The sequence below is a fragment of the Typha angustifolia genome, chromosome 9 (genome assembly GCF_048772165.1).
Source record: "Typha angustifolia cultivar Huaian chromosome 9, ASM4877216v1, whole genome shotgun sequence".
Taxonomy (NCBI): domain Eukaryota; kingdom Viridiplantae; phylum Streptophyta; class Magnoliopsida; order Poales; family Typhaceae; genus Typha; species Typha angustifolia.
The window spans coordinates 4430447-4669691 of record NC_133247.1 but is presented as its reverse complement, the minus strand read 5'-3'; the positions used below and the strand labels follow the sequence as shown (position 1 = coordinate 4669691).

The window sequence follows — 239245 nt, the reverse complement described above, 5'->3', positions numbered from 1 at the left end:
CATTTCAACCCTTACATTTTCACTATTGCAAATCACAACCTCTCTGTTTTGTAAATGAACTAAAAAGCACTTCTGTTACTCGTCACAAATGATGTTACTATGCAATAAACAATTCCATATTTTTATGTCCTTCATTTAAACACTGTTAAATTTAACCTAACAGAAGGTGTTTTTTGCATTTTCCTTAAATCCAAGGTGTGATTCGGGAGAATGCAGAGAAAAATAGTGATCCTTGCATTAGATGTATCAACTTTTGTGTTACATATTTAACTCAACATAGATAAAAAAAAAAAGAACTGCTTTTGGCATCAGCAGAACTGTACAAGAGCTATGTTATTTCCTTCCTTAACAAGACAAATTATGAACTGACATTATCACAGAAGAAAAGAAATGTATTGGTAAGTTGCCGAAAGAAGTTGTTTGCTAATGAGATCACCAACCTACAACTCTGCTAAAGATCCTTTGAAGTCTGGGGCAGCTTCGGCTACTCTCTCCTGGAACGAAGATGGAGGACTATTCGGATGGACCTCTCCTGAATCTGGATTGCTCCTAGATATCGGAGGGTCCAATTGCTGTCCAGTCAATCCCTGGGGATCTGCTACCTGGCCGTGCACCTGAATATTTGGGGTTATTGAATCATTCAACCAACAGCAACCAAGGTCCAAAGCATCCAGGTTAATCTCTTCAGTAGAGGCCTGGCCACAGAAATCCATTTCCTGGCTTGCATTTGTCTGACAAGATAACTGACCGCAGTCTGAAGGTCGAGAAGAAGCACTTGAAGATTGCTCTGGTACCGTGATGTTTCTACAGGAAGTGCCTGTCACTCCCAGTTCGATTTCTAGACTAGCAAGTATATCCTGCCAACTGCTCGTGCTAACATCCACTGGCATCGTTGGTGGGCATTGAGGTTTGTCTGTTGTTACTGGTGCGCATTGAGATTTCTGTAGTGAAGAATCCTGTATCCCAAATGTGCTAATACCAATGGACGTCACTGGTTGTTTCTGATGCCTCTGTGACGTTATTAGTGGACATTCAGATCCCTGTGGTAGATTATTATGAACCCCATCTATGCTGGATTCAACTAACGTTACCGGAGCAGACCGTGATCTTTGTGGTGTTATCTGTGCAGAATGAGATCTCCCTGGTGCAGTTTGGTGCATCTGGCCCTTATTGAAAACACTGAACTGAGATTTGTTGGCATTCAAGCTCATAAGACCAGGTTGAGCAGTCCCAACCCTTTTAAATCTTGCGCGTGAGTACATAAGCTGAGCAGCAAAGGCACCAGTAGCACCTCTTTCTCTCTGGGGGCTCTGTGCTCTCAGATTGAGTGGGTGGGTTTTGCTTGAGTGCTGGGCAATTCTGTGGCCATGTAGAGAGACAAGCAATGGGCGCTGCTGTTGCCTTTGGCTGATTGTATTGGGAGAGGTCCTGTTAGTTGCTGAGCAGGGGCGGAGTACATTTGGTCTGGAAGATCGAAATGGTTGAGAAATTGGAAATGATTTTTTGTCCTTGAAGAACTGCCTCAGTGCTTTCCACTTTCCATCCTTATCTGTAGAATGGCAATGATCATCAAATGAGGCACCATCGCCCCAGTAGGTGCAAGGGGCTTGGCAGTCACATACATAACAGTGGCACTGCATTTACCAAAATCATAACCAATGCACCGTAAATATTTTTCTTGAACAAGTGGCTTAACTTTTAAGTTCCAAGGAAACTAATGAAGGCAAGTCTTTAAGATAAGTTAGGAAAAGCATGCAAAATTATATATAGGCTCACCATGTTACAGTGCTTCTCATGCGACGTAGTTCTGAAGGGGAAGTTAACACATGAATGACGTGGATGAGGGAAGTCCCTACATGCCAACTGCAAAGGGATGAGAAAAGTTTATTCACCAGTAATAACCAGATAAAATCAGTTGCAGCTGCAAGTATAAATAATATAGTTTCTTCCAATTGTTCTAGAGAAACAAATATGGCAAATTTATAGCAATAAGACCTAAAGAGCAAGCTTTAGCAGCCTGTTTTGCATATGTAAAGGAAATTCTCCACTAACTAGGAGCTTTAACATTCAAAGACCACCATGTTTGAGATATAAAATGGACCAAGACCATTATAGAACAGATTTCAATTTCCTTTGAAATGCACATTTCTCTCATTCCATGAGAAACAACATTATAATAAAGAGAGTAAAAACTGTAATTATCCCACATCCATCACGATGTCAAACTAAGCTTGTGTAGAAGCCAATTTTAACAACTTTAAAGAGAGAAAACAGATGGTAGACATTTATACTATCTTACAAGAGAATTAGTCATTAGTTTTGTGTTCTTTTTTTCTTCATAAGAAGTGGAAATGAGTAAGTGAAGAGTTGTGGATTTCTTAAATAAATCTCACACTTCAAGGGTAAAAAAAGAGGAAACAAGTGGCTAAAGAAACAGGCTTATCGACTCAAGGACCCAAGGACAAACAGTCAGTTGGTGGATGGCCTACACCGCATAGGATAAGAATTTTGTGCTTGAACATTTTGCTAAATTATGCTATTTGAGGTTGTTATGTTGGACATCTTACTTTTGGAATGATGATTGGCATCTACTTGCCAATGTTTGCCATTCCAATAAGGCAAGTTAACAATTGTATTAGAATTCTTTTTTCTCGCACATATAAGAACATGAAAATGTTCATCAAGAAACATGATTCCCTATCTTTAGAGATATTAGCATAAAATAATTAGTAACCTTTACAAACAAAAACAGAACGAAAGATCATCGTAAAACAGAATAAGTAAACGCTACATATTACATGATAAGATAGGTCAGGCATCTCAAAAACATAAAATTCTACAAATATTATGAATATTCTCATAATAAGTAAGAATACACTTAAAATCTAATGATGCTACTGAGGAGAAAGCTGCACAATCACGTGAATAATAAGGAAGTGCTGATAATGGAAGAAACACACATTAAGAATTCTACACCTACAAATAATTTAATAACTAATTATCCACTGGAAATGCTATGCAAGAAATATGTTAAAAATTCATGACCCTTCTAGCAATTGACCTACAAGGTCAGAATGTAAACTAATACAACACATCAAACAACGGACCAATAATGGAAAATTGGCAGCCCTTCTCAGGAGCAACTTCAAAAGGGATTTGAACTGGGTATCCAAGATGCATTTTTCACCGTATATTGGTTCATAAGTCTAACATATTTCTCTTTCCTAATTTATGCTCTCGTGATTGTGGAGAGCCAGAGCAAGCGTCGCATGTAGAAGAGATGAAAAGAGAATAGGAAAAGAAAGGACAGAGTGGCTTCGAATTAGTTGAAATTGGCAACATGCCGAATCATTTGGAAGTAAGGAGAAACATGTTTATGGAAAATCTGGGAACACCTCATACTTGTTATGAACAACAACATAAACAACACCCAATGATCAGCTACTACTACGGAAGGAGTAAAGACAGGGACTAGGGAAATTCAGCAAGAGATACAAGAAAGATGTCTCAAAGCCACAAGTTTCAGAGTAATAGGGAACCCATAATGGTACATGGTTTGAGATTGCTAGCAGAACTGCTCAGTGTATTTTGGATAGGAAGCTAATATGATAGCCCATTCCTATAATTTTTTTTTTCTCCCTAGTTACCCTCGTCCTCCTCTTACTTGCGCTGCATCACTCTTAGACTCTTACTCTTAAGAAGAATCCTGTTAATGTCTTCATTCCTTTTCTGTTGAGCGATTGGATTGTTTCTCACTTTCTGTTGCTTAAAAACACAGATAGAAGATCTAAAATCTGGATATCTTCTCTTTTCGGAAGAAGGTCCCATAGTAGTATCATATCAGGCACTTCAACTCAAACTATTGCATACACTAAACAGACATAAGAACTTTCACAGGATATAAGTGAAAACGGACAAACAAGATCATAAATCACGAGAGTAGGCAATGAGAAAATTCCCAGAAGCACGAAAAGAAAGAAGAAGGAACCACTCCTTACATCCGTTTTGGCACCAATTCATACAAGATCAGATCACTAATCATCATGTGAAAACCAAAAGCAAAATACCAAGCGAATTATTTTGCAATTAGCAAAAGAGAACTCACCATGCAGTGGACTAAGGCTAACTAGCAATATCATGGAAAAATAGGAAAAAATAAAAGAAAAAAGAAATGCTAGCAGAAAGAAGATGAAAAAAGAAAGTATCGCTACCTCCCCCTTCTCACCAACTATCTCCAGTTCACCTGAATCATCTCCCCCATCTTTCTTATCACCGATAACCGGAAGTGGATTAGCAGGGTCAGATTCCAGAATTTGACAATCCTCATCAGAATTGTCTTGTTCCCCGCCCTTCGCCGGCGTCACGGGATCAAGATTCTTCTTTTGCACCACCAACGGGGTCGACAGCTCATCCACAACCATAAGATCATCACCTCCCTCTGTGCCTCCACCCACAGGACCAAGAAGGTCACAGAGCCAATCAAAGGAGTCGCCGCTAGGATCCTCCAGATCAAAATCCTCCTCATCCGAGCTAATCTCGACAAAATCACGGCCCGAACCCATAAAGCCCAAGCCTTTAAATACTTACGAAATATATGAATTAAAAAACAAGAGACAAGACATTCCCCCAAATTGCGAAGGATGCAACCGAGCACCAAAAAGACCCGCAATTTGGTAACCGCTCCTCTGGAACCGAATTGGGTATTGAAGAAATCCGTTCTAGAATGCTGGGAATGCCACAAACCAGTCTTGTCGATCAACAAAGAAGAAACCCAGACAGGAAAAACAAAACAAAAAGGAGCAAGAAACTGATAATTCGCTGCGGTTGACAGTAGAAAACTGAGTACAAGTAGAAATACAGAAGTTAAGACGATTCACAAGCTTAACTCGGCCTGATCTCAAACAAACAAACAAACATCTTTCTCTCTAATTTCATCGTAGATATTTACGCGAGAGCAGAGAAAAGCCACAAAAGGAGGCCAGGCGGAAGAAAGAAGTAGAGATGATGGGCAGCAGCGCTCTCGTATCCGACTTCTCTTTTTCTTTCTATCTTTTTCCTCCTACTAAAACCTTTTCCTTTTCTTGTTCTTTTCTAACATTTAATTAAACACACGCTAAAAAGTACATATCATAACATATATATAATAATAATAATAATAATAATAATAATAATAATAATAATAATGTACATTTAATTGATGACCCTTAGGGTTTGACCATGACCTGAGCGGTGGGTCCGGCTAAGGGAGGTTTCAGTCTTCTCGAAGAAGTAGAAAATAAAAATTCTAGAAAAAAACTCTACCTTGGCTTTTATTATCTTATTAGACAGATATCTATCAATCAAACCCTATGTTTGGCTTTTATTGTCTCAAAAGACTTCTCCCACTCACCACCTCTTACATAGATAGCATGTTAGTGGGCAATTTTACTGAAACTTTCTTTTATATATTATAAATATTTTCTATTCCTCTCGCATTTTTATATTAACTTTGAACTCAGTGTTTTTGGGACAATAGAAACATATGATAACTACCTGCATGGTAAGTTATTAATGATAATAAAAGCATAACATAGAATGTTTTTTTTTAATATATTTCCCCCAAAAAAGAGATCCCAAGTATTTCTCATTTCAAAAACCAGAATTAAGATTAGTTCAACCTTATGAACTCCTCAATTCCTCCATTCAATTTGAGTTGAGTTATGGACCAATATTGTTATACTCATTTTGTATAGTTATATGAGAGAAATTATACTAGTATAAATTATTACAGTGTGTCATAATTATACTTAATATGACACAAAATTATAAATAATAATCTAGCAAATAATTAAACACACCAGAGGAGATAAGAGAAAGAAAAAAGAGAGTAATTAAGGTGATGTGTTTTCAAAAGTAAAAATATAATAATAAACATAAAGATATTTAGATAAAAATAGGATAGATTAATAAACGAATATTAAAGGTCATTTGCATTGAAAAAAAAAATAAAAAAGCCTTTTAGTTTTCCTTCCTATATAGCATCTTTTGTATAAATTATGGACATTTCATTATAAAAATAATTAAATTTAACAAACAAAATAAATGCATTCAATTTTAAGAGCCCAATCTTACGATTACTAAAACCCAAAAACCTTTTTATGCAAATAACCCCCAATTTTAGTCTTCTTAAAATTCTTATTAAACAAAGAACAAAAGTTTTAATCGTCTTAATTTCTTTGCAGCAAACTAATATACTACTAGCATCGCAGCACCAAATTAATATAAGGAAAAAATAGGACACCAGAGAAACAGCCTCCGTATCTGAAATTTTGGTACCCTTGTCAAACAACTCAAGCTATTACAAGGCTAAGTCGAATCGTTCTTCTCATATTCATGAATGATACATCCATATATTCAAGATCCTGCACAAAATTCCATCAGAGGTGTAAATAAACTAAATAAGGCAGAATCAGCAATCTTTGGTCAAGCGTTCTTCTCCTAAAACAGCATAAGATTAAGCCAAGAGCCCATCACCATCTAAGGAGAGCTAATTCTCGCCAAACACATCAACGTGAAAATTACACTAGGTAATGCAACAGGATCTTCATGCCATAATAGCTAAGGCCTAATCATGCCACCGCCGCCTCCGTTGCATCCCAGCAAGAAAGAAGGTTAGCAGGCATCTCTGCAATATTGAGCGTTGCTTCAATTAGGCTTCCTGCCAGAAAATAACGTGATATCTTCGGTTAACTATATTGAAGGTCATAAACTTGAGCAGAAAATCTGTATCAACCCCACACCACCATCTCATCAAATTAGAACTCAGAAGAGTGTTTGTGTCTCCTGATGTCCTTTGAGAACTTCATCTGCAATATAATCAAAGCATACAATGAAGAGAGAAGAAAAATAACCTGGTAGCAGGAGTTGTTTGGAAGAACCAAGGCCAATTCAATAATAGCTGCCATAATATTGTTGAGGAGCTGGTGCAGGTTGCTGAGGGAATGCCGCTACCGGTACTGCTGCTGCTGCTGCTGCAGTTGCTGGTTGGGCATAACTTTGTTGTGGATAAGCCTGAAGCGTCCCGTGAAGAGAATAAGAATGGTACATCATATTAATATCTTCATCACTACATACCTTACTGACTCTTAACAAATCACCTTTTCATGTAATATAAGAAAAAGAATATAATAATATCCAGGAAGAGAAGCAAAAGAAACTAAAGCACATATGGGTTGTAAGTCATGCACAGCATGAAGCAAATAGAAACAACCAACATATCCCCTGAAGTAGGAAAAATATCAGCCTTGCCAAATTAGAATTCAGTTGCAGATCTTGCGCAGATGTCGGTTATTATTAAAGATAATATATGGAAGAGTGCCAGCATTTTTAGATGTCAATACCACTCTGACAGTGTTAATAATATGATCAATCAACAGAAGTTGCAAGTGTGTTAATTCAATCACTCGACATAGATATGTGTCTCCTACTTAACTTTTAACTGCAAGACCGTTACCTGAGCTGGGTATGTTGTTGGATAAGCACCGTAAGCAGCACCCTGAGTAGCTGCTGACTGAGGCACTTGTTGATGACCATAATTAGCATAGCCGCTATATGCAGCATATCCAGCCTGAAATTCAAAACTAGTATCACATTGAGTATTAAGAGAAAGCAAGCAAATACTGCTCACAAGATAGAGAATCATGGGCATGGCAATGCATGTAGAAAAAAAAAATTTAACAATTTGGAACTCTTTATACCATCAGAATTTATTCAATGACAAATAATTTAACAGTGATACCACAAAAACAGCTACACTATTAACAAGAAAAAACAGCAATTATACAATAGCAAAACTCTCTTTAAATAGCAAACAGTTTTGCATTAAACACTTCATGTTAATTGTTATTATCATATTTGAAGCATGGTTTTGAAAGACATTTTTGATGGCTGCCTTGACAGTCTGGGACCGGTAGTAAGCTAGAGAAAGAGAGAGAAATGCCAAGTGCTCTCTCTCTCTCTCTCTCTCTCTCTCTCTCTCTCTCTCTCTCTCTCTCTCTATATATATATATATATATATATATATAATGAAATGCACATAATTTATTTATATATATATATGAGCTATTTGCTGAAAGAAGCCCTTAGATTTCAGTAATAGCAAGATTTAGCTCTTGAAACTAAATATGTTTATTTTTTATAACTAGATGCACACTTTTTTTATAATGAAATGCACATAATTTACATAAAAAATGCACACAAAGACCTATTTTGGCTATTTTGAAAATCAAAGGGTTTTTTAGTACAAATGCCCCATGTATATAAAGAAACATGTGCGTATATATATATATAGTTAATTTGTGATTTTGTGTAGTTATGGTTGTAAATTACTATTAATAATGTTACATATGTTATACTAATATATATTATATATGTATAATATATAATTATTTTTTATATATTAAGAATGTTAGACAGTCTCGGCACCGATCTTGGCACCCACCTTCCACCTTAGTGCTATACGGTAGAGTGACCGTCTACAATCCATGGCCGCCTTTCAAAAGATTGATTAAAGAGATACTAGATCAAATTCAACAAACAAACATTTGTACATATTCATAATATCAATGATCTTAGTAGTAGAACTAAGAATGTCATTTTATTTGTCATAAGAGTACATACCAAAGAAACAAATAATTACTTATATATATATATATATATATCTAAAGGTTATCTACCTGTGGTGGATAGCCAGTGTTCCACTGTTGTCCCTGTGCTTGCGAAGTTGGAGGCCAAACTGGGGCCTTTTGTCCATAACCACCAGGCCATTGGCTCTGGGAATTTGGGTATGCTCCCATAACTGACTGCCCTGGATCTCCGGTCTTAGCCATTTTGCTTCTGTCCGAAGCGACACAATCATCAGCACTCCGTTTCTTTGATACTAGCATACTCTTCTGACGTAGAAAAAGCATTGCATGTCGATTGCTAGCCTTTTTGATTGACTGTGCATCTCCAAATAGATCCAGAAACTGAAAATGAAGTTGCAATCTAAATTAATAGAAAGAGAATGTGCATTACCTTTATCTACAGATGACGGCCAGATGCAGGAACTAATAATCTTTTACACATTGGAACACAAACTAAAAATACCAATATTTACTAGCTGCTCCTAAGATAACTTGTAAAGCTTCATAGGCAAGCTCAATTGGATCACTGACAATTTTACCTCCAAAAAGATGCAAGATATCTCTTCTCTATCACTTGTGCTTGCCATCAGGTTAGTATTTTCAGGATCAGGTGTGACGAACTTCTCCACCAATGGATCTAAATACTCGACACGCTTTGGAGATGGATATATTGACTCCAAGAAAATTATAGCCTGCAAGCACCAAATAACAAGTTGAGCAACAGACAGCTAGAGAAACATAAAGGAAAGGAATTTGTCAGCTGAATTTAAGGTGAGAGAAACCTCAAGAATAGGTCTCGACAATTGTATCTGCCCAAGAGATCCAGCTAAAATTTCCCTTGCCTTTTCTACATTACCAGCAACCTGTCGGAAAGTTCCAAAAAAAAGAACCAAGCCATCAAAACTTCATAACTTGAAGCACCCAAGAGGCTTAGGCAAACTAGAATTGAAAGTAGACAATGGACAACAGCAAATTTATTTTGTCAATATAGCATTGCCTACTCCTTGTACAGTTTATCAGTTATTGCAAATAGGGATCAAATAATTCAATTCTGAAATTAGTTCATAGTTATTACAATTTATATTCAAAGCAAGACCTGTTTTCCGAAACATTGATACACAATAATACATGCAGTACTATGATGAAGTAAAATATGAATAATCCGGTCAAATATATTTTAAACTATTTCAAAGTTATTTCCCATATCAGGAAGCTTTATAATATTATAGAAATCCTTCAAATCCAGAAAAATCATGCAGATAAGCTTTTCAAAACATAAACATGGTAATTCATATATTTAGTATCAGTCAAAATATAGTCTCCTACTAAGATGATCATCGAGTGAAGTATCAAATTTGTGTATATAGTAAAGTCAATATCCTACCAAATGCAGAAAGCGTGCGTATTGAACAACTAACATAGACAAAAGCTGGCTATGCTGTTTTTCCTGCTCAGCAGCAATAGCTTTTTCATAAATAGAGAAAGCAGCTTCTTTTTCCCCCTGCAAAAATACAAGAATGCTAAAAAAACACTTCAAGCATATTTGCTAGGAAAAAATTTTGGAGCTCATATTGAATGGTACCAAACGATATTCCATGTTTGCATGCTTTACAAAGGCTTCTAGTAGACCAGGAGATATTTCTGAGTAAAGAAGCTGGTACTCAGCACGAGCCCCTGAAACATCTCCACTGAGCTCCTTAAATTGGGCAGAGAAAAGGTGAATCTCTGGCTGTTTCTGTTTTTCAAAAAAGAACAAATTAATGTAACCTGTAAACAAAGTGAAGGAAAAATCAAGTAGCATAACACAGTCAAAGATGTAACATGGGAATTTTCAGATTGTTTCAAATTATCCTTGACGGGATTTTCATAAAAAAACAGAGAAGATAATAACCTCACCTTAAGGACCTTAAGCAATAAAAAGGATCAGAAGTTGGAATATGCTTTCAGGACATATTATTATATAGAGTTACACTAAGACTGTAAATTGTGAAATTCACATGAGTATTTTTGGCAACATTTCATATTAAGACACTGTAATTTGTAAGCACATTTTAGAGAGTAACATTATGTGGATTCCTATGGAATATTCTCATTAGCTGCTGACGGTTGTACATGACTAGATCACAATCATAATGGAGCTTTGTATCTTTGTGGGGGGTGCTCACCCCTTTGGTAATGCAAAGGCTTTCTTTTTTTCTTTGAAAAAAGACTAGATCACAATCTGTATTCACAGTGTGCAACAACTCATAACGATAACCATGGCTGACATGTAAAGTTTGAAAGAAATATTTTCTTCTTTATATCATCTTTAAGTACAAATGAAGATACATCGCCATCAGCAAGCTATGAAACAAGCCATGGGAGAAGAAAAGAAAGGTATGATTACCATAGCTTAAGAAATAAAAATGCAACCTAGTTTTCTTGTCATTCAAAGCAAAATATTGAAAACTAAGCTTAAGCCCTTAAAAAAATATTTCTGATTCTTTATAGTCATTCATAGTATTCTTGTCATTTAATTTTATTCCATGTACAAACAAGATTTTGAATGGCCAAACCCAAAATATTGACGTTAATCAAAATCACTAAGTCTTGGGCTACTAACTCGTTTCCTATTTTATGTAGCAAAATATAATATTATATGGAAATGTAATTAGCATATTACTCATAAAGGCAACCTACATAATTTGCTCATCTTAGAAGTTAGAATCAACAAACCTTCACAAAGACTTGAGTGGCTCGAGCAAGAGCATTATTGGCAAGCTCCATGCTTCCACTAGCTTCCATACATAAGACATAACGAATCCAGAACTCCGGATAGTTGGCACAAGCAATTAGACATCTTTCATACAATTTCACCACCTGAAACAGCATTAAGTAATATGAGAGAAAAAGACAAGGAAATGAAAAAAGAATTAACTTAACTTATAGAAAAAAAAATTGATACTGCAATAAAGAGAAGTTCACAAGGAGTACTCCATTAGCTGATCAGGAGGCCCCTCAATATGAAAGGAGGGACCATCCTTCCCTGATAGATAGATGATTAAGTGGCTAAGCAATAAGCAAACACCTGCATATATGAGATCCGAATTTCAAAAAACAGGATGAACCCAGAACGTCCACTGACAAATGAGGGTTTGAAGTACTTAGCCTCATAGAAAGCAAACAATTAGTCGACGCTCAATCCTCAGTTCAATATCCCATTTTCTAAGGTAGCTTCGTCGAACATACTAGCCATTAAAGCAATTAATGCAGCCAATATGACTGAACTGTAAGTTCATAATCATTTCCAAGCAGAACTGGAAAAACATTAACAAATTTCAAAGCTATAAAATCAATCTCCCAAAATGAACTCAATTGTGTACCTTATTGAAGTCATCTCCTCTCTCGATAAAATCAAGATAGTTGTGCCAGTTTTCAAGTTCTGGATCATCAAGAGGCCTGACATGAAAGTATGGTCTTCTAATAGCTGTTTCAAAACCAACAATCTTAGAGTCGTACTCTTTAGCTTTCTTATACATCTCTTCCCTAATTGCAATATACTTCTCCAACTCCTCTGCTTCTGTTAATCCTGCACTTACAAGTTTAGGATCTTGTTCCACACCATCTGGATGAACTTCGCCCTCAAGACCTTGACCACCAGCCTCACCGGAAGCAGATAACATAGCAGCTTCCTCGGCAGTCCGTATTTCAGATAAAGGTCGACTAAGAGCCAACTCCTTGAAGCTGAAATGCAAAGAGAAACACAATGACATAAGAAAATCCCATAGAATTATCTGAACAGTTCCAAGAGTTGTTATTTTATAATATAAAGGAAACCAAGCATTGCCTGGTTATTTGTGTTAGTATATTCGGTCATTGTGCAAGAACTATGAAGGACTAGATTAGTAGCATTCAAGGTTTGAAATATCAGAATTGGTTGGCCAAAAAAGCGAATATGTATCGGCCTCAAAAATTCTTTTAAAATACCACAAAAAAAATCTTATTTTTTTTAAAAATTGATGGAAAATATAAATATAAATTGCAAGTCTAAAAACAAATCACTTTCTATCTTTACCTCTCACAATACTCACTCTATCTATCTCCCCCAATCTCTCTCTCTCTCTCCCTCCCTCTCTCTCTCTCTCTCTCTCTCTCTCTCTCTTCTCCTCATGGCCCCTCTTCCTCTATCTGCTGCTGCACAACAAAGAGGATGAAAGAAGAGGGAGTGTGAAAGAGAAGTGGGGAGGTGACTGGAGAGAGAGAGTAGAAATGGAAGAAAAAACCAACAAAATCAAAAAGAAATAAAAAGGGGAGGGCGTTGGAGTGCAGCGTCAAAGGAGGAGCTTGCTAGACTTCTATTTTGACAGATCGGCACTAGAAAACTTTGCTAGAGGAGCTCATTGAGAGATGCGGTGCACCTCATACTCTCCGATCCATGGGTGTTTTGTGCTGATCTGACCTAAATGGGTCAGACAAGGACCGGGTTTTGGTCAATCTGGCCAACACCGACCCAAAACCAATCATATCGAGGTAGGATTGGGATTGGCTGAATCTAAAAACTTTGGTAGCATTTATATAGTTGAAAGAATGAAATTTTCATTTTGATAACAGGATCCTCCCAACTCATTTGGATCTGTAGAAAACAATGGAAAGGGTAGTTTTTGAATAATGATCTAAAATAGATAGTCTTATAGCATAAGAAAATAAAGATTCAGATAATAACATGGTTCAATGGCCACAGTAGAAGTCCAAAGCATCAAATTAGACAAGAGCTAATGGAAAGAAAATTACCAATTAAAATAGCGATCAAGCTGTTGTATAGGATGCTCCAACAGTCTTGTATAAATCATTGCCAGATGACTCCATGCATGTTGGGACTCTTCATACCTAATGTACTCATCCCACAATAGGTCTGAATGATAATCTGTTCCGACATATGCTAAACCTCGTTCAAATAGACTGAAGGGCAAAAAAATATGGAAAGAAGTTATTGTACATGTGAAAAATTTGCAAGCACTCTCCTAAATTAAGAGATAAATTGGAGATTCAGAAAGCTAATATTGAGAAGACTTCTTTTTTTTGGACAGCAGACCATACTTCCAAAATTGGCACGAATTCACTGCATTTACCTTCCAGAAAATATCACATCATGGAATGGAGGAGAGCAAAAGGGCCACCTTAGCCCATAATTGAGCATGACCTCCAGAGCAGCATTTGGATTAATGGTGCACCCATGATAGCCCCAGGAGTATCAAAGTAAAAGTAGCAGTACCTCAAGAACTATAAGACTACTAGACATACCTTTCAATGACAGAAAAAGATGTACAGCAAGGCTAAAATTATGAGAAGTAATCCTAAAATATTAGATAGAACTACACTAAACACACCAACACAATGGTCAGCACATTAGAAAAGAGTTTCTAAAGTGCATCCCATCAAACCTGCACTCCATGCATATGGCTATCACTGTCCATGCATGCCAAAATAAGGTTAGAACTTACAGAACTTATAAGATTGCAAATGAAGTCCAGAGGAAGTATCACAGAAAACAAACATGAATGTCCAATAGTTACCTTCTGATGGTATCTGGATCTTCATAAGTTGATATTGCAAACTGACAATAATTAACCCAAATTTCCACAGAATAGGTAACTGCTAGAACAGCTCGTTCATACACCTCCACAACCTTGTCCACACTATCAAGACGCCCTTCATGATCAGCATATTTCTTCCAGTAGCCAAAACAAAGAGGAAATTCGGCCAAAAATGCATCATAGACTTTCCGAATTTTCAGGATGTTGTTCTACAAAGAAGATGCAACAAGCTGTTAACACAAGCCAACTAAAAAAACATATTATTAGAAAGCCAAAACTGATTGTCCATTATTGAGTACTAAATTAGCACTATATAGACAATAACCAACAACTGAGTTTCGAAGAATCAGAGTTCAGATGTCATTGTTTCTGCATACAATGAGAGTGCTACATTAGATCCCAAAATCTATGGGTATCTTCACCAAGCAGTCCGGCCTGTCTTTTCTCATCTTAAAGCAAGAAAATCATTTTCATTGCACAGAAGCTACAAAGCAAGTTACAGTTTCCAGTGCATTTGGAGAGCCAAATGTTGGTCACAATAATATAGCAAAATGATTAATATTATGTTCATTCAAAAGTACCTAGGTTCTGAAATGAATGTTAAACTAGTTAAATTAGAAGATGAAAACTAAATCATACCTCTGCAACTTTCTCTGTCTCTTCAATAAGGGCTGTCCAAGCATTGAAGTCCAAACAATTTACTCTAACAATATTCCACAACCTATCTTCTTCAGCAGAATACACCACTATAAAGTCAAACAAATATAACATCAGATGTCACACCAAAACTGGCATGCCCTAGCACACTTAAAAAAAAAGAACTCTATAAAATTTAAGTCGACAAGAACACAAAAAAGCTATATTTCAAGGGAATGAACTTGAAATACCATCCTCATATGGTTGCCCAATAACTGGTCCACTAGCATCATTTGGTTGACTTCCATTCTCCATAGTGCCTGTAGATTGATAACTTTCCATCTCACCAGCAATTCCATTCAAAGAACTGTAGTTATCCTGGTATGTAGAGAGACCAGCCGCATTTTCATGACTGACAATGTTTTCACTAGCTGCCATAGGCTCATCATCACGTTTAGGTTCACCAGCCACACCATATGTTGCATCAGAATTGGAGCTATCCACTGGAGCATAAACAACAGATGAAGAAGCAGCAGGATCAGCCTCTCTACCATTGGAGACAGTGTCTTGATTAGTAGTAGTATATTCTGCAGGAAATTGACCTGCTGAAGGATACTCCATAGCAGCAGCTTGTACATTCATAGATTGAGTATCTTCCATTATTCTTGGATAGCCAACTGTGCAAAAGATAAATATAAGATACCAGGGGCTTAATTTACAAGAGTAAAACTGAAGTGAACTCCGAAGATAGATAACTTTAACAGAATTATCCATATATGCCAACAGAGCCCAAATATAAGTTGCGTATAGCTTTCAGCTACAAGACTAAGGTCATTCTCGAGCTACAGAAACCTTCCACCATGTACAGAAAACTCAACTAAGAAAAAGAGATTCAATGATAGAAGTAGAAACGAAATTATGCAGGCAATAATTCAAGTCAGTTAGTGACAACAGCAGAGTACTGTCCATTATTTGCACGGCGAAGATTCTTTGAACAAATTCACTCCTCTTAGGCCAGAATCAGTCGGAAAGATAACTTCGGAAAACCGAGAAAATAGAAACTATTCAATCGCTCATTAAGTGAAAAGAAAGTAAAATTTTGAACGGAAACAAGAATGACGCCCTCATAACCAGAGATCTATTGGGAAAAAATCCCCTCTTAAGTATCTCTCATATATTCCTAGACAATTACACTAAAATAAATGAAATAACAATCAGAATAGCAGAATCTAGCAATATCAAGGTACTATATGAAAGCTTTAGCCAGACGAGAACACATAATTGAAGATCAAAATTTGACCGGAGGGCATTAATGATCCAAAAGTTGTAACTATACAGCTACTATATGATGCTATACTTCAAAACCCTGGCCAGACTAGTAGAGAAAGAGTACCAGATCGAGGGAAGAGCGGCGAACAGTGATCCCGGCGGTATAGAGAGGAAGCGGAGCGGCGATTGCTTGAAAGAGAAGCAGCGAGAAAGAGGGGAGATGGAGGGAGACGGTGGAATTGGTGGGAGGAGTACCGAGGGGCGAGGGGTTAGGGTTAGGGTTAGGCTTGTCAGGGGTAATAGGAACCAGGACAAAGGCACGTGCGAAGCCGTATGTTCCAGAAATATTACGAGTTCCGGGTCGAATAGGTAGTAAAACTGAGTCCGGATCCATTTAACTCCGATCGAATTCGGATCCAAGTCGCATGTTTAATTGGATCTGGGTCGAATAATCCACAAAGATGATCTTATCTTTTAAAATTTTGAGTTACGATTTTAACCAAGAGGTACGTTTAGTTTGAAAGTATCCAAAAAACTATTCAAAACTAATCAATGTTTAAATAGTATAAATCAAATAGAAATGCTAGAAGGGTACACACATAATATTAAATCTAGGGGAATATACGAATAAAAGATGTAAACTGCTGCCAATATATATATATATATATATATATATATATCAAAAAATTCTTAAAAGTATAGATCAATCAACTTTCGAGAGCCAATTTAGGTGTTAATCTTTCATCTTTTATACGATTCAATGTTAGACCCAAAATGTTATCATTTTACTTGTTTGCTGCTGGTTTTGCATCAATTGCCTAATGCCAAGAGATAATTCCACTCTTGAAACATCTGTGTGTACTTCTTGCTTTCATTTGTTTAAGATTGAAATAATATTGTCATAATAAATCAAGAATCATCAATTTACAAATTTTAGTTTTATCGTATTAAACTATTAATCCTTTCGTTTAAGAAAAGATAAGCAAGTAAATGTTATGTTATTCAGAGAACTTCAAAGGAAATTGACATGAAAGAGAGCAATAAAGATAAGTCACAGTAATTCTCAACTGACAATAATTAGACACATCCTTCTTTCATTCTCCATCAGGCAGAAGGTAGAAACTCTCGAGTACGACATTTGATTAGAAGACAACTCTCGCATAGATATGATTATGATGAAAACAAACTCTAAGAGCACAACTCAAAGATCTTTAACAACCTGGATGCCCATAGAATTAGCGGTGCCGATGATCGACTTGCATATGGCCTCAATAGACATATGCTTGCTGAAGGGGTCTGACTGCTTCACCTTTGCGATCTCGTAAACATGACGGAGTGTGATAGAGGACACGACCGTGTGTCCTGGCCGGCTGCTGCCCGACTCAATCCCCGCAGCTTTCTTAAGAAACCATGTAACGGTGGGCGACTTGACGGTGAACTCAAAAGTATTGTCCTTGTATGCCGTTATTGTAACTGCCATTGGCATGTCCGGCTTGTACTTTTGAGTCCTTGCATTGAAGTCTTTGCAAAATGCCATCAGATTAAGCCGGTACTGACCCAATGCTGGACCAACTGGCGGGGCCGGTCGGGCTGCGCCAGCCGGCACAGTAAGCCTGATCGTAGCTGCAATTGGTCTCCGAGCCACAACATCTTTCAGTGTAGCCATGGGACTGATCTAGGAAAGCTGCATTCAATTGTTCAATGAAGTTACGATATGAAACGCATGAAAAAAAAAAGGCCCATATGGAAATTCGTTTTCCATTAAACTTAGAAAAGTACCCAAAAAAATATCGAAATCAGAATCACTTTTATGATTTATTTCTGCTTTCTGAGTTTTTAAGGATGAAGTATATAATTGTATCAAATGCTTCAATGGCATCTACATAGAAGAGGCTTTTCAACGAACAGTTGATAAGCATGCCCGAGAGAGAGAGAGAGAGATCACCTGGAATGCCATTGGAAATACCGACAAACTACTGAGAACCTAGAAACTGTTCAATCTCTCAATGAGTGAAAAGAAAGAATAATTTTAAAAGAAAGAAGAATGACGCACTCACAAATAGAGATCTGTTGGGAAAAATGTCCCTTTTTCAAGTACATCTCCTATGTTCTTATACAATTACACCAAAAAAACAAAGGAGCAGCACATATAGCAGAATCTAACAATGTCAAGATAATATACGATTCAAGCCATATCCAGAGGAGAACACATCATCCAATAGTTGCAACTTTTGAACAACTAAATGATGCTATACTTCAAAACCCTAGCGAAAAAATATAGTAGAGAAATGATACCAGATAGAGTGAAGAGCAGCGAACCGTGATCCCCGCGGTAGAGAGGAAGATACGAGCGGCGTCTGCTGTGAAAGAGAAATGGCGAGAAAGAGGGGAAATGGAGGGAGACGATGGACTTCGTATTCTTCGTTGCTCTTTGGAGAGAGCGCAAGGTTTAGGGTTAGCCCGAACATAGGAGTCCCGGATCCCCACCCGAATCCGCTAAACAGTCAGATAGTTAGTTTTGATATTGATATTGAGTTCGGATCCTATTATCAGATATCCGTTGTATCAATATTTGGGAAAATTTCAGAGTCGATTCGAATTAGAATTTAGTTACACTATTTACATTCTTTTTCTTATGTTTAGATAGATAATCTAAAATAATTAATGGACGAACAGCAGATATTTATTTATAAGGTACTAGATAATTAATTATTTTCTTTTCGTTTTGGAATTTAGGAGCTCTTATCTGGACAAGATCTTGAATAGGGAGCAGAGTTTCTCTTCATCTGCTAGGATACTGATGTATTTTCACGCTATTTTTCAGGTAATATATTACCTTTTGATTATAAGATGACAAAAGAAAAGGAAATAACACGTGCGACATTCATATAAGAAGCTCGTGCAGCCCAAAAGAATAGTAGCAAAAGTAGGTACAGCGTTCAGATCCATTGCCAGAGAAAAGATTGTTACCAAGGAGAAATTAATACAACTTGGAGTGTGTCTTTGTAGAACACTAGCCTAATCAGGTTAGCAGTCTCTGCAGCAAACTTGAAGCAAGTATATGGATAAACAAGAGCCAAGAACAAACAGAAAAATATATTGAGATCACAGGCCAAAATAACCAGCATGTTCATTTGGGCGATGTCAAAGTACATGAGAATGGACAAGCAAAGATTATATGCAACAGATATACTGTAAAGAAAAAAGAAAAAAAATTGGCACCAAAATTCTCAAAATGCACATACTCCAGGTGTTGTCACCATTGAGGGGGCGGCAAAAGGAAAATAATAAATGCCAAAAGCCCATCAAAAAAAATCCTGGAGCTACTCTATCAGCTAAAAGAAAGACACTAGTGATCGCTCTGTAACAACCAGCTAAATGACACTCCAAACATGATGGTGACCATTTCTGAGAAGAAGGGACTGTTATAGGAACCATGCAGGCACACGAGGAAAGATGCACGTTTTGTGCCATACGAACTAGCGGATGTGCAGTAACCTGATTTTATGACACAGAATCTAATGGGCTCTATCCACTCCTTGAAGCTGGAGTACCCAATATACCCCTTTCTTGGTGTGCTCCTCGCTGTTGATATCCGTTTACCCTTGGCCTACTGCCATAGTCCCTGCTTGTGTCTAGAATACTGCTCCTTCCAAAAGATCGAACACCAAAACGCCCCCTTGAAGCATCTGATAGGTAGCCACCCCTTCCTCTGCCTCCTCCTGCAGAGAGAAAAGAAAAATATAAAAACAGCAACTTATCAGTTATCAGAAATCAAAGTACTGCAGGAACTGAATTCTGGTATTAGTCAATCGAGATACATTTCAAATGCAACTATGGATGAAACCATCGACTGTTGTGAAGTAAATAGAAAAAGGAGGGTCACCATTTCCTGGCAAACTAAGAGCTCAATCACAAGCCTGAAGATTCAAGGAAAAACAGGCAAGTAAAAAGGTGTTCATCTGCATTTAAGATCAACATGCCAGAAACTTGACACAAATTAGTCACTGCTGACATGTGTGCACCATAAAGGGTGTAGCATATTCTTCACGAATAGTGCCTATATATTCATCATATCAGGAAAGATGAGATAAAAAAAAAGGTTTTCCAGGACTAGACCCAGGCAAATAAGTTGGGGCCAGGCTTACTCTCAAGGCCAGACATATTCAGCAAGCCCAAGCCTGATCCAGCCAAATATCCAATGGAATGTCGGGGGCCTGAGCTAGACCATTGAGATAAACTATAAAATGGGCTCGAGACTGTGATAGCATGAGTTAATAAAAAGTATAAAAGTCATCCAACATTAGATACATCTCCTATGGCCAATTGCCTATTAAAATTTAGTCTCTAGGAACCTTTCATGTCAGTTTGGTAAGGATCCAAACATCCAATTTTCCAATATTACTCAACTCTCATGTGCCATTGAGTGTCTGCACATGTGTCTATGTAAAAATACACATGCATATGCACCATACATATGTGTGTGTGTGTCGAATTCAGACTAAAGCTTGGTTGTCAGTGAATTTGTAAGTCGTTGGTATTGTTTGTTGTTGAACATAGACATATATGCTGGTCAGTGTTGATATATTTTAAGAATGTGCGCTAAGATATGCTGACATGAATTATTACAGATCGATAGGTTAATAAATTTTTTTCATCATGTGGTTAAGGGCCTCCAGGCTAACTGACAAGGGCATGGGTCCATGATGTATCCACATGAAGTATTCGTGTTTCAGACCTAATAGCAGTAACCATAGCCTGTTTCTTAAAAATAAATAAAAAAATAAAACTTACATGTTAAGGTTGGGCAGGAATGGTTAGCTCTATGTTGAAATTACACTTCATCTTTTTTAAAATTTGAACACACCAAAGTGGTTCAAAAGCTACTCAAACAGGGGCTTACAGAATGGGAAAAAAGATTCCAATACTAAACAACTGAATATAATTAGCTAATTGCTATGATAGGTAAGTGGTGATCATCATCTGTAAAAGCTAGAGTAGATATTCAGCACTTACTTCCACTACGAGAAAAGCCGCTATTAGGTCTTCTCTCTTCAACATGAATTAGCCGTCCATTTAACTGCAGAGGAGATGCCTGATAAAAGAAATAGGCTCACTCAGAAAAATATACTCACATGATAGATTAAGCGAGATATTTTGGATTGTTAACGAACACTAGCTGCACACGTTTATTATTCATGCCGAAAAAGAGGCACATAAGTTTGAAGGCAAAGAGCCAACGAGAAATTTCAATGAGTATATCTGACATTCAGATAGATTGATGTCAGAAAATGTAGTGAATAAAACATAGATACTAAAAGAATAGCTCAAAAGCCAGAAATAGATGATCAAAAGTTTTAGGATAAGTATTAAAGAGTAATTATTTATTAAATTTATAATTCTGATATACAGAAGATGATTTATTCATCTATTCCAGATAGTAATCCACAATCCTGGAAAATGTAAAGTTGAGACTGAAACAGACCTTAAGAGCATTCTGAACGCCAGTAATATCTTCAAATTCAACAAAGGCATAGTAAACCCCAGCCTCCTACAGGTCAACACAAATTTCAGAGATAGCAAAAGTAGTACATCGGAAAGGATAAGTTATCAGAATTGATCCAAGTTACCTTACGGCTCCTAATTGCAACACCATCAGGCTTTATCCTACCAAAGCTGTTGAACTCCTGCTCAAGTTCACTAATTGAAACAGATGGTGAAAGATTCCCCACATAAACAGATAGTGATTCCCCTGAAATTAAAAATAAAAGGAACAAAAAAACAAAAATCAGATAGAAAGATAGTTAAATGGCCTGCAAGCTAATCAAACCATATAAAATTGTAGCCAAAACTTAAATAAAATAAGTTTCTTAACATACGTGATCAGAAAGGGTTTATGACAATTATTCTAAGTGTCAGCGTGATCAGCGTTTCAAAAAGTCAGCACAAAATCCAACAGTCCTAGTGAAGCCATAAGAAATTATGTCATAGAGTCGCAAACAGAGAGAGTATAGAGCAACCTTCATCTTCAAGCATGCTAGTTTCCTGCATGATTTCCAAGCTAGGCTTTTCAGGCGCCAAAATCGGCTGCAAATGCTGTCGTGGAGTTGACCGTGGTGCATAATTCAATTGCGGAGCAACTAATTTGGCCTTCTCTGAAGAAGTAGGGTGGGGCACTGGATAGCCAGACTGTTCTTTTGCTCGCAACTAGACAGCTCAGAAGCATCATAAACAGAACACATGTAAGCAAAACCACTATGAGAGAAACTATTCTAAGAAAACTAATTCAGAGAGAATAGAACATACAATTGAAGCATATGTATGCTTTGGATGTTCTGTAACAGGATCCTCCACAGTGGTAAGAAGTGAATCTGGCATACTGTTTGTCGAACTTGGAAACAAAGCAGCAGGCTCCTCTGCAGGAGGGTCATTTGTTGTTGTATCAAGGCTCAAAACTTCCTTTTGTGGCTCATCAATGCTGTACTTATCCGTTATCTCACTTTCTTCTTTATGTTCTGGAGCCAAAAGCTCCTTAGGTTGAATCTCTTCCCCAATAACATAGTTAGAAACTGCTCAATAATTAAAACCTTGTAAACTTGTGCATATAGGAAAACTTCATTATAAAAGAGGAAAGGAGAGGGAAAAACAATCAGCATAACCAGGTAAAGGCAAGTAACCCTACAGATATTCCATGTCATATCAATGACATGTTCATAACAAAAATTATGTTCTCCACACCTTGAAGAATATACACAGAACTGACACACAGTACATAAACAAATAAGAGCTCCCGAGCAACATTTATGAGGTTGTATCAGAAGCCTTTCAAATAGTTTTGAGTGAGGAAGTTTTACACAGTTGCACCAGAATACGTTATTGCTCTTCACTAGTAACAACCTGCTACATGTCACTGACAAAGCAACCTATCAATTAAAAAACATAACATTGAAGCAAAAAATCAAACAGCAGTTACAAGTTGTGTAAAAATTAATTCAAGTGAAAACAAACAAACCTAATTAACAATACAAATTTGACCAACACACATTTAGAAGAAGATGAAGAGAGATTTAATTAAATTAACACGTGCATTTTCATCCAAATTTCTTGATGCAACCAGAGAGTACGAATAAATAGGCACCAAGCCCAAGAACACTGTTTGGATTTTTTCAAATGAAGGTGGAACAAGCCATACCAGGTTTTGACCAGATTAGCCCAATTACCCCTAGTTTCATTAAGCACCTTAAAGGCGTTATTGGCCATAAGTGAGAAATGGGTTAGACGTAGATTCTTGATCCCAAGGCCATAGAGATGATCATTGAGTCCGACCCGCCCAAGCCTTACCCGAACCCATCCTGTTTTAACCAGGCTAACCCCAACCCAAGCCTTGTTTGGGACTGACCCAACCCAAGCTAAGACTGGCCTAACCCGAAAGCCAACCCACTAAGCTCCCCTGCGGCGCAGCCTATTATGCCTGTCTATTCCCATTGTTTTTTAATCCCACGTCAAATATCTAGTAAACTAGATATCAATAGATAAGTAGATTCCTATAAAAAAAAGCTAAAATATCTTCATAGAGGCCCATTTCACTCAACCTAATAAGATATAATTTTTTTAAAACCTGGCCCATCAAACTTGGCCCAGGCCTAAAAACTCTATTAGCTAGTGAGCAATAACGGGCTATGGTATTATAGCCCGACCGAAGTGATTGATAAGCCTAACCGCGAATAAATATTTAAGTCCAATCGGCCCGTAAAGCCCAACCCGAACTCGGCCCAGCCTGCTTGATGATCATCTCTACAAAACCACCAATAACTTTTGGCTAGGTGGCTTGGTCCCAACCGATCAAATGAAGGCCCTTTTTAGTCACTATTTTGTTCCATAGAAAATTGCGAGAAATCTTAGAAATATGATCTGCAACCGCAAATAGAGTCCAAGTAGAGGATGTTAGGTGTAATTAGTAAGGACAAAATTGATAAGAGTGACTCTGCCCACTTGGGTAAGAGTTGACCATTTTCCAGCCTACGAGTTTGCTCTCAACTCGTGAAAGAAATTCTTCATGATACCTATTTAGGAGTCTCTCGGGGAGATTTTGGAAACAAGGTATTTAAAGGGGAACACCCAGCATGCATGTTAAAGATTTTTAAAATATTAATGAGCTCAATGTTAGGACAATTATCAAGAAATTAATCTCGGACTTAGATCTATTTATTCTCATGTTGGTGATGTTTTTGTAATTAGAAAATATTGACATCAAGTTTTGCCAAACATCAAATATCTGTTTTTTCCTTGGTGCAGACCTACAGTCCTAGAAGATATCTGGATTCAATCTCACAAGTAACATGTAAGCAAGGGATAATAAGATGCACTTCTCTATAAATGTAATCCCACACTGCTGTAGAGATTCAAATGAGAATATCCGTAGGGAAAACACTAGCCAACATTGGGAAAAACACTCAAAAAGAAGACCATAATAGAGGATATAAAAAGAAAGAAAAAGCAGATAGAGAAAAAGGCAAAAGAAAAGATGTTAAGGGAACTTTTAACTATACAATCTTACCAAGAATATCTAACATCAAATCCACCACTAACTAAAAGTGTCTGTAATGTACGTTTCATCCTCTCTCAGCAACCTTTCTAAAAGGGTATGCAATATTCTACTTCTCATCTTTGTTTAGATTTAAAAGGACTGGTAGCTAAATGTAATCATAAAGTAGAAGTTACAAATTAGTTAGATCTTTCTTTTTCATCTATATGTCATTCTTCCTTTCACAGGCTTATTTCAGCCCACATTGACCTTAGTAAGTAGTGATATGTAAGTAATTGGAGGAAGGAAAACTAAATAGGCTGATAAAGTCTAAAATTCATTATAGTAGAGCAAGTAGGCATATTACGAAGAAATAACAAAAGGTAGAAATAGTTGACGGCAAAGTAAAGGAAGTATTCAACCTGAAACTCTAAGTAAATCTGGTTAAATATTATGCAAATCCATGTCACAATTACTCCATGAAGAACTGACTTAATCTAGTAAATACAATAGTAAAACACAATAGCCAATCGCATTTTCACAATTCCTCAATGACAAAGAATCAGCATGAATTTGGATATAAATACTACTGCGGTAGTTCGGTTTGCTTATTTATGAGAAAAGACAACAATATCTAAATACTAGTAATACATTATTAGAGTTCTTTTGTTATATTTTATTTATTTATTTAGATATATGGTGATTGTATAAATAGGGCCAAGGCCCCCTCTATCATTTTAAGCAATACATTTTTCATCAAATTTTCTGTTTTTTCCCCCTTCTTTCCAAATCCAATCTAAGGTTTGGTCTTGTACTATTTCATGGTATCAGAGTTTCCAGCTCCGATAGCTTCTCTCAATCTCATTGCTCGAAATCTTCGAATGTTTTTCGTTCTTTCACCCTCATTGAACTCGGGTGCTATCGCCTCACCCTCTCGCTCCGCCAACTTATCAAAAGCCTCTCCAACCTCCTCGGGCTTGCCAATAGCTGCAACAGCCACAACTGCAGCAGCAGCTGTGCTTCTTCTCCCTCGGCGTGAGCTCCTCTCTTCGCCATTCTCTGCAAGTCCAGAAGCATAGCTGTAGCAGCAGTAGCAGCCACTCTGTTCAGCAGCAGCAGAGCAGCAAGCGCTCACCAACAATTCAGTGAAAATTTGGGTGTCCACAACCCTCTTTTTCAGCACAGTAGCACGGTTTGAGCTATTGCCCACCAAGTTTCCAACAAATGTTCACTTGTCCACTACCCTCTCCTTCTACAGCACTATTCAAAGTTTTTGCTCACCAACTATTCGACGAAAGTCCACTATGCTGAGCCCTCAGGTTTTCAAAAAACCTGTCCAAATTTGCACCAATTTGATAGCGTGTCAAAGTTAGCAACATTGGCCACCAAATGTTTGACGAAAGACCTGAGTCAAAAAATTTCAAAACACCCATCCTCAAGGTGTTTGATAAGTTATCTCTTCTAATGGCATCTCATGTTTTGATCAGTCGTGAGAGCCTTAGCTTCACTGGTGTCTCTGACTCTACTTCCTCTGGTATAACTAAATCTTGGATTCTTTCTCCTGGCGCCTCATATGACTAGTGACTCATCCATTTTCACTACTCATCTTACTTTATCTAATATATGACTTGTTTTCGATCTAATAATGAGTCTTATTTATGTTACACAACTCTCTAACTTTAGTTACACTATCTTTTTCTTCTACTTTCTATGTTGTGCTAGACACGTCAGCTGGCCAGAGGATTGGGACCGGTCGTCGAATTCATAGGCTCTTCTATTTTGTCCGGCTTCACCTTCCTCCACCTAGGCACCTAATTCAAGTGTTAATCCCATCACTCCCTTATCTCCTTTAACCTGTGGCATTGGCGTCTAGGTCATGTATCGAGTCAGCGCCTCAAGACCTTATCCAAATTTGGATCTTTAGATAATAATCATTTTTCCTATTTGTCTCCTTGTACCAGCTGTAGGTCGGCAAAACACCGAGCCCTTTCTTTTTCTCTCAATGAGAGTATCTCTGATTCCCCTTTCGATCTTATCCACTCTGACATTTAATATCCTGCTTCTACTTCTTCTAGTTTTGGTTTTCTCTATTATGTATGTTTTATTGATGATTACTCTCACTTCACCTGACTTTATCTCATGCGCTAGCTTTGAGATATGTCAGATCTATCGTGATTTCTCTTCTATGGTTCATACTCAGTTCAGTTCAATTGACCGATTAAGACCTTCCGATCTGACGGTGCCCGGAGTAACTTTCCTCTATGTTTCATTTTATTCATGCGTGGTTTGATCCTTTTTCAGCAGATAAGCTTCAGGCCTTACAAGAAAACCTTTGCTCATGCTACCCCAATGACCTCTGCTCGTACTATTCTTGATATTGCTTCCAGTCACCAGTGATCTCTTCATCATATGGATATGAAGAATGCGCTTCTTCAGTCTTCTTGACGAGGTGTATATGAATCCTTCATCTAGTTCCCCTTTCTCCTTAGTCACAATTGTCGACTGCTATGAGCTATCGATGGGCTCAAGTAGGCTCATCGTGCCTGGTTTGATCAATTTCGTAATGTTCTCACAGCCTATGAATTTCAGGAGAGTCTTTTTAAGCCATCTAGGTTTTGCAATCTTTTGCTCGGGATTGGGTCATCCTTCTTTGATATGTCGATAATATGATTATCATTGGAGATGACTCGACTAGGATCCACCTATCTTCAACAACATCTTCAGAGTCAATTTGAGACGAAGAGCATCAGTCCTCTTCGATACTTTTTGGGTATTGAAATTGCTCGATCACCCCATGATCTTTTATTGTTCTAGCAAAAGTATATTACAAACATTCTCAATCGTGTTATTATCACTAACACTTGTCCCACTGCCACCCTAGTTGAGCTTCATGTGAAGCTTCAACCCGATGATGATCAGTTTCTTCCAGATCCGATTAGATATCGTTAACTAGTCGAGGCACCCGTCTATTTGACCATTAATCAGCTTGATATCACTCAGTTCATGCAAGCTCCTCAAACTGCCCACTACGTTGTGCTTATGCATATTCTTTGATATCTTCATAACACCATCACCCGCTCTCTTTTCATACCATCGATTTCCATCTTGGCTCTACGGACTTATTCAAATACATACTATGTTGATGACAAGTCCAATCGAAAGTCTACTACTGGCTTCTATATATTTCTTGGCCTGATTTCTTGGGGCAGCAATAAGTAGACTGTGGTGTCTACTACTGAGTTAAAGTATCGTACTATATGTGCGGTGACTAAGGAGATTATTTGACTCTGTCGCCTCCTTAGTATATGGGTGTTTCATTGTCTCTCCCAAATCCTCCGACAATGATAGTGCTAAAAAGCTTAAAAATCCTATTTTTCATAAGAGAACGAAGAACATTAAAATCGATATGTGCTACACTCGCCAAGAGTATCGAGCTGATATCATTTCTTTCTATTACCTCAGCACTAAAAAGCAAATTGTCGACTTCTTCATGAAATCTCTTTCTCTTTCACGTTTTGAGTATCTAGTTGGCAATAGTTTGTTTGCAGAACAAATAAAAATTCCAATCAGCCAAAAGAGCAAGTCTCGGGATGGGGCGTTCGAATGATCTCAAGACCGTTTGAACACATTTACCTAAGAGCCGAAAGATCAATTAGGCATTCGAACACCCTTAAGGCTGTTCGAACGCATCTACTCGAGAGACTGAGTGTTTTATTTTATTATTTTTGCGTATGTTGGGTAATAGGAGTCAAGCATGTTCCCTCCTATCGCCAAGTCTCATTGAGTCAGGAAGCCACATATAGATATATGTAGTGTGCACCTGGATAATCATCTTAGATTATTAAAATTAATTTGCAAGATCATCTCTTTCCTCTTTGTTTGACTACCTTCAAGCTTTGGAACCCAAGTTATCATCTAATATCTTTATTGCTAAATTTCTCTTCGTCTAGCTGCACCCTCTTGACCCTAAAGAAAGACCTTACTACTTCTTTATCCATTTCCTACCGACTACATTGACTTTCATCATTGTCATCTCCACCACCTTGTCATAACCCTAGGTTGTTCACTACCATGTCTCTTCGGCCTCCCATTTCCATGATCCATCCCGATAGACTTGTTCTCCATCCGGAATTTATCTCAACCTCAAATGTACTCCACCATCTAATTGTTGGATTTCTAGTTCACCCTTAACTTTGAAAATCTCATGTACAACTAACTTTTTCTATGTGAGTCGAAATCAAATTTCGTCTTTAGATATGGACTCACAGAGATCGGGGGGTTAGGAAGGGATCGTTACAAAAGGTAATATTTGGAACTCAAAAACAACTAAGATAAAGCTCAAGACAAGTAAACCTCTTGAAAAAATCTTTTGAAACCATGGAAGGCTTAGGCAACAGAATTTGCATGCTTGAACGCAAAAACATCATACACAAACTTAGCACTAGTACAATACCTCTTGCCGAGCTGTGCTGACCCATGATGATCAAGCCCATCGAGTGCGTGCTGAAACTTTATGAACTAGATCTAGATCAATCTAAACGTAAAAAAATTATGATATTTTGTGAGTGGTAGTCTCAAAAGTTAGGATTCTAATGGCTTTAGTTTCACGTAAATTCGAGATCATGTGAAAAGTTAAAAATAAAAGAGTGAAAGAAAGTCATAACAGGGCAGAATTATAATAATTCAATGTTGCGGCGGTTGACCAAGGATGGTAGTGACCGACCGTAGAGTAGAGTGGCTCGTAGAGAAAGACGATGACCTGGGTTTGTAAGCTTGGAAGGTTCTACGGTTACAATCTACTCCTACGAAAATAATGACAATCTAACGTCTAAAAAATAAAAGATACAAATGAGATAATAAAATAACTAAACTCAATAATTAATTTCATAATAATTATTTACTTATGACCGCTCCTTAGGGGTGAAAACAGATCAGATACCGATTGGATAGTGCTCAACCCATATCCGGATCCATATTTTTAGTCTGAATACGGATTCGGATACAGATATTGAAACGGATAGTAAAATTTAAAATCATATCCTAACTAAACGGATACGGATAATTTTCGAATAAAGGATCGGATCTTAAACGGATATTGATTGAATTTAAAATAATTATAATATTTTATTTAGATATAATTAACACAAAATTATTAAGAGTTTTACAACAAATAATTTTTTTTGTATGTCAAATATATAAAATTAGAGAAATTAATCTCCATAAATAATATATAAAGTATTATTAGTAACAATATTAATATTTACTATTTAAATAAGCAAACTAAAAACTGTAAATCATTTAAAAAAAATATACGGATAAACGGATATCCGATATCCGTATCCAAATCCGAAAAATATATCCGACCCGTATCCGAATCCGTTTCCGAAATTTTTATAAAAATTCTATCCGTATCTGAATCTTTATTCGAATCCGGTAGAAATTTTTTATCCGAATCTGATCTGAGTCGGGTTGGGTCAGAGTTAATCCGGCCCGTTTTCACCCCTACCGCTCCTACTTAAAATTCTAGCGAATTGGATCCATATACAAATTATCCGCTTTATTTAAAATTTTACGTAATAAGATAAATCTAACTAACTTAATTTGACTCGACTTGGCTTACTCGACCACCAATGGTCAGATCATAATAATCTACCATACTTTTGACACCTTATCCGTAAGGTGACTAATCACTAATACGTGAACTGGATCTTTTGGCTCATGTCGTGCTCGTCAGTCCACAGTATTTGGCGCAACATTCTTGTTATATTTATGTGCCGGCAAATGAAACTTTTGATCCTTCCAATCATTCTATTTTAACTAGGTTTTTATTTTAATTATTGAATTATTATCAATTAATGAATGTATTCAATCATATTATGTGTTAAATAATGTTTCTAACTGATTATTATTGTATCATTAATAAAATAGGTCATTTACAAAAATAAATTCAAAGATAAAAAACTCTGATGTATGCTTTGATATATATATTCAAACTAAAAATATTTATAAATACTCTAAAAATACATTAAAGGTGTGTCAAATGCATGTCGGTGGCACACAAAGGCATGCCAATCGACATGACAATCCTTGGTTCAAACACAAAGAAACAAGTAAAAGATGATGGGTCATTGCCATTTTTTAGAAGATATGTTGGAGCAAAGAAGAGCCAGTAGGCATACACAATATTAGTCATGGATAACAAAAGTCCTATGCCATTAGCCACAATGCACAATAAAAGAAATGAAAGCTAGAGCCTAGAAAACAACGTACTTTAACATGTTCATAACTCCATAATTAAATCATATCAGAGCCTATTCAAATATTTCAGGACAAGAGAAAGGTACTACAAAAACTCAGCAACACACATTGTTAAGGAACCAGACGACTTTATTAAAGCTCATACTGCATAATACCTGGTGCAGGCATAGGACTTGATGTATTCAGCTTAGATTCATTATTTTCAGGTTCAAAGGTGACTGCTGGAGGCTGATGCACAAGTTCGTCTTCCAGTAAATTGAAAATATCATTTAGAACGAAATATCCGTTCTCCTGAGGGGCGAGGAAAAAGGTTTGAACAAATTTCCTCCGGGCACTGTAGTCCTTCAGTTGAACAAAGCCAGAAACCATCACAATAATACCTCCATTCCAGGAGTCCAAACAGTGAGCTGTTTTAAGCTCAATTCCGTTGAAATTCAGGCACATAATAAGATCATTTATTTGCTGTAAAAGTTCATCACAGATTATGTAACCCATTGAAACCAGAAAAGCAAACAACTAGAGAAATCTACAACTGCTAGCACTGAGCAAAGACTACCTTCAAAGCTAAAAAACAAAAAGTGTCATTCTGGTCTTCTAGCCAAGAGAATTGAAGTTAAAATTGAATAGTTATAAAACTATATTTAGGGCAACACGTCAAGAACAATCTTAGCAGTATCTAGGAAATTTCTTGGAGATATTAATTTGGCAAGACGACATTTTCCTCATATAATTTTATTTTGCCTATTTCGGAAATAGAAAAAAAAAATAAGCCATATTATTCATTGCTTGCTTTAACCTGCACCCAAATCAAGAGGAAAACTTGGCAACAGTTACACTGGACAAATACAAGATCGAAGTAGAAATATACCACCAACCCAATAGCAGTGTCAGTTGCAGACCCATCAAATCGTATCATCGTGCTCATATTCGCATAAAACTGATGAACCAAGCTGGGCTGATGCTGAAGAATCTGATAATAATGCCTCAAGAAGAACGTCCCTATCTGCATCATTATTCGAAATAGCGTCGCACGGATATTAAAAAATCTTTCAGCGAAAATATAAGAAAACCCGGAATTTAATCAAAACCGCCCTCCCATACCCGGAACGCCTTGGGTTGATGGGGGAAAGGAGACGCCATTGCCGCCCCAGAAAACCCTAATCCTTCTCAAGAACGCTAAGCGCGAGAGATCGATGCGCGGAGGAAGGATTCGAGAACCGCGCGCTCGGATTCGATGTCAGGGGTTTCCACGAGATGCGACGAATGCGAATGGGAAGTTCGAGAAGATGGATTTCGAGGGATTCCCTTCTCCGGAAACCTCTCAATCTCTTCTCTCTCTCTCTCTCTCTCCGTCTTATCGCTCTGTTCTTCGTTCTTGCTCGAGGGGTGGGGGGGTTTAATAAGAGATGATGATGGACGTGGGTTTTAAGGTGATGTCATTTCTTTGCCAAATGGACGGCCGGATCTCCCATTAATACGAATATTTGTTGTTTACTTTTATCCATCAAGAACTGCCCGGCCAACTGGCCTAACTCTTCTACTACCTCAAACCATAATCACACAGTGCTCTCATTAAAAATCCAGTAAATATTAACAACAATGTCAACGTAGGAATCAAACTCATAACGTTCGTACGATCTAACAACCGAGCTACAGGCTTAATTTATATAAATATATACATATATTAGTTATCATTCAATTCACATGAACTATTTTTTTAATAAATCACGAGGGAACTAATCATATAAATATATATGCAAAGTAAGCTTCCTCTCTCGCAGTTTGGTTTGAGTCTTAAAGCTTGAGCGTGGCTAGCTTAGGCCAAGAAAAAAAAATATGGTGTTTAATTATGTAGTAAACTAAGATCATGTTTACTTTATAAATAAGGTCAAGAATAAGTATTCCTATATAGTAATTAATTTTGATTTGATATAAATGAAGAAAAAAAATTTAAAAAAAATTATTTTTTTATAAAATTAGTGAATAACATTTGATTTGATATAAAGTAATTTGATGTGATAAGATATCAAGTAATTAGGTTAGTGTGTGGTATAAGATGTAGTTTGGATGAATAGTATTTATATTCTATAATGGATATTATAATGTTTAAATATTATTCTAGAATAAGGTGTTATATTTCAAAAGAAGAAAAAAATCTAGGGTTAAATTTATTTTACCCCATGTACAATGCCTAGAATTATTTTACCTTAAACTAATTTTAGTACTTAAAAGTAAAGCGTGATTGTAACGGAGTGTGCCTAAAAAGTTTCAAATTTGAATAGAGGATTGAATTCTCCCCATGTTTATAAAAAACTTATTTTCTTCTCTTATTTTATATATTGTGCTAAATATATATAAATTTATTAAACATTGGGTTTTAATGAAGTTTAATAGTTATATCATATCTAAGAACAAGAGAAATATGGATTAAAAAAATTAGATCAAAAATCCATATAATTTACCTACTAAATACGAATTGGTATTTTGGTTATTTAAGCGCGCTCTATTAACTTTGACAAAAAAAAACTGATAATTTCATCTTAGTCGTAAATACAAAGACTGATTTGAAAGTTTTTGAAGTACATAGGGGGGTAAAGTAATTTTAAGCATATGCATATGAGATTAAAATATATTTAACTTAATAATTTATTACTGAAATGAAGGGAGGCTAAAAATATATTTATTACTTTTGATATGATATGAAAAGTAAAAAAAGAAAGTTATAGTTTTGGAGTAAAATAGATGATATATAATATATAATAGACTAATATTATTGTTCAATAAAATAATTAGATAAGTCTAAAAGATATATAAAAAAAGTGTGTCTCATTTGATGTGGTAGTTGCTGGCTTAAGACATTTTGCCATAAACTTATGTTTAAGTGCTCACTAAACCACTAAACTGATCAAGGAATTAATATTTTCCATAGATATGCAACTATGTTGCTAGTTATCCTTATTGTGTGTGTGTGTATATATATATATATTAAAAATAAGATTCATATAAATAGGAGTGTTATGTAAAGTCAAAATAGGACTTAATTATGTCATTAAATATGACATAATGGAATGTGTTGGATTTGATCCCTATCTATAGAGGTGCTAATATCTCAATACCTAGATCATCTGACTTTATTCATATAAATTAGAACCCCACAAAACAAACTTTTCACTATCTCAATGTGATATAGATTGTATGACATCTATTACACCTAACTCTTTGACCAATTTATCATCACTGTTAATTTATCCTTTTTATTATTGTTTTCAAATTATTTACTAAATCATTATAGTTGTTGTCTTACATACATCACTGGTCATACAGGTATTTTATTGAAGTAGAAGAGAGAGATTTTATAATTTATTTTCTATAAAAGTGATTTATTTATTTATTTTTTAAAAAAACTATATGACTGCTTATTTGACAAATTGTAATGTAGAATAATGATTAGTTTAGAAAAAAATAATAGTGTTAAAAAAAACTCTTCCTTTAATTCCAACTTTAACAAATTTAAATGGTACAAAAGTTTTAAGATATAATAATAGTCACTAATACTTTTTGATACAATATTCCTAACAAAATATTATTAATATATATATATATATATATAGGACTAAAATGTTTAGAATCTAAATATTTATTAATAATTTTCATCTCACATAAAAGAGCATATATTTTGTTGTACTACAGTATTGAATATAATATTATACATTTTTAAAAGTATTTTATATAGTTTATACAAAGTAAAGTAGTCTGTTAATCTAAATAATATTTTAATCATGAAGCACAATTATTTTAATGGCAATTATAATATTTTTATAATTATGATATATTGAGGAATATAGTGACAATTATATTATTTTAAAAGTTTTAAGTGGTAATTATCTAAAACTAGATGAGAGATTTGCACAAAAAATTAATATAATTTTTTGTTGTGCACCTAACAATTTCGCTTTAAGCATTATGTACAAGATAATTATAATACCCTCATATATTATTATGAGGATATAAAACTATCATCACAATTATTGTGGTATCAATTATTAATCTTGTCTCTAGCATTTATTATAAAAAAAATGACATTATTACGAAGGGAAACTATTAAATGACATTTAGACTTTTTTTATTCTTTTTTATTGCAGCAAAAATAATAATAATTACATCATGTTTTTCTTCTTCTCTGTATCAACAAACAAGCTCTATTTCTTTTCTTTTCCTTTTAAAATTATTATTCAACAAATTTTCCCTTTGTTGTTTTATTAGGAGCCTCATAATAATCATCTCAACCTATCATTTAGATAATATTATTTAAAAAAAATATATTTATTTAACAACTTAGTATGCATATTTTTCAATGGTAAGATTCAGACTAAGGTGAAAATATAAGAATAAAAGACCATTTCGTTACAAAAATATAAATATTAAAATAAAAAGATTTTTGAAATGAACTTGTAGAGCACAACATAAGGTCTTGTAAGATACCTCCAAATGATATAAATAAACAAGTGTTTGCTACACAATTACCTCACCTTTGGCATCATTCGCATATTTAATTTTTCAAAAAAATTCTTATCAATCTACTTCTACATTTCTACATGTATATATTGATTTCTATTTTGCATTTATCTATTCTTATTTTGTATACATATATATATAACATGATTTAATTGAGTTATTATCTATGCAGTTGAGCATGCCGGCTCCAACGGGAAGTTGTGGTCGAGGCTCCAACGGTGGTAATCCGCGGCGCCCTTGTTGGAGAGTGTGGAGACACCCTTTATAATCATTGAGAAGGTTCTGATTGTCATGCTGTCTTGGATGGTAGTCGGTGGAGCCCTTGATTCAGTATAATCCGGTAGCATAGTTGAGAAAATTTTGTGCTCGATGATAAGGGATCTTGTGCTCAAGCCAAACCCCGGCGTTCAACACCCTAACTACCACTCCCTACCATCACGTCGTGGACGATAGATCCTAGCGAGGTAGGTAAGGATGACAATGAGGGAGGAGAGAATGAGAAGGGAGAAGGGGGCATTAAGTGAGGATGATGAGCAGGGAGGAGCGAGTGAGGAGGAAGTAGGATTGAGTTTATATCTAACGGTGGAGAAGAATTGGGTTGGTTTTAGTTGTTTAGGGGGTTGGTTGGGTTAGGTTTAGTTGGCTAGTTGATTTGGGTTGGGTTTAGAATATTTTTTGTAATATTTTTTGTATAGTTAACTTAATCCAAGTGTTTTCTTTATATATTTGCTAAATTATAAGTTTTTATTTTGCAACTAATAAAAATATAGAGTGCAAACCATAATTTTATTAAAAAAAATAGGGTGTTATATACAAATTTTTCTAAATACTAACATAAAAATAGTAATAAAAATTAAAATGTAAGTATTTTTACTGATAAGTTTCTTCTGATGGATATACTAATTATATGTTAAATAAAGATGCTAGCTCTCGTGATATACATACACATAAGAAACAGCTAAATAGACTTAAATTATGTTCATATAGAGCTATAAAAAAATTTAATAATATTAAACTCATAAAGTGTGTTATAGTCTTATAGACGAGTCCAACGTGAAGAAAAGTGGGCCGCTCGCAATTGATTTATTAATGAGTGGCCTATTTATGGAAGAAAAAATAGGTTTTGATTACAGTATGATGCAAATATTTATTTTTTATATTAGATACATATGTTTTAGATAATATATATATAATTTACGGAAGAGATACGTACACTATTTTTGTTTGAAAACTAAATGATTTGTTGGTAAATGACTCCTAGAGTAGAATAGATTCGTATATCGAGCCGCCTTAATCACTCCGACAGCCTTACAAATCTATGAATAGTGTAGCATGTCTCGCCGAAAGCGATCTTCCTTTTTTTTTTAATTTCTTTTTTCTAAGAAAAAATATTAAACCTTTTCGTCTTCTACATCCGCTCTATTTAAGTTCGATTTTTTATTTTTCCTCTCTCACTACGTTCAAGTCTCTCTCTCTCTCTCTCTCTCTCTCTCTCTCTCTCTCTCTCTCTCTCTCTCTCTCTCTCCTCCCGGCTATCGGCGATCAAGCGAGCAAGAAGAAGACCCTCTTATCATGGACCGACGAGTGATGACGCGTTCTATGCATGCGGCCGCTGCCGGCGACCGGTGGGCCAACATCCATCCTGACCTCCTCCACCAAATCCTCTCCCACCTCCGCCCCTCCGCCTCCTCCTACGCCTCCCTCCGCCTCGTCTGTACCACGTGGCGCGTCGCCCTTGTCACAGCCCCTTCCTCCTTCCCCTTCCCTCCCCAACCCCCCTTCCTCGTCCTCCCTCCTCGCATCCTCAACCTCCCTCTTGGCCCTGCCCTGCCTATCCTCTCTAATCCCTCCTTCTTCAAACCCAAATCCAAGCCCAAAACCGGGGTTAAGTTTAAGAACCTTCCTTTCCTCTCCGCCACCGCCGGGTTCCACTGCGTGGGCTCCTCCCACGGATGGCTAATACTCCTCGATCCGGCCTCCTCTTCCCTCTCCCTCCTCAACCCCATCACTGGCTCCAGCATCTCCCTCCTCCCTCCTCTCTCCTCCATCTCCGATTCCGTTGTCTCCTTCATCCCCGACGCCATCGGAGAGTACCTCCTGCGCACCGACTCCTCAACCCACCCCGTCGCCGCCAACCGCTTCAACCTGATCCACCGCGCCGTCTTGTCCTCGGATCCCGCGGCGGACCCTAGTTTCTTGATCGTAATCTTCTTGTCGGGCATCAACTCCAGATGCTTCACTTGCCGCCGCAATGATCGCACGTGGGCGATTCACCCCCATCCAGCCTTCCATGTTCGAGATCTTGCGTTCTACCAAGGTCGCTGCTTCGCCGTGGGAAGCAGAGGCCTCATCGCGGTGTTTGACTTCGGCTCGGATCCGGCGGTGCCGCGTCTGACGCACTATCCTATGCTGGACTTCAACAATCCTCGTTTCTTGGTGGAATCCGCTGGTGAACTGCTGCTGGTTGTGCGGCATCCGAACGGTAATCCTCGGAGATCGATGATTTCGACTGGAGGTATTACAGTTTGGGGGATTGGATTAGATGATGGGGGCGATCCTGTGAGTGTAGTGACGAAGCCTGACATTGGGGGTAGGATCTTGTTCTTGGGGAAGGGGAATTCCGTTTCTGTTTCTGCTGAGGATTTTCCAAGGCTTAGAAAGAATACAATCTATTTCACTCATGTCTATGACAAGCTTGCGAAGAACAAAGCAGTCAATGTTGGTTGCGTTTGCGTGTTCGATGTCGAGAGGGTCATTACGCGGCTGGCGTGCAACGTGGAGGAATCAAGGTTGGAGACTCTGTGGGAAGAGGTGGGACCTTGGTGGCTTACTCCTAATCTTCGTAAGGCACTCGCATGAACGGTAAATTCTCATTAAAGGACTATACTATTGCCAGAACAACATTTTCGTAGAAATTTTCTTCTCCATATTAGTCTATATTTGGTGCATAGTTCTCTACTTCTCTCTTCCTTTTACCTGTATATATGAGGGGACTAGCTTATAGAAAGAAAGCCAATGAAAGGCAGTATATCATATACTCACCGGGAACTTTTGCAATTTAATTACATCTGATCTTTTGATTTGCAGTAATCGACTCTAGTGTGCACTGCATATATAAATTGTATGCACTCACATTATGAGCATCGATTATGAAAAATGTATACACTTAGTTTTATATACGAAATCAAAAAATCAAATGTAATTAAATTACAAAATATTCATTTACCTGCGTGAATAATTAATCTTTTGATGTATCAACTTTTAAGTTTTAATGGAAATGCTTTTTGTTTAAAGAACGAACCACACCACAAGATTTGGTATTCCTGTCCTTCAGTCCTCTCTGCCAGTTTAATGCAGTTATGCAGTTATGCAGTTTAATCTTTCTATCTGGATAATTTATATTAAGGTTTAGAGTCTGCTTTTATCAAGATAGTGACTTATCCAGCTACTGGTCATGGAGACAGCATAGCTCTACTGCTTGTGGTCTTGAAATGGTAGCTTCTATTAGTTTGATATTGAGTTGTCTGAATATGCATGGGTTTTTACTCAAAGAACAGAAAGAAAATCTAATTCTAGAAAAATCTATGTAATATACCGACTTAAAGAGGACATCCTTCCTAGCTCTAAATTCTTTACTAAGCATTATCCTCTTCTGCACCGAAATTGCTGAAGGTTTGGTCATACTTCCTTTTAATGACACCACTTGAGGAGATACAAAAAGGGTACAAAGGTTTCCCCTGGATGCATTTTCTTCGGTACCTTTCCAACAATCTAGGGGTAACACAGTATTAAAACCCTATCGATAAGTTAGATCCCTTGCTTAAAATTTCCGCACATCCTTATATTTCTCAAGCTTAAGCCTAATTAGCTGAAAGAGTGATGTTCAGCAACAAGAGATTGTTCTCCTTTGTCCAGAATGGGGTCAAAGTTCCCTTCTTTCAGTATTAGAGGCTTTCTATATGTATCAATATAGGTCCTGAACCCCTGATCTAAGGTCAAGCTTCATGTTGCTCAATAAATGCAACAACTTGTAATGTGCCTCTGCTTTGCTTTTATTACATCTTTTTTCTGGTGAAAGCTAGAATTAGTTTCATGTTCATTCATCTATTAATTTCTTTCTTCTCATTTCAGTGTTCATTTTGAGAGTTGAAACCCTCAATTTACTATAACTTTTCCACTTTCCTAAGAATTTTGGTCTTGAAGCAAGCACTCTAATGTATATGATCCCAGGCTAATATATACATAAATTGTTTGCTGACTATTAAGGATTATACTTAGACATATCATTCGTGTCTTCATTTATTTCTTTTTTGGTGTATCGATTTTGGATGCTTCAGATCAATTCTAAGTAAAATATCGATTTTGGATGTTTAAGGAAATATGATCTTTTATCCTATTTCCTTGATCCTCCTACTTGTATGTTATTTCTAGTAAACCCAAAGTTTCCTCTTTTGTTCCCTTCAAGGGAAATTAAGAAATTGAAGACATGATTGAGAATGACATGAGGACCCTAGCTTGACCAACATGAGGACCCTAGCTTGACCAACATGAGGACCTACAAAGAGCAATGCTTGTTCATCTTGCATGAATTGCATCTGTTATGCTTAAGTATGCACTTTGAAATGTCTTTTAGTTTAATTGTCTTCCTACACTATTTAACAAAATGCTGGATTTCAGAATTCATTCGTCAGTATTTTAAATCAGCATTTGCACGATTTAGTAAGGTCTACTATTTCTGCTGTGTTTCTAAAATTTCATATGAATATTTTCCTCCACAATTTTTCAAGAAATTTACATGCAGGCCAAGTATTTAAATTCTCTTTCCCTAACAAATTGCCAGAGATCTCCATGTAGTCTTTGCAAAGCTCTACCTTAAAGATTGGAATTGTGGATTGGTCTGTATCTCTTATGTTTCTACCAATCAAATGCAATGTAAGAAAACAATGTACAATTTCAATGGAAACAAATGTGTATATACCTAACCTTAAACGTTTTTAAGGATTGATAATGTTATCCATAGATCTCATATGTTGGATTCAATTGTGTATCAAAAGATGTGTGCTAGCAATATAAGTATTTCCTTCAAGACAGATGAAATATATGCCTTCATTTAAACTAGTGAGAGACACCGATACGGATCGTTAATTTGTTGTTATGGAAATGATTGACATGACATCATCTATGATACAAGTCTCGAGGAATAAATACAATAGATCAAGCATGTAATGGACAAGATATGGGAACTAAAACTCCTCTAGGAACAACAGCAGAGGCAAGTGTCATCTGTGAAGTGATCACAATATAGAATTGGAAAACAGACATAAAGCTCCAGAGCATTGTACTTCTCCTCCTTCTCCCAGTTGCTTGGATATTGGACATTCAGATTTCAGTGCCTCAATCCTAAATTCACCTTCTATATCAAAAATTTACTCACAAAACAAAGCACTTAGATTGAGAATTAATCACAGTGCCCCTCGACAAAATAACATATTCTACAACTGCATGCTTGCTGGAAGCAGCAGTCTTTATTTTGAAGTTACTTCTTCCGTCCGTAAGGAGACGATGGAAACATGTTAGTTTCTTAGTAGAGAGTATAGTTATCCCCAACTGACATCAGGACTCTCAAGCTCATGTGGTTGCAGCAGATGCCAACACTCCATGATGAATTAATCCAGCATAATCCTCTGCTTCCTCTCCCACTTCACCGCCATCCTCATCTTTTTCCCATAGGAATCCAGCGTATGCAGCAAGAACATGGCTGTCATGCAAGGCAAAATGGGTAAATGTTATCAGAATTCAGAACCAGAGATCCTTTACAATCAATATGCAGGCTTCCTTGCTTAGATGTATATATATACATACCTGTTTTGAGGGGCAGCCTGGACTGCCTGTTCAAAATAGCTAGCAGCGCGTTCGCCGTCACCGTGCAGCTCCCAAACTAGTTTGGCATACTGCGAGAGAATTTCGCCATCACTTGGATCTGCGAGTATCGCACGAGAAAAGAACTCCTCCGCCCTTCGAAGATCTCCTTTGGCCTAGAGAAAGAAGCCAATTCTATCAGCTTAAACTGAGTTATCTTTGAATTATAAGTAACCATGTCATAGAAATGAATATGACCTAAATTGTGATTGCTACAGAACAGTAGAGGTTTATCAGCTGATTACAGGCATTCAAATTCTCTAAAAAAGTGATCTGAGACCAGATTATACCTCAGAATCTTACTGTGACTACAATTCAACCAATGAAAAGGAACTTAGAAATCTTGCAAAAGATGTTCACAATTTATCTCAATTTAATTATATCATGGCTAAAAAGGAAAATACTTGTATGGAGAAGAATTATACAAAGAAGCATGAAAATGGAACCATTGGAAGTATACATTATAAAGGAGTAATTACTTACTAAAAGAAATAATTAGTAAGGCAGGAACAGAACACAAGACAAGTTTAATTCCATTGATATAGAAATCTAACCATGAAAAATTGCATAGTTTATAAGAAGAGGTGGGTGATCTTTCTCACCTGATAGAGGAACTGCCCATAATTCCTCAAAAGAAGAGCATTGCTTGGATCCTCCTCGACCATCCTCTTATAATACATCTCAACATCCGATTGCTCCCCTCCATTACCCATCACAGTAACACAATTCCCTCCTCCTCTTCCGCCACCGTTACCACTTCCACCGCCGCTAAAACCGCCGCCGCCGCCAATATCCAATAACCCTGACCCAACCCTATCGATCCCAAGCCCCCGCGCAAGAAACAGAGGAGGAATTCCCATTCCACCGGAGCCAACATTTCCATCCTCCCCCAAACTCATAAAAATCCCGTTTCCCCCATCCTGGCCGTCTTGGTCCGGCTCTTCCTCTTCGTCTTCATCGACCCCGCCCGAGTTGCGGATGGAGAAGGACGGGATGGTGTCGAGAGTCGGGACGCATCGGCGGGGCCTGAGCGGGGGCGACAAGACATGGCGGTGGTAGGGGTTGGGATCGTCCGCGCAGAGGTCGAGAGAGTGGAGGTTCCCGTCGGATAGGGTTCGCCGGAGTCCGCTGGAGTCGGAGGAGTCAGAGATGGGGGAGAAGTGGCAGGAGATGGGGACGAAGGAGGGAGGGGGCGTGTGGTGGGTGGTGTAAATGGGGGACTCGGAGAAGTGGAGAGGGGAAGACGATGGGAGGAGAGACCCCAAGATTGGGGTGGAAGAGCTTCTTAGAAGCATAGTTATGGAATCTCTCTCTCTCTCTCTCTCTGTCTCTCTCTTTCTCTCACTACCTCTCAAGTTTGAGATCTCTGCAAGGAAGAGCGAGAAAGACGAATCAGTGGTCTAAAGTTATAACGGTTTTTTTTATACGGATAATCTCTTTTTAAAAATCCTATAAATATCTATACTTCTCAACAAAAAGAAAAATATATACTAAAATTATATATTATGCTTATCAACATTATATCTATAACTAGATCCCATAACCCTGATTTAGTATGGTATACAGATAAGGGAAAAATACATCTCACCTCCTCATGGAAATGACAATTTAACCTGGAGATTTTCACTAATAACTAAAAAAATAATTAATTAATGCAAATCAAAATAGTATTTTAGTTATTTTGTGTTACAATTAACCGCAATCAGAGATAGCTTAGAACTATAATAGGTTATAAGTGCCGCAAATTAAAACTTGAGGGTCGCTTCTTGTCAATTAACTCCTTATCTTCTACGTTAAAATACAATAATTAATTTTTTTATTATATTTAACTAAACTATCTATCGAATTTGAAGATCGTAAAGAATTAGATAAACTTCTCAGCACATTTAAAATAATTCAATCTCTATAATTTTGTCTCTAAAAGAATGAAATGAAAGAGATACAAAATTTATTTTATTTTTAGGGAATTAAAATTGAAACAAATTAAAAGAATAAAAAAACTAAAGAAAGAAAGTGAAGAAGAATAGCAATAGAGAAGGGTATGTAGATACCTCAACGAAGAGACCCCTGAAGCTTACAACAGCAAAAGCCTATGCATGGAATGAATGAGAGGAGAGCAAACTAAATGGAGCTACTTATAATCCCCCAAGTCCGCACTTGCAGGGCCTTCTCTCTACCTCCCGTTGTCGGTGGGGTGCGTGTGCATTAATCAACGGTGGAGGATTGGTCGTATGAAGCCATCTTTAACGCCTCTTCCTCCTCCACCCACACGTTTCTCTCCTGTGGTGTTTGCAAAACACCAAGGTGTAAGGTCCAGAGTCCAAGGTCCAAGGCACCTCACTTTCTATATTTCTTTTTCTCTATATACCGTCCAATTCTGGGGCTAAAAATATCTAATAAGATTTTAAAAGTTGTGGACCAGAGTGGTGCTGTTCTTTTTGCTCTTTTGTGCCTTCTGTATTTAATATATTTTCACGTGCTTCACAGTTGACAGTTACCCCTAGTTTCTACGAGTCTTCGTAGAGGGGGCTCTCAGCTCTCTCTCATGGGCAATTCTTGGAAGTAATGAGCAATGGGGACACTAATCTATCTCCTCTGAGCTCTGGGTAAATGCCTTTTGGGAATGATCTCCGTTAGGGCAAGTAAAGGGTCAGGTCGACGTCCATCTGTATAACTTTTTGCGGCCCAGATTTAATGATTGTGAGCCGTAATTGAAAGCCATTCAACGTGTAGTCTTTCACATTGGTGGAATTCTCCTTGTTAGGTCTCAAGATGACAAAAGTGTAATCCCACTGGGTGGGCATCGAGCATCTAACGGAGTGCGTTTCACAGGCTCCTCCATAGCAGGTCTTAAAATGGTCGATTTTCAATCCAAAGGTTATGAATATTTTTTAAATACAGAAGCATTTAGATTCTACTAAATTTTTAGTTAATATAATAAGCTGTTTAGTTTAGACTTTAAGTTATGCGTATCGCTGAATAATCGCTACAAGCCAAATGTCGCTGAATAATTGCTATAAACCAAATATCGCTGAGATATGTTACAAATCGTTACGCCGTTGAACTGCTCCTTCAAGCCAACCGCACTATCGAGCAATCAGCGAGTCGAACTGATGAACTATTGAGTCAAACCATAAATTTACTAAATAATTTTTTTATTAACTAATAACTCTATTAGAGTTAGGTTGATAATCTATATGGAGAGAGAGAGAGAGAGAGAGAGAGAGAGAGAGAGAGAGAGAGAGAGAGCCCCGTATCAAAGGTGCTATTGTGCTAATGATATCCTGGATCAAATCCAAGTCCAGTAACATAAACTTATAAACCCAACCCAACTAAATTCATCTCCCCTTTTCACCCATGCGCGCGCCGTCCGATCCGGCCCGCCTCCACGCTCACCTGATCAAGACCGCCTCCACCGACCGCTCCGCCTACAACCGTCTCCTCTCCCTCTACCCTCCTCCCTCCTCCCTCCTCCTCTTCCTCCACCTCCCCTTCCCTCCCACTCCCATCTCCTTTACCACCACTCTCTCCTCCCTCTCATCCTCCTCCCCTTCCTCCACTCTCTTTCTCCTCCTCCGCCACCTCCTCCGCCTCTCCCCTTCCCTCCTCTCCGACGGCTCCCTCTCCTCCCTCCTCAAACACCTTCCTTTCCCTTCTACCCTCCCTCTCCATTCCCTCGCTATCAAACTCTCCCTCTCTTCCCTCCCCTTCTCCGGTTCCGCCCTCGTCCGCTCCTACTCCAAGTCCGGTCTCACCTCCAACGTTCTCAAGGCGTTCGACGAAATCTCACACAAGGACGCCGTCTGCTACTCCGCCACCATTGTCGGTCTCGCCCAGAACCGCCGCCCGTCGGACGCGCTCTCCGTCTTTGTTTCCATGCGCGCGGCTGGCGTCGACTCGACCATGTACGCCGTCTCCGGCGCGCTCCGCGCCGCTGCTACTCTCGCCGCGCTCGAGCAGTCGCGCGCCGTGCACGCGCACTCCGTTGTCGCGGGACTCGAGACTAATCTCGTCGTGGCGACCGCGCTCGTCGATGCGTATGGGAAGGCGGGGGTTGTGTCGGATGCGCGCAAGGTGTTTGATGGGTTGCTAGGTGATGCAAACCTGGTCACGTGGAATGCAACACTTGCGGCGCATGCGCAGCAGGGGGATTTGGAGCAAGCCATCCAGTTGTTTGATGAAATGTTCAAGTGCGGTGTTATGCCGGATGAGCTGACATTCCTTGCGATACTCACAGCGTGCAGCAATGCTGGGGAAGCGGGTGAGGCAGAGCGGTGGGTTAAATTGATGGAGTCACAATACAAGGTGACGCCTGGCCTCGAGCATTACACATGTTTGGTCGGCGCCATGGCTAGAGTCGGGCGTTTGGAGGACGCTGAGTGCATTGCACAGACAATGCCATTCGAGCCAGATGCAGCGGTGTGGCGGACTTTGCTCACTGGTTGTGTAGTCCACCATAGGGTGGACATGGCGGCAACTATGGCACAGCAGCTATTGGAGCTCAACCCTCAAGACGATTCGGCCTATGTCATGCTTGCCAACGTGAATTCAGCAGCGGGGAGGAAGGATAAGGTGGCTGAGCTGTGGACGACAATGAGGGACCGGGGAGTGAAGAAGGAAGGCGGGCGGAGTTGGATCGAAGTGAGAGGGAAGGTTCATGTGTTTGTTGCCGGCGAAAGGAGGCATGAAAGGTTAGGAGAGATCTATACCAAGCTAAAAGAATTGATGGAAGAAATAGCTAACTTGGGTTACAAAGAGGAGGATGAGGGCCTTTGGTACCACAGTGAGAGGTTGGCCGTGGCATTTGGGGTGATGAGTGGAGCTGTGGAGCTAAGGGTAGTGAAGAACTTAAGGATTTGCGCGGATTGCCATGAATTCTTCAAGCATGTGAGTAGGGTGATTAAAAGAGAGATTGTTGTGAGGGATGTCAATAGGTACCATAGATTTCAGCAGGGGTCTTGCAATTGTAGGGACTTCTGGTGAATTTGATCTTTGAGGTTGGTGGTAAAGTAAGCATATGATATTAGAATTCAGGCATCAACAGCGCATAGAAAACTACTGTTTGGCAAAGTTATGGATCGATGTTTCAAACGAGTGCCGGATAGAAACGTGAGCATCCAAACAAGAATAAGTTTTCTTGCAAAGTTCAAATAGTTTCTGGCCCTTGCCTGCAGAGTATTGAAGGACAAGCTTTCTATCCGCTATTTCACTAGAAAGGTAACCTAATTTATATATTTTTTATGTGCAACACAACTTTGATATTCTTATGTCATAAGATTAATTATCCTCCATTCAGTCAGTAATTGACCTATTTCTTTTATCTCTTTGGTTGCTCCACACTGCTTTATCTCTATGTTTTCATATTGTCTTTAATAATAATTTCAGAGATTGTTTCTTAAAATTCTAGGATGATACAAGAAATTATTATAACAGACCATAGAATTGTGCACTCAGATGATTAAATGGTCTTGTGTTGTATAAATACCTGGTTGAATCTAGGCGGGGCTTACGTTATATAAGTATTTTCAAATTGAATCTAGAGGGCACCAAATTTCACTAGGCCATAATTAAATTCTCATTTGTCTCAAAAACAAGGTAGTAACATATAAGCTATATCTGATGTGATTTTCTAACTCACAATCATAAAAAGTGGGTACACAGATATGGAACATGATTTCTGGGTATGCTTTTATGGACAAATATGGAAATATGGAGGAATGTGAATCTAAGTTCCAGTAGCAACTTCATGGAGAAACAGAGATCCAACATCAAGGCAAAGCAAGGTCCCCAAGAAGTCAGATAAGATGCAACCAAAGATTTATGTCCACAATAAAATTCGATTGTGTGATTCAGAAAGCAAAACTTATTTTCATCTTACAAAGCACGTATAGAGTTTCTATCATTGTATCTCAAAGAAAAATTATGCATAAGCCAACTTTATCAAAGTGCATGACAATTGCAATAAATTGACATGCTCAAGGAGGCCTGGCATCCAACAATTTGTTCATTACTCGCAATTATTAAACTGCAGCTACTGCAGCCTTCTTTCTAGGAGTTGCTTCTGTTCCTGAAAAAGACAAGAGAAAGTTAAGGTTGACGTGAGCTATGTAAAATCATATCCCTATATGTAGCACCCATGAACAAACTAAAGCATAATCCAAATTTATTCAATAGCCCAATACTTTGTTAATGTAGGATTGCCACCTAAAAGACATTTGGTAATTGAATATGTTAAGCCACCAAGTGCTCTGCTTAATTCTAGTTGACAATTGATGATATTTGAAACATCTTATGTATAATTTTAAACATAAAATACCTTCTCTGAAATTGCTCTTGAACCTTCTAGGCACATGGCGAAGATACCTCATCCTTCCTGTGCCTGTCGTCTTTCTCCTTATTGCCTTCACACTCCAATTATCTGTTTAATGGTATAGTTATCAGAAAACAACAGGAAGTAAGAAAATTACCAGAATGTGAAAGAATCAACAATCACTCAATGAGGCAATTAAGATGTAAAAGAATGTCGCAGTCTTAAGTAGAAACTTAAGGGAGGTATCAAGCTAACTTCATATCAAGCATGCTATAGTGAATTCCAATGAAACTTTCACATCTATGTATGTGTATGAAGTTACGGCAACTGATCGGTTAAAACCAGTATGTGTGCAAATATACTGAATTTATATAGTGAATCATCATACATGCAAACAAATAAGTGAATAGCACAACCAAACATCATGTTAAAAAAATTATATTCACAATAAAGCCTCGAGTGAGAGAAGAGATTCAGGGGGTTGTGAGGGACTTGAGGCTTGCAAATAGGTTTTGCTCCTCAATAATAAACACAAAGTTGCACTGGAGCCTATTAGGATAAAAAGGCACCCATGAAGCCATTAAGGCACCCTGCTGCATATGGGGCCGCCAAATACCGATTAGGCGATGAAGGCCACAAATAGCAACAAGGCAATTTGCTAGCCTTTTGTAGCCACATATACGGTACATGGGGCCGCCTATAGGTGGCCACAGCCTAGGCAGCCGCCTGGCGGTCGCGTTGACCACTTTTCAAAAAGATGGCTTCTACTATTATCACAAGATGCCAGATGATCAAAGATTCAATGTGAACAAGAAAAGAAGTTCATTAACAATCAAGTTTTAGCACGAAATAGATATCTCCAAATCTTTCTTTCTGTATATTTCTGACTCACATATATGAGATTCACTAAAATTTTATTGAGCAGCATCAATGAATTCAACAAAGAATTGTAAAGCAAGTAGATGATCATAACCTAAATCAATATGAACCGCTTATATTTTCCGACAAATTAATGTGCCAATTCGGTTCTTCTTTCATCTTAGAGATCCAAATAAAAGATAGATCAAAACCGATACGGTTGGGTGGGGTGCGTACACTTGCGGATTCGAGCGGAGGGATAGCCGCAAGAGCCGCATCGGCTCTTCTGGAGGTGGAAGCTCCTCCGACCACACCGCACACACAGGGTATGCGTCTTGTTCCTCCGCTTCCCGAAGCTTCCGGTTCCCTTCCCCTGCGACAACGAGAAGCCGTAGCGGAGGTCGAGACATAGGGTTAGAGCTACGGCTTTCCAATCATCCCACGGGAGGCTTTAAAGTTTAGAAAAAGATATGGAAGACTCACCATTTCGTGTCCGTGTTCTCTCCGGTCGCCCCTGAGGTCGTCGGCGGCGGCAAATCGGCAGCGCGCGAACCAAAACCCTAGATGCAACTATGCAAGGTCTGGGCTTTGATTATTTATACGGAAATTTGCATTTCGCACCCTGCCTTTTAAAGTACGCGCGGTTTACACTATTTGCAAATTAAGACCTATATGTATGAAATATATGTGGTCTGTTAAATTTGTTAACTAAACTTAACAGAATTTCTAGGTTAAACTAATTATACTAAAAGGATTAAAAACATACCCTCAGCTAAGTTAATTATTCGACCTATACTCAACTCAATATTAACCAACCTATATTAAACTTAAAAAAATACTAAACCCAAACTAAATTTATTTCAAACGCAAGTTCTACAATTGCACCGCTTCATTTTGGAATGCATATTACAAAAGTGATCGTAGTGCTTCTGTTAGTAATAAACGGAAAGTTGATAGCCATGTGGATAATCTTGATGAAAGGTTATGATATCAATCTCGTTCATGAGACTGAAAAATAATTAATATAAAAAAATTTTAAAAAAAAATTAATTGGTTTCGTTGCTTCCTCTCTTAATTTCCTTGTTCTTCTTCGAACGGGAGCGAGTTCTTCCTAACTCCTAAATCGCTCGATCCATCCACGACTTCAGCCGTCGAGATTAGATTTCTCAATTTGAAGTGGATTTTGTTCATGAGTCACGATTTATAAAACCTTCTAGTCTAAAACCTCAAATTCTTGTTCCATTAAATCTTGTAAAAAATCTCATCCGTAGGACAAATTATGGATTTATTTGGCTATTGTGACGTATTTAGGGTCAAAACGAGGTTAAATGGGCACCTTTACCTTATTCAGGTTCAACTAGGAATAACAAAAAGGGTTTTAATAGCAGAACAAAATAGAATGGTGTTTGAAGACAAACCATGAATAAATAAATATCCCTAATTTTAAGAATACGGTTATCTTCATCTTTAATCAAACACAGCGGGTCAGTTTATTTCCCATAATTTACTATGGCAGTGTTGATATCATAGCAGTCAACTGCTTTATCTCACACCTTGCAATAATAGTGAATCGATCTGATAACAGATTTGCAATAATAGTGTTGGCAAATGAAGTGAAATCTCGAAGAACATAAAGTTGTCAGATCGATCTACAAATCCAATTAGACAACAAACTCCAATGAGGTACAAAGTATACCATCTCCTAGAAGCAAGAATTAACCTATCACGTTCCACATGTAGTAAAATGTGTTCTGAACCAGACAAGGCTCCTCAGGGATGTTAGCATGATAAGCATCCCACATTTTTTTTTGTCCTGTGGGATGAGAAGAATTCCTATTAGAAACCCAAATACAATGAGTTTTGACAATCCGAGTTAAAAAGATTTCTTTCCTCATCAGATAATTAACCAAACGTAGAATACATAGAAATGTTTTACAACATATCCTCCCTAGCCTGCCATTCATCCCCTTAGAAATTGACACCTACCACAAGATTCAGTTTTCAAGCTTCACTCACGGTTGCAGCTTTCCTGAACCATTAGAGAGCTGCGTGGACACTGAGTACTAGGAACTAATTCTTGTCACAGTTCAATAAGGATTAGCCCAGAATCTTCAGTTATTTGGTGATTTTGCCTCCTCTGAATCATCTCCTGGTAGCCCAAATATTCGGAGATTACGGTCCATAGAACCAACCGCCATGTATTTGGCGTCTGCTCCAAACTTCACGGATGTCACTTTTCCTGAACAAGATAATCAGAAGAAAGAATCTTTTTAAACAACTGGACAAAAATAACAATAATATTGACCAAAAGTAGATATTTTTTTCTCAACCTGTGCCCGATAAATCTGGGAATGTCTTGATAAGGTTCCATTCCAGCTTCACATTGGCAACTTGGTAAACCCTGTGATCAACATATCAATTGACATGTTTAACTTGCAATATAATAAGTTGAAACACTGTAAAATATAATATTTTCATCTAAACAGATACTGCTGAAATCATATAGCTGTCCAGAGGAACATAATAGCAACAGTACCTGCTGTTTGAACAAATTATAGTGGGTAATAGTCCTTTAAAATTAAAATATTGTTCGCAACCAAGACAGAAGTCAATTTGGATATTGAGCAGAAGACCTAACTATTAATGTAACTTCTAACATGATGGTTCCAGAAAGATCTTTGATTATGAGCCATCCAGCCAGTGTCAGGAAGAAATATTGCGAAAATAATTGCCAGCAGAGAAAGGAAATTATACCTTATATCAGAACCTGATATTGCTAGATAGCTGCCACTGAAGTCGAATTCCACTGGAATTGAAACAAGAAAAGATGTCATTAAAATTTAATCTAATTTGAACCATGGAGCATTAAAACTTAAAGTACAACTATCACAGAAAACTTGTCTTCCTAAATTTATAAGTTGCCACAGCAAAAAATGTCATTAACACTGACTGGGTGTCATCTCAAGCAGGTATTGGCATATAATATTATAAAACCCCATTGCAGAGACCAGGAACTAAATTATCTCAGCAGCACTATGGGAAAGCCTGCCAGGTTTTCTATAGTTGCTTAGATAGGGTCATTTGCTATTTATTGCAAAAGCCCCAACTACAATGAGAAAGATGAGTTACACAGACTAGAAATTTCCCCACCAGAGTTTGTAGGAGTATTTGAATCATAGGGGGCAAATGATCTGAAGTTTCTCAATTTCCGAAGATCCCAAAGCTTAACTCCATCAAGTGCTGCAGTCTGGCAATTATAATGCAACATATTAGAAAAAGCTGTTTTACTCCATTATCTATTAACTTCCAGCAAAAGATGCATACCGCCAGAAAATAACCATTTTCAGAAAATGACACAGCTGTGACTGGTCCAATATGCCCATCAAATTTTGCAACATTAGACTGCAAATATATAATATTTAGAAAGCATAAGCATCAGATAAGCAAAAATATGGCTGACCTTTAATAACAGCTATTTCTAGGTTGTAAACGTCATGAATCTATATACCTGAGACTTCACATCCCAAATCCTAACCAGAGCTTCAGACGTGCCTGTTCCAAGGATAAGACCATCAGGGTGAAATGCAGCTGAAGTGTAACCCTCTTCTCCTGAAGCCTCCCCAACCTGCAAAAATAGCTTGCTAGTGAGTAGTTATTCATGCGCATACATCATAGAGGGAAAGGGAAAGGGAGGGATTATGGGATGGAGAGAGAGAGAGAGAGACCTGGGTGAGGCATGATCCTGTGGCAAGATCATAGAAACACCATGTATTATCCATAGAAGCAGTCACAAAGTATTTGTTAGTAGCATGGACAGTGACAGCTTGAACCTGACAGGATTTTTAAATTATACTGTCAGTCGGCAGTAAAGTTGAGAGTTCTGCCATACCAATTATACTGCAGAAAGTCATATATTTTGCTCGATGAACAATCAATGAGGATAATATGGAAAAAACATGTCAGAGAAACAATTTAACAAACTTGACAATGATAATACCAACAATATAAGGGGAATAAAACCCTTGCATTTGATAAATACAGACGTGGATGCAAGGCTTTATTCTTGCCCTACTTCTTGTAATATGTAGACTAGAATAGATATGCAGGGCAAACATTTCTCATACTTTGCTATAAAAATTTCACACTAATAGAACATTAGCATTAAACCAATGTAGCAATAATCCACAGCAGATCAGCAAACAAAACCAAACCAATACACAAGAACTAGCTATAAACTTCAGACTGACACGGCATGAATAAGCAAATAGAAAATGATAGTGAAGTGCAGATTGACATCCCTTCAAGATAAGGAATACAAATAATGAAAAGATTAAGATGGCAAGAATCTGAAGACCCAGGAAGTATGCATGAGAAAAGTGCCTCTTTAGAGGGAACCTATGCAGAACCTAGACATGTTTATCAATAAAGAACCTTGTCTAGGAGATTAGAGTCCTAATAAAAGTCCCAGCACGTCTAACTAGTTCGTTGGATTTATAACACTTTGGAATGTTCATTAAGTAAACCAGTAGAAGCTAGATATTCAAAGAGGAAAGTGCACTTCCTATTCTTACAAGCATATGTTTGGAGCAATCTAACACAAAAACGTGACAATATTAAAAACGTACATAATGGTCCAAGCTGCCATAGTTGGTGAGATTCAGTTTGTAGTATGCAAGAAGTCCCGAATGAGAAGTAATTTCTTGTGAATTATTTAATTGACTTTTCTAAATAAGACATTCATGGAGTAGGTTTCTAACAGCACTCTTCACTCTTTAAAAGAGTAATTCCAAAGAGACAAATAGGCAGCCCATCCATTTAGGAGTATAGTAGTATACAAATCCAAATTTGGAATAAATAATATCAGGTGAGCTAGATAATAATACATAATTTGACAAAGGAGATGGAAGTTTCAACTTATAGAACTTACCTCTGCAGTATGATCCTTTAGTATGTGGATGGAACTATAGTTCCCATCCTCAGAAGCTTGCCAAACTCGAACAGTCTGCAGTAGAACTCAAGTTACATCAGCAAAGAAAAATTTGCAACTCTTCCCATCATTATATTTCTCAGACTTCACCCACAATTGCTGCTTCATGCATAAGCAGTTATGTATTTGCATGCACAAGTAATCAAACCAGTATATGGCAATAAAGCTTATGGTATTAACAAACCTTATCTCCCGATCCAGTGATAAGCAACTCATCCCGGGGAACAAATTTTACACTGGTAATCTACAGCAGTACGAAAGGATTCTGTATCAGAACTAAAGAATGCTAAAATAGGAGACATAAGTCAACAGAGAATTTGAAGCAAAGACCTTCTTTGAGTGACCAGTGAGTGTAGACAAGATCTGGCCAGATGACCTATCAAAAAGCACTGCATTTGTATCAATACCACCTGTCGCTATTATATCCTGATCATCATTAAAAGTTTAAAACCCAAATAAGATTAGGATTAAGGGGAGCTTCTAACATTCATATAATGCATATTCAAATCTCCCTATAGCATTAGGCCTATATCAAAGATTGCAAGAAACATTCATAAATGTAGGATAAGTACTGTACATGTGGTTGATTCAAGGTAGAAAAGCATCAGTGGCCTCCAAACAACTCCATATTAAACATCAAAGAGGCAAAGATACACAACCTAGTTTTTCCTAAATATGATGGGTCTTTGACGAAAGGAAGCAACTGGAGTTTACTGTCCCCTGGCTATACTTGTAAATAAGTATATTAAACCTTCATATAACTATATTAATTCCGACACTCTTTAAATTATCAGGTAAAAAGAATCTGCTGCTCTAAATGATTCTAGTTATTTTTTGAAGGAATAACAAAAACTAATTCAATGCTTTAACATTTATTCTCTCAAAAAGAAAAAACCTTACTATCTACATTTTTTTCCAATTATGTTACCATTTACAATTGTTCCAGCATTTAAAAAGGGAGATCCTAGAAGCGTGACTGATTCTTATTTGGCAGCAATAAATATGACTCAGGAATGTCGATATTATAATCTTGTAATTTCACGCCTTTAGGACTAGAAAAAGGAGAGACCTAATAAACGTCAGCCAAACTACTAAGATATCACATTAAATATTTGAACGATATTTGAGGTTCATGAAGTCGCCCTTGGCTATGATTCCACAGTGCAAAGAACTTGAAGTTGGTATCTTCCTAATCTCAATAGAAACTTATAGCAATTTGAAATTTTTAATTAAATTAAAAGTAAATAATGAAAGTCAAATGAGTCAAATCTCAAGTCAATGTGTAATGTTATCGGTTAGCAACAAGTAACTCTCATGGCCAAAGGGCTAGAAAAAAGTCCTTCATATTACAGGCCAAACTGCTAAATAATATTAGGTCAAGAAAAATAGTTTGGTTTTGGAGAACTTGATAGAAAATTGAAAACTTCCCCCTCCAAAGTTCAAGTTAAAAGATTCATGCTTGGAATATTTTACATCATCTGTAGAAATGTCATAGATTAAAGTATAGACACTTATCTATAAAAAAAGAACTTTACCGATTAACATTCAAGCTAATTGAATTCTGACGACAAAATTCTCCTATATTTAGAAAGCTTAGAATAATGTTCTAAATTATGTGAGAACTTTTCTTAGAACTTAATTAATAAAGTTAAAACTAGAGCCTGCGCATGACTATATGATCTCATTAATTTCTATGGAAACCTGATAGCAGCTCTTATTCCACCTGTATCTTCCAATGCAGCAAACATTTCTGACAAATTAGTTTTGGTGTTGTCTACAGATTCTTTGAAAACTTAAAAGCATAATATAAATATTGTGAACTCCACCAGAAACCCATTATCATGTCTTAATGGATGCATATGTACATGATAGTTTTCTTTACCTAAATCACAAAAAGGCATGATAGTTTCCTTTACCTAAATCACAAAAAGGGTTGATAAGAAGCAAATAGCAGAATGAAGTATTGCAGATCATCAGACTACACACACCTTTGAAGGATGGATATCAACAGATAAAATGCCTGGCTTGTTGGTTTTGTGAAGGGGATGACTAGATATCTGGGTATATCTCTCGAGTGCATCAACAGGTGCCAATGTTGGTGGGATCTAGCAACAGACAAAGAAAAAACCAGTTACATGATTGTAAATCATTTCAAGCCTATCACAATAGTGACCTCAGTGGTTAACCACAGAAAGAACCCAAGTTCTTCCGTGTCCAACAAAGAGAATTAGTCAAACGTGTTGTTGCAAAAACAAGATTTTATCATTTAAGAAGGCTTCGCTATGTGTGATTCACTGGAGCCAAACCAGAGAAAGGATTTGAGCTATCTATCCAAGTTTAGTGACAAGGAATTAGAGAAAATGTTTTGCATATATCATTGTTTCTTACCAGTCTTCCCTCACTTGATTCTTAGTTGAATGTGATATCATAAGAGACTTAACTGATAGAGTATGCAGAAAATAACTCTATCCTATTGTCCCTTGCTTCTTCCTTCTATGACTGTTTGTCCTAGTGTACATGTAGTTTTCATTCTTTTCCTTTTCAGTAAAAAGAGCCCACGGGCAGCAGAAGTTCCCCCAAAATAAGTACCTGACGCTTCTTGCGCTGTCCCGAGAGGGCAGCATTGCATTCTGTAAGTTCAGCAATCATAACAGGATTAATACCAGGACGTATCTTCTTCCCATCAGGACCAAATTCATCTTCTGCAGCTGCATATGAATAAGGCATAACATTGACATAAGAGTTCAAAATCGATTTAAATATGGAGATTATTTCTATATAGTTGGAACCTCTTTTTCCATTGGCAACAGTGTTCACATTTGCAGCAGAAGCTGTTGGCAGAGGAATCTGCCTTTCAGCCTGAGCCAAAAGCATTCTAGCCTCATCCCTTTCCTTTTTTAATCTGGCTATGACACGGCATGCAGCATCATGCTGGAAAAGCATGTGACTATTAGTATAGCAATTATATTCTACGGTCATAAAAATATTTTAGAAAATATTAAAAAGGACAAACTTTAATTGGTCTTTGCAACAAACCAAACAGAAATCAAGGAGAACTGTATTACCATATATGATCCAGTCCGAACAAGGAGAATATGTTCCTTAACTATGAAATTAGATAGTATGCAACATGAGGTTCAGTTAGTGATTTGGTTCTGACAGTAGATTTGCTACAAGCTAAATCAGATGATGTGATAAATATAAGTTGAACAAAAGCACTAGCCTATGCCATTTTGTTGGGGTCAGCTAAGTGAGACCCACAGTTTAAAGCTCGGGATAGAGTGATTCAGATCCTGTTGCAAAACCGTATTCACGCTCTCTTGGATCAACTCTATACATACATGGTATGGAGATTTGTATCAACCATGCTCCTGATTCATAAATCTCATCCTTGATATATATTAAGAAGTCAGAAAGCAAATCATAAGCCATGATATGATAGGATAATATGATATGAAGGAATAATGTTTGACATTAAGTGTGGTTAACAAATATAGCAAAACTGTCATCACATGAACAGAAAGCAAATGTCAATCCACAAGATGAGATTGCCTAATCAAGGAAAAAAAAATTCTGCAGTCCCTTTTAATCAAGAGATAACAAGAGGACAACGGATAAAAATTTGAACTAGCACCAGGATCTGTAATGAACACACAATCAAAAGTATAAAACGAGGTGAAATTTGATAACTACCTGGTATAAAGCATGGCTCAGTTCTTGCCTTGCCGTATGTAGTTGCTGCTCCAATGCAAAATTAGAGAGCATCAAAGCATCCCACTCCTATTAAGCGTGGAAGAAAAGAAAATAGCTTAGAGCTATACAAATATGATAAACAATTAGCACACTAGCTCAAGGCAATTGAAATGAAGTTTTACAATTATCCACCAAGACTTCTCCTTATGATGAATAAAATAATATAATACTAATTGGAATGGGCTTCATGCTAGAATCATTTTGTTAAATGCCTAGCAATATTTCTGAAAATACATAAATCGAAGGATCTGATTATCCTCAACTCTCTGTCTCTACAAAATTTTATGGAAATATAGATCAAAGTAGCCCTTCTGTGCAACTTAACAGCATAATCACTTACATGATAAATAAACATTTTAAATTTAGCAGCAGAGTTCAGCTCCATCTAAGTCAGTCAAAAGGAATCTGCTGGCAAAAGTTGTTGTCTGGAAACCCTTTAGTGTGGATTAGACTGTAGTGAACCCTTTACTAGCAAAATGACTTGGAGGATGATTATCAAAATTAGAGGGCTCAATGTCTTCAATTTTCAAAAATCCTACATGAAGATGTACTAAAAATTCAAGAAATGCTTTGGGCAATTTCCCAAGATATGTATCTCAGATCAAGTGAAGAGCCCCACCATGAGGGACATACTGCTATCACCTTACATGATTTCTATCAAATGTCTTATGGAAGACGCCTGTGAAATCAGCACACATTGCAGAGCTATGCTCATTTAAAACTAAGATACGAGTAATTTATTGCTACCCCTTACATAACAAAGAGAAATTTAAAGATACCACTTTACTTTTTAAGCGATTTTATGGTTCAACCCCTGCATATGACTATCCACGGATCACATCATGCATTTTCCTTGAAAAATGAGAAAATACAAAGCCCTCACACCATTTCAGTGTTCAGTGTTAAAACTATATATTCCTTTATTTTAATTAATAACTTCAGTAGTCTAGTAAATTAGTATCCTTAATTCATGTCTATGGTTACTTTCTGTTGGAAAACCTAATAATATTGTTCTTTGCCTTTTTCATAAAAAGATGTATTATCTGCAAATGGGAAAAATGTAAGATCCCAATAGCAAATTCGCTTAAATGTAGTAATGGACAGTGTCATAAGCAAATTTCCGTAAAATGATAAGAAAAAACTTCCATTATTTTCTTTGCCACAAGATTAAATGTTCAAATTGAAGCCTTTCACAATGAATGAAATGTTTCTTATTTAATATAAACTAATTTGCACTAGCATAAAGCTATATATATATGGCTCCTTATTATATTTTCTTCTGAAGATGGATAAAAAGATCAATGACTAACTAAAAAACACACATCAAGAGTTCTTGGTTATTCAATCAAATATATATACAAAAGCACCTTCCTGACACTCAAGCTCAGTAATCCTATATAGAGCTACAATTAAATCATTTCTGGCTTAAAAGTACCTTAGTTGTCAATCTGAGGACAGAGATAGAACTATAAAGAAATAAATAGCCAATTAACTAAGCAGAAGTAGAGAGAATACTAAAATGAATGAGTTAAAGTAGAACTTACATTTTGAAACATTCCAAGTAGACCTGGGATGCTTGCAGCCTGTAAGGGTCTGGGCTTGACCACCTACAAGGAAGATAAGCTATGAATTTGTGACAAGAAATAAGAAACCATAATCTAGTGAGTAGTGATACAGTTACGTGAAGCTCACTTTAATTAGTAATGGACTTAGGTAAATTATCCTTGAAAAACAAAAGGTGATGTTCTGCTTAGTGAACTTCTAGATTTAAACTAGAGTTCCGCGATGAGTAAAAAGTTGTCTGCGCTTCTCATTTTATCAGTAGTTTTTATATGCCATAAGCTACATCCAGTATAAGAACCATGCATGATCTTATCCTCTATTGCTCACACATTAAGTTACGTTTAACAATTATTATGTTGCCACTTCCCTCCATCCCTCTATACCAAATTACCTGAAACCCCATTACTCTCTAGCCTCCTCCAATGCTATCGAGGAAACTTTGTGCTAAGCACCATGATTGGTGTCTCTGTTCACGTAGCATGCCACCAAGAAGCTAGTATGCTCCCGTGTCACAACATCTACATTCTTGTTTAGAACTGATCCGACAATTACAGACCCAAAAGATAAGTAGTGCAATTCACTCTTCACTATATCTAAAATAAAAAGAATAGCAAGGCATACTCCCGCCTCCTTGAACAAATGTAAATGGCACATAGACTATCATGAATTTTCGTCTTTTGGCTAGTATTTGCACTTCATGAGAAAGATATTATGACATGTTCCATCACTTCCAAATATACCTACATCTATAGCTAAAAAGAGATATTAAAATTCAAATATTCGAGGGGTTAATTCTCACGGGTTGCTGGATCAGTTGAGAATTTGAGATTAGTGTGTCAGATGCCATTTTGTATTCAAGGAGGTAAGTTGACTTAACTAATGGTTGTTAGTAATTACTAGGAACCTAACTAAAAATCGCAAGCTACATAATAAAAGTCAGTATTTTCTCATTCATTAATTCAATTAAAATTCTTACGGAATGGTATCAAGAGAATAGGCAGAGCACTTCTTTGTTAAGTAGATATGACATATCCAAAGCAGTTGAGTCTGAAACACTCAAGCTTGCATGAGAGGGGAAACACCAACAAGACCTTTCCAGGTCATTCATAAACATAACCATATAATTCAAGATGTTTAAAATTCAAATCCCAAGCTAAGTCATGAAATAGTAAACACTTCCAAGATATCATATTTTTAAAAGAGAGGTTGTTATCTCAAGTTCGCTGTAACTAGGATAAGCTACATTAAGATTTTACGAGAAATATAACAAGAATAAGCGAAGCCTGCACTATACCTTATTGGTCTTCACCGGTAAGATATCATTCATGGTAAGCTCCTCCTTGGTAACAGGGCACTTTCCATAATCCTACCAACGCCAAAGAATTTAACCAAAACAACCACCAAGGAAAAAGGCATTACTTAGAAAAACAAACAAACAGTTGAAACCAGATAAATGGCGCATCACTTCATATAAATCTCGGTAATTTCGAGCCAAAAACGGCTATCTCATTTAACAAATCTACAAGAGCCGATCTAAAAGAAGAAATCGAAAATGTATGCAACCAGAAACCTCGACGTGGCGCTCGATCAGCCGCCGCTCGAAGAGAAGCCCCGATTTCTTCGAGATCACCGGCTCCTCCGGCACCTCGCCGGAGACTGCGACGGAGAAGAGAGGCATGAGAGATTAGCTCACCGAGATCAAGAAAAAGGAGAAAACAAACCAAACCCTAGATCCTGGGGGCGTGGGAAAGAGGCCAATAAAGGCAACAAAGAGGGAGCAGCGAAGCATACTCGCACAAATCATGGTGGCCTCGAGCTAGGGTTTCGCGTTTCGCCTTCGTCCGCTTCGGCTCTCGAAGAAGCGGGCGGGAGGTCTAGTGACTAGTAGTGAATGAGAGAGGAAGAAAAGCTGGGTTTTAAGCTTCTAGGGTTTATTTATATTTATCCCTCTGATATACTAAATAAAAGCCAGCTAAGACTAAAGAGATATTTACGTGATAAATAAATAAATATATATATATATATATATAATTACGTAAAATAGACTCAAATTCTCTAAACCAAAAAATGAATGTAAAATTAATATTCACATGAAGGAATGGGCATTTAGTTGGAGCATGGCATAAAGGGGAACAAGTCACAAATTTTATGTTCCAATTTTAGCTACTATTATTTTAAACTTAAATTATAACATTAAAATAACTTATCTTATATTTTCAAATCTTTTATATTTTGTATGTCTCTTTAAATTTTATATTTGCATGAGATATTTATATCTATACATTTTAACTCTTTTAACTTCTACATGAATGTCGATTGAGTTAACCGACGGTTAAAATTTGAAATAATTTAAATATAAAAAGATAAAAATATTTTATATTATTTTAGTTAATTATGTTTTTATCAATTTTTATTAAATTATTCAGACTTAACTTAAAAACATAATCATGAAGGTATCTATGTAAATAAAATACATTTTGAAGAGTACATATACAAATATCCCCTCTTAAGTGGCAAAAAAAAAAAACAACCACCTTTGAATGGCCCATGCAGGTCTCGAACCTGCGACCTTCGCGTTATTAGCACGACGCTCTAACCAACTGAGCTAATAGGCCAGTAGATATCAAAAATCAGTAACAAAGTTACTTGTCACCTACTTCCGTCAGATTTATGGTCACTATATCTAATGGTCCGAAGTATTAAAAGAAAAAAAAATCCGGTGTATATACATTCAAACCACTCTGTATCGTATTTCGTTTTATCGAGAAATAGAAGAAGCCATACGAGGGTTTTGTCGGGTTACTCATACACTATCTAAACTAAGAAATCTCAACTAAAACATGAGATTAGGCGATGCTCCTTCCTATGAATTTGTTGTTATCTAAGCCAAACCTAGTTTACCCTTAAAAATCACTATTTTTGCTAGATTAGTAGGTTAGATGCTATGCCACACGCATCAAATCTTCCAAAGCTGAGTGCCTTTCCTATGTAGTAACACTTGTCCTGATATTGTTATGTCATCACTCCTGCTACTTGCCTTGATGATGTGGTGGGATATGTTGAGCTGTTGAATATAATCAAGCCGGCTGGAGCTATAGCTGCTGCATTGGTTCAGGTTTGAATTTAATTTTAGGCTGGCTTGAGCACAAACCAGCTTAATTAAGTTAAGGCTTGATTGGTATTATTATTATTATATATATGTGTAGTAGAAATTGTTAATTTGGACCTAATGGTTCAAACTTTATCCAATTTAACTCGAATTAGGTGTGATTTGAAAATATAGAATCTACTCCTTCACCGATAAAACGAAATACAACAGTGTAGAGAGAGCCCACATGTTTTTACCAAGTGATCTCTAAGAGCTAGACTGGTTAAGTTATGAGCTATGTTGTCGTAACCTTTGCTCGTAAAACTAATATTAATAAACAGAGGGTGGGATATTAGCAAAATACTTTCTGAAATAGAAGAAAAGCTTCTTAGTGACTCTTTTGCATTGTTTAGCTGGCAACTCATTTAGGTTCGAATTGAAATTAATCTAAGCTTAATGCATCAATATAAGCTCGAAACTAGTTTCAAGCCAAGCATAGATCCGCTTGATTACAGGATCTTTGTAGGGGGGAACCGATAAAAATTCTCGAGGAATCTCGTGTCTCGTCGACACGATCGGAATATGTTTGATGATTGGAACACAATCATAATTTCAAAGCCCTCAGATTTGGTGTCCCTTAGAGGTCCAACAACAATGGAGGAGTCATGTGCATGAGATTTGCCAATTAGGCTAAGGTGCTTCCACTCAATGAGAAAAGGAGTTGAGACACTTGAAAAATTCAATCATACTTGCAAGGATTCCATTGTAGGTGTAAAGGGGTGGCAGCAAGCATGCAGCTAGGGTAGACCTACCTTAGTGATGGTGGCTTTGGTGTTCTCTCTTTAGCTTCTTCCTTTAACCCCCCCTTTGGTTCAGATGTCCTAGCTCACAGGGGATTGACCTTGATGGGCTGCTGCTTGGATTCTAAGGCTGTGGCCTTGGAGGAAAAGCTATGAGACAGTGGTGAGACTACTTTAATTTTAAGGGATTGATGGGCATTAGTTCCATTTTAGTGGGGGGGGGGATGGCAGCTTAGAGAGCTTTGGCTGCCCTTTGTCTACTTGTCGTCATGAACTTATTAAGGGACAAAGGGAGAAGGGGGGGGTCAATTCTTGGAGTTGAGAGCAATTAAAGACTTAGGGTTATTGATATTTCTGGAATAAAGTCTGGGTCAGTATGTTGGATGTCAGAATATCCCTCCCTTAGCAACACACGAGGGTGGAATAGTAAATTTAGCATAAACTAATCTTAAGTGATTAAACACAATCGATAGGTTTGCATGCATCCGAATCTCAATCTCAAATTTTCTCCCTTAATCATAATTTTTCGATAACAATGCAATAATTTTGAGTTAATTTTAAGCAAGAAAACGACACGAAATGACTCGAAGGACGGACCAGATTCCATTCCAGTTGAGAGAGCCAGGATCACGATTTAAGGTTGTCGTCCACACTAATATAATTTTTTTTTAATCTTTTCTAATTAATTTTTACTTCAATGGTAAGGGATTACTATGTCATGCTTTGTGCTCACGCTTCTCACCATCACTGGAGAATTCCATTTCTCTTTTGAGATTTAATTACTGGTAGTAATTTATTTTAATACATCCGGATTATTGAGTACATGAGTTAGAATCCAGTGACGTCTAATAAATTAATTATGACGTCATAAAGGTTTGGAGGAGGCCTAAACATTCTAGAAGCTTACTATTTTTAAACCTCAATGCCTAATCCTCAGGCAAGTACTATCATCAAGAGTGTCTGTTTTAGAAACTCCCCCATCACCACCTTATTAGTTTCGGGGGTCACTTGTAACTAATTCGGGCAAATTAGCAAACACCGAAGTTGCAAAAAAACTAACCCCCCAACTCAAAACCCCTAACAAGAACCCCGCCCTCATCTTTAGGCCCCCCTCCACGTGTCACCAAGGTGGGTCCCCGCCTCTTCGAATCCAGCTCTCGAAAGGGCGCGCTTTACGAGATCTCGAGATCTAGGAAGCCTTAATCAGGCGGGACACGAATTAAGGAGACCACGTGTCGCTCTGTGAGGCGAGGAGGAGGAGGGGAATACACGGGGGACCAAGTCGTGGCTCCCCACTTGGGTCGGGGGCCTAACGAACCGTACTGGGGAGAAGTGTTGTCTGTCTCGTAGCTCGTACGGTGTATAACGGCCGTTAGTTTGTCCTTTGTTTTCTCTAGCACTCTCTCTCAAGTCTTTTGTTTTGAAATTTTTTTTATTAAAAGCACCGTATATTTTCCATTTATTATTACCATTCAACTCTATTTTTTTACTTTTAATTTCAACTATTAGTCAGCTAAGGGAATTAACGTAAATTTTGTTCCATTTATTATTATTATTATTATTATTATTATTTTACTCAATAGTGTTAAAGTCATTTTACATCTGTATATAATTATCTATTAAGAAAACTAATTAGCCATGTATTTTTAAGACATTAAAAGTAAAGCACAAGAGTGAAATCATAAATATTTATCACAATAGGGTGTAAATAATAATAAAGTAAGAACACAGGTAGTTTTTGATAAATTTTCCGTTTTCTTTTCTCTCCCTCTCTCTTTCTCTAGTTTTTAGTAGTTCGAGCCATAAATAGCAACTCCGCCCGCGTCCCACTTCGCTCTCCCCCGCGTAAATCTCGACTCTGTTATTCTCACCCTATAAATATTTGAGGGCGGAATTCGCCATGGATTGGAGAGCTCCCCTTTCTCTATCCCATTTGTTTTCTTCTACTCATTCTTTGATGGTGGAATAATAACAATAATTAGGATCCAAGCTAGTAGATCTTTCTTGCAGTGAGAGTAGTTTTTGCTTCCTTTCCTAATTCTACGTATCTATTTTCAAAGAGAAGATGCTGCAAGACGTGATCCAACCGCTCTCGGGGTCTCTCTCCATCGTAAGTTTCCTCAACCCAAATATCTCTCTCTCTCTCTCTCTCTCTCTCTCTCTCTCTCTCTTTTAAATCATATTTGTTTTTGATCTGCATGTAACTCTGCATTCTCTACTCTTCTTCTGCCATTTTTCATCCAATCTTTAATTCATCTCTCTCTGTCTCTCTCTCTCTCTCTCTCTCTCTCACACACACACACACACACATACACACATTATTTTCCTTATCATGGTGACCATTAATCTGTTAATTTCTTCCCAAAAAAACCAGCTTGTTCATCTCCTTCTGTTCTCAAAATGTCCCCATCTAGATACATCATCCATATACACATCTCACGTGTAATCTCTCTAGTTAATGGCAGGCTTAAGTAATCCTTGTGGTCACATGGGACCCAACAGAGCAAAGCCCATATCCAATTCATGAGACAGGACTTGAAACATTTGCAATAATGTGTGGAGATTGGCGAATCTTGATGCTTTGCCTTTGATCAAGTACCGAAGGATAGGTTCTCTGTTTATATACTCCTTCCTTTCTCAATCTAGACCACTTTATATCCACAATGACCGCAAATCAACCTCTTCTGTCTACCTTTTATTGGTTGTTTCTGATTCCCCTTCTCTTTATTAATGTTAAGTCGCATATAAAATAATTCAAATGAGTTAATATTTTTGAAAAGAGATCGATCAAATATAGAATATAAAAAAATATCATTCTCTAACGGCTTACGCGTAAATAGTCTGCGAATCTATCTCGGACACCCATAGGTGGTTTAGATCATACTTTGCTCTGTTTGGCACTCTGATTTTGGTTTATTCTGATGATGGAGGTACAGCAGAACTGCCCACGAGTAGCTTATCCATCACAAGTTCATTTATCTTGCGAGGAATACTGTTCGTATTTTACTTTTCTAGTGTTTTGGTCCTACAAACAGAGATAGCAGCAAGCTATCTCTACCATATATTCTCGTCGTCCCCCTTGTGATTTTGATAGTTAAGTTACCTTTCCGACCTACAACAGATGCCCACCTCCATTTCACTTCTACAATCTTCCACCACAGCTTAGGCCTCCCCATGGAATTGACTGTTTAACGTCTTCCTGAAAAAGGAAAAGAAAATAAAAGGAGGTCATCAAAGAAGTCAACGAAGTGGGGAATGTGTTCTTATTGCTTTCCCAGGCATGCGTCCTCTGAGTTTAATAAGATCAAACGGGATCAGTACAACAAGACTTCATAATTCCTCGTTTTATTAGCACAACAAGCTCAAAAGTTGCAATTTATTCTTTATTTTTATATATTTCTTTGTTCATGAAAAGCAGAGGATGACGATGGTTCTAAAGGAAGATAATAATATCCTTGTATAACTTCTCTTCTTCAAACATGCAGGAGGACATCTCAAGCCCAATTGCGGCGCAAATCCTCGATTTCTGCGACGACGGCAGCGGCGGGGATCTTTTCCCTGACACCACTGCCTCTGGCCCACCTCTCCGTTCATGCGGAGATGTTTCTTCCTCCTCTGCCGCCACCCCTCCTCTTTGCTGCTATGACAACGACAATTCAGTAGCAGCCGCCGCCGCCGCCTTCTCCCCGTTCCCTTCCCTAGACTCCACCGCGCTCTCCGCCCTTCTCGATCAGCAGCAGCCTCCCGACGGCGAGCCTGAGCTCATCCCACCCATGCAGTTCCCCTACGCAGCCCCGCAGGCCTACGTTGCTGCCTCCGACGACCGCCACCAACCAGTCCAGTTCAACCAGATAACGCTCTCCGACGCCCTTGCCGCCAGCAGCAGTTACTCGACTGACCAGGTGCTCCCCATCCAAATGGGCGGTCCAGCGGTGATGCCACCCAGCACGACGAGGTACGACGAGGACTGCTTTGCGGCCGCAATGGCAGGAGGGTATGCAGGGTTGGAGGCCGCGCTGTACCCGGGAAATATGGTTGCCGGAGAAGCACAAGGGTACTACACTAATGGAAGCAGCTGCAATGGAATGGTCATGGTGGGGACTGAGGAGGTGGGGGAGTATCAGAGCATGATGGAAAATGGAGGGATGATAGGAACGTATAGCATTCAAGATACCATACCAAGGACATACAGCTCAGGAGATATGCAGGTATAGCTAGCATTTCATATTACCATAGGTAAAAAGTATAAATACGGCCCAGCTAAATACCAACAACCTCTCAAATCTCAATATAAGAATTCAAATCCTATTCATCAACATCATAATTTATTACCATCGGTGGTACCTTAGCATTGCTCTTTAATGAGGGATTGCGATTAATCATGTAGTCAAAGTGAAAAATTCCACAAGCATTACCTTTCCATTTATCAGCAAAGATCCTGCAGTTGATTCATGTCATTTAATGTATAGGTGGGCGGAGGAAGCGGCCAGCATATGATTGGCGCATGCAATGGAAGCTCGATGCCATTATCATCATCGGAGATATCCAGCTTGGATGATTCCACCTTCAAAGTTGGTCGCCTCTCGGTGGAAGAGAGAAAGGAGAAAATCCACAGATACATGAAGAAGAGGAATGAGAGAAACTTCAGCAAAAAGATCAAGGTAACATGGCAAAAAGAAATACAATTTGGATATATTCCTCGAGATGGTATGTTACTACCTGTTCAACTGAGGCACAAAAACATTTGCAGTATGCTTGCAGAAAAACTCTAGCAGACAGCCGACCCCGTGTCCGCGGAAGATTTGCGAAGAATGATGAGTTCGGTGAGGCAACCAGGCCTAGCTCCCATAATCATGAATTTGATGATGAAGAAGAAGTAAGCTCTATTAAACACTCCTGTTAATGGGGTGGAATAACATCCTCCAATTTGGAAAATCTTATCTACATTTTTCATCTTTTTGAATGCGCATTACCTCTGGATTTCAAGGGGAAAGAAAAAACTATAGAAAGTAATTAAAGATATAGAACTGAGAAATTTGTAAAAGAAATTTCAATAGTACAAGATTAAATTTACCATGACTTCCTGGAAATTAGTTATCCTGCATTGTAATGATATTTTTCTGATGCCTCACACCATTGAATAGCAACAGAATATTGAGCATATCTCGCAACTTTCAAGTAACAAAAGTCAGCATTTGTCACTGCAGGTGGTGGTGAAGGAAGAAGAAGATGTTCTTGACTCCTCAGATATTCTAGCGCATATAAGTGGTGTCAACTCCTTTAAGTACAACTACACCCTTGAGTCTTGGATATGAATCGCATGACCAGACGAATACAAGCTGGTTAATTGTTTCTTTTGTGCAGATATTCAGCCATTCACCAATATATGTAACCTTTATCCCATTCAATAAATTGAATGGCATGGAGAGTTGTTTTAGTTACAGGAAAATATGATATATTACATGGATACAGGGATGTCAGCTATTGTGATTAATTCTCAGTTACTTGTTTTGCACACAGATGAAAATGATCATGCTGTTACAAAGGTGACATATGAAGATCATACTGTGCACCGTAGAGCTAGTATGAATTTGTTTCGGGCATATATGACAGGACTAATAATACAAACAAAAGAATTAGTGAGTTCTCATGTTTAATACATCCACTCTGTTTGTTTATTACTGAACATTAAAGGTATCAAGAATCTTATATACAGCTGCATATTTCTCATCATTTTCTGCATATTTCTTATCAAGAATCTGCCTTCATACAATAACAAGCCAACAAAAATAATGCACACTCAATGTTGCGATAAACAAGTACGATCTCGGATAACCAAAAGCCTTGTTACTTGAATGTACAAGAGAATTTTTGAATAGTGTAGACCTACAACTTGATTAAAAAGAAGACAAAACCAAAAGCCTTGTTCAAACTTAACCATTATATTTCAAGTGGACAAACTAGAGCATGGGAAGGAATCACTTCTAAGAAACTTCTATACTTGATCAATTACTTTACAAGGAATGGAATACAAGGCTTAAATACCATTTCTATCCAGAAACAGGTTAATTGCACTTGACCAGAATACCTCCTTTTCATCCTCCATAGGGATTCTAGCATCGAATTGATTCAAAAAATAAGAACTCCAGAAGAATGTCATAATCTAGTGATCATAACCTAGTGATTTGAGATCCTTCCATAGGAGCAGCATCTTGAAAGGAACTGAATGGCATAAAGACAGGCTTGCATCCCTTTCAAGAAGAATGTCATATTCTTTTGATCTAGTATCTAACATTACAAATGAACTGCTAGCCATTAACAATCCTAGCTCCATCTCATATCATCCCTACTCCATTCCTCATAAATCGATTCCCCTGTCTGTGCTTCTTTCCATGATTCCAAATTCAAACCACAAACACTCACCAATCTATTAGGTTCTCCACAAGGTCTTCAAAGTATCACACTGGAAGATAGTTTCAGGTGCCATGCATGGATAGTATTAATCAAGAGAATATTTTGCTAACTTTTTGACCGAGCTTCAGTAAGCATACATCAAAAGAGCCATATTTTTTATTAGATGGCCAAAAGGAGATCACATTAGCTCCAACCCACAAATCTAATCCCATTCCACGTCGATTACTTCCCCGTAGCAAACGCCATTCTTGGCAGCGGAAACGAGCATCAACTCTAAAGACCTTTCGAGCGTCGAGCACAAAAAAGTCCAACAGAATCGAAGATTACGCGTGTTTGACCACAAAGAACTTTTCTTTTTATTCGAGAGTTAGTTGCCGAGGTGGAGTGACGAGAATACGAGGACAATGGAGATCTCAATATGAGAAAAAAAGAGCGGAGATAATTAATTGGTAATAAACTGAACAAGTTCTACTTCGTCTTAATGCAATTCATACTCACTAAGATCAAGAACCGATCAGATTTACATCAACCCACAAACCTATCATAACCTCTCTACCCAGGGATGCATCACATTACTTACTATATGTAGAGGGAGACGCCACAAGAGACATTTGAAAAACCGCACCCTTTTCAATAGACGAAACACAATCTAATTAAAAAAAGCTCCTTCACATTAGCTCCAATCACTATCAAAACTTGTTCTTTTTACCTGTGCAAATTGACGAATCCCATTCCTTAAATCACCAGGCCATGTCGATTACTTCACTGTAGCAAACGCCATTCTTGGCAGCAGAAACGAGCATCAACTCTAAAGATCTTTCGAATGTCGAGCACAAAAAGGTCCAACAGAATCGAAGAATACGCGCATTTGACCACAAAGAACTTTTCTTTTTGACTCGAGAGTTAGTCGTCGAAGTGGAGTGACGAGGATACGAGGATAGAGGGTTTGAGGAATTGGGCCTGATTAAGAGCCCCGTAGACCCAACACTAACCCTAATCCTAATCCTAATCATAATCCTAATCATGATCATAATCCTAAACTGGGCCGATATTAAAGGCCGAATGCTTCTAGATAGGCCTGGAAATTAGAATAAACAGATCCAGCCCATGTAAAACCTCCTAAATGCTCTTTCTATTAATTGTCTAATTAGCTTTTAAGTTATAAAATTATAAATGTGGTTGTCAAGTGATTAATTAAATTTACATCTTCTAATCCTTTTTTTTTTACTTTGGATTAAAATCATGTTACCCCCTTCTACATTATTTTTATATCACTTAATCACCGTCTACTTATAATTAATATAGAACTAAATTATTAAATTTTCCATTCGAATTAATTAAAAGTTCCAACACTCGAGACTTCCAAAATTAGCTCACCCTTTCTTAAGTATACTTCGAGCTGTTAAATCTCAATCCTATACAATAACAGAAGGCTAATACCATCATCAAATGCGAACTCCCAAACCCTATAGATAATGGATGTGGAAGAGGGTGTGATTTTCCGGAACCCTAAATTGAGATTATCTAAGAAGAAGAGAGAGAATGTGATAGTAGAGGAGGTAAAGTAATTTTATGCTCAAAGTATATATGATAAAATATGTTTAACTATATAAAAATAATTAAAAAGGGGCAAAAGTTGAAAGTAAAGTTATTCTTTATCATTCTTGTCTATGTTGTTAAAGATTTTAGATAATTAATATCCCAAAACATAAACAAGGGGTCCATATCAAAATAAATATAGTATGATCTAATTGTCACAAAATAGTTTACATATATTACCCATCTTTGAGAAAAAAAATGATAAAATAATAGAAGCACTCCTGTTAATTAATCTTTGAGAGAGATTTTTATATTCTTGGGGTTAACAAAAAGTCAAAACTCACTTTGCCTACTTTGATTTGCTGACAAGCAATCATCATTCTTAAATAGAGGTTAAAGTTGATGCAGTAAAGCTGTGTGATATTTTATTGCCTTCTCCAAGAAGGATGTCTGAGTGGTTTTATCCATTTGTGCTAGCTGTCTTCCACTTTGACCTAACATAAGTAATATTATAAAGTTTTAATTGAACTATCATTATTTTTTATGTACTTCTTCTTAGATATTCTACACTTCGTGACGTTTAAACCCTCTGAATTATTAAAAATATCTCAAATTCTTATTCGTTTAGATTTTATTTTATTTATTTATAAATTATTATGCGCAAATTATATGAATTACATGTTTACTTTTATATTTCTGAGAAAATAAAAGAAAAAAATTTAGTTATGAGACTATCTTTATCTTCCCAGGGGTCCGACATTTCTAATAGTTTATGAGATTTATGTGTTGTAATTTTTATTTATTTTGAAAATGGTATATAAAAACTAGTGATGATTCCGAGGTCTAAATGTAATTATTCATATTATAAAATTAAAAACAATTTTAATTCCAAGATTTTAGGCACCTCAATCCTCAAAATTGAAAAAAAAAACTCAATCCTCACAATATAGTCTCAAGAGAAAAAAAAATGTCTTAGAATTAGTAGCACATCCAATTATCAAACATAAATAACTCTAAGGTTAACACTACAAGTGTTAAATTATTCTAAGATCTATACTTTCTTATTGATAAGAAGCTCATAGGCTAATCACTAAAAAAATGATAACGAACTTAAATTATGCGTATATAATTCAATCGAGTATCAATTTCAATATCTATGAGAAAAAGAAAACATAACTTCTATCGTGAGCTGATTAGGTTTGGCCACTAGACTACGGTGATAATCTAGAAGCCCTATATATATACATATATAATAATTAATCCCTATTCTTTGTGAGCTTCTATCACTTTCATTACACCAAGAATCTATGAAGATGGCACTTAGATCACCAAGTCATGGTGGTTGTCATGCATTGTAAATAAAATAAATCTAACATAGCATTGAAAGTATTCTTTTGTCAATTGGAGCCAACTATGAGCCACTTCTTTGCAAGTCTCCATCAATTTTGCACATTTGGGGTTGCTTATTGGTTGAAGAATAAGAAATCCTATTCATAAATTATATATTCATTTATTCTTTATTTATAGTCAAATGCTACCTAAATTTAGTACAACTAATGTTATAATTAATATTATCATAACATCACTCATATCATGATTATAAGATTACTTAAAATAAGAGCGAGGAGACTTAACCATATTTAGAATTATCATAGATATTTACCAAGACTACTCTTAAAATCATCAAGGAGGGTATTTTTATTATTTGGGCTTAATTATTCTCCTTATTTTCATGCTTAACAAACAAATACCTTATTATCTATTTTAGTGTTGCAAGTAAACATCAGAAAAATATATATAATTAAGATTAGTTCTCCTCTAAACTATGGTATAATATCCATGAATTACTTTACTCTTCAATTAATGAATGTGAGAAATAATTCCTAAGAAACAACCACTAGCATATTGGTAAAAGAAGAATGTTAATGAAGAAGAAAGTTATAAACTATGAAGCTAAGCATTTTCAAGGTCCAAGTATAATGCATCTCACTTGTTCTATGCTCAACACACACGCAATTAGGGTTAACGAGTGCCTCCAGTTCGAGTTTACATAGTAAATATTGTTTAATTTCATGTGTTTTTAAGATACAATATTTATAATCTCTATACTATCTCAAGCTTGACCATCGAGATTTGACAAAAGGATAGAGGGAGAGAGGAAGAGATGCTTCGGTGAGAACGGCGTCAGCTCTGGTGAGAATGAAAACGATTTTGATGAAGAAATCGTGATCTTTATGACTTGGACAAAGTAGCTTGAGTCTTTTAGGGTTGAGATTTGACCAATATATATATATATATATATATATATACTTGAGGAGCACTATGGCTTGTTTAACAGCCCTATTATACGTGGATGACATAATCTGCAGCTCACTATACTACGATATTACAAGAAAATAGAAAATAAAAGTGGGTTAATGATAGTTAAATACATAATGTTTGGAAAAATCTAATTCTGATGATACATATTAGATAATGAGCTAGCTTATAAACTTAAGCTGATATACATTATTAGATAAAATAATAAAATATATTATGTCTCTAATGAATGGTGTTTCCCATCATAGTTTTTAGTGTTGCCTGGAAGCATTTCCTAGAAAATTCTAGTAGGAGTGCAAGATTGTCTTGAGATTTGATGACATGACAGACACGAAAAATGAATAATTAATAACTTTTAAAAATCTAGTCAAGTTGTCTAATTATTTGACAAGTTGATGGAACGTAACATAAACCTACTCACATATTAATCAATTCTTCCATATTTTCCGGTTCCTCTGTCATCCGGATTTTGTGCTTCCACCAACCCATCCAAATAGAAAAGAAAAAATAAAATAAAATAAAACATTTTGTACATTTATAGATCCTTTGATTTTTACCGACTAACTCTAGTAAAATCGGTAGTTAATTTTTCCTTACTTAAGGAGATCATAAGTTTAACTTTAATTTTAAATAATATTATAAAAAAATTATTTAGAGTTGGTCAGCAGCGCGATGGTTTGAAGTAAAATTTAATGATGTTTGGTTCGGAGTAATTGTTCGACGACGGTTTGGAGCATGTTTAGGCTGCTAAAAGCTTAGTGATGGAGCCTAAGTGCCTTTGTATGGATAGTTGGCCTTTTGTCCAACCTATATCTAGCCTTTGGGCTTATGAATGATTAAAAAAAATATAGAATTTTTAATTTTTTCTTAGTCTACACAAAATATGCCATAGTTCATGGGTTACAAACTTATTTCGACAAATATGGCTAAGATAATATATATATATATATATGCTTGAGTTAGGATTATTTTTTAAAATTATTTTCTGTGTAAATAATAGATAGAAAAATATTAACAGTATATGAGCTGCTTGTTAGCTCCCAGATTTCTCTAGCAAACCCTTAATTTACTAAGGATACCAAAACTCGCTTATGTCAATATGATAAAACTAAATTAGCTATAAAAACTTACATTGCATGAGAGTATTTTATTCAAATTACCAATATTTAATAAGACACAATTAAAATTTTATTTTATTTAAAAAATAAATAAATTTTATTAAATAAAATCGTTATCTCAGATAGTGATTTTTTGAACAAATGTGTAAGAGTTATCGAACTGAGTAGAGGTAAATTTGTAACTCACCAGTATAATAGTAAAACAGAAACCCCTCAATATCTAGCAACCTTTTTGTTTTATAGTTCTCAGCCTATGATTGGCTTTAAGTTCTGGATGCAAACAATAATGCCAAAGGGCCCCTGATTGACCGTACTCCAACCAATTAAAACTGTGGCCTTTGTTAACTTATAATTACCGAATGGTTCACAGAATCGTAGGCCACCGAAGGCTGACAAGTACTTGGCTGCAGGAAATTTTTTTCTGCAGCCAGAGTTGCAGACGATCTGTCCCCGTTAAACTAACTGAGATTAATTCACGGCCGACAGTAGGATCTCCAATTAATATTACGGGATTAATGCAGTCAAAGCCTGATATAATTATAATAGCTATAACTGAGCAGGTGTTTGATTGTATGCACTCTCGGTTGCACGAATCTCCTCGGAGAAGGGGTGTATAACTAAAAACTTTTCTTTTTCCAATTAATAGCAAATGAATAATGTCTGCTTTTAATTAAAAAATTATGAAATTATCTTTCAAAGGGTAGTTAATAATATCATAGGGTATTCAACAAAAGATAAATATATGGTGACAAATATAAATACGAACATAATATAGTCTCTGCAATATAATCGATAAATGTAGGGGGTTATTTGAAAACAAGAGATACAATAGAAACGCACAGGGAAGATCAAATGAAAGAAAAAGAAACGGAAAATGGCCGTAGGTGGCGAGGAGAAAGCGACACACGTTCGCGTCAATTCCGTATTCGAGTGCGGATTAGATGTCTTCGCGTTCCGCCCACTATTCCACTCTCGTGATTTCCCCTTGGCCCCAAGTGGAATCGGAGGAAGAGGGAAAAACAAAATGGTCCAGAATACTGAGATTACGGTGTTTTTTCAAAAAAGAATTGTTACCAGGATGGAGGAAAGGTCGTATCTTGGGAGTTGGGTTCGCTTTCTTTACTCGTTTCATCACATGGGTAAGGCTAAAACGACGTCCTCTCTACTCGGTTTTTCTTATTGGGGCTGTTTCCTTCTCTCTTCTCTGGTTTGCTACTGTTGTTAATGGGGGATTGGAGAGTAATGGTGGGTTCTGGGTGTGGGAGGGGGTTCCAGTTGTTGTGTGGTAGTATATATGGAATGGAGTTGATTTGATGGGCATTTGGGTTGTCTCGTAGGTGGAGAGATTAGAGATATAGTTGCACGCGTTTGCTAGAGAAGGAAAGAGGAGGTCCACCTTCCCTTTACAACGCTTCTCTTGTCTTTGCTCTTCGACCAGTTTGCCTAATTCTGTTGTATTCTTAGCCTTTCCTGGTGGCATATTAGACTACTTCCTGCAAAAGGTGGCTCCTTTGGCTAATATTATCGGCTAAGTTGGAATACCCAATTCTCCTTATCATAAAACTCTTCTCGCCTTCGTGCTCGGTTTGTGGACAAAAGGAGAGCGATAGAGGCTTGGTGTTTACAATTGGCAGCTGTGGCCATTAGTGGTTCCGTGGGAGCTTTGGAGCCTGTTGCTCTCCAAGGTGAGGAATCTGATGCTTGTTCTTATTCTCCTCCTTTACCTCCCTGTATTTCTACTTTTCTCTTTAGTACTTTGTAAAGGGTGCTGATGCTTGGGGCACTGCTTGAGACAAGGAGGAACTTTCCCCTCTTCTTCTCTGATATGTTAAAAGTACAAAAATTCGCCACATTCATAACGCGTTATTTCACAATTTTCCTTGGTCAGTGTTCTTTTTCTGGTTCACTTTTGTAACTGTAGTTGAATTGGAGATTATAATTTAGTCTTGCTCTCTTTCTAGTTTTCTATCACTGTAGAGCTCGGGAAGATCAACTGTCGTGAGTCTGTCAAGTTTTCTTTACCTTAGTTATCTAAAGAGGGTGCAACAAAACAAGAAGCTTTTAATCTGGATTGTTAGAAGTTAAAAAAGAGAAATTCCAATCAATTTGTACTGCTCACAGTAATTTACTTTTTCTTTCTTTCTTTCTTTGTTTTTCCATTCGTCTATCTTAGAACTGGGTCCACTGACAAGCCTTGTATATTGAGAATGCAAAACTTATGAGGTTTTTAAGGCTGTACTGCCAGTACATTCCTTTATGTAAAGATGAAGGTTTTCTTTCTAGTGAGAAAAAAACTGCAGAAATGAAACTAGTGCTGCATTCTGTAGAGAACTTTCTCGGCAGTAGCTTAGCAGGAATTGCACACTTCTTCATTCAGGTACCTCTCTTTTAGTCTTTACACATCCAAGATCTTAGTCTCCATTGTGTTGCTTAAACATAACACTCAGACATTTCGATATACTTGGGCCACAATAGGAAAAAAGAGCTGCAAGTTATCTCTTTGTTGCATGTTTTCCTACTATCATTTTCAGTATGCGGCTATTTTTTTTTAAAGGAAAAGACAAAATATAGCTCAATTTTGTTGTAATTATCTTTCTTATTTTCATGCATATGAGCTGATTGTTTTTTTACTTTTCTCATTCTTTAGGACTTCCTTTCTTGGACACAGATGGACTCAACAAATTCAGAGAGGCAAGAAGAAGGATGCCGAGATGAAAATGCCAATGCAGAGCATAGTGGAAATTCAGAAGGTGATGATCGCCATAATTTTATTCTATCCCAGACTAACTCAGAGATTGAGAAAATTAAATGCAATTTACCCTCAATCTTACATGTCGAGCAATGCAAAAATTGTTGGGCATGTCAACAGAAATCATGCCCTTGTGACAGTGAGTTCAAGCATGCGGAGTACATAAGTTTTGTCAGTTCCAGCAACAGTATTCTACCATGTCCTGTTGAATTAGCAGATGTTAGTTATGACTCTCTACGTATATTTTATAGAAAATCGTCCTCATTGAACATCGCTTCCAACATGATATCCTTAAAACTTATCATGAAAAACTTGAGGCAGCGGAGAAGAGCACAGAATATAACCGATCTCGATCACACTGTTAACGAGTCTTTGCCAGCAGTTTGTACAGGCAATGTTGCTATATGTCCTTCAGGGAGATTGATATTTGATTCTATAGAGGCAGCTATCAAGTTGAGAACACAAGCTAAAAGCTCATTAATTTTTTCACTTGGAGATTTACATTGTACTGCGAGACAAATTAGTTTGAGATCACACAGGCACGTCAATTACTCAGAATTGATAGTCTCTCCTTCTGAAATTTGCAATACCTCAATGCCCAAAGCACAAGTAGAGCTTTCCAAGAGAAAATTATCTGGGTTCAGCATTTCTGAGGAGATGTTTCCCTCTTGCTCAAGTGCAACACCAATGAGTTCACACCAGTCCACCTCATCTCTGCACTACTCGGTTTCCACAGGCCTTCTTCGTTGTGTTTGGAAAAGCGGGCTTCCTTATTTTGAATTTTCTGTAGAGGATGATACAGGTGAATTTTATGTGGCAAATCCTCTGAGAGTGGAGTCTTCGGTCGACAAGGCGCTCGATTACATCTACTTATTTCATACAGGAACATATGGAAGAAAGGATTCCAGAATCACTACCAGCAATGCATCAAAATTTGTCGGTAAAATGAAGGTATCGAGTTCATTAATCTTGAACTCAGACAAATCTAACTTCATGGAAACTGAGTTTGTTTTGTTTGGTTCTGACGATGACCGTCTGAGTAAAATGAAAAGTTCCATCTCTCCTGCAAAAAGCAAATGGTTAGCAAAGAAAGTTGCAGAAATGATAAGGCCAGGCCATTCACCTAAGCCTAAATATATCCACAGAGCCGAAAAATCATGCTCTCACTTAGATGTTTTGCATGAAGTTATGACTAGTGAGTGTAGTGGCATTGATGAATCAGGTCCTGCAGATCTCCTCGCTGAGGATTTCCGGCCCGGTCTCGAGTTAACTGCAATTGTCGTGAAAGATTATCACTATAACAGCAAGAAAGAGTCAGTTGTTGGCGGCTGGGGCCTCAAGTTTCTTGCCAAAGCTGAAGCCAATCATTCTGATACTCCTCTGCAGACCTCATCTGCTCATGATAGTTCTCAAGAGATTTATAAGCAGAACAGACAGAAATCTGCCAGACGTATGAATGTTCTAGTGCCTGCTGGCTTTCATGGTCGCCCAATTGCAAGAAGTGGTGGCCCATCAGGTCTTACTGAGAGATGGAAGTCCGGCGGAACGTGTGATTGCGGTGGGTGGGATATGGGGTGTCCAATTACTGTACTTGACAACAAGCCCACCTTCTCTGAACCTTTCACTGAAATGGAGCCACAGGACTGTGGTTCAGTTAATCTATTCATGGAGGTGCGCTTCATAACTCATTGTATAGTCTATAATTTGTTGTCTGTTTCCTTTACCCTGCAGTGCTATGTTCTCTATTCATGGTATATTTCTATTAATTTTTATACATACTTATGACAACATCCCATTTTCTAAGCGTTCTAGTTTTGCTAATACTTTTGGTATAGAGAATAGACAGATGGGCACTAAGCCATTGATGTAACTGATGCCTAAATTACTGGTTCGCTTTAGAGAGAGACTACTTCCAATGTCATCTGGCTATATTCTAGATTTGCTAGTATTAACAGTTTTGACAATTTATGTTTTACAATGCTAGTCTTGTTAAGGATCATAGTAATAGAAGTAAGAACCTTCTCTTTGTCAAGCAGTACATCCCATTATTCGCATTAGAAACTGTTCTTTTGAAATTGGCATGCCACATATATATTCTGTTTGTTATGACTGGTTGTACTCTTAGGACTAACACTTGGTCTGAAACTGGACACAATGAAGAAGTCAAGATGCTTAATATTCTTATATTCTGAATTGAATGGACTGTGGCATATTTGTTGGCCTTTTAACTGCTTTATATATTGGATTGTTCCCAAACTCCACATTGAAATATTGATGTCATTAACTCCATATCATGATCAAGATATATGCACTAGCCATCTTGTTACTATAACTCATCATAAAAGCAGCCAAACGCTAATTCGACCAAATTGATATTGGAATGTCAGGGTGCAAAGAATGGCGAGCCTGTACTCAGACTGGTCAACGCAGGTGAAGGCTTATATGTTATCTACTTCCAATCAACTCTTTCACCTCTGCAATGCTTCTCAGTAGGAGTCGCAACCATCCACAGTCAATCAACAGATCTCCATCCTAATTTGTGAACAGAAGTGAGTTTACACAACTGTAGACTACTCTTTCTGGTGTTCTTCACTCTATTGATACACTTCAAGTAAATCCTCTAACAATAGTGTAGATATGTAACTTTCTCCCCTGCCAAAATTTTTTCTTCCTTTTTGACAGAGAGAGCTTGTAGGGTCTTTTATTCTTCATTTTCTCATAAATGTTGTATATAAATTATACATACAGAAGGATGATATAAGTATCCTGGGTGTTTGTACGATACTTTGTTCAATTAATTATCTATTAAGTAACTTCGAGTTGTTTGGTTGAAGAAAATGAGAGAGAAGATAATAAAAAGGTACAAGTCCTCGTTTACTTTATGAATAAAATTAATTTTATATTCCTCTTTATTATTTTTAAAATAATATTTTTATTTCAGTAATAACTATATAATCGTAGCTACATAAAAGAACATCAACAGCACTGGAGAATCCAATTGCTTGTAATCTAAAATGAACATTAAAGCGTAGCCCTCCCCTATTGATCTGGCCTGCTTTCTGTGTTATATTTTGGTATGCAATCCAACATATTACAGCCTTGATAGCTGCTCATATACATCAAAAAATAAACAATATCCATAGCATATAGCCGGACTTGGCAATGCAACAGTTCTGTGTTTAAGATGAGACAAAATATAGGAACCATAGTATATTTACATTCTTTCTGATAGTCTAAAATTACAATAAAAAATTTACTTAATAAAAGGCTGGTTTTCCATCTCCATGGTCCTTGAATCACTTGGGTCGATTAGAGAAACAAACATAATTTGGAAACAATAGGAACAACGATAGATGCTCTCGGAGGACAAATATTCTGGTAGATCTTCTCAAGGCCAGTTAATTCTCTCCAACCAACCATTGCAGACCTGAACAGTTGGCCTGCAGAATTGTATCAAAGTATGTAAATATCTTTATGTGCAGATTGAAAATTTACCAGATGACAGGTAGCAGAATGCTAGAAAGAGCACCATACTGTTTAAGTCTGGTTGTGTTTTCTCATATATGCTTCTTACTGAGAATGACCTATTTGAAGTCACTCAAACTCAGCACAGAAGCAACTTAATGAATTATAAAAATATGGAATCACACTGCCAAGGCAATGCCTTTATTGCTGGACTCTCCACTTTAGTTGGATGCTGGGAAGTTGTGTGCATCTTTTGATGACTCGGCCTGGCCACTAGTCATCACAATCCCTGCATCTTGTATTACTTGTAGAGAAATTCCTGCCCCATGCCTTCCTAGTGAAGGATTAATATGCCTTCAATCTTATACAAAGGAAAGAGTCCTCAATGTAAAGAATCCACCTCGAGAGTTTCATGTGATACTGCTAATAAATATAGACTGCCAGTTTTGTCCAAACATTTACAATTACAACTGACGAGCAAAGAGATCCGAATGGGAAGGAAAAGCATAAGTAGCATAAGTGATCTTGCAAACCATTTCTATCAGCATATATCATGTGAACTGTTCGAGATAAGTCAATTTCAACAATGTAGTAATTAGCTACAAATAAATTGTGTCGGTATTGATCATGTATGTTGGTCTCATGGCCGGTCCCAAAAGGTAATTGTGGCGACGCCACTACTTAAGGCGATGGAATATGAGACCACCTTCAGATGGAGGAATGTCTTATGAAATTCCATCGACATCCGAGGCTTGTTATTCGACGTTTACTTAGGAATCTGCAAACATAGACAGTTTGCTCCATCAAGTTGGAAGATTTTCACCCAGAAAAATCCTCCCGTCATTGTATACAAGATTAAACTTCGACAACACGAAACATATCTAAAACTTAAGCGGTACTTTTTGCATAAATACTGAACAATGATTCGATAAGCAGCACAATAACCAAAATGGCAGATGGGCATGCATGTATGTCTCATGGCAAGTCCCAAAAGGTAATTGTGGCGACGCCACTCCTCAAGGCGATGGAATATGAGACCACCTTCAAATGGAGGAACTTTGAAAAAGTTCCATCAACATCCAAAGGTTCCTTCTGTGACGTTTACCCAGGAATTTACAAACATAGTTGGTTTGCTCCATCAGGTTGGAAGATTTTTCACCCAGAAAAACGCTCCCGTCACACTAGAGTGAACTTATGCAAAGCCCATAGAATAATAACCTAAGAAGTAATTATTAAATGTTTAACCTTTCTACCAGTTCAAAAAGGTAATTTGCAACATTGTCAATCGAAAGCCAAAGACTTTTCACCGAGGAAAAATCTCCACAAAAATCATCCACACAAATCTCGGTCGCCGCCACCAGAAGATCCGGTGATGGCACCAACTCAATCGCAGCCAACCATCCCGATCTAAACTCCATAGAAATAATCGACCACAAAACTAAAAACCAATATTTTGGATGTATCACGATAAATCAGAATCGATAAATTATAATTGACTGCAAAACTAAAAGCACTCAATATTTTTTTGACAACAACCCGTAAAACCTAATCGACAGCAAACAAACACAGCCAAAAAACAAACAATGAGAATAGAGATCGAGCATCACGAGAAGGGATTCAAAAGGCTAAACGGCACAAGATAACAGATTTCTTGCACCGCTTCTGGATCGGCCAAAGAGTGGAGAAGCCCTAAATATTGATCGGCTGAAACCCTAGGCTCTAAAGAAAAGGGAAGAGAAGAGAGGCGTTAACTCCTACTACCCTGCGAGAGATTATATAGAACGGTACTAGGGTTTAAGGGATCCGAAATGACCAAAGTACCCTTGTACAGATCTTTCCCGAAAGCGTAATCCGATCCGACAGAGGCAAACGTATTCGGAGTTCGGACTCAACTCTGCCATATATCCAGTCAAATCCGATCCGTTTACAGCACTTAAACCTTATATTTATAATTTTAATAATCCAAATTTATCGATATATATTACACTTTAAATATATAAATATTATCATTTTCTAATTTTACCTTCCAAACATTGTTTTACTGCATAACTTGGCAAGACAAAATTTTAATTATCTCTGAAATAAAAGTAAATAAAAAAGTAATCCTATAAAATCATTAATAAGTTTATAATTTAAGCTATATTAAATCTAATGATCAACTTCCATTAAAAAAAATTACTAATATGAAAATATTTTGAATCATTAATAGCAAAATACAGATATTACCAATATTATTTAAAAAAATTCACTAAAAATGCACCTTTATTGCATACTGTGTTAAGGTGGGGTTTATTTAAGGTAATAGCAGTGCATGGTTCGGTAGTGAAATCGGCGAAAATAATAAGATTGACATGATAGAAGTAAAAATAATAATGGAGACGATGAAAGTAGAATGATAACAAAGATGACGACATTATAAGATAGATTTATAATTTAAATAAAAAAATAGGAAAATAATAGTCGAACCTGAAAAAATAAGGGATTAATAGACGATAGATAAGAAGGGATGAGCTAGTTAGTGGCTAAGGTTTAAAAAGGAAAAGAAAAATAGTTTGTTCTACTCCACCGAAGAGAATCGACAATAGACAGGAGAAAGGATTGGCGTAACTTTAGATTAAAATAGAAGATTAAGAGAGACAAGAAAGTAGAAGAAAATATAAAATAATTAATATTCTTCAATACCTCAAATTATGATTGCTATCTACATATTTATTTATAACTAATATTAATAAGTCAAAATTAATCAAACCATAAACTAAATAAATAGTTAAAATAATTCTAATTAGATTGAAATAACGTTTGGGTGTTTAAAAACCTAGATGAATGTCGTTCTCAAATTTATTGAATGCTAAATAATTAAATTCATTAATATTATAATGCTCTCGAATTAGGGCATTCGAACGCCTTAATCTCAATTGAAATGTTCAAATGCCGTTCATTGAGCACCCGAACGTTTCAAAGAAAAGCTCTCATGCTCAACCATTTGCCGGAAGCCGAAAATCCTCCACAAGTTAACGAGTAACTAAACATAAATAAGCTGACTCAATTCAAATAAACCTAATATTTCCTTTGATTAATGCACTACACAATAAATATATATACAAAATACAAAAAATATTATTCAATTAGTTGAAATCACAACTATATTTTATTTTAACTATTTTATTATTTTAATTACTTAATAGTTAATATCAACCAAATTACTAAAATTATTTCTCTATCATCTTTATAGTACTCTGAATCATGGTAATTTAAAAATTCTCTTAATTAAAAGCTAAAACAAATCTCTATATTTTTTATATTTAATTACAATAAAATAACCTATAAAACTTCACTTCATCTTCTTAATTTTTAATTTTTAAATCTTTTTTTCTGAAAAAAAATACAGCATAACGTTTAAAAAAAAACTTTAAAAAAGCTTTAAGGTTAAAAGGGGAACCGAGAATACGTCGCTAAGTTCACGGCTATCTAAACAGTAAAATTTATTACAAATTACACAGTGCTGTCCATTAGCATCTAAACAGGGATTATCTCACTCAAAAGTGCACCTAATCTTCTTGCTAATTAATTACACACATCCACACACACCTACCGTAATCTACTCCACCTTATCGTACACTTCCCTCTGCTTCGCGATGTACTCGAAAAGACTCCCATCAAAGCACCGCCTCATGGCTTCCCTCGGGAGATAGCCTTCTTCGTCCCTCGCCAGCGCGTATAAGATTATCCACCAGAACTTATTAGCTACCCTGCACCCATCAATCCATTAGCGAACTTAAGCGCATGATTACAAATTCTAATCAAGATCTCACCATCCGTAGAAGTCGTACGCTAACCGGTTCCCTTCGGTCATTCGCCACATCTCCTTGAACGTCAGCTTGTCAGGTGCCGTGCGTGCATACTTACTGAAGATGTACTCGAAATTAACCGGCATATACCTGGAACCAAACCCAATTAGCCCAATTAAAACTTAAGTAGTATTATTAAGAATAATTTTTTTTATTATTCTGAAATAAAAGGGCAAAATCATTAAAGTGAACTAAAATTAATCTAAAATAGTAGGTAGAGTTCGAACTAAGAAACAAAGGATTAATTAATTACCTGCCCTCTGTATCATATGTTCCAGTGTCGCTGCCATGCTTAGCTTTGTGAATATTGTGAACGTATATAGGCAGTAAAGGATTAGGAATCCATCCCTAATAATAGATTACAACTAAATATTAGAACAACTTATACGATAAAAAATAATACATCCATATGCCAAATACTACTCACGTACCGGTAGAGTAGCGTAGCTCATGGCGAAATTTATAACTATAGCCAAGAATAGAGATACAATCACATTAAACCCCAGAGCTCGTGATCCTGATATGTAGAAAAATGTTATACATCAAAATTATATCAATCTATTTTATTTTTTCATTCCCTTCTAATTAATGTATTATGGGTATTTTATTTTATGAAGGGTATGTATGCAAAAGAAAAAAAAAACCTATTTATTATTACCTGCGTAGGTTTCCCAAGGGTAGATGATGCCATTGTCGTCGAGATCAAAGAAGGCTACATGCTGTTGAAGGACACTCATTTGGTAATGCTGGTGGTCTCTTGTGCCTTCAGGATGGTGCACGTCTGGTGCAGCTAGGGCTCTCGCTAAGTCTGAGGTTCATGTTTGGAAGAAGCATGAGCTAAGATTTTTGGAAAATTTATATAGTTATTTTACCTTTAACATAGCAAAAGAATCATTGATATATTCTTTAATATATATATTTTCCTCTTCTTTATTATAAATATAGCTCCTGGAATGTAAGCTGTTGTTAAATAAATCATAATATATTTAAGAGGACATGCATAATTTAGGCCAATACTTCTATAAAGAAGAAAACTATGTATATCGGAGTTTCGAAGTTCGAAACCACTCACAGGGCTTCGGCAGGCGATCCTCCAGGTCAGCTCGAACCGGCCGAGCCGCCGTGACCGGCGCCTGCACCGCCACCGGAGACAAAGCATCCTTAGCTTCTGCCATCTCTCCTCCCTCTTCACTACTCTCTCTCTCTCTATTACAAGCTCTAGAGTAAGTATTGGTGAACTTTATTATAGCAAGGTATATAATTTTCAAGAGCTCTCTCTCTCTCTCTTTGCACGTAGACACGAGTTGCAGCATCGCTCCACAACGTGGGGTTTTGCATGGAAGCGGTTCCCCCGTTAGTTGTCTACGTGGCCCTGTGCCAGGCTGGATTCGAGATGGGTTGTTGCTAATATGCTTATCCAAATAGAATCCGACCCATATTGGACATCGTCAATGGGCTGAGATCTTGGCCTACTTGCATTGTTTTCTTGCGTTCTACTTGGCCCAACTTGTGTGAATCTCACGTGCCAAAAATTTAATTATAATAAATAAACTAAGATAACGCTGCGGCGCTGCCCAGTTCGTCGTCGTCCTCTCCTCTCTCTAAGTCTCCTTCCCCTCCATGCCTCTCCTCCACTTCCCCTCGTTCCAACTCCGTCCTCCCCGTTCCGCTCTTCACTTCCACCCAATTGCCTTCTCTTCCTCATCCTCGTCCTCCAAGCCGGCCTCCCGAACCGCTCTCCCAGCAAGAGATCGCGTCATCGACTTCGGCCGCCACAAGGGCCGGATGCTCGGCTCTCTCCCTTCCTCCTACCTCCACTGGGTCTCCTCCAACCTCCGCTTCCGTGACTTCAACCAGTGGGCCATCCTCGCTGACGAGGTCCTCCGCGACCCCGTCTACCGCGACCGCCTCGAGTGGGAGTCGGCCTCTCGCCTCCTCTCCGGGGAAGGCCGACGGACTTTCTCTGACTCCTCTTCCTCCGCCGTTTCCGACCTTATCGAGATGAGCGGGCGGTTTGGGTGGGATAACGAGGACAAGGATGCCTGGGCCAGGATCGATTTCGACCTACTCGGCACCTCCTTCGGTGGTCGAATTCCCAGAATCGGGGAGATCGGAGCGATTGGCGAAGTGGGTTTGTCGGAAATAGGTGGGAGATCGAACGAAAGGATGAAAGGTGGGATCTTGCGTGGAGATTTGAAGGAGCCGCGATCCAAGGACGGGAGGAAAGATGGGATTTTACGTGGAGACTCGAAGGTTACCAACTCTCCTGTCTTCAGAAATGGCGACTTGGGTTCGAGGAAAAATAAGATTTTGAGCCAGGAATCGAAGGTTTCGGCGCGAGCCGAGGCCGACGAAGGTAAAAAGGTGAAGTTTTTGCGAAATGGGTATAGGTATATAGTTGAAGAGGAGAAAGCAGAGGAGGTAGCAGCAGGAGAGAAGATAGAAGAGAGAAGGGAGAGAAGAAAGATTAAAAGACAGCAGCAGATGGAGATGGTGAAGAAGGAGATTGGAGTAGATGAAAAGGGCAGAAGAAGTGATGGAATTCATATGAAGATAGGATCTTTGGGGAACGGTGGTTCTCTAAATCCTTTTCCAGGGCGAGGAGCACTTCTAGACAAGATTAAAAGACAAGGAGATTGATTAATCTTTCATCTCAATGTGCTTTATTGTCTTTGCTGTAGCTTTTGGGATTGACTCTTGCAACTGTTGCTTGATTCTGTAATAGGCTTCATAGGCATTGGACCACAGCATTCATCAATCACAACTAGAAAATATTCTAACCCGAATCTCAGAAACAAACCAGCTAAAGTCCTGATTCTTGTATGCTACTGGGTTATATATTAAGAATAATTTCATCTATATCTCCTGACTTATTATAAATTTTTATATAAAATTTCTTATTTTTTCCCTTAGCTACCCTTTTTCCTTTATTATGATTGTCACTTAAAAGCGCTTTGAGGACTTCATACTTCATTTTGTAGGATTATAACAAACAATCATGGATAAATGGGTGAAAGAAAAAGGCAAAAAAAGTAATTAAAAGGTGGACAATTTGGGGATGCCAAACTCGGAGGATAGGCGGCTGAATTAATTAAAAGGGTGTAAGGATAACAAAATCTCTCGAGAAACATGGGCATCTCGCGAGAAGAATGTCGCCGGCTCTTGCCTCTTGGAGTGCCCTCCAAATGCAAATGCAACTGCAACTGGGCGAGGTGATAGGGACCTACAATAGGAAAATTTATATTTTAATCCCTGCCTTTTTCGTTAATTTGTTTTTTATTTGAACGTTTGCAAATTGACCCCTTCTTTTGCCCAACCAACCTACACGGATCGACCTGCACTTGCTCAGCGGTCGTATCGTTCTAGTGGTCATATTTGCCATCAGTAGCGTGAAACGAAATACTTTAAAATAGATTTTATTTGTTATTTTTTTTTTTGGGGGGGTCTATACGCTATTCCCTCTATTTATTTATTTATTTATTTATATATTTTAGTCATTAGCCAATCGTTGGGTCGTCTACTTTCTTGTGGACAACCGAGACGGAACTCAAGAGGGCCGCGCCCGAGTGGGAATAATTTCCTCTTTCCCTTCCCTTTCCTCGCGGCAGCCAACACCCAAAGTTGCCTCCTTTTCTTCTACTTTTGCCCCTTCTTTACGCCGGAGGAGTTTGATTTCGCTAGCTTGGGCTAATTGGAGGTAAGAATTCGAAGAACCCGTCTCGATTTGGGTCTCAATTCGACGTTTCCTGCTGTTTTCCCTCTACTCCTGATGGATACGATGGTATTCGTGATGCCCCTTTTGAGTTCTTAGCTAATTGGATGAGGATAAGGGAAACCCGGCATGATTTTTTTCTTTTCTTTTTCGTTATTTTCGATTTTCTATCCGGCTGGGGTAGTAAAAGCCCCTTCTTTCTTTGGTCGGGAGTCGTGGAAGGCCAAAAGATGCGGACTTGATTGACTCCGGATTGTGATTCTATGCTTGGTATGCATCTTTATGGGCGTTTCTGTGGATTTAGTTGAAATTCTTGGTTGTGTACTTGTGTTGCTAATCATTTGAGGGTGATTTTTTTTTTCTTTTTTTGTTGTTGTTGTTGTAAAAGAAGTGTCAAGAAAGGTTCCTCTTTTGTTTCTGGAGAAAGTAAGATTTGAATGTTTGATAAGGCAGGTGGAAGTTGGGTATATTCCACTGCTTTTGAATTTTGTTGTTATTTAGGTGAAAGATGTTGTATGATGATGCCGTGTCACAGTGCCTAGTTTGCATTATTGGTTCTTATCTTACTTCACCAGTTATATCTCTCTGTTCTTATTTTGTCCACTTCCGATGAATTTACATGGTTATTAAAACTAGTACTGTATGTTGACATACTGACTCAGGCCGTTGATTATTGCCAAGTTCAGGTTTAAATGCTTAATCTGGCAAGAAAATTGCTTATATTTTAAACAATAAAAATCTCGTTACTCACCCTTTTAAGTCTCATCTCTTGATGTAGAGATCTCATATGTTCCTTTTTTCAGCTTCCTCGGACACTTTCAGGATTGATAGATATATCAGCAAAACATGGGATATAGATAGTGCGCTTGAAGATCTTTTCTTGATAGACAAAGGGAAGACTTGAGCATTAACTTTTGCATGGGAAGGAATAGGAGCATTTGCATCTTCATCAATGAAGAAATCTGCAGTGAGACAATTTTGTAGCATGAAAATTTCTGGAGCTATGTCATCATCTCTGCCTACACTACCTGCTCCTTTGGAAGAGAACTATCCAAAACTTCCTGATTCCCAACAGGTTACAATGGAAAGGGAGCTGAGTAGCAACCGTGTGCCTCCTCATAATAGTGCTATGACCCCTTATCGCGCACCTTATCACTCCAACAATGGAGTTGTTGAGCTTTTAACTTCATCAACTTCGAAATTCTCTGCAGATCAATATTATTCTTCTGTTTCTTCCCATGAGATCCACCCTAATAATGCTCCATTTATATCTCAATCATCAAGTGATGAATTCTCTGTACCTTCAAGTAACTTACCTCATTCTGGAACGTTTCAACCTTCTTCAAGTAATTTTCCTGGAGAATGCACTGAAGCAACCTGGTGCCCAGATTCAGTTGAGGGCATACTTGATTACTCAAATAACATTGCTGCTAACAACAATCAGATCCAGACCAGTTCTATTGTGGCCTCTGATGAGCTTATGAAGCAAAACGAATGGTGGACAGATTTTATGAATGATGATTGGAAGGATATCCTCGAAACTGCTACTGAAACTGAGGCAAAGGTATGTTACAACCTGGAAAATTGTAGCAACATATATCTAAGACCTACCTTTCTGTCTTTCCTCTTTTGCCCTGCCCCATCACCAGCTCTTCCTCATTAGACCTTGTTTTGTTGTCTCTATCAATCTCACAAGTGAGTTACAAGTCATGCAAAGTCTATTAATATCAATAAATATATAATCTTCTATTGGGCCAACAACTATCTGAATCAGAAGTAAAAGATACTACGCCTGTGGCTACCTTGAACTTAGCAGTAAGTCTTGATCTTACGTGTTGTGTTATTAAAGGAAATTTAGGTGCTTGACAATAATGATTGAATGTATTATCTTAACAAGTAATTAGCAGCTTTTGGAGATAACTACGTGAAGAATTATATGATTCATGACTTTTACAATGTTACCATTTCAATTATCTCTAAGTTGATTAATTAAGCATCTGATTTCTAAAACTGAAACATTTCTTAGTTTTTTCCCTGTAATCTAGGTTGTACCCCCAGTGGGTCAAAGATCTCCAAATTTATCAGTGCACCAGTCTGCAATCACTCAATCAGCTCCATCTCATTCTGGAGAGATTTCTGCTGCCACTAATCCTTCACCGGCTGCCAATGCCTCTGCAGCCAAGCCACGCATGAGGTGGACTCCGGAGCTCCACGAAGGCTTTGTTGCTGCTGTCAATCAGCTTGGCGGCAGCGAAAGTAAGTAATTCAGTATCATGGCATTATGTTGTTAGGCTTTTTTCTTTGACTTGCATTTATTTTTGTTAGTTTTTCTATTTGTAACTTCAGAGGCTACTCCTAAAGGAGTTCTGAAACTCATGAAGGTGGATGGTTTGACCATATATCATGTGAAAAGCCACCTACAGGTCTGTTGTTTGGTTCTCTTTAGATAATCCTGCATGTGGCTTATTTTTTAATCTTACAATTGTCTAATTAAAACTGATTTGGTGCTGCAGAAATACAGAACAGCTCGCTATGGACCAGAGTCATCAGAAGGTTTGTTTTTATTGCTATGACCTTAATTTCATTTTCGGAATCTGTGAACACAGCTCACCGTTGTATTTGAGATACCACAAATTTTACTAGTTTCTGCTGTTTGCTCTTTTCTTGGGCACCATGCTGTTGCTTTATGATATTATTTACTTGCCTGTTGTACATATTTCTTCAGAAACCGTTTGATATTTTGCTGTAAATGCTAAATAGTACACATGTACACAAATAAAAACTGGTATGAAGCATTATCCTGAGCTAGCTTGTCTTATTGTCTAATTGATTGATGTAGGCACATCGGAAAAGAAGACCTCCTCTCAGGAAGATTTGTCATCTCTAGACCTGAAGACGTAAGATTTCAGCAGTTATTTGATTGTATATGCATTTCTGGCTATCAATTGAAAAAGTGGTATTTGGATGACAAGAAAGTTAATATCCATGATCCTAAGACATTTTATACTTCCAGCCTGATAAGTCACTATATGAATTAGCCACATATTGATTTAAAAAAGCTTAGTTAATTGGAGATCATGTTCTTTGACTCGGAGTGATATATTGAGTTGGTGGAAGAAAACAAGTCTCATTTTGTTTCTTACATTCATTCACCTGGACTTCCTAGATGTGACATTCCTTTTCTTAGTTTTGCATACGGCATTAAGTATGTTCATGTATTCACCCTTGTTGGGAAGGTTAGGCTGCATAAGATGGATGGAAGAACATGAAGACCACCCATCTGTCCTTTATGTTGTAGTAATGTACTTTTAACCCAACAATTGCTAAAGAACTACAATCCTGTGGGACATGATGCCTCATTTATTGATTAGTAGAACTATAACTTGATGCCTTTTTACCTAAGTAATGCATTAAGGTATTTGATATTTTGATAGAATTTTGGGATAAGGTATCTTATAAACTCTGTGAATATAACTCAAGCATGCTTTTGGTAATTAGCAAGAAATGCACTGAAAGCAACCAGAACAATTCCCTTTCCAGTTGGTTTCTGTTACTTATCTTCGGCAATCTTAAAGTGAACTGTAAGTGGAGCATAGATCTTGTTATGCAACTCTATTGACAAATTATTTTTGTATGAACATGTGATATGACATTGAAGTCTGTTTATTGATTTTGGATCATCTTTTCTTCCTGTCATTTGACATGGGACTATGGGAAATGATGACAGATTCCTCTGGTTGCCTGCTTAGTGTATGCTAGTGGATGGATCATTTCATATGAATATCGTAGCTGGATGAGAATCTTTGTCATATAACTTATCTCAGCATCCTTGCGTATCTTTTTTTTATGAACCTAGAGCCAATATCTTTTGTATTTTAGGAAGAACATGCACATCTTGATCTATGACCTGTTGCTCTTTCTCACAACAAGACCTACCATAGATTTAAATGTCTTAACTTTTCTCTATATGCACAAACTTAACAAGGAAAGCAGGTTGCTTTAGAAGTAAATTTTTATGAATAACTATTTTTATGTGAACTTTTCTGTAGGCGATGATGTGTCAAATTGTCCCATTTTGGTTATCCTTGACAAAGTTGATTTACTTTTCGAACTAAATTGATTGTGTTTCATTTCTTTTATAGGAGTATTGATCTCACTGAAGCATTGCGTCTTCAGATGGAGGTTCAGAAACGACTTCATGAACAACTAGAGGTATAATTTCATTATAGGGACTTCTGTTTTTTATATCATTCTATCTGGTGCTATATTTTCTTCAGTGGTATTCAGTATTCACTATCCAAATAAAAGATAGAATTTTTAATCCCAAATTCATTAGTCCCTAAATAGATCTTCTTTTAGTCCCCTTTAAGTGGATCTGACATCAATTCCACCTAGATGGGCTCTCTTACATTTACCCCGTACAAATCTAGATGTTTTGTCTACCTTGTGACAATCTCATAAGAAAATACAGTCATGCTGGGTGCTTTGGATCAATTCATGTTGTCTGAACAATATGCTTGTTCTTCTATATCTCAGATTCAAAGGAATTTGCAGCTAAGAATTGAAGAGCAAGGAAGATACCTTCAGATGATGTTCGAAAAGCAGTGCAAGACCGGTGTTGATATGCTACAGACTCCTGCCACTGTGGCGCAGCAGTCACACCTGTCTTCTGATCTAACAGATCCTGCCACTAAAAAGGAGCTTCCTGAGAAGGGTCAGGATGGAAGCACAGCTGGCCCTAGTAATGCAAAGATAGAAGAAGAGAGCCCTAGGCCTGTTGGTGAGAAGATGAAGAGGACAGACGCTGAAGCCAACGGGGAAGCATATATTACTGATGGTTCTGAATTTCCACATCAGAAGCGTGCAAGGAGCCATGACACTAAGTCATCATCAGATACATCTGCAGCAAATTAACTGGATCTTATTCTCATGAGGACCCGGTGAAAATGGCATCTGGTACATATTTTGGGTATTCTGCAGGAGGCTTATTTAGTTAAGGAGCTGTTTTGGCTTTTCAGAAGACAACAGAAGGTGAGCTTTTGTATGAATGGCTCACAATGACTTGTTTTTCATTAATTTGAGTAAATAATGAAATCTTAGGTTGTAGTTTTTTTATAAGCACCTCCCTTTGTCAAGTTGATGGAGGAAGTCAGGAACTGGAAGACAGTGTCGAAAGATTCTAATGCTGTGCTCTAAATTCAGATGAATATATTGTTAAGAAACCTTAACATTTAATGTCAATGAGTTTCATCTGTAAGTCCTTGGTTGTTGAACCACTTAGTCACCTCAGGACATGTCTGAAGTCTGTTTTCCTGCAATTTTTGGTGAGTTATAATTTTGGTAGCCATCGATTTATTTTCCAGTAGTGTTTTGCTTTTTAAATTTGCATCCTTATTTGAATGAGGTTTGCTGCGACTGGCTGACTTATTACTTCCTCTGTCTGCCTCTTGTTCTCAGTTGCAACCATCCGAGTTTGTTATCTGAGGAAGCCTTTTAGGGTGGGTAATTTTGGTTGAGTTGCAACATATCAGCATCCTTGCTGAATTATTTTGTTACTATGGAATATATGCCATTCATACTCAATGAAACCGTCTTATTTCATATACATGGCCTTCAGAATGGTGAATTGATACACAGCGAGAGAAAGACAGACCTACTATTTTACAGGAATGCAGACCCCTTCTTGTTTTTGTAAAATGGTAATTATATTACTACAAAATGGCGCAAAAATACATCAGGTATCGCCGTATCGGTGTTTCCCTATACAGCAAATCTAATAGGCAAGTGAGGATTGAGCTCGATCCAAAATCTAAGTGTTATGTTAGGCTAATTCAATGGCCAATTTTATTGCATTTAGAGGGAATGATAAAAGTTGTTTTAATCAACTATGCTATATGTATAATATCATCTCATATATTATATATTGAGCCCATTTGAGTTGAGCTCTTAATAAGTTAAGCTTAGGAGCCTTGTGAGCCGGCAAGCTTTTTTGACAGTCCTAGAGCAGACCCAGTCGCAAAGAATATTGATGGGAATTTCACAGTTAGTTTTGATCAGAATATTAGAGAGATTATGATCTTGGGCTTTGATTAACAAAAAGCATTAGGGCGACCATTAGACTGTTTAGCAACATGCCATAGACAATGCCTGCCCTAGTTGAGGTATTAAGGTGGGTGAAAGATAGCCAGCAGAAGGTGGTATCCATCTGCAGAAGGACCACCATTTTGAAGATGAGTTGCAGGTTGGTGGCGTTAGTCTGCTGGAAGAACTTTTCCTTGCTGCTTTTCCAAAGCTGCCATATGCCATAGACAATGCGGCATCTAAATATCAGAGCAGCTGCCTTCTTAGGAAAACCATTCCCTTCATGAATGCAGAGCTTTATATGCTGAATTAGGAATGTGACTTTCATGGATTCTTATTTCATTTCAGAGGAGTTCAGAAGTGATTTAACAACAAGCACTTGCAATTTTAGTATATCGATTTAATCTTTCGGCGATAACAGGGGAATGTTTACAATTTGATTTTTGAGAATACAGCACTTCCTGAAGAAAGGCCTTGGATGATCTATTCCTTTCAGTACAGGGATAGAAAGTAGACTATTTTGGCTGAAAAAGAGAGTGAAAATTTCCATCAACATGCATGAGATAGTAGACATTTGATGTACAATATAGAACGATAAAAATCATTACATCAGTGACCTGTTTCTATTACATGGTAATTAGGGTTCATCACATCTGTCTCCTTTTCCTGTTCTTCATTGGCTTTCAACCACAACTTCTCAGGGTGTAGGCCTAAAATACAGTCTTCTCTCTCCCTCTCTCTACAAAGCCTAATTGAGCCAAACTGACAGCACCAAACATCAACCAAAGTGTAGCCATCGGTGATCCCAATTAGTTTGACTGTAGCCACTAATTGATCTTAATTGGTGTCAGCTTGAGTGCCCAGGTGGACCCTTGAGGCCATGATCCTAAATAGTCTCTCGAATTATACAAACAATGTGTGGAAGGAACACTGTAAAGTATACAGCAGCTTCCATCTTCTCTTCTGTCGTCTAAAATGCTACTGCCCTTTCAGAGTAGCATTATGAACCTGAGCACCAGCAACTTTGACAACAAAAGCGAGTCATTCATCAACAATCTCCTCAAGCACTAGATTTTGAAGTGCTATGGAGTATCTAGCAGTCTTTGTCTTCTCCTTTGTGCTGCCTGAAATGCTACTGTTCTTTATTATGTAGGAGCCTGAGCCATCACCTTCAAGAAATAGGACAGATTAACCACATTATCAGATGAATCTTCTAGCGCAACAGATTATCAGCCACATTTAAAACAAGCATATCATTAGTAGTGCCGCTGACTATATGAGTATTACATTTCACCATTGCAACTCCCATCTCAATCAAGTAAACAAATAATCAATTCAGAAGAGAAGGTTCGAAACATGCAGCATAGTCACTAAGCACAAAAATGGTATGTGCCCAAGCAAGTATAACAACTAGACATTTTGGAGAGTTATGTTAATGATGTAAAGACTAGAAGCCAAGTAATTGATATTCGTAACTAAGATCACAGTCTATGCTTCAGTCGAAAAATAAAATAATGTAAAACAAACTGTTAGATATGATAAAGATGTTGCAAACACAATAAAATAGAAAATTCGGCAGACAGGATATAAAAAGTACCAACTCAAATTTCAGAGAGGATATAATTTGTTCATTTTGTTATCCAGAACATTCTTTCTTGGAACTTAGCATGTCAAAATTCCCTCATTAGAACACGTAATATGACAATTTCAGGTCACTGAAGGAATTTTAGTTGGACAAAAACAGCTGCCATATCAGCTGTGCTTTGTCCTAGATTTATGTATGTCTTAGAGCTCAATTAAATTCTAACAGCCATTTTGACTGAAAAATATTGAAATCTAGTTGTATTTGTTAGCAAACAAGCTTAACTCATTCAAAATAATTGTATATTCACGCAAAGCAGAAGACCATGAACTGTACCTTGAATTGTAAAGATGCAGTTAATCCATCGTTTATAGATGAATAACAATCTAGGGGTGTCGCCTTGGTGCGTATCAGCCAGTAAAAGAGTACAAGACCCCGCGGGTTGCATTTTTCCGCTGGATAATAAAAGGCAGACACTTTGGTCACATTAAGAATCATGTAAAACAGGCGAAAATTCCACCCAATCTTTTGTGAAAGGAATACTTGAAAATTCTTATTGATTACAACACATCTCTTACTTGGCATGTATGATGGCATCCTGACAAAGAGCCAGTGTATGAACCATTCCTAGATCTCTGCCCCTTGCATTGCCATATCTAAGTTGACAATTCCTGCAAGGGTTTGAGCATATCTAAAAAAGAAAATTTCCAAGAAGACACGTATGGAATTATTGCTGAAGATACAGAAATTATAAAAATGCTGCAAAGACTGCTTTTTAGGAACTTAATGGTAAAATGCAACTGAAATAGCAAAGAAAGTAGAAAAAAATGGGAAAGCCTTTGCAAACAATGGAAGTTATTGAATCACAGATATGATACCAAATATACATATGAAATTGCAGTAATGAATGCATAGCACCTTTGTAACAACTGCCTATGGTTTGGCTAGTGGAATTATGTCCAGATGGTTAAAAGAGCTCATGTTGTATGAGTATTCTCGGGTTCGAATCTCAATGGCGTTGACTTAACTGGGATACTACTAGGTTTCCACTTCTCTGAAAAAAAATTGCCTACAGTTTGCTGATCATTACATACACTAGTTCACAACAAGTGTTAGTTTTAAAACGGATCTTCTCAGATTAGAGCTCTTAAGTTAAAAAAGAGCAATCTGTAAGAACTAAATAAACATCTGACGATCATCTAATTAAGTATTTTAGGAAAAAAAAATAAATCTAAGAGATGCATAATACTGCAGAGAATCACAGTAGAACGACTTAGCATGCAAGGAGCTTGCCTGTCATCAAAGAAATCTCCAAAATCATCGATAACGACAGCAACTGGAAAGCTATCATGAAGGTGAAATGCAGCGAAGTACTTTTTAATTCCTTCATCATCTTCAACATACCTAAAGTAGATGACAAGTTAAAACCTTTGCTCATTATCATTGTACAAGACGATTGTTTCATTCATTTCTCTTACACATTAAGTTCCTTTTATGATGAAATCACACACATTAAGTTTCAAGACTAGTCGTGGCATCTGAGGTACGACTGAGAGATACTTTGCTAATTTACTAACATCACTATTCTAAAATATCCACGAGAGGATTAAAATTATACACCCACTAAAGCAACAACAGTGAAATAAGTAATACAAGTTGCTCACTTGATTTGTATTCGCTGAAGCACATCTGAAGATGGATCAAGACCCTGAAAAGAAATAAAAAGGAACCAATTAACTGAAAAAAAGAGCTAAAATAGTGTAATACACTGTACATATGGAAATACAGAGAGATCATGAATTAACTTGCGATAAAAAGGGTGGCTTGTTCTCCAATTTCCTCTTGTTGCAGATGAAGACAACATCGCGGTTACTCTCCGATGCACAATTAATTGCAAATTGGAAGAGAAGGGAAGTCTTCCCACTGTTCATATAACAAATTAAATCATTATACCAAGAAATTTATAGGAGGTGCTGATGGCTATAATTAGAATTGAAGCAAAGAAGAGAGAGATACCAGCATGGAGGCCCCGAGAGAAGAACAAGTGGTTGGACGGACACGAGGCCACCAAGTTGCCTCGTGGAGAAGAACCTCTCAACCATGTCTTGGGAGATCCAAGGTGCTGGTAAGCTGCTTGAAGAAATGACTCTAAGATCCCCAAGAATTAAATTTTAGCATCCGTTAGCATTTTATAACATATCGTTGTAGAAGATAAAGAAAAATTGAGAATCTATATTTTACACTCCTGCTTATCTTACCGTATTATAATTATATTCAAAGTAAAATTATTATATTTAATTAATTTATGAGATAAATTCAGAGCAAGGTTTGATCATTTGTTTGCTTGCGATGCCGAGAGAGTTGAGTAAGTGAATCAAAATTCATTATGTTATCTCAATTTTGGGTATAATTTCCAAGAGTTAATTTGCATTTAACACCCTCAATTTAAATAATTTAACCAGAGAAAATAGATATAATAGATTTTAAATAGTTCTTGTTATATAACGACCGTCTTAATAATCCGATAAACTAATTGTCGTCGCTGTGTCGCCGTATCGGTCTCACACTTCCTATTCCGTTATTTTCTTTTCCTAAGACGAACTAAAAAAGAAGAGGAAGAGAAGTAGAGAAGAGAGAAGAGAGGAACCCTGAACGAACCCTAATTCTTCGGCCGGAGGAGGAGATGTTGTTCCAAGTGGGAGGGCAAGGGACGCGGCCCACCTTCTTCGAGATGGCGGCCGCGCAGCAGCTTCCCGCCAGCCTCAGAGCAGCTCTGACCTACTCCCTTGGGGTAATCTCTTTGACCTCGCGTCGGATTCGTGGGGTTTTCTTGTTTCGATCGATTTAGGCCTATTGTTTTGCTTAGATTGCTTTCTCGTTGCTTTTATTGATTGATTTCTATCAATTGTTTCCGTAATTCTAGTGGTGACGGTCAAAGGGAACTCCTTCTCCTTTTATTTCTTTATCTTCTGTTTCAGAATTGCGTAAAATCTATTAGGTTTGAATTTTTGGTAGCTTTATTTGTTGTCGGCTGCTTCTACTGTTCATATTGTTACAATTCTATCTGAAAGTGATGAAATTTCCATATTTTGTGGTTAACCCTGGATGGCATTAATACTTTTTGCATCGGGTTCACCTCCAAAATTCTTTTCCTGTAAGGACTAAAGGGTGTTGTTGAATCGGTGCTCTGAATTTTTTTTAGAATGAACTTTCTTGTGGTAGGGAACGTGCATCATATGGATGCGAGTGTGCATTCTTGTGTATGCTTATATATTTAATGGTTTCAGACCGTAGTATGCTTTGTCTAAATCGCAAGCCTTTTGTCACTGGCTGGAACTTTCCTTTATTCTCTTCCTAATTGGATATGATTTTTTTTATCATTTCATATTCTTTCAATGGTTTCAATTTCCGTTTTTACTCTTATGTGCTGCAGGTATTTGCTGTAAGAAGTCCATTCCTCCACAAGGTTTTAGATTATGATGACGAATTTTTTGCATTATTAATGATGGTGCTCGAATCTCATAGTCTACGAACAACAGGTATTACCTCATTGCAATTTGTGGATTCCATTTTATTTCACTTAATATAGTATCTAAAGTTATGATCTTGTGATGATAAAAGGTGCTGCTAGATTTGCATGATGTTTTTTTAGTTGGCAACTAATGACTTGTTTTTTGCCCTAATACTTGGTATCCTCAAATTAATGTATCTAAAGCAGGTTGGCAACTGTGATAATCTCATGGCCCTCCTCCTTATTGGTAATTTTAGCTACAGAATTGAAAATTTTGATGGCAGCATATCACTCAGGGCAAATAGTAACAATTCGTGGATTTAGGTGTTGGCTGTGGCTTTTTGTGAAGACATGTTTCTTATTTTCCCTTGGTTGCATTACTTATGTATTAGTGCAAATAGATGCAGTCAACTGTCAACCACAAGTACTATGTGAACTTGAACTAGTGATATGAAATTTGAAATTTGAAATTTCATATCCCTAAAGTCAAAATGAAGTGAAGTTTTAAAACCTTGATATCTACCTATCCGTGGGTTAGAAAGGATAGGAGAATGCAATATGTCATCCTCGTCCTTCTAACGGCCTTTCATCAACTTACAGTCTTACATCATTCATCTTATCATCCAAAATCAAGTAACCGCTATGAATTATCAGTTTTATAACTTTGCCCCCTTGTGGTTTACACTTTACACTAATGTGAAAAGCTGGATGGCTGTTAATGGGGCCATAATCACTATAATACACTTGTGATAGTAATTATCTCATTGTTTGAGGAGCTATGCTATGAATTTTCTACCAGTTAAATAGCTATGCTATTAAAAAGCTATGATATAGATATTTATATGAAGGGAGTTACATAGTGATAGAGAGATGATAACTAAGATTTGAGGCTTATAATCTTAGGTATAAGAGGATAGAAGAGGGAGAAAATGCATATTGCTGTCCATTTTGGCAGGATGAATCTCTCTAAGTATTTTCTTAAAGATATCTAGTATCTTTCTAGATGGAAAACTTAACGGTTTCATATTAGTCTAAGACCACAGGGAGAAAAAGGATATAAATGAAATTTTAGAGGGGTGGCTTGATTTTAGGCATAACTGGGGTGTGGGAGATAATTTGTGATTTACCTTTCATTTATTATTTGGTCTTTTTGTCTAATAATCAAGTTTATTGGACTTCTCTCAAAGTAATATGCAACAGTTTTTTACATTCTGTTCTTCTTTTCTTTTCAGATGCTTCATTCTCAGAATCTTTATATGGTCTGCGGAGGAGAGAAGTGAAAATTTCATCCAATAAAAGCACTTCTATTGTAGAATCAAATGACAAAATCCGTCATTCTGGATTGCAGAGGCATCAAAAAGTCCTCTCTGTTGTGTTTCTGGTATCATATTCTGCTTTTGGCTATTCAATAATTTGGTTAATAAATCCTTTATCCTATTGACATAGATTATGGCATACTTGCCCTGAAGAAACCTCACTTAGTTTGTACTGCTGAGAGACCTCAAAAAGCACTTCTATTATGGCATCCTTGCTTTTATCTTTCCTTATATTGAAGAGTTTCATTCAGGGTGAGGGCATATAACTTGAGAATTATGCTGCCACTAGATATTGCTTTAGTTATTTAGATTATTGTGTCGCTTTTGTAAGATGACCAGCCTTTTGTTTTTTACATAATGGAATAAATGACTCCAATTTCCAGCATACTGTTTCTCTGATTTATACTAATATTTTTGTGCTTTAACTATATTCTTATAGGTTATTTTACCATATTTCAAGTCGAAGCTCCATTCTTATTATAACAGAGAAAGGGAAGCTAGGCTTCAAGCAAGTCTTTGGGGTCAGGATGAGCCAAGATTGGACGAAGCTGGCTTTCTCCTAGATGAAGGAGAGACTTCTCATGCACGAGTTGAAGCTGCTAGTATGGAAGTGTCAAGCATGACACATCTTAAGAAGAAAATAATAGCGGCTATAGCTGCTTGCTACCCTTGGATACATGCTAGCAATGAAGGTTGGCAATTTGCACCAGTTGACTGGAGAAAGCCTCCATATTTGTGTGCATGATATTTGGCTTTTAAGCATAAAATAAGTGTTTTGATGTTTAGATCCATATAGAAGTAGACTTTGTAGAATGATCTCTGATGTTTGCCATTCTGATCCTTACAGAACGACATGTTAGGCTTATTCCCTGGACACATGTCCTATTTTCTAGGATTTTTTTTTTCATTTGACACCCGACATTATATGTTGATTTGCGGATCACATCCTGCTTTAACTATTTTAATTCGAACCTTGCATTTTTAATAGAACACCAAAAAAGACCTTTGACCACCCTTATATTTGTCGTTGAAATTTCAATTAAACACCCTAAGTAGGGTGTTTTCTATGATTTAGTGAAAGAACAAGGTTTGAATTAAACTTGCTGAAAAAACAGTGTGTAAATGGAGGCAAACACCTAATTTAGGGCATGAAATGAGAAAAGTCCCTATTGTCTACTTCATGTAATAGCAACCTTGCTTGTTCAATTTAATTGTGTATTTCTTCTTGCTCTTGTTATGTGCCATAGTGAACAGAAGGCTGAAGCAAACAGTAATTGCTCTCTTTCATAGAATGGAAGTTCTGCTTCATTCCAGTATATGATTTAACTGAATTTTTTTGGAAACTGTTGTATTGTCTTGCTATTTTAAGTTGGCATACTTACATGTGAGATGACCACTAACAACATAAAAGTTTGGAGATGTAGTTGGGACAACTATTCTCAATGGTTTATCAAAGATCCATATTCTAGTCCCTACAGTTGTTGTGCAACCTTGCTAGCCTATGCCATGCTGCTGTACGTCTTGCTGAAGCATCCCAACACAATTAATGCTCTTTAGAATATGCCAACATATATGTGAGGCACCATCTTCGGCTTGTGATGTCTATGCAAGATTGTTGATATGCTCATGTTGTCTGCTTGCCATCAGATGGCTGAGCAGCATGTGCCCAAATCGTGTCAGGAAGTTATTCTATAGTTAATGTCTTTCTTTGGGTAGTTACTTACTGAACATTATTAAGTTTTTTCCGCATTAGCTTTTTCTGTTTGTTGTTTCTTCTTTTTCTTCCCTTTTGCCTCATTGTGACGTTAGTAATTATGATTGATTAATGTTTCCTATGTTGGTTCTTTTGCTGTTAATTCATTAGATACTGATAATTACTATACATCTAAGAGAAATAAGTTGCCCGTTATGTAAAATTTGTACATTTTTAGCAGTAATTATGAAAGAAAATCATGGATTGGCATGCCTGTTTATCAGAAAATTATTGTCCAATCTCTTCTGTTGCTTTGGTTCTACTTTATTTAACATATGAAAACTAGATGAAAGTACAATTCCACTTGGATGAAACTATATTGGCCTACAGCTGGATTTGTTTCTTGAATATTTTTCAAATATGAGTGATTAACTGATTTCAATTTAAAGTAATGGTGCTTTAAAAGCATTATATTGTGCCATCTAATAGAAAAATAAGTTTGCACATCAGCCTGCAATTCCCTGTTTTCCGTTTCGACTAAAAATGTAATATCTGTTATCCATTCTTCACAGGATTAACATTTGCTTACCAACTATTATATCTGTTGGATGCTACTGGGTTTTATAGTCCAGGATTACATGTTCTTGGTATTCAGGTTTGTCGTGCAACAGGACAAGAACTGGTATGTGATTTTTAACTACTTTTACTACCTGCATACTTTCTAATAGCCACTTCAACAAATTTTATGTGTACTTGTAGTGCTTGTTTTATTAGCATTTTTCAAGGAGTAAATCCAGCATGAGATTAAAAGAACAGTCCTCGTATTAGAACATCAAGGCATCTAGTGCATTTTCTTGCGTTGTAGCCCATGTAAGTTCTAGTCGGTGTAAGTTTCTCTAGCGGTAATTCATGCATCCTCTAACAAGCTCACTCAATTTGTCTTGTAAAGTGCATATCCTGAGGGTTTAACATCATGTCAGGCTGTCAGTATTAAGGTTCCAAAAATCGGTATCGGGATCGGGATCGGCCGTCCGAAAAAACGATACGTATCGGCTGTATCGGCCATATCGGCCGCCTGTATCGGATCGGACTATTTTAATTAAATAAAATTCTAAATATTATTAAAAATGTTAGAGAAATTTCTAAAAATTTAGAAAAATTATAAGAAAATAAGAAATAATAATTACTCACATATAAAGCCTAAAAAGTAAAAATCTTTTTTTCTCCCTCTCTTCTTTTCTGTCTCTCTAATTGTTAGTTTAAACTCTAAAGTATTCATTCTTTCCCACATTCTTTTTTTTATCTTTTTCTCTCTCTCTTTCTCACCTTTTTTTTTTAATCTTTCCCTCTCCCTCACTCTCTTTCTTTTTTCCTCTCTCTCATACCCTTTTTTTTAATCTTTTCCTCTCCCTCACTCTCTCTTCCATTTTCTCTCTCTCTCATACCCTCTTTTTTTTAATCTTTCCTCTCTCTCTCACTCTCTCTCTCGCTTTTTCCCTCTCTCTCTCTCCTTTTCTCTCCCTCACTCTCCCTTCCTCTTTCTCCCTCACTCTCTCTCTCCCTCTCTCTCTAACTGCTGCTGACAGCAGTAGTTGTCAGCTGCTGCTGTCAGCAGTAGCTGATGCTGACAGCTACTGCTGTCAGCAGATAGCTGCCTGCTGCTGGTGCAGCCACCTGCAGCAGGCCGAAACCGAGTGGTTTCGGCCTGGATCGGGATCGGCCGAAACTCGAATCCTTGGTCAGTATGATTGGTTAATTTGATTTCTGTATCTTAATCTTATTTCATAAATTGCATCAGAAGGGATGCATAGCATGCATGAAAGATTCTGTATTTTATATTCTCTGAATTAGTGATTGGCTAAATTGTTGTGTCTTTATTGTTCAATGTCAAGGTAGATGGATTCGTCTTCCAGGATTTCAAGGATCAGAAGTCGTGAACGTGAAAGGCTCCGTGGTCCTCCATGGTTGAAGGTATGCAAATTCTATTGTTAGATAATAGTTACTCTTATATGTCACAGAGGTAGCAGAGTTCTGCATGCATTCTCTTTAAGAGGCCTATGTCTGATGTAGAACATGAATTCTGGCATGTGACCTACGCAGGCTGTGCAGAGAGCGCTTCTCAGTTGCATATACACAACTCTTGATTATGCACAAACTGGTTTAATTGCTGCAGTGTTCTTTTTCAAGGTCCGTACCTTTCATGTTCCTCAAAGTCTAAGTAGGCTGATTACTCGAAATAAAGAAAATGAAAGAGAAAGAAACTTCAAGTAGTCAGTCACTATGCACAATTTGGACTTCTGATTATGATATGCAAACTCTATTTCTTGCTCCAACTGTGATTTCTCTCCAATTCCATGTCACCTGGTTTTTTCTCATTTACACAATCCGAGTAGGTAGTTAAGTCTCCTGTATCCATGTGCTTTTCATGTTCCACTAATATCTATTTAGTATTTACTGCTTGTTATTTTCCCCTTTTGCTTTTCCTATCTTCACCTATATGTTCCTGAAGGTAATGGTAGGTTGATCCTCCTAACTATGACTTGAAAGGATATAGGTACTTGGTTGCTGTTGTTTACAAATCTTGCACTTCTTAAAATAATATTGCTTTCTTGGCACATTGTACACAGATGATGGAGTGGTGGTACCAATCTGCTGAAGAAAGAATGTCAGCTCCAACTGTTTATCCCCCACCTCCTCCTCCTCCACCACCGAAGGTTTGCTTACTCGCTGCTGGATTTTATCATGGATTGCCATGATATTCTACATATGTACATATGCCAAATGATTTTATCTACTAATAGCAAGCTGTACGTCATATCAGGGACCTTTTCGTTCCCTCTCAGCACTTTGTGTTCTTTCCTGTCTTTTTTTTGACCTTATAACACTAAATTTGTAATCAACGGCCATGACATTGAATGTGCGAAGTCTTTTTTGCTTTAACCAATTTTTTTTTCTTCATAAGCCTCACATTTTTGGTTGACTTGATTGTTGCCAGATTTTGGTTATTTGATTAGTAAGGGTAAAATGTCGCTTTATATTGTTTAAGAGCCTCATGCCTAATGAAGTATGAATATTGGTGCACACTGGCACACCCATGGTGTGGCAGTGATACATAACGGCTTTAATCGTTTTATAGTCTGTTCTCTCATTGATTGAGTTGCTCTCGGTCTTTTTCTTTTTACTGTTTTTGTCTAGTTTTGATGACAAAATATTGGACTTATGGGGACTTGAAGGTGCTTGTGCTGAATATCTTGTGGATTTTAAATGCTTCTTCCATTTACTTTCTCAAAAGTATCTATTCATCCTAATGCTACCTAAATATCTGATTAGCTGATCAAAGCCTCTTTTCATTAACCGCAGGTGGCTAAAGATGGAATTCCCTTGCCACCAGACAGGACACTCTGTCCCCTATGCTGCCAGAAGCGGGCTAATCCGTCTGTTCTTCCTGTTTCTGGTTTTGTTTTCTGCTTTGCTTGCATACATAAGTATGTGTCTCAGGTGAATGCTCAAACTTCTCGACAAATTCCCTTCCAAGGAAATTAAGATTTGTTCCAGTACTCTTGCTAATCAGTCTTCTTTCCACCTTTTTCTATGACAGCACAAAAGATGTCCCATTACGTTGATGCCTGCGACAACTGAACAAATTAGGAAGCTTTTCCATGATTTATAGCTTGAATTAATTCGGTTTGTGGAAATTCTAAAGATGGACACAAATCAGATATACAACCAGAATCAAAAGTGAAGCATTTCGCCGCAGTTAACACGGTATCTTAGAATTGCTAAATCTCTTGAAGTGCTGGTGCCTTTTAAGGGATTTGAACCTTGTAGTTTTTCCATATACTGTGTCGGTAGAAGTATTTTGGAATAATAGTTATTATTGTCCCACATTTTTTCATTCATATATGTTTTTGAGATAAAAACTCACATACTAATAGAGAAGTTCTCGGTTCAGATTTAATTATCTTCATATCATGTAATACTATTATTTTCTACAAGTCTCAGAAGGAATAAATCCACAGATGTATCAATGGCTTGGAGGAAAAAAAAAAGATCACCTCAATTTTCTTTTTTCTCTTAATTAATTTATGGAATTTGTCAATGTTATTCTTTTTATAGAAAAGATGATATGTAACATGAACAGCTGTGTCTTGATAGGAAGTAAGTTCAAGATGATTCACAACACAAGCTAAATGTTTGAACTTGAAATATATATAAGCTGAACACAGCAAATAATTATATTTGTAAAGGGCAAATTATAACCATTTTAAACTTAAGCGCTTAACCTAGTTTCAGACTAAATTATAATTATTAGATTTCTTTTATCGACGACATTACTGTTCAAATGACTAAATTATTTCCACCATCATTGGCATCAATACTGTTTATGATCAAACTATTCTAATCATCTTCAAATTAGTCTTTTTACATTTATAAAGATAATTAATTCTTTTTTAATAATTTTCGCCCATAATTGTAACTTAGTCTAGGTTAAAAGGAGGGTTATACTTTAAGTTTAAAACACATCATGCCAAAACAATAGAGGGTTAAACTCTATTTTATCCTTTTATCATTTACATATATAAATATATCAGAAACTAAGTATAACTAGTGAGCTTAAACGAGCTTTGGAGTTGTATATACTAAAATATACTCTTATCTTACTAGTAACTAGTAATGGAATAAGATATTCCTGCAACTTAAATAGCTTCATATATACATAATAGCAACCTTCCAAATTCCAATGCAACAACTTCACCAAGAAAAAAGTGAGCTTATTAAAAGGGGAAGGTTGGTGAGTCTTCATCAGTATACCTTCTCCTAAGCATCAACATCACTCCATAGCCTGCCACATTTTTCTTCAGCTGCTACTACTATAACCTCTATGTTAATTTAACATCATTGTATTTTAACAAATATAATATTCGCACCCTAATTTTTCAGTATTTATATTTTGATCCTTATGTTTTAGACTTTCCATTCTAATGAAAAATTGTACAATCTACATAACAATCTCCACCCTTATTAATATTACTATCTTTTCATCAGCTTTGAAAGTATAAATACTGAGAAGGTAGAGTGCGGTACCATAAATTAATAGAAATACAGGGTGCGAAATGTAACTTTCACCTAATTTAATTACAAGGCCTTTTTATTTTATTATTATTATTATTATTATTTATTTTTGGTTTCAAGACTTGGGATCTAAGCGAGCCAACTGCAACCTCGCGAAAGTGCATGCTCGCTTCTCTTCTAATCAAAACCTCGACCCCTCAACTCACGGTTTGGTGAGGGATTGCAACTCTCCGACTACGGACCTCTCTGTCCATAAAACTACTAATAACTCCTCTCCTCCCCTCTCCATCCTTAGCCATTCTAACTCCTCGTACAACTTCGTCTTCTTCTTTCTCCTCTTCATATGGATCCGGCACCGGCCGCCGGCCTCGTCGCCGGTTCCCACCAGCGCAACGAGCTGCATGTCATGCATGGCCATGAAGAGGTCTGCCTTCATTCATACTCTCTCATTAATTTCTTTCCTTTTCTTTTTTCTCTTGATAGATGAATGCGTAATTATGTTTGTTCTCTTGTCACGTCCATGGCATGCAGCCTAAGGAGACAAACCGAAACTCGAACGTAAAGATCTGTCGCGTTTGCGGCGACGAGATCGGCGCCAAGGGCGACGGCGAGCTCTTCGTCGCGTGCCACGAGTGCGGCTTCCCGGTGTGCCGGCCGTGCTATGAGTATGAACGGAGTGATGGCAGCCAGAGCTGTCCTCAGTGCAACACTCGCTACAAGCGTCACAATGGTACTAAACCATTTCCAATATCCCTCTTAATTTGATGCATATTTTAAACCATTCTGATTATCATTGCCTATATATTTTTTTCCTGACATATTTGAAATCGACATCTATTTGAAATTCAGGATGCCCAAGAGTTGAAGGAGATGAAGATGAGGGGGCTGAAATGGACGACTTTGAGGATGAGTTCCAAATTAAGAGCCCACGAAAAATTCACAGCCATCATCGATTCGATCTTAACTCCGTAAGTTCCAATTAAGAAAAGTAAATGATCCAATTAGTTATTCTCGTCAAATTGAAAGGCTAAGGATTCATCAAGCCATGTATCTTTTCTCGCAGGAAAATGGAGAGCAAGTGGTGCAACAGAGGAGACACAATGGGTCTGCATTGTCCTCCTTTGCTGGAAGTGGTTAGTAGAAATCTCTTAGATAAAAAACAATAAAGAACCTAAAATAATGGTTCCTGTTTTAAATCTTAAAAAAACTTATTCAAAAGTATTTAAATCATTCTGTATATATAGTTTCATTAATTAATCTATAAGGTGTGAATAATAATAAAAATACAGTATAGAGTATTGTTTTAATAAATAATTTGGGCATGGCAGTTGCCGGAAAGGATCTTGAAGCAGAGAGGGAGATGGAAGGTGGCATGGAATGGAAGGACAGGATAGAGAAATGGAAGACGAGGCAAGAGAAGAAGGGAATGCTCAACAGAGATGATGGAGAAAATGATGAAGAGAATAATGACGAAGATTACATGCTGTAAGATTTGCTGCTTCCTTCTTCTTTTTTTAATAGATTTATTAGTTTCACAATTTAAAGATGTACAAAAATTAACCTTTATTCGCGCCGTTCGATGTCGCGTTGCAGAATGGCGGAGGCCCGGCAGCCTCTGTGGCGGAAGGTGCCGATCTCGTCGAGCAAGATCAACCCGTACCGGATCGTGATCGTCCTCCGCCTCTTGATCCTCATCTTCTTCTTCCGGTTCCGGTTGACGACCCCGGCGAACGACGCATACGCCCTCTGGCTCATCTCTGTCATCTGCGAGATCTGGTTCGCCCTCTCCTGGATCCTCGACCAGTTCCCCAAGTGGTTCCCCATCAACCGCCAGACCTACCTCGACCGCCTCGCCCTCCGCTTCGACCGCGATGGCGAGCCCTCCCGCCTCCTCCCCGTCGACTTCTTCGTCAGCTCCGTCGACCCCCTCAAGGAGCCGCCCATCATCACCGCCAACACCGTCCTCTCCATCCTCTCCGTCGACTACCCCATCGACAAGGTCAGCTGCTACGTCTCCGACGACGGCGCATCCATGCTGCTCTTCGACACCCTGTCGGAGACCGCCGAGTTCGCCAGGAGGTGGGTGCCGTTCTGCAAGAAGTATAACGTTGAGCCGAGAGCGCCGGAGTTCTACTTCTCCCAGAAGATCGACTACTTGAAGGATAAGGTGCAGCCCACCTTTGTCAAGGAAAGGAGGGCCATGAAGGTATATTTACACCCACAGTTTGAAAGATAAATACTCGTTCATATTCTTATCGTCTAATGGTGCAGAGAGAGTACGAGGAGTTTAAGGTGAGGATTAATGCTCTGGTAGCAAAAGCACAGAAGAAGCCAGAGGAAGGTTGGGTGATGCAGGACGGCACACCTTGGCCTGGCAACAACACAAGGGACCATCCTGGAATGATACAGGTTAATTAATTAATTATCTACTATTAATGGCAATCTATAACATAATTAATTGAACTATATAATCATTATAAATTTTTGTTCAGGTGTACCTTGGGAGCCAAGGCGCCCTAGATGTAGAGGGCAACGAGCTGCCTCGTCTCGTGTACGTCTCGCGTGAGAAGCGCCCGGGCTATCAGCACCACAAGAAAGCAGGAGCCATGAATGCATTGGTGGGCTACTGATTGTAATTAGCATGAGAGATTTTGTATCACGCTACCAGTTAGTGGTAATTGACGTGATGTTAATTTGATGTGCAAATTTCATAGGTTCGGGTATCAGCTGTGCTCACGAATGCACCGTTCTTGTTGAACTTGGACTGCGACCACTACGTCAACAACAGCAAGGCCGTAAGAGAAGCCATGTGCTTCCTAATGGACCCTCAGCTGGGGAAGAAGCTCTGCTACGTCCAGTTCCCTCAGAGATTTGATGGCATCGATCGCCATGATAGATATGCTAATCGCAACGTAGTCTTCTTCGATGTAAGTAGTTGGATATCTACGTTAAGTATTATGTTAAACTTATTGATTACTCACTCTCAAAGATTAAACTGAAATGCGTTTCAAATACATATAGATCAACATGAGAGGACTCGACGGCATCCAGGGGCCGGTGTACGTCGGCACCGGGTGCGTGTTCAACCGGCAGGCGTTGTACGGCTACGACCCCCCGAAGAGCGAGAAGCGGCAGAAGATGACATGCGACTGCTTGCCGTCCTGGTGCTGCTGCTCCGGCCGGTCGCGCAAGGCCGGGGCGAAGAAAGGTGGGGGACTAGGGCTGCTGGGGTTCAGGAAGGGGAAGAAGAAGGGGGAGGGGGCGATGGGGGTGAGCAAGAAAGGGTACAGGAAGCGAGGGTTCGAGCTGGAGGAAATCGAGGAGGGGCTGGAGGGGTACGAGGAGCTGGAGAAGTCGTCGCTGATGTCGCAGAAGAGCTTCGAGAAGCGGTTCGGGCAGTCGCCGGTGTTCATCGCGTCAACGCTCGTGGAGGACGGCGGCGGGCTGCCGCAGGGGACCAACACGGCGGCGCTCGTCAAGGAGGCGATACATGTCATAAGCTGCGGGTATGAGGAGAAGACTGAGTGGGGGAAAGAGGTACTAATATAGAGTATAGACAGACCTCTATAGACTCTAAAATATATATCTAAAATAAAATCGAAATTGCACCAGCCGGGAATCGAACCCGGGTCTGTACCGTGGCAGGGTACTATTCTACCACTAGACCACTGGTGCTTGTTATGAACTAATTAATTTTTGATATCTTTGGCAGATCGGGTGGATCTATGGATCAGTGACAGAGGACATTCTCACGGGCTTCAAGATGCACTGCAGAGGCTGGAAATCCGTGTACTGCGTGCCTGAGAGGCCTGCCTTCAAAGGGTCGGCCCCTATCAATCTGTCGGACAGGTTGCACCAAGTGCTCCGGTGGGCGTTGGGCTCCGTCGAGATCTTCCTCAGCCGACACTGCCCTCTCTGGTACGGCTACGGGGGGAACTTGAAGTGGCTCGAGAGGCTCGCGTACACCAACACCATCGTCTACCCCTTCACCTCTATCCCTCTTCTCGCCTACTGCACCATCCCCGCCGTCTGCCTCCTCACCGGAAAGTTCATCATCCCAACTGTGAGTAGCTTATCATCTTTCCTTTCATTTTTGAGGGGTTTCTTTTTTTTTTTCCTGTTTACACCCTATATTATGTGCTTATTTCAGTGTAGCAATTACCTTTTTCACTATTTTTTTTAATTTTTAAAATCCATTGATAAGTATAGGAAGTTAATCATAATACTAATAAATGTTGGGGTGTCGAATGAAAAATATTCGTTGTCAAAACAGCTAAACAACTTTGCCAGCATCTGGTTCATCGCCCTCTTCCTCTCCATCATCGCCACTGGCATCCTGGAGCTCCGGTGGAGTGGCGTGAGTATCCAGGACTGGTGGCGCAACGAGCAGTTCTGGGTCATCGGCGGCGTCTCCGCCCACCTCTTCGCCGTCTTCCAGGGCCTCCTCAAGGTCTTGGCCGGCGTCGACACCAACTTCACCGTCACGTCCAAAGCAGCAGAGGACTCCGAGTTCGGCGACCTCTACCTCTTCAAATGGACGACCCTTCTCATCCCCCCGACCACCCTCATCATCCTCAACATGGTCGGCGTCGTCGCGGGCGTCTCGGACGCCATCAACAACGGCTACGGCTCGTGGGGCCCGCTCTTCGGGAAGCTCTTCTTCGCCTTCTGGGTCATCGTTCACTTGTACCCGTTCCTCAAGGGGTTGATGGGGAGGCAGAATAGGACTCCTACCATTGTGATCTTATGGTCGATTCTGCTTGCTTCCATCTTCTCCTTGGTTTGGGTCAGGATTGACCCCTTCTTGCCAAAGCAACGTGGACCCATCCTCAAGCCTTGTGGAGTTGAATGCTAGGGATGAAACTTTCTACTCAATTTTCCTTCTTCTTCTTCTTCTTCTTCTTTTGATCACTTCATTTAATTGGCATGTGTAATTGATGATCATTATGTGGTGAAAGAGTTTGTTGGACCTCTTATATAATTTTTGAATTCAAAGGAGTGAAATTAATCACCTCAACTTTCTTTTAAAAATGAGGGCTTATTAATGTACTTGGGATTATTTATATTATAAATTGTTGGAGGAGGGTGGTGGCTAGGGTTTGGATGTTTGAAAATGTTCTATAGTTTGATCTACTTCTACGAAGATAAAAACGATCTAATAGTTACGATAAAAGATAAAGATGATAAAAAATATTTAGCTAAACTCAGATTCATTCAACGCCTTCTTATCAACACATGTTCACTCCTATTTTTAGGAATAAAAATTCATAACAGATCAAATCCATATGCGGATTATTTGATCTATTTAAAATTTAAAATATTAAAGATAAAGTTAAACAACTAACTTAATTTGATTTGACTTAACTTAACTTAACTCATGTAGTTGGATCGTAACAACCAACACTTATGGCTCAAGCACCCCGAGTCCGAAATCTTTGGCATTCACTTCAAACGGCAAAGGTTGAGCCCCCACATTAGCATACCTGCAAGGAGAGGTCTTTGCATAAGTAGTTAAATGGTGCCCAATCTTGTCACAACGGAAATATACCACGGACAATTTTTCATAGGCCATAGCTTGGTGGACTTGTTCCCCCCGGTGGTCCAACAAGGGTAGTTTGCTTTACGGGTTTAGTTAGGTCAATCTCTACACACACCCTCGCATATCTACCCCTTGTCCTCGCTAGGGTATAGGCATCAATCTTGAGGGGTCTCTTGAAGTCAGAGCAACCTCTAGGAGTTGATCCTCCCTCCGGTACTCTCTCAAGAGGCCAACAAGTTGCATCCAGACGGGTGCGAAAAGGATCTCCTCTACTAGAGGGTAGAAATTGGGCCTCCACGGTATAAGGTTTAGCACCATGCCCGAAAAAGTTCAAGGGCCACCCGTGAGGATGTTAACCATATCGCATTCAAACAAAAACTTAAAAGTAAAAAAATCACTAGCCGTATCAATGACTTGAAGGTTACCTGCAGGCTTCCACCGTCTCATCGTTTCCTTTGAGACATACGAGAGCAGTGGTGGCCGGCCCAAGAACTTATCAATTAAACTGAACCTCTACTCCGCACGACTTTCATGAATCTTTTTGGGGTCAAAAGCCATTAGTAAGGTGGATCTTTTTGGATGCGATAGAATGTCACAAAAGAGAGCATTTGCTCCTAAAGCTACAGCATTAGAATGCTAAGCTTTAAAGAGTTGGGCTTAGGACGCCGAAAACAAATGAACAACCTCTTTCGCTGCTTTAAAAGGAGCTTTGTCGTTGGTAGGTGGCTCGCATTGAGAGCCTTCAACGCTTCTTTCCTTCTCAGCAGGAAAGACATTTACTTCCCCAAGGGAAAAGAGGGTTCAGGTTAGGGGTGAAAACGGATCGGATACGGATCGGATAGTGCTCAACCCATATCCGGATCCGTATTTTTAGTTCGGATACGGATTCGGATACGGATATTAGACAGATAGAAAAATTTAAAACCATATCCTAACTAAACGAATACGGATAATTTTCGGATAAAGGATCGGATCTTAAACGGATATTAATTAAATTTAAAATAATTATAATATTTTATTTAAATATAATTAATACAAAAATATTAAGAGTTTTACAACAAAATTTTTTTTTGTATGTCAAATATATAAAATTAGAGAAATTAATCTATATAAATAATATATAACGTATTATTAGTAATAATATTAATACTTACTATTTAAATAAGCAAACTAAAAACTGTAAATCATTTAAAAAAATATGCGGGTAAACGGATATCCGATATTCGTATCCGAATCCGAAAAATTTATCCGACCCGTATCCGAATCCGTATCCGAATTTTTTTCAATCCGTATTCGAATCTGAATCCGAGTCGGATAGAATTTTTTTATCCGAATCCAATCCGACTCGGGTCGGATAGCGGGTCTGGTCGGAGTTAATCCGACCCGTTTTCACCCCTAGTTAAGGTGGATCAGGAGGTTTTAGAGCTAGTGTTGGGACCACGGGAAACATAGACGTGGATAAAGTGACTCATTTTTCTGTCCTTTGCCCTCATATAAACTGAGTTTCAAATGAATCTATTTAAATTATAGATAATTACTTGAGTAATAAATGAGTTGAGGAGTAGGTTACGAGAACATTAAATATAACTCAACATCATTATACTAAATCCAAACTCATTTAATGCATTTCGATTCGTGTCAAATTACTCCGCGGATAAAAAAAAATTACAACCCTTTAAACACACTAGCATATAGATAAAAATGTAGCCCTTGTGTGCCAATACGGTGCACTTTTGATCCATATATACTAGTTTGATTATAAAGTGAAATTATCTTTCAAATCACGTATTACTCAATCAAAATCTCAGTTTATTTTCTTTTCATTGGTACACTATAATAGGATCAAAATCAAAACTTTTACAAGGATACTTTACAGAGAGAAAAGAAATGAAGAGAGGGGACGACAGAGTACAAACTAGAGGGATAAAGTAAATCCCTAGATTTCTAACGATCTGACAGTAGAGTCCAAATTCCAGACGTGATAATTGCTCATCTGTGGAAAATTCTTGGATTTCTTTCCTTCCATCAACACTTCAACTTTATTGGGTGCGAATTTGATTCCTCTCAGTTGAAGGAAGAAAGAGAGACATATATAGATTTAGAAGAATGCAAACCCTACGAGGATAAGTATAATTTTGCTTTTAAGAAATGACCACAAGTGTCTTATAAGAATCGAATAAAGATATTCCACCTTGAAAAATTGGGAAGAAATCCAATATATCCTTGTATAGTTAGGTCTAAATTTATTTCACGTCCTATAATTTTATTTGTATTAATTTATCTTTTTATGATCATATTTGATCAAACTATTTATTCAAAATAGTTGTATAATATTTGATAAGCTCTTCAACTCATCTACAATAATATCAATTTCAGATCACAAAATATGGCAAATATATTAAATAAATATATATTTTTATCGCATCTTAATTTGTTATTTAAAATTTTATAAAATTTATCCAAATTTTAACTATTTTGTCTTTAATTATTATTTTAAAATTTAACTTTTAATTTAGTTAAATATAATAATAAAAATTAATAGTTGTAGTTTGAATATAACTAACTATAACTAAAACGATAAAAATTTAGACTGTTGTACAACAGTAAGAGATAAAATAGAATTTCCACGTATATTTATAAATTGAAATTATCCAACACCGTCCAGACACCACATCCAATGATTCAGAAGATTAGTGTACCTTGCATTCGCACCACTGTCTCAAATTTCTCAACGTCAGACCCATGAACCGAATCATAACCACATGGAAAACATTTGGTTTCTATCCCTTTCCTTTCACCGACTATGCCCACTTCCTGGCTCTCTTCATAAGCTCTAAGCAACAAACTGAACCAGTTCAATTCATTTCCAGTCGACCATTAATGGAGTCCACAAGAATCCAACAACGTTTCCTCACCCTTCTCTTCCTCACCTTCTCCATCTTTTCCCTCAAATCCAATGCCACAACTGAAGCAGAGGCACTTGTCAAGTGGAGGTCTAGCTTGTATGAGACTAATAATTCTAGTCTTAGCTCATGGTCTCTCACCAATTCTAGCACCCCATGCAAATGGTTTGGAGTCCATTGTGACTCTGTTGGAAGAGTTGTCCAGCTTTGGTTACCAAATGCCAATTTGAGTGGCACATTGCATGAGCTAGACTTCTCTTGTTTGTCCAGCCTTGCCCAGCTCAATCTCTCTGGTAACAACCTTTATGGATCTATTCCTGCAAACATTTGCGCCACGTCCAAGCTCACCTCATTAGACCTTAGCGACAACAGCTTCAACCAGTCCATTAATAGTCCACTAGTCATGCTCAAATGCACAAATCTTATATACCTTTATCTCTCCGGTAACACATTCACCGGCCCGATACCGGAATCTTTATCGACAAATTTACCAAACCTTAATTACCTCAATCTTTCTTTCAATAGCTTTGAAGGAGAAATACCTGCCTCCTTCTCAAACCTACTGAGACTTTGCGACCTTCGCCTACGGGCTAACAGGCTCACCGGAGGGATACCGCGGTCTTTAGCTAGCCTAACAAAGATGCAGGAGTTTGATGTCTCGAATAATTCACTCTCCGGCGAGCTGTCGCCGGATTTTTTCGCCAATTGGACCGAGCTTATAGCGTTTCGAGTGCAGAATAATTCCTTCACCGGAAAGATTCCCCCCGAGATCGGTTTGGCGACGAAGCTACAAGTGGTCCACCTCTCCGATAACCAGTTCTCGGGTCCGGTACCGCCAGAGATCGGCGAACTGTCAGATTTGTATGGTTTGGATATGTCACAGAACTCACTCACAGGAGTCATTCCACCAACAGTAAGCAATCTTGAGCAGCTACAATTCATGTTCTTCTTCGGCAACAAACTATCAGGTTCTATACCACCAACTCTATGCAAATTTAGGAGACTGACATATCTAAGCCTCTCGAGGAACAGCTTATCTGGAGAGATCCCAAAATGTTGGTGGAATTTGACAGGCACAAAGTACATGAGTCTGATGCATAACAATTTATCTGGGTCTATCCCTGACCAGATCTTCTCAGAGCTTTCCCTCCAATCCCTTCACTTGAACAATAACTCCTTCACTGGAGAATTCCCTCCTGCTCTCAAGCACTGCAAGGATTTAGTGACTTTAGACCTGGGAGAGAATATATTCTATGGCCAGATACCCTCTTGGATTGGAGAAAGCTTTCCGTCATTGAAAGTCCTCAGGCTAACATCCAACACGTTTCATGGTAGTATTCCAACCGAGGTATCTCTCCTCTCTTCACTTAGACTCTTGGATCTTTCACTCAATAATCTCTCAGGGAGTATCCCTCCTACACTCGGCAATCTCGCCGGCATGACCGGAAAGCGGAGCTCGGGAGGATGGTTCATCGACCGCAGCTTATACGAGTACATGGACAACATCTCATTGGTGTGGAAGGGGAGGGCCTACGCGTTCCAGAGAACACTCTCGTTTCTAACTGCCATAGTCCTCTCTGGAAACTGTCTGACTGATGAGATACCACGAGAGCTTGCAAATCTTTCTGGGCTAGTGCAGCTGGACTTGTCGAGGAACAGGCTAAGTGGACGAATCCCAGATGAGATCGGTAAGCTGCAGATGTTAGAATCTCTTGATCTGTCCATGAACCGACTGTCGGGCGCGATCCCGCCGGCGATTTCTTCGCTGACTTTCTTGGATTTCTTGAACGTGTCGTACAACAACTTGTCAGGGAGAGTGCCGTGGGGGTTTCAGCTACAAACACTCACAGACCCATCAATTTATAAAGGCAATGCAGGGCTCTGTGGACCTCCATTTCTTACACCTTGTTTAGATCACGGTGCATCTGTTCCTCGTCATGATCACGGAGATGAAAGGAATGAGGGAGCTGATGATGATAACAACTGGTTAGTCTTCAGCATTGAACTAGGATTTGCCTTGGGGTTTGGGGGTATTTTTAGTCCTCTGTTCTTTAGCAGCTCATGGAGGTCTTCCTACTTTGCTGTTATTGATTGTATACTGGATGGATTCAAATAAAGAAGCAAATGTTCCAAAAGTTGGAACGTTATAACTTTTTTGAGGGTTAATTAATCAACTTTCATGGAGACCTCATGATATTTTGTTTGTTTGTTATAATGCCACCCTCTAAACTAGAATGAAATTAAAAAGTGAAATTGCATAGTTAAGTAGAATGATAATGTTCAAAGGATACCTATACAAAAGAATGTACATAGAATTAAAGAAAGTTTAGAAGGATATACATACAAAAAAAACACACAAATTTATAGTCACTTGGGGACTGTATAAAATCTTTATACCAGAAGCAAACTTGCACATTCTTTTCCTTTTCTTCTCTTCTGCTGCTGCTTCTGACTTTGAGCAAGAAACTTGTAGAGATATCGATAAATAATCCAGAGTACCACACCACCACTTCCCATAGCAAACCAAAAGCAGACTGTCCTCATCGCCTCTTTGCCAACTGAAACGTTCTCTTCAAGAACTGGTTCGCCACCTCGTCATTCCGGTGGCACAACACCCTCAGAATTGTGTTCGGCTCCGCCCTGTTCCACCGCCGGGTCGTCGGCGGCATCCGCACCACCTTGGCCTCTCCTCCGCCGCCGATGCCGCTCGCCTCGCATGCCGCGATGCTGAAATCCTCTATCAGCCTCTCCGTCGCTTGCCCCATCAGCTCCACCACCCCCTCCACCACCTCCGCCTCCCTCTCCACCACCTCCTCCGCCACCAGCCCCTCGCCGCACGTGCAGAACACGCGCTTCAGGCTCCGGAAGTCCTCCACCACCATCTGGTAGTCGTCGGCAGAGAAAGCCCGGTCGCTCCCGCCGGCGAGCAGCACCATCAGGAACGCATCGAACGACGCCCTCATCACCTCCCGCACCGCGAGCGGCTGCGCGCGGTCGACGAGGATAGAGACGAGGAGGGTCAGGTTCTGCTTTAAGGTTCGCAGCCCGGGGCGGATGCGGGTGCTCTCGACGTCGCCGCCAAGGTACAAGCCGCCATAGAAGGAGCGATGGGAGTCGAGGAACACGAGGCGGTAGGCGGCGACCTCGGAGACGTACTCGATGGCGGTCTGGGCGGCGGAGCGGGCTAGGTCGAAGTGGTAGGAGGCGGTGAGGCGGCGGTGGGCGGCGGTGGTCGGGGAGGGGTTGTTGGAGAAGAAGGAGAGGGACTTGTCGAGGGAGTGGAGGTGGACGAGGAGATAGTGGAGTGTGTTGAGTCGGATGTAGAGGCGCTGCGTGCCGCGGCTCGTTGAGGGACGGGGGTGGTGGCCGTCGACTAGAGAGCAGGACAAGCCATTGTTGCGGATCCCGGCGAAGTCGACTGCCCCGGTGTGGCACGGCGTGGCCGCCCTCTTCCATAGCTTGACGATCTTCGAGTCCTGATTGCACCTTGTCAATGGAGGTAGGGTGGGCATGTAGCTTTGCTTAGTCCCTGACAGATGTAATTAAGAAGCACAATTCATATAAGAGTATATATAAAATATATAGAATCAATAAACTAGTGTAATTAGTAAGTAATATAAAAAAAAAAGACGAGGGCTTATGCATAGGCTTCATTCATACCGCAAGATGCAACGAAAGTGGTATACTCTTGGAAGATAGTCCCCAAACCATCCGCAAGATCTTGGATCATCTCATCCCTTGCTCCTATGGGGATCTCATAGAACTCATCCACAGTCACCTTGGCCAGCTTCATTAGATCCACAGCAGACTGTGCATAAGGCTCCGTTTTGGACCTCGGAATCCAACTCTGTTACGTACACGGCATAAGCTAATTAGCAGCTAAAAAAAAATTTAGAAAGGCCAAAAATGTTTACCAAGTACCAAGTTAAGCATTCACCTCTGTATCTTTTGCTCTGTTGACACACTCCTTTCCAATCCTTAGCCTCTCATCTATCCAACTCCTAAGGAGAGTAACCACAATGGAGTCCACTTCGTAAGGGATCATCTCTTTCACAATACCCTTACCGCCGTCTTCGTACTCCGTCGAGTCGTCGACGGCCATCTGAACCAGAGCCTTCTCCAGTTTCCCTGCCGCCTGGAGGACCCGAACCAGTTCGTTAGTTAAGCTGGTGACCTTGGACAAGTACTGCTTGAGAACTGCTCCGAAGCAGCTGTGGAAGGTGGCGATCGCGACAGCTGTCGGAACGGAGTGCCATCGCTTTAGAACAGGGGAGAAGGTTTCCTTCTCGAATAGAGCAAGCTGCTCCGTGTCTTTCGCAAGTTGCGTTAGGATTGCGCTTGGATCTTCGTCGACGACGATGCTCATGCTATCGGCGTGTCCGATTCCATTCTCAAGTATCTAACAACACAAAGAAGAAGATAAAGAATGATAATTAATCATAATAACACAGTAGAAGGAGAATGATATATAGTACGATGAATTGCAAGAAGTAGCACCTTGGTGAAGGCACTCTTCATCGAAGACCTTATGTAATGATCCACCCTGCTGTTGGTTGACGAGATGATCATCCCGTCGCTGTCGCGCTCGATCAACGCCACGCCGCTCGTCAAGCTCGTGACGTCTTCGGCGATGATCTTGCTCGTGGTGAGCGCCAAGGCGAGCACATTCTCCATGTTGGCCAGCGATCTCCTACCGAAGCTCTCATGATAGTCTAGCAATCTCTTCTCCGCCCATCCCTGCATTGCAATCAGAGCACTAGACAACACCTTCACGTAGCAGCTCTCGCGGTCGGCTCTCTTGGCGTCGTTGGCCACCTCGACCAGCATGGCTAGCGTCGCGCCGATCAGGTCGGGCTCGACTTGCCCGGTGACGACGTACTGGTGGAAGAGCACCCAACCGAAGCAAATGTTGTGGATCATCCTGTTGATGGCCAAAGTAGACCATGCCTTCTTCATTAGCTCCACTAGCTCATCCACCTCGTCTAATACGATAGTTTCCTCCTTGTGGTCGAAGATTGCTTGGAGGAGTGCCAAGTAGAGGTGGATGTTTACCGGGTAGCCGTCGGCCCAATGGCATACCTCGGGCTGGGTGCCATTGGAGCTTCGCCATGCCAGGGAGACCACCGAGTTGCATAGATTGCGCATGGCGTCGGAGCACTTGCCGGTGTCGATCGGCCGGGCATCGCTCGACCGGATGACCTCCCGAAAACGGACTGCGGCGGAATCCAGGCGATCTAGGGGAACCGAGGGGTGCAAGATGAGCCCTGATTCTAGGATCTTTAATTGGCGTTTCTGCCATTGGTGGTACTCTTGGATGTCATTGAATTCTGATGGCTTTAGCTGGCGAAGGAGCTCGAGAGGAAGAATAATTGTCTCCGCTCTTCTGCACATCTGTGAGCAAATCCAGGGCCAATCTATATCAAATATGCATGCTGAGAACATAATCCATCTAACAAAGCCAATTGGGTATAATTGTGACCTTGAAAAACTTCTAGGTTTAATTACGCATGGAGCTACTGAACCAGTATTGCATAATTTAATATATAGCTCTTCATGTATATATTTCTAATATTTCATACCTCTGACGATGTAGAATTTGTAGACGAGAAACATCGAACGAACCGTTTTACCCTTAATTCTTCTTCTTTTTTTGTCATTTGCAATGAGAATAAACTAATCCTTATAAGAAGATTTTAAAAGATGGCCTGGGAATAATTATCTATATTCCAAAGTTTCAACTCACCTGGCCGACGAGGGTGCGCATGAGGGTTTTCCGGAGCCTGCCGTCGCTCTGCTCGGTGACGCGCATCTGCACCCGCATGATCTCCGCCGACGTCATCGGCCGCCTCACCTTCCCGAGCGAGCACGTGGGCACACCGGAGCCAGTAGTCGCGTTCGAATGGCTCATCGTCCTCATCAGTACCGACGACCTCCTGGTCTTCAGCCCTAAGGCCTTCTTGATCCTACTATTCACCAGCATCATCCCCGTGCCGCCCCTCGGACCCCCTCCTGTCGGCGAGCCTTCCCCTCCGTTCTCCGCTGGCCCCGTCGAGGGGTAGTAATTGAGGGGGCCGTTCCTGCAGCCCCCGCCGCCGAAGCCGGGAGACGAGCGGCACGACATGAAGAAGAGCTCGTACGCGGTCTCCCGGAGGTCGGCGCGGGAGAAGGCCTCGAGGCGACCGAAGGGGCACTCGAGCTCGATGTCATAGTCGATTTCGGAGTCCGACCGGGACACCGTCGACGATGAGACGGAGTGGTGGTGGCTCATTCTGACCTAGCAGCCGCTGCCGATGATGGCCCAGCAGTTCACGGCCGAGGGAACGGTAGAGAACTCCTGGACATGGTATAATAATCCATCCTGAATTCTAGCAGGGGGATATTGGAGGTGAGGAGAGAGAATGAGAGAAAGAGAAAGAGAGAGAGAAAGAGAGAGAGAGAGAGAGAGAGAGAGAGAGAGAGTATTCCCGACGTTTTAGGACTTTCCAAAAGAAGTAACAGGAGGGCAGGAGGAGTTTGTGGTTGAGGGTGGCGCTGTGGATCTGGCGTTGAAATGGCTGCTATATTTAGCATCATCTATGGCATTACCTAGATAAACAGAAGCAACGGCAATTTATTGAAAACATCCAACCTTTTGCTTTTGTTGTTAAGGATAATTACATCCAATTTTCAGACCCTCTTTTAACTATGGATAATCTCTAAAAAGTTTTTTAGTTAGTTATTTCTTAGATTTATTTATTAAACAATAATATGTGAGCAGGTGATCTTATGCACTTTATGGGCTATTTTAACTCTTATTTTAGAGAAAAAGAAAGAGATAAAAATTAAAGATAAAATAGGTGTTGAGAAATTTTTCATAGTTTAAGAGTTAATATGTAACAAAGAAAATATGAGGTATCTAAAATAGATAATAGTTTAGAAAGTCTTAGTGTCATTATCTCTTATTATTGATTGACTGACTGTTGTATTTTACTTTGTATGTCTCAAAATATAATGGATTAATATTCAAAAAATGTCCTACTTTGAAAGCCAGAAAACTAAAATATCTAAAATGTTTCTTTTTTGATTTTAAGATTAGTTCCCTCTTGCTCTTATCTTAACCTAAAACCACTTGGCGAAAAGTATTAATGTTATTTTATATCTACGGTGGTAGGGTGTTTTTAAAGCATTAAAAATAAAATGGAAGATGAACGATAAATATCCGGATGTGAATGATAATGAATACATAACTTATGATGTTTCCCATAAATTTACCATAATCAAAAAGCAAATGCACAAATTATAAATTCTCCCAGTAGAAAAGAGTGCAAAGAGACTGGATCATTTACAAAATGAGCGTATATAATCCAATGAATAAATGTAGTATCATAATGAGAATACAGCACTTGCAGATATTCCTAATTGAATAAAACAAACTGAAACCAACAATCCAACCAAGGATTTCACACATTCTTTAATTCTTACACAGTAATAGATCAAGACACAAGCACCCAATTGGAAGTAGGACAACAACATGACCCATAAGACACTGATGGGGAATAGGACGCAAGAGAACATTCAAACTCACATTCCAGGTCCGAATCAGGCAAAAGCTATATCAACACTACTTTGTTCAAATCTCTACAGACAACAATTGAAAGAATTCCAGTAACCTCAGAATCAATTCAATTCACACTTCACACCATGGAGGATGTAAGTAGAGCAAGCTTAAACGGCAGTTCCATTCAGAGCTCTTTCCAGCCTCACCTCAAAAGGAGTAGAGTGCCAATTCACTCTCTTATCCTGCAACAACCCAAAAACGATTTTAAGTGCTCAACAATTGAACATAGAAGAAGGCATAAACTTTCTGGTATTTGACTATACCTCGCTGTATTTGCTTGTGGTATTTGGAATGCCTTTGGTCTCTGAACCAGATCTAGAAGAATAACTCGACTCATTTCTTTGACTTCTGCAATTCCAGTAACTTCCCACAGTACCCACAATGGGAATTTCGTCAGGGCTCCTGCTCGGGGACTTTCTAGGTGATGATGTCGCTGATGATTGTTTAATATCATCGACAGTCAAAGCGCCTAGAATCGGCCTTTCCTCTCGACTTATTGGCGAGCTTGAGTGAAATGAATTGCTTTCCTGTGTTCTTTTCACACTTGAATTTCCCGATGAAGCTAACCAGGTAGAAAGGCTAGCATCCACAGAGACTTCCTGCTTACTAAGACTAGGACTGTGATTTGAAACAGCAAGCTTCTCAGGCTTCTTTGTCCTAAATGTAGGCTCAGAACTAAGTATCATATTGTTTACTTGCTCTAAGTTCACATTTTCTTTGCTTGGATTCTTCTGAGGAACCGTTCGAACCTTAACTTCCTTCCACTGTGATAGATTTTCCACGGGATTCAGAACAGAATGCACGTAATGGCTCCTGTCTCGTGGATTGCCCTTGGTCAAAAGGGTTGGGTGCCTATCCGGAGAAGAGGCACCCTTAGTTGCCGGGCTGCAGACTTCTTGATTGTTCTCTCGTTCTGTATCCATTGGAAGAGAAAAGAATGATTCGTAGGACTCCTCATCATTTCCTTCAATACCGACTATATCATCTTCCTCATTGATGCCACAATCATCATCATAATCCTCCTCGTCTTCTTCTTCATCCTCTCCATAATCACTCTCATCACTCTCGCAATTCTGACAATTCTGATACCTATAATTTGAGGGGTAAGCTCCAGATTTTGGAGTTGATTTGCCCACTTCTTCTTGTTCTTCTTCTTGCATCTCATCTTCCTTTCTCGCTTCATCCTCTTCATTACTCTCAGAAAGATACTCCTCATCATCGGCTGGTACTGGTTCATATGTTTTGACATTCAAATCAAACGTCACTTTCTTCTTGCAGCTATTACTTCCCTGCTCATTACTCCCCTGCTCATTACTCTCTCTACAAAATATTCGATAAGAAACAAAAAGAACATATCAGAACTAAATCTACTCGAAAAATAAAAAACAGAAAGTTAGTTGACGCATATCATCAAACAGAAAGGATGCAGTATCCAAAGAAAACCCAGCTGATGCAAATTAGTTTATACCTTAACTCTGGAACCGGAGTCTGCCCAACCGCTACTTCCTCGAGAAGTTTCTTAGGAGAAAGTTTCTTGGGAGAAAGCTGAGCTGTGATTTGCTTCTGCGAAGGTTGCCTCGGTGAAGCACTCTGCTGCAAAAGCTTGTAGCTTTCATGCATCTAAGCGTACCACAAAACAGTATAAGAAAAGATCCAAGAAAAATCCAAAAATAACAACAAATTCAGCAAAAATAAGATGAAAAGAAGGTCTGAATCGGACGAACCCGAACTCTAGGCGGCGATCTCTTAGGTGATCTCCGCCGTTTTGGATGCTTGGGACCTCCGAAACAAGCAAGAAAGCAACCCATGATGAGGACCTCTAGGGTTTTCTCTCTACGGCTCTAACTTGGGTCGATCTAGAGGAGAGGAGAGGAAAAGTGAGACCTTTGGAGCTTTCTCATGGGAATGAGAAGACCGAAAACAGAAGCGGAGAAGGAAATCTATCTTCTTTTCTTATGAGAGGAGGGGCAAATTGGTCATGAAGTTTAAAAAGTTCTTCTCCCAGTTTAGGGAATATGACCGTTGGAAGGAGTAATGATAGGGAGCCTACGTTTGATATTATATTAATATATATTCGATAATACGAAAAGAGTGGGTGGAGAAGTGGGTTCTCGTTGTCTAACTGACACGTGTACTATTTGCCGTAAAGGTTTACACAGAAGTCTGTTTTCTTGGGTGCACATATATTGATAGGCGCACCCAAATACGAGCGTCTGAAGTCTTCTGCACCTTTTGCATATCACTACCTGCAGTTCAGACTTATTGCAGAAAAGTACCTCCATTTAACATATTCACAAACCTCCTTTTAACTTTTCTTTAATATAAATATGAAGAGAAAATGCAATTTATTGTGCCTTCCTAAACATCAGACAGTTAATTTGAATATAAAAAGACTTTTTTTGTGAATATTCTTAGGCTTTTACTTTTGCATTTTAGATGTTATTAAAATATTTTTAAAAAGAGATAATATAAAGAATAAAATTATTAAAACTTAATAGTTTTAACAGAAAAGTTAAGCAATACAAATTAAAAATTAAGACATATTAATATTCGACATAACGAGAACTCACACTTGTAATTATTTAGAAACAATGGTTTTTCACAATAAGAATGAACATAGGTGGTGATTTGCAAATACACAGTATCGAGTTGGGTACGGCGGGGGTAACGGTTCCTAAAAAATGTAAACAAATGGCATCGAATAATTGGGTCGTTGAGTGGTCCCCACGCTAGTAGTGATCTATAGATGATGAGACAGCTAAGCGTCCTCTCCTTTGGGATTCTTAGCGATCCGCCGTGCTAGCTCTTTCACCAAACAGAGCATTTAACGGCTTTTTTTTTTTTATTAGGATTCGGATCTGGTACGAGTTTAAATTGAAATCCAGTTATGTTCTCATATCTTGTTTAAACTCGGCGAATATAAACGTAAACGATGCCGAGTCTATTAGGAATTATAGTAGTCGTAATCAAACGACACATGCTAGTTGGTCAATGGTGGAGGAATCAAGTCGATAATCTACGAATCCAAAGGTCTCCTCTTTGCTCAATCTGCATTTCCTTAGAATCAAGATTAAGGGGTGGTATTATTCAAAACTTTGATTCTATCATCAAACATGAAGCCTTCTATGAAATATGATATTGGTGAAGAATTGGCACCCTCTGCTCAGCTTTCTCTTAAATCTAAGTTGAGCAACATTCTGCTTGCGGAAAAAAAACTCTTCGGAGGTGAAGATCGAGAATCAATTAGCTTAAAATGAGACAATCTCTTATACACGAAGGAAATTGAGTTTCTGATTCTAAGCAAATTGATTCTTTTTTTCGGAGCAAGAGATAAAGGCTGAGTAGTTTCACCTATGAAACTATCAATAATTCATTTCATATATAATAAATTCATAATTAAAGGAGTGAAGTGAGATGCGTCCGATAGTTTAAGAGTCATTGTGAAAAAACTGATACTTTAGGAGGTTTTTTTTTTTTTGGGTTTCTAAGAAGGAAGGGGCTTTGAATGGTTCCATTTCTACTGGTGGATAGATGTAAAAATGATGGTTTGCTAATCAAGTTGGGATATTGAAAAGGTGTTTGATTTGGTCTACCTGGGATATTATCTCTAAAACCTTGAAAGGCCTTTTTAGGGCTAAGCTTGGCTTTGGCTGTGTATCTTCTTTCCAGATGATCAAGAGAGCACATTCTTGGGATCAATAAGGCACATTCTTGGGGTTTTATTGAGCGTTCTCAAAGCACATTCTTGAGGTACTTATTCTACGATATGCTGGTGCTATCTTATTCTTTTGTTAAACCGTCTCTTGTACTAGTGGGGGTGGGGGCTAACTATCTTGGTTTATCTCTTAAAGATACTTCCCTTTCTTGTTTTATTATTGTTATTTTTTAAATACATTTTCCTCAAATAATAAAGTCCAAATATAAATGCCTTCAAAGTCTATCGGATCATAGAACGCTTAGATTGTACTCTCAAACGACTGCTATTTGCCACAAACTAATAAAATAATCGGATAATTTGACGTTACAATATTATATGTAGATGGCAAACAGAAGACACATCGTCTACGGCTTTCCAAGTCCACGGAAACGGACGGACCATTATAAACGTAATATTCCAACCTCTGTGGCATTTCGCCGAACATTTGGAGCGCGGCGTAGCGATGGAGAACGGCAACGCAAGAGAAGGGGATCGAGTTGCCGTGGTGAAACGGATAATGGAAGCAAAAGCTTCGTCGGGGAAGAGCTACGGGGAGATAGCGGCGGAGACGGGGCTGACCAACGTCTACGTGGCCCAGCTCCTGCGCCGCCAGGCCCAGCTCAAGCCGGACACAGCCGTCGCACTTCGGCAGGCAATTCCAGATCTATCAGATGAACTCATCGATCTCATGATGTCGCCTCCCTTTCGGTCTTACCATCCCAGTATTATCCAGGAGCCCGCTATTTATAGGTATAAAATCTAATCCAGGTTCTGTTATTTAACTGTTCTTCGTTTAAGGAAGCTATTGGGTAGTTGCAGTCTGTCATCGAGGATAAAAGAATGATGGAATTTCTTGCTTTTCTTTCTATTGATTAGTTGGTGAAGTTTAGCTTGGAATTGGATCCAATTTGCTGTGAGCTTGTTTGTTCTTCTGTTATTTATTGGAAACTGTGGGGTCTTTTTTCTTCTTTTTGTTCTTTGATGTGGTTCCAGTTTGAGAATTGGCTAAACGGTTGAGATCAATTTTGTTGCTTAAAGATTTTGGTGGAATATTTTGTCCAGTGAGCAGTAAAGTGTACGATTTTGGGAAGATAAAATTGGCTTACTGATACTAAAGTATCTTTTCTCTGTAGCCTCATCAATCTTTTCTTAAGTTTGTTAGGATCTGCTATTACTTAGATTTAAGCTGATGTGCAATGATTTCCTGAATTCATTTTTCTCCATGATGAAAATAGGATATATTTCAATTGAATCTCACACTATAAGTTATTATCATTAAATTTGGGCAATGCTCCCTTATTGCTTACATTATTTCTCTTTAAAGGTATGGCTCACTGGATCATGGTTGCAACTGACACTTATCACTTAATCTGGACAGTTGGTGCTTACTGTGCTGCCTGTGTATTTTGTCTCATACTTTTCTTGTTTTGACTTTTCATGCCAACTATCATCTTACTAGTGTAGCTATCTGGTTTACCAATTGATATTTACATCTTCCTTTTCTTTTTTCTGTCCTTTGTTTTATTTTTTGATTGCTATTATTTTATGTGCTACGTTGTTAGATACCAATAACTGTGATATACTGATATCCACTCCTTTTCTTTTGTAACTTTCAAATGATTGATCATATACCTAATTTTCTTTTTTCCTAATTTTGATGGAACTATTTTCCTGGTTTTTCTTTTTTCCAGCGAATAATTTTGCTGATAATCTATTTCGTTTTGCTTGATACTTTTATGCATGTAATGAGTTGTAAGACTGTGAAATATAATTTTTCCCCCTTAAATATGCAATATTCAGGTTAAATGAAGCTGTTATGCACTTTGGAGAAAGCATCAAAGAGATCATCAATGAGGATTTTGGCGATGGCATGTAAGCTTGCTTTTACTCACTTATGCAATAGTTCTTTTGCTAACTGGTTACAAACTATGTAGTTTTTTTTACGGCATTAAGAAACCTTCATGCATGTACAAGTGATTGGTAATTGATTCCACATGCAAATTAACCTTGATTTTTTTTTTAAAACCATTTTGGTAAACTTATTCTGAACTTAATTTTATATATTCTTGAAATTTCATCTTCTTCAAATGTTGTAAATTCTATTAATTTCTTTGAAATTTTTTTTTTTGTTTTGGCCTATTTTTGGGGACATCTAGTAAGATTCTTCTATAGAGGCAATTCTTTCAAAATGCGTATAGTCAAATATATATGATCATCTTAGTCTATGTTATATCGTAGATTTGCATAAGAAGTCCTATTGGTATTGGAGAACGACATTCTTATATTATGAGGCAAAATAAGGCTTTTCCTCTAGTTTGGGGATGGCCTATCCTTGCATTACAGTGCTATCAAAAGAACAACATATAAGCTGACACAGTGCATTGCATTGGGTCCAACTGAGTCAAACTTTTCAAGCTAGCACGATCTGGCACGTGCATCCCCCTGACCTCGTCCACATCTATTGTGGCTTGAAAGCATAGCAATTCTTAAGGCTATGTTTGGTTTAAGGCTAAGTCCCAACTTTAATTAATTGGCCTATTTTTTAGTCTTAGTTTATGTATCTTGAATTAGGCTAAGAAAATATGGTGTTTAATTGTAAACTAGACTAAAGAGTAAATTATTACTTTTGATGTGATGTGAAAAAGTAAAAAATATATTGATTTTGGAGAAAAATAAATGATATATTAAATTAATAGATCAAAATATCATTTGATTTAATGATAAAAGTGATAGATTTAAATCATGTCAGTGGTAAAACTAGAATCAACTTGAAGTTATATTTTATTTATTGGGTGTGAACTTGGTTAGGGATAAAAAAGATAAAAGATATTTAGCTACCTGAACTTGGCTAAGGGTTTCTGACCGAGTTCAGGAATCCCTTTTGAACTCAAAGCGAATGAGGCCTAAAACTCCAACAACCCATCACTCCAAGGTAGATAACAGTCCACCACCACATGACCAACCAATACATTCAGGAATCCCTTTTGAACTCAAAGCAAATGAGGCCTAAAACTCCAACAACCCATCACTCCAAGGTAGATAACAGTCCACCAACACATGAGCTGGTAGTTTGCTGAAAGATCTAATAAAGTGTACACTGTACTGTATGAAATCAGAATTGGTAATCCGACAGGTGCACAAGCCAGAGCTTACATTAACCAAAGTGATTTAATTTAGATGTTCTCAACTATTGGTCTTAGTAAAACATTGTATTGTTAGTTCAAATTTCTGGTTTTGAGATAATTTAAAATTTCAAATGTTTTTGGTCACATTTAACCTTGCTATTTTTTTTAATTAGGAAATAGAAATATCGTAATATCTTCCATACTGGAATAGTCAAACTTATTGTACCAACTAAAGTGCCACATTCCCTGAGATGGCTAATTTTAGGTGATACCTCAGTAGCCTATTGGATGTTTTTAATCCAGTTCTTATGGTCTTAGTTCCTCTATCATTTTTCTGATCTAGTATATAGTTAATCACTTGTCTAAAATTGCGGATTCAAAATTGCCTCATCATAAAGGATTGGCATCCAAGATAGTGTTTGTGTACTTGTTAGTTGTTGGAAAGAATAAGGGAAAATGTGTTGGTGTCATAGCTTTATTCCATCATTTGAGTTTTTTGGCCCAATATTTTTGAGCTTTTATAGTGATTCTTATCACTGATGTGTTGAAGAGTTTCAATGTTATTATAGAAGAGTATCCTATATTGTAAAAGTTCAAAACAGTAATCTGACTTTTTTTTGACAGTTTCCAACAAAAAGAGTGACTTAATTGAGTAACTACATTAGAAGCCTTGTCAGAGAGCCATGTTCAAATTATATATAAGGTTATGTGCTATTATATGCACTTTTAATGAATATCTCCCTTCTTTTTCATTCCAAGTATGTCAGCGATAGACTTCTACTGTTCAGTTGACAAGGTTCAAGGTGTTGATGGAAATGACCGTGTGGTTATTACGTTTGACGGGAAGTATCTGCCTTACAGTGAACAGGTTAGTCTCTTTTTTTCCTAAAGAAAAATGATGTTGGTATCTAATCTACTGCTCCTTTTGAAAATTTGGATGCCGTATGAATCAGATTGGTTTATCCATTTATGGTGTGGCATTTACATGATTAATGCATTGGAGATCTTTGGACCTATCAATATTTGCTAGATAAATGTTTACATTTATTGATCACAAAACAAGTGCGGATTTCTTTATCACCTAGCCTATTATATTTCTCCCTAGAAGTTACACTTGCTCCTATTTTGAGTCCAACATGAATTTTAGATAGTAGAATCACTTCCAATCGGGTAGTTCCCTCAAGTTGAATCTCCAAATCTTATATTCTCATTAATGGAATCATGTCTCCAATCCTACTGGACCGGTTCTTTCTTTATGTATGTATATGTGTACAATGTAGTTTGAGAGTCAGTGTTGATTGCCATATTTGAGGTTTAGCATCTTTGGAGTTGGCAGATGAGACAATATGTGGAATGTTTTTAGGCAATTTCTTTTTGGTAGTCTCAAAAGTAACAGTATTCAACATTGAAGTTTACACAAATCATCTTGTCTATTGGCAGCCAACCCATGTTTTTACTAGGCAAGTGACATTTTCAATTTTGACCCATGGAGGCAGCTTATTTAATATGGGAAGCAACTTCCACTCATCTAAATGCTGTAATTCTATGATTGTTCTACTTGTCATTTCTCTCTAGCAACTTGGAAATGTTTCTCAAAAAGTTGTGCTACTTCATTTATGTAGGAAATAGATACCGCTCTTATTGGAGCCTGTAATTATGTTGTAGGTGCCCATTTGTGTTGACATCTCTTCTGAACTCTGCCTTTGGACTACCGTGTTTGGCCTTACTGTTCATTTGTACTGTTTCCTGATTTTTCAGAGCTGCCAGGGAGCCTGCTCTGAACACTAGACAACCTATCGAATGTTTTATCCATTCCCCTTTGGCTGCATCGGCTTAATCAACCAACCAACCAAAAAAAAACTGATATGGTTGATATTCATAATGATTAGCAGCCCTTATAGGCTTTGCATAATCATCTGGGCTTATAGGCTCATTGCTAGAGCCCTGGTTCCCTTGTTTATTGCAGAGCATTTGAATCAAATTTTTCTGAGGTTTGATATCAAAATGAAGATAGTTTTAATACTTACTGAACTTTTAGCTGTGCACCTTTCTCTACATTTTGTTGTACTGTAGACGTATCTTCTTTAATATTCATTTTTTTGTTTTCTTTTTTATCCTTTGCAGAGGTCACAGCATATGGTTTCGAAGCTGGGGCGGCATCAAGCCCCTTCAACCAGCGAGCAGTGAATGCTATATCTGAATGCACGTCTTATATTGTATGGCCTTTTATATTGGCATAATCTTGCATTGCATGATAACCAATGCTGTGAAACAGATAAAACCTTTTTATCTACTTGTTGGAGGAATGTGCAAGATCATACGATTTGGAATATAGCTATTAGAACACAGCTAATGAATGCCTAGTGTTGCCAGTGGTGTTATCATAAGTCCTTGTCAGTGAACTTAGATTTCTGGAACTTGTTAAGCCAGTTTGTGAGTTCACTGTTACAGTATTATAGCTATGTATGATGCTCAACAATTCCTGCTGTATATTTGTTTTATTATGGTAGAGCAAGCAAAATATTAGTGATGACTTGTGCCTGCCTCCACAGCTGCCTACCACTTTCTCAGAGGTGAGTATTAAAGATTAAATACCCTTTCTATTCCATATTTCATCTGACAAGTTGCTATCTGTATGACTTTATTCTTGGGAAGTCACAAACCGTTGGTTAGTGAAGCTGTGGAACTCTTAATAGTCTCAAAGATATTGTTAAGCTCAATCATCATAGTAGACCTAAATGGGCATTTTAGTGACTGCCTTGTTGTGGTCAAGGTAGTCAACGGGACTGGTAACATCGTTGACTGGCCGTTGGCCCAAGCGGCCAAGCACGATTATTTTAGGAATAGCGATACATTTTAAAATATTTCTTTTTATTTAAAAATAATTATTTTTTTATTTATTTGTATTCTAGAATAAGAGTGTAGTATTTATCTTTAATTACCTTTGATGCGATATAAGCTAAAGAAAAGATGAGAAAAATATATCTTATTTTTTATGAAGTTATTCTTTGATTTGATATAAAATAAGTTAATGTAATAGAAATTAAGGGTAATTTGGAGTGTGTTATATAAGATGTAATTTTAATAAATAATATTTATATTTTAAAATAAGGTTATTACAATGTTTAGTTGTTATTTTAAAATAAAGAATTCTATTATGAAATAAAGTTATTTTTGAAATGAACGGCTAAATCTTTTAATTTTAGATGTAATAATGCCACTACACACAATCTCCAAGTTTGCTTTCAGTTTAGTGACATTCTCTGAACTAGTTCAATAATTAAATAATTTTTTTATCTTTTTTATATCTAATTAAGTTTATTTTTTAAAAAATTAAAACTAAAAAATGAGACTAACTAATTCAATGCGAAACTTAGTCTTAACCCAAACAAGCCAATAGTCTAGCTATTCCAGATTATGATTATACTTATTACTAATGGACCGATCCGCCTACCACATCTTGTACTATAATTATCTAATCTACCTATATATATATTTCGACTTTGTCTAATGGAATGTCGATGGGAAGACTCCTCAGAGGTCCGACGTAGGTTGGCACGGGCGAGGCGAGTAAATTGGTGCGAAAATTCGAGCTCCGGTTTAGTTTGAGTATTAGGCTCAATTCGTCGCCACCGCTTCTTTCTCGGTCGCACTCGCATCACTCTCGCTTCTTCTTGTTTCACGATGTAACTCCTCTTTCTTTTACTAGTAGCGGTGTAATATACTCTTCTTCTAATCGCTCTCCAGGCTTTTCCAATTTGTTTTGCTGCCTGATTTGAGGTTGTTGTTGTTGTTGTTGGACATATCTCGTTAATTGAATGTCGACTATGGAACTTTATGGTGTTGATTTTTGCTGATCCTTTATTTTTTTTCCTCCTCCTCGAGCGATGCTTCATTTCATCGGTTAATTTCTTAGCAAGGCCGATCTTTCGCTACGAAGATGTAATTTCTGCGGCGTGATATGAGGTTCTTATTTGTTCATCTTGAGAAATTCTGGATTTTTGTTAACATTTTTATTTCCTTCCTCTATTGTAAGACTTCATGGGTGCTTGTTTGAGTTGCATTATACTGTACTATTAAGAATAATCTTGTGTTTGATTTAGTATAAAATAATCGTTTTCGTTTTGCCTAGGTTTTCTCCTTTCGGATCTTAAGCAAGAAGCTGCAAGTTTCCAGAAAGATGGAGGAGGAGGTAGGGATTTGGTTCTTAATCTTGTGATAAGCTCGAATGTTCTGTTACTAGTGTTGATTAAATGAACTAGAGATATATGCTATATTTGCTGCAGGATGGATATAATGTCAAGTTAAATGTGTATGATATTAGCCAATGGTTTGCCCGTTAGCTTTCAACAACATTACTTGGGAAAGCCCTTTAAGCCATATGGTAAGTGTATGAGCTCGCATTTCGTTTATTAGGTATGGGCAGCCAATCTTAGAGGGAGTAGTCTCCATGAGCTTAGGCTTGTAAAACTGGGAGGTATGAGCATAATTTAGCATCTAGGGCAGCAAAAGGAAAAGAAAAAATGAACTCATTTTGATCTTCCATGTTGAGGACCATAGTCATTAGAAGGATAAGTTCTAGTATAGTCATCTGGTCGCAGGAAATTACTCCTCTTGATGATTGTCATTATACTACATGACTCCTAGTTATGCCCAAACAATCTCAATCAATTTTGCTTGAGTTATCTTTCATGGGTGCTAATTTTAATCTCAAATGTTATAGAATTTTCTACCTATAGCTTTCTTTCTTTGTTTATATATTCCTATAAAAGATGCAAAACACTATGTTAAGCTTGAGGTTGTTTGTCTTCATGAAAATTGAAGCTCGGCAAAACTTCAAGTCAACGCATAAGGTTGGCTCAACCCCTAGACAACCTAGGTGGTCGCCTAGGGCTCTGGTCCTAACATCTGACTAAGCTTGTTTAAATATGGCCACTTAATATTAAAAGAATAGCTCCATCATAATAAAGCCAACTAAAAATCTCATCTATATCATTTTCTTCTGATTTACTAGGGCCCCTAATAAAATTATATTGCATAAAACCAAAACACAAATGTAAATATTGATTTTATTGTTACTACTAAAAGGGTCTCATTTACCGTTATGATATGTCATGCACCATGTCTGCTAGCTGTCATATGTAACTGTCAGAATGAGATTTATTTATACTCTGAAGCACCAAAATAATGTAGAGATTTGTGAAAGATGACACAGTTGTGGGGTTTTAAATTGATCTTTGCTGCTCTGCTGTCCTGATTATGCAGGAAAATAAGATTAAAAGAACTCAAAGGACTCATCTATCATACAGGATATCACTAATTTCACTTGTAGGTAGAATTCCTTTAGTTTAGCTCTGTGAATTGTCATTAACTGCTATTAGCTTTACTCTTGATATTCAATTTCTCAATAACATGGAAATCGTCCTCAAATTCTTTCCACACGAGTTGTAAGCCATTAGGCATATAAGTGACAAGGCTACTCTTTCTCCTCTCCTAGTATTGCAGGTTTATTTGTAAATTGGTGCAATCGCAGATAACCCTTAGGAGGGATTGCTTGTCTTTAGTAGCTACACAAGGTAAGATCGAGGATGTTTGACTGCCTATCTTGACTTCTCATGGATTTAGTGGCCTTTTGTATGTACTGTAATTGGATTATGACAAAGATCTTTTCGTGAAGGAGCTCTTTGTGAATGTTGACACTCTACACTATAATTGTTCCAAGTCACCAATTATATCAATCAATGCTTCCATTTGTTGTAGTAAGTTTAAGGCCCAGAGTTATGCATCAACACGTATTTATTAGCTGATATGATCACAAAGTGTCTCTCTTCTGTATAATGTCACAGGCAAACTGGTGTGGTAGTTTATGGAACTGAGTACTATTTCAGGGCAGGCATCCAACAAGATCCTGCAGGAAGGACACCTTATGGAGCTCCAATTCGAGTTGTAGACATCGGGGTGACTCATGTTCCTAAGGATGTCTCTGAGGAGTACCTGCAGAGATCAGTCCATGTTACACACCTGAGACCTACAATCTCCTCAGTCACAACTGCAACAACTTCAGTAATGAGATTGCTCAGTTTCTGGTTGGCACGACAATCCCAAATGACATCCTTGAGCTTCCCAGTGAAGTGATGAATAGCGCTATAGCGCAGTGGGCGCATTGATACGTAAGATATCATATTTCCATCTCAGTGTTTTATCTAATAGCTGTATACAAATGATTAGACTTTCACTTCTTCTGATAATTCTATCTATTCTATCTTTTTATGTCTAGTGCCTATGATTCAGAGGCTGGATACAACAATGAGATCTGGTGCTGTACCTCAAGCTCCTTAATTCATACTAATTTCCTCAGTTACCCCTCAACCTCAACCCAAGAACAATGTGCCTAGATTGACTAATGGCAATGCTTCTGTCAAAACTGATGCCCAACAATCCGGGAGCTCCCATGCTGCAGCTGCATGGAGCCGAGGTTCAATTCTGCCTGCTGTGGAACCTGCAGCAAATGTAGAAGTAGAGAAAGCCCAAACACTGGATCACCTTGCAGTGACTCGGAGCCGAGTGCAGGAAGAGATCACCCAAGAATTTGCCGGAAACGCAGCTAGCCAGTGAGGCTGCTGCCGTCTCCACAAGGAGAGTGATGGAGAGGCATGGGCGGTTGAATGCCCCCATGCAACAGGGCTAGGCATATAGGCAACAAATAGAGATTGGCTACTGTTGGGTTTGACCTAACTAACAGGTTGCTATCCTACTGTAATTCTGTAAGAATTCCTTCAAAAGGTTTGGCGCAATGCTATACAAGCTGTTCTTAGTGAATGCTGATGTTTAGTATCTACAATTGGAAACATTAATTCTTTGGTCAACCAGCTTTCAAGTTCTTTGGTCAAACTTAGGTTCTGAGTCAGAAGAAATGATATTGATTCTTAATAATGCTGTACAAACTCCCTGTTTGATACCCTAACAAAGATGGCTTATGTACAAGTATAGTTTAAAACCACCAAATAACTAAACAACCACAAAATACAATCTTGACGATTAATCCAAGACAAACGACGAATATAAATTTTACTACATCTTCTTTCAACCATCTCGGTCGCCGCCGCCAACCTCATTGGGGATATAAAATGCTGCACAAATGTATCATAATTAAGTTCATGACTTGCTAAATCATGCACAGAATACACAATTAATGCTTAATTGTGTATTAAATCGCACAGAGAGAGAGAGAGAGAGAGAGAGAGAGAGAGGTTACGAGGTTTTCTCATGCATTCAAAGAAGCAGGGCATGGCACAAACGGGCTTGAATGCAATGCACATATGCATGCATTCATCAAAGCATTAGCCGTGAAGAGATGGAGCAATTAGAAGCACTAAGTATAATACAATCCTCACATTATTCTTCATGCTTGCCATTTTTATTCTCTCTCTCTCCCTAACACTTTATTTCTCTCTCTCTAACCCAACTGTATTTAATATTAGATTTTCTACCCCATACCCTTCTAAAATATCTTATTTTCGTGAATACCGCTCTTATATATGTTCTTCATGCATAATTAATTATACTTTTTACATGGATATTCTTCATCCATAATTAATTATATAAAATTTTATCAAATTAATTGTAAAAGGATAAAAATATATTTTATTACTTTTAGAAAAATATTCATGCAAATAATTTTTTAAAGAGGTATGTATAGATGCGAACAAACCCTTAGATTAACGAATTTTAGTCATAAAATTATTACATTTTGTTTTTCTTGGTAAGTATTGAGTTCTTTAATTATCAATCAGTAAGTATATTGTTCATCTCCGGTGTTATAAGACTAATGAGTTCTTTAATTACCAACGGTGGTTTCTATCTCTAATAATCTAGCCAAAGATTTGAGGACCACTGGGTTTTAGATGATAATATCTATGGATAGCAATGGAATGAGAATTAGATCTTAATATCTCCGTCTTTTATTACTTGCATCTTGACTCGGAGAATAGTGATTTCAAGATCTTCATGATTCGTTATGCATTAAAATTGTGTTAAGACTGGACCGATATGTGGATGGGTTAGTTATTTAGACTGAAGGGAGATTTTAATAGTGGCGAATGGAAGGAGAAGATAATATATGGACGAGAATATTGGCGAATAGAGATGGGAATAGGATGAAGGAAAAAAAGAGGTCGCTCCTAAAAGTATTAGGGCTGCAACAGATAGAAGGAAGGTCTAACCAATGGATGCTAGGGGACGACGTGAAGTTAGGGCAAGAAGGAAGGAGAGAAAGAGAGATAGAGAGAGATAGAAGAAGAAAATATGATTTCATAATATAACTCAATTAGGGTGCAGTTCACAATACTTAGAGGCTACTTTTAAACTCAAATAATAAAAATAAAACCATAAAAATAAAGTGTTTTCACCGTGGTGCGTTCGAATACGCCCGAGGCCGTTCGAACGTAGATTTTCTATTCTTTGCTATTGCAAACGTGTGTAGGTGTTCGAACGGGCTGAAGGCCGTTCGAACACATAATTCTCGTTCTCTGTATTTGTAAACACTTGCAGGCGTTCGCACAGTGTATTTGAATACGGTCCCCTGTGTTCGAACGCTCTGGATAAATACTTTATTTTTTTTCCAAAATAAATTTATTTCATTTGATACAGTCTGATCCAACTCAAGTTGTATCAAATTGAAACAATACGATATAGGGATTGTATTATAAAACCATAATAGTAGGATAATTAAAGCGCATTAATTAAGACACAACAAAGTACAATAATATTAAATGGCCATTCCAAGTTACAAACTCCATTTCATCCATCAGTCCATCAAACAGATACATTTTATTATTTTTTTTAAGCATCAGTTTTAATTGCCGATTGAATTGATCACAGAGAGCACCGTAAACATCCGCCGGCAAATCGCAAAGTCTTCATCAGTCGTTCAGGCCGATCACCGGCACGAGAAGTTTCCTGCCCTTGCCGATCTTTGGCTTATGTGCTGCGAAAGCAAGAGAATTAATATGATATATATATATATATATATATAACTTCTATCCATCTAATTAATATATAATAAAGGATTATAACAACAAAGTTTTTAACTAGAGAGAGAGAGAGAGAGAGAGAGAGAGAGAGAGAGAGAGAGTATTACTGCAGTTGACTCGGCAGACGAGGGAATCGCAGACTAACGTTGAGGAGCAGTTTCCACTGCATTTCATCATGCAGCTCGCATGAAGCGATGGAGCCATGAGAAGCAGTAAGCAAAACACAAGCATCACATCACTCCTCTTGCTTGCCATGATCTCTCTCTCTCTCTCTCTCTCGCTCTTTCTCTCCTTATCTTTTCTTACTTTGCTTGTGTTCGGGGGCAAAAGTGAAGGAAGGAGACGTGCTACTTATAAGGGTGGGAAACCAGAAATTTAAACTTATTTAGTTGTAGTTAGTTTGGCTTTGTAGGGTTTCTTAGTTGAGGTTTGTTGCGCGTTTTTTATTTGTTGTTGTTGTTGTTGTTGTTGAGGAAAGATATCTTTATATAGATTAACATCAAAGGATAGATATGCATTGCAGTTTCTTATTTTTAGGTTAAATTTGTTCTTTCCTTGAGGACATCTTTACTATATGTAGAAATCATTTGGTTTCTTCTTCTTCTTCGACCCTCTCTCCTCTCCTCTCCTCTAGCTACTTTGGTTGGAAGGAGAGAGGCTTCTCCGCCTCCCTAGTGAGGTCGTCTTTGTTTTAATTTTCTAATTATCTTATTTCCTCTCTCCTTATTTTTCTCCTCCATCATTTTTTTAATCCTCTTTTTCTCTTGCCCTAACTTCTTTCTTCTCATTCCTCTCCTCTTGACTCTGTACTTGACTGTCTACTCGACTCACGGTTGTGGGTCTTGACGTTGCGCGATCCAAATAATCGGGTCAATTAAAATATGTTCTGAAATAAGGGGTAATTAAGATGCAGATAAACAAGTAAATAACATAGCAAGCTGTTTGATGGGCCAAAAGCTCTTCAAGAAAGGCAATACCACATAATTAATAAGACACACACACACGCAAGAGGGTCATAGAGACTATAGCTCCGTCAAAACCACTTGAAGACCCGACACACATAAACATATGACACAAAGCAATGATATCTTATAAAAAAAACAAGTACAAAAAGGGAAAAGAGAAGAACATCTGAGATGACCACGACAATGACAGCCATAGCAACGACCGCCTGGGATCCCGACGACAATGGACATTGTTGAGGTGTTGGATATTGGAGTCGAGGTAGCTGATGCAAGAGGACTGGATGAGTGGGGAGGTCAGCAAAGAGTTTGAGGACAGAAGAGGTGAGTCGAATTGAATCCATAGGCGAAGTAGCATTGGCGAATGACAAGACTAAAGATCGATGCGGTGAAAAAGAAAGTAATAAATGGATACAATAAAAGATGAGAAATGAAATGTTAATAAACAAGATTTTGCTTTGGAACTATAAAATTTTGATTAGAACAGGTCACGACACAGTCCAGTGGTTAAATCCTTCTACTCCAACATAAATTTTATGCTCAATTCTCCTTGAACAAAGATACTAGATTGGACTGGCTTTTCCAAATGCCCACCACTAGCCTGCCCCCTTTCTGGATCTTAATTCGTCGCATCATTTGGGTCGTTGATATTTAGTTAAAAAAAAGAATGTTATAGAACACCTATATACAAAAGATTTTGGCTCATTGTGATCGTTTCTTAGAATAATTAGTCTAGTTATCCATAACTAGCTTATTACGTAACTATAACTAATCTATGAGCTTGTGATCTATCAAAAATAAAAAAAAGCTTAATTAGTGTAGTTAGCAACTTAGCATAAGATGTCATGATATCTAGGGTGATCACTTGATCTACTCCAAATGAAATGGGGTCATAAGGCCAACTTAGAGCCCAATTAATCTCCACGACTTTGATAGCCACACAAAGGCCTGCTTTAATATATTTAAAAACGTGAATAATATATGGTTCTTGCAATCAAGAATAAGATTCTAAACATAAATTAACAAACACTTGCATAATCTTATGGTTGATATTTCTGAACATATTTTGGAATATTTTATGCGTGGAGGAGGAGAAGTGTTATCACTCACGTCCATTTTGTTGCTTAAAAAATAAACTTCTACTTGTTGTGTGGCATCCAAACAAAAGCAAGAATCAGCTTCCATTTCAACCCAAAAAGAAAGGAAAAAGAATCACCAATAAGAGACGAATGGTGTCTTTATCTGATAAGAAGTTGACTCTTTATCCTCTGGTACTTATTCCCCACTACAAAAGAATAAGCCCAATGTTCACCAATTTATTGGAGAATCTATCCAAAATGCTACTGTAAGCATTCCTCCTTTCTTTCAAATGACCAAATTGGACACTTGAAGGACTAAAAATAGGTGTTTCTTTCTTCTTGTTTTGCATGCCTACCTCTTTTAAAATATCTTACTTGTTTGTATATCTTTTGATATTTACATGTATATCCTTTAAAAGTTAATATACACATCTTAAATATAAATTAATTATATCCATAACTTTGTTTACATTATATTCTTTGATTTTAAAGCATAATAATTATCTTAAATAAATGTATGCAAAATCATACGTTGGATTGTGAATAAGTATGTTTAGTATAATGGAAATCTTATCTAGTACGTGTGCATAATTTTATCACGCCCCCTAACTATAATAAAATTTTGTCATAACTTAACTATCACATAATTTATTTTATACAAAATTTAATTAAATTATATAAATAAGTATTTAGTTGTAAAATATATTTAAGAAAGACATAATTCATGAATAATTACCTTTTATACAAGAACCAAACCCCGCCTTTAAATCTACCTTACTATCAAATTTTCATTATATTGAATGTAAAATGATATAAATATTCATGTTCTTATTTACATATATTGAGTATTATAATCTGAACTTATAATTATTGACGATTAACTTGAAAGGTAACCACGCTAAGCATAAAATTTAGAAGCGTATATATGTAAATAAAGACCTTTGGCACATACAAAAGCCCCTTAAAAATATGAATCTTTAGAACAGAATGTAGTGAGAAGCTACACTTCTTCAAAGGTCATTAATGTAATCTCAATCCTTAAGCAGATAAGGACACTGTCCCATTAGTACATAACGTATCAAGGTATAGTGAATAAAAGAAAGGAAGTGATAGAAGAAACGAAAAAAACAAGTAGGGCAACTGGAAGTAGCTCACCTTCTTATCCTACAATCATGACAAGCTCATTCTAGTTGTATATATAACTCCTCATAAACCTACTGACCACCATAAAATATAGCATCAAAACAAGAGTATGTCTCACAACCAAATGTACAAATCTCCTACAATATTTTCTCGCATAATGGAGCCAGCACCGCCGCAAGTGATACGTGTCGACCGGAGGCCGGCGATGGAGAAGAAGCTGGAGACGATCGTAGAGGAATCCAACGACCCTCGTAGTCTCAAGGGGAACAACCATAGAGCACCGGGGCAACCAGCAAGTCATGAGATAGCTCGACGTCCATCTAAGATAGCAAACTAATATTATGATCCCTTCTATATCAAATGTCAGTTTATTATCTGAGCTATAAGATATAATAATATGCTCAACTTTTTATAATGTTATGTTTATCCTTAACTTCGCTTTTCATTGATCGACGATTGATCTTGAAGGGTGATGATATGAAATTTACCATATATCATATACTGCTATATATACTATATTGTTGGACTCTGGTAATTAGAATGAGTATAATCTAAATCTCTTAGATCTCTTAACGAGGATTTATCGGATAGGATAAGTCTTTGAACTCAAGCTCATCATCTATACTTCGATGTTGCTATGTGAACTAACTTTGCTGCAATTAAATAAGCACATTTTTCTGCAGTGTTTGTGGTACATTACATTAGCTTTCATCCAACTATAGATATGTACAAGTCCATGAATGTTAGTAGTGAGAAGTCTCAATCGTTATGACTCGTGAGCATCAATTTATTGGCGTATGTACTTGCTAGTTAATATGTACCTTTTCTTTCCTTTCTTTGTGTATGACAATAAAAAATAATACATAAAACAGAAGCTACTGTTTCATATTAGATCTTTCATTGTGTAAGTCTACTATTATCCATCCTCAATTTAAAGAGGCTTATATTGAATGAGTGTAATTTAAATCTCAACGATATTAATCTAACTAATAACATCATTAAATTTTTATTATCTTTTAAAAAAATTTACTACTGCCCACTATTTATTGTCTATTTTAATACAAGTCTATAAATGGTCCTAATAGCTAGGTAAAACATTCGAAATGTCTTTTTAGTTCGCTATTACTTGATTTTTAGTTGTTAAAAATATAGCACGAATAATTTTAGATGTTCAAAACTGTCACAAAATATAATTATACATGAGATGAGCAATAGTTTTTTAAATATAGATATCTAAAATATCGTAATATAAAGCTTACTCGGAGTATTAAGGTCAATTTACATATAGAGTTACTTTAATATTTATATAATTATTATCTATTAAGAGGATCGTCAATGTGTTTTTTATTTTTATTTTTACAGTAAATATAAAGAATAAGAGTCAATTGATAAATACTGATACGATAGAGAGTGTATAATAAAAACAAAGAAACAAAATATAATATATTTAGATAAATCACTCAAAAGTAGTTTACATTCAAAAGTATGGGATATGATTAAGAGAGTTAGTTTACACTCAAAAGTATGGGATATGATTAAGAGAGTTAGTTTACATTCACAGGCTAACACATTTATAAAGAGGTCTTGAAATCTTGTGATTAAAAAGATATCATAAATATGAAATATTAAGTAATTTAGATAACAATACTTTTGGATTCATTGATCTTATGAGATTACATATCGAACATTTAATTTAGTAGTCTATTAATTATGAAACGGTAGGATGTGGTTGGGTATAATAAAAGGAGAAGGGCTTATTTGTGATAGTAATATAGTCAAAGGTGTTATTTATACTTTTTCTCTATTTATCGTGCAAAATAAAACCATCTAAGTTGAGTTCTACTGTGGTTGCTTTCGCATAATTCTTTTTGTATCGCTATCGTAAGTACATAACATCGAACGATGCATTTATATATGGATAGTTAGCGAGCAAATTCTTTTAAATTCTATGTGCTCTTGCTCCGGCTCTAGCTCTGGCTCAGGCTTAGGCTCAGGTTAAATATTACGAAGGGCCTTCACCCAGTATCTTGGACAATGTCCTCTCACGTTGATGATTATAAAATTTTGAGTTCTTGTTAATATATTTTTTTAACATATCTATCGTGAAGTTAATAAATTTTCATATAGGTTAGCTAACTTAGGTAGGCTTATTGACTATGGATGTACCTCCGAGGCCGGTATTTTCCTCGCTAGATGAATGATTTGCAAGATTACAAATATAGACCGAAAATAAATATTACTCGCAAATTTTAGCTATTTTAGTTTTGCAATGTGTTGTGTTTGTACAATTTTTTTTTTCATTTAACATGTGATTATAAAATATAGACGATATTTGCAAACAATATAAATTTCCATCTATTGATTATAAATGAAATTAATACGCACGGACTCAACTAGCTCGAGCTAGTTTAATAAACGGGTCAAGTTTAAGTAATCTCGGTATCAGTGGAGCTTGAGTCCGAAGACTGACTCAACTTAACTAAGCTCAATCGAGCTAAGCTCATTTAAGTGACAACTGTAGCTTTCACCGCTCACAGGTAAGTTTCTTTTAAAAGGTAACTCTTTCACATCCTCAATAACATATGAAACTACTCCACTTCAGTTTGAGGAATATTAATTGATCCATTTTGAACGTGGCAGCTCTGACTTCATGTTTTCTATCATGAGAGTGACATTTCAACTGTGGCAAATCCCATTTACAATTTACATGTCGGTAAATTTAGGTATATATATATATATATAGAGAGAGAGAGAGAGAGAGAGAGAGAGAGAGAGAGAGAGAGAGTCAAAACGTAAAGTAATAGTAACTGAAGAAAATGACTGTAAATTGTAAGGATCTCTTGATTTGTATTCCTTAAATAAGGCAACCAAATTGACCACTAGACACACCTAGATCTTAGGATATATACCTTAGTTTATTTTTAATTTTTTGGCCAAAATAGAGAGAAAATGCACTCAAAGTCAGTGAATGAGATAAAATGCTCGGAAGAGAGAAGCAATATTAGATGCTGTGAGGCCTTATTATTGGACTCAAATGAGGTTTTAATGCTATATGTTAGTAATAGTCACCTTTGCAAATGTTTAAGCTTAGATTGCTTTTGGAGAGTCAAAAGGTAATCGAGAAGTCACTTTCGATAAAGTAGCGCTTGACGAAACTGCGAGTTTTGTGTTTATTCTATCCAAAAATTAAAGTGTTGTGTGGAGGTAGATAGTTTTTATTCGATAACTATTAGTCACACATGTAACATATGCAAAAACCCGAAAGTGACGGCAGAGTAAGTAATTAGGACGGGAATATACATCAAGAGGTAGGAGAATGTTGCAGCGAATTTAGATTAAGACGTCGTTAACTAAGCTCGATCTACCTAACGAAGCCTCTTGATAGTTGTTAGTATCACTCACTATCTCTCTCTCTCTCTCTCTCTCTCTCTCTCTCTCTCTCTCTCACACACACACACACACACAATTCACCAGCTTTATGATTCCCCCGGACAAAACCCCCCCACTTAATTAATGCCAAGCAGCGAAGGTCGTTGGGATTGATAAATAGCTCATGATGCATTCAAGGACCCATCTTTTCCATCTACTCCTCTCCATTAATTCCTCTATATATCTATCTATCTATCACAACGAGTCCCCTCCTCATGTATATCGTTCCACTTCCACTCTCCACCTATATAGTAATCGAAAGACTTACACTAATATTATTATATATTATTACAAGTTACCGCTTCTTCCCACTTTGGATTCTCAATCCAAAATGGAGTTTCTGGTAGTATCAACCGTAGGTCTCCTCCTCTCCTCCCTCTTCCTCCTACTAAAACTCGTCACAACCCGAGCGAGGAACCAATGCTGTTACCTCATCGACTACGTCTGCTTCAAGCCGGCCGAGGACCGGAAGCTCCCGACGGAGCGGTGCGGTGAGATCATCCAGCGGAACGTGAACCTTGGCGTGGAGGAGCACAAGTTCCTCCTCAAGGTCATCGTCAGCTCCGGGATCGGGGAGTCGACGTACGGGCCCCGCAATATTATTGCGGGGACCCCGTCGTCGCCGAACCTCTCCGCTGACGGCATTGTGGAGATGGACGAGTGCTTCATCGCGGTGCTGGACGCGCTTTTCAAGCAGACGGGCGTTGAGCCGCCCGCGGTGGACATACTGGTCGTGAACGTGTCCATGTTCTCGCCGGCGCCGTCGCTTTCGGCGAGGGTCATGAACCGGTACAAGATGCGGGAGGATGTCATCGTGTACAATCTCTCCGGGATGGGGTGCAGCGCGAGCCTTATATCCGTAGATCTCGTCAGGAACTTGTTCAAATGCCATGCCAAGAAGCTGGCGTTGGTGGTGACGTCGGAGTCGATCGCACCGAACTGGTACGCCGGTAACAAACGGTCGATGATGCTCGCCAACTGCCTCTTCCGGTCCGGCGGCTGCGCTTTCTTCCTCTCCAACGACCCGAAGCTCAAACCCCGCGCGAAGCTACGCCTGAAGCACCTCGTCCGCACCCACCTCGGCGCCAACGACGACGCCTACGAATGCGCCGTGCAGAAGGAGGACGAGAACGGGCTCCCAGGATTCTTCCTGGGCCGTGAGCTGCCGAAGGCGGCGGCGGTCGCCTTCTTCGAGAACCTCCGCGTCCTAGCCCCGCGAGTCCTGCCCGCGTGGGAGCTCCTGCGGTACACCGTATCGACCTTCATCCCACGGCGGAAGGACTCCAAGGCCGGCGCCGGGATCAACATAAAAACTGGCGTCGAGCACTTCTGCGTCCACACCGGTGGCTCGGCCGTGATCGACGGGGTCGGTAGGGGCCTCGGGCTCGGGGAATTCGAGCTCGAACCAGCGAGGATGACGCTCCACCGGTTCGGCAACACGTCAGCGAGCAGCGTGTGGTACGTCTTGAGCTACTTGGAGGCGAAGAAGAGGTTGAGGAAGGGGGAGAGGGTGCTCATGATCACCTTCGGCGCCGGCTTCAAATGCAACAGTTGCCTTTGGGTGGCGGAGAGAGACTTAGTTGACGGCGGCGCATGGGAGGATTGCATCGAGGGATACCCTCCTAAGATCCTGGTCAACCCTTTCATGGAGAAGTACGGTTTCGTTAACGAGTTGTCATAGCAATCCAACAAAGAGGAGGTAAACTAACCCATCTCCACCTCCTCTACTACTACTACGTACTACTACTACTCCTACTACTACTACTACCACTACTCCTACTACTACTACTTTGTATTCCTTTTTTTTTTTTAATTGTCTTTTGCTTTAGAGGGTTTCTTTTTTGGTTGGTTTGTTGTCAATTAATGAGCTGAGATTGGCTTCTTTTGTTGGTTTCTTTTGCTGACTGCCATCAAGAAGTGGATACTTAGTGTGGCAGCAAATTAAATTGGCACATGGAAGTCCGATGAGTTGAGTAGTACTCGTGGGAGCCATAAAGTTGCCTTTAGTGGCCAACCAGTGGATGAAAGCTTGCAAGTAACAGGAGGGAGTTAGAGGTACTAGTTGCACGGTGGTGGGTCTGCATTATTATTGATTAATTAGTTCAATTACTATTGGCTTTGGAAAATTCCTTTCCAGTGTTTCTCGATCTGCTCTTGTATTAACTTCTTTTTAATTCTTCCAGAGAAATTACTCATTGTGGTTTCATTTTTATGATAGAGATTCATATGGTTTGCACAATTGCAGACAATAATGTAGCAAACCATAGGGATCTCCATGAGAAAAATAAAAATAACATTGAGTAATTGTCTTCTTCTTCTTCTTCTCCCATTTTTTTGACAGAATCTACTTTCTCTGAATAGGTAAATAGTAATCGTGCTCAGGAAATTCAAGTGCTTGCACAGCATTAATACTTACAAAAATTCTAGAGGCCATTTATGAGAAAACAGTGGACTCCTGCTAGTCCAACAATGAAGCATATATATATATATATATATATATATATATATATATATATATATATATATGTTAATGTGGTCCATATTAGTTTTGTTGCTTAGCAGGTCCAGCAGCTGAGACTGTTTATTTCATTTCCTATGGCCTTTGTGGATCTTGATTTAATCCTACTAATTCTGTTGCTGAGGTTTTTTTTATCTGAACTTCTTCTTAAATTTATCCTCATACCAAAATAACATCTCGAATGACAGAAGAGGCATTGTCTTTTTGTCCCTTTTCATAAAATATTAGTGACTCATTTATAAATCACATTCAACTATTCAAGGAATGAAAGAGAAGAAAAGGAATTTTCAAATATTTTTACAATTAGAAACTGCAGCGATCTCTTAATATATATATATAATTTCAACATGGTATCAGAGCAGCCTCGTAAAAACTCACTATGATATCATGCCAACATACGATTATATATTATTCTTCTCATGAATTGCTGGAGCTACTCTAATTATATATTCAGTATACCCCGTTATCTACCCAATATGGTACTAAAAGGCTCCCTCCCCCTTAGAAGATCCATTTAGGAGCTATTACATGCCACTAAGCGTTTGTCCCATCTTTGCAGAAGGTAAGATATTGAAAATTACCAGGACAGCATTTTTCTTATTGCTCTTTTAAAGCACTTATGACTAAATTGTATACCACATTCAATAAATGCAAACTATATTAAGTTAACATACCAAGCATATTAAAATAAGAGAATATATTTCATTCGAGGTTTTTATACAAACCGACTATAAGATCATATCACTGTATGAAACACATTATTTTCCTAGACAAACTGGCATAATTAGGCCAATTGTATGACAGTTGTACTTTTGTGATCTATCCAGTAGGGGGGGGGGGGGGGGGGGGGGGGGGGTAAAACCCACAGCAATCTCAGAACTCTATCCCGCCAACTCAAATTTGGTGATGACTCAGAAGACAAAACATTTACTTGCTAAGTTCAATCAATGTGGGCATCGAGGTAGGCAGTGGTGACAACATGGCCATTTGCTCGTTGGCATTAAATCTCTTGAAGAGTGCACATCAGATCTCATCTGCAGTGTAAAGCAACTTGAACAGGCTGCATTATTATATGCTTGATCTTCATTTCACAGGTTGGATCACGATAGGGAAATCAAATCATAACCAAACTAAGAGACACAATAAGCCAGAACCCAGCTCACAGCTTAAAAAGCTTAAGCATAACGCTCATGGATCCATGATATGCCTCACATGTATGATGTAAACTTCCAACATAATAGTTCAAGAGAACAGTAGATAAGGTGCAGGATCACTCTTCAAAACAGTGTATAATATCTATCTCATCATAGTGACTAGTGGAACTGTATAGTATCATATGTTTCAGAAAATGATCTGCCTCCATTTTCAGCCTTCAATGTTAATGAATGTTAAAGTGACAATGCTTGTAAATAGCTAGAATCAATTTAGCCTTTATGAGCGCAAAGTTCCTGGCCCACAATTGAATGGCATAGATGGTCAGTGGTTGTTTCAATGTCTTGTTGGATCCACCAGTCCGCAATCTTCTTTATTTCCTCCAGTTGAATTGCTGGCTGGCGGATATAATTGGCGAGCTCTTTTTCTACATACTGTGAATGATCTGCAGCTGAAGAAAATTCATTACCCATATGACTCATATATTGACTCGAGCATATTTTATGCGGGCGCAGAACATGGAAACACTCCCTCATAGCATGGTTTGAATTTTGACCATGTAATATTTCATTCCCCCTACTGTGCATATTTCTTCATGCATATTGTGTCTAAACACATCTCATCTTATTAAAAACTTTATGCCATATGACTGATACTTCACTGTCATTTTAATGAGATAGGTAGATAGGGTGACATTGCTTTAATGATTAATTTGATACTGTAATCTTTGATACTGTAATATAAAAGTCTGTTAAATTTGTTAATCTTTTAATACATATTTCTCTACTAATGAATAATTCTTAGTTCTTATAATCTTCTAATACATAGTTTAGTATATACTTTTTAGTTCCTATAGCTTAATGAATAATTCTTAGTTCTTATAACTTGATGTATACTTCTTAGTTTTTATAATTTGATGTATACTTCTTAGTTTTTATAGCTTGATATATACTTTTTAGTTTTTATAGCTTGATATATACTTTTTAGTTCTTTGAAGAATACTTCTTAATTCTTATAGCTTGATGTATGTGCATTTTACATTATTAGATTGCAAACTTTTGTTTTAGATGTATCAACAATTATATATTATTCATTTATTTCACCGTGTCTGTGTTTTGTTCTTTAAATTTGCCGTGTTACCGTGTCCGTGCTTCATAGACATAAGCTCTTACCTACATGCAGAGTAGTGAGACAAGTCCAGTATGAGATCAGTCATCTCTGCTGCTACTAAACTCGGCAAAACATGAGTTTGGGCAAAGAGGCACGAGACATCTATGACATACCTTGCGGATATCTTCAGTGCACCGATATCAAGGCTATCCAAGTCCTGCAGGAAAAAAAAATGTAGAATTTTATCTTCTGAAGGTTCCAGCAGAAGTTCTGACCAATAGAGCTGGAGACCACAAGATGGTGTCTGCAGCAGATACTCCAGTACAACAAATCACACCTTAGATGCCAATCTTTGAGGATTTAATTCATCATTAAGTAAAGAAAAAAAAATTATTGCTTAAGTATCATGGTTCAAAGATCTAAACAAAATGGGATTGCAGAAAGGGAGAACTAAAATTAAATACATGCATATATACAAAAAGAAGATGAATTCAGTTAAATTCTTTGAATCATAAAAGTTTTCCGCTTACAAAGTATTTCAAAAGGAACTCAAGTTCCATTACAATGTAAAGAAGAGCAAAAATGACATGACACATTGAAGCTAAGAAGATTTACCTGACGCCTTGAAGATGAACAAAGTCACACTGCATAGCCATCAACAGCCAACAGACTTCTTCTAGTCAAATCACTCTCTTAAGTGCTGTATCTATCTGGCAAAAAATACTCTGAACCTTCTCAAAGGCCACTACAGATACTGCAAATTGTGGGGCCGCATTCAGACATCTACAGAAGGTGGCTCATATGCAAACCATATAATTTCATACTAGCGAACATGGAAAGTAAATCTGATTCAATTAGAGAGAAAGTTGGAAGGTATATATTTGTGCCTATGTATGGTTATCATTTAGGTATGGTACGAGGTCAAGTAATTTAATCAGAAAAGCGATCATATCAGAGCTCAATTAAATCCGACCATCTGTAAGCAAGTAGGCTCAACATTGTGCAGCAAAGGGATAAAAAATGCACAGTGCATAGACAACAATTTAGAATAGTGCTAGATGCAGTAATTCTTGGAAATTGTAGAATTCAATGATTGCACATGATTTGCTTCTTTTGAGAATGCTTTCTATGCAATAGTTCTTCTAGAGAAACTTAAACTCCAAAAACTAGAACACACACACACACTCACACTCACACACGCAGACATGCGCGCGCACGCGCACACACACACACAGAACAAACTGTACAAGCAATCTGATCTGTGAACCATGTCTATGAAAAAAAACTACATTGGCTTCCATGACACAGATATTCCGTCTCAATTAAATGGAGACAGAGAAATGACCACGAAATCAGGAACAATAAAACATTTCTACTTCTCCTGCATATATGAGAACAAACAAAGAACTTACAATAAATGTGACACAAGTTTCAGATGCGCAATGTGCATTTTTTTTGAGAATGCCCTAGCAGATGACAACGGCCACACTGAACAACTCTCTTAGGTCGTTTTAAACTTTCCATGCGGAGAACCTTCTTTTTCGGGCGACCAGGTGGCCTTCGAGTTGTAGGTGGGCGTATAATTATATCTGCTTTTCCACCTCCACCTTCTGTCCCAACAGCTGATTCCTTCCAAAGATTTCTATCTGGAATGGAATATATTGTCAGTGAATAAGCTTCTCGATACTTCCTGACATTGAAACACTCTTGTGCATAAAGATGAGCATCTTCACCACAAGACAAAAGTGCAGCAGCTGCATGTGCACATGGAATACCATAAATTTGCCACCGACGACATGAGCAGCACTGTGCTTGTATATCAACAATATTAGTTCTCTCAGATGATACAATCTCAAATTCCACTTTATTTGCACGAAGGACTTGATAACAGTGTGAATCAGCAATAGCTTCTGAAATGAGCTTCTCAGCAGAGGGAACAAGAACAGAGGTCCATGACAAACTCGTATTGTATCTTTCATTGAACCAGTAAGTTAACTGATGCCGGATATGTTCCATCATTTGCACTATAGGAAGCTCATGGGCATCGAGGGCCCAGTTATACAATACCTCTGTAATTCCTAAACTAAAGTGGCCATATCGAACCCCTTCAAAGTATGCAACTGCCCAGAGGTTGGGTGGAAAGAGCTGAAACCACGGCATGACATCTTGAACCTCCATCATCTCAGCCACTTTAGCCTCAAATTCAGCTGCCGTCAGAGCATACACAGCACTCCAGAAGAGGTTTACTAGCTTTGAGTTCTTGAACTCGTCGCGGAAGCTCTCGCTCACATAACGCATGCAGAATCCATGAAAAGCACTAGGAAAATGGGTTTCAACTGCTTCCACGATTCCTTTTTGTCTTTCCGACAATATGGTCAACACAGGCATCTTGTCAGTGTTGACTCCAAGCAGTTTCCGCAGTTCTGATAGGAACCACATCCAATTGTCATCACTTTCACAATCCACAATGCCAAATGCCAATGGGAATAATGTGCCATCAGCATCAACAGCTGACGCACAAAGCAAAGTTCCAAGATATTTTCCTTTAAGGTGTGCTCTGTCAAGTTCCAAAAGAGGCCTGCAAGCATGAAGAAAACCATAGATTGATGCACGGTAGGAAATAAATAGGCGACAGAAGCAGTTTTCTGGCCCAGAAGCATAAACTAATGCAACACTCCCAGGGTTTGTTTTCCTAATTTGCTCACAGTATGCCGGAAGGAGGCGATAACCCTCCTCAAGAGTACCATGTACTGCAGCCATACTTCGTTCTTTCCCTCGCCACGCTTGCATATAGGACACTGCAATCCCATGTTGTTCACGTATGTCTTGCAATATCTCCTTTGGCTTATACTGTGGATTATCTCTCAGTCGGTCCTCCACAGACCGAGCAACCCACCCAACTGTAGCTTGCTGGTGATGATGATTACGAACTCCCTCACATGTATGCTCCCCATGCAAAGTCCTAACTGAAAAGGTTGGGACACCAGGACATTTTGCCACATGAATTCGCCATGGGCAGCCCTCCTTCGAGCACTTCGCTATAAACCGGCTGCGATCAGACTTCACAATCCGAAGCTCAAAATGTAAAGCAATTGCAATATCCTTAAGAGTCCTTCTGCAGGTTTCCACATCAGAAAATTCCTGGCCAATGACAAGGGAATGGTCTGAAACAACAAGATTATGTTCCGGAAGAGCTAAAGAATGGGAATCCATGGAACAGCTGTAGATATGCTTATTACTTTCGCTTCTTACAGTGAGACAAGGAAAAATCAAATCTAGAGACTTGCAGTTCTGACAGAAAATTGCAGTTGTAATTGCTTGCTAGCATCTGTGCATAAATTCAAATCAATTACAAGTACTATTACTTGTACTCATATCATCTCTATGTGAAGCTCCTCCTGCATAAATTGGCAAAAGATTAGCAACAAGGGAAAAATGACGCATTAAGCCAGTTACCACGTTCATTATCTATCCATCAAAACCAAATTACCTCGGACTACTACTGATTTTGCTCACTATATCCAGCTTGGTTTTGGAAATACCAAAGAAAAAAAAAATCAACTTCTTACATCAAGAAAAATATTTACGGCAGGAAACCTAATTAGAAAAATTACACGGGAGAATGGAAGAACTCAACTGAGCTCAGCCTCAAGCCAACCCACAGCTAAAATTCCACCTATGAATAAATATATCCTTCTATGAAAAACTTTTTCGAATCCGAAATCCCGTCAGAGGGTCAGATGAGCAAGAACCCAACATAACAATCATCCACGAAAAAAAAAGAAGAAATAATAAGAACAAACTACAAATATTTCTACAGAATGAATCCTACAACGCCAGGAACTCGCGAATACCTCTTATTGGCCTGATTGATGAACAGAACCGCAGCCAACTTGGATCTTTCGAGGAATCTAACGCTAATTGTGGAAGGCCAACAAAACCTATTGAAACAGACGATGTGATCCTCCGATTGGTACGCCTCGTCGAGAGTTTGGTGCCGCCGATGAGCTCGTCCAAGAGGGGGAAGCGCGAACTGGAAAAGGGCGAGAATGGTGCCGAATAGGGTGGGTCATGGACGTCATCTTATTTACAGGAATACCCTTGTATCCAGAATTTATTTAGATTTACCAAGGGTTCGGGTTAATCTTTCCTTCTGCCCGGATCCGGACTCACCGGTAAGGTCCATAGCAAATCGGGTAAGAGTGGAAGATACTTTGTCCCGACCCATTTACATTTAAAGAATAACAAACGAACCAAAAATATCAAAGCGGTTTCGAATAAAACCTACTGTGAGTCCGGATTCCGGATCTCGGATAACATCCTACCCGGATTGACTTCTATTCATCGGTATCTCGATTCTTTTGGGGTCGGAAACCGAAGGGGAAGAGACAGCGTCGAGAAATGATAGGGCTTCACCTTTCTCTCTCCTTCGCGTCTCCCGCCGTAAAAACTAGCCGTTGCCCCTCCACCTTCTTACTCTCATCTCCATCTCCGAGATCTCTCGCCGCGTCCGACCTCAAACCGAGAAGCCTCGGGAGATGTAGTCGAAGGAATGGAGTTCAGTGTAGCAGCGGCAGCGCAACACCAGGCCCTGGTTCGAGTAAATCTCTCTCCTCGTCCTTCTCCTTGTGCTTCTTATCATGTCTCTGTTGCCATAGTCGCAATTTCGTATTTGGTTGTCTGAAGTTAGTTAAGATTACAGCATGTTAAAAGATTTAAAAGAAAACCATGGCATGTATATCAGTATATGGATGAATGCAACAAGCAGCCTCAATGACAATTTTAGATGAAAGAAACGTTGAATTGTGTAAATGTGCATCATATTGTTAAGAGTTTATTCTTGAAATGCCAATTCCAAGTCTCAAATTGTCAGAGTGTATTATGCATCATCCTGATAACAATGTAACCATGTTAGATCTAGAGGGAAGTAATGGAAATAGAGCAAAAGAGAATATGTGCACACATGATTTACATGGTTGGGCAATTGCTTACATCCTCGGGAGAGATAGAGCTGTCAGTTTCACCTATTCTCAAAAAAGGAAGATGAGCCACTAGGGATGTGTTTTGGCTTACCCAAGGTTGATGTTCATATGAGGAATGTGAACTTGTACTTGCAGCAACTAAACAGAGGAATTGACATTTAATTCAAAATGAAAGGAAATTGCCTTATAGGACGGCTTTTGATGTGTAATTTTTGTAACATAACATGTACAAAACCATTAATTGATATCTGATTTTTGTAACTTTGTTGTGTATGTAGTTTCTGTTTCATTGATGAGATTTCCTACAAAAATTTTAGGCACCCTCAGCAAACCAATTCACTTTTGCTTGTGTATGAAATTATCAAGCAATATACCTTCATCTAACTGAACAGATTCATGTAGCGCAATATATTGTATAACTGTGAATTACATCTTGCTCCCAGTATTTAGATTGTTTTGATCTCAAAGTTGATATTTTTTAAAGCTCGTCATTTGTTTCATATTGGTTAGGTGAAAATGAGAGTAAAGCTGTTTTGGATGCATTCTTTTTGGGAAAAGCTCTTGCAGAAGCACTCAATGAGCGAATCGAATCTACAGTAGGAGAAATTTTAAGTGTGGTTGGTCAGTGGCAAGCCGAACAGCAAAAGCAAGTTCAAGATTTTGAGGTAAGAGTAAAAAAGTGATTATACAGTGGATCTTTAAACAAAATGAGGAAGTAACAAGGACAACTCTTTTTGTATGGCTCTTTCTAATTTGTGCCTCAAAAGACAAATTTTGAAACAAGCCCATACAGCAAACGTTGTCATCTTCCATATTATCTAGAATCTTTTGTTCTGTTAATTTTGGTTTTGTCTGTGTGTGGATTTTCCTGAGCTATCCAAACTGTTTCAACAAATGGATTGTAAATGCAGGAGGAAGTAATCCAGAGAGCCAAAAAGGCCAAGGAGAGAGCTGCACTGGAGGTTGTGGACGAAAGAGATGTCTTCTCAACATCTTTGAAGGGATCTTCAAGCACTACAACAACTACTATTTCAACTCCATCTCCTGGTCCTGTGATTGATGACCCTTTCCAAGAGGCGCTGAGAGATTAGCTTGGTCATGTATCTACAGCGGCACAGACCTAAATATAAATTAATATAATTATGTTGTGATGTTCTATATAAAGCTAGTGCTTCTTTAGATTTGTAATCAGGAGCATTATGTCACAAATTTCGCAGGACTTTTCAGAAAAAGATAGTGAATACAGAGTACTCTGCCGGTGAATTTATACACTATTGGTGCATGCTTAGACAGAATAAATTGAGATGCTAGATATTTTCTGTATCTTTGCCATTCCTGTTCAGATCCCTCATGTGAGTGGAGATCATGCTATAACGTGTGTGTGTATATATATATATATTTGTATGTGGGATTTAAAGTGGCACTGTGGAAGTGGTAAGCAGTAGTATATCTGGCTTGGTGGAGGATTTACACATTTGCATATCTCGTCAAGTGACAGGTAACTATATGGTAAATCTTCTCAAGTGGAACAAGATAAAACTCGACAGACAGTTTCTTCACTCTTCATACACTGTTGGATATGTTAGGAAATACTTCTACTTCACTGGCAGATCAGGCTGTTTAGATGCTGAAGGACAACTCAAGAACAAGGTCCCTCCCATCCTCCTGCTCCTCCTAAATTCAATTCGTGATTACTTTCTTTGTCACATGCAACAAGTTTATCTGAGGAATTCTTTATTCCAAGCATTATTGCACGGCAACTACTTTTGATTATCTCAAAGGTCAACCAATGGAAGATTCTTATTTAAGCAGCATCTTAGCCAAGTCAAATACCTCTCTTTTTTTCTTGTTTTGGCCTCCCACCTAGTCTAACATTAAAATTACAATAAGCAACCTTCAATATGATCTTATCATTTTGTCCAGATCAAGAATACTAATTCCAGTCATATTTCTATTCATAGTTCTCCAAAGAATGCTTCTTTTTCTCCTTTTCTTTTTTTTTCACAAAGGAAAAAATCAATATAAGGTCGCCGCCAATTCAAGAACTAGAGAGGCAGGAAATATTCAAGATTGTCTCAATGAATGCTTAGAAAAAAGAAGAAAAAGAGATAGTTATCACTCACAATGATCATGACTGATTCTTTTTTTTTATTCTTTTTATTGTCAAACAAAAAAAAAAAGGATCCATAACTGATCTTTTGCAGGTCATTATCATGAAAGGTGAGCTGTTCACCCTTACAGACAACACATTAGGTACATCTTCATTCATTTCCATATTAGACAAAGTATGAAAGCAATCCTCTTGTGAACATCTAGAACCAGTCAGCACAATTCCCATTTGCTGCATTGCAACCCTACATCTATATGTCAATGCCTGCATGATGCAAACTGAGTTAAAGACCTTCCTCGGATTGCGACAATTCCAGATTTTCCTTATTTTTCTAATCAATTAAAATGCATATCTCCTTATTAACTAACTTTGTCTTTTGGTAATCCAGTACCAATACTTAATCTGTCTCTTTCTATTTCATTTTTTACTGTTGAAAATTGGACATTTTGTATTATCTGCAAGGACAAAAGGAATATATACAGGGACTCTATTAGATTTGACCTTATCACACACACACACACATGTTATATATATACTCCTAGGAATTCCACCTATTGCTATGTTCTGAAGCAATAGAAGCATAAGCAATGGCAATGGTTTTAAGTGCTTTTCTTCCAAACATCATTGTTCTGTTAAGAATCTTACTCGAGGACAGCGTAGCCAAATTGTTGAGAATTACAAGTGAGACCAAGAAGCTTCTGATGAAGCTAGAGAGGACAGTGGATGTTCTTGAGGATGCTGAGAAGAAGAAGGTTCAAGATAGAGCTGTTGAGAAATGGCTGAAGGATTTGAGAGAAGTCGTGTATGAGGCTGACAACATCATTAATCGTTGCAAAATTCAAGCACAGAGGCAGAGAAGCAGGGAACAACAGGTTAGTACTTAGTATAAATGTTATGAAATTATGATGTATTTACTCTAGGAATAGTTTGTTCTCTGGTTAAATTGTTCAGTCATATTCCAGCTTGTTTTCTTTATTCCATATCAGTTTAGAGTCTTCAAATTAAGACTTGAAATGTTGACAAAAGTACTTTAATCTTAATCTCAAGAGAAGACTGAAATCATTATCATTAAAAGTTTAACTTTGAGGTCTCTGCAAACTTCTATTAACTTTTGGTCCTAATACTCTTTAACATTGTAAATTAGGTTGTGTGAATTCTTTCATCACTTGGTTTAATTCTTTTCTTCAACTCTGCAAGTTCACCCTGTTTCCAAAAACTGCAGAAAGCTTATGCCGTTAATTTGCAATTTTGCTTCCTAGTTTGTGCTCACCTCATATATGTTTCCTTTATTTGCTTTGATATCTTAAACTTTTATTTATTACTACCAATACTAAGATGCATACTTTAAGCTATTTATTCCTACCAATGCCTCACAGCATTGTGTGCTACAAATCTTATACTTCTTCCACCCCATCAAAACTGTATAAGAAAGCAGAACATTTACAAACTTCATACATTACAGTTCATATTATTTCCTAGATATTCTTGAAATATTGGTGTAATTTTGGGATAACTGTTTTCTGTGCAGGCTCGTCCTCATTTACCTTTAGCTATTTGCTTTCGCAGAGAGGACCTTCATTCTGAGATTGCTAGCAGTATAAAGAGCCTAAATAGGAAAATGGATGTGATCTTAAAGGGGAAATCTAGACTTCAACTTACACCAGTTGCTGCCACAAATGACCGGAAAGTCAGGCCAAGTCTCAAAGAATATCAAGTTTTTGAATCTGATATTGTGGGAACAGACATTGAGAATGACACTAGTAGCTTGGTCAAAAGTCTAATAGAAGAAGAAGGAGAGCACCACCTTCTCTTCGCAATCGTTGGGATGGGTGGAATTGGCAAGACTACTCTTGCCAAGAGGATATATGATGATGAGAGAACAAGGGGCACTTTTGATATCAGACTGTGGGCCTTTGTCTCCAAGGACTTCACTGATTCTGGTTTGCTGTTGGATATCATGGACTTTGCTGATGAAAATTCTGGGGTGTCACAAACAAAAGCTCAACTTGAGGCCAACTTGGCTGCAGTGGTGGCAAAAAAGAGATTCTTGTTGGTTCTTGATGATGTCTGGGATGCTCGCATCTGGAAGGAATTACTGCAGACACCGTTACAAGACGGCGCTTGCGGTAGTAGAGTTTTAGTTACTACCAGAGATGAGAATGTTGCTAGCCAAATGGGCATTGTTCAACTCCATCATATAAAGCCATTAACAATTGAAGACAGCTGGTTGTTACTATGTCAAAGTGTTCCATTGGATGAAGATAAGGTTGACGTTTTGAGGGATATTGGAATAAAGATCGTCGAGAAATGCAATGGCCTTCCTATGTCTATCAAGACTATAGCAGGAGTTTTGAGAGTAAAGGAGCCAAGCAGGGATGAATGGGAGAGTGTCTGCGAAAGCGAAGCATGGTCCTTGAGGGGCCTGCCTGGTAAGGACGTAAACGGAGCTCTCTATCTGAGTTACGACGACTTGCCGCCAAACATGAAGCAATGTTTTCTTTACTGCTCATTGTTTCCTGCAGACTTTGCCATTGAGCAGCACTCAATCATTCAGCAATGGATCTCAGAGGGCTTTATTGCGATCAAAGATAATTCTACGCTCGAAGAAGTAGCAGAAGAGTACTACAGGGAACTAGTAGCAAGGGGTCTTCTCCAACCAGAGTCCAGATACAATATGACAAGATGCAAGTTGCACAATACCTTACGTTCTTTGGCGCAATTTCTATCACAGGATGAAAATTACACTGGCAATGTCGACAACCTGAGTGACCTCGCATTTGTCCCACGTCGTGTATCAGTTGCAAGCAAGAGAGTGTTGACTATCCCAGATGAAATCAGAAAGCAAAAGAGCTTGAGGACGTTGCTTCTCTTTAAGAATCCAATGAGAGGTGATGGCTTAAATGATATCTTTGTAAGGCTCAGACACCTACGAGTTCTAGACCTCAGTGAAACAGCAATTGATAATATTCCAGAGACGTTGCGAAATCTAGTACACTTGAGATACTTGAACCTTTCTCTTACAAGGATAAGAGAACTTCCAGAGTCCATCCAGGATCTTTGTAACCTTCAGTTCTTAGTCCTCCAAGACTGCAGATGGCTCCATGCTCTTCCAAAAGGACTCAAACAGCTGAAAAGCTTAAAAAGTCTTGATCTAAAAGGGACTGCAATTGTTCATGTGCCCTTTGGAATTGGCAAGTTAGAGCAACTCACCTCACTGCAGGGCTTTGCTGTGAATGATAGCGCAACGTGTGAACAAGAACACAATGGCTGGCCATTAGAGGAACTCAAGCATCTACCTGAGCTAAGAATTCTCCACATACTAAAGCTAGAGATGGCTTTGGACCAGCTCAAGGCAAAGGAAGCAGCACTTAACGTAAAGCCTCACCTCAAGGAGCTCGAGTTAAGTTACAGCAATGCAGATCAGTCATCGGAGAGCCTGGCTACTGTCCAGAGAATTGAAGAGATACTTGAAGAATTTTGTCCCCCGCCATGCTTAGAATCTCTCAAAATTGTTAACTATATTGGTAGTGAGTACCCTTCTTGGATATCAGTTGCTTCTCTTCCAAATATCCTTCAACTTGATCTCATCGGATGTAGGCTTTGTAGACGCCTACCTCCCCTGGGCCAATTGCCACAGCTTAGATTCCTCACTATAAAAGACTTGTTTGCATTGAATGCCATCGGGCCAGAGCAAATAGGAGACAATCAGCAGATAGCATTCCCCAAGTTGGAGAGGTTGCATATCCAAAATATGCATAGCTTGGAAATATGGACAGGGTTCCATGCAGGGGCACTGCCTTCTCTCCAAGCAATTCAGCTTGAGAGTTGTCCCAAGTTGAAATCGCTCCCTGAGGGTCTTGGTTATGCTACAATGCTTACACAATTGTGGATTTTGGATGCTGAGAATCTTGAAGCCGTTGAAAACCTCTTTGTACTCAAAGAACTGGGTGTATGGAACACACCAAAGTTGGAGAAGATCTCAAATCTTCCTTCTCTTGAGGATCTTAGCATAAGCTACTGCCCAGCTTTGGAGTCTGTGGAGAGTGTTGATTCACTACGCCATATCCAAATTTGTGATCATAATTTACAGGCAATACCAAAATGGATAGGATTACATGCTTTGAGACTTCAGTTTCTGGATTTGGTGAGCTCATTGAAGCTACTTAAGAGGTGCCTCGTTGATGGCTCAGATTGGTCCCTCATCAATGATATTGCTCATGTTTATGGTTATTCAAATAGTTGTGCCTACTTTTCATACAAAAAGAGTCCCTTCAGATTTGATACTAACATCTCTTCAGCAGTAGAAGAGGAGAATTCTTGTTCAGTTGTGATTGAGGAAGAGGCTGGCAATTCTTCGCCTCGTGGCTCAATCAATACTGTAGATATCAACATAACAGAGGATGTTTCAGTTGCTACTACAGCTGATACCTCTGCTCCCTCTCATCACCATCAAGAAAATAAAAGTGCAGAGAAAATTTCTAGTGTTACTGCTGCTGATATAGATGCCAGTGATTCCTCCATTTCCAACAATCATGAGACTATTAGAATAGTAGAGAATGTGTCTCTTTCTGTCGCAGTTGCTATAGACAATAATGGTACTTCTTCTTCCAACTCATCTAACAATGCAAAAAATGTTTCTGATGCAATTACAGTTAGTAAAGATACTGGTGATTCTTGCACACCTGAGAATGTTCCTGTTGTAGAAACTGATGCTGACAATACTGATACTCAGCTCTCCAATTCAACTTGTCGCACGAATCAAGTAGACAAGAATGCAGTTGAAGCTGCTACTGATATTGGAGCTAATAGAGGCACTCCTGCTTTTTCTCCTTCTAGACTAATCCAGGATGAAATTCCTACATTTGTCATGCAAGAAAATATTTCCTTCATTGCAACTGATGCAGATATTAATGCTTTTTCCATCCCTAGATTAATCCATCATGAGGCTCCTACCACAATTGAGAATATCTCTGATGCTGTTACAGTTGATACCGACAGCATCTGTGCTTCAGTCTCCATTTCAACTTATCACCAAGATCAAACAGAAATCACTACAGAAAAGGCTTCTAATGCTACTGCAATTAACTCAAATATCAGTGGTTCTTCTTCTTCTTCTAACTCAATAGACCATGTAAATCCTAATTTATCTGATACTGATGCAGAAAAGGATTCTGGTGTTGTTGCAGCTGATCCAGAAAGAAGCTTAATTTACTACGAATCTCTTAGCATAGTAGGAAATGTTCCTGTTGTTGTCACAGCTAATACTGACACTAGTGATGCTTCGTCGTCCGACTCTTCTTCTTGCTCCAGGCAGAAACCAAGCATCACAGAAAAGGTTCCTGCTGATGTTGAGATTGATGCAAATGCTACTGGTTCTACTGCTGCTGCTGCAGCTGATACTGACACTATTTGCATTGCATCTTGGAGCTCAACAGGCAACCACTTTCAAACACTTAACATGATACAAAATCGTTCTTTTGCTACTGAAACTAGCAATGGTTCACTCTCCAACTTGGCTCACCGCCACCCCCAAACACCTAACATTGTAGAAAATATTTCCACTATCATGTCCAAAATAGACAGGATAAATATGTATATCGCTAGGCCAAAACTGAAGGAGAAACTCAAGAAACATCTTCTCATCGTCCTCTTATGTGTAACTCAGTTGTTCTTAATATTGTGGTTGCTTCTACTGCTGATGGGCAAAGGCAATGTCAAATTTATCTATGCATAACTATACAGAATGCATTGATTGATTGTGCTATGTTTGTTATGAAGTTATAGAGATATTCTTGTATAAATTTCTCCTATGTATAAATGCTCGTATGCATATGGAGATACCTTAGTGCATCAAGTATATTAGATTTCTTTTATTTTTGTGAGCGATAGGTGTGAATTTAACGGTGTCTCAGTTAAATTGATACCGCTGGTATTCAAATATGAAAACATCCATACACCATGAGCTTTCTAACCGTCCGAGCGCTATTTCATTAGTATCTATATCTTAGATAGTTAATTGCTTTGCGAATACATATCACACATGCACTTAATTATATTCTTAAGAACAATACCTCTTTATTCACTTTATTTTTCCTTTTTAATGACAATTTTGTACTACATGTTTCTTAAGTTTCAAATTGAAAAGGTATATTTACTTGTATACTTTGATCATTTTATTTAGGAAAATTTATATTAAACACCATAACATTATGCGATTATTATAGTTTACAGCTTACAGTTTTACCTATCCAATTCGAACTCTACATCTTGAATTTTATTCACTAAAACACATCCCAAGTTAAGTTTAACCCAATAACTCTTATAATATAATATAATATAATATAATATAGAGATACTCTGTTAGCTATGAATCTAAAAATTAGTATTCTTAAACTTGTCTTATGATTCCCTTATTGGCTTCTTGTTCCTATATCTATTCTCCTACTTTCTCCAGCAAACCCACTTTCGTTGTTTCTATTCTTCTTCATTTGGGTGGAATATACAATCGTTGATATTCATATATACTTTAAAATTTCTTATATTTTTCGTGAGGCCAATAAAACATCCAATTGACTTGTAAACTTAGAGCGGTGTTTTAGTTACACCTAAAATGGTGCCTACCATGCCTCTCTTTTAAAATCACTTGCCTTTGATCTAAGGGTGAAAACGGGTCGGATTAACTCTAATCTGATCCGCTATCTGACTCGATTCAGATTGGATTCGGATAGAAAATTTCTATCCTATTCGGATACGGATTTGGATACGGATAGAGTTTTTTAAAATAATTCGGATACTGATTTGATATATTTTTCAGATTCGGATACAGATATCGAATATCCGTTTACCCTCATATTTTTTTTGAATAATTTATAGTTTTTAGTTTGCTTATTTAAATAGTAAATATTAACATTGTTACTAATAATATGTTATATATTATTTATAGAGATTAATTTATCTAATTTTACATATTTGACATACAAAAAATTATTTGTTGTAAAACTCTCAATATTTTTATGTTAATTATATCTAATAAAATATTATAATTTTTTTTTAATTCAATCAATATCCGTTTAAGATCCGATGCTCTATCCAAAAATTATTCCTATTTAGGATATGGTTTTAAATTTTGCTATCCGTCCAATATCCATATCTGAATCCGAATAATATGGATCTAGATATGGATTAAATACTATTCGATAAGTATCCGATCCGTTTTCAACCCTCAATAGGGGCTGTTTTTAACCGTTAACGTTAATCAATGTATTTTTTAAAAACGAGGGGGTAATATCAAGTACTTCTCAAACTTTGGCCGTTTATCAATATATATATATAATTCCGGCGGCAAAAGCAGAACTACATAAAATTTAAAGTTGGCGCCAAAACTCAAAAGTGGCACAAATATAAACCCTTTCAAATCTCTCAGCAAATTAGACGAGGAAATGAAACCCAACCACTCGGATATCAGGCCATTCGGCCAAACTACACTGAGGTGATTCCATCCCGCTTCATGCTTCGTATATTTCTTTACCTCTTTTTATTTTTTTCTTTTCTTTTCTCATCTTTTATCTGCTTAAATTCGTTCTCCTATTTGTTCTTATACTTCCAGATTTCAAGATAAGCAACTGATACCTTCGAAACGATCCGTCTCTTTATCCGAGTTCTTTGATCGGAAGTTACCAAAAGCTTCTAACAAATCAATTAAGGTAACGATATCCTTCCGAGATCTCCCTTGCAATCTTTAATTAACATCGAACTCGGCAATTCCTCTCCTTTGCAGGAAAAGAAGGGCTCTTTCTCATCGATAGGTTCTGGTAGCAAAGATTGGAGGAGCGAGAAGGATAAAGTGGCTAGTAATTTAATTCTAAATGAAGCTATTTTTAAGCGATTCAATACCTCAGTGAAAGAAACCAACGACGTGGGGATTGAATCAGAAATCAGCGAAAGTTGTGAAGATTCAAGGAAAAGAAAGAACCCATTTGGGCTTTCTTCAGGTTTGTGTTGGATATTAGATTTGACGTCCATGAACTATTTTATTCGTACCAATTGTGGAATTTATCCTAGGAAAGTTACCCTTCACACCCTACATTTTTATGAATTTACAATCCACATATTTATATTTTTGAGCTCTATGTTTTAGACTTGGTTCTTAGAAAACATCCTAATTTCTATCAATGGAAGAATTTCCCATTAGATTTTATAAATTACCCCAAAATATTGTGAAAAAAAAGGGTCCACAACATGGATCTGGAAACGTAAATACTGAAAAGGCATAAACTGTAGAATTGCTAAGTTGTAGGGTGTGAAATGTGATTTTCCTATTAATCTGTCATTGGTAAATGCTTGATTGGCATGTTAATTTTCCTGTCAGGTGATCATGAAAGGCAAACAGCTCCTAAATATTTAGTAGTTCTCGGAGATGATCCAAAGCCAAGGCCAAAAAGGAGAGAAATGAGAATTATGAACAGGAGAGATAAGCCCCTATATAACCATTGTAATTAATCTGCCTACTTGGATTAACATGCAAATGTATCTTATGAAATGTCCTGAGTTATAATATGAAATTAAAACTTGGTTTCAGATGCAAATGGATGCGGATGGTGGGAGTGTGATAGAGAAGGAGTTGATAGTGAAGAAGTTGGTAGCAATGAAGTATGGGAAGGAATGGGATCTACAACCTTAGGAGGTTTGGAATGGCATTAATGGGCCATAATATGTTTATGAGTTGTTTTGATGATTCTATATGATTAGAAGTAACATTAGTAGCAATATGTTAACTATAATAACTAATTAGTACTTTCTCTTTGTTGCATCATTTGTTTTGTGAATTATAATTATGCTGAAATTTTGATGCTGAAAGAAATTATATATTATTGGTTTTACTTTCAGTGCTGGTTGTTTCTTTTTTGGGGGTAAATTACAAATCAGTCCTGATTATATCTGAAATTAAGCTACCTATAACTTTTATTTGCATCACTTTGTTCTCTAATAGTCTGGATTGATGTAAAAGATTTGACTTGCTGTCAATAGAACTACCAAATTATTGCAATACTTCTGTGTTATTAATCATCTGTTTGAATAATTATAATTTTCCATTCATATTTTTAAGACAATTGACATATTTTATTCCATGATCATATATTTGAAGGAAGGTAAATTGTGATTGGGAGATGTAGTTAAATTTGAAGAATGAGGCATAATAAGTAAACTTAATGGAAAGAGAAGAATAATACTGACATTTTAATGTCAGTTATGGTGACAAATATAGCTCTGTAAGAATTTATTTTTGATATATCTTTGTTAAGTTTGGATGGAAAATATAGTAAAATTAAAAGGGTAGTTTAATTTTACTCATATCTTATGAGGATGATTTGTAATTTTAGGCAACTGCTGTCTTCTCATATTAGTGTCACTAATCTTTGTCATGTTCCTTCAAATAATTTTGCACCATCATAGGAAATTGGGAGGTAATTTGGGATCTAGGTAACTTGCTAACCTCTTTTTTTTAATCAAAAAGAGGCGAGTGAGTGAAGGTCACCACATAATATCGGAGTATAAAAGTTGTACTAGAGGGTCTAGGTAAGACTCCTGCTAGTTACATTCATATTTTGTATGTCTTCTTGAGTTAGTGAGCCAGTCTGCAGCTTTATTTGCTTCTCGGGATATATGTTTTACAATACGATGGAGTATATAAGATAGAAGAAAGTCATAGTCATCAATAATGGAGGATAACAATCCAAGGAGCTAGGAGTTCACCTTTGATGATTTTGATGAGCAGTTGAGAATTCAATTCAATTTCAAGATGCAGAGATACCCATTTGTCGAATTGCCCTCAATTTATCTTTCAGGGGGGCTGTCTAAGCAAAGAGAGGTGAGTGGAAGTGGCCAAAGTGAGCTTTAAAGAACCTTGCAAGGGGAGGTATCCACCTGGTGGACACCTGGTGGAGATGGAAACTATATGCCTTTTTAGCAAAATATTTATCTTTATAACTTATTTTGCAAAATAGTCTTTTGGACGAACCATTCTCTAGTCAGTGGTTTTTTGTGCATGGTTACAATCTAATAATAGCATTGAAAAGTGAAGAACTGGTTCACTTTAATAATAAATCACTTTTAACAAAAATTAATTTTTTTACTTTTTATTTGAGAAAAGTAAAATAATGGTTTTTCTTGGTAGAATAATAGAATTTTTAATTCTCGGCTCTAATTTCTTTTGGTTTTCTCTTAGACATCTCTCACAGGGCTGTCAAAAATAATTAAGCTGGCTCGGGCTTGATTCCATTAAACTTAGTTTTGATTAATCCTGACTTAAAAATGAGTTGAATTAATCTTTAAAATAAGCTTGAAAATAATTTGGAACTAAAATTAATCTTGAGTTGCCCAATTAAGTTGACTTGATAAAGTTGGACATAACTTCTATAATTTATTTAAGTGAGTTGTTAAAATATTCTAATTTTGCAAAGTTTAATTTTAAATTTTGATCATATTATATATTTTTTAAATACATAGATATTTTTATTAATTTACATATTTAAGTTAGATTTTATTTTAAGTTTTATTTAAGTCAAAATCAAGTTTAATCTAATTAAAGTTTGATTACGTTCAAAATTTGAGTTGAATTGATTAAAGTTTGAAACTGCTTATTAACCGATTCATTTAGACGTAAGTCTTAGGATTAATTTAAAATTAGTTTAAACTGAATTTCAATTTAAGCTTAATCATAAATTTAGATTTAAGATTATTTTTAATTTAAGCTTGATCAAACTAGATTCGGTCGAGGATTACCCTCTTACTCTCACATTTAGGGAAGCAAGAGACCTATTGCCCTTCTAAGCGCTCCACTATTTTTTGAAGTCGTTATTTCTCTCAGGTTGTTTGTAGTATACACTTTTCTCCCCTCTTCCTGCCCTTTCTAATTTCTATTTCCTTTCTCTCTATCTTTATATTTTTTTCTTAAATATTAAAAAAGAAAGAAGAAGAAGCAGTTCATTATAAAAAAGCTCCATATGATGCTCTGTAACCACAAAGCAACACACTGGTACATAGCAGCATAGAAAGGGATCCAAAATTACTTTGGAATCTCTGGCATATGCGTCAATAATTAATAAATTCAGATCGACGAACTACGTTCGTAGGGCAATGCATGCATATGCCAGTATGATCCGATCAAGAAATTCTATGTACATGTCCCAAATGCAAGTATAAAACCTTTTTTAATGCAATTTAGGTGGCTCGACTTTACTGGATCAATTGGTTTCCAAAGCTAGATGGCATTTATTTCCTCTCTCTCTCTCTCTCTCTCTATATATATATATATATATTTAAACGGATTGGCATGAGAGATGAGGTCATTTGCCTCGGATTCGACAACCCTCCGTAGCTAGCATAGTGCACAGTTAGATGCCTTCTAATTATTGAGTGATGGGCTCCATTTATGTAATTCTTACTAATATAAAAACATACACACTTATATATATATATATATATATATATATATATGTCATACATCATACTAATATATTAGTATATAATTATATTTGTAATATATATGTTTAATATAGATGAACCACAAGGCTAATGATGTTTAATATATTAGTTTTTGCGCGTCGCTCCCGAGAAAGTAGATCCTCTATAACCATGAGTGTAGTTTCCTGCAGTTAGTCGAGGTGCATTTGATTTGAGTCAGACTGTTGGAAAATCCTGCAATAGGGGGCTGCAGAGCATCCTCGTAGATGATCCAACAGTAATTTGATAAATACACGTCCGTTTTCAAAGCGTTGTTGTTTTGTTGACAACGAGTTGTGCATGATCCTTCCAGCTCTGCGGTCCATTTGTCCCTTTCTATTCCATGCACGTATTTATAGGTACGTCAAAGCATCAACGCTTCCTCACCCAAAACCCTAACCCTAATCCCTCTCTCTCTTTCTAAGCTTCGTAGATGGAGAATAACCACTGTTCCCTCTTCCTCTGCTCACTCTTGTTTCTCTCCCACTCTCACCTTTTTCTCGCACGTAGTCAACTCTTTCCCGTCGTCACCCAGTGTGGCGGCGCAGGCGATCGCGATATCTACATCGTTCACGTTAAGAAGCCAAACACCACCAAATTTCTCAACTTTCAAGACCATGAAAACTACTATAAATCCTTCCTCCCGTCACCCGCGGCCGCGGCAGCCACCGAAGACGAAGACCGTCGCTTGGTGTACTCCTACACCAACGCCATAAGCGGCTTTGCCGCCAGGCTCTCAGAAGACGAGGTGAAGGAGATGGAGTCGATGGAGGGATTCGTTCGCGCTCACCGCGACCGGGCGTTGAAGCTCCACACGACGCATTCGTCAGACTTCCTCGGGCTGCACTCCGACCACTGCTTCTGGAAGGACTCCGGCTTCGGCGAAGGGGTTATTATCGGAGTTCTCGACACCGGCGTTGCGCCTGCCCACCCTTCCTTCATGGACGCAAGTATGCCTATTCCACCACTAAAATGGAAGGGGATTTGTGACTTCGATGTGAATATTTGTAACAATAAGTTGATCGGGGCTAGAGGATTTAATAGTGGCTGCGGTGATTCACCCGTAGACCACGATGGTCACGGGACGCACATCGCCAGCACCGCCGCGGGTAGCTTCGTTGACGGCGCTGCCGTCCTTGGCCACGCTAAGGGCACCGCCGCCGGCTTGGCGCCTAGAGCTCATCTAGCTATTTATAAAGTTTGTTATGACACGTGCCTCAGTAGTGATGTATTAGCCGGCATCGATCAAGCCATCGCCGACGGCGTGGACGTGCTTGTGACCGCCATCGGCGCGCGCGCCGACCCCTTCTACGACGACGAGATGGCGATCGGCACGCTGGCCGCAGTCTCCCACGGAATCTTCGTCAGCACGTCGGCAGGCAACGATGGGCCGCATGAGGGCTCGGTCGAGAACGGCGCGCCGTGGCTGCTGACCGTCGGCGCGAGCACCATGGACAGGACGGTCCGGTCGACCATCAGCCTCAGAAATGGACGGACGATCGATGGAGAGTCGGCGTACCAGCCGGACAATTTCCCGGCTATCCAGTTGCCATTGGTCTACCCCGGCACGACGGGGAACTCACGAGCGAAGACGTGCGCCGACGGCTCGCTCGACGGGATCAACGTCCGGGGAAAGATAGTACTTTGCGAGACCGGCGGCGTAAACACGAGCATCGAGAAGGGGACCGTCGTCAAGAAGGCCGGCGGCATCGCGATGATCCTAATGAACCGGCCGAGGGAGATGTCCACGCCGGAAACAAGAGCTCATATTATTCCAGCAGCTCATATAACCTATTCCGATGCCAATATACTCAAGGCCTATGTGAAGTCCTCCTCCACTCCCACTGCGGGGATCCAATTCAAAGGTACCTTGTATGGTACTCCTCCGTCCCCCACCGTGGCCGCCTTCTCTGGAAGAGGTCCGAGCACCGTAAACAACGGCGTCTTAAAGCCCGACGTCATCGGCCCCGGCGTCGACATCGTCGCCGCTTGGCCTTCCGACAACAGCTCGCTCTCTTCATTCAACATGCTCTCCGGCACATCCATGTCAGCCGCCCACCTCGCCGGAGTCGCCGCACTCTTAAAGGCCTCGCACCCGGACTGGTCCCCCGCCGCTATAAAATCCGCGGTCATGACCTCCGCCGACACGCGCAACCGCAACGGCAACCTCATTGCCGACCAGGCGTCTGACGCTGCCGGCTACTTCTCGACCGGCGCAGGGCACGTGAACCCGACGAAGGCTAACGATCCCGGCCTAATCTACGACATCGCTGCAGACGACTACGTCGCGTATTTATGCGGGTTAGGCTACACCGACCGACAGGTGACGGCGGTCGCCCGGAGGGAGGTCGAGTGTTCAACCCTCGCACCGATCGCCACCGAGGAGCTGAATTATCCGGCTTTCATGGTGATGGTCGGGGCGGAGACGCAGAAGACAGTGAGGAGGACGGTGAAGAACGTCAGTGAGGCGAAGGCGGCATACTCGGTACACGTCGATGCGCCGGCCGGCGTCGAGATCAATGTATACCCGGATAAGCTCGAGTTCTCGGCAGTGAACCAGACGTTGGTGTATGACGTGTACTTCACTACGCATGATTCCGACGACAAGGTTGGCGTGGTGGCAGAAGGGCAACTGAGATGGATTTCTAACAAGCATGTTGTGAGGAGTCCCATTTCAGTGACCTTCATCTGAAATATGTATGTAGATATGTATCTTTGATTGAGTTTGTTTCATATCTTTGTTCATATGTTCTGGTGTTCGATGTTTGTACATTTGGATTGAGAAAGAAGCCTATGTTTAGGTTTCCTCTCGTGGTAAAGTTAATAAGATCTACGAGTGACATTGTATATTATTTTATAAATTAATGCAATAAGAGAAAAATTAATGTCTTGTTATTTGTTAAGAGTACCGGCTATTCATTCAATATAGGGCTGTCAAAATAATCTAGCGAGCTTAAGCTCGGCTCAATAATGTTCGATCAAGCTCGGCTCAAAAATAGGCTAAGATGAGCTTGATCAATAAAGCTAGGCTCGAAATGAAATTCGAGCCAAGCTTGATCCTGAGTCGGCTCGATCGAGTCGGCTCAATAATTCATAATATCGGTCATTATTTTCTAACACAAGTATCTTTATTGTTTGTAATTTATATTTTGATTGCTTGTAATTTTTTGACACAATTATTTTTGTTATTTATAATTTATATTTTGGTTGCTTGTAGTTTTCTAACCCATATATCTTTATTGCTTGTAATTTATATGTTGGTAATATTTATATCTTTATAATTTAATTAGGTTTTATTTTAAGCTTGATTCTAGTCTAAATTAATTCGAAGTTGCTCAGGATCGAAAATGGTTTAAAATTGCTAATTAAGCAGCTCGTTTAAGCTTCAAAATTGGCTCAAGTTCGTAATTGGCTTGGATTGAAATTATTTCAATTCAAGTTTGATCACAAAGACAGCTCAAAATTAATTTCAATCCAAGTTTAATTAGAGCCAGGTTGGATCAAGCTAAGCTAGTTTACACCCCTAATTCCATGTCTCTATCCCTCCCTCTTTAATGCATTTAATTATGTTTAACATCTCTACTTTATCATCTCGCTTGATCTCGGTATTACACGGTACAGTGGTTAGTTATATTTTACAGCCTAACACTCCACCTAATTTGTTAGGAAGACATTTTAAGAGACCTAAAAAGTGGATATTATCTATATGGAAACAGTGATATATTTTTAAGATAAAAAATGTGAATGGTTGGATTAAGAACAACCCAAGAAGTTGACTTAATTTAAATGAATAAATATTTTATATTTTAAATAACATATAAATTTAGATTCGAAATTAGGATTTTTGATTTGATACCATGTTAACTCATTAACTATATAAAAACTTAAGTTGCTAGATAACGATAATTTTTATATTTTATATTCTTTAGCATAATAGACAAAATTTAGCTACGTTGGTTAATAGGAAATTTTAATTAGTCAATTCTGATGTTAATTATTATTATTATTATTATTTACATGCAATATTATGTATTTACAATAAGGGGGCATTTAATTGCTAGAAAATATGATAAGAAATTAAGTAATCAAAAGAGCTATTTCTTATCTACTAAAATAGCACAACTATCTCATTTTGACTTTCTTGAAAAAAAAATTTACTTTATTAAACTATACTTTGTAACAACTAATATACTAAAGGTGATTTTTTAAGGGAACCAATGTTGATTCTCTGGGTAAGGAATTGAATGATCCATGGCAGGTCTACTGACATGATTCTTGATTTTTTTTGACAAAGTAATCAGTTTGGTGGTTAATTATCAACTACAGCCTTCTCTTAATGAGATTAAGTGTGATTTTTTAATTTTTATTTTTGTTATTTTTGTCCATCTGAAAGACTGGAGTTATTAGGTTTGAGAATTATAGAGATGTGAAGTTGAAATTATTCAAAAAAATATCACTTGCTTCTCACTTTGCTTATTGTCTGCAATACAGTACAATCTCATCTCGTTTTACAGCCGATGACGGTGATACACGATGCTTAATTATAATTAAGAGATTTTGCAATAAACTATTCTTCTATGACAATGATGCTTAGGGTTATGCAATTATCTCTTAATAAATTATATGTACTCTTTTTTTCATTTAAGAGCCTACTAATACAAAGACACTTAGGCCTCATAAATTATTTAGTCTAGATTTCAAACTATATGCGTAACTAAGCTATTATTTCGAATTAAACGTTGTCGAGCTACATCCGTAAGTTATTGCATTATTGAGCCATTAACTAAGCCAATAAGCTTAGCCACAATAATTGCTTGTGGTTGGAGTTGAGCCTGCAAACTCTTTAATCGAAGAGATACCTATAAATTTTAGCAAATTAAGTTGGTCAATAACAGTGCATATAATCCTTGTGTGCAAAGGACGTCTATATTTTTAAGATTAATAAATCAAATTAGTACATGGTCCCAATGCAAACAGTTAAATTAGAGGTGATCATGGAGATTTGGATGAAATGTGGTCCATAGTTTGAAAACATCTTGGAACAATGTACAAAAATGTAGGCCCTTGGAAACCATTTTTGTAACATATGGCTACGAGTGAGCTAAAGAAACACATTAACTTTGTCGGAGAAAAACTTGATCACATGCATGAAATTATTTTGTCGTATTAATTTCTTAATTACTGACTTCTAATAGATATCCCTTAATTTACCCAATTAATATAGATAAGTTACATCACAAATACATATACCATCACAAACACATGAAAGCATAATTTACGTTTCACAAAAATTATTTCCCTGTACTTATTATAAATATTACTAAGCATATTATAATTCTATAGCATGCATTATAATATTCTCACATAGATGTAACGATGCAAAATGTGACAACAAAACATCACCATAAATTATCATTTGTCAAGATAGGATAACTCATAGGTCATCTCATATTTTTTTATCCCACCTAAAAATTGAGATAAAAATAAAGTGAGAAACATAATTTAATTATCACCTTTTTTTCTTAATTACTTCAGAGAGTTAACACCCGTTTGTTAATATTTTTTGGGGATAAAGGAGCTCACAAAATTTAACCTTTTATCTCACACAACCAAACAAGGAACCACTGTGGGTAGGTTAGCTGTAAGCTTTTCAAATACTTAAAAGACAAACTAAACATGACTTGAAACAGTGGGCATTAAGCAAGGCCATGCACAACATTCAATGACAAAGAGCATCAAACAGTAGACATTTAGGTTATTTTACATAATCACAACCTAAAAACTTTTAAAATACCATAACTGCCATCATATTTCTTAAATACTATAATTATCACTGAGACATTTTGACTCTATCAGAATTATCATTATGATTAGATTCTAATAAAATATTTCTAACAGATTATTGTTAAAGTTAACACACACATAAATAACTAAAATACTTTTTAATTTTTTTTAAAGTTTAGAGTATAAAATATTTATCAATAATTTTTATCTTGTATAACAAATATATATTTTTTTTGTAAGAAAGTGATAGCATAGCTTTCAATATTAAAAAATAAATTGCATGTATACCCTTCCAAATTTCTTATTTACCAAAGTTGATATTTGCAGGTATATCTCTTAATATATATATATATATATATATATTTGTATAGATACTTATCTGATTACTTTTTAAATTAAGTCTCAAATAAAAATATAAAAAATTATTAACTTAGGAAAATTTTAAACAAATAGAATAAGGATAGTTTCATCTTTTTGTATCTTAATATTTTGAATTTTAATGACTAATTAAGGGATATCCATATAAAAAATAAGAGTTTTAAAAAGTATATATATTAAAAAAATCGTGTGTTCTAAAATATATATGTGTAACTATCAGATTTAAAAAGAAATGCAAGTAAATGTGAGATTTTTAGAGGGTATGTATGCAAATGAACCTAACATATTCCTAACACTTGGTTCATAAGTTCTTGAAAATATAATGCCAGACTTCATTAATTGCTGAGAAAGGTCAGTTACTGTCGTATAGATTAATTGCTCATTTATGTCATAAAAGGTCCATACATTAATACATATGGTCAGTATGATGACATTTATTGCAATTTAATTAAGTTCCAACTGCCATTATGAGAGGCCCATGCATAGTAAATGAGGTAGAGTACTTGACGCCACCTTATATGGTTTATTTATCACAATATTCGACCCCAAAACATTATATACAGAAGGATTCTTTTTAAACATCATATCTCAATAGAAAAAAAAAAAAATATATATATATATATATATATATTAAATTTATCAGTGTTTTACTTAAAATTAGCACTTCCTATTAATAATATATGTGAAGAATGAGGAGTTTAATTTCTTATATTATCTTTATTGGCTAATTAGATAACTGAAGGGTTCATCATATTAACATACAACCAGATAAATTAGAGAAAAATAGTAAATAAGATGCTTTTCGTGCTCTCCTTACATATTGTTATACTTGTATGTAATGCTCATAAAAAGCTCTTATGAAATCATCTAAAATGTTGAAAAAAAATTTAGTGTTTTAATTTGATAAGGTCGGTGTTTTTCTACAGTACTGATGCGATGGTGATTGACATGTAAACTTTTTGGATATGTAAGTTTGTGAAGAGATCCAGTTTGATTAAATACTCAATAATGGGGTGGCCCAAACAGTACGAGGGCACGAGCCTTCAGGCCTCGAAACTGTGTAAGTTTCTTATCTATAGTACAGCTTAATAAATTTCTATGGTAGTTGTGGTGGATGCTTTCATTGATGATGGCAAAGTTTAATCCACAACTTTGGAACTGAAACTTTCTGCTGTTTTTAACCACTGTTTACCCAGTTGTTTGGTTTCTGGTATCAGATGCAATGGGATTGCATCATCAGAATTCTGATTCACCAGTTCATTACTAGACCATTAAACAGAAACCCTCCTATTGCATCATTTAATTCTTCTCCTTTACTGTGGGTCCTGCAATGCATTGAAGAGGATCTGAACAGTTTGAAAAGACTAAAGCAAGCTGGGATCAGAATAGTCTCTTTAAAATAGCTATTCTTTTTTTAAAAAATTTATTAGGGAAATAGGTAAATTTTCAAACTTTTTCAGATTATATGGTTATATAGCTTTTGATAAAAATGATTTAGGCTTAAGATTCATAACAATTTTGAAAAAAAAATAACCTAGAGAAGAATCACAGATTTTGATAGCCTTAGATTATTAAAAATAAAACTAAAACTTATAGAGTAATTAGTGATTTAATATAGTATCAGAGCAAGTATCCTAAATTTTAATTTTATAGAACTCTCATATTATTTTAGTAACCTAAAGGGGGAGTTGAATCCTACCAGCTATTTTCGTTTAAACATTGGAATTAAAATTTAGTAAACCTTTTCACTGATACATTATATGAATAAGATTAATTTTTCTCTAATATATGATTAACACACAGACTCATTGTCCATAAAAAAAATAAAATTAGAAAGAAATCTTAGAGTTACAGCAAGGATATGAAGTGGGTGGCAGGACAACTACAACAGTCGCGGTGCAGCAAGCCTGTTCAAGGACAAAGAGTTACTGGTCAGAGTTTGTTGAAGTGTCCAATGTGATGATTAGAAAAACTAAATCGTGTTTCTCTGAATTCCACTGGCGTTTGAGGACCACTTCTGCTCTTCTGCAGCAACAAAAGGGATATCACCAGCATTGATACTAGAATACACCCATTTCTAAATTGAACTCTTATAATAATCATTCCACTCTTCCCAATTTTTAGCTACAGAGGGATGAATACAACTTACAAGGACTTCAAACACTGGACACTTGTGACACATAATACCAAGTTTATTCTTTATCTAAACACTTGAACGAAGTAAAATGTTTACTCCCTAGCAGCTAGGTGATGGCCCTTGGCCTTCAGAGACTCTGCAATCCCTTTGGAGAGGCAGTAGGCAGTGGATTGAATGGTAATCATGGGATTGACTCCAACTGCAGTTGGCAAGACACTGGCATCACACACAAACAACCCCTCTGCCTCCCAGCTCTCACCCTTGTCATCCACTGCACCCTCGCGCTCATTTACTGCCATCCTGCAGCTGCCCATCTGATGAGCAGAGCAGTACATCCCCCAGAGCTCGCTCCTCTCAAATGGACCTCCGAACGCGGTCACACCGTCCAAGAACTCCTCCAAGTCTTCCTCCTTGATCCCCCCCTTGCATACCATCCTCTGCCCGTCGCTCCGGTGGGTCCCGACCTCCGTCGCGCCGGCCGCGACCAGGATTCTCAGCGCACGTCGCAAGCCGTGGCGTAAGTCCTCCCCGTCGGACGCGTCCACGCTGTACTTGATCTTCCCCTCGGCTTCCACCGCACCGGAGCCGCGGTCTCTGACCAGGACTAGCAGATGCGCGGTGCGCGCGAACTTGAGCATCCGGTCCTTCATCTCTCGCCCCGACGTCCACGGGATCACTGTGGAGAACGCCCCCGGGCCGATCTCCGGCGTCTCTATGATGGCTCGAGTTCTTGCGCTCAGGTCATCGGAGTCCTTGACCTTGTGTAGCGATGTGATGATGCCTCCCTCGAAGGACTTCCCTTTGAGGTGCGGAATGGAATCCGGGAAGTAGCCCCATGCAATAGCTACTGGGTGCAGGTGGAGGTTCTTGCCTATGTTTGGATTGGTGAGTCCACTAGATTTCATCAAGGGAGGTGTCAAGAGAGACCCACAAGCCGAAATGCTTGCTTTAGCTTCGAACTTTATTCTTCTTCTGATCCCATCGTTCAAAGAACTCGCTATCAATCCTATGCATCTCTTCTTCTTATTCTTATCCTTCCTACTTGACTCGTTTTTTCCAAATATGAACTTCTCAGCCTTGCACCCTGTTAAAATCACGGCGCCATTGTTGACGGCGTCAACGAGCCAAGTAGTATCGGTGCCGCGCTTTTCTCCGGTCCTGCAACCATAGCCGCAGGAGCCGCAGAAATGGTTCTCCGGTGTGTTTCTAGACACAAATTCCACTGGAAGTCCTAGTTCTTGACACCCTTTTCTGAGGACTTTGTTCTGCAATCCTTCCTCCGTGCACTTACTCGTCACCCCGAGCCTCTTCCAGACCTCATCCATGGCATGAAGGTACGCTGAACTCCCGAAAAGAGGAAGTTTCTCGTTAGCCCATTCATTGAGGACATAGTCTGGTGTCTTGATGCAAGCTGACCAGTTCACCGCAGAGCCGCCGCCCACCGTAGATCCGGCTAAGAGCAGCACCGTCCCGTTGGCGGTGCCCAGAAGTCCACCGCCCTCGTACTGTTGCTCAAGGGATGGACCTTCCATGGAGGTGTAGTCTTTGGATGTGAAGTAATTCCCCTTCTCCACGACAACGACCTTGAGGCCAGAGCTCGCGAGAACTGCGGCGGTAACTCCGCCACCGCAGCCAGACCCTACTATGACAACATCACATTGAATCTTGTAGAGATTCTCTTTTGCGTCTAGTGTCACTCTGAGGCCTTTGTCTTTAAGGGACTGGAGGATAGATGCGTCATTTTGATCCATTGTTTCTATGATTCCCTTATCTAGAGGCCTCTCCGTTCCATTGCTTACTGGTTCTTCTTCATCGTTGGGTAGGCTATATCCAATAGCTCTCCATGATGGGTTCTCTGAGATCTCATTAGTCTGTGGATATCAATCAAGTTAAATAAAAAAATCCAGCATCTTATTTACTATGAGTAGTCAACATTGTGCACTCCTCAGTAGATTAAAAAGAGAGAGAGAGAGAGAGAGAGAGAGAGAGAGAGAGAGAGTGTGTGTGTGAGTGAGAATTTAAATTTCCATATGAGGGGCAAGTTGAACAATTTACCCTCGAGAAGAAGACAAAGAAGGTGAACATCTTCACTACCATGAAGACAATCCTCAGAGGAAAAAAGAACTTCCCTCTGCTCCATCTTCTCAAGACCTCCTCCCTCTTCTCCATTGGCATATCCGGGAAACTGCTTATGAATGGGAATCTTCCCTTCATGCAAAGGGTGCCGCAAAGGAGAAGTGTTCCTGGTTTCGTTGCTAGGAGACTTAGAATTATACTGATAAGAAAAACAACCTCTTTTAAGCATCTCTTCACCATGAGCTCTGCAACCTGTTAAAAATTTCCAATGCTGTGAATTATTTTGAAACAAAATTTTGAATTATTTGAGCAATGATGGTAGCCGTGAATCACAAGAGAGATAGAACTGGACTAAAGAAAAGAATAATATACAAGAAGAAACACACAGAGGAGACTTTAGAAAAGAAAAGTACACAGAAAGCAATGCACATTCCATAACAAAAGAGAAAAACACCTCATCTGGCAGAGGGTAATCAGACCCAGAAGCGAAAAAGAATTCCTGAATGCTGTTGCCTTCTGGGTCACCGCTCCCACTGCGTGGGAGAGAAGGTATGAAGGTCTCACACATAGCAGACAGTGCTTGGAACTGGGAAGCAGAGAAGCCATGGCTGTAGCCTCCCTTCTCTGTCTTCCTTTTTCCTCTTAGCAGAGGGTGGCCTTGTCTTCTCTTCCCCTCCTCTCCTACCATTATTCAATAAGAAGGACGCAGCTTTCTAGAGCCCAAAGGTTAAAGGCGAACAGGGAGAGAGAAGTGCTTTTATAAAGACTTTCAGGAGACGTCGGTAGAATGTCTATAATAGGTATCTTATGAATGGACAAGAAGCATTTAAGATTGTTATGACGATTGTGGAAGACTGACAGGAAGATAGAGGTCTCGATCAAAAAAAGAAAAAGAAAAGCAAGATGGAGGAAGAGAGAAGCTGGGATATATACAATTTTTTATTGACAAAGTTGAGTCGGACTTGGACTGTACTGAGGCCAGTTTGACTGTACTACGTTATCTCTCGTAATTTTATTTCTTTATCTCTAAAATTGTATTCCTTAAATAGGCCCTCTTTACTTCCTTATCTCTAAGACGAGACAAATATGCTGAGCCATAAGACACGGTGGGTTAAAAGGGTAATAATTAAAATAATAAAATAAGAAAAAGAGGTGCACACGTTAGTGAAGATACGAGATGGATTAGAATATGATTTCCTAAGTCAACTCTGATTTAGTTCAGTCGAAAGATAAGACAAAATAGAAATTTAAAATAAAAATGGATGCCCATAAGAAAAGTTGAAATAATCACACGTGGTTAAATGCTTTGGTTATTCAAGACAATTTTTGTTGTATTCTATTTAAGAAATAATTTTAGTTATGTTAACACTAAACTATCATTACAAATTGAGAGGCGTTTTTGTCCCTTTATATTTTTTTTTATTAATTGTATTAGGAGTAGGTTAGGAGGTATAAATATACCAAGAATAATCTAAGAGGTATATGTATGAAAATGAGTAATAATCCGAGTATTCTAACTACTGTAATGGCTAGATAAGTATAATCTTCTATTATAGATAACAATTTACATTATTTTGGTACATTAGAATAATGGGAGAAACCACTTGATATAACTATTTATTTCTTTTTCCTAATCGAATAGCTGAGGTATTAGTAAATGATTCAATACGAATTAATAATTTTTTTCTCCCTAATTTAACGGTTGAAATTAAATGATACTAAATAAAATTAGGTGAAAGTATTGGTCATATAAATTGAAAGTACGAGTTACTTTTCTAAATTGTAAGGGTAACTTAGTCGTATTCTATTTCTCTTTTAGCTATCTATTTTTTTATAAAAGATGAAAATAATAATAAATTGACAGAAGTTGACGCTCTTATTATTAAGAAAACGATTATACGGATAAGTAATAAGAAAATACTTAAATTCTAATTTTTCTATTGATTAATCTAATCACATATATAAAGTCTCTTATATACTCTTTAATTTATCGATAGATAAAAATTATTTTTAATAAGAATCATAGCTCTAGAAATAGAACTTTGATTATAGGACTGTTTTCACAGTTTGAAAAGTTCAGAAAGAAACTTTTATTTAAATCACTCCATTCTTACTTTAATAGGAATACTTTCGCAGTTTCACCGATCAAGCTCTCTTCTCCATGGATTCTGCAATCCCTTTGGAGAGGCAGTAAGCAGTGGATTGGATGGTGATCATGGGATTGACCCCAAGTGCAGTTGGCAAGACACTGGCATCACACACAAACAACCCTTCTGCCTCCCAGCTCTCACCCTTGTCATCCACTGCACCCTCGGTCTCATTTGCTGCCATCCTGCAGCTGCCCATCTGATGAGCGGAGCAATACATCCCCCAGAGCTCGCTCCTAGACAGCGGCCCTCCCTCAATGGTCATTCCGTCCAAGAACTCCTCCAAATCCTCTTCTTTAATTCCCTCGCATTTTATTTGCGGTCCGTCGCTCCGGTGAGTCCCCACCTCCACCGCGCCGGCCGCGACCAGAATCCGCAATGCCTGCCGCAGTCCTTCCCTTAAGTTCTCCTTGTCGGACGGGTCCATTTGGTAGTTGATTCTCCCATCGGCTTCCACTGTCCCCGAACCATGATCTCTAACCAGCGCAAAGAGATGCGCGGTTCGTGGGTATTTGAGCATCCTCTCTTTCATTTCACGTCCAGATATCCACCGGAACAGGGTGGAGTACAGCGCAGGACCAACGGCCGGCGCCTCTATGATTGCTCGGGAGCTTGAGTTCGAGTCCTCTGAAGCCTTAAGTTTGTGAACTGATGTGATGATCCCTCCCTCAAATGTGAACCCTTTGAGGTCCGGTATGGAGCCCGGGAAGTAGCCCCATGCAAGGACTACTGGGTGCAGGTGGAGGTTCTTGCCTATGTTTGCATTAGTGAGTCCACTAGATTTCATCAATGGGGGTGTTAAGAGAGACCCACAAGCCGAAATGGAGACTTTAGCTTCAAACTTTAGTTTTCTTGTGATCATATGATTCAAAGAAAAAGCAATCAATCCTTTGCACTTCTTCTTCTTCTTCTGTCCTGGGTCATTATCTTCGAATATGAACTTCTCGGCCTTGCATCCTGTTAGAATCACGGCGCCATTGCTAACGGCGTCGACGAGCCAAGTAGTATCGGTACCGCGTTTTTCTCCGGTTCTGCAACCGTAGGTGCAGGTGGCGCAGAAGTGGTTCTCCGGCGTGTTTCTCGACACGGCCTCCACTCGAAGCCCGAGTTCTTGACAGCCTTTGCGGAGGACTTTGTTCTGAAATCCTTCTTCGGTGCATCTATTTGTCACTCCAAGTCTCTCCCAGACCGCGTCCATCGCATGTAGATACTCCGAGCTCCCGAAAAGAGGAAGTTGATGCTCTTTGGCCCATTCATTGAGGACGTCGTCTGGTGTCCTAAAGCAAGCTGCCCAGTTCACCGCAGAGCCTCCGCCGACTGATGATCCAGCGAAGAGCATCATCTTCGCGTCGGTGGAGTTAAGAAGTCCACCGGCCTCGAATAGTTGCTCTATGGATGGACCTTCTATGGAAGTATAATCTTTGGATGTGAAGTAGTTGCCCTTCTCGATGACCACAACCTTGTGGCCGGCGCTTGCAAGCACCGCAGCGGCAACTCCGCCGCCGCATCCAGAGCCTACTATGACTGCATCACATTGAATCTTGTAGAGGTTCTCTTTTAGGTCTAATGTCACTCTTAGGCCTTTGTCTGCAAGTGACTGGAGAAAAGACGTCTCATTTTGAGTCATCGTTTCTATGATTCCCTTATCTAGAGGCCTCTCTGTTTTATTGCCTACTGGTTCTTCTTCATCATTGGGTAGGCTATATCCAATTGCTTTCCATGATGGGTTCTCTGAGCTCTCGTCAGTCTGTAGATAAAAAGTTAAAAGCATCCATGTTCATACTTACATTATGAATTCCAGTTTCTCTCTATTTTTCAATCATATTCCAGAATAAATACATTAATAAATAAATAAATAACGTCTTGTTTTCAATAACTAACTATCTTTTTATCATTTTTATATCTAATCATATTTACCCTTCAAAAAATTAAAATTAAAAAAATAAAACTAACTAATTGAGTTCGAAGCTTAATCTAATCTTATTTGCTTTAAGCTTAGAAACTCCTAAACTGAATCAGAGACCTTTTTAACTCGTTAAGTAATCAAACATCATTTTATCCTTTTATATATATCTAATCAAATTTAATTTTCAAAAAAATTAATAAAAAATAAGATTAAATAATTGAGTTTCGGTACCAAACAAGATTATCGAAAAGTACTACTAAAAAAAAAGTCTGTCAACTAGTGAGAAAATGGAGTACAATTATCAGTCGAACAGTACTACTAAAAAAAGGCGACCACAACTATTCCATCTTGTTGTTGATTCATATAGTAAATTTGCAGAAATTGCACAAATCGCACAAAAATAGTTCTTTCTAGGCCTATTAACTCTCCCAAGAAGCCTCAAAATTTAAATACTTTTCATAGTCTTTATCATATCATACCAAATCCAATCTACTGAGTGCCAGCTAATGTATAACTAGTAAATATCCCACGAAAGAGATTTTCACTTATATCTCTGAGCATCCAAAAGAATTTAATTACCATTGAGTAGAAGACATAGAGGGTGAGAACTTTCAATGTAACAAAAACCATCCTCAGAGGAAAGAACTTCTCCCTGTTCCACCTCTTCAAGACCTCCTCCCTCTTCTCCACCGGCATATCAGAAAACTTGCTTATAAACGGAAATCCATGGCGTAAACAAACGGATCCACAAAGGAGAAGTGTTCCAAGCCTGGTGGATAGGAGCCATAGAGCCAACCTGACAATAAACACAGCCTCCCTGAGGAACCTCTTGACCATGAGCTCTGCCACCTATGCAAAAAAATTGCACCATATGAACAACAAAGTCCTATGTTCCAATGGACAAGGGTAAATCTCCAATATTAGAAGAAACTAGCAGCAAAAGAATCACACAGAAAAAACCTCATCTGGGACAGGGGGGTGAGACCCAGAAGCCAAGTAGAAGGCTCTAAGACTGTTGCTTTCTGGGTCATCTTTCCCAGTTCTTGGGAGTGGGAGTGAGGGTATGAAGGCTTCACAGATAGCTGAGAGCGCTTGTAACTGAGAAGAAGATAAGCCATGGCTATAACTTCCCTTCTCCCTCCTCTTCCCTCCTCTCAGGAGAGGGTGGCCTTCTCTTCTTCTCCTTACCTGCTCCTTTTCCATTTCTCAAATCAATGCAGACCTTCCTGAGTTGAGAGAGGAGTTTGGTTTGAATGGATCACCGGGAGAATATATATTTAATAAGGACTACGTACTCATTTTCTTTGAGTGGATAATAGAAAGAGTCATATTGAAGAGCCGTATTATGTTATAATTAAATAAGCTAAGGTGGACGTCGTATTGCGAGTGGATAAAATTTAAAGTTTTATCATCTTATTATCAAAATATTTTTAGAATATAAAATTTAAAAATTATCGTAGATTTTGATAATAAGATGTAATAATAAAAAAGAGTATTAGAATATAAAATATAAAAGTTAATACTTTTTTAATAGGTTAAGTTTATATAAAATATGAGGTGGCGGATGGCGATTGCCTCGGAAGTCATTGTTTGGCACCACTGATAGGGTTGCAGTACCCGTCCACGTCCACGTCCACGTCGATTACTACGCGTGTCACGGTTCACATTATTTACATGGACATTTTAAGTAATAATTGTTATGCTGGTTGTATTAATATTTAAATTTTCGAATGGACTACTTTGGCGAAACCTGACCCACAACAATATAGAGTTGTTTACCAAAATCGGTCTATTTTACTTACTGTAGCTCTAATACCATCTCCCTGCTATAAAGCTCCAAATATACAGCCAAGAGCCAGTTGTACTCTAATAAACCTGCTCTGTATTTATTAGAAATGTAATATAATAGAATGTATATGTATATTATCTATATGTTCTTTTAGTTTTTTTTATAAAAAAATATATGGTTAGAAAACTCGCATTGAGATATTTAAAATAATACTAATATTTACTAGTTTCAATAGTAATTTTAAATTACTATTTTTTTTAATTAAACATATTAAAATTATATTACACGAAATAAACATCGAAATAAGCATTATATGTCATTATTAAAAATATTAAAATTGTATTACATAAAATAAACAAAAATAAAATTTTAATAATAAAAATAATAAATATTTAATAGTCTAGTAAATCATCTCCATAGTCACGATTTTAATGATTCGTCGTTCGATATAAAAAGATTCAGAAAAGAAATGCTCATTTTAAGCTTCGAAATATAATAATTAAGGCACGAGAGTGTAAGAAAATAATTTTTAATTGATGTATTTCATGTCTAGGTTTCTAAATACCTAATTAGGGCTGTCAAAATAATCGAGCCAACTCGAGCTCGGCTCGATAATGCTCGATCAAGCTCGGCTAAAAAATAAACTGAGCCAAGCTTGATCCCGAGCCGGCTCGATCGAGTCGGCCCGATAAGGCTCGAATATATATATATATATATATATATATATATATATATATATATATATATATATATATATATATATATATATATATATATAATATGAGTAATATCAAACTAATATGAATCATCAGATCAAAACCCTTTCACCCATTCAGAATTTCAGCTATTATTTTCTGACACAATTATCTTTATTATTTGTAATTTATATTTTGATTGCTTGTAGTTTTTTGACACAATTATTTTTGTTACTTGTAATTTATATTTTGGTTGCTTGTCGTTTTCTAATCCATTTATCTTTATTGGTTGTAAATTATATTTTGGTAATATTTATATCTTTATAGTTGAATTAGGTTTTATTTTAAATTTAATTCAAGCCTAAATTAATTTAAGCTTGCTCAGGCTCAAAATGATTTGAAATTGATAAGGCTTGAAATTACTAATTGAGCAGCTTGTTTAAGCTCGTTTAAGCTCGAAATTGGCTCGAATTCGAAATTGGCTCAGATTTTACACCCCTATACCTAATGTATTTCAAATTTAATATACTTTAATATTTAATATTTATATTTAAAAATAATTTTGAGTTATTATCCAAATAATTTTAGGACATATCAATCTTAAATAATAAAAATTATTATGTAATTTTAAATTTTAAATTAACTCAAAAATAATTTAATATTAAACTTCATTTTAAAGATCTAGATGAGCTATTTCTAATATAAAAATTGATTAATAAAACTAACTATATATTTAGTTTAATAATTAAATTATTTAAGAAATGATAGATATGAAATTAAAATTATTTGGATTAAATATTTTATTATGAACTGGCTTGATCTAATTCGTAGCGATTGAGATTTAGGTCTGCACTAGATTTGAGATTTGTGGGTGGAAGCACGGATTCCTATGTATAAAATGGAGGTGATAATGGAGTAGAGGTTGAGTAGTTGATGGAGGTGGCTTGACAATCAATGATAGTGGTGATGGTTTTGCGAATGCGAATGCAAATGTGATAGATAGTTAAAGGTTATGATTGAGGTTACAACTGTGGTAAAAACCATAACGAAGGGGGAAGAAGTTGGATGGAAGAGGAAGATTATAAGCTATATGAGATCGTGCCAACGGGAGAGGTCCAAATATGGAAAAGTCATGAATACTAAAGTTGTAGATCTAGAGACTGAAGATCTTATCCAAATGGTTTGATATTATTTGGATATCATGTCAAATATTTTGCAAATATTTTTTTGAAATCTGCGCAGAGTTAGATTTAGCTAATTAAATAAAATTTTAACCTACTAAGGCTCTAAGAGCAACTCTAATTGGGCTCCAAAGTCTAAATTTGGAGCCCGACGGAGCTCCAATTGGGCTCTAACGCTAGCTCCAAATTTAGAGCTAGCAACAGTGGGGCTACAAAAAAATGGAGCCCGGCTCCATTTGTCTTTTCAGCTTTTTAAAAATATAAAATTTACCCAATAATTATTGCATTCAACCATTTTATCTATTTATTAAAATAATCTAGTTAGTTAAACTGAGTATATAATTAGTTTTATTAATCAGTATTTAACAAAAATAATACCATTAGAAGGTCTCATCGAGACCTTTAAAATAAGTCTAATATTAAATTAATTTTGAGTTAATTTAAATTTTAAATTTTTTATTATTTATAAAAATTAGTCTAATAAATTATGTGTCCTAAAATATAATTACTCAAAATTATTTTTAATTTAATATTAAATAGTAAAATACATCAGATATGAAATATATCAAACATAAAATATGTTAAATAAAAATTATATTAAAATTTATATTCCCTCATTCATATATGCCTCTGCCATAAGTTTTTAATCAATGCATTTTGAAGCTCAAAATGAGCCTTTCTATCTTAGATATTCCTATGTCGAGTAAGAAATCATTGAAATCATTCATCATCATTGGCTTTTGACTCTTCAACTTGGAGGTTGAGTAGAATCCTTATCCTGTTCATCCTCTACTGTTCTATTAAACATCTATTATTTTTATTATGAAATGTTAATTTCTGCTTATTTATGTTATGCAATTTTGATATTTTTAGTTAAAAACATATAATGCTTATTTCGATATTTATTTTATGTAATGTAATTTTGATGCGTTTAATTAAAAAATTAGTAATTTAAAATTACTTATGAAAATATTGAATATTAGTCTTATTTTAAAAATCTCGATGAGAATTTTCTAACCATATATTTTTTATTAATAAATAATAACACTACAAGGACCTACTAAGTAATTTAAAATAACAAATATATATGATATATATTATTTTAATAAATATGGAGTCCGGTGCATTGGAGTGCACTTGCTCTTGCTTCATTTTTGGCTCCATATTTGGAACCTTCATCCGTTGGAGATGCTTTAACTAAACCAAATATCTAAATAAGATAATTAGACTCAATCCATTAAGCCAATGTCTTTCGAGGTGATCCGATCTAGTCCGAATCTCATCATATTGAAATGGCAAAATTAAAAAATAAAAAATATGCAATAATATGGAGCTCGGTTCCAAATTTTTTAGTGGAGCTCGACTGTAGTTAGCTTCAAATTTGGAGGTAGCCATAGAGCTTGGTTAGAGATGCTCGGCAAAAAAAAAAAAATCATATAAATATTTTTGCAGCTTTTTTGATAAACAATAGTACAAATCATTATTTTCATAAACAATGGTACAAATGAGTATACTCTTGTGAGGTCGAGCCAAAATAATAATTCTACCTAGATCTTTTTAATATAATTCATTTTCACATATTCTCAAAACTGTACACAGACTCTATAAATAATTAAAAACCTCTCAAATCTCTCATTTTTCATTACTTTGTACGGCCATAATTAAACTCAGATATGATGATATGATTGAATTTGTGGCCTTTACCCTCTTAATTTTTTAAATGTTAATATACTAAAATATTATTATAAGTATATGAACTATCTATGTCACTGTGTGTACCGAGAAAAAAATGTAGAAGATTTATGTGAAAATAAATAATAATTTATGTGGTCTAAATTTAATTAGCTCTTAAGAAAAAGGAAGAAAAGAGAGAGAGAGAGAGAGAGAGAGAGAGAGAGAGAGAGCTTATAATTAATCTGGTTTAAGTTTAACCCAATCTGTGAAGCTAACCCATCATAATCTAAAATTGAATCGGGTTGGTTTTTGTTCTAAAAACCCGACAGTCTTGAACCGATCCGAATCCCGTGTATATTCGATAATCTCTGCATCATTTTGGTTCCTCCGAGACGATCCTACACTTTGGCTTCCCTCTCTTCGCTCTTCTGTCTCTCTGAAGCTCGTAGATCTGATCCGGGGAGAACCCTAGAAATTCTCGTACGTAGCTCTCATTCTCTCGACTTCTGCACTCGAATCGTTCTTTTCAGAAATGCAAATTTTTTCTCCAATTTCGTTCCACCCCTCGTTGATTTCTTTGGATCTTGCTTATCTCGACACCGGAATGCAGATTTGATTTCCAGTTTAAGATGTCGTTGTAATGATGTTAAAAATCTAAATTTAGATCCCTCCAAGTGTAGTTTGTTGTCGGTTGTTTGTAGATCTGGGGTACTGGGATCTGATTCTGATGTTTGTATTTTTTTTTTTCGGTTATCTCTGGTTCAGGATCAGAGATCATGGGGCACGAATACAGAGATTACTCCAAGGTTGGTTGATTTGAAAATTTCCCCATCTTTTTCCTGCATCCTTGATCTTGTATTATCTGTTATCTTAACAGATAATCCACAGTTATGTAATTCTTGAGCGCATTGCACTGTTTGACGTAAAGAACTCATATTTTGTGTTTGAGTGAATATGTATGGTCGTTTAATTTCAGATTCAAGCCTTTTCAATGTGAATTAAGTTTGGAAACGTACAAGATGTAGCTACTGTTAGAAAAAATGAATAGAACAGCAGAGATGAATAAAATCAATCTGCTAAGGTCTTGCAACATTCAGAGGAAGGTAAAGCTATCTCTTGAACAAATTTACTGTTTACTTATTGCGATTGGAAATAACAAAGACAATCTATTCTTGGGATACAAGACCGTCGCACTAAGGTCTTATAAATAATTCAAAACAATAGCACAATATTTTATTTATAGAAAATAAAAATACACTAACTAAAAAGTGCTAGTAGTTAGAAAACTAAAGAGTAGTTAGATGCTAGTTAAATAACTAACAATTAGTTACAATTATGAAAATGTGTCTTATCTAAACATTCACTCACAAAATTATTTATTTGTTTTAAAATAACACCATAGAAATTAATATTTGTAACAATCCCCTATTTATTTTAAAATAAATAATAATAACTTTGATTTCAAATATGTTTGCTGTTACACAAAGATATTGATACATAAATTAGAATATTGTATGGTTTGAATTTTCATGTAATATAAAATCCTCGAAATTTTGTCAGGATATTAATAGACGTACAAATCCTTAAATTAACAAATTTTATGATATAATCGGAGAATTCACACATATCTTTATTAGAATTTCAATGTTCTTCTTAGCTGCGCGTTAATAGTCATGCGTTGATCCCGACTTCGTGAGTGTGCTAGGATTTAATCGAACTCTAACAAGAACTGCCTGACTTCGGACTTACATAGGTAGAGTTCTTTTAGGTGCTCATGTAGATTAAACATACCTATTATACAAACTCATTATCAAACTCATTTGTTCATTCTATGGACATAGCATGTATTAAATAATTTCTGAGTAGGTCAATATAGTGTGCTATATCATCACCCTTCAAATTTGTTTTTCCCTTTGAACCTAGAGCATGGAAATCTATAGTTTAGGCAAGGTTACCATTCTTTGGTGATATTATTCAGCTAGTCTTAGACCCATATTACAAGATGTTGTTATAATTAGATCATTTTTAAGGCCTTTAATTAAAGAATCCGCTAAATTTATGCATGATTGAATGTAATATACAGTGATTACTTCATCTTCTAATAGTCGTTTCATAGAATTACGTCTAAGATGTATATGTCTTGATTTTTTATTATATGATTTGTTATATGCTCACGATAAAGTGGCTTGAGTATCACAATAAATTGAAATAAGAGGCATAGAATTTGACCACATTGGCAAATTTATCAAAAAAATTTCTAAATCTCTAAGCGTCTTTGCCTGTGCTCCCAAAGTCACTGTTTTTTAGATCCCCAAGAAATAGCAGCACTGTAAGGAGTAAAAATCCACCCACTTGTAGATTTAGAACAATATACACAGTTTCAATATGCATCATTAATTCATTATACCCTTTAATAACAGTGAAAATCCACCCACTTGTTTAAGGAATGAACGTGAGAAAAGTTGAATAGAATAGTGGAGATGAATGAAATCAAATGGCTAGGGTCTTGCAACAGTCAGATAAAGGTAAATCTATTTTCTGAACAAATTTGTTGTCCACTTATTGCAATTGAAAATAACAAAAGCAATATGTTCTTGGCAAACAAGACCGTTACGAATCAATGCGCAACTTGCAAAATTGAACTTTGATTTGAACAAGAGTTAATTGTAACAGTAAGCACTAATGTCTTTTGAATAATTTAAAACAATAGCACTATCTTTTATTTATAGAAAATGAAAAGGCACAAACTAAAAGGTGCTAGTTGTTAGATAACTAAAAAATAAGTAGATAACTAAAAAATAGTTAGATACTATTTAAACAACTAACAATTAGTTATAATCATAAAAATGTGCCTTATTTAAACATCCATTCACAAAATTATTTATTTATCTTAAAATAACACCATATAAATCAATATTTCTAACAGCTACTAAGTTCACAATTTATGCATCAGTATGCTTGATATGAGTTCTCATTCTATTATGATATGGTTCTTTTGAAGTAGTGGGCTAATCACCAAGTACCTGGTGGAGCGGGTTAGAGTCATGAAAAATCTCTACTAACAGAGATAAGGTGTGCTTTCATAGTCACTGCATTGGCCGGATTCAGACATTTGGAGGTTTTCTGTTGGTTGCACATTTTGTCACCTGTGCAGCTACATTATTTCATAAGCATATGAACATGAATTCTGAGGTTAATTGCATAACTAGATGTCAATATTGTTTTATTGGCTAGTTTATGTCCAAAGTAATTGTCACTGAAGTACAAATGATAGATGCATATAGGAATGTTTTTGTTACTTCTGATATTTGTTGGGTTTTTGTTGATTTGTTAATAATTACGACCTTGAAGACATTTATTTGTTAAGAGCGTCCAACTAAGGGTTCATTTATTTCAGATCTTATGGAATAAACAAATGTGGAGACCTGAGAGGATATTAGTCATAAAATTTTTTCACAGCATGTGATTTCCTTTTCACTATACAAGTTGCTCCGCTAATGCCATAATACGTAACCTTTGACATTTTCTAGTTCCTTTTGCTCAGGAGTATCTCATCCATCATGTGTATCCCATACTTGCCTTCTTAAAATGAGTCTGGAGCAGTAAAATTTCATTGTAAGAAGAGGCCACCATATAACTAAAGTATTCCGATATTTTGGCATATGTTTTAAACTTGCTGGTGGAGTATTGTAGTAAATAAGAATCAGGATTAGGTAGATTTTTCGAACAGCGAAATCTCAATATCCTGAACTAATCTCTAAATAGCATCAGTAAAGCCCAGCACAGGGATCCATACTTTCAAACTATTCTTAAAAAAGGCATGCATGGATTGGTAAATAAAAATGAAAAAGTATGCATTTTGACCGAGAAATGAAATTTTAAATTTTCTTAATTTTATCTTAGATTTAGCCAACATTCTCTAGGACATGTTAGGTTCTGGCTCAAATATGAGCCTTGTAGACCAGTGTTGTGTATTCAGTGGAATACCATGAGACCCTGTAGTGCTCTTCAGATTTTTGTATGTTTATTTGTTGGTTTTTCTAATCTAGATATAATACTTCTACAACTGATGTTTTCAGTATAGTAATAGTAATCGTCCAAAACTTTATGACTTGAGTGATTATTGTATTGTTTTTTAAGGACTTCCATTTGCAACTGGTGTAGTTTATTAGGAATTGAGTCACTGACAACCGCATATTGATGTAGTTCATACTCAGTTTTGTCCCTTTCCTTAACCTATAAGAAGCTTGTCGATAATCTTCCATGCAGGAATCTTGCCCTTCTATGAAGAATATTTTACTTTTGGATTCTGAAGGGAAGCGTGTGGCTGTCAAGTACTTTTCAGATGATTGGCCTACCCATGCTGCAAAGTTAGCCTATGAGAAATCTGTCTTCACTAAAACCTTGAAGACAAATGCACGTTCAGAAGGTGATACATTTTACTTAGATATTCGTGATTTCAGCTTTGTACCTGTTTTCTCTCTTGGTTTCAGTAGGGCTTTATGAGTACATATGTGCTGCCTATTGTTGTTGTTAGTAATTTAGGCATATATGTGCTGCACCATGTAGGTACTTTGACAACTAAACTTTTAGATGGCATAACGAGAACTGAATAAAATAAATACTGTTACTTGACTACAGTCTCAATTATCAAATATCCTAATGCTGTTAGTAAACTAGAGTAATTATAAAAATATGAAGCAGTTACACAAAAAGAAAAAGCTTATGAAACATTTACCAAAATAAAAGATAAAAAATAAAAAATATTCAAAGTTAAAATTCAACTCTATATGCAACCGCAAAGCGCTCCACTGTGCATGATCTACTAATCTTGCATGCAAGATACACTTTCTTCAAGACGATGTTGTGTTCAAAGTTGCAATGGTTTGCAAGTTACTTTTTTCCTTCGGATGTTTGAAAGGTTCCTTCACTATCCCATTATTTTCTCTTACATACAATGAAGCACGGATATAGGATAAGGATATGATACGGATACAAATATATGACAAATTATCAAAAAACAGGATATGATATGTCTAGGATATAGCAGTAAATAAATTATATATAAAAAATTATATTCTAATTACGATCTATACATGTTTATGTATGAAAAAAATAATATTCTAATGACAACCTACACATAATGTTGCTTTCAATATATCTATTATGTAAAATTGCATTTAATAGCAAAAATGAGATAAAAACATAGAAGTTCTACTATACTAATCTAACTGTTACTAATGTGACACTATACTAATCTAACTGTTACTATTAAGATAAGCATTCTTACATTATAATTGAACATAGAATTGTTTTTCTACTTTGAAATAAAATATAGAAGATTTACTAACCATTCCGCAACAATTTAACATTCGGGAGAAGAAAAATCTAGAGAAGAAAATCTATGCATTTTAGAGAAAAAAAATTCAGAGAAAAAAAAATTTGACAGAAAAAGAAAAAAAAAAGAGAAACGAAACTGTAAACAGAAATTGAGAAGTGGAAAGTTGAAGAAATTATATGAAGAAAATTGAGAGAAGAAGCTGAGAAGAAATTGAGGAAACACTGAGAGAAGAAATTGATGAAAAATTGAGAAAACATATTGAAGAAAAAAAGAGAGACAATTAGAGGGAGAAGAAATACTGGCATGAGAGAGTGAGAGAGGAAGACTGGCGTCGTCCTCAGCTCGTTGCCGTCGAGTGCTGAGAGAGGGGGAGAACGGCATCGTCGTCGACTCGTTCTTTGAGAGAGGGGGAGAACGACGTCGTCGTGGTCATTGAGAGAGAGAGGAGGGAGGATGAAGTGGTCTAGGGCACGAATCAATAAGAGAGGGGGAGAACAAAAAAGGGCGGGGGGTGGGTGAGTTAATGGGTTTGTAAAATTAAACCCATTCGATTACCCAAAGCCCAAAACATATCCAAAATGTATCCTCAACGTATCCAACCGTATCCTCCCCGTACTCGAAATTAAAATTAATTATTTTAATTTCAGATACTCCAAAAACGTATCGAATACCAATACATATCGGATAAGGATACCGCTCCCATTTTGGGGTATCCGTGCTTGCCAGCTTACATATGCTCGTAAATGAAGAAAAATATTGTTGCACTCTTAAACTTATTTCTTGAGTGAGTCAGATGATATTTTTCATCAAAACTGAAGCTTTAGCATTTAGAAGCTTTATCATGAAACTCTGGATATCTGTTGAAAATTTCTTTTTGCGATCTACTACCTAATGGAAGTTTGTTAAGTTTTGATGGTTAAATTGCTCTATTTCTATGTACTATTGGTCATTTCAGCTGAGATAACGATGTTCGACGGCTATATTGTTGTCTACAAGTTTGTTCATGACCTGCACTTTTTTGTCACTGCCGGTGATGATGAGAACGAGCTAATCTTAGCAAATGTTCTTCAGGGCTTCTATGATGCTGTTGGCCTTCTCCTGAGGTTTTCACGCAACTTTTCCATATCCTCATGCTATGGTCAGTTTGCCTGATGTTCATTTCCTTTTCTCCAGGAATGATGTAGAGAAGAGAACTGCTCTTGAGAACTTGGACTTGATACTTCTCTGTATTGATGAAATTGGTGATGGCGGGTATGTTATGATTTTTATTTTACTAACTAAGGTCTCGTTTGGTTGGTGTATAAGCTTTAAACGTGAATAAAAGATTTATGCTCATAATTTTATGAACTTGGAATCATACTTCTTTGTATTGATGAAATTGTTGGTGGCAGGTATGTTATGATTAAGATCTCATTTGATTGGTGTGTAAGCCTTAAACCGTTAAACGCGAATAAAATATGTATGCATAATTTGGTTAGATAGTGGCGTGATGCATCCCCTCACCTGAAATAGAAAAATATGCATAACACTGGCTAAACTTATTCACATTTCTAAAAAGAGAGTGGTATTTGGGTATTTTTTTAATAAATAAGAGAATTAGTTTAAATGAGGGAGGCTTATACACCAATCAAACAAGACCATAATTTTCTGAACTTTTGAATTGATATTTATGGGTGATTAAAATTATATATTGCCTTTTATATGGTAAATACATTCAGCTCCTAATGTTCAGTATAATGATATCCTTTAGGAGGGAAACAAATCACTTCAAAAGGCGCAAGCTAAACACACGTTTGTAGGTTTCATAAGTAGTTTCAACTTTCAACCTGATTGTAGATTGGTTGATACGAGGCGGTTAGTTTACCTGATTGTAGATTGTTTGATACGACGCGGTTAGCTTCATTTATGTTGGAGGCTCTTTGTCATGACCAGATCAATTAGAAATTTCTTTTTGCAGATTTAAGTAGAGAGTGTATCCAATAAGCACTAGTTTCGGACTATTTTACTTATCTAGTGATCACATACAATTAGAGATTTTGAATCTATAGCCATAGTGTTCATTTTAATCATTTTATACAGACAACCATAGGACTACATTTATTAGAAGAATTGGAATGATGGCCATTCTTGTTTGAAGTTTCTGTTTGAAATTTTTTTCTTCTTTTTTTACCTGAACTTGATAATTATAGAGTGCAGAAATTTCAGTATTTATCATTTTCTTTTCTTGCTTTGTTAAGGATAATCTTGGAGACTGATTCAAACACAATTGCTGGAAAGGTTGCAACTAATGCTGTTGATGGTGCCGTGCCCTTCTCTGAGCAGGTGATTCTATTATTCATTTGTGAACTTAATCGTTCATCAAAATTGTGCTCTTACTTTGTAATTATATTTGGATCTTTTTACTTGCAGACAATATCTCAAGCTCTGGCGACAGCAAGGGAGCACTTAGCAAGATCTCTTCTTAAATGATGAATTGATAATCTATGGTTCTCTTTTCTCCCCTATTATCTAAAGTGGACTTGCTATTGCCTTATATAATGACTTTTATACCATTTCTAGCTTGATGTTGCTTTATCAACATTTTTTACAAGCTGATACAAAGGATTGTATCGAGAAAACTGTCCGAAGCAATGCTCGGAAGGAATATATTAAATTTACTTTAACCAGTTTTCCGAAGTAAAGTTTTAATCAACAAAATGATTAAACTTTCAAATTATGGGGATAATCACATAAATTTCTGCTGGTTATGTCAAAAGTCGTCTTAGCATTGTCTTTTATCAATTTGGGGTTTGCTGTACAGCAGTCTTTTATATTTTATAATGTCTCACAATGTTTATTTTCCGATAAAATAAATTCTCTTTCCAGGTTTTTTTGTATTATCTCGCGAAGTTATAAAACCAGGATGGAGATCTTATTTAAAATATAAATTTCTGGGAATTACTTTACCAACTATCTGGGATGATTTCTCATTTTCTTGCAAAAATATACTTAAAAATGATGGTTCGATTTGTAAATATGAGATCAGAATATTTTCTATAGCAAAATGTAGGAACTGACGTGAACATGAAGACCTCATTTATTTTAGCTCAGATAATAATTATAAATATAATAAATTACAGGGAAATTTATTAAAATATACTCTATCTCTTGTTTTCATTATTGTTGACACTTTATCGTATGAATAACTTCTATATTTTATAACAAATGTCTTAAATATACAATATTGCTGTTTTGGTTAACTGTCAATTACATGTATATATATAAATTAAAATAACTATAGATGCAAAATATATTTTTCTTCATATTTTGTTATAAATAGATGGAGAATTAGATTTTTAAGGTCAAATAGGAGTATTTTAAATAGTTTAATTCTTAATGATTTATTTTCTATTTCGTTAACTGCTGTTTGAGTAAAATTAATTAAGAATATTTTAGAGGCATTCAAAAATAAGATAGAGGGGTCTTAAAATACAACTAAAGGAAGTAAACAAAAAAGAAAAAAAAAAAGAAATCCAACTCTAATTCGGCCACTAAGACACAGTTAAGACTATTAATCCCCGGCAGTCTGCCCCAAATTCTAGAACAAACTTGGGTCTAATTTTAATTTTAAGTCTAAAGTGTCGTACTACTACGATCCACGTTAGAATTAAGTGCGAATATTCGCCCAGAATTTATTCGATTATGGGGTTGACATCCCAACGTGAGACACACAACTATACGCCATAATATTCTCAACAACCATTAATTATGTCAAGATTACCTCTAGGAAATCATACAGTTTGCAAGATTGACTTCAACTAAAGTGATGAATACTTAATCTGAGCTTAATCCAAAAGGATATTTGTGGGAAAAGGCCAGAAATATCTTAAATAGATAAGACGTTATTATCGGGGATGCTTATCTATCACTATCAGATCCTCCTATTGAGATAAATCTGATGTAAATAATTCTATGCGTAAAATAGTAGGAAAGGTAGGGTGTCAACTGCAATATTAACAAAAGTAAATATGAGAGATAATATTTCGGATAATTTATCAAAAAAACAACTTAGTTTTGCCTTATTACGTTCACATCCTATCGTAATGAATATTTATATTAGATCCTACATTTAATGCCCGAAAATACTTTCTTTTTTATCAATCAGTTATTATATAGATAAGTTAAATTAATTATATGAAATAGATCTTTAACACTCTTTAGTATTTGTTAGGTCAAAATAAGAATAGGTTATTCAAACTTATCTCTACTTAATTTTTATTATTTTTCACATATATTTTCTAAATTTCTTTTTTTTTTCTATGAAAACTTAATCTAAGAAAAAAATTAATTTAGAGAGTTTATATATATATATATATTCTTTTTCTTTTTCTTTAGTGGAGGAGTAAATATTGGCTAATGTGTGGTATTTTTATTATTTATTTTAATATTTTTTGTCATAGATAAAAGGAATTTATACTGTTGATGTAGGGGTATTTTCGGAAGGTGAAGTAGGGAAGGATAGACTCGTAATTGAGTCACCTTTCCGGCTCCCACCTCCGAACGCGTCTCCTCTCCCTTCACACCCACGTCTCCCTGCGAACTTTTGTAGCGTCCAAATCTTTCAATAAATCTCGCCTACTTCTTAGTACCAAATCTCTATCACTAGAAGCTGCAATCGCTTCAGAGTTCATCCATTCCCAAATCTCCAAGGAGGTAATGCATTCCTTTAACCTTGACCTTGGAATCGCTCTCCATCTCATTGAAATCCATGAAATTATGACCGGATCTGACATTTTTTTTTAAATATCAAATTCTATTGTACTCTGCGAGTACCCATTTCGTGGAATCTGAAGAAAAGGGCAAAAAATCATAGAATCTGATAACCTAATCAATCCGTACTTTCGTTTCTGTTACGATTAGTGCAGCCCTGAAAGGAAAGTTAAAATTTTGCGGCAGTTTTGTTACTTAATCTATCGATTTGTCGTGGTTTTTTCGAGACCCATGTAGTAAAATCAGTATATCTCTTCCTTACGAATGGAAACCAGTAATTGAATCTCCGATTGACAGGAAATCATGTCGTCCTTGGACCAAGAAGAGACCTTTGAGCACACCCTTTTGGTGGTGCGCGAGGTCTCAGTGTACAAGATCCCGCCGCGGAGCACCAGCGGCGGATACAAGTGCGGGGAGTGGCTCCAGTCTGACAAGATCTGGTCGGGCCGCCTCCGTGTGGTCTCCTGCGGGGAGCGATGTGAGATCCGTCTTGAGGATCCGAATTCCGGGGAGCTCTTCGCTGCTTGCTTTTTCCTCCCGGGGCAGCGAGAAAACTCGGTTGAGACTGTACTGGACTCGTCCCGCTACTTTGTGCTCAAGATTGAGGATGGCCGGGGCAAGCATGCTTTCATTGGTCTCGGGTTTAATGAGCGCAACGAGGCATTTGACTTCAATGTGGCTTTATCTGATCATGAGAAGTATGTGAGGAGGGAGCATGAGAAGGAGATTGGTGAGGAGAGTGAGGAAACACAGATTGACATCCATCCTGCAGTGAATCATCGCTTAAAGGTATTATTATTTGCACCAATTCTATGCCCATGGTATGCCAGATCTTATATCTTGTGCACTTGTAACTTTGAGAATATAATTAATTCCTAGAGAGTCAGGATTAGGATAGGTATTTTGATAAAGTACATGGCTTGAAGTGTCAGGCGATCTCGATTCGTATTATTGAAATAGATCAGCCAATTTGACCAATTTCCAATCGGAATCATCTGAAACAGAAAAATCAATACATTCGATATGGCCGATACATATCCTTTTTCTCAAGTATCTGATCCCAATTTTGAAATCGATACTTAGAAGTTAGAACCGTCATAAAATGATTTGGTTATTCTTTTCTTACAAGTTAAAGTTTTATCTAAACAGCATAACTATAATCATACAATGGCTTGTAGAACTCTTCAGTTTAAGCACATAACTTTTGCCTAATGCATAGCCCTAATTTGTTTACTAATGTACCCTCTTGTTCCTTTCATAAATCAAGTTTCTGTCTGAGATCTTCAGTTATCCAAGGATCTTTATAATGCTTTCTTCAAAATCTTGGTTTGTAATTTGTGAATTGAGGAACTTCATGCTTTGCTGTCTTGGATTTTTAACTTTAATTCAGGGAATTCTAGAATCCAGAGTTGGAATATCAATGGATGTTTTGGAACTCTTACTTTGATTGATACTTTGACTACCATTCCCCTTTTCTCTTCTGTACTATTCTTTCCATTACAATTCCTCCTGGTTTTGGAAAAGGGTGCTTCTTTTTTCAATTTATTTGTTGTCCAACTAATAAGCTGAATTAGGAAGTGATAAGATTTTAAAAGATCGTAAGTGGTAGATGGGCAAACAAGGGATCATTTTGCGCCTAGGCACTAGGCGGGTGCCCAGAATTTAAGACAATTAATAAATAAAGAAATAAAAGAAATAATAATTGGAGAAGAAGTAAAAATTAATACCTACAATCTAAACAATATACTATGTATTATTATTAAGAATAGTGGTAAGTTATTCAAATCCACTAATCCATCAACATATACATTAATTTAAATTTCAAAGTCATACACATAATAAAATATGATATGAAATGCTAAAACAGTTACCTAGGTGGGACCTAAGTAGAGCTTAGTTACATTCTATCTAAGGCGGGAGTCTAAGCTTTAAGGCAGATTTTTTTTTAAAACAATGGGGAATGAAACAAAGAGCTGTTTTTGCTTTTTATGTTTCTATGACAAACTTTAACTTCAGTAGACCTAATATCAACAATTGCTCCCCTTTGAACTAGAATTTGTAGAAATTTTTGCTGCTAGCATTTCTAACCCTGGAATGTTCTTTCTTGATTCATGACTCTTTGATTTTTATGACTTCTAGGAAGGAGAAACCATCCGCATAAATGTAAAAAACAAGCCGTCTAGTGGAAGTGGTATGCTTTCAACGGCAGGCTTGCCTGGAGGGGCTTCTAGCAAACAAAAGGCGACCACATTGCTTGCACCACCTCCTGGTGGAGCTGGAAAAATTAGGTCTGCTCTTCCACCTCCACCTAATGATCCTGCAGTTGCCAGGATGACTGCAGGTCGCAGTGCTGGACCCAATCCATCAAAAGAATCGGCAAGGCATGGTGTTGATTCTTTCTCAGATCTTTCCGCTATTGAGGTATGCTTCTATCCTATGCCTTCTAGGCTTCTACTGTAAGTTCTCTTGTTCTCATCTGTTTGTACAAGATTGCTACTTGAAATATTTATGTAACTGACGTCTACTTGGTTTAACAATTATCTAGTAAGAAAATTTTCGTTAGTTATCCATTCCTCTTTTGACTCACTGTTCCTTTTGTAGCATGGATCCTTCTTTAACTTGGCTAAATTGCCGCTAAAAATTAGTACTGAATGCTTCTTTACAAGTCTTTAAAACCAAGGAGATATCTATCGTCCTTTAAATTACCATAATTGAGTTCTGATACACTTTAGATCTACACAGTTATTGGGGTCTTTGACCATCCATATGCCATTTAATGCGTGCGCACCTTTGTTCTTAGCGTTCAATTATCTGGAATTTGCAGCGAAGCCTTCCTTCTGCAACTGGGTCGGCATCAACAAAAAGCACTGCATCTGGTTGGGCAGCATTTTGAGTTTATGATACCTTCTGCTGTTCACGAACTTCCTCTAAATCAGAAGAGAACTGGTGAAACGGAACAATTTACTGGCTGCAACCAGGACTTCTTTTATCTTCAAGTCAAATGAGATTACATGTAGATGGATTTGCTTCCTCGTAGCACACTCTAATAAAATTGACAAGAATATTTTGTTTTCGTGATGCCTTATCAAGTGGAAGCTCAGAATATAAGATGTATATGGTTCTCCCTTGTTGAATGAACGACCACGCGAACAGTTTCTTTTCTCTTTATAAAGTCTGGAACTGCATATTTAGTATTACAGCCGATTATTACCTCCTTTGTGGAATGTTATCAACTCAAAAGCTGCTTCATTCATAACCAATTTATCACCATAGTTTGGATGAAATGGGTTTGTTGTTGAATTGTTTTATTCATCCGTTTGACCTTACTTAGTCTCCCACATAAATTTTTTTATGCATGGTCAGATCTCATAGTTATAAGACCAGGTGATGGAATTGGTGAACCAAAACATAAGTGACTCAGTAAAAATTAGTTTATCCGGCAGTAAATTAAAAGTGTAAGTTTTGATGTGCTTAAACCTAAATATTAGTTAAATATAACTAAATAATAAAACGAATGTAATTGTATTGCTTTGTAGATATATTTTCTTAGTTTTCAAAATGATTTAAAAAACTATAAATATATTATTTAAATAGTTTTAAAAAAAAATTAGCAGTCTGACCAGATGACCCACTGGTTGAACTAATAACTCAGTGCCCTGATCTGTGTTAATATTCTATCCGATTTTGATAATTATAATTTAGATATTAATTAAAATATTATTTTTATCTTTATATTTTGAGATAGAATGTAGGTAATTTTTGTTTTATGTCAAAAAAATAAAATAAATAAATAAATAAAAGGAAGAAAAAAGAGTTAAGAAAACCTCTAAATTGTTGCAACTCCTTTTGGAATAGCTAAGTTGAAATTAAAAAAAAAAAATAAAGCCTTTTTTGACTATCTGAGTAAAAATAAAATAAAATCATTTGTTTACAATGGGTGTTTTTATACAAAAAGAACATGTTCTTAAAAGGAATTTGCTGGAATTTATGATTAAAAATAGAGCTTTGGCTTATCTGACAATGGAAAATGTTAAAATATTCTATTTATTTAATCATCAGGATTATCTTAATTCGACAATCCTAATCGTGATTTGAAGTGCAACAGATTAGATCTGAGGCAATTTGATTAATTATTTTATTTAAGCACAATTTAATAATACGTGAGAGAAGTTTGGATCCGGGGACCGCGTGGTGAGTAATACCCCCGAGGCCGTTGCTTCGATGGAGCGGGAATGGCGGCCCCCGAGGAGTCTTCGTGTCGCCCCGATCTCTAGGGTTCCAACTCTCCTCTCTGCCCTTCCCGGAGCCGATCTCGCGAGCGGTAACCCGGGTGCCTCTCCTGTGTTATCGTCATTTGCCTTTATTCCGACCGTCGTCCTGTTTCATACCCTATCTATCTGGAATTCCCAGATTTATGATTCCCTTCTTCCTCGGATTGGTTCTTTTTCTACTCTTCTTGCCAAATTTGTTGGAACTGGCTAATTGAGTGTGGATTGGATGATGAATTCGTTTATTTTATAAATGGTAACTTTGAACGTTTGGATTTGGTTCCCTGATGGAGTGAAGAATTGAGATAGGCTTTGATCACCTTGTTTCGTTTGTTGTGGAAATCTGCAAGGAAGTTCGAACTTTCATATGATGGTATGAAGAATTCAGAGTAGAACTTGAGGTTTTGATGATTTGACACCCAGAGTTGCTTTCAGTTGATTTCTTAGCATAATGAGGTTCAATTCCTACTGCAAATATTTCACTCCCTAGATCTTACTTGACTTTCTATTGGAGGCAGTCAAGAATAAATCTTGTGATACACCTGTTGCTGGTAAAGTTAAAAAAATTGACCCTTTTCTTGTCATAAGCGGTTAAGTTTTCTTCTGGGACTTGATGGATTCAGCAAGGAGTTGGTTTCATAAGCTCCAGCCCAGAGAAAAACTCACAATGCGGAAGAAAGATTTGCCATTCGATGAGAAGGAAGGAGTTGACGAGGGGCCTTCAAATGCTACCAAGCAGAGAGTTGCTGCTGCAAAGCAATATATAGAGAATCACTACAAGGAGCAGATGAAGAACTTGCAGGAACGCAAGGAACGGTAAGGCTATCATATGTTACTTTGTCTGCTTTCTGCTTTTAGATATTAGATAGAATATTGTTCTTGTGAAATTAGTACCAAGATGAAAGATAGTCAGATCAGGTGGATTCATTGGACGGTTTGACGTATACTAGCACTCAACATTGCCAGGGAATGTGTGTTCCTTAAATCTATATAATTGAGTTCCATGGAAGATCATTAGTTAAGATTTTGTTTTGAATCATGTTTTAACACATTCTCGGGTCAGAATATTGTTTTCTGAGAATTGGGCATTTGATATGTTATTATGAGGTAGCATAACTTTCAATTCATCAACATGCATCCCATTGGGTAACTGCAAGCTTTAGAATTTGAGGGAATCAAAAATCCGGTTTCCACTTCTGTTTTTCAGATATTGGATTTTAGTTTATTTCAGCACAGATGGATTTCAGTAAAATATAACCAAATCTGATGATTTTAGGTGTGTATTGGCAAGAATTCATTTGGTCTTGGTGATAAAATTCTTGACATTCAAAAGATATCCTGCAGTTGAGATCTCATCTACATTACTTTATCTCTTTGTCTCCATCCTCTTGATGACAATTTCTGTGGTTGCAGTGGTAATTGCTGGACTTGCTGGTAATTGTATTGGAGAAAACTCAACATATTGAAAGGAAAATAGTTGAACCAAAGCCATTTAGTTTTTTTTTAGAATATTTTTTTTAATTGGTGAGTGTACAATTGGAGGGAACCATTTAAGAAATGATATGATTAAGTTGAATATAAGGATAAATGCTCTAAGAGTTTGTTCATCCACATGTTTAGCCCAGCCTTATTCAAAATTTAATGTTATTATTGGACTGGTGTAGAGTTTCAACTTTCAAGTCAAAACACTTTAAGAATAAATAACAATTCCGGATAATATGATAATTAGGAAACGTCAATGAGTGGAAGGATAAAGAAATACAGATAACAGTATAGACTTTCTGGATTTTTTTCCTTTTTGTGGCAAAACTTTAGGAAAGAATTTCAATGGAGTTCTGTGAGTTCCTGGAACTTAATGACATAGTTTTATATAATATATATCTGAAATAATGATCACTGCTTTGTACAGGCGTTGTAGTCTGGAGAGGGAGTTGGCAGGTACTGACATGTCTGAAGAAGAGCAGAATTATATTCTTGAGTACTTTGAAAAGAAAGAGAGAGAATACATGCGTCTTCAGCGGCATAAAATGGGTGCTGATGATTTTGAGTTGCTGACTATGATAGGAAAGGGTGCATTTGGTGAGGTATCAATTTCTGCAAACTGATGTGTTTTTAACCTAGTGTCATTCCCTTTTTCTGCTTCTTATGTGGTATAGAGGACCTGTTAGTTTTGTTATATAAGTATTAGGACACTCTTTAGTAGCCAATAGAATGGTGAAAAAGATATGGGAAGGGGAGGAGATCCTGACGTTGCCTTATATATTGGAGCTTCTTTTCAACCTTTTTAGCATATAGGCTTTGCATTTTTCAACTTATCTTGCATTAATGACAAATGCAAATGAAAGAAAACATTGAGAAGAGAGCATTACTCTTGATGCACTTATTAATTTATAATTCCTATTAAGGGGTTATCTTTGTTTCTGTGTAAATGATGTTTTATACTTGTGTTATAATTTGTGCATTGAGAGGGAGAACTATGCAGTCTCAGACAGGCCAAGGATCTGCATGGGAAACCTTTTGCTGACTTTCCTAAAGGAAACAGAAAACATATTATTTGCTGCAGTAGAATCTTATGTCATTAGAATTTCTCTTTGTCCCTGGGAAAGAAATCCCTTATAAATGAATATGATGCTTTCGTAAGATGAAACTCAAATCAATTCTTTTTCTAGTCAAGCTGTTGTTGGATTGCAGAGCTTTTGCTAACGGCCCCGCAGTTGCCATTTGTTGTCCCTATTATAAGTAGCAGCTTGTTGTTATCTTTATTCAAATGCAGTTCTTGTAACTAATGTATATTGCAGGTTCGGATTTGTAGGGAGAAGGCTACTGGGAATGTGTATGCAATGAAGAAGCTGAAAAAATCCGAGATGCTGCGTCGAGGCCAGGTATGCAATAAATCGGAGATGATATGAGAAAACAGGAAAAATATTATGTAGATGTAGTTTCTGCATTCACTTGACAGTTTCGAGTAAAAAACTTGTCCAGGTTGAGCATGTTAAAGCAGAAAGGAATCTTCTGGCGGAGGTTGATAGCAATTGCATTGTAAAATTATACTATTCTTTTCAAGATAATGAATACTTATACCTTGTAATGGAATATTTACCCGGTGGTGATATGATGACATTGCTTATGCGGAAAGATACATTGACTGAGGACGAAGCCAGATTCTATGTTGCTGAAACAGTTCTTGCAATAGAATCTATCCACAAGCATAACTATATTCACAGGTTTGTTGATAACCACCAAGATGTACCGAGCATTAATTCCTTCTTGGACTACTTTAGTATTGTAACTCTGTTTTTTGCTATTCAGAGATATCAAGCCTGATAATCTGTTACTAGACAGATATGGTCACCTGAAGCTATCAGATTTTGGTTTATGTAAACCTTTAGATCGTAGTAATTTTCCTATTTTGCACGAAAAAGATATTGCATGTGGAAAAAACAGTGGGTATTTACAAAGTGATGGAACACCTGCTTTACCAAACAGGACACAACAGGAACAATTGGAACACTGGCAAAAGAATAGAAGAACATTGGTCAGTATGTATAAATGCCATTGCTTTTGTCATCATCATGCTTTACTGCTTTTATCAAGAGAATATCTTGCAAAGAAACAAAGAACACTTGCTGGTGGGTTATCGATGTAATTCATTCCAATTCAGGCTCATGCAACCTAGGAGTCAGATAGTTGGAACAAAAGGCTAGGTTGTGTTGCTTGTCTGTGTGTTGGTTTGAATTTAGGCTCATGCCACTTATTACAGCTTATAAGGTTCCTCTAGACATGAGAAGGTAAGGAGAAAGATGATAACTTCCATATGAGAGTCACCCTTATATATAAAGCAAACATATGCCAGAAACCAAAGATGCACAATCCTTTACATTAGCCACAACATATTAATTGGAATATGTATAGATAACTATATATATTTAAATTTTCTTAGTATTTTGCAGATTCTACATACCATATTCTCTGATGAATCGTAATAACTTGTATACCTGCAGGCTTACTCTACTGTTGGCACACCTGACTATATTGCTCCAGAAGTTTTACTGAAGAAGGGTTATGGGATCGAATGTGATTGGTGAGCCTTTTTTTTGCCCTTGCTTATTTATTCTGGAGTATGGCATTGTTTACAGAAGAAAATCTGGTTTTCTTCTTATAGGTGGTCACTTGGGGCTATCATGTATGAAATGCTGGTTGGTTATCCTCCATTCTATTCAGATGAACCCATGGCAACTTGTAGGAAGGTAAATCAGTTTTTTTGACTAATTTTTTCTTTTTAAGTTATTGATTATTTCTGTTTGGACCTCTAACTGTATAGACAATCTAACAGTAATTTTATTGAAACACAATTGTATTAAGTCAATGAGAAAGCTATGAATAGTATAATGTCTTAACCATCGTAAATTAGGTTCTCATTTTTCCTTACCAGTGGCGCTCCTGTACAAGGTACATAAAACTTAGCTTTTCTATACAGAAATATGCTTAGTTAATCCATCCATTGACTGTAAAGTTCTACTTATTTGGAAGACATCCATTGCAAATGAGTTGAAGATAAATCTTTGAATCTTGCATAGCTTGATAGGTTATTCCGTTATTGTATTCTTGTCTCCGTGGTACTGTATGGAGCATTTGTTTTTGCATTTTATATAGATCTCAAGTCTTGATCCATCATCTCATCTCTCAGTTTTGTTTTTGTTTTTGTTTTTGTTTTTTTTTTGCGTGATTACTGTGTCCCAATTTTGTAAGAGATTTCTCTGCTGTTCTCCCTGATGGTCATCATATGGTTATGTATGGCATGAATTCAATTGTTGCCGACGCATGGAATGGACCATGCCAGCATGGGTACATGCCGGCTGGCATCGCACATAAAACAATGATGTATGGAGTTCCTATTTTATTTTTATGTCTACATGTCCTGATCCATAATTTCATATCTCTAAAATTCTTTTCCAGGTGATATCTTTTATTAATTTTGAAAAAGAGATTCTTAGGTAGGGAATTTGGTATCGTTTTCTCCCTGATGTTCATTGCTTGGTTGGGTGAACATTGTTTCTATGTATATATGTACAGCATTGTTCAAGGGTTTCTTCCCTCTATGTATCTCATAATTTATTGTTTTTCATCAATTAATACAGATAGTAAATTGGAGAACGCATTTGAAATTTCCTGAAGAAGCAAAGCTGTCTGCAGAGGCAAAGGGTCTTATCAGCAAGCTCTTATGCAATGTTGACCAGCGTCTTGGCACAAAAGGTGCCGATGAAATAAAGGTTGTTATGCATGCTTTATTTGTTTAGTTTGGCAAATTAAAGGATTCATGCTAAGGAACTTTTGCTCAATTTTAATTACTCTGTCAACTTTAGGCCCACCAATGGTTTACTGGAACTGAGTGGGACAAGTTGTATGAAATGGAGGCTGCTTTTATACCTGAGGTTATGGACGAGCTAGATACTCAAAACTTTGAGAAGTTTGACGAGGTAGATTTTTTTTCTTCTTTTAAATGTTTTGTTTCTCTTGGACGCTTTGATTCTTTATCATAAACCAATATCTATCAATGTCTGTTGTTGCAGTCTGTGGACGAGAATCAAACTTCAACAAGATCTGGACCCTGGAGAAAGGTAAATAGTTTCTGTAGTTAGTTTGTATTTATTACATTTCATTCCTTGACCTCAACTTATGACCTTTTCAGATTTATGCTAATTATTTATATGGTTTGTTTAGTTGATTCACTAGCTGTATACTGATACATTTATCTGTTTCATATCAACATAGAAGATGGTACTGTCTGCAAATTTGCTTTACTTAGTGAATATAGCTTGTTCAATCTTTCTTACACAGTTTGTTTAGTTATTACTTTCATGATTCTTCTCTAATATTATTTTCGTCTTTCCTGCTAATGTCTATCATGGTTCTCCATTGACCGCAGATGCTTTCTTCAAAGGATTTAAACTTCATGGGCTACACATATAAAAACTTTGAAGTTGTAAACGATCATGAAATCCCTGGGATAGGTACTTGTCTTCCTACATTTGCTATAAAATTACCTTACTTCTCAATATCTCCGTTCCCAATTAATGTAATGTATACAGCCAAATTGTATCATTACTACGATACTATTGTTGTTGATGATTGTTCAGAAGCTGCTATCTTTGAATATCATTATATCAAAATTTATCAGCTTATCAATCTCTGACTAGCTCCTTCTTTGTACAGCTGAGTTGAAGAAAAAAGGAAAATCAAAGAGGCCAACTATCAGATCTCTCTTTGGTATCGTCTCCTTTCTTGTTCACCCGAAAGATTTTGCAAATATTGTTGGGATTTTTCCTTTCAGTATTTCTCTGTAGAGTGTAGAAAAAGTCTACTTTTATCTTGTATTTAGTCCTATGCCCCTGAAGATAGCTTATTGATTTGGTTGGTTCTATAAATTTGAACCTACTGGTGGGTCAGTCGATTGGCGGAGGGGCACAATTTAGAAGATCCAAGATTTTCATTCTTCTTTTGTGCTTATGTACGTTTTTCGTGTGTTTATGGTTATTATTATTTATATTGAAGTTTACCTAACATCTTATTATATTACTATTATCCACCTTTCTCTTGCAATGCCAATTACTTTCTGATCTGCACAATTTAACAATGCTGTACTTTTTTATGGTTTATGTAGCTTTTCTGATCTAGATGAGAGACTTTTCCCGACACATTTTTTTTGTCAATGTTCAAATCTTTAGTTTCATACATGAAGTGATTTGAGGAAATGCTTCTTGAAGTCAGTAAATCAGAGTTATGAATGTGTCAAAGTCTTAACCCAGGATACTTGGATAGCTGGTTTACAATTATACCTACGACTGAATTCTGTAGCTGCTAGACATAGGCAAATTGTAACATTTTAAAGTTCTATATGCTGGAAAGCTGCCGGCATGGTGTACAATTGCCAACACTGCCTGGCCTTGCATATCATCACTCATTGTGCCAGTGTGGTATTATCCCTACAAGCCACCAGCTAACCTCATTATGCAGCACTAGAAATCTTGGTTTAGATATCTTATTTCAAATCCATCAGATTTCATATGACACTAGGAAATGAAAAGGATATTGTCAAAAAATTCTTTACTTCTTAAGTAACGATTTGAAAGCTTCCTCGTATCAATTTAGTAGCGATTATGTACTTCTCATTTTCTTATGCCATTCTCAGAATCTTCAGAAGCAGATGATCAAGCTGATGAACCTACATAAGAGAGTTTTATTAATATCTTATGTTCTCAAGTTGGTCTCGAAAAGCCAGAGCTCATCTTGTCCATAATCATTTTCCACCCTCACATAGTTCCAGAATGCAAGTTACTGTCAGGCTTCATGTGTTTTGCTTGATGCGCAGAAAATTTCAGGCGATCTGGAATTCATGCTTGCTAGTTGCAACAGCTTCTGTGGATTATATTGAAGTCGACAGCACGGGCAGACAATTTTTTATCAATAGAGAGGAATTAAGTTTTGCTAGTGGTTCAGTTGAGCATGGCAAAGAGAAGCACTTATTTTTCGCTTGAACAAACCGGAAAATTTGTAAATTTCTATCTTTTGGTAGCAAATATTCCATTTTATATTGTTTTAGTTTTTCATTTATTCTTTTGCAATTCTACTACTTGGAAATATTGAATTTTTTTGTAAGAGATAATTCTATTACTCTCTTTGAATTCAGAGTTAATTTATGGGCTTGATTGTGTTTGATTATGATATTTTCAGTTTCCTTTGAAAAGGGGCATTTTCTTTTTTTTTTTAACTTCAAAGTTTGTCTTTCTGTTATTTCGTGCTCATTATAGAGTAGAGAGAAGTAACCCTTACTCTTTTCCTTATTTCTTCTTCGGCCACTGCTCCTTAGTAAGAGAGTAATTATTTTATTACTATTTCTGTTTAATTTCTTATTTTATTAATTTAAACAGTGACTATAGAGATAGACTTGTATAAAAAATGTTGATAATAGAAGAAGAACAGCAGTAGAAGAAAAAGAAGAATAAGAAGTAACAATTAGGAAAAGAAGAATAAGAAAAATCAGCAACTAAATAATAAAATATATTAACAACTTTTGTAAATATAATAATAATTGTTATTTTTTCTATACATTCTAGAATTTATACACTTTCAACATTATATTTTACATAGAAAAAGTATAATAATACAGAGTCATATTTTTAGTTATTTAACTAATCATAATAATTGCACTAGTATATCCGACTAATATTTTACTTTATTAATTAAAGAACGATTAGAAAAATTTATATAGAAAAAAATGATTAATTGATAGAAGAAGAAAAAAATATATTAACAATTTTTACAAATATATGACTAATTTTATTATTTTTTAACAACTTTTTTTAATACACTACATAATTCATATATTTCACAATTACAGTTTATATGAAAACAAATAATAATTATGTAGAATTATGCTCTTGGTTATTTAACTAATTCTAGGTATCTCAACACTATGTCTAATTAATCTTTACTTTATCAACTAAAAATGATTAGAAAAAAAGGATTAATGGATTGAAGATAAAAAGAAGAATAAGAAAATTAGATTAACAACTTTAATAAATATATAATAACTTTCGTTGTTTTACATGCTTTAGTATTATTGAACTAAGTTTAATTATCTCACTACTATCTCCAATTAATTAATTATTTTATTAATTAAAAAGTCATTAAAAATTATATATAAAAAAAGAATAATTAAGTGATAGAATAAGAATAAAACATATTAACAACTTCCACAAATATATAATAATTTATATTATTTTTTAACAACTTTCTTATACACAACATAACTTACACACTTCACAATTACAATTTATATAAAAATAAATCATACAAAGTTATGATTTTAGTTATTTAACTAATTAATTATCTCACTACTATCTTCAATCAAAAAGACTTATATAGAAAAAAAAAATATTAGAAGATAGAAGAAACAAAAAATTGAAGGTAGAAAAGAAGAGTGCGAGGCGACTTCTCTTTCTTATATTGTCTCATCTTTAAAAAAAAATAAAAACCGAGCTTGATTACTAAAAATAAAAACCATAGACTTTTTGTTCAAGTAACCCGTATAAATAATAATAATTATATTACCATAAATAGTACATGGGTCAAGTTTTGTATTGTTGCTAATGTTTGTTGAGCTCTAAAATTTGTGCCTATTTTTAGCTTTAGATGTGTTATTAGATTAATGTCTTATTTATTTTAGAAATAATATCAATTCTAGAATACATATTTCTATTTGTTATTATCAAATATTCTAGGAATAACTATTACAACCGTTCAAAGCTGAACTGATCGGTGTTTTTATCATCATTCAGTTTTTGCCTTAATTATTGAAAGACTAAGTTAGATTCAACATTTTAGTGCCAGGCAATATTTCTGCATAGGAAAATATAATCATTAGCTTTGACATTTTTATTAAGGCTACAGTGAACTAGACTTTATTTGATAATAAGTTGGAAGAGTGATTCATTTCGGTAAAATAATTTTGGAACGGGGCTAGTTTAGTCAGAAACTCAAAGTTATCTACGAATATGTCACATCAGCCCTCTTCTTTACCTTTATTTATTATTTTGCCCTTTGCCATATCCTCTTTTTTCTTTCTATCGAGAATTCCTTCTTTTCCGCCTCCGTTTCCTCCGCGTCTCTTCTCCTTTTTGTCCGACAAGACAAACCCGCTCGCCCGAAACAATCTCTGAGAAAAAGAGGGGGGAGAAAAATATTCTCCAAATCTTCCCGTTTGTTCTCCTCCTCCACCAATGAAATAATCTGCCTGCTTCGATAGCTATGCTCGACCTCAAGATCTTCCCTTCTTCTCGTCGGTTCTGATCACATCGGATGGCTCCGATCCGGGACTCGGAGTTCCAAGGGTTGAAATTGCACTGCGGAATGGGGATTCTTGAGTGCAAGATTCGGATCGGTTCAGGTCAGAGCAATGCGGTTCGATTCCGGGGAAATGTGGATTGATTCGTAGGTTCTTGAGGGAATTTGGCGTGTGTGGATTGTGGGTTTCGATTCTTGGGATGCGGGGTTGGGGATTTCATTCGGTGCTAATGTTGGTAGGATCTGAGACGGTTGGGGTCTGGATTTGTGGTTCTTTGCTGGATAGCAGGAGATGATCTGATTGAAGGTTCGGGTTATGAGGTGGATCGGTTATGGACTGTTGAAGAGAGGCGTTTCTTGTTTGATTTTTCGGTAGTCTTGGTGGTTCATTGTCTAACTTGGCTGCTATATTGGTGTCCGTCCAGAAATTTTTAGTTTGCCTTTGCTAGATCTTCTAAATTTTGTTGGATTATCATGGAACACGTCATTGGAGGGAAATTTAAGCTTGGGAGGAAGATTGGCAGTGGATCTTTTGGAGAACTTTATCTGGGTATGTCAAGTTGTGAATCTTGTTTAGTGTTCTATTTGTTGGTTGTCTAAAGAATTGTTGATGTTTTGTGGTTCAGGAGTTAATATACAAAGTGGAGAGGAAGTGGGTGTCAAGTTGGTACGTGCTGATAAACTGATGCTGTATGATTGTTAGATTTTTTTTTTTTTTTTTTGCTTGTTTTTTGGTTTTTTTTTTTTTGTGCTTGTTTTTTGGTTCAGTGGGCAGGTGGATGGGCAAGTCGCTTTGTTCATTGTGCTAGATTGAATATTCTAGATGATAGAGTGGCTATTTTTCTTTCACAGTATTAACCTTATGTTGCAAAGATTTTGGTACCTGTACTTGCTTGGGAACACATCATCTGTGTTAACTAGGAACACAAGTATTCCAAAACTTGGATGAAAATCCTTAATATTGGTGGTTGTAGTTGACATTGGAAGAATTTTATTGTTTGCATCTTGCTCATATTGGACGCGCCAATAGTCATCTCTAATCTTTACTTTGTCGAATTGCATGTATCATGTAAAAAATTGCTTGCTTTTTGAACTAATCTTTTAGCAACACGATTTTAAGAGTTGAGTCTTCAGATGTTATTTATATTCTTCTAACTGTAACTCAAGTGTTTCCTTGAAAATAGCAAGCTGAGCAGAGAAGACCAGGGAAAGTTATTTTGTTGACATTGGCATGTTTGTTTGTATTGTCTAATAAGTGGTAACAAGTTAGTCTGCTTTTACGTGTGAATTGTTAGCATCAAATATTTAAATGCTTCCCTCACTATTATCCAGGAACCTGTGAAAACGAAACATCCTCAGCTTCACTACGAGTCAAAGTTGTATATGCTTCTACAGGGAGGAAGTAAGATAGTAATTTGTATACTTGATTATTTTGTTCACATAGTCAGTTTGGTGATTCATTTGTTCTATGCTTGCTAAATGAAGCTGGAATTCCACATCTGAAGTGGTTTGGCGTGGAGGGTGAGTATAATTGCATGGTCATTGATCTTCTTGGCCCAAGTTTGGAGGACTTGTTTAACTACTGCAATCGGAAGTTATCACTGAAAACAGTACTTATGCTTGCGGACCAGTTAGTAAGTACATAATACTTATTATCCCCAATCTCCCATACTTAGTGAGTACGAGACCACATTCAAATTGTATTTTTATATATCTCTATCTGTGCTGTGCTGAATAATGTCTACTAAATGGACTTGATAATCCTCTTTCTTGATTGATTTCATAGATTAACCGAGTAGAGTACATGCACTCAAGGGGATTTCTTCACCGTGATATCAAGCCAGACAACTTCCTCATGGGTTTAGGTCGTAAAGCAAATCAGGTCTGCAACTGTTTTATACCTTTTTCCTATCAGTTTAACGTGTATAAGGTGAAGGTTGTTTTCCTTAGAGAAGCACAATTTGATTCGCATTTGAGTATGTTTTTCCGTCAATTTGGAATAGCAGATTACTATGTAGGAGCATAAGTGAAGTTGGCTAACTACAGATTTCTACTCTTGAACCATGCTTCTTAGCATCTTTTGTTTGTATTTGACTTACAACCATCTTTTTAGAAAGTGCTCTTTTATGTAGCATTAACATTTGCTGATTTAACTTGCATTAAATTTTCAAAAATGGCTTATCATGTTTATGTGAGAAGATTAGCTAATTTTTTTTTCTCATATTTTAATTCTTATCATGCATTATTTATGCATTGTGGCTTTGTCTTGTTCAGATAATAGATATCAAAGCTAATCCCTTAATCTTTTATTATGAATAGAACTTAGGCACTCAACAGATGATAGGTGATATGAACAGTTCTTTGAGCTACAATAGCTTGCTGAAAATATATCATATTTACACTTTAACAGTACAAAGCACTGCATTTTGAAAGTCTAATCATTACAACTCAACAAATAATGCAAGTGGAAGATGCTATAGTTTGAGAAAGGATGCCATGTAGAAAATGATGGAAATTAGATTTTCATTTTTTTTTCGAATGTATTTTTATCTAAAAACTATATTTGATTTGAGAATATAATAAAATTTCTAAAAACCTAAGAAATTTGATCGTAGTTTGTTTTGAGGTAAATTTTATTAGAATTTGATTAATTATTAATTAAAAGAATCTTACTTTAAAGGATCTAAATAAGATCAATTGTGATTTCATTTAATCTCCTTAATAGGGTCTAGCCAAGATCGAACCCAAGAGGAGAGGACCTACCCTATGGTCGGTTTGGATTGAATTAGGACCTTAATTCAGTTTATTTTTATTTAATAAGCTTGCATTTCATTTTAGACTCTGATATTTTGTTAATTGCATCTGAGTCTAGCTAATTGTTAGTCGGTTTGCTGTTTCGTAATTGAGTCCATCCGGGAGTTAGTCAAACAGAGTCATGGTAGCCGCCTTTAAATTCTTGTGGTGTGCACTCTCAGGGATTATTCATGAATTGATTGATTGGATTTGGACTCCCTAACCTTAACTTTTCTTCTTTCTTTCATGTTTTCCTTTCGCCATGGCCACCACCACCTTCGGCTTTCCTCCTTGTCCGATTGCCCCTCTCGTCCCTGAGAATGGCCCTCTCCTCCCCCTTCGTCTATTGCACTCACTGCCTTTAACCTGCCACAACCACCCAAAGCTTAACCACAGCCATAGCTGATCACAACTTATCGCCACCCTATCCATCTCGTGCTTCCCGACCTTCAACCACCGTCTCAACCACATCTCTCTATCTAACCGGCCAAACGTCGAGGTCTTAGATGTGTTAGATTTCTTACTTCTTGTGGAACAACATATCTAAATATCATGACTATCCAATAGGTAGATCAACCAGACTATCCTTTGAAAGTTTCCTTTTCACTTTTGTCCAAAACTAGTTGTGCATTAGTTTGATCCTCTTCAAAGGGAGTTTGTAACACTCCTTATCTCTGTATATAGAAGTGATGAGATTACCAAAAAGGAGGAAAAATATAGAAGTTTGAGAAATAATGTTTTGTGGAGGATTCAACGTTTATCCCTTTCCCATTCTCGTCCCTATTCTCTTTTTTATGGTGGATATCATGCCTCCATTTGTCCTCCACAATCTAGGTGGGTTAATCTTTTTTTCTCCATAACTTATGTCATAATCTGAGATCGAAATTATAACTGGCCATGTACCTCAATACGCTTGAGATACACAGAGCCTCAACAAATATTTTTTCTAAGTCCACAATAAAAAGATTTAATATGGATATATAACTCCAATATATATAATCCAACAATAACAAAAATGACTAAATATCACCACTAATGTGTCTCCAATCAAAATGAATAATAGATGATTTAAAATACAATGACTTATACAACTAAAAGATAAATGGGTAAATCTTAAATGGAGGTAAGGTCCCGATGTATCTCGCTCGGTCGCTACACTGATCATTACCTGAAATATTATAAGAGGGATCTTGTGAACCAACAACCATAGTTCGATAAGTAAAATCCATTCAAATGCCAAATAAATTCGAAACCCATGAACATAATTTTAAATAAATTTAAGTCCAATGATGTAAAATGACAATTTCACTAAACATGCTTATAACAACAACAATAATAATAATGCCACAAATAATAATATAGTAAGTCATATTTCATAACATGCTTAGTATTAATATATTAAAAGACATAGTGGGTTCGTGTCTGTTCTATGAAGGTAAACAGTGAGGGTGAAGGAAAAGAAATCCAATATATGCAAGTGTGGCTAGAGATTAGGACACTTTGATACCATGAAAAAGAATACAAGTCACCATGTATCTAAATAAAATTAATAAAATATAACTCTGATGCAAACAAATCTATCCCCAACGTATGCTACCTCTATTCCACTCCTTTCATGACTACTTAACATGCCTGTCACTAGGGCCTTCCCATATCCTCCGAATCTTTATTATGAGGCCCCCAACGGCCATCATTCGTACTCGTCTAACATAATTGCCTTTAAAGGAGGGTAGACCCTAGTAATAGAATCTTTTGCTCATTACCCTACAAGCAACTGACTAATTGTCCTCCACCGTAGAGTAAGAACCTCAGTCATAGGTCTACCAACATAAGGTAGCATCACGCCACCTTTGCACGCCTCTTACCTTTTGGGAGGCCTACGCCCCATAGAAATTGTCTACCTAAGACTGTCCCTTGGCCCGTAGGTCCTGACACAAGGTTAGAATTCTAGCTCTTCCAGAGTGGTATTTTACCCACTCGAGCCTTTAGTAACATCATTACACCGAATGCGCGGAAATCATAACTCACCCCCTAAAGATGTCATCACCTAGCGTCATCGGGTATTACTAAGTCCAAATTGTCCTACCTTTCGATCTCTGATTTGAATACTCTAAAGGGTTTGACTTTTGCCAACCGACAGTATAATCTCCCTAAGCTTAAGGAATGGCTGGCATGTTTGCTTATCTAGGATCCACAGGCTAGAACTTTACACATGGGTCCTACTATATAATAATACAATATATATTTTTTTGTCTCTTACCTTAGTTGGAGAGGTGTTGGGTACTATATAGATGTAAAAGTTACACCCTTCATAGTAGTGCACATGTGCTAGTGATATAATATTATATAAAACAATAAGTATAATAAAAAATATAATCATCATAAAGTAACATGTTTTATCATACATGAGTATACTAATAGAGATGCGCATAAATCATGCTAATGACGGTCATATCAACCTTTATGCTAATACATTATGTGTAAGTATAAATGCTAAGTCTACTACATTATATCAATCAAATGATAATAAAAGAAGATAGGCCACTTGTTTGGATATGCTAAGTTCCTTGCTGACAATAAGGCCCTGATCTAAACTGGGTTTGCTGAGTTACCACTAACTTTCCAATCTATAATAAGTAATTAAAATACTTAAAACCTAACATATAGAGTCCCCGATCTAACCTCTTTTTTCTTGATTATAAATGACTTATTTTGTTAAAGATATAGTAATAGTCAGGTAGAAACATGATGCAATAATTAATATGATTGAATATATTCATTAATTTGATAATAGTTCAATAATTAAAACCTAAGATCTAATTGAATTTAGAACAAGGAGGATCAAAGATTTCATTCACTGGCATAAAAATAACACTAAATATTCCATTAAATTTCACTAAATATTCCATTAAATTTTGTTATAATTTTTCAAACTCATCTATTGATGGTAATGCTTGTTGTGTCATCTTACATACTCTTTAGGTATATTTGAATTTTGTAATTCTCATATGACGGGATATGTATATTGAACATTCACGGGAACAATCGATACTAGGATAGATACAGATATAGATACAAGGTAGAAAAGCAATAATTTCTAATTATGTTGAGATTTTAGCTAAAATATATAGAATTGGATTTAAATCGACTCATATGGAATTAATTTAACTTGTTTATATGCTAATTTTGACCAAATTTGAATAAATTTGACATATTTATCATAGATTTTTTTAAATTTTAGGGCAAAATTTTGTGGAAATCAAAATTTTTTTTTGATTCCTACATTTTTAAAGAGTACTTTTATAAATTAACACTAAAATGTTAGATCTATGTATGTAGAAAGACTGTTACAAATGACGGATCTAGCAAAACAAAGCGTACACCCTAAATTAGTTTTTAAAGTGTAAAACAAAGGAAATACTTAAGAGAATGAAAGGAAAATTTATCTTTTGATGGGATTTGAAAAGAAAATCTTTAATTCTGACTTAATATCATCTATTTCTCCTCTTTCTTCTTCTCACTTCAACTTTTTTTATTTGGTAAAGTGGCTGCCAAGACTAGACCTTAACTGTTTTGGGTGGCACACATTGTGTTGCCCCCCAGATACTCTACTCATGTCGGGCAGCATGGGTGTACATGCAGCCGTGCTAGTGTGGCATGTTCCACATGCCGATGCCAACTAGCACGACTATTGTTGACCGCTCGTGCATGTGATGTTTAGCTGAAAGCAATTGTGATGAGTTTGGACATATACATTTGACTCAGAGCACATACTTTGTGCAGCAAAGAGGATGTGAAAGTGCTAGAATAGCCAGTATCGTGTTGCAGCATTGGTCCTGATTTCATAGTTGAAATATTTTAATAATTTTGATATGTTTACCTACCGTACTTGTCAAGTGATAATATTCTCATTAACTATATAAGGTTGCTAGAAATTAATTATGAAGGTGCAGCTTATTAGTTTTACATTTACTATTATGGCAGGTTTACATCATTGATTATGGCTTGGCAAAGAAGTATAGAGATCTACAGACTCATAAGCACATACCCTACAGGTGAATTATTAAGTTAGGTTTGGTATCAGAGAGAGATTTGTCTCTCATTGCTTTCATACACGTAGATCCTTTTTCCATTTTTAATTTTTATAATTGGATCAACTTCTGGTTGTGCCAAGTTATTACTGCTTTCAGATGTGCCATTTTTTGTTTCTCTAAACTTATAACAGCAGAAGATGTGCCAGTATTTTGCTTATTGTAACAGGAGAAGAGCCTAATTGAGGTGCTGTTTTCCAATTCTTGTTTCTGGATGCAGTACTGATTTGCATATTAAGTGTTTGGACTCTCGTTTCTTCTTTTTTGTCTTTACAATTGATATCTCAGAGAGGGTATGATTGAATAAGTTGAACGCATTTTGCTGCTGCACTTTTTCATTTTAAGAAAGTTAACCATATATCTGAACTAAGTGGAACATGCATGGGTTGCTAGCTTAAAAAAGTGGCTGACAGAGTGATGAACCTTTACACTCAGTCAGCTCAATTGGCCAGAACTCACTGCTCAATTGCCATTAATTTTTTCACTTCTTCTGAGATGAATTGAACTAACCATAGTGCATCTATTGGTTCCCTCTTACTAACTAAGATCCAAATATTTTGTACTGTAACTAGTTTTTTTTTTATTGGATGAATCTAAATTATCTATAGTACTTGTTTTCTCTTCTTTGTTGATGTTCACTGTCAGTCTCTATCTCTCCTTTAACAAGTCAGATACCACTACATTAGAAGAGCACTGGTTAAGATGTAGGGTTATTGATGTGAAACAAAAAAAGGATTGTTAGGATGTTGGAGAAGGTGGTGGATGGAAGAAGAGAAGTAGGAACGAGTTTCACACCTCTCCCTTCAAACTATGGTTTCACACAAAAACTCACAATAAAGATAAATCTCAAATTTTTTCATTGAAATTGTGAAGAAAATTTAAAATTGTTGGTAGAACATAAGCATTTTCGCTTGTTAGTAGATTTGACACTTCTTGACGTAGCGCTTTACATCCACCTTTATTCTCATCAAGGTATAGCTTTGAGCAAGCCGCTTGTAGGTCCTTAACACCCTTTTGTGGCCAACTGTTGGAGTGTCATGGAAGTGTTCCAATAGCTAGTAGTGTGCCTCCAAGTTCGCGGGCATGCGGATGCGCCTAAGGTCCAAAATCACCCTATCGCACGCCTCAAGCTTCGGATGTCATGTTAGGTCAACTATGAACTTTTCAAAATGACCCTGGTCGGCCGTACCTGCATGCCTCAGGTCCTCAAAAGGTGGGAGAGGAGAAGGACGCAAACTCAACTGTTGCCGGGTTGTGCGATAGAGCATTGACAGCTCGATTTTTGCTCTCCTTGGTTCACATTTTATATCATAGGGTTTTAGAAAAGTGATTGGTAAATTGTACATCTCTATCGTACAATGGTTTTTGGTAGCATATGTAGCTTAACAATTTCAGCAAAGTAGATTATCACAACTTGAGAGATGCCAAAAGTATGAGAATATTATATGACATGTGCCATCTTGGAAAACCTATCTACGACCACAAGGATGCAATTATGCTTTCAAATAGTCTTCGGAATACTAAGTAGAAAATCTATACTACCGTGCTGCCAAGAACAGTTAGGAATGGGCAAAAGCATATACAATCCCATAGGTTTTTGTTGCTTAGTAAGTTGACAGATATGACATCGACCAATAAGTTTAACAATAGCTCTCTTAAGATTTAGCTTGTAAAATTGATGTTTTGTAGCTTCAATGGTTTTGATGTACCCAAAATATCCTACTAGGATTTCAGTATGCAATTTCCAAATTAAAGATTCCTGTAAAAGAGGTATTAGGAATGTATAAGTCTTGAGATCTAAATAGATAGTCACCATTTGTATAACCTTCCATTGAGACAATCTTCCACTCGTCACCAGGTAATTGGTGATAGCCATTTTCTAAATCTAGTTTTGAAAATATTGTAACTCCTGCCATCATATCCAACATATCATCCAATCAGGGAATGAGAACTTGTATTTTACCTTTATTCTGTTAATAGCGCAACTATCTACCCATGTATACCATGATCAATCCTTCTTTGGCGTTAGTAATGTGAGGACCCCACAAGGCTTAGACTTTCTTTTAGAAAGTCTTTCCTTAATAGCTCATCAACTTAACATATAAGCTCAACATGCTTAGTAGGGTTGAGTCTGTAATATGGCAAGTTGGGAAGGGATGTGTGCAGGACTAAACCAATAGTATGTTGAATGCCCTATATCGGGGTTAATTTGTCTAAGAGATCTTTAGGGAAAACATCAGAGAATTCCTGAATAACAAGAGTGATCTCAAGAGGGATTGATTTATTAGGTTTGTCGGGGACTTCTCAAGCAACAAAAAGTACTCTTAGCACTAATCGGGTTGATTCACTTACAAGCTTGGTAGTATTAGGCTTCTTCTCAACACCGTCATTCCTAGGTTGTGAGAGGAAAGTCATAATCTTCTTACCCATATGTTCAAACATATATATATATATATGTTTGAATGATCATAGATATGGACATCATCATCAAATATCTATGTCCTTCTAAGGATAATTTGACCCATATCCATGGCTAAAATATTGCACCAGATTAAATCCTTGTAAGTGGTGAATTCTATCAAGACCAGACATCGCACTTTAATTTCCAACGTGGTCAAGTTGATCCATAAAAAGCTTGTAGGGATTAGGATAGAGATTCACTTTGGAAATGACGGTAGAAGATACCACATTTATGCAGCTTCCACTATCCATAATCACTTTGTAGTTTTTATTTTTGTAAAAGTGTGAAGATGGAATTGCATCTCCACTCATTGCTAACCTTAGGTTAAGAGAGAGTGCATATAACAACATGCAATCTAATAGGTTCCATGTGTCTCAGGCATCTTAAGATAGTTTTTTTTTCCATTTCCTCATCAAAATTCTTCTTCTCCATCTACATCAGAACATGTTCATTGAATTCTTTCAATTAAGCAAATTTTATATGGGTTTGCACAATTTGTAGCTACATACTCATAGTTTTGACATTTGTAGCATTTTACATGCGGACTAATCTTGGAGAAATTCCTCTCAAAACCTTTACCCTTGTGGTCTACTTTGGATTAGGAAGCACTAGGAGTAGATCTATTGTGGGATTGGTTTGAAGATCTGTTTTGGTTTTGACATGTAGAGAGCTTGTGAGTCTGATTTCTAGATCTTAGACTAAGTTGTATTTTTCTTCCAAGGTATCAACACTACGAGCAAAGAGCTCATGTCTTAGATCTTCATGTAGACTACCCCTAAATTCAGACAGAATTTGTATCGGAGTTTTAGTCTCAGTTATGCTGCACCGAACCGTCAATTCGTCAAAAATCACAACGTAACTTCTAACTTACGTCCTTAGTAAGATGGTTCCATTTGTCTAACAATCTAGGATAATAAGAGGGTGAAAGATAGTTACGTTTCAATTCATTCCTCATGTCAGTCCAAATCTTGATGGATGATTTTCCAAAATTCGTCTAGTATTACTTAGCATGCCCCCATCAATTTCATGGCATCAAACCTTTTTTTTTTTGTGGACATGTCAACCATTTAAAGTAACAATCCATGTCCTTAAGTCAATCGGAAAAATATTGAGAGGGGCATCATCCTTATTACTTCGCAACTCTCGTTCATCAGGATCTCATATTGACGTTGTAAAAGAATGGGAGACTCATCACATTTTGATTCAAAGTGATAATCATTATGAGGAGGGGCATGATTGTAGGGTCTTATTATCTTATTTTGCCCCTTATTAGTCACATGTTGGTATTCGGTTAAAGTGTCTTGAGTAGCTTTAACATGTTGGGTTAGGGTCCCTAGCTAACCTATAATATCATCAAGCTTCTTCATGAGTTCAAGATCTATACTGCTACTATTTGACTCACTATATTCACCTATACAATAAGTCTTACCTCTATATGTTGGCATACACTAATGTGAAATGACTATGTTTATATATGCTGTTGGAATTTAAACAAATAAATGATAGTAAGAACTCTCAAGATGTCAATGCTCACAAGAGATTAGCGAAATGCAAGTTTATGAGGTGATTCAGCACAGGATGAATTGACAATGCTTTCCTAAAGTTTGAATGTTCTAATCAGGAGATTTGTAGAACTAATACCATGATTAAAATAGTTTTAAGCAAAAGTTTGCATTTAGTCAGTGTAAAACCCTATAATTTTCTTTCCAAAAATCAATGTAATACTTATGTCCTATTCGGCACCGATCTTCTTCTAATATCAAGATTAAGAGCCTACGAAGTACTTTATGTAGTCTCTCTCTCATAAATATATGGACAATTTAGAGTTGATAAGAATTTAGAGATGCAACAGGACAACAGGATTTGAAAAATGTACCGGACCGACCACTAGATTTATGCTCAAGATTTCATTAAGCGGACTGAAATTTCCCCTTTGCTTTTTTTTTTTTTTTGGGTTTCTCCTCACTAGCAGAGAACGCTGACGATGACTTTAATCTCTATTTGGATAGATGATAATGGCGATAGGGAGCTGCTATAGGGGGCATTGGTGGCGGTAGCAACGACTACAAAGGCTGCATCGGTGGCGGTGTCGTGATTTGTCGACATAGTCGGCTTGAGATTGGCAACAAAGTGAAGGGAATAGGGGCTATGACAATCGTGGGCCATCGAGTACTTTGGACCAAGAGACATCAATCATGGGCATTGGTCGTAACTGTGTTGTTGAAAGGAGTGGTCATCGGTGATGAAGCGTTAGCATTGGCGATAGAGGGGTTTGAGGGCGTTGGATCAATGATTGCACCAATGGCAAGGCAGTGCCCACATAGGGTGGAAGGTCGTGACAACTAGGGGTTAGGAAGCAGGCAGCAATCGAAGGGGGCATTCGATGAAGGTTGGAGGAAGTGGAGATTGGGCTAGGTTTAGAAATCGGGTTGGTAGAGAATATGTGGTTGATGAAGGTGACTTAAGTTTAATGAGTTGGGTTGGGTGTTAATGGTTTTGGGTGATTGGGCTGGTTTTGGGGACAAAAAAGTCAAAATTTGAAAATTGGTAGGTACGATAAGGAGAAAACAAGGCTAATTAGTTGGGAATTTAGAAATTTCAATTTTCAAAATTTTGAATTTCACGGTAAAGAGTAAATATGATTTTTTTAACAAACATTCTCTTTTTTTTACCTATGATTGATTAAAGGATAATGCATAAACAACTTATTTTGATGGTCCTTAAATGTCACTTTAAGGTTCCGTGGTGATGATAAGTTCTTATTTGTCGACGATGGTGATCTCCTTGTGTGATTCGAAACTTGTTGAATTTATCGTGCGGCGGAGTTCGTGACATTCTAGAGTTCATGGTATGATTGGTCGAGCAAAGAAAAGATGTGGAGCAGTGTACAACCTAGGAGGCAAAACGTCCGCATACTAGGATCTTCGACTCTAAATACCAAAAATGATGTGAAATAAAAAGGGATTAGTAGGATGTTAAGGGAGGTGGTTGATGGAGAAAGCAAGAGAAGTAGGAATGGGGTTTCACATGGCTCTCAGACTATGGTTTCACACCAAAACTCACAATGGAGAAAAATCTCAAATTTCTTTGTTACCCCTAACTGGAATGCGTCTTTATATGGACTTACAATGACAATAAGCAAAAAGCATCTTAAACAACTGTAAAAAGTAAATACAACCCTAAATACCATAAATAAATAAATATAACCCTAACACCAAGAATGAAAAATATGTAAAAGTATAACTCAAAACCATATCCCTATTGGAGGGATCATCAGCTGTCGGCACCTTTTGCGCCTATATGCATCAGTTATTAGAAATATCTTTAAGAAATATAAATAAGTTTGTAGATGAGTCTGTAACACTATACATCATCTTTGATTTAGTTTCATTAGTGCAGATATTGATGTAGGTTTCTCGAGACTGCTAACCTCTTGGGCTTTGAGTTCTGCAATGTCAACCAGATGGATGGCCCTATGCTCTACCTCTTTATTTATTGCAACTTCCAAGCTATTAAAACATTTGTTTCATATATTTTCTCTCAAATGACCTTGGCTTTGGACTTTGTGCCTGGACGTTTGCTTTTCATCCATAGGTTTTCAACTCCTAGCTGTCAAATAATCTTCTATCAGGCCCCTGCTCTTTTTTATGCGTTACTTATATTTAACCTTGCCAATTTATATGTGCATGAGTTTTTGTTTGTTCACACACACGTCTGTATGTCTTTTCTTATTAGTGGAATTGAGTTGGGATTTTTGGTATTCTTGGTGGCTTCCCAGAAAATTTGATGATTCCTGTTGTACAGGGAGAACAAAAATCTCACAGGAACAGCACGGTATGCCAGTGTTAATACTCACCTTGGAGTAGGTAAGTGTCATGTTCTAATGATGCTAGCTTTTTCTCCTCTATAGTTATGCTATGGTAAACCCGGTTACTTTAACTTCTTTCAGTTTATGTCTGATCCCTCCAACCCCCCCAAACATGAATGTTAATTAGGTGGATGGATAAGGATTGGTTGATTGATTTTATCTCAACAAATGGGGAGAAACTGAAAAATATGTTGATACCTGACATCTGCGTTGGATTTTCCAATCCTTTAATACTTGATGCCCTTACTCCTGATTTTTTTCTTAATTTACAGAACAAAGCAGGAGAGATGATCTGGAATCTCTTGGTTATGTGCTTATGTATTTCTTAAGAGGATGGTTAGATTTATGATTAAATTATGGACTTATGTTCTTTTCTTATCCACTTTGATATATATATGCATCTTAATTTACCTAGATTTTGTGCTCAGCCTCCCTTGGCAGGGTCTAAAAGCTGGCACTAAAAAGCAGAAGTATGACAAAATTAGTGAAAAGAAAATGCTTACTCCTGTTGAGGTACTTTATGATTGGTTTCATGTATTATGCATAAATATGACTAGATTCAAATATTATATTGGGAGTTTACTGTATATTCCATTATATTCTGTTTAGGTGCTATGCAAATCATATCCATCAGAATTTATTTCATATTTTCATTACTGTCGGTCCTTGCGATTTGAGGACAAGCCAGATTACTCTTATTTGAAGAGACTCTTCCGTGACTTATTTATTCGAGAAGGTATGCAACTGATAAGTTTGAAGACTGTTTTGCATCTATTTCAAACATTTGCTGTGGTTTTCAGCCTAGATATTCACTTTGATTTCTTTTTTTTCCTTTATGTAAGTTGCTTTATGAGTATATGGCTCTGAAAGAGATATTTTACAGGGTATCAATTTGATTATGTATTTGACTGGACTGTACTGAAGTATCCTCAGATTGGTGCCAATACAAGACTTCGAGTATAATAATATACTTCGCTTTTCTCCTCTTTTTATAAGACTTACTGTTCTCTCATGTGCTGAATAGTAATTAATCCTCCATCAGCAGCTTAATGGAAAAACAAGTGGAGGTGTTGGACCATCTGTAGAAAGGGCAGAAAGGACATCAGGTTTGTTATGTATTTGTGGTGATTTTCCTGCTGAGAGTAACCCAAAATAATGGACCTTAAGTTGGGTTTTGTTTTGGCAGTGGGACAGGAGATCCGTGATAGGTTCTCTGGTGCTGTCGAAGCATTTGCTAGAAGAAACGCCTCAGGTTCTGGTCATCATGGAGATTATTCAAAGAACAAAATATTAGAAGATTCACTAGTATCATCTAAAGAAGTTGTAAGTAATCTGTTACAATTTCCTACAATTGTGAAGTAGCCATATCTACTCATCTTACACTCCATATTGGATGCTAAGTGGATTTTATTGCAGTTTTAGTACTGCAGGGACCATTGCCCACTTATTTCCCTTTAATAAGCAGCAACTTTCTTAAGTTATTGTCTAGAATGATATCATGCTTTCCTTTTAATTTTGTTTCAACCATTTGTGCCCATTGTAAGCTAATGATGCAATATTGCTCAATTCAACTTAAAATTTTTGGTCTTTAGTTAGTAGAATTTAATAATTTGCATTCATGGGCAATCTGATTCAATATTATCTTCTATTGTGAACTGCTCTGTTGTCAAGAAAAATGCAACATATGAGAGAGATGGACAAGCAGGATTATATCCCTTTGCTAATCTCTTCAAGGGACTGTTTGGCTGAGGAGAATGTGGACTAATTTGGAATAAACTCCTTTTATTTAGAAAAAGGAAAAATCATGGCAAACCCAAGATAAGATTTTGGAATAGGAAAACGAAACAAACTTCCTTGTTCCGGTTATCTTTATCTCAAGTTTTAGTTGGGATAAAAATTTTGAAATATCTCAACCACTTATGTTTTAAATATCTCACCCACTGATTTATAAATATATTGTGGTTTAGATTCAGGTTGAACATTGTAACATGACTGTAATATATTTGGTGATATCTTAGATAATGTTGATAGTGAAAATGTTTTGATATGGGATGACCATTTGTGATGGTATTTATATTGTGCAAATTATAATGAATTAAGTCATTATTTTTTGGCCAAGAATTATAAAAACAAAACCAACTACACAAACATATAGAGTAGTCAAGATAAATAATAGTAGCAAAACAGGAAAAGCACATCTAAAACTATTCCCATCTCATTCTGTTTCTGGGGCAAAAATATAATCATGGCTTTCTTATAATCTAGGCTAGGAGAATTTGTTTTTCTGTTGGAAAGTTAGATAAAGGGTAACGATCACAGAATAAGTGTAATCACTATAACAATTTAAAGGAACAAACCAACTATGACAACAATGGCCCCAATGTAAAAATAATCTCTACTTGATGTCCAACTTGCTTGTATGCCAACGCACGATGCTTCCACCGATGCCTTGGAGGACAAGATGTTTGTGTTCTCATCCACATTGTCAGAGATGACACTAGGGGTTGCTATCACACTTAGTCCTCACAGGATGTATAAGTTATCTTCTTAATTGTATTATTTCAAAAACTTAAATATTGTATTTCCAAGTATTTTGCTGAAAACTGCTTACCATCTGTTATATTACTAAAATTCCTTTTTCTTTATTTATTTTTAGGTCATTGATCCTGAGAGAACGCGACCATCCCCCTCTAGGAACGGAAGCATATCAAAAAAGGCTGTAATGTCATCTAGCAGGCCAGGTTCTTCTGCAGATCCTAGTGAGCATAATCGCTCAAGTCGATTGGTTTCGAGCAGCAGCAGCAGTCGGCCATCTACTGCTCAAAGGCTACATCAGTCTGGGGGCATTGAGTCCAGGCCTTCGTCACTTTCTAGGAATGCATCAGGAAGAGGCACTCGTGGTGACCCCACTCTCCGAAGCTTTGAGTTTCTTTCAATCAGTGCTGAAAGGAGGAAGTGAGGAAAGGAACACCATGATGAACAACTAGCTGCTGCTCTTTGGAGAAGCTCAGTATACATCTTGCTTTCTTCCAGTAAATTCTTTGTGCGTCTATAACAATTCTTTGCCTTAAGGTGGTAAGGTGGTAAGATCTGCTAAGTTAGTAAATTTCTTGTTGCAGTCGAAGCCTTGCCTTCGTAGTTGCCACTGATGAGGTATTAGGGCAAGTTTATGGAGTGGTTTCATTCTGAGGCTCCTTGGCCTTCCCATTGTTATTGCAACATGTGAATGTTTTTGCAGATAATTGTCTATATGGAATCATATTCTAAATAATAAACAAATTTTCCATTATTACTCTCCATATCAGATTTTTCTTAAATGTTGATGCAGGATTTTCTTTTTTCCACCTGGAATGTAGAGCCAAATGTTCCAGGCCATCTGCCTGTTTTGATCTGGTGAGTTGAATAAACCTCAACTGCGAATATGCTGCAGATCATCCATGTGCTGTTAAGCAAAACAAAGCTTTCAGCGCATATTAAGAGATGTTGAGGTTACTTATTTTTAGCTGCATTAATTTGCATCCTTGTTTGTTAGTTTCAAAGATAACTGAAGTATTTGCATTCAACTACTGTCTCTTGGTGCAGATTGGGGTTTACTTGGGATGAAACATTTTACCTCAACCATAAAAATAGTTATCCTTGGATGGTACTTTTCAGGTCTCCTTTATTCGACGTCCATTTCCTTTGTTCTGTTAGAACCTTGTATGGCAGGATAGTTGTTGTAAAAGCTAGCTTTGTTGTTTCAACCAGCAGGATAGTTGGAATAAAGGCAGCTTAGTAATTAAAGATGCTGCATCTGTAACTCTTTCTTTGTAACCAAAGATTTGAGTGGAGCCGTGACATCCAACTAGATTTGACTGGATAGGAAGAACATATGGATCTACTTTGGCACCTGGGAAGACTATGGTGTGGTATTTTTAAACCAACCCCATCCTCAGATTACACTCGGTGTCTACAGACGTAGTTTATTCAAATACATCAGACCAAAGTGTCCCTTATTATACTGGGAAGTTGGGTAAGCCACTCAAAATCTAATCTCTGGGGATTTATCTGCTTGCAGTTAATTAACCTGCTTAATACCTGCTCAAGGAAAAAATGTGATAACCCAATGGGGAAATGGATTTTGGCCTAACTCAAGTGCAAGTTTCCTTATCTACTCCATTAAAAGCACCACACGTTTTCAAATTGCTAAACTAGAAATATTTCATCACTTTCAGGTCAATTGGATGCGGCAGGAATATATAAAACATTACAATGAAATGATGAATAAGTTAGGAAAGGGTCATAGTAATTGACTAATTCAAGTTAAGCTGTTATAACCTTCTATGGGCAAGCTTCATAAGCTCACAGGCCTGAGGAGAGACTACTTTTCTTATTAAAAGCACAGAGGAAGATACAACGAAGGTGACGAAAGGAACAACACCTAATTGTTTAAGTGGCCTATATGTTGAAAAAGTAACAATGCTACATCCTGAATTCCTGATTCTTCTGAAAACGTAGCAGAACTTAATATTAGTTGTACGGTTAAGTGTGTGATGTTGTATCAGACAGTTTGCTAGCAGACAGCTGTAAAATCTCTCAGGTCGGAAGACTAGCCAAACTTGTAAAACAGTTCGCTTGTCAGAATTCAAAGTTGATGTCTTTACAATTCAGTCTTAAAATCTTTGCGTCTTATAGAAGCACCAAATGTTATAAACATAATCCCACTTAAGCATACCTCCAGACACAACATGCTGCTCATCAATGGCATCGAGTAGCACTATTCCAGATGCCACTTTAACATTAGCAGCTTGAGAAGTAACTGTGTAGTTCCAGAACAGTAACATTCGATCAACCATTAATGCCGATCAGATGATCGTTCTGATTCTATTTACATCAACATGACAGATAAAATGTTCCATAGAATGCAAAAAAGAGACCACATGAATAGTGAAGCAAAAGAGAAACTGCATGAATAGTGGGTTTCAGGTCATGGATACTTCAGAGCAGCCAACCTCTTCTCAAGTTCTTCCACCTCCGAACTGCAAATACAGTACAACATGGCTGTGATAAAGTGGAATGATAAAATCACAGAAAAATGTCAGGCTTTCAGCAGAACCTGGGTTTAATCACAAAAACATCCACAGAAGAACAGGAGCCAACAAGAAAACTAAATTAATGTAAGTGATAAATAATATAAACTAATATTCGCAGGTAGGGAGATGAATTGCCTAAGCCAAGCATGAAAGAGATCTGAAATTTAGCTTGAATCAAATACTTTTTTAAATAATAGTTGTTTTAACCAACAATGGACGTGCCACAGGTACAGACCGTGCCAACTATCGGCCGTGCCGTAAGAGAATGAGAGAAAGAGGTAAGGGATACTCACCTTTGTCTTTGCAGCCACCGTCGCCGTCGCTTTCACTCGCCTATCGTCGCCCGCCGCTCGCTGTCGCTGTCGCTTCGTCGGGTGCCCTAGGCCGCTTGAGAGAGAAAAGAGATCGAGAGAGAGAGAGAGAGATAGGGAGAGAGGGGTTAAACTTAAGTTACGAGTTCGGATCCAGCTCTCTCTCTCTCTCTCTCTCTCTCAATTTCTCTGTCTCGATCTCTCTTCTCTCTCGGGCGGGCTAGGGCACCCGACGAAGCGACGACGAGCGGTGGGCGGCGATTGGCGACGAAGTCGATGGTGAGTGGCGATGCTATTAGGAGGGGTGCCGTGTGGCACCCTCGTGCCACGTGCCGGTACGCCACCGGCACAAGCACCCATAGTTTTAACAATACAAACACTTGTAAACATGTCACTCCGGCATAAGTCTAGACTTCAACCATCAAAAAGAACATTAAAAAATAAAAACATTCACGGCCCTCATTGAGCTTAAGTCTGTTGAGGCTTAGATTAAAACAACTTCATTTTGATATTTTAACCTGATGAGTTTGATTGAACCATAAATGGAATTGAATATTAGTTCATTGTAACTCATCTATTTCATAAGTAAGCAAATTGTCACTGTGCATAATCTCGATGACAAAAAAAAAAGTATCTAAATTGCTTCACCTTTATTAGAATAACCAGTATCAGTGCTCAATAAAGGAAGAAGCATCCATTCAAAGTCTAAGCATGCAGTCAACCAGTGGTAAAATATTTTAGGCCTAGCTCCAATGTAGTTAAATCCCTCAAAAAAAGTAAATAACATGAACATGTCAAATATTAATAATCAATGGATCAAACTTACGAGATTCTAAAGTTAAAGGGAACCTTTGTAATTAAGAATTGTTTAAAAACCTTAAGATATAAGACTTCTGATTAAAGATAGCAAGGCCACATGGCCTTTAAGCAAGAATATCAACCGATCAAGACAGGATTCCAATTTTCCTCTTATTCTTGCGTAGGCCTTTAAGCAAGAATATCAACCGATCAAGACAGGATTCCAATTTTCCTCTTATTCTTGCGTAGGTATAACCAATCATTGGGGTGACCATAGAACAAGATTCCAAAATGTAGCCTTGAATTGATATGATCAGGATATCGTAAATTACCATAGAACAAGATTCCAAAATGTAGCCTTGAATTGATATGATCAGGATATCGTAAATTATAGTAGTAGTAATTTCAGCGCAACAAAGAAGTGTCATCCTCCTAAGAATGCAACATATTCCTTATTCATGTTACAATGTGGTACCAACATAGGCTCAACCATAAACTAGCTATATGTAGCAAAATAAAATATAATAATAGAGGTCAAATTTTGGGGCTTTCAAACCTTTCATCAATCTGCACATTCTTCCCTGCAATTCTTCCTTTGGGAGCAGAAGAAAGCTACAAAAAGGTTTCAACATGAAAAGGTTAATTATAATATTGCATGCATAGGAGAGGGACAGTGACAATATTTCTATCTAAAAATTTTAAAATCAAACCTGTGATGCAATGTCGACACCAATTTCGTCTAGCACCTAAAAGGAATTTAAAACAACCATGAAAACATGGTTATGTGAAAATTGATAATGTTCTTAGAAGATCTATATTTTCTCTAAACAGATTTAAAAATAGAAACTGGGAAAACCTGATTAGTGAGCTCCTCAGTCTCATCTTCAGCCTCATCACTATCCAAAACATCATCAATTGAGTCTGACATCATCTCAGTCTGTATAAATATAGGACTAGAAATTTCAACTTTCAATGTCAAGCAGGGAAAGTGCTCAGTTATAAATTGGAAAAAGAAATGCATATCAGAGGATGACAAACAGGAGATGAAAATTGAAACTTTTTAATATGTTTCATAAGTTTAGGAAGCAATGCAAGATATTAAGTATGGAAATGATCATCAAATTAATTGTCTTCTGGATCTACTGATGGATTATGTTAGCTTACTGTCATATCCATTTGTGCTGACTGCCTTTGAAATTCTTGCATAACCTTTATTTGCTTTGCAGGTGACATTTGCTGCATGTCAATTAAAATTTACCGGTCAATAAAATGTGAAAAAATATTAGAAAAAATGAAAAGGTTTGAGATGCCATCAAACAATTAGTTCAAAATATCCATCCCTAAATCATTTGTTTTCAAGTGGCAGAATTTCTATTGAGTATCTACTAAACTGTCTGTCAGAGTTGGGTTTACAATACCTTATTCATAGCTCCCATGGCCTTACTTGCACCTTGCATGCCAGCAGCTACTGAAGTATTGGCATACATGGCCTAAGAAAGCACATATTATACGAGTTGGAGTAAGATAAGGTAAAATGTCACCAAAAGTGTAGAAACTAAAAATATATTGTCAGCTTGCCTGGGTATGGGTTGCTATACCCCGCATCTGAGCTCTGCTACCTTGCAAATTAGCAATTTGTTGCCTTAACCTGATAAGCTGACGGGCTAAAATTTTAGTTGCTGACTGCAAACAGAACGGTAAGCACAAGGATTTAAAAGTCTTTTAGTTACACTCAATAATATTCAAGGTCCAAGCTGGAAATGAACAGCAAAGTTAGACCTGATTTCCAGTTTTTGCAGTTCTTTTTATCTCAGCAAGCAGCCTCTTTTCCTGTCATTTGTAAAGATGCATCAGACATTGTGGCAGAATGATTTTCTTTAGACGTCTAGAAGTTGATAACCCTAACACATTATAGTTACACATGATGAGCATGTTACTTTCACATGATTGGTGAGAAATTAAGAGAAATAATTTGCTGAAAAGGTGACATCATATCCTGTAATCTGACTTCCAATAAAACATTTCTTTATATAAGAAAAACAATTGTCATGTCCAGTATAAGCACCTAACTCAAAAGGGAAAAATGAATGGCTGAGACACAATGATGTTCAAATGGACATCAGTAACTTAATATTGGAAATCACCTGGATAATAATGATGTCATCAACTAACAAACTGTCAGATGATAAATATTTGCAGTTCGTTCTTCCCTACCTAGCTTCCTACGCAAATGACTTATTTCATCCAGGAAGCTTCCACATCAGACTCTACGAAAGCATGAAAAATGATGTAAGGCAACTGATCGGTAACTTTTTCTTGACATAAATTGTTGTAGTCTCTTAACATATGAGGCAGATAATAGCCCATGTGAAACGAGTACCTGACTTCAAGTTACTAAATTACATTACAGAAAGAAGATAATTAGATGGATGGGTAGGTCACCACTAAGAGATTTTCATAGGTTAACCACCGTTTGCATAAGGCTCATCTTTCAGAAGAACAACTTTCAACTTGGATCAAATTTCTGTGAAAACCAGTATTCTGTTAACAGGCACCCATCATATTTATAGAGTACACCAAAATTGATTGACTGCCACATTAGGTAGAGCAGCAAAAATTGTTATCTATTAAGCACCCAATGCTGAAGGTTTAGGAAATCCAATGTATAATTGCAAAGTTTACAACTTCATTTCCTGCTTGAACTCTAAATGGTATCTTCCGAAACATATTCTTTCTTCTATTACGAAATCATGATTGACAGGAAAAAAACAAAAGCATCATGCATCGTGATCTTCAATGGTTTCAGGATAAAGCTATGAATACTCAGTCCACTATGTGGAAAAGGTAAAAGAACGGGACCTGTCAGGGATAATCTACACTTATTTATACTTCAGTAAGGTATTCTACTTCAGGGACAAAGGATCCAATTCAAAGGAAGAAAAGTGCAACAGGAAGAGCCAACGGTATGGCAGAACAAGAAAGAAAAGAGAAAGTGAATACTTAATCAAAAGATGTACTCAAAAGTTAAAAAACATATGACCAGGAGGTATTTGGATATGTCATACAGTGTGCTGGGAACAAACCTAATATAGACACATCTTATGAGATTAATAATGGCTATTAAAAGATCTGTCTAATCACCTTATTACGGAAGCAAATAAAATAAGGGTATAATATTAGTGAAGAGGCCTACAGGTGTAGGGGCCCAAAAGTGAGAATAAAGGAAGACAAAAGAAAAAATAATATGCATGATAACTAACACTATATGAAATCCATTACTTATAAGAGAATACGATATCTAGAACCTGTTTGTAGCTTATAAATGTATAATGATGTTTCTTAAAGTATGATAACTATCATAATATTCTCTCTGTTTGAATCAGAAGGTAACAAACAGAACAATAAATTGACATCCCATCGTAACCACGCACCAACTTGAACTTAGTTCCAATCATCATCCTAAGAAGGATTAGGCCACAGTGTGAAGTCATGCACTGTCTAAAGTCATCCTAAGAAATAACACGAGATAGTTGACATATGCTAGCAAATTATCACATATTTACTGAAAAGTAGGAGGATCTTAACTCAAGTAAAGTACATGTACTAGCCCCATGGATCAGAAACACATAAATTGGAAACAAAGAAATGCAATTCAGGACATTACGTACCTCTAATTGCAAGGCTGCAATCTCCCTCTCGACACCTATGTTACATGAATCCAATGATGGCAGTTAGCCACATATCTTAGCAGTTAAACTTCACTGATGGAATTATCATTACACAAAACAAAAAAAGAACAGAATGCATTTTTATTAGGCTGTCTTTTGTGAGGAAGAAGTATGTTATCAAAATGAGAAATATCATAGAAGACCATCGAGCACTGCTATTTCCTTACCTAAAAGCTAGTGCACAGAATGAGAAATTCTTCTGGATGGTTTACTGGTTAAGGGCCTTATGGCAAGAGGGTGAACAAAAGGAAATCTAGTTTACTTAAATAATTTAGAGGTAATTAAAAGGGACAGCTCAAATAAAATAAGCAGTACATAGAACATTGTTCAGTTGTTATTTATCCAGTTCTGAAAGGACTCCTTATTTTGTACCAAATAAATGCTAGTTCATCCCCCAGCACTTTTTGATCAGTTGTGTCACTATTTGGCTACTCTCATACCTCTTGTAGCATTTGCCATCTCCCGCTTACTAGACCGAAGTACCTCTGCAGCCAAACCAATCAAAAATGTCATTTTGGAAGCATAAACACAAGCTAAAATTAATTCGTATACACCAAAAATGCAACAGTATAAAATTGAGCAAAGTCTCTTCAATAGCTAAGATGACGGAAAACCTCTCCCCTAAGAACTCAATGGTCAAGAGAAATCCAAATTCAGATCAGAACAACCTAAAAATTTTACCGCCGATCGAGGCACAAGTAGTAGAATATAATAAACGTAAAGGAATCATTCCTCAGAATTAATAGAATTAACTCATAATTCAGCTATCAAGTACCTTTGGCGGTTGGTTTCTTGGAGAATAGACTCATCTTTTCTCGAGGAGAAGAGCGGAGACGAGAAGGTCGATCGATCGATCGATCGAGGAAGACGTCTTGGAGAGACCGATATATGCGAATCGTATGTGAATTATAATATGTAGGAGAATAAATCCATCACGGATAAATATTGTTTGTCGAATAAAGTGAGAACTCTCCGAATAAGTAGACGACGGAGCGTGGAAGTTAACGCCGTTACTCGGCGAGGGAGATGGCTTGATGGGGCCACGACGAGCGCGGACTAACGCGGTTGGAAAGTTTGCGTTAGATCGGGATTAGCTGTATATATAAAACAGCAAACAGTGGATTTGACTAGGTGGCCCTTAGTTGGACTTGGTCAGACCTAGATTAGCTAATGGTGCCAAACTACCATTTCCGGTTCTTAATGGATATATTAAGTATAAATCCGCATCCAATAAGGTTATGGTTGATATTAGATGGATTTGAACCCAACCCGAGTATGAAATGTCCTATTAGGATTTGGATAGCACATGTTAAAAAGTATGATGCATATTTTGTTTGATGACTATGTATCAGTTTAAGTATTTGGGTCATCTGATTATTAATATAATAGAGAAGGTGAAACAGTTCAGTTTTTTAGGTATGAATTTAATACATTCATTAGCATCATTTCTTTTATCGGGGATTGCCATTAGGTGCAAATCATTTAAAAATTATCATTCAATTGCAACTTAACTTACATACAGAGAAAAAGGGAGATAGAGCGATGGCATTACATAACTCCTCGACATGGCTAGAAAACGATAGAATAATAATAAAAGTATAATATCAAACACAGCAATAATTGTAAGCATTTATGTATAACTAGGAGTAGAGGAGATAAGGGTGTTGACTCTAGAAATAAGTCTTCTCTCGTCCATCATTGATAACATTATAAGGAGCACAATAAGAATCTTTAACAAAATCGGTACACATAACTAGTAAAAGACACCATGGATCTTATAAGAAGGCAATAAATTGGAAAAAAAAAATATAGGGGAAAAGAGGAGATATTGGCTGTAATAGCTATGGCGACGACAACTCTGATCATGACCATCATAATTAAATAAGTAGATATTAGGCGGTTCCTTCCCCTAGAACCGTACTTGAACTTCGATAAGAAATGCTGATATGGATAAAAAAAGAACGGTTCGAAACAAATGATTTATTTACCCATTCAAAGCAATTTACGCGAGGGACTTTCTTTGACAGAATATATAATTTCCTGCTATGGAGCTTTTTAAGAATCAAATAATAAAAAAGTTTATATCAAATTGATCCTCTTTCTTTTTTTTAATATAGAAATAATTAATTAAAGGGACTTCAAACTTGTTATGAGAGTGAGTTAAATGAATTATCTAAAATATTCTCATAATAGCTAATGGGATAGTGCTTAGATGGTTAAAAAGTCACATAGTGTATGAGTGTTTTTAGGGTAGAATTTAGGTGATATATATTCAACTGAAACATCATTGTGCTCTCAATTTTCTAAAATATTATCATAAATAAAATATAATTAGATCTTTTTCAACTTTGACTAATTTTATAACTAGGTAGTCAAACGTCAGTTCTATCAGAGTTCTCTAATAAGGTTTAGTCATTTTTTTCCCCTCCTATAGGGTTTTTCCCTAACCATTGGCAGGCGTTCGTCCTCTCCCCTCTTCTCCCCAGGAAGGGAGATGTTTCTCTTCTTATTCTATTATCTCCCTTACCTCATTCTCTTCTCCTTTTCATTTTCTTTGTTGTGATCTCTCCTCTATTCTTTCTCTATCCCCACAACCCACTTGCTCTCCATTTTGTCGTCGCTAGTATTGTTGTGGCCAACCTACCCATTTCTCTCCTCTACCATTGAGTGTCAACAATGGTTGGATTCGCAAGGTAGTAACATTAGAGGTGGAACCTCTGCTTCTACGCCACCCTATGGCTTGGGTGGAGCCTCTACTCCTACTCCATCAGCATGATCCAGCCTTTGATTTGTTGGCTTGTCTTTCAATACCTTGAGCCGCCCATCTCAACCTCTCAACTGCTATTTGTCTCTACCCCATGACATTACAAACCCTCACTTCTCACCATGATCAACATGGATCGAGCTATCAAAGAGTTTATTTTCTTTGTCTTGTTACGGTGTGGATTATAGTTGTGATATTTTATTGTATGTGTCATAATTGTTATCTGTTATATCATTTGCTTTAGTTTGCTTCGTTCCAAGTTTTAACGGGTTGTGGTCTTAGATCATTTGCAAGCTTAATGGAGCTAATAAAACGCCGACCCACTAACTTATGCATTCTTCGGGTGCATAATTTTTGTTGTATTTCTAAGTGATA

At 37.2% G+C, this 239245-nt stretch overlaps 34 protein-coding genes, 1 long non-coding RNA gene, 3 other non-coding genes and 1 pseudogene across 68 annotated transcripts; 20 read left to right on the top strand and 19 right to left on the bottom strand.

Moving 5' to 3' along the window:
• Window positions 1–211: 211 nt before the first annotated feature.
• Window positions 212–5064, bottom strand: LOC140767011 (uncharacterized). The gene is made up of 3 exons (XM_073106745.1): window positions 4212–5064; window positions 1777–1863; window positions 212–1634 (listed from the first exon to the last, which is right to left on the bottom strand). Exons 1-3 carry the CDS (start codon window positions 4560–4562, stop codon window positions 441–443), a joined length of 1632 nt encoding a protein of 543 aa, XP_072962846.1. The 5' UTR covers window positions 4563–5064; the 3' UTR covers window positions 212–440.
• Window positions 5065–6297: 1233 nt separating this feature from the next.
• On the bottom strand, window positions 6298–16448 carry LOC140766576 (pre-mRNA-processing factor 39-1). Of its 3 annotated transcripts, XM_073105995.1 has the most exons (16): window positions 16266–16448; window positions 15475–15549; window positions 15124–15375; window positions 14876–14982; window positions 14216–14445; window positions 13434–13601; window positions 12026–12386; window positions 11379–11522; window positions 10246–10398; window positions 10048–10164; window positions 9446–9526; window positions 9203–9355; window positions 8715–9005; window positions 7493–7606; window positions 6891–7050; window positions 6298–6697 (listed from the first exon to the last, which is right to left on the bottom strand). In XM_073105995.1, exons 2-15 carry the CDS (start codon window positions 15530–15532, stop codon window positions 6928–6930), a joined length of 2352 nt encoding a protein of 783 aa, XP_072962096.1. In that variant the 5' UTR covers window positions 15533–15549; window positions 16266–16448; the 3' UTR covers window positions 6298–6697; window positions 6891–6927. The 3 variants fall into 3 exon arrangements, with proteins under 3 accessions (XP_072962096.1, XP_072962095.1, XP_072962098.1); XM_073105994.1 differs by having other exon boundaries at window positions 15124–15549; XM_073105997.1 differs by lacking the exons at window positions 14216–14445; window positions 14876–14982; window positions 15124–15375; window positions 15475–15549; window positions 16266–16448 and adding an exon at window positions 13772–14211.
• Window positions 16449–17122: 674 nt separating this feature from the next.
• LOC140767267 (uncharacterized) lies at window positions 17123–18594 on the bottom strand. The gene is made up of 2 exons (XM_073107115.1): window positions 18437–18594; window positions 17123–17825 (listed from the first exon to the last, which is right to left on the bottom strand). Exon 2 carries the CDS (start codon window positions 17805–17807, stop codon window positions 17343–17345), a length of 465 nt encoding a protein of 154 aa, XP_072963216.1. The 5' UTR covers window positions 17808–17825; window positions 18437–18594; the 3' UTR covers window positions 17123–17342.
• A 642-nt stretch (window positions 18595–19236) lies between these two features.
• LOC140767448 (nuclear transport factor 2-like) lies at window positions 19237–32296 on the bottom strand. Of its 2 annotated transcripts, XM_073107364.1 has the most exons (10): window positions 32025–32296; window positions 31792–31926; window positions 31079–31385; window positions 22824–23051; window positions 22448–22710; window positions 22162–22348; window positions 21772–21893; window positions 21627–21692; window positions 21158–21236; window positions 19237–19863 (listed from the first exon to the last, which is right to left on the bottom strand). In XM_073107364.1, exons 1-10 carry the CDS (start codon window positions 32061–32063, stop codon window positions 19670–19672), a joined length of 1620 nt encoding a protein of 539 aa, XP_072963465.1. In that variant the 5' UTR covers window positions 32064–32296; the 3' UTR covers window positions 19237–19669. The 2 variants fall into 2 exon arrangements, with proteins under 2 accessions (XP_072963465.1, XP_072963466.1); XM_073107365.1 differs by lacking the exon at window positions 22824–23051.
• A 4596-nt stretch (window positions 32297–36892) lies between these two features.
• LOC140766622 (uncharacterized) lies at window positions 36893–40881 on the top strand. Its single transcript, XM_073106101.1, has one exon. It carries the CDS (start codon window positions 37011–37013, stop codon window positions 38295–38297), a length of 1287 nt encoding a protein of 428 aa, XP_072962202.1. The 5' UTR covers window positions 36893–37010; the 3' UTR covers window positions 38298–40881.
• On the bottom strand, window positions 40529–43658 carry LOC140766623 (uncharacterized). Its single transcript, XM_073106102.1, has 4 exons — window positions 43409–43658; window positions 41960–42723; window positions 41301–41473; window positions 40529–41196 (listed from the first exon to the last, which is right to left on the bottom strand). Exons 2-4 carry the CDS (start codon window positions 42650–42652, stop codon window positions 41067–41069), a joined length of 996 nt encoding a protein of 331 aa, XP_072962203.1. The 5' UTR covers window positions 42653–42723; window positions 43409–43658; the 3' UTR covers window positions 40529–41066.
• A 993-nt stretch (window positions 43659–44651) lies between these two features.
• On the top strand, window positions 44652–48829 carry LOC140767564 (putative pentatricopeptide repeat-containing protein At1g68930). Of its 2 annotated transcripts, none has more exons than XM_073107527.1 (2): window positions 44652–46574; window positions 48711–48829. In XM_073107527.1, the coding sequence occupies exon 1, from the start codon at window positions 44715–44717 to the stop codon at window positions 46338–46340; it is 1626 nt and encodes a 541-aa protein (XP_072963628.1). In that variant the 5' UTR covers window positions 44652–44714; the 3' UTR covers window positions 46341–46574; window positions 48711–48829. The 2 variants fall into 2 exon arrangements, with proteins under 2 accessions (XP_072963628.1, XP_072963627.1); XM_073107526.1 differs by lacking the exon at window positions 48711–48829 and adding an exon at window positions 47019–47149.
• On the bottom strand, window positions 47160–49152 carry LOC140767565 (large ribosomal subunit protein eL37x-like). The gene is made up of 4 exons (XM_073107528.1): window positions 49009–49152; window positions 48763–48898; window positions 47674–47775; window positions 47160–47424 (listed from the first exon to the last, which is right to left on the bottom strand). Exons 1-4 carry the CDS (start codon window positions 49009–49011, stop codon window positions 47378–47380), a joined length of 288 nt encoding a protein of 95 aa, XP_072963629.1. The 5' UTR covers window positions 49012–49152; the 3' UTR covers window positions 47160–47377.
• A 1150-nt stretch (window positions 49153–50302) lies between these two features.
• Window positions 50303–60758, bottom strand: LOC140767442 (pre-mRNA-processing factor 19). Of its 2 annotated transcripts, XM_073107356.1 has the most exons (18): window positions 60620–60758; window positions 60399–60484; window positions 60123–60194; window positions 58810–58872; window positions 57206–57292; window positions 56302–56443; window positions 56102–56220; window positions 55501–55617; window positions 53843–53938; window positions 53697–53756; window positions 53453–53527; window positions 52251–52355; window positions 52034–52150; window positions 51850–51927; window positions 51676–51772; window positions 51280–51331; window positions 50856–50926; window positions 50303–50764 (listed from the first exon to the last, which is right to left on the bottom strand). In XM_073107356.1, exons 1-18 carry the CDS (start codon window positions 60630–60632, stop codon window positions 50637–50639), a joined length of 1578 nt encoding a protein of 525 aa, XP_072963457.1. In that variant the 5' UTR covers window positions 60633–60758; the 3' UTR covers window positions 50303–50636. The 2 variants fall into 2 exon arrangements, with proteins under 2 accessions (XP_072963457.1, XP_072963456.1); XM_073107355.1 differs by having other exon boundaries at window positions 56102–56443.
• A 611-nt stretch (window positions 60759–61369) lies between these two features.
• Window positions 61370–61443, bottom strand: TRNAI-AAU (transfer RNA isoleucine (anticodon AAU)). Its single transcript has one exon. It is a non-coding gene; the product is annotated as a tRNA-Ile (tRNA).
• A 3215-nt stretch (window positions 61444–64658) lies between these two features.
• Window positions 64659–69958, top strand: LOC140767347 (uncharacterized). The gene is made up of 5 exons (XM_073107214.1): window positions 64659–64826; window positions 66202–66924; window positions 67186–67377; window positions 67467–67592; window positions 67924–69958. Exons 1-5 carry the CDS (start codon window positions 64782–64784, stop codon window positions 68029–68031), a joined length of 1194 nt encoding a protein of 397 aa, XP_072963315.1. The 5' UTR covers window positions 64659–64781; the 3' UTR covers window positions 68032–69958.
• A 5020-nt stretch (window positions 69959–74978) lies between these two features.
• LOC140767548 (uncharacterized) lies at window positions 74979–79735 on the top strand. 6 transcript variants are annotated; one of them, XM_073107506.1, is made up of 4 exons: window positions 74979–75245; window positions 75444–75791; window positions 76754–78526; window positions 79243–79735. In XM_073107506.1, the coding sequence occupies exons 3-4, from the start codon at window positions 76775–76777 to the stop codon at window positions 79396–79398; spliced, it is 1908 nt and encodes a 635-aa protein (XP_072963607.1). In that variant the 5' UTR covers window positions 74979–75245; window positions 75444–75791; window positions 76754–76774; the 3' UTR covers window positions 79399–79735. The 6 variants fall into 6 exon arrangements, with proteins under 6 accessions (XP_072963607.1, XP_072963608.1, XP_072963606.1 ...); XM_073107507.1 differs by lacking the exon at window positions 74979–75245 and having other exon boundaries at window positions 75289–75791; window positions 76775–78526; XM_073107505.1 differs by lacking the exon at window positions 74979–75245 and having other exon boundaries at window positions 75290–75791.
• A 276-nt stretch (window positions 79736–80011) lies between these two features.
• LOC140767520 (uncharacterized) lies at window positions 80012–82063 on the bottom strand. The gene is made up of 2 exons (XR_012105586.1): window positions 80390–82063; window positions 80012–80295 (listed from the first exon to the last, which is right to left on the bottom strand). It is a non-coding gene; the product is annotated as an uncharacterized lncRNA (long non-coding RNA).
• LOC140767926 (small nucleolar RNA snoR137) lies at window positions 80343–80475 on the bottom strand. The gene has a single exon (XR_012105651.1). It is a non-coding gene; the product is annotated as a small nucleolar RNA snoR137 (small nucleolar RNA).
• A 1834-nt stretch (window positions 82064–83897) lies between the features above and the next one.
• On the bottom strand, window positions 83898–85577 carry LOC140766980 (peroxygenase-like). The gene is made up of 6 exons (XM_073106709.1): window positions 85241–85577; window positions 84827–84976; window positions 84600–84685; window positions 84422–84516; window positions 84133–84258; window positions 83898–84069 (listed from the first exon to the last, which is right to left on the bottom strand). The coding sequence occupies exons 1-6, from the start codon at window positions 85479–85481 to the stop codon at window positions 83919–83921; spliced, it is 849 nt and encodes a 282-aa protein (XP_072962810.1). The 5' UTR covers window positions 85482–85577; the 3' UTR covers window positions 83898–83918.
• Window positions 85578–85717: 140 nt separating this feature from the next.
• LOC140766979 (uncharacterized) lies at window positions 85718–87027 on the top strand. Its single transcript, XM_073106707.1, has one exon. The coding sequence runs from the start codon at window positions 85789–85791 to the stop codon at window positions 86806–86808; it is 1020 nt and encodes a 339-aa protein (XP_072962808.1). The 5' UTR covers window positions 85718–85788; the 3' UTR covers window positions 86809–87027.
• A 653-nt stretch (window positions 87028–87680) lies between these two features.
• LOC140766933 (protein PHOSPHATE STARVATION RESPONSE 2-like) lies at window positions 87681–93153 on the top strand. The gene is made up of 8 exons (XM_073106635.1): window positions 87681–87865; window positions 88684–89444; window positions 89926–90136; window positions 90227–90303; window positions 90394–90433; window positions 90720–90777; window positions 92023–92092; window positions 92417–93153. Exons 2-8 carry the CDS (start codon window positions 88833–88835, stop codon window positions 92792–92794), a joined length of 1446 nt encoding a protein of 481 aa, XP_072962736.1. The 5' UTR covers window positions 87681–87865; window positions 88684–88832; the 3' UTR covers window positions 92795–93153.
• A 1372-nt stretch (window positions 93154–94525) lies between these two features.
• On the bottom strand, window positions 94526–97712 carry LOC140767345 (uncharacterized). 4 transcript variants are annotated; one of them, XM_073107209.1, is made up of 7 exons: window positions 97560–97712; window positions 97349–97466; window positions 97208–97251; window positions 96837–96947; window positions 96122–96214; window positions 95880–95998; window positions 94526–95130 (listed from the first exon to the last, which is right to left on the bottom strand). In XM_073107209.1, exons 1-7 carry the CDS (start codon window positions 97643–97645, stop codon window positions 95003–95005), a joined length of 699 nt encoding a protein of 232 aa, XP_072963310.1. In that variant the 5' UTR covers window positions 97646–97712; the 3' UTR covers window positions 94526–95002. The 4 variants fall into 4 exon arrangements, with proteins under 4 accessions (XP_072963310.1, XP_072963311.1, XP_072963312.1 ...); XM_073107210.1 differs by having other exon boundaries at window positions 96122–96199; XM_073107211.1 differs by lacking the exon at window positions 96837–96947.
• Window positions 97713–98079: 367 nt separating this feature from the next.
• Window positions 98080–106110, top strand: LOC140767479 (peroxisome biogenesis protein 12). Its single transcript, XM_073107406.1, has 10 exons — window positions 98080–98334; window positions 98977–99082; window positions 100287–100435; window positions 100810–101062; window positions 102636–102745; window positions 103960–104034; window positions 104164–104250; window positions 104691–104777; window positions 105424–105561; window positions 105662–106110. The coding sequence occupies exons 1-10, from the start codon at window positions 98227–98229 to the stop codon at window positions 105731–105733; spliced, it is 1185 nt and encodes a 394-aa protein (XP_072963507.1). The 5' UTR covers window positions 98080–98226; the 3' UTR covers window positions 105734–106110.
• Window positions 106111–107401: 1291 nt separating this feature from the next.
• LOC140767499 (cellulose synthase A catalytic subunit 7 [UDP-forming]-like) lies at window positions 107402–112174 on the top strand. The gene is made up of 12 exons (XM_073107429.1): window positions 107402–107560; window positions 107668–107866; window positions 107986–108104; window positions 108200–108269; window positions 108465–108621; window positions 108730–109342; window positions 109408–109545; window positions 109629–109754; window positions 109851–110063; window positions 110158–110673; window positions 110849–111199; window positions 111410–112174. The coding sequence occupies exons 1-12, from the start codon at window positions 107480–107482 to the stop codon at window positions 111989–111991; spliced, it is 3165 nt and encodes a 1054-aa protein (XP_072963530.1). The 5' UTR covers window positions 107402–107479; the 3' UTR covers window positions 111992–112174.
• Window positions 110741–110811, bottom strand: TRNAG-GCC (transfer RNA glycine (anticodon GCC)). Its single transcript has one exon. It is a non-coding gene; the product is annotated as a tRNA-Gly (tRNA).
• Window positions 112175–115526: 3352 nt separating the features above from the next.
• LOC140767453 (uncharacterized) lies at window positions 115527–117707 on the top strand. 2 transcript variants are annotated; one of them, XM_073107371.1, is made up of 2 exons: window positions 115527–116546; window positions 116652–117707. In XM_073107371.1, the coding sequence occupies exons 1-2, from the start codon at window positions 115556–115558 to the stop codon at window positions 117692–117694; spliced, it is 2034 nt and encodes a 677-aa protein (XP_072963472.1). In that variant the 5' UTR covers window positions 115527–115555; the 3' UTR covers window positions 117695–117707. The 2 variants fall into 2 exon arrangements, with proteins under 2 accessions (XP_072963472.1, XP_072963470.1); XM_073107369.1 differs by having other exon boundaries at window positions 115527–116909; window positions 116982–117707.
• Window positions 117708–117855: 148 nt separating this feature from the next.
• Window positions 117856–122031, bottom strand: LOC140767288 (protein unc-13 homolog). Its single transcript, XM_073107139.1, has 5 exons — window positions 121322–122031; window positions 120076–120969; window positions 119516–119977; window positions 119239–119425; window positions 117856–119107 (listed from the first exon to the last, which is right to left on the bottom strand). The coding sequence occupies exons 1-5, from the start codon at window positions 121844–121846 to the stop codon at window positions 118119–118121; spliced, it is 3057 nt and encodes a 1018-aa protein (XP_072963240.1). The 5' UTR covers window positions 121847–122031; the 3' UTR covers window positions 117856–118118.
• Window positions 122032–122902: 871 nt separating this feature from the next.
• Window positions 122903–125189, bottom strand: LOC140767111 (uncharacterized). Its single transcript, XM_073106899.1, has 4 exons — window positions 124900–125189; window positions 124644–124795; window positions 123439–124495; window positions 122903–123357 (listed from the first exon to the last, which is right to left on the bottom strand). Exons 1-4 carry the CDS (start codon window positions 124981–124983, stop codon window positions 123283–123285), a joined length of 1368 nt encoding a protein of 455 aa, XP_072963000.1. The 5' UTR covers window positions 124984–125189; the 3' UTR covers window positions 122903–123282.
• A 2050-nt stretch (window positions 125190–127239) lies between these two features.
• On the top strand, window positions 127240–132530 carry LOC140767545 (cyanate hydratase). The gene is made up of 4 exons (XM_073107498.1): window positions 127240–127622; window positions 128673–128744; window positions 130757–130865; window positions 132122–132530. Exons 1-4 carry the CDS (start codon window positions 127336–127338, stop codon window positions 132182–132184), a joined length of 531 nt encoding a protein of 176 aa, XP_072963599.1. The 5' UTR covers window positions 127240–127335; the 3' UTR covers window positions 132185–132530.
• Window positions 132531–134038: 1508 nt separating this feature from the next.
• On the top strand, window positions 134039–136856 carry LOC140766840 (uncharacterized; annotated as a pseudogene).
• Window positions 136857–145824: 8968 nt separating this feature from the next.
• On the top strand, window positions 145825–147946 carry LOC140766560 (3-ketoacyl-CoA synthase 12-like). Of its 2 annotated transcripts, none has more exons than XM_073105965.1 (2): window positions 145825–147341; window positions 147561–147946. In XM_073105965.1, the coding sequence occupies exon 1, from the start codon at window positions 145974–145976 to the stop codon at window positions 147321–147323; it is 1350 nt and encodes a 449-aa protein (XP_072962066.1). In that variant the 5' UTR covers window positions 145825–145973; the 3' UTR covers window positions 147324–147341; window positions 147561–147946. The 2 variants fall into 2 exon arrangements, with proteins under 2 accessions (XP_072962066.1, XP_072962067.1); XM_073105966.1 differs by having other exon boundaries at window positions 147558–147946.
• Window positions 147947–149005: 1059 nt separating this feature from the next.
• Window positions 149006–154493, bottom strand: LOC140766966 (uncharacterized). Of its 9 annotated transcripts, none has more exons than XR_012105522.1 (5): window positions 154277–154493; window positions 154060–154098; window positions 151835–153820; window positions 151038–151176; window positions 149006–150639 (listed from the first exon to the last, which is right to left on the bottom strand). XR_012105522.1 is itself a non-coding variant. In XM_073106691.1 (3 exons), the coding sequence occupies exon 2, from the start codon at window positions 153633–153635 to the stop codon at window positions 151854–151856; it is 1782 nt and encodes a 593-aa protein (XP_072962792.1). In that variant the 5' UTR covers window positions 153636–153820; window positions 154277–154493; the 3' UTR covers window positions 150679–151176; window positions 151835–151853. The 9 variants fall into 9 exon arrangements, 2 of the variants coding, with proteins under 2 accessions (XP_072962792.1, XP_072962790.1); XR_012105518.1 differs by lacking the exon at window positions 154060–154098 and having other exon boundaries at window positions 149006–149763; window positions 150485–150639; XR_012105519.1 differs by lacking the exon at window positions 154060–154098 and having other exon boundaries at window positions 149006–149757; window positions 150485–150639.
• Window positions 154494–154770: 277 nt separating this feature from the next.
• On the top strand, window positions 154771–156703 carry LOC140767190 (uncharacterized). Of its 2 annotated transcripts, none has more exons than XM_073107018.1 (3): window positions 154771–155016; window positions 155915–156069; window positions 156316–156703. In XM_073107018.1, the coding sequence occupies exons 1-3, from the start codon at window positions 154824–154826 to the stop codon at window positions 156493–156495; spliced, it is 528 nt and encodes a 175-aa protein (XP_072963119.1). In that variant the 5' UTR covers window positions 154771–154823; the 3' UTR covers window positions 156496–156703. The 2 variants fall into 2 exon arrangements, with proteins under 2 accessions (XP_072963119.1, XP_072963118.1); XM_073107017.1 differs by having other exon boundaries at window positions 154775–155022.
• A 1398-nt stretch (window positions 156704–158101) lies between these two features.
• LOC140766839 (putative disease resistance protein RGA3) lies at window positions 158102–163248 on the top strand. Its single transcript, XM_073106500.1, has 2 exons — window positions 158102–158386; window positions 159043–163248. The coding sequence occupies exons 1-2, from the start codon at window positions 158102–158104 to the stop codon at window positions 163246–163248; spliced, it is 4491 nt and encodes a 1496-aa protein (XP_072962601.1).
• A 1689-nt stretch (window positions 163249–164937) lies between these two features.
• Window positions 164938–166388, top strand: LOC140767566 (uncharacterized). The gene is made up of 5 exons (XM_073107529.1): window positions 164938–165003; window positions 165121–165217; window positions 165292–165505; window positions 165883–166005; window positions 166093–166388. Exons 1-5 carry the CDS (start codon window positions 164954–164956, stop codon window positions 166212–166214), a joined length of 606 nt encoding a protein of 201 aa, XP_072963630.1. The 5' UTR covers window positions 164938–164953; the 3' UTR covers window positions 166215–166388.
• Window positions 166389–169449: 3061 nt separating this feature from the next.
• LOC140766838 (subtilisin-like protease) lies at window positions 169450–171708 on the top strand. The gene has a single exon (XM_073106499.1). The coding sequence runs from the start codon at window positions 169450–169452 to the stop codon at window positions 171706–171708; it is 2259 nt and encodes a 752-aa protein (XP_072962600.1).
• Window positions 171709–177268: 5560 nt separating this feature from the next.
• On the bottom strand, window positions 177269–180231 carry LOC140766472 (long-chain-alcohol oxidase FAO2-like). The gene is made up of 3 exons (XM_073105829.1): window positions 179846–180231; window positions 179371–179643; window positions 177269–179186 (listed from the first exon to the last, which is right to left on the bottom strand). Exons 1-3 carry the CDS (start codon window positions 180077–180079, stop codon window positions 177408–177410), a joined length of 2286 nt encoding a protein of 761 aa, XP_072961930.1. The 5' UTR covers window positions 180080–180231; the 3' UTR covers window positions 177269–177407.
• Window positions 180232–181418: 1187 nt separating this feature from the next.
• On the bottom strand, window positions 181419–184724 carry LOC140767004 (long-chain-alcohol oxidase FAO2-like). The gene is made up of 3 exons (XM_073106737.1): window positions 184405–184724; window positions 184024–184293; window positions 181419–183285 (listed from the first exon to the last, which is right to left on the bottom strand). Exons 1-3 carry the CDS (start codon window positions 184645–184647, stop codon window positions 181537–181539), a joined length of 2262 nt encoding a protein of 753 aa, XP_072962838.1. The 5' UTR covers window positions 184648–184724; the 3' UTR covers window positions 181419–181536.
• Window positions 184725–189123: 4399 nt separating this feature from the next.
• Window positions 189124–196879, top strand: LOC140766551 (coatomer subunit zeta-2). 2 transcript variants are annotated; one of them, XM_073105954.1, is made up of 7 exons: window positions 189124–189263; window positions 189549–189589; window positions 193053–193212; window positions 195080–195227; window positions 195298–195375; window positions 196362–196446; window positions 196534–196879. In XM_073105954.1, exons 2-7 carry the CDS (start codon window positions 189560–189562, stop codon window positions 196591–196593), a joined length of 561 nt encoding a protein of 186 aa, XP_072962055.1. In that variant the 5' UTR covers window positions 189124–189263; window positions 189549–189559; the 3' UTR covers window positions 196594–196879. The 2 variants fall into 2 exon arrangements, with proteins under 2 accessions (XP_072962055.1, XP_072962056.1); XM_073105955.1 differs by lacking the exon at window positions 189549–189589 and having other exon boundaries at window positions 189183–189263.
• Window positions 196880–198626: 1747 nt separating this feature from the next.
• On the top strand, window positions 198627–202072 carry LOC140766652 (uncharacterized protein At1g03900). Its single transcript, XM_073106160.1, has 4 exons — window positions 198627–198816; window positions 199171–199662; window positions 201013–201294; window positions 201698–202072. Exons 2-4 carry the CDS (start codon window positions 199177–199179, stop codon window positions 201764–201766), a joined length of 837 nt encoding a protein of 278 aa, XP_072962261.1. The 5' UTR covers window positions 198627–198816; window positions 199171–199176; the 3' UTR covers window positions 201767–202072.
• A 985-nt stretch (window positions 202073–203057) lies between these two features.
• LOC140766651 (uncharacterized) lies at window positions 203058–210840 on the top strand. 3 transcript variants are annotated; one of them, XM_073106159.1, is made up of 13 exons: window positions 203058–203957; window positions 205051–205225; window positions 205940–206023; window positions 206124–206365; window positions 206451–206676; window positions 207143–207222; window positions 207304–207388; window positions 208280–208411; window positions 208505–208618; window positions 208712–208759; window positions 209068–209152; window positions 209355–209408; window positions 210511–210840. In XM_073106159.1, the coding sequence occupies exons 1-13, from the start codon at window positions 203755–203757 to the stop codon at window positions 210543–210545; spliced, it is 1563 nt and encodes a 520-aa protein (XP_072962260.1). In that variant the 5' UTR covers window positions 203058–203754; the 3' UTR covers window positions 210546–210840. The 3 variants fall into 3 exon arrangements, with proteins under 3 accessions (XP_072962260.1, XP_072962258.1, XP_072962257.1); XM_073106157.1 differs by having other exon boundaries at window positions 210331–210840; XM_073106156.1 differs by having other exon boundaries at window positions 209355–210840.
• Window positions 210841–212772: 1932 nt separating this feature from the next.
• Window positions 212773–229509, top strand: LOC140767489 (casein kinase 1-like). Of its 4 annotated transcripts, none has more exons than XM_073107417.1 (14): window positions 212773–213534; window positions 213611–213651; window positions 214317–214386; window positions 214470–214618; window positions 214771–214866; window positions 219762–219832; window positions 226134–226195; window positions 226470–226533; window positions 226626–226710; window positions 226807–226933; window positions 227081–227154; window positions 227243–227303; window positions 227384–227520; window positions 228854–229509. In XM_073107417.1, exons 1-14 carry the CDS (start codon window positions 213459–213461, stop codon window positions 229154–229156), a joined length of 1416 nt encoding a protein of 471 aa, XP_072963518.1. In that variant the 5' UTR covers window positions 212773–213458; the 3' UTR covers window positions 229157–229509. The 4 variants fall into 4 exon arrangements, with proteins under 4 accessions (XP_072963518.1, XP_072963517.1, XP_072963520.1 ...); XM_073107416.1 differs by having other exon boundaries at window positions 227240–227303; XM_073107419.1 differs by lacking the exons at window positions 226470–226533; window positions 226626–226710; window positions 226807–226933.
• A 1419-nt stretch (window positions 229510–230928) lies between these two features.
• On the bottom strand, window positions 230929–237059 carry LOC140767767 (vacuolar protein sorting-associated protein 2 homolog 3). Its single transcript, XM_073107803.1, has 11 exons — window positions 236882–237059; window positions 236547–236591; window positions 236047–236081; window positions 234158–234208; window positions 233957–234061; window positions 233797–233868; window positions 233543–233614; window positions 233235–233315; window positions 233089–233124; window positions 232935–232990; window positions 230929–231215 (listed from the first exon to the last, which is right to left on the bottom strand). The coding sequence occupies exons 1-11, from the start codon at window positions 236913–236915 to the stop codon at window positions 231164–231166; spliced, it is 639 nt and encodes a 212-aa protein (XP_072963904.1). The 5' UTR covers window positions 236916–237059; the 3' UTR covers window positions 230929–231163.
• Between the last annotated feature and the right edge of the window lie 2186 nt (window positions 237060–239245).

Coding starts and splice junctions, on each gene's coding strand:
- LOC140767011 (XM_073106745.1), bottom strand. CDS start 4,562: ATGGGTTCGGGCCGTGATTTTGTCGAGATTAGCTCGGATGAGGAGGAT. Junction 1,864..4,211: donor TAGTTGGTGAGAAGGGGGAG/GTAGCGATACTT, acceptor ATCCCTTTGCAG/TTGGCATGTAGGGACTTCCC. Junction 1,635..1,776: donor ATGAGAAGCACTGTAACATG/GTGAGCCTATAT, acceptor TGGTAAATGCAG/TGCCACTGTTATGTATGTGA.
- LOC140766576 (XM_073105994.1), bottom strand. CDS start 15,532: ATGGAAGATACTCAATCTATGAATGTACAAGCTGCTGCTATGGAGTAT. Junction 9,006..9,202: donor TATCTTGCATCTTTTTGGAG/GTAAAATTGTCA, acceptor CTTCATTTTCAG/TTTCTGGATCTATTTGGAGA. Junction 7,607..8,714: donor ACACTGGCTATCCACCACAG/GTAGATAACCTT, acceptor TTTGAATTTCAG/GCTGGATATGCTGCATATAG.
- LOC140767267 (XM_073107115.1), bottom strand. CDS start 17,807: ATGGCTACACTGAAAGATGTTGTGGCTCGGAGACCAATTGCAGCTACG.
- LOC140767448 (XM_073107364.1), bottom strand. CDS start 32,063: ATGGCGTCTCCTTTCCCCCATCAACCCAAGGCGTTCCGG. Junction 23,052..31,078: donor AAGTCCTATGCCTGCACCAG/GTATTATGCAGT, acceptor TTGCTTTGTCAG/TGACATGTAGCAGGTTGTTA. Junction 21,693..21,771: donor TTGCAATTAGGAGCCGTAAG/GTAACTTGGATC, acceptor GTTGACCTGTAG/GAGGCTGGGGTTTACTATGC.
- LOC140766622 (XM_073106101.1), top strand. CDS start 37,011: ATGGACCGACGAGTGATGACGCGTTCTATGCATGCGGCCGCTGCCGGC.
- LOC140766623 (XM_073106102.1), bottom strand. CDS start 42,652: ATGCTTCTAAGAAGCTCTTCCACCCCAATCTTGGGGTCTCTCCTCCCA. Junction 41,474..41,959: donor ATGGGCAGTTCCTCTATCAG/GTGAGAAAGATC, acceptor TTCTTTCTCTAG/GCCAAAGGAGATCTTCGAAG. Junction 41,197..41,300: donor CAGGCTGCCCCTCAAAACAG/GTATGTATATAT, acceptor CTTGCATGACAG/CCATGTTCTTGCTGCATACG.
- LOC140767564 (XM_073107527.1), top strand. CDS start 44,715: ATGCGCGCGCCGTCCGATCCGGCCCGCCTCCACGCTCACCTGATCAAG.
- LOC140767565 (XM_073107528.1), bottom strand. Junction 47,776..48,762: donor CTCCGCTCGAATCCGCAAGT/GTACGCACCCCA, acceptor ACCATTAAACAG/ATAATTGGAGTGTGAAGGCA. Junction 47,425..47,673: donor CAAGAGCAATTTCAGAGAAG/GTATTTTATGTT, acceptor TGTCTTTTTCAG/GAACAGAAGCAACTCCTAGA.
- LOC140767442 (XM_073107355.1), bottom strand. Junction 57,293..58,809: donor TACTTGGAATGTTTCAAAAT/GTAAGTTCTACT, acceptor CACGCTTAATAG/GAGTGGGATGCTTTGATGCT. Junction 53,528..53,696: donor TCACTGGATCGGGAGATAAG/GTTTGTTAATAC, acceptor GTTCTACTGCAG/ACTGTTCGAGTTTGGCAAGC.
- LOC140767347 (XM_073107214.1), top strand. CDS start 64,782: ATGCTGCAAGACGTGATCCAACCGCTCTCGGGGTCTCTCTCCATC. Junction 66,925..67,185: donor ACAGCTCAGGAGATATGCAG/GTATAGCTAGCA, acceptor TTTAATGTATAG/GTGGGCGGAGGAAGCGGCCA. Junction 67,593..67,923: donor AATTTGATGATGAAGAAGAA/GTAAGCTCTATT, acceptor TTGTCACTGCAG/GTGGTGGTGAAGGAAGAAGA.
- LOC140767548 (XM_073107503.1), top strand. CDS start 76,325: ATGAGGTTTTTAAGGCTGTACTGCCAGTACATTCCTTTATGTAAAGAT. Junction 76,484..76,753: donor TTGCACACTTCTTCATTCAG/GTACCTCTCTTT, acceptor CTCATTCTTTAG/GACTTCCTTTCTTGGACACA. Junction 78,527..79,242: donor CAGTTAATCTATTCATGGAG/GTGCGCTTCATA, acceptor TTGGAATGTCAG/GGTGCAAAGAATGGCGAGCC.
- LOC140766980 (XM_073106709.1), bottom strand. CDS start 85,481: ATGCTGCAACTCGTGTCTACGTGCAAAGAGAGAGAGAGAGAGCTCTTG. Junction 84,517..84,599: donor TGAGCTACGCTACTCTACCG/GTACGTGAGTAG, acceptor ATCTATTATTAG/GGATGGATTCCTAATCCTTT. Junction 84,070..84,132: donor GCGTACGACTTCTACGGATG/GTGAGATCTTGA, acceptor TGATGGGTGCAG/GGTAGCTAATAAGTTCTGGT.
- LOC140766979 (XM_073106707.1), top strand. CDS start 85,789: ATGCCTCTCCTCCACTTCCCCTCGTTCCAACTCCGTCCTCCCCGTTCC.
- LOC140766933 (XM_073106635.1), top strand. CDS start 88,833: ATGAAGAAATCTGCAGTGAGACAATTTTGTAGCATGAAAATTTCTGGA. Junction 89,445..89,925: donor CTACTGAAACTGAGGCAAAG/GTATGTTACAAC, acceptor CCTGTAATCTAG/GTTGTACCCCCAGTGGGTCA. Junction 92,093..92,416: donor GACTTCATGAACAACTAGAG/GTATAATTTCAT, acceptor TCTATATCTCAG/ATTCAAAGGAATTTGCAGCT.
- LOC140767345 (XM_073107209.1), bottom strand. CDS start 97,645: ATGGTTGAGAGGTTCTTCTCCACGAGGCAACTTGGTGGCCTCGTGTCC. Junction 97,252..97,348: donor AGCCACCCTTTTTATCGCAA/GTTAATTCATGA, acceptor ATTTCTTTTCAG/GGTCTTGATCCATCTTCAGA. Junction 96,215..96,836: donor GGAGATTTCTTTGATGACAG/GCAAGCTCCTTG, acceptor AAACCCTTGCAG/GAATTGTCAACTTAGATATG.
- LOC140767479 (XM_073107406.1), top strand. CDS start 98,227: ATGTTGTTCCAAGTGGGAGGGCAAGGGACGCGGCCCACCTTCTTCGAG. Junction 99,083..100,286: donor TCATAGTCTACGAACAACAG/GTATTACCTCAT, acceptor TTTTCTTTTCAG/ATGCTTCATTCTCAGAATCT. Junction 100,436..100,809: donor TCCTCTCTGTTGTGTTTCTG/GTATCATATTCT, acceptor ATATTCTTATAG/GTTATTTTACCATATTTCAA.
- LOC140767499 (XM_073107429.1), top strand. CDS start 107,480: ATGGATCCGGCACCGGCCGCCGGCCTCGTCGCCGGTTCCCACCAGCGC. Junction 109,546..109,628: donor ACCATCCTGGAATGATACAG/GTTAATTAATTA, acceptor ATTTTTGTTCAG/GTGTACCTTGGGAGCCAAGG. Junction 109,755..109,850: donor CAGGAGCCATGAATGCATTG/GTGGGCTACTGA, acceptor CAAATTTCATAG/GTTCGGGTATCAGCTGTGCT.
- LOC140767453 (XM_073107369.1), top strand. CDS start 115,556: ATGGAGTCCACAAGAATCCAACAACGTTTCCTCACCCTTCTCTTCCTC. Junction 116,910..116,981: donor AACATCCAACACGTTTCATG/GTAGTATTCCAA, acceptor ATAATCTCTCAG/GGAGTATCCCTCCTACACTC.
- LOC140767288 (XM_073107139.1), bottom strand. CDS start 121,846: ATGAGCCACCACCACTCCGTCTCATCGTCGACGGTGTCCCGGTCGGAC. Junction 120,970..121,321: donor TGCGCACCCTCGTCGGCCAG/GTGAGTTGAAAC, acceptor ATTTGCTCACAG/ATGTGCAGAAGAGCGGAGAC. Junction 119,108..119,238: donor CACTTTCGTTGCATCTTGCG/GTATGAATGAAG, acceptor TACATCTGTCAG/GGACTAAGCAAAGCTACATG.
- LOC140767111 (XM_073106899.1), bottom strand. CDS start 124,983: ATGGGTTGCTTTCTTGCTTGTTTCGGAGGTCCCAAGCATCCAAAACGG. Junction 124,796..124,899: donor GATCGCCGCCTAGAGTTCGG/GTTCGTCCGATT, acceptor TGGTACGCTTAG/ATGCATGAAAGCTACAAGCT. Junction 123,358..123,438: donor CCACAAGCAAATACAGCGAG/GTATAGTCAAAT, acceptor GGGTTGTTGCAG/GATAAGAGAGTGAATTGGCA.
- LOC140767545 (XM_073107498.1), top strand. CDS start 127,336: ATGGAGAACGGCAACGCAAGAGAAGGGGATCGAGTTGCCGTGGTGAAA. Junction 128,745..130,756: donor GAGGATTTTGGCGATGGCAT/GTAAGCTTGCTT, acceptor TTTCATTCCAAG/TATGTCAGCGATAGACTTCT. Junction 130,866..132,121: donor ATCTGCCTTACAGTGAACAG/GTTAGTCTCTTT, acceptor TATCCTTTGCAG/AGGTCACAGCATATGGTTTC.
- LOC140766560 (XM_073105965.1), top strand. CDS start 145,974: ATGGAGTTTCTGGTAGTATCAACCGTAGGTCTCCTCCTCTCCTCCCTC.
- LOC140766966 (XM_073106691.1), bottom strand. CDS start 153,635: ATGGATTCCCATTCTTTAGCTCTTCCGGAACATAATCTTGTTGTTTCA.
- LOC140767190 (XM_073107017.1), top strand. CDS start 154,824: ATGATAGGGCTTCACCTTTCTCTCTCCTTCGCGTCTCCCGCCGTAAAA. Junction 155,023..155,914: donor AACACCAGGCCCTGGTTCGA/GTAAATCTCTCT, acceptor CATATTGGTTAG/GTGAAAATGAGAGTAAAGCT. Junction 156,070..156,315: donor AGCAAGTTCAAGATTTTGAG/GTAAGAGTAAAA, acceptor TTGTAAATGCAG/GAGGAAGTAATCCAGAGAGC.
- LOC140766839 (XM_073106500.1), top strand. CDS start 158,102: ATGGCAATGGTTTTAAGTGCTTTTCTTCCAAACATCATTGTTCTGTTA. Junction 158,387..159,042: donor AGAGAAGCAGGGAACAACAG/GTTAGTACTTAG, acceptor TTTTCTGTGCAG/GCTCGTCCTCATTTACCTTT.
- LOC140767566 (XM_073107529.1), top strand. CDS start 164,954: ATGAAACCCAACCACTCGGATATCAGGCCATTCGGCCAAACTACACTG. Junction 165,218..165,291: donor CTTCTAACAAATCAATTAAG/GTAACGATATCC, acceptor TCTCCTTTGCAG/GAAAAGAAGGGCTCTTTCTC. Junction 165,506..165,882: donor CCCATTTGGGCTTTCTTCAG/GTTTGTGTTGGA, acceptor TTTTCCTGTCAG/GTGATCATGAAAGGCAAACA.
- LOC140766838 (XM_073106499.1), top strand. CDS start 169,450: ATGGAGAATAACCACTGTTCCCTCTTCCTCTGCTCACTCTTGTTTCTC.
- LOC140766472 (XM_073105829.1), bottom strand. CDS start 180,079: ATGGTAGGAGAGGAGGGGAAGAGAAGACAAGGCCACCCTCTGCTAAGA. Junction 179,644..179,845: donor ATTACCCTCTGCCAGATGAG/GTGTTTTTCTCT, acceptor AATTTTTAACAG/GTTGCAGAGCTCATGGTGAA. Junction 179,187..179,370: donor TCTTTGTCTTCTTCTCGAGG/GTAAATTGTTCA, acceptor TGATATCCACAG/ACTAATGAGATCTCAGAGAA.
- LOC140767004 (XM_073106737.1), bottom strand. CDS start 184,647: ATGGAAAAGGAGCAGGTAAGGAGAAGAAGAGAAGGCCACCCTCTCCTG. Junction 184,294..184,404: donor ACCCCCCTGTCCCAGATGAG/GTTTTTTCTGTG, acceptor TTTTTTGCATAG/GTGGCAGAGCTCATGGTCAA. Junction 183,286..184,023: donor TCTATGTCTTCTACTCAATG/GTAATTAAATTC, acceptor TTTTATCTACAG/ACTGACGAGAGCTCAGAGAA.
- LOC140766551 (XM_073105954.1), top strand. CDS start 189,560: ATGGGGCACGAATACAGAGATTACTCCAAG. Junction 189,590..193,052: donor AATACAGAGATTACTCCAAG/GTTGGTTGATTT, acceptor TCTTCCATGCAG/GAATCTTGCCCTTCTATGAA. Junction 195,376..196,361: donor GATGAAATTGGTGATGGCGG/GTATGTTATGAT, acceptor TGCTTTGTTAAG/GATAATCTTGGAGACTGATT.
- LOC140766652 (XM_073106160.1), top strand. CDS start 199,177: ATGTCGTCCTTGGACCAAGAAGAGACCTTTGAGCACACCCTTTTGGTG. Junction 199,663..201,012: donor CAGTGAATCATCGCTTAAAG/GTATTATTATTT, acceptor TATGACTTCTAG/GAAGGAGAAACCATCCGCAT. Junction 201,295..201,697: donor CAGATCTTTCCGCTATTGAG/GTATGCTTCTAT, acceptor TGGAATTTGCAG/CGAAGCCTTCCTTCTGCAAC.
- LOC140766651 (XM_073106156.1), top strand. CDS start 203,755: ATGGATTCAGCAAGGAGTTGGTTTCATAAGCTCCAGCCCAGAGAAAAA. Junction 207,389..208,279: donor CCATGGCAACTTGTAGGAAG/GTAAATCAGTTT, acceptor CAATTAATACAG/ATAGTAAATTGGAGAACGCA. Junction 208,760..209,067: donor GATCTGGACCCTGGAGAAAG/GTAAATAGTTTC, acceptor CATTGACCGCAG/ATGCTTTCTTCAAAGGATTT.
- LOC140767489 (XM_073107416.1), top strand. CDS start 213,459: ATGGAACACGTCATTGGAGGGAAATTTAAGCTTGGGAGGAAGATTGGC. Junction 219,833..226,133: donor CATAAGCACATACCCTACAG/GTGAATTATTAA, acceptor CCTGTTGTACAG/GGAGAACAAAAATCTCACAG. Junction 227,304..227,383: donor AAGGGCAGAAAGGACATCAG/GTTTGTTATGTA, acceptor TTGTTTTGGCAG/TGGGACAGGAGATCCGTGAT.
- LOC140767767 (XM_073107803.1), bottom strand. CDS start 236,915: ATGAGTCTATTCTCCAAGAAACCAACCGCCAAAG. Junction 236,082..236,546: donor GATGGCAAATGCTACAAGAG/GTATGAGAGTAG, acceptor CATGTAACATAG/GTGTCGAGAGGGAGATTGCA. Junction 234,062..234,157: donor CTGCAAAAACTGGAAATCAG/GTCTAACTTTGC, acceptor TTCTGTTTGCAG/TCAGCAACTAAAATTTTAGC.